Genomic DNA, 288,358 nt, shown 5'->3' with positions numbered 1-288,358 from the left:
GGTGGCCATTTCATAAATATCACATCATTATGTTGCATACCTAAAACTGACAGTATTATGGTGTGTCAATTTTACCTCAATTTTTTTTAAGTTCTTAAATGAGAGGATCTTGTTGAGGAAGATGAATGGGAATAAATTTTACACCATCTTTCAAAACATTTTTTCAGAATGTAGTTTCCAAATGTGGATTAAACAGGATTAGTCTGCATCATATGCAGCTCTTGTGGGAATGGGCTAAGAATTCTGAAGCTACATTGTATGTATTTTAGGATTATTAAGAAAATAAACAAATGCTTTCTTGATATGATAGCCAGGACCCTCAATGTTAGAAAACAGAGTTGCAAGTATGGAAGGAAAAAAAGGTTGGAATAAATATTGTCCAGTTGAACACAAATTAGAAGTAATAGCATGAAATTATATATGATATAATAATATATATATATATAATACATGAATATATTATATTCCTTCCAACCAAAGAAAAAAGGTGAAGGACAAAGCTTGAAGAGGATCCCGTTAGTTAAATCTGAGGAATTTGAGCAATGAAAATAATTATAGTGATGTGTTATAATCTGTAGAATAAAATAAGTGTGTATGAGTTTACATTGATGTAAAAAAATAAATTGAGGATGGAGAAAGTTCTTATAGAAAGCATGATGGAAATAGAAAGTTGTAACTTGGAAACCACCAGGGCAGTATTAATTGTTCAGATAAGAATCACCAATGGATGCTAAAACTAGTGGAGAAAAGTATGGAAAATGGAATATTTGCATAGTTTCAAAGTATTTCCCCACTAGATACTTATTGATACGGTAACTTTACATTGGAGATAAAGGGAAGACACAAAGTTAGCAAAGTACCACATTTAACATTACAAGTGATGGAACTGATGAAAACAATGCCTCCTGACATAATGTACCGAAAAGAACATGGCATTATTTCCATGGTATTCTTGGCAAATATGTCTAACGTGAAGATAATTACAAAGACACATCAGACAAACCCAAACCGTGAGACACTCTACCATAACTGCTCTGAATTCTTCCAAAGTGCAAGAAATGTAGAGGAATTATTCCAGATTAGAGGAGATGAAGGAGATGAGACAACTAACGTGATGCTGGAATGATTGATGGCGTTTTAATAAGGCTGGTAGATTATATAATTGCTGTTATAATTAACAATGTATCATTGTTAATTGCCTGATTTTTATAATTTTGCTGTGGTTGTATATGACAATGCCCTTGTTTTTGTTTTTTGTTTTTGTTTTTTAAATCACACTGAAGCATTTAGAGTGTTTGCAATTTACTCTGAAATGTTTCAGAAAAAAAAAATAGCTGTATCTACTGAGAGACAGAAAATGAATGATAAACAAGTATAATGCCCTTGGAAAATCTGGGTGAAGAAAATCTGTGCATTCTTTATTTTATTTTTATAAGTTGAAATATTTTTTTTTAAAACTTTAAATAACATCCTGGGAGAATGGGATTATTGTACCTTGGACCAAGTTCCCCTAGCAGTCAGGATTAGGACATGTTTGGGGAAAGTCCTGAACTGACTTCCAAATGCCACATGGAATGAGTTCCTGATGGAAAATAGAAGAGTAATTATCAATGAGTGGAGCAAATGATATTTCTCAGGCCAGATGGCAGATGTCTCCCAAAGAGAAGATTTCTTGATTTCAGTTATTTGATGATAATTCTCAAGATAAACTTGTGGACAAGATAAAGAAATATATTTGCAGAACACAAATGTATATCTATAGCTTATTAAAAATAGAATTGTAAAGCATGTTGTTCCTTAGAGTGTTTTTTATCTAAATGCAATCTAAATTTAGAGGAAGATTCTTGTCTGTGACAGAAAACTTAGATTTTAACACAGAGCTATGGAAACATTTTTTATAATTTTGATGTCAAGAATGAAGGTATGGCTCTCACAGAGACTTCTGACAAAGGTTTAGTTGAGATAGCTAGTATCTTTGAGGACAACACATTTTAAAGAATCAGAAGATTGAAATGTTGAACAAAAAATATAAAGACCTATGATAATAGAGAATAATATAATTATTGCTTTTAGATTCAATGTAAGAATTAAATAAATACAGATATGGGGATACTGACAAGACCCTGATACACGGATGACTCAGGAAGGGAGAAGAGGTTTTGAAGAGGTTAAATACCCACCTGGTTTATTTTAGAAGACCCAACTCCTGGGTTCCTGGAAGAGCTCCATGACAGACAAAGGCCAACCTGGCTTACAGATATGAGAAGAGTTTATTAATCTTTGTCTTTCTACTAAGCTTGTGAAAACAGCCTGTTTCAGAATGACTGTATCTGAGCTCAGATGGTGCAGACTTTAACCGCTCAGTTCTATTTTCTTTCACTCTTCATGGAACTGCTCACTTGAGAGCTTCTGCACTCTGGCAGTCAGGGCAGGAGTCTCTATATTTTTTAAAGCAACATGCAAAATAAGAAACAGACTATACAATTTTTCATCTTATTTCTTTGCCCAGGTTTCTCCAAAGCTTGTAAATATTTCCGAGGCAGAAGGGGTGGTTGTGAGGTAAATGGCAGAATAAGTACCAGGTATTAGTTTGGAGGAAGTCATGATGAATTGACTCAGCTCTCAGCAGAAACATTGGAAAGAACAAGGAATAGCAGCCCTCTCCCTCCTCACATGGGCTGGAGAGTTGTTTTGGCATGGAAACTTTCTGCAATGGATGTTGACTTCCTGATCTAAGAAAAGGAGCAAGCAATTCAAGATAGGGTAGTTTGCAAATTCCCTTACCTTTGCCATGTCTTTGAAGCCTCTGAGTAAATCTCACCATGCATTGATTAGATCATCATGTGTTGACTGTGCATCCTAATAACTATCATATAAAACACCCCAATTCCTCAAATCTCCATAGTTCTAATGCAAAAAAAATGGATTACATATTTCTCATTGAAGAGACAGATTAACATTTCCACGGGATAGTTCAAACCAAACATGATGCCCCACAAGTTTCTAAAAATAGAAGATGGAGTAAACAGAGGGCCATGTGACCTGAGAATAGGCAATGACTGAAAACCTTTTGATCTGAAACTGGATATTAAATACAGCTCAATCTAACTAGACTTCAGTATTTCTCTGCTTAAGCTTTCACATGTACACCTGATAATGTGTACATGTGCACACTTGCATGTGCACACTGCACCCCCACATCCCACGGAGTTAGCACTAGATAACACTGTGCAAAAAATGAAAAATAAAAATAAAAATAAATGTATGGTCTATCTGACTAAGACCAGTCATTTAACCTGTATCAGGCCTCTTTAAAGGCAAAATTTTATGCTTCAAGGTATAGCTCCTGGAAATAGTCCCAAGATGCCTACCATTATCAGCTTTTAGCAGGAAGTCACTGTCAACATAATTTAAACATTTGAGAAAAATGTTATTTATTACTTCCTTTTTACTTCTTCTGAAATGCCAATTCTAGCAGCCAGAGCTTATATTAAAATTTATGTATTATCATATCAGATGATGCTATTTACCAACCTAGTGTTTAGTTGATACTCATATTAGATGAAAGGAAGGGAAGAACTGTCTACCTCCTTTGCCTGAATAGGACTGACTTATTTCTATTTTGTAGAAATGGATACCTTTTAGAGTTTCTCCTGCTTTAATATCTGGACAAATATTCACCAATACCCAGACCTGCAGGCCTCCTGGTAAATGTTTGCTTAACCATCGTTGTGAACTTCCCCTCTGCTAAATCCTAGGCCTTATTGTTTTGTATTTCCTAAAAGATACAATCTTCTTCCTGTTCTTTTTTTTTTCAATTTTTCTATTTCCACCTTCAGTCAGGACCACAATTTCTAACAGCCTCTTTCTTCCTCTCTCACTGTTGAAAGTGGGAGAAAAAGGTGTCAAAAAGTGGGAGAACATGACTCATTAGAAGTAAACATTTAAGTGCCTGGCAAAGCAATTTTCTATTTTTTTCCCAAAAGTTATGTTTCATCTGAGTGTATTAGTCAGAGATACAGCAGTGCTATGTAGTTTCTCCTTTGAAGATCAATAGCGTACAGCACATTAGATGACCTTCTACATGACTCCATCCAAACATCAATAGAGATGGAACATGGGGCATTGTCTAGCTGTGACGGTTGGAAAATGGAATAGATTATAATTAATGCCATGGCAATCATTCTGTCTTCTGCTAAGAGCCTGCCAGCTTCCTAAGAGTTTTGCTAATTCTCTGAGTGTTCACATTCTCTCTTCATTTAAGTATAGAGGTGTTTGAAACTACAGATTGTTATCCAATAAGTGAGATGGAAAACTATCACCTGGCCACCTAAAAACATCAACATTTTGTAGAATGTACATATGAGATTTATATCTAAAAAGCGCTCATCTTTGGAAGCATAATTTGTGGAAATTCACGCATCTCAAGCTTTGAAACCCATTTGTGTACCTAGGAACTAATTAATGGAACTAAGATAACGAGTCCAAGAAAAATGATACTATTTTGATCTAATGCAGTACAGTAGTCCACTCTAATCCATTAGATAATTTTTTCACCCCATGAAACACATCCAGCCAATGACGTAGTAAAAATATGATGAGGAATAGTTATTTCTGAAATTATGTAACAATATATTCTTGTTTTGCTGGTAAATAAAAGATAACATAGCACAGCTGATGCTTGTTTAAACTTTGCATACAAATATTCATGATGCCAACTGGATTCAATTTATCCTGTCTTAATTTGAATTAACTTGACAGATCTTTTGACACATGCTGAACAGACTAATTGTTGCTTATTTGGGTGCACTGAATCAGTGAACATGGCAATCAGAATCCAAGCAGATGTTCATAGTTTTTGTGATTGCCCAGAGCCTAAGGGTGGAAGAAGAGGGAGAATCATTTTGCTGATTTACTTTTGTTAGTATCTGTCAAGGCATGGGCTGCATTACAAATACAATTGTTAAAATAAGCAGACTCTGCTAAAGACTTGTGAAGAATAGATGTGAATACTAATTATAATTTTACCTTCAGATGCGTTGGAACTCACAAAGTTCCTGTAATCAGAATTTGGTAATGGTAAAATTCCAACAGCACATTTATCTTCTTCTAGTCTTTCTCCCCCAATATCTTTATTTTAAATGTTATTAATTTCTTTTTTTTTTTTTAATTTTTTTTTTTTTTAACGTTTTATTTTTGAGACAGAGAGAGACAGAGCATGAACGGGGGAGGGGCAGAGAGAGAGGGAGACACAGAATCGGAAGCAGGCTCCAGGCTCTGAGCCATCAGGCCAGAGCCCGATGCGGGGCTCGAACTCACGGACCGTGAGATCGTGACCTGAGCTGAAGTCGGCCGCTTAACCGACTGAGCCACCCAGGCGCCCCTAAATGTTATTAATTTCTTATGACTAGTCAAGAATACAGAAAACTATAGAGGAATAACTCAAACAAAATTGTATTTATTGCCCACTTTGCCAAATCTTGTATTGTACACTCTACTACATTATTTTTTAAGACCTGGATGGAGAATTACAAGTTCCACTGAACCTTTCTGTGAGTAAATGAGACAAGCAAGTTGGGTCAACTTCATACAGCCTTTACCGTTTTGTTACATAGCTCTGTGCGTTATTATGCACAGTAAAATCTGAAGTAAAATTTGCTGCATAAATTTTAAAAAATAACAATGAATGAACAAAGTAAAATTTAACAGAGTAAAAGCCTAGAGTTAAATAGTTCAGAGAATGTAAAGTGACTTCTGAAAATTGCCAAGGATCCATTTTATCACATATTTCTTGTTCATTCGTATTTCCTATTCTATCATTTTTTCTACAGGTCTTGTCTATTTTTCAGTTGGGAATTCCATTGCTTTGTTCTGAATTGATTTGTAGACTCTGGACCCTAATCCTTTGCTGGCTTCCGTGCTACAAATACCCTCTTACAACTATGACTTATTCACCTAGTTAGCGGCAGTCCTTGCTGACTATTTTTAAATTTAACATTATAAATTTTGTTTTCTTCGTGAGCTGTGCTTTTTCATTTTTTTCCAGATGAGAGGCCTTACATCTCATTTTGTATATATATTTTTCTAAATGTTTCAAAGTTTGTTTTTACTTCTTATGGTCTTTCATACACTGAGAATTAATATTATATGTGATGTAAAGTGTCATTCTAATTTTTCTTTGCTGGGAAATAATAAGTGATTCCATCACCATTTGGTCACTATTTCCCTGAACATTGTTTTTTGCCTTTGTTTCTATATCCTCTTCTCCTAAATTTCCTATTAGAATATATGAGATTTTCTCATTCTTTTTCTCCGTTTCTATTAACATTTTCTTTTATCTCATCATTTTACTATATAATATTATCTCACCTAATTTGTGGCTCAGCAATTCTTTTTTCAGCTGTATCCATCTGATTATCACTACAGAAATATCTGAATTATATAATTATATTAAATTGAAGAATTAATTCTCATGACTTGTGTATGTGTTTCTAGAAGTCCTATTTCAAATAGACTTCTAGAAGTTCTTTTTCAAATCATTTTCATTATATCTTATTTTTCTCTTTTTTTCTTTTATTTTAGACTTTATTTTACTTTTTTATTCCCCAGGGAAGAGAAGGAGGCAAGACAAATTTATTTGGCATCACTATTAGGAAATCTCCATCTAATATTGATTTTTTTTCCATCATCACCACCTATAATTGAGTTCTCATTATTATCTAAACTCACACTACATTCTTCTTGTTCCTCTGCCTTTATTCACATTTATAACTTAATGTCATTTTAATAATGTCCAACATAAAATTTGCCTTAATCTCTCTGTAAATGTAGCCCTTTCTCTCCTCTACACTGATTTTACCCATGAATCTGTTCACCAAGTTGTCTTCAGCATTAAGTCCTCAACAGGGTAAGGGCCACTTGGTGGGTATTTGGGTGGCCAGCCAGGAAAAGAAATCAAGCCCCAAAGAATTGAGAGTAGGTCAGAAGGACGATTAACCTCTTGATCCCAAAGTGCCTGATGAGAACTGAATGCAGCTCTAGAAGAGGCGGGTCTAGGAGCATCCTCAGAGTCTGGCACACAGGTGTTTAGTGGCCATTTGCTGCACTATGTAGCCTTGTGTTTTTTGCAAAGCCATCTACACCATACACACCAATATTTCTTCGTTTATAAAATAAGGATAAAATCACCTATGTCGGTGATGATATGAAGGTTAAAGGAAATAACAAGAAAGGGTACTGGCATATAAGAACTCAAAAGTTATAACTATTTTCCTTTTAAAAATAGCCCTACCATCCTACTTCTGTGGCACTAATTCTGCTGTTTATTTTCATTTCTTTCTCTCACTCATCTTGGTTTCTTTCAGGACATTTTTCTAACTTTGGACTGACAAGTCATTTTCCAGCAGGTCTTGCTTGTGACAATCATGTATGCTGAAATGAGAATGTGTCCCATAAGTCAACTATTGTATTTCTTTCTGCTAGGTCAGGTGAATTATTGGTGTAGATCAACCTGATAGTAATAAATTTGTAGTGGGGAAACTCCATGGTTTAAAAGTCTCATGAGAGGTTTTTTTTGTTCCAACCAAAGCCCAAGCCAAGACAGGAAACTTTCCTGTGGTACTCTTTTGCCAATAGAATCTAAATCCCCAATGCAGGCAGACCTAAGGCCCTATCTCCTGATTCCAAGTGAACATTAAGAGAATGTTACCATTTTATGTTTTAAAGTTTATTAATTTTGAGAGCGAGAACATGTGCAAGAATGGGGGAGGGACAGAGACAGAGGGAGAGAGAGACAGAATTCCAAGCATGCTCTGTGCTCTGCACCAAACCGGACTCCAGGCTAGACCCTAAGACCATGAGATCATGACCTGAGCGGAGATCAAAGGTCAGAAGCTGAACCAACTGAGCCACCCAGAAGCCCCGGTACAGTGTTACCATTTTAAAAGAAACAGACACATTGGACTTGATGCTGACATAAAAGTACACAACATATTTTCTTTATCCATTCATCCGTTGGTGGGCACTTAGTTTGTTTCCCTATCTTGGCTATTGTGAATACTGCTGCAGTGAGCAATGAAAGTACAGGTATATCTTTGAGATCCCCAATTCCATTTTCATCAGATATCTGTGCGAGTGGGATTGCTGGATCATATGGTAGCTCCATTTTTAGTTTTTTGAGGAACCCCTGTATAAGGGTTTAAATTTCTCTTCATCTCACCAACACCTACTATCTTTATATTATCTTTTTTTATAACAATCATCCTAGCAGGTGTGAGGTGATACCTCATTGTGGTTTTGGTTTGCATTTCCCTGATAATCAGTGATTTTGAGCATCTTTTCATCTACCTATTGGCCATTGGTATGTTTTCTTTGGAGAAATATTTACTCAAGTCCTTTGCCTATTTTTAATCCAGTTATTGATTGATTGATTGCTACTGAACTGGGGAGATTCTTACATATTTAGAATATTAACCTCTTATCAGATATGTGGGTTGTCAACTGACCTTCAACAAGGATGACAATACTACACAATGGAGCATAGTCTATCTTATTTGTATTTTCTCTGCATCTATAAATAATGTTATTTACATCTCCTTATGAGATATATATATATACATATATATATATACATACATATACATATATATATATATATATATAGTACCTATACACACATAAAAATACATACAATTATATTGCACTTATTTCTTTAAATTTTGCTGACTGTAGTCAATAGCATAGGTTTAAGATAAATCTACAGGGTAGCTCAGTTGGTTGAGCGTCTGACTTCAGCTCAGGTCATGATCTCACGGTTCTTGAGTTCAAGCTGCGCATCAGGCTCACTGCTGTCAGTGCAGGGCCCACTTCAGATCCTCTGTCCCCTCTCTCTTTCTGCCCTTTCCCCACTCATGCTCCCTCACTCACTCTCTCTCTCTCTCTGTCTCAAAAATGAATAAACATTTATTTTAAAAAAAGGTAAATCCTTTTTTTAAATCCTTCACACAATGCTGTGTGAAGATGTTGTTTATTTGTTTTTATTGATTTACATTATTCTACAGCATATTTGTTTACTCTATAGTTAATGGTCTTTTGGCTTATTTCCCACTTTAAACTAATATGAACAATGTTAGTATAACTTTTTGGTAAATTTATCCTGGTTTTAATGGAGAGGAGATTCCTTAAAATTTATACATAGGACTAGAACTGCAGGCTATATTCACTTCCTGAACTTTATTAGATATTCCAAAATAATTTTCAAAACAGCTGCACCATTTTTCACTGTCACCAATAGAGCATGAGTATTCCTTCCACATCCTTGCCAATAAATTAATTGGTTATCTTTATTCATGTTTATTGAAAATTTATCTTTAATCTCTTTTTGGAGAACATATTTAAGCCACTGGCTTATTATTCAATTTATTTTTCAACTTTTTAAATGATGTTTGAGAATTGTTTTATATATTATGGATATGAGTTCATTTTGGTGTCCAGAAAGAAGAAATGAGTTTTAATCAGTAGAGAGCAGACAGGTTTCACTAATCTTTTGATTTAAAATATTTTTTTCAAAAAAAAATAAATGAATAAAAATAAAGTAAAATATTCTGTTCCCCACTTTGCACACACAAATACACAAATGGTTTATTTTCTTGTTTCTTTCCTCATTTTTGGTTGGAAAATAACATTGCTAAACAGACCTCAGGGGCACGTGGGTAGCTCAGTTAGTTAAGCATCTGACTCTTGATTTCAGCTCAGGTCATGATCTCCTGAATGTAGATCAAGCCCCACCTGCTTGATTCTCTCTTGCCCTCTCCCTCTGCCCTTCCCTCACTGGCACTCTTGAAATAAATTAATTAATTAATTAATTAATTAAAAAAACAAAAAACAAACAAACAAACAAACAAACAGATCTCAACCATACTGCTGAGTCCCACTGTTTAACTGAAAAGACTTAACGCCCTTGTCTTTCATCGTCTTTAAAATTCTATTTTCCACTACTGGGAGTGCAAAAGCAATTTGTGATGTCAAAAGTGCAAGGCCCCAAATTTCAGAACTCTAGCTGCTTCATTTTTTAAGACAGACAATTTTTGAGAGAGACAGACCATGAGCAGGTGAGGGGCAGATACAGGGAGACACAGAATCCAAAGCAGGCTCAAGGCTCTGAGTTGTCAGCACAGAGCCTGACGCGGGGCTCTAACCCATGAGCAGTGAGATCATGACCTGTGCTGAAGTCGGACGTTTTTAACGGACTGAGCCACCCAAGCACCCTGAGTTACTTGCTCTCTTAATACCTTGGTATAAATAGTAAAGAACAAACAGTTTATATTTTTATTCTGGGTCTTTCTGTTTCTCTTGGAGTATGGGCTCAGGAGGGACTTGGTCAGCTTTCTAAGTCATCTCAGGCAACATTTTATTAAGTACATTGACATCATACAACACAGATCTCAAGCTTTCCAATCTGTTGTCCTGTACAGCCATGGCCACCCATCCCCTACTCCAGAGGCATATATTATTAGAGATTCCCCAGCCCTGCATTTTTGTTAACAGTTTTGGTATTATTTAGGACAGGGATAGCTACTGAATGGACCTCAAACAGATTAGTCAAACACGAACATATTATTAGTTGCAGGCATGTTGGTAGGAGACCTTTCTCCACTTGGTGATTCAGAGATTCAATCTCCTCTTTATAGCAAAATAGTCTGGTAGGACCTTATCATTTTCTGGATCTGATCTGGAAAAGAACAAAGAGAATGTGGTGAAGGGACAATACTTCTCAAATTTTAGGTCCATAATTGACATGCATTAAGTTTGCTCATATTCTACTGGTGAGACTTTAGTCACCGAGAAATGTACAAATGCAGATGAGATAGAAATATAACCTGTGTCCCAGAAAGAAGAGGAAATAGAGTTTGTGTCAATGGATAGTAGTTTCTGCCGCAAGTATCTCAAAATAATTTATTGTTTATTGTTTGTTTATTGGTTCTTCCCTACTGGATTGCAGTTCCTCTTCATAAATGCACAGGTCCGTTTAGGGTTCTTTTTAAATGTACCATTTGTATATTTGTGTATACCCTGAGCCAAAACCATAGTATCCTATTTATTAGACTACTTCTTATAAGTCTGGATATCCACTAGGACAAATTTTCCTATCTTTTTCTACTGAATCAAATCCTGGCTATTCTTAAATATATTGCTATATAAAGTTAGATGAATATTGCTAATTTTCAACATGCAAAATAAGTTGGAATTTTAGGTGGACTGTCATCGAACTTATAGATTAGTTCATTGAGAATTGAAATTATTTTAAGTAATTGTAAATGTTTCATTTATTTCTGAGAGAGCACAAGTGGGGTTGGGGCAGAGAGAGAGGGACAGAGGGTCTAAAGGAGGCTCTGTGCTGGCAACAGCGATCCCAATGTGGGCTTGAACTCACGAACCATGAGATCTTGACCTGTGCAGGAGTAGGACCCTCAACCAACTGAGCCACCCAGGTGCCCCAAGAATTGAGATTTTTAACCATCAAGTAGTTCTTTAAAATATTGACTCATCGGCGTGCCTGGGTGGCTCAGTCAGTTAAATGGCCAACTTTGGTTCAGGTCATGATCTCGTGGTCTGTGGGTTCAAGCCCCAAGTCGGGCTCTGTGCTGACAGTTCAGAGCCTGGAGCCTGCTTTAGATTCTGTGTCTCCCTCTCTCTCTGCCCCTCCCCTGCTTGCTCTCTCTCTCTCTCAAATAATAAACGTAAAAAATTTAAAAATAAATAAATAAATAATAAAATATTGGCTCATCAATCAAAATGTTATAGTCCTTAGTGTGTTTTGGCTTAATTTAATGTATCCTAATAGAGTTTTATATTTTCCATAAATATCTTGCACTTCTGTTGCACTTATATTACTTTTAAACAGAACAATTTTTATTTGATTTTCTAATTGTTGCCACTATATAAAATACATTTTTGTGTATTATTTTATATGCAGTAACCTATTATAGTAAATTAACTCTGGATTCATTTGATTGCCTAAGTATAAAACCGTATCACTTGCGATAATGAAATTTTTGTTTGTGTTGTTTGTCCATTTATTTATTTAGTCAGTTCTATCTTTAATTTGTCCTTGCTGCTCTGTTGGGGAATTCTAGAACAAGAATAAATTGCATTGTATATATGCTTTGACAGGTTAAGCAACATCCAGTCCATTCTTAGTTTGCAATATGTAGTTATTAATAGATCTTGAATGTACATGAAATGAATTTTTCTTTTTCATATTGAGGAAATCATATCAGTTTCACCTCTAAAAAAAGGGCATTGATGTAGTAGTGGATTTTGAATATTAGTACAATCTTGAATTCATGAGATATTATATAATTTATTAGATGCATATTATTTAATATATATTTGGATTTCTAATATTTTGTTCAAATTTTGCATTTATATTCATAAGTAAAATTGACTTATAATTTTCTTTCTTATTTTTTTGGTTGTTTTGTGTGGTTTCAAAATTATGCTAACAATTTTTAGAATTATTACTTCTACATAAATTCAGAACTTTTGGCCAAATATTTTGAGTCAATTTGTTTTATTTAATTGTTATTAGAATATTCTCATTTTCTATTCTTTATTGAGTTATATAAATGTATGAATATAATTTTATATTTTGGAATATTTATTTTAAAATTTAAAATTGACAAAATATTCTGTAATATTCTATTATTGAATACTTGAAGCATTTGTATTTTTTGTCTTTCCACCTGCCCCCTCTTCTCTTCCCTGATATTGATTATCTGGAGGGTTTTCATTAGTTGATAAAAGCAATAATGTAGCAATTGGTCAATTTTATTCATCCTTTCAAAGAACCAACTATTGCTTTCACTGAGTGCGACAAAATCAAAAAGAGAAATATTGGTCTCTGCCCCTGATTCTTGAGCCCCTAAGACCTTTGTAATTTCCTGAGTAGCAGGGTCTGACACAGTTCTTAAATCCCTTGGAATTTCTTGGGTGATAAGAATGTCTTTTGTTCTAATGCTCTTGGTGGGCTCCTGGATGAGGGCTGATCACCAGAAAGACCAAGTCACGATGGAAAGCTTGAAAGTCTGAGACTTACGTCCCATTCTCTGGAGAGGGGAGAGAAGCTGGAAATCAAGTTAATTATCCATCATTCCTATGCGATGAAGCTTCCATAAAAATTCCAAAATATGAGGTTCTGACAGCTTCTGGGTTGGTCAATGCATCCACATTCTGGTAGGATAGAGCACCCCAACTCCATAGGGTCAGAAGCTTCCAAGCTAAAGACCTGCCTGAACCTCACCTGTGAGAACTTCTGTTATCTCTCCATCTGGCTGTTCATCAGTATCCTTTATTATATCCTTTACAATAAACTGGTTAAGTGTAAGTGTTTCCCTGAGTTCTGTGAGCTACTCTAGCATATTACTGAACTCAAGGAAGGGGTTATGAGAACTCCAGTTTATAGCTAGTTGGTCAGAAATACAGTTGACAACGGGGTACTTGCAACTGGTTTCTGAAATGGGGGCAATCATATGGGACTGAGCCATTAACTGGTACAAACTGATGCTAATTCCAGGTAGGATCAGAACTAAACTGTAGGACACCTATCTGGTGTCAGAGAATTCACTGGTGTGGGAAAAACCCACACATCTAGTCATAGAACTAAGTGTTTTGTGTGAGTGTGAATAGAAGAAAATTGTTTTCTCCTTATGCTGAAACTCTGTTTTTTAATTAGTTGAATTGTTTATTTACTTATTTGTTTTAACTTTTTTGCCGTTTTTTTTCTAATCGCTCAGATCATTAATATTCAGTTATTTTTTATAATTTCTCTAATTTTCTGTTTTTTACTACTTAAGATATGTTTGTCTCTAAACATAGCACTAGATGTATCTCACAACTTTTGCTATGTAATATTTTAATTATTACTCAATTCAAAATATTTTTTCTTCCTTATAATTTCTCCTTTGGCCCATGGGTATTTTAGAAGTGTGCTGTTTCCAAATATATGGTCATTTTCTAGATAGTCTTTAACTCCCAGGTAAACTTCATTTTAGTAAGAGAATGTACTCTGTGTGTATGTATCTCATGTGCACTTAAAAATTCCATGTATTCTGGGGTGCCTGGGTGGCTCAGGTCATGATCTCATGGTTTGTGAGTTCAAGCTCCACGTCAGGCTCTGTGCTGACGGCTGGGTACCTGGAGCCTGCTTCAGATACTGTCTCCCTCTGTCTCTCTGCCTCTTCCCCACTTATATTCTGTCTCTCTCCCTCTCTCTCTCAAAAATAAATAAACATAGAAATTTTTTTAAATAAACAAATTTAAGAAAAAATACTGTGTATTCTGAGGTTGTTGGCATGGTGCTTTATTAACGTGCATTAGGTCAAATCTTCAAACATGCTCAAATCTCTTTACTCTTATTTTTTGAGAGAGCTCTTCACCTTATAACTATGGATGTGTCCATTTTTTTTCTAATTCTCTCAAATTTTTTGCTTTACTCTTATTTTTTGAGAGAGCTCTTCACCTTATAACTATGGATGTGTCCATTTTTTTTCTAATTCTCTCAAATTTTTTGCTTTCTACATTTGGTGTTATGCAAAAACAAATTTGAAAGTGTTATTGCTCTGGCAAATTTAAGTTTCTATCATTTTGAGGTAACTCACTTTGTCTCTAGAGTACTTTTGGCTTAAATCTATTTTGTCTAGTATTAATAAAGTGATTTCAACTTTCTTTGGTTAGTACTTGAGTGCTTCATATTTTTTCAATTTTCTATTTTCAACCTTGTCATTTAAGAGGGTCTTTGTAGTATACATTTTCAGTTTTTTCATTTAGTTTGATTTTTTTTAAACTTTTAAATGGAACATTGTATCAATTCACACTTAGCATAATGAAAAATGTACTCATATTCTGTGTTTTTCTTTCACCTCTCTTCTGTATTTCTTTTTCTCCCTTGGGCTATTTTTTCTCCATTTTCCCTCTCTACTAACATGGAATTTACATAGATATTTTTAGGGTTACCATAGAAATTAACAATGGCATTCACCTTATTATGAATAAAGTCGTTCTATGATTTTATATCTTTTAATGTTTTTGCCAGATTTTTATACCAAGTTTATGCCAGTCTCATCAAACATGTTGGCGTGTGTTTTTCTTCCCCATTATTTTCTTAAAGCCTTTGTGTAAGAGGTTCTCAAATGTCTGCTAGTGTTCAGCATTAAAAAATATATCTGGTTCTTAACATTTTGTTTTTATTTTTAAAATAAATTTTCTTTCAATTTCTTTAAGGCAATTAGATATGAGAAAGTAACTCAAGTTTCTATTTATCTTAACTCTGTGTTTGTAAGTTGTGTTTTGCAAAGAATTGATTTCATAAATTGGTAAAATCATTAGTATAAAGTAGTTCTTGTATTCTCTTGCTTTCTTTTTTAATTTCTGTAAGGTATCATGATATTCCATTTAGGTTTCTAATGTAATTTCTTTCTCTGCTAATTTTGAGATTTGTATTAATATTTTCAAAGAAATAATTTTGTGACTTGCTTATTTCCACCGTGTTTTGTCTGTTTTCTAATTGATCTATACTATTATATTTATTTTTTTGATATTTTTAAAAGTTTATCTATTTTTGAGAGAGACAGACAGCACAAGCAGGGGAAGGGCAGAAAAAGACAGGGAGAGAGAGAATCCCAAGCGGGCTCTATGCTCCCAGTGCAGAGCCTGACATGGGGCCTAAGTTCATGAAACTGTGAGATAATGACCTGAGCCAAAACAGAAAGTTGGATGCTTAACCAACTGAGCTACCCAAGCACCCCTCTATTATCTTTATTTTGTCCTTCCTTGCATTTACTTTGGGCTAAATTACTTCCTTTCTCACTACTTTTAAGGTAGAGACTTAGATCACTAATTTTTATGCTTTTCTTTTCTATTATAGGTATTTAAAACTACAGATTTCTCTCCAAATTATGCATTCCCAGAATAAATTCCACCTGCTATTGATGTGTATCATCCATCTTATACATCACTGGATAAATATCTGCTAATCTTTTTCAGGATTAAAATGTCTGTTTTCATTTCCTTTTACAAAAGGAATACATATAGGTAAATTTAAATATATACTTGTTAAATAAGAGTGAGTTAAAAGGAAATGACAGGTGACAGGCCAGTAGTGTTGAAATTTTGAAGCATAGTGGAGAGTAATTGAAGTCTTCATCTTGTGCAAGAAAAGCTGACGATAAGAAGTAGGAATACATTTCATTTTGTATTTCTCTAGGAGTCACCCCTAGGTCTTAGATTTCCTTACTAAAGGGTATTTCCAGTGCTGCCACAGCGGGAACCTAGGATGTACTAGCACTCTAAAAGTTCTATATGTTATTGTTCATATATTTTAAAAACAGGCAAAAGAGGGGCAAAAGGAAGAAGTCCTCCCCTAAAATAGTCCTTATGTGGTGTTACTCTTCCCCTACATTAAAGGGAACATTAAAAGTTGCATAATAACACTAATTGTCCGTTTGTACTCTTACATCTTTAGCTTTTGATTTCAAAGAAATCTAACACCCCTCTGTGATTCCTTTTGTAGCTAATTTTAACAGAATAATTAATATGTAACTATATCAGAGCTCAGCGGCATCTACAGGTTACACTTTGTGTACACTGTAATTACAAATTATGCTAAACATGAAAAACTTATGTACTTAATTATACAAATGTCGGGGCGCCTGGGTGGCTCAGTCGGTTAAGCGTCTGACTTCGGCTCAGGTCATGATCTCACGCTCCATGAGTTTGAGCCCCGCGTCGGGCTCTGTGCTGACAGCTCAGAGCCTGGAGCCCGCTTCCGATTCTGTGTCTCCCTCTCTCTCTGACCCTCCCCTGTTCATGTTCTGTCTCTCTCTGTCTCAAAAATAAATAAACATTAAAAAAAATTAAAAAAAATTATACAAATGTCATTTAATCACTTTTTTTCTAAAACTAGACAAAATCTGTTTGTAGAAAAAAATCAGAAATAAAACTATCAATAGATAGACTTGCAACAAGAGGAATTTCCAATTGTGATTACTTAATAGTTTTTAAAAAGTAGTATAATGTAGTCTTTCATAGTAATTGTTTTCTGTATGCTCTCACATTCTGAATGTCAACAGAAGTCTTTAAGTATATTTACACTAATATCATTGCATTACTAATTGGTTACCTAGTTATCGTGTTGGTAAACTATGCTGCACTTTTTTAAGATAGGGAGCACATTTTTCTCATAATTGGATACCTCCAACCCCCCAGTACCTTGCTAAGTGCTGACAGAAATTAAGTACTGAGTAAGAGTATCCTATGAATGGGAAATTAACAAAACAAGAGAAGGTAGTTAATCATGTCTTGAAAGCCTAGAAACTTCCAGGCAGAGAAATAGACCAAGGCCATTTGAGATAGAGAAAATTGTTTGCAAAGGCAAGTAGATTATATTCATTTATTCAACAGATATTTATTGAGCCTATTATGCATGCCAGAGTGTTGGGATATAATCTAAGGGAAAACATATATGGTCCCAGCTTCCACAGAGCTTACAGTTTATGAAAAAATGGGTTCAGCTAATAAATCACTCAAAAATGTGTTTTTATAAGCTGAAATAAGTGTATAAAGCAATATAAGTGTATATAATAAACAGAATTAATGCCTTCTCCTGAGTTAGTTGAGCATGTTTTATAATCCTATTTTGTCTCTACTATGGAATTATTTATAACATAGAAAAAGAATTAGTAGTTGTTCCTAGGGTTTAAACCCTTGCACAGAGTCTTACACTATACGTTATGTTACATTAATGCTGTCTACTCAGGTATATTATATCACTTAATGTGTAGAGCAAGATGCTTACAGCTAAATATATCAACTGTTCCTTCCAATCCCATGTGCTATTTAGGTCATACATTTTACTTTTAACGTATGCTTTAAGCATACAATATATCACTGTTTTTTGCTTTAGACAAAGCTATCTATTACAGCTATTTAAAGTAAGGGAAAAAAAACTGAATTCTATACTTTTATTCATTTATTCCACGTCAAGCTTCATCCTTCTTTTTAGTTTATATACCTTTCTGTCTGGTTTCATATTCTTTCTACCGAAGAATTTTCCTTAATATCTCTTGTGGTGCAAGTCTACTAGAAATAAATTGTGAGTGTGTGAGTAAATGAAAGCAGATATTTTTTCCTTCACTTTGACAGATATTTTGGGAAGTATAGGATTTTATGTGGGCAGTATTTATTTATTTTTTAGCACTTTAAATATGGCAATTCATTGTATCTAGCTTGCATGGCTTGAAATGAGAAGTGTGCTGTAACTCTTTGGTCTTTTTGTTTAATGTGTCTTTTTTCTCCGGCTGCCTTCAAGTTTTCTTCATTTTCATTTATTTTCAGGAGTTTGAATATAACAGGCCTTGATATGTGTGGTGTGTGTGTGTGTGTGTGTGTGTGTGTGTGTGTGTATGACTAATTTTGGAAAATTTGCTGCCATTATTCAAATATTTCTCCTCTTCATTTTCTTTTCACCTCCTAGGATTCCAAGAATAATGCATTTATTAAACCAGTTAATATTGTCCAATAGCCCTTGGATCCTCTGTTCTAGTTTTATACCTTTTTTTTTTTTTTTTTACCTATCTTCAAAGCCATTGATTTTTTTTTGTCTTTTCCTCTTTTTTGTGGGGGCAGGGTATGTTGACCATAGGAATCATTTTTAATCTTTAATCATGTTTTTTTATTTGCTTCTAGCATTTTCATTTGTTTCTTTCATATAGATTCCATTTCTCTGCTAAAATTACCCATCGGATCCTGCACACTGTCCACTTCTTTTATTAGTCACTTTATCATATTACAGTTGAAACTTCAATAAGGGGGACTTACAGGTACCAACCCCCTGTGTGGCCAAAAGTCCACATATAACTTTTGACTCCTCCCAGTAGCCAACCGTGGAAGGTGGGGTTGTTTGTAAATTCTTTATTTAGGCTACTATTGACTACAATCGGTGCTACCATGGATGTTTTACAGCTGAGAGGAGTTATTCACTAGATATTCTGTTGTTATTAAACACTAAAAATTAAGAAGAGACTGGAGGGCATTTAGGATGGGATAAGGAGAGGACACAGAAACTCAAGGGAGAACATGAGGTCTTACTCAGCTTTGTCATCAGGAAATGAGGAACTACATCAGATCTAAGTTAAATGCCAGCCTCTCCAAAAAAGTTCTCAGAAAAACCTCAAAACAATTATTCACTGGACAAAAACATGTCAATGTTTCTAGCAAAGATCTTGACATGAAACACCCAACTTAGGGACAATTATACATAGCACCATGACAGAGCTGGGATCATGACAGCCTGGCATCAGTTCAAATGCTATGGTGGACACAGAAATCTCTAGGGACTAGCTCTCACTCACAGATGAATGTGATGTTTTACAGCATAAAGATGTAGATGTTTCTTAATAGATGTCATCCAGAGGAGCTTTCTTCATGCTGCCAGATTCAAGGAATTTCTTTTTTTTTTTTTTTTTTTTTCAACGTTTTTTATTTATTTTTGGGACAGAGAGAGACACAGCATGAGCGGGGGAGGGGCAGAGAGAGAGGGAGACACAGAATCGGAAACAGGCTCCAGGCTCCGAGCCATCAGCCCAGAGCCTGACGCGGGGCTCGAACTCACGGACTCATGGATCGCAAGATCGTGACCTGGCTGAAGTCGGACGCTTAACCGACTGCGCCACCCAGGCGCCCCAGGAATTTCTTAACTGTAGCAATATTACTTAGTTCCACTGCAGAACTCTGGGAGGTTCAGACAGGATATTGGGGAGTTCCTCTTCCAGAGCCAGAATGGTTTAGAGTAGAATCACACCCACAAGGCTTAGCTAATTACCAACAAGAAACCTTTTGGTCATTATCCTTTAAAACCTTTTCAAACAGGGGCGCCTGGGTGGCTCAGTCGGTTAAGCGGCGGACTTCGGCTCAGGTCATGATCTCGCGGTCCGTGAGTTCAAGCCCCGCATCGGGCTCTGTGCTGACAGCTCAGAGCCTGGAGCCTGTTTCAGATTCTGTGTCTCCCTCTCTCTCTGACCCTCCCCTGTTCATGCTCTGTCTCTCCCTGTCTCAAAAATAAATAAAACATTTAAAAAATTAAAAAAAAAACACCTTTTCAAACATGGGCAAGTATCTAATTATAGACTTCTGGGCCATGTTATCATGTCTTCTTGTTGATCATATGGTTTTAGGAAAGGATGCACAGCAATCAGTTCCATGAGATCTAGCATCCCCTCCATAGTCATGTCAATCAGGTTCTCTCCTTGAGGTCCTTGCCAAAGAGATGATGGTCTCCACAATGTAGTTGGAGAATGCTTCTGGTCTGCACCAACTTCATTCCATCAATTTCAACCATCGGCACTTGTTGGAACAGTAGGTGGTTACCATCCTGGAGTTTCTGCCACTGTTCTCGTTTCTAAGAATTCTTCATCAAACTCGACTCCAGCAGCTGCTAAAACCCATCTTGCTGATTCCATCAGCAAATGTTTGGGCTTGGGCAAGCTTGGGCTTCGCTGCCATGAGAGACTATTTGGAACACCCAGAGACACCCAAAGCTCTCCACAAGTGATCTGCAGGCCAATAGCCTATTGTTGACTGGGAGTCTTATCAGTAACATTAACCACTGATTAACACATATTTTCTATGTTATAAGCATTTTATACTGTACTTTTACAATACAGTAAGCTGGACAAAAGAAAATGTTTTAAGAAAATCATGAGGAGAAAATATATTTATAGTACTGTGCTGTGAATTTTTTTTAATCTATGTTCTGTGGATCCATATAGGTCAAACCAATGTCGTTCAAGGGCCAACTGTATAGCATTGATTTTAACATTCTGCTCATAGCTTTTTGATATATATGTCAGATATGAGCCTGGTTCTATTGATTATTTTTTGTCTTTTGGAAATGCATTGTTCATTATTTGCCTTTTCATAAACTTCATAATCTTTTGTAGAAAGAAACTGGACATTCTAAGACAGTAGAGACTGAAGTAAACAACTTTTTTTGGGGGGGGGTCTAGAAGTTAGCATGCCTTTCCTTCTGCTAGACCTTATTGTGTAGATTTGAAGCCATCTAAACAGAAGTGGCCTTGGCTTGGTTGTTTGTTGCTGTTGCTATCCTCAGTGCACCTTGGTCACCTAATTCCTCTGGAGATAATTTGTGTTCAGGTTGGGGATGGTTTTCTACATGGTTTTATCATTTCTGATTCATCCTCAGCTTTAGGTCTTCTCCTTTCAGTGTTCCTGAGAGTTCCTCTCCAGTCTTGCTCTATCCTGGTCCTCTTGCAGGAGAACTGTTCACCTGTTACTCATTAAGTTTTAGTCTAGTAGTAAAGTATATTCATCCCTATTCCAGTTGTAGTTCCGGATAAACAAGTATTCTGATCTGTCCCCCATTACTTTTTCACTAGTTTTCACTAATGCCCTAAAAACTGCAGTGTGTATTGTTCTTTTACCACAGTAAGGTCTGTAAGGGCAGATGGGGAAGAAGTATTTAAATGAGGCTTGCACTTCTCCTGCTGACATTACCGTTCCCCTCCCCCAACCCTGCACCATGAGAGACCCTTCCCCAGAACTTTCACCAATTTTTTGTGAATATCTTATGAGATGCATGTGGAGAAATCTACAAGTGTGAACTCCCCCCTGTACACACAGCACCTGAGGTCTCCAAACTTCACACTGATGTGCAGTCAGCAGTTAATTTGTTAACATGTCAAGCTGCCTTATTCGTATCATGCTTGGCTACATCATCCCAGGTGGAGAAGTGCTCAGGTCCTACCTATTCCCTCAGGCTTTAGTCTCTCCTTAGATTGGACATTAGTTGGTTGTGCCGAGACCTCAGTTCTTTGGTTCAAGAAAAGTGATGAATTTGCATTTTGCCTGGATTTTTGGTTTTGTCAGGGTGATAACAGAACTCTTTCCACAGCTCTTCAATCCAAGAAGAAACTGGAAAACCAAAGCCATGATTTTTATATTGATATTTGACAGATGAATAAGAGTTTACTAAGTGGAAAAGGGTATGCCAGAAGAAATTCCCAGGTAAAGGAAGCATCATGGTACTGTTAAGGGAGCATGATATTTGAAGCAAATGAAAAAAAAGCAATGAAAGCAAGGTGGTTGAGCATAGATAATGAAAATGAAGATGGGATTTGGGGAGACTGGAGAAGTGGGGCAGGTCATGTTGGTTAGTCCTCATCCTATGAACAACTGGAATTTTGTAATGTATTGTGAACAATTTTCAGAATTTTGTAACTATATCCTGGATACACCATGGAAAGCTAATTAAAAATCATGTGGGTAGACCAATGGGGAGATATACAGTGTCCAGGTAGAACAAGATAGATCCTTGGAATAGGGAAATAGGAGTGGGTGTGGAAGAAAGATCTCTACTGAAAATAGAGAAAGAAAAAGGAAATAAAGGTAGATTTTTTTTTTTAAGAATCTGACACATATAGAGAATGGTGAGGAGTTCAGGGTGGCTATTACAGAGGTTAATGACAGGACGTTTAAGAAATTAGGCTGGAGATGAATTAAAATGAGACTGTGAAAGACCATGTAGGCCATGCTAAGAAGCCTATATTGATTTCTTCCACATTCATTAACTATATCACAGTAAGCTCTAAGCTGAGGTGTGACAGGACCATATTAGATTTGAGGAGATACAACTTAAATCATGATCTGTGTAGACAGGATATTATTACATTCTGAACAGTAAATAGAACATTTTTAAGCCTGTGTTAGTGCTAACATATATTGACATGGTAATTGTCTTTACAAACAAATGAATAAACTATTAAGATGAAGAAAATTTAGTTTTCTTGCCACCATCCACTGTGCAAAATAATCTGTCAGTAAAATATATTAGTCATGAAATAGGAATAATAGTCAACATAAAACTCGATTTGAAGATGATGAACATTAACCAGCTAATAGATCAAAAAGAAGTTATACTTGATAATTTGCCTTTTCTTTTTATGGTTCACTAAAGCATAAATGAAAAATGCATTATGCTTTATATCATACCAAATGTATAAATCCTGGGTTAAAAGGTAGGCATTCATTACATGTCATTTTCCTAGTTTTTAAATGTTATTGTCTTAATAGATTCAACCATCCAGCCACTTATTTATTTAAGTTCTCAATGAGCACATATTGGGCACTGAAAATGTGCTTGGTACTGTGGATGCCTGGATTCTGAAAAATCAGATGACTTAAATTGTGTTCTCAAAGACTGTCCAGAAAAGAAACAGACATTGCAGTGCATCCGAGTTACAAGCTAAAGCATGCAAAGTAAGTACCAGTGTGACAGTACAAGGCAGATTGGGGCTTTATAATAAAGTAAATAAGGCAAGACTTTTTGATGTGAGTTGTCATGCATTTAATTCAAATCATTTCAGCAAAGCATTAATGAGTATGCTATTCTAGGCCCTATGTTCAGGGTTTGGGTTACAGTTATTGATAAGATATAGTCAGTGATTTCAAGAAACTTATTACCTAATGAGATGGACTAACATTGTAACAACCAACTATAATATCAAATTCTAGTAACAGTATAAACTAAATGGAATTAATCCAAAATGAGAGTTGGAATGAGGGTCCACTGAGGAAGTGATCAGAACTGAGAATTGAAGGGTAAATAACCTCATCAGGATTGAACTGTTAGATCAGTACTTCCTGGCAGAGGTGAGAGCATGACAAAGGGCAAACAAATTAGCCTTTACTTTGTGCCCCCAGGACACTCTCTGAGGCCCTGCACCTCAGTCATTCTAAGGCATTACCCCTTCCCTTTAGACATGTGAAATCTCTGACCCAAAGAAGTAGGTACCTTTTTCTTAGATATCTCAAGCTACTATGCTGTCTGAGGCTATCTTGTTTTAAACACCCATGCTCTCAACATGATGGGATAATGAGTGAAATGGTAGGGCATACAGAAGACTGTTAAGTAGCTCAGAATAGATAAAGCACATTTCTCTTCTCTTCATATATTACTGTTCCCATTTGGGGTTTTTGGCTTTGGCTACTCCTTCTTTCAGGCTTATCATTGGACTTCATCTCCACCAGCCTGCTGCTGTGAGGGATAGCAAACTTTACCTAATCTGCCTTACTCAGGGATATGAGTAGTTTGCTGTAACACCTAGGAGGATCCCAAGTGGTCACAACCATTGGTTCTGGTCCCATCTCAAAGTTGCCTCCTCCGACACTGCTGAAGCTTTGCTCTTTAGATTTGGAAGTTCCTCTTGCTGCAGACTCATGTTTTGGGCCCCAGTGGTTACTCTTGCTAGTTTTTGATCCTTCCCCTTACTAGCCGGCTACCCTGCTGCCCATCCTTTTCACTACTTTCTGTGATACTGAACTCAACCGACGGTTTTCCCAACTCAAGTGGAAGAAGTTTCCTCTTTAATGATGTCATCTCAGTAGGGACAAAGAACATTTTCCATTTCTTTTTTTAAGCCATGAATTAAAGTTAGTAAATCTGAGTTGTCATTTTGATTATTTGGCCCTATTTTATTCTGTTTTTATATGAATATTTATAGGCTACAATTTGGTCAGTAATTTTAACATCCCCAGTAAGCTATTACATATAGTCAAAACAAAGAGTATTGTTAACTTAGCATTTTGTCCCTCTATCTTTTGAGGCCTGAAATTATTCTTTCCTCTTTTTAAAACTTGTCCCATCTGACTTTCAGTTGACTCCAGAGTTTGCAGAAGATGCTCTAGTCACCCAAAAGTAAAAAAGAGAAATCCTTTCTTACCATCAAAATTGTTTTTCCCTACTAATCAGGGAATCCGGTGTCACAGAGCCCCTAAATACTTAATAAACCTCTCTCAAGTTTTGTTAAAATTCTCCTCTCTCTCCCTCTATCTAAACTGCACTCTTTTAATTCATTCTGTTTTCCACAGTATATTCTTTTTTCCTTAACTAGGACCATTTTTGTGTCACTAAGTTTTATCATTACATATTCTTGTGCGTGTATGTGTGTGTGTGTGTGTGGGGGGGGGTGCTTTTCACAAGCCAGTCCCCTCCAGTATGTCAAAAAGTACCACAAAGTATAAGAAATAATGTTCAGAACCATCAAACAGGTCATGTATCATTATTTTAAATATACTCAGAAAACATGAAGAACAAACTTCATGTGACTTACACTACATATGGCTGTGTAAGCACTTAACTTTTAGGTATTCTTCCCATAACTTTAGCAGTTCTTGGACATCACTTTCATATAAAATAAGCACAAAAAATCCATAAAATTATAGCAAAAACAGATTGGGTGCCATTTTCAGATATTTGAATGAAGTAAAATATAGCTGTCTGGTAACTTCCAATTTTGCATTGTGTAATTGAATGACCACCATATAGATAAAAGCCTACATTCACTCACAAAAGCTTAAATTTATCAGAAAACAACTTAGTTCACCAAAGTTCTTTTTCCCTATTCATTTTGAAGCATTTTTATATCCTATAATTTTCTCAGTTATGTAATATATCTCTGTCATGTTTTATTAAAACATTTAAATATTAAGTTTCTTACACAGAAAATACAGCCAATGTCTATTTTCTTTTATTTAACTTCTTTTATTTTCTATTTTTTTTTTAATTTACATCCAAATTAGTTAGCATATAGTGCAACAATGATTTCAGGGGTAGATTCCTTAGTGCCCCTTACCCATTTAGCCCATCCCCCCTCCCACAGCCCCTACAGTAACCCTCAGTTTGTTCTCAATATTTATGAGTTTCTTCTGTTTTGTCCCCCTCCCTGTTTTTATATTATTTTTGTTTCCCTTCCCTAATGTTCATCTGTTTTGTTCTTATAGTCCTCATATGAGTGAAGTCATATGATTTTTGTCTTTCTCTGACTGACTAAATTCATTTAGCATAATAATACCCTCCAGTTCCATCCACATAGTTGCAAATGGCAGGATTTCATTCTTTTTGATTGCCAAGTAATACTCCATTGTAGGTGTATGTATGTATGGGTATATATGTACACAACCTCTTGTTTATGCATTCATCCATCGATGGACATTTGGGCTCTTTCCATACTTTGGCTATTGTTGATAGTGCTGCTATAAACATGGCGGTGCATGTGTCCCTTTGAAACAGCACACCTGTATCCCTTGGATAAATACCTAGTAGTGCTATTGCTGTGTCGTAGGGTAGTTCTATTTTTAGTTTTTTGAGGAACTTCAATACTCTTTTCCAGAGTGGCTACACCAGCTTGCATTCCCACCAACAATGCAAAAGAGATCCTCTTTCTCTGCATCCTCGCCAACATCTATTGTTGCCTGGGTTGTTCATGTTAACCATTCTGACAGGTGTAAGGTGGTATCTCATTGTGGGTTTGATTTGTGTTTCCCTGATGATGAGTTATGTTGAGCATTTTTTCATGTCCAAGTTGGCCATCTGGATGTCTTCCGTGGAGAAGTGTCTATTCATGTCTTTTGCCCATTTCTTCACTGGATTATTTGTTTTTTGGGTGTTGAGTTTGATAAGTTCTTTGTAGATTTTGGATACTAACCCTTTATCTGATATGTTATTTGCAAATATCTTCTTCCATTCTGTCGGTTGCCTTTTAGTTTTGCTGATTGTTTCCTTCTCTGTGCAGAAGCTTTTTATTTTGATGAGGTCCCAATAGTTCATTTTTGCTTTTGTTTCCCTTGACGCCAGAGACGTGTTGAGTAAGAAGTTGCTGCAGCCAAGATCAAAGAGGTTTTTGCCTGCTTTCTCCTCAAGGATTTTGATGGCTTCTTGTCATACATTGAGGTCTTTCATCCATTTTGAGTTTATTTTTGTGTTATGGTGTAAGAAAGTTGTCCAGGTTCATTCTTCTGCATGTCGCCGTCCAGTTTTCCCAGCACCACTTGCTGAAGAGACTGTCTTTATTCCATTGGATGTTCTTTCCTGCTTTGTCCAAGATTAGTTGGCCATAAGTTTGTGGGTCCATTTCCAGGTTCTCTATTCTGTTCTATTGATCTGAGTGTCTGTTCTTGTGCCAGTACCATACTGTCTTGATGATTACAGCTTTCTAAAATAGCTTGAAGTCTGGGATTGTGATGCCTCCTGCTTTGGTTTTTTTTTTTTCAAGATCGCTTTGGCTATTCGGGGCCTTTTCTGGTTCCATACAAATTTTAGGATTATTTGTTCTAGCTCTGTGAAGAATGCTGGTGTTATTTTGATAGGAATTTCATTGAATATGTAGATTGCTTTGGGTAGTAACGGCATTTTAACAAAAATTGTTCTTCCTTTCCAGGAGCGTGAAATCTTTTTCCATTTTTTTGGTGTCTTCAATTTCTTTCATAAGCTTTCTATAGTTTTCAGTGTGTAGAGTTTTCACCTCTTTGGTTAGATTTATTCCTAGGTATTTTATGGTTTTTTGCACAACTGTAAATGAGATTGATTCCTTGATTTCTCTTTCTGTCACTTCATTGTTGGTGTATAGTAATGCAACCGATTTCTGTGCATTGATTTTATATCCTGAAACCTTGCTGAATTCATGAATCAATTCTAGCAATTTTTTGGTAGAATCTTTTAGGTTTTCAATATAGAGTATCATGTCATCTGCGAAGAGTGAAAGTTTGACCTCCTCCTGGCCGACTTGGATGCCTTTTATTTCTTTGTGTTGTCTGATTGAAGAGACTAAGACTTCTAATACTATGTTGAGTAACAATGGCAAGAGTGGACATCCCTGTCTTGTTCCTGACCTTAGGGGGAAAGCTGTCAGTTTTTCCCCATTGAGGATGATATTAGCATTAGCGGTGGGTCATTTGTATATGGCTTTTATGATCTCGAGGTATGCTCTTTCTATCTCTCCTTTCTTGAGAGTTTTTATCAAGAAAAGATGCTGTATTTTGTCAAATGCTTTATCTGCATCTATTGAGAGGATCCTATGGTTCTTGTCCTTTCTTTTACTGATGTGATGAATCACGTTAATTGTTTTGTGGATATTGAACCAGCCCTGCATCCCAGGTATAAATCCCACTTGGTCGTGGTAAATAATTTTTTAATGTATTGTTGGATCCAGTTGGCTAATATCTTGTTGAGGATTTTTGCATCCATGTTCATCAGGGAAATTGGTCTATATTTCTCCTTTTTAGTAGGGTCTCTGTCTAGTTTTGGAATCAAGGTAATGCTGGCTTCATAGAAAGAGTTTGGAAGTTTTCCTTCCATTTCTATTTTTTGGAACACCTTCAAAAGAATAGGTATTAACTCTTCCTTAAATGTTTTTTGGAATTCCCCTGGAAAGCCATCTCGCCATGGACTCTTGATTTTGGGAGTTTTTTTGATTACTAATTCGATTTCCTTACTGGTTATGGGTCTGTTCAAATTTTCTATTTCTTCCTGTTTCAGTTTTGGTAGTGTTTGGTAGTGTTTCTAGAAATTTGTCCATTTCTTCCAGACTGCCCATTTTATCAGCATATAATTGCTTATAATAGTCTCTTATTATTGTTTGCATTTCTACTGTGTTGGTTGTGATCTCTCCTCTTTCATTCTTGATTTTATTTATTTGGGTCCTTTCCTTTTTCTTTTTGATCAGACTGGCTAATAGTTTATCAATTTTGTTAATTTTTTCAAAGAGCCAGCTTCTGGTTTCATTGATCTGTTGTACTGTTTTTTTGGTTTCAATAGCATTAATTCCTGCTCTCATCTTTATCATTTCCTGTCTTCTGCTGGTTTTGGCTTTTATTTTGCTGTTCTTTTTCCAGCTCTTTAAGGCATAAGGTTAGGCTGTGTATCTGAGATCTTTCTTCCTTCTTTAGGAAGGCCTGTATTGCTATATACTTTCCTCTTATGAATGCCTTTGCTGCGTCCCAGAGGTTTTGGGTTGTGGTGTTATCATTTTCATTGACTTCCATATACTTTTAAATTTCCTCTTTAACTGCTTGGTTAGCCCATTCATTCTTTAGTAGAATGTTCTTCAGTCTCCAAGTATTTGTTACCCTTCCAAATTTTTTCTTGTGGTTGTTTTCGAGTTTCATAGTGTTGTGGTCTGAAAATAAGCACAGTATGATCTTGATTTTTTTGTACTTGTTGAGGGCTGATTTGTGTCCCAGTATATGGTCTATTTTGGAGAACATTCCATGTGCACTGGGGAAGAATGTATATTCTGTTGCTTTAATGAAATGTTCTGTATATATCTGTTCAGTCCATCTGGTCCAGTGTGTCATTCAAAGCCCTTGTTTCCTTGCTGATTTTTTGATTAGGTGATCCGTCCAGGTGGGGTGTTGATGTCTCCTACTATTATGGTATTACTATCGATGAGTTTCTTTATGTTTGTGATTAATTGATTTATATATTTGGGTGCTTGCACATTTGGCGCATAAATGTTTACAATTGTTAGGTCTCTTCGTGGATAGACCCCTTGATTATGATATAATGCCCATCTGGATCTCTTGATACAGTCTTTCTTTTAAAGTCTAGATTGTCTGATAGAAGTATGGTTACTCCAGGTTTCTTTTGTTGACCATTAGCATGATGGATGGTTCTCCATCCCCTTATTTTCAATCTGAAGATGTCTTTAGGTCTAAAGTGGGTCTCTTGTATGCAGAATATAGATGGATCTTGTTTTCTTTTCCATTCTGTTACCCTATGTCTTTTGATTGGAGCATTGAGTCCAGTGACGTTTAGAGTGAGTACTGAAAGATATGAATTTCTTGCCATTATGATGCTTGTAGATCTGGAGTTTCTGGTGGTGTTCTCTGGTCCTTTCTAATCTTTGATGCTTTTGGTTGATTATATATGTATATTTATATCAGGAGAGTCCCCCTTAAAATTTCTTGCAGGGCTGGTTTAATGTTCACAAACTCCTTTAATTTGTGTTTGTCTGGGAAACTTTTTATCTCTCCTATTTTGAATGACAGTCTTGCTGGATAAAGAATCTTGGCTGCATATTTTTCTGATTCAGCACATTGAATATATCCTGCCATTCCTTCTTGGCCTGCCAAATTTCTGGGGATAGGTCTCTTGCAAACCTGATCTGTCTTCCCTTGTAGGTTAGGACTTTTTGTCCCTTGTTACTTTCATGATTCTCTCCTTGCCTGAGTGTTTTGTGAATTGGACTATGATGTGCCTTGCTGATGGTCAGTTTTTGTTGAATCTAATGGGAGTCGTCTGTGCTTCCTGGATTTTGATGTCTATGTCTTTCCCCAGGTTAGGAAAGTTTTCCACTATGATTTGCTCACATAACCCTTCTACCCCTATTTCTCTCTCTTCCTCTCCTGGGACCCCTGTGATTCTGATGTTGTTCCTTTTTAATGAGTCACTGATTTCTCTCATTCTTAAATCGTGCTCTTTTGCCTTCATCTCCCTCTTGTTTTCTGCTTCATTATTCTCTATAAGTTTGTCCTCTATATCGCTGATTCTCTGTTCTGCCTCATCCATCCTTGCCACCGCTGCATCCATCCATGATTGCAGCTCAGTTATGGCATTTTTAATTTCATTCTGGCTATTTTTTTACTTCTTTTATCTCTGCAGAAAGAGATTCTAATTATTTTCAACTCCCGCTAGTATACTTATTATCGTGATTCTAAATTCTGGTTCAGACATCTTGTTACTATCTGTGTTGGTTAAATCCCTGGCTGCCGTTTCTTTGTGCTCTTTCTTTTGGTGTGAATTCCTTCGTTTTGTCATTTTGAAAGGAGAAAAGGAATTAACAAGGTATAAAAATAAAATTAAAAAAAATTAAAATTAAAAAAAATATTAAAATTAAAAAATTAAACACACACACACACACACACACACATCTAATAAATGATGCTAGATCCTAGGTGTGTTTTGGTCTGGGTGTTGAAAGTGGTTTGACAGATTAGGAGAAAAAAAGGGGGGGGAAGAAATCATTTGAGAATTTTAAAAAATGAATACACTGAAGTACACTAAAATGAGATGATGGGAGTAAAATAGAATTTGAAAAGACTTACACAAAATAATATAGTAGAAAAAAATTAAAGGAGAAATATTTTTAATAAAAATTAAAAATAAAAATGAATTTTTCTCTTCCTGTTTTCAAGAAAAAGAAAAGAAAAAAAAGAGAAAAAATAAATAGTTTGAAAATTTGAAAAAGTGAATACACTGTAGTACACTAAAATAAAATGATGGAAGTAAAATAGAATTTGAAAAAATGTACATAAAAGCAAAAATTATAGTAGAAGATATTAAAGAAAAAATTTTTAATAGAAATTGAAAGTAAAAATGAAGTTTTTCTCTTTCTGCATTCAAGAAAAAGAAAAGTAACTAAAAATTGAAAAAAGGAAAAGAAAAAAGATAAAAAGGAAACTTTTTGAAAATTTGAAAAGGTGAATGCACTGAAGTAGACTAAACTAAAATGATGGAAGTAAAATAATATTTGAAAAAAATTACACAAAAGTAAAAAATATAGTAAAACAATTAAAATATTTTTAATAAAAATTGAAAATAAAAATGAATTTTTTCTGTTTCTGTATTCAAGAAAAAGAAGTGTAAAAGGAAAAAAGAAAGAAAGAAAATTGAATATATGGACCTGCTAACAGAGTGAAATAGGACTGAAATTACTTTGTTTTCCCCTAGAAATCAGACTGTGCAGCGCTATAAAGCTTAGTCCATAAACTAAGAAGGGGGTGAGACTTGTGTTCTTGAAGAGCAAGGTTGGCCCATTTGGGCGGGGCTCAGTGTAATGGCTCCGTTCTCCACTAGATGGCGCTGCCAGCCTACTGGGGTGGATTGTTGCGGGACTAGTAGGTGCGTGTGCGCATGTGTGGCAGCGATGAAAATGGCGTCACCCAGGTACCCAGGTATCGAACGCTGTTCTCCCTAATCAGCAATCGTGCACTGTCCTCTGTCTTCAGCTTTCGTCCACTCCCTGCTTCTTCACTGTCTGTGACAAAGCCCCAGGCAGTACCTCTCTCCTGAGTTTTGTCTCAGATGCGGCTGTTTTCTCCGGCCCCTTACTTCTGAAGGACTGCGGCTTTGACCCGTTCCGCCCCTCTGTGGGAGGGTCTCACAGAGCAATGGCTGAATGCTGGCTGCACCCAGGAACGCTTGTGGGACCCTGGTGCTGCCGGTGCCCTGAGACTGTGGCCAGGTGCCAGCCCGCCCCAGAAAAAGTTCACGAGATAGTGTAGCAGCAGCATTTCAGGGACTATGGAAAATCACAACACACATCGGGCACCAGACTTCACCCTTAAGGACCTTGTTCCTGCACCAGCTAATGTGGCTGTTTTCTGGGGTCTGCTAGGACCAGGTGGCTTCAACAGTCTCTACCAAATGTCCTTCCGGCAGTGGAACTGCTTTTCCCCATGTGGCCTGAGAACCTCCGGACCCCACTCTGTTCCTGGGGATTCGCCCTTCCCACCAGGGCACCACCAGGTATGGAGCTGTGGAGTTGCACCATTTGAGCTCCCATTTACAGTTTTAATGAAATTTAAACCCTCTTCTTTCTCCTTTCTCCCTTTGTAGTTTAGTCCCTGCGGCTGTTTTCAATTTTCCACTTTCTGTACAGCTGCTCCTGAGGAGGGGTGCTTTTCCTGTATTCTGCACACCACCACCACCCCCCCCCCCCCGCCCCATTCTCCTTCCTCTCTCTGCCTGCAAAAGAGGCTCCCTGCCCTCTGCTGGCTTCTCTCTCTCCCCAAGTTCACCTCTCCATGCCATGTACCTGCTGAATTCTGTGGTTCAGGTTGTGCAGATTGTTGTGTTAATCCTCCAATCAGTTCTAGGTGTGTAGGATGGTTTAAATGTTGGTCTGACTATATTTCATGGATGCGAGACACACACAAAACTTCCATGCTGTTATGCCATCTTGGCTCCCTCAAATACAGCCAATTTCATTTGTAAATCTGAAAAATATCTTTTGCTAGAAAAAGTAGAAGGAATTCCATTAGGACCTATTAACAGCTCAGAAGTCTCAGAAGCTGGGGTGACATGATAAAAATTCTAATAAAAAACTGAGAACTTCAGTTTCAGGGAAGAACTACTCAATAATAATTTTTCAGATTGTATTGACATGTGAATATACTGTCCTCTTCCACTCTATACTTTAGAGTCTACCCAGTCTAGAAAAAACATGTCTCACTCATCAATTTTATGCCAGAGAAAGAAAACAATAATGAAAACAACTCATTTTATAATAATATTCAATTCAGTTTTATCAAAACTGATACCATTCAGAATTCTCAGCAATTATGACTCATTCTAGAAATATCGCTGCATAATGACCTATCACAAACATAACAGTGTAAAATAATACACATTTATTTTCTCACTATTTCAGTGGTTCAAAAGCCTAGGCACAACTTAACTGGATCCTCTGTTCAGGGTCTCACATCAAGGGGGCAAATAGACTTCATTCTCATCTGATTGGGGAAGGTTCCACTTCCAAATTCATCTAACTGTTAGAAGAATTCATTTCTTTTGGCTATATGACTGAGGGACCAGGCTTCTTACTGTCTGCGAATGGAAACCCATTCTCAGATCTAGAAGCAGTTGCAGCTCCCGACCACGTGGCCCTCTTCACAGGTATGAAGAGGTTCACAACGTGGTTGTTTCACAACATGGTTGTTTCCTTCCTCAAGCCCAGAGGGAGAATTTCCTGTTTACTAATCTACTAAAATGGATTTCACATTAACATAATGTAATCTCGGGAAACACATCTTAACACCTGTCGCAATACAAAGTAACCTAAGCAGGCAGTGTGAAATCCCATCACTTCTTCCATATTCTACTTTCTACAAGCAAAACAGAAGTCTGTCCCACTCAAGGGGATGAGATTATACAGGGTTTAACACCAGAAGGTGGAGCTCATGAAGCTACCTCAGAATTCCCGCTACCACACCTGTCTAATGTTCCATCAATTTCTTCTGGATAGGTCAAAGGCACACCCTGTTTTGGTTGAATTTTTAATATTTGCTTATAATTGTAGTAGTAGAAAGATCATATTCCAACTTACATAAACTCTGAAATTTCTTAATAAGAATTTACCCCATTTGATCACAGTGTATTTTCACAAACAATAAAACCAAAGGGTGAAGTCCTTTATCTGTAAGGAAATGTATTTAGCAAAGTTATTTTAGTTTTCACTTTCAAATTTTAACATAGAGTCAGTCCCTCCATTGGCTAATTTTGTATGTATGGAAACACAATGAAGACAAAACTTTTGCAATGGGATGCCCTCTTACACTGGAAATATTTGTCATTTATCTAATTCCCTTGATTTATTTGCCCTAGAGATCTAATTCTTTTCAGTGATTTCTTCTATCTTAGAAGGTAGAGCTACCCACAGAGGTGACATTTTGTCTTCCTAATTTCCCTCTTATCCCCTTAATCTCTCTAGCCACATTACTTTCTCAATTGAGGATTGGAAACAGGACTCAGATGAGGCACCAGAGATTTTAGTGTAAGGTTTGTACATTCTTTGCTAATGTATTTAACTATCATCATTTTCTAATGCCAAAGTTGTGAAATCGGTTGTAGTAATCAAGAATGGGGTCTGTCCCCAATCTCCATAACCCCCATAAGATTCAGTCATTTTATCTATTAATGACAGAGCAAAATGAGCACATGCACCCTTCTTCCTACCCATGTAAGATCCTCATGGGCTTGGCAAACATTTCACTTGAACTATGCTTGCTGCTTTTCTTTTATTTCCATCGCCTGAATGGCCTGGGCAAAAATTTCTCAGGGATGAATGGCTAAAGTGGTTCTCCATGGTCTAGTCTAATTATCCCAAAATTGTGACCATAATCCTGGTACAATGCTATCTAAAAATTTTCATCCCAGGCATCCAGCTTTAGGCCTGTAAACAAAATCTTACAGAAGGGCTCCTTTGTCCTGGTACCCCAATTTGTGACTTTATCATCATATGTTGGAAAGGCTATCTTTCCTCCACTGAATTACTTTTGCACTTTTGTCAAAAATTACTTGGACATATCTGAGTCTCTTTCTGGTTCTCTCTTTTTTTCTGCTGGTTTATTTATGTATTCTACCAATATCATAGAGTGTTAATTGTTGTAGCTATATAAGTCTTACAACCAGGTCGATCAATTCTCCCACTTTCTTCTTGTTTTTTCAAATTGTTTTAGCTACGTTAGTTGCCTTGATTTTCAATATACATTTAGAATAATCTTGTACATATCTGAAAAATGTCTAGCTTGAATTATAATAAGATTTAAATTAAGCCTGTGTAATCAATTGAAGGTTTTGCAACTTTGCTATGTTGATGCTTCAATCCATGAACACAGTATGTCCCTTCTTTTTTTAAATTTTTCTTTGATTTCTTTTATCAGTGTTATGTACCTTTCAGCTTACAAATCCTGCATATACTATGATAGATTTACACACCTATGCATTTCATTTTTTAAGAATGGTAAATGGTATTGTATTTTTAATTCCAGTATCTATGTGTTCATTGCTAGTATATAGGAATACAGTTGATTTATGCATGTTAATCTAATATACTTCAACTTTACTGAATTTATTTATTATAGGATTTTTATTTTTGTAGATTCTTTTGGAATTTCTATGTGGACAATCATTTTATCTGTTAAGGACAATTTTATTTCTTCCTTTTCAATATGTGCCTCCTTGTGTCTATCTTTGTTTCTCTTCTTATAAGGTACCAGTCTTATTGTATCAGGATCCACCTTAATCTAGGATGAACTTATCTTACCTTGGTTGCCGCTACAAAGACCGTATTTACAAATAAGGGAATATCCTGAAGTTCTAAGTGAACATGGATTTTATGCAACAGATGTAGACATAGTGCCTCCCCCCTCAAAAAAAGCTTGCTTTGTCTATCCAAAGTAATATGAAAAGGGAAGTCTAGCAAGGTAGAAAACATTGCTACAATGCAACCAAATCCTTGTGCCCTATATTCATTGACATAATGAAAGCCGGGAACAAGGGTAAACTTCTACGCTTATGAGTTTGTAACAGGCTCCCCATTATCCCTATGGAAATAGTGTCAGAGAAGACCAGCTGGGGAACTGGACATTTTAACCTTCACTGGCTGGAAATAAAACGTTTCCTGCACCCCCACCCCACCTGTGTTGTCAAGGGAAGCCCATGGGAAGCCTGAATTTCTACTTCCAACTGGCAGTAAAGAGGCTCCCATCTCCCTCCACTGGGGTGGTGTCCAAGGCCTAGAGGAGAGTGAACACTTTCACCATTGCCCAGCAGTAATGAGATCACCGCTTTGTGATATCAGTGGAGACTGAGCAGGAGGGGATCTTGATTTTCTGCCCCAATCCCTGTAACAAGGTCGCCCCCTTGGTGATCTGCTTTCTTCTTTTTAAATCTCCTTGTATTTGTTTTAGGTAAAATGTATAGGGTTTTTTCAGTTGTGCTTAGTGGAAGTAATAGGAGAAAGTAGCTCTTCTCTATCTTCCCAGTAACACACAAGTCACTCGAAATTTTGAACTCCAGAGCAGTTTTAGAAAACTCTGCCATTTAACCTCCTTCCTAAATTTCCTCAAGAAATTTTTAGGGGAGACATAGTAAAACAAAAACAAACAAAAAAAAAAAACAAGTAAAATAAAATAAAAAATATAGTGGACTGAATGCAGCACTCCATTCAGACGTTTAGCACAGTTGGTCTTGTAGAGCATGGTTCCAGCCCAGGTGCATAATACTCCCCACCAGTCAATGGAGATTAATTTCTCAGATTGTTGGAGAGGTCAGCTCATATAGCATTCAGTTGTCTGTGCTCCTTCCTTCTTAGAAGTCCAGCCCTCCAGCATGAGGTTAAGGGCAGGGAGAGTAGTCCAGGCTGTTACATCTAGATTGTTCCAAATACTTACATAGGAACCCCTGAGAGGGTTTGTTTTCTTCTAGTCCAGAGTTTTAGATTTCTGAAGTTTCTTTATAAAAAGCAGTGACTTTTTTGTTATTTATACTGAGTTTACCTGAGTCTGAAAGGGTAGCTGCCATTCAGCAGTATCACAAAGCCCTCTGACAGACAAACACTCAAGTTACCCTTTATGTGTGAAAGTCCTAATTTCTCTCTCATGATATTGTTCTTTGTCTCTGACAGAAACTCTTCCTAAAGTCTTCTTTGTGTATTTAAGGCAGAGGAAAATAAACCAGGGATATTCCGATCTTAAATTACAGATCACTTCATTTGCAAAATATGTTTTTGTGATGCTTAATTTTATATGTCAATTTGACTAGATCATAGGTGCCCAGATATCTGGTTAAGCATTATTTCTGGGTGTATGTGTAAAGATATTTCTATAAGAGATTAGTATTTGAATAGGCAGTAGACTGAGTAAAGCAGATTGCCTTCCCCAATATGGATTGACCTCTTTCAAACTGTTGAGAGTATGAATAGAACAAGAAGGCAGGGAAGAGAGAATTCTTTCTCTTTGACAGACTGCATGAGCTGAAACACTGATCTCTTGGCCTTGGAGTAGGACTTAATGCCATCTAAAGTCCTGTTTCTCAAACCTTTGGACTTGGACTAGAACTCATGCCATTAGTTCTTCTGGGTATCTTCCTATTGGTTCTATTTCCCTGGAGAACCCTGACGAATACAGTTTTCATTATAATGCCATTATGTGGGGTCAAGTGGGAGAGAGTAGCTTTCTAAGGGTAGCTTTCATTGAGATTATTATCAACTGAATGTCCACTTTCTAAATTCATATGTTGAAATCTCAACCCCCAATGTGCATTTGGAGATAGAACCTATGACAGGCAACTAAGGAGTGAAGTCATGAAAATGAGGTCTTCATGATGGGACTACTGTCCTTATAAGAAGAGACGTCAGGAAGCTTCACCATGTAAGGGCACAGTGAGAAGGCAGAAAACAAGAAAGAGGGCCCTCACCAGAAACCAACCATGGTGGCATCTTGATCTTAGACTTCCTGCCTCGAGAACTGTGAGGTGGTAAATTTCAGTTGTTTATGTCCCACAGTCTATGGTTTTTTGCTGTGGCAGCTACAGCTAACTAATACAGAGACTTTTGCTTGCCAGGCTCTTTCTAGTTCCCTGGATGCTTTCACTATTCTTGCTGAAAGAGTATAAACCATCCTACAATATAGCCTGTTTTATCTCCTTGCTTTATTGTCTTACCTCTCATGAATCTGATTCCCTTTCCTTGATATCTGAGTAATCTTTCCAATTTCTCCTGAATTAATTACTGTAAGTATTTTAGGCCTTTACTTTTTGTCTGGACAATGAATTACCTTTCTGGTCAATATTTCCTAATCTCCATCCTCCTTTGCCTCTTCTTATGCAAAGTATCAGTACTAGGTTTAGGACTTAAACGCATAGAAGGGCCAGCCCACATGAAGCAAATGAGATAAAAGCAAAACAATGTGGAGTGCTAGCAAATTAGAGAATGTGTGCCCCCGTTGAAAAGCTGCAGTTGGCACTTACATTTTGTCAGATCCTCTAAATTTTCAAAGGAATACAGAAACTAAAGTTTTTAAAGGTTAGCAACTAATTAAAAATATTTTAAAAAGGATGTATGTGGGTCAACATCATTCAGGCCAAACACCATAGGTCTCAGGGCCAGATTTCGGCTCTCTGGCCCCCAATTGAGGACTTCTACTATAATCTCTTTAACGATTTCTCCCAGGGGCCCAAGGGGTTAGTATGCAAATAGTTTCTCCTGGTGGCTCATATTAATATCCCTTAGATGGCTTTGGAGATCGGGCCAATTTAAGTCATGCTTTTGGTGGAATCATGGCTTATGTCCTTTTTCAGCTCTGTCTGGCAAATAGCCCCCCCCGGCTCAAAGAATCACTGCCCAGCTGACTGCCAGCAGTAGAGCAGCGCTCCTCCAAAGAACAGGACACCAGATAACTGCCCAAATCACTCTGTCCTGAGGATGAGTCTGTCTATATTGAATAGTTTATGATGCCCCAAGCTGGTATATAGCTCTGCAGCAGCAGCCAAGTGCGTCTGTCATGCAGAATCTGCAGACATCAATACTATTGTTATCTTAGGCACCGGGATTTTATTTTTCTCAATACTTTATTTACTTCATTGAACAATATTGAATTTTCTTCTGCCTGAGTTAGGCTCTGAGACTAAATCATCAGCAGGTGCTTTAAATCGTTCTCTTGATGATTGCTTGCTTCTATTTCTGGTATCGTTTTCTCTCTGAAGTACTGGGTTGGATTTTCAATTTTGGTGGTCAGACCTGTGTTTCTCTTCACTGCAGAGGTTTAAGCAAGTCTCTGAGGCATGTCTTACTGTTTTATTCCTTGTTTCTAGTGTCCAGGTTGGGCAGCAGCCTGTGGGAGCTGCAGCCTGTATCACAGAGTTTCAGAACAATGTGAAAGAACTTGATAGTGTGGTAAAAGAAGGAAGAAAAAAATCAGTTTAACCATACTCCAGAAGAAAAAGAGTCATGCTCAGTTTTCTTTGTCTTCCAAGATTTTCTTTGTCCAAATTCATGATATAATCATTGTATTTCCTTTAGTTAACATACTTTCTCTCTTTTACTGTTATTGAAATAGACAATTTTTTAGAACATTCTATTTATTTTTTAATTTTTTTTAATCTTTATTTTTGAGAAAGAGAGAGACAGAGTGTGAGTGGGGGAGGAACAGAGAGAGGGGGAGACACAGAATCCAAAACAGGCTCCAGGCTCCAGACTCCAAGCTGTCAGCACACAGCCCAACGCAGGGCTTGAACTCACAAACCACGAGATCATGACCTGAGCTGAAGTCAGACGCGCAACCAACTAAGCCACCCAGGCGCCGCTCTATTTATTTATTTTGAGAGAGAGAGAGAGAGCAAGCATACACACACGGACAGGGGAGGGGCAGAGACAGAGGGGGAGAGAGAGAATTCCAAGCAGGCTCCACTATGTCAGCACAGAGCCCAATACAGGGCTTGAACTCGTGAACCAGGAGATCATGACCTGAGCCAAAATCAAGAGTCAGATGCTCAACTGACTGAGCCACCCAGGTGCCCCTGAGATGGACAATTTTTATATACCCTTTGGGTCTCATTTACTCACAGATACTTACTTTCCTAGGTTTCTAATCAAAGTGAGAAGCCCTGCCGTAAATTACCTCATGTCCCTACATTTTGCCTGTCACAAAATTAATTACTTATTATTATTATCAATATTATCAATTTTTCATGTTGTTAAGATATGGCATAACTTTAAGGTCTCAAAGGCGAGGAGATTATATCAGTCAGTCTCATTCACTGTATCCCCAAGAGAAAAAATAAGTAATGTATGTTTCAGCTGAATCTATTACATGTTCATATAACCTTATTCATACTCAATTTTTAATTTCACACAGTTTATTAACATTCAGCTTCTGTTTGCCAACCATTATTTTGTAGTCGCACAGAGCAAAACAGCCCACTTGACTTTCCAAATGCAGTACCTGTTGGTCATCTTTACTCTATTTGCATGCTTTTCTTCTCATATCTAAAATATAAGGTCGAGAATTTAGTTAAACTATCAGTAGTTTAATATTGGTTGATACACTCTAAGGACAAAATCCCTTGTTTTCTTTTTTTTTTTTTTTAATGTTTACTTATTTTTCAGAGACACACACACACACACACACACACACAAAATGTGAGTGGGAGGAGGGGCAGAGAGAGAAGGAGACATAGAATCCAAAGCAGGATCCAGGCTCTGAGCTGTCAGCACAGAGCCAGCGGTGGGGCTTGAGCCCACGAACTGTGAGATCATGACCTGAGTTGAAGTCAGATGCTTACCCAACTGAGCTATCCAGGCACCCCCAAATCCCTTGTTCTCTATATTGTGAATGTGTGATCCAGAAATTTTAAGTTGCTAGGAATTCTGTCAAAATTTCTTTTGTCCAAGAACATAGAATTAATAGTTTATACTTATGAGTCTTTCATCTATTTGATAAATCAAACAAAACCAAATATTTATTTAATCCTTCATTTTAGTTTACTAAGGCTGTGCCACAAAGTGAGTGGGAAAAATAACAGAAATGTATTGTCTCACAGCTCTGGGGGATAAAAGTCCAAAATCCAGGTGGTGGTTCCTTCTGGAAGCTATGGGGGAAGGGTCTGTTCAGGCCTCCTGCCTTGGCTTATTAATAGATGGCTGTCTTCTCCTGTGTCTCTTCACATTGTCTTTCCTCTGTTTTTGTCTATCTCTGTGTTCAAGTTTCTCCTTTTTAGAAGGACATCAGTGATACTAGATTAAAGCTCCCCCTAACAGCTTTATTTCAACTTAACTACCTCTATAAAGACGTTATCTCCAAATAAGATCACATTCTTATGAACTGGGGGTTAGAAGTCCAACATATGAATTTTTGGAGGGTATGATTCAATCTGGAATATACCTATTATATGATTAGAACTAATTCTTAGACTCTGGGGAATATGCATTTTATACTTTTGTGGGGTAGACCAAGCCAACACTCATTAAGGAGAAGTATATGATACAAAGACTATGTAACCAGAGCTGAAATTGTGTGGAAAGTATGTCTATACTGTAGGAGTGCAAAAATAAAAATAAATAAAAGTAGCAATGTGCACTGGAGTGATCACAAAACATCTGAGACTCTGATAAAAATAAATGCTTAGTCAAAAGAAAAAGGTGGACTTTAATAAAATAGAACTTAGATTAAGTGTAAGAAACGGAAAATAGCATATAAAGTAGGAGGTAGGGGTGAGAGCATAGAGGTATGAGTGAGTAAAAATGCAAGACATAATTCATGTCACAGTGAGAGGATGAGCTGGCTCAACATGTTGAGGAAAAATAGAAAAGAAGGTTAAGGTGGAAAATGAAGGATGGGCTAAATGTATTTGTATTTGAAATCTTGGGAGCAGAGTTTACAATTGATCAGGTCATGAAATAGGTAGTGACTGAAAGGTTTTGAGCAGGAGATTGACAATGATGTGGTAGAATGCAGAAATCTTCATAATCTTTTACTCCTTCCCACACTCATGTACTTTGTAATGTGACTTTGCAGGTCTGTCCATTAGGAGGTGAAGACTATTTTCTCTTTGCAATGAATCTGCTGGTCTGTGACTTACTTTAACAGGGGGCCTAACACCACAGCAGTTTTGACCCTGGCCTCAAATTAATGGTTGTGTATACTTTCTGTCTCTTTACTTCTTCCTGTCCCTCTGTCTCTGTCTCTCTCTGTGATCACCAGTTAAAGAAGCCTGGTGTAGTCTGCTAGAGGATAGGACACCATGTGAGAGAAGCCCACCACAGACAAGGTCATTTGTGATCAAGAGCCCTCAAAAGACCATTCCCTTGTCTGCAGACATGTGAATGACCCCAAGCAAGCAAGACCAGCCTAGCCAGATCTAGGCTGGCAAATTGTCCCATCTAAGCCATAGACTCATAAGCAATAATAAATACTTAATAATTAGGGTGCCCGGGTGGCTCAATCAGTTGGATGTCTGACTTTGGCTCAGGTCATGATCTCACAGTTCATGGGTTTGAGCCCCATGTAGGGCTCTGTGCTGAAAGCTCAGAGCCTGGAGCCTGCTTTGGATTCTGTGTCTCCCTCTTTCTCTGCCCCGCCCCCACTCACGCTCTGTCTCTCTCTCAAAAATAATAAATAAACATTAAAAAAACTTAATAATTAAACCATTAAGTTATGCAATTGTTTGTTAGACAGTATTATTGTAGTAGAAAATTCAAACGGAGACATTTGAGTAATTAAAGAAAGATGAACCTGGCAGCAATTGTAGTATGGATTAGCTTATTTGTGTGAGTATATAGAAAGTAGAGGCAGGCAATTAGAATAAAGAGTAAAAGTTAGGAAACTGATCTAAGAAGGAGCTTAGACTAGGATACTAATATAGTAAGGGTGTCATTAAAAACATTTTGAGGAGAAAAATGGCAAACTTTGTGAATTAAAAAAATGAGAGGGAAGAATTAAGGAATTTTATTTGACTTTCTGCCAAATACTTAGATAAACTTTTGCCATTTACTTTAAAAATAGTTCTAAAGTGATTTTCTATGACTCAAAGGAGAACTTGCCTTAAGCTATTTCTTTCATCAGCTTGTCAAAATACATCGAGTCATTTTGGGGTTCTAAGAATGGGAAATTAAGACACATTCTATAAAATATATGGCCACTGTTTAACGTTTCACAAAAAGAAAGTCTGCTGGGAATGATTGGTTTAAAATATAAACACCAAAGATATCCTGCATCTTGGGAGAGCAGTTTGGCTTTTTGTTATGGTAAGAGCTAAGAGGCTGCATGAGAAAATTGAGGTCTTTCCCTTACTAAGATTTCCACATGCTCCAGTTCTAGAGCATGTCAAAGATAAAGCAAGATTAAACAGTTTGCTGCCCAGCTGCCAAAGTCATAATGGTTCTTTATGCTTGTCTTCTAATCTACATCTTTGTTTCAAAGGATGTGAGATCCTAAGAGGAAGAAATCTTTTAAAACAAGCATAGGAAGCAAACCCCTATATATAACAACAATGAAGACATGAATTACTTGTTTTTAATGGCTCATGGTAGTAGTAAGTGAAGATAAAATTTTGAATATTTGATACTTTTATGGTCATGAATATATATCAAGGATGGACGAATGACAATGTTCGTTTATTCAAAAACTTCTCATCAGATGATTATTTAACTTTATTTTTTATAGGTCTATATTAATGTAGGTAATGTAACCTTTCCTTCCCTGAATTTCCTTAGAAAATTATATTTTGCTCATAAAGAACTCCTCTCAGACAAAGCATTCATTAAGAGACAAGACATTAAGTTTAGGTAAAAATTAGTGAGTGGAGAGGAAAAGATAAAGTGGAAATGTCTCCCTTTGGTTCTTTAGTTCCTGGGATTCTTTGAAAATCTACATCTGTACATCAGCTTTCCTTTTTTCCACCTAAGCGTTGCTCAATGACAACAACGTGGAGACCTCAGGAATCCTAGTGCTTCAGATGATAATGCAAATGAGGCATACACATGTGCATCACTGTGAAGGATTCTTGCTGAGAAGCCTTAAAATCCTTAGTAACAGATGCCAGTGTACAGTATGAATCCAGCACTGAGTCTGCCTCCATGTGCCTAGTTGAATGAAGTCACTGGAATTAGCTTGAAGATCTTCCGTTTTTAACGTATGGTGTTTATTTCATAATTCATCTTTCCTTTTTGTTACGAATGACCATTTTATGTGGAAATTACTAATTGCCATGCCTTTTGTTGAAGACAGAACCAGAGTATCTGTGCAGATTTTCCCCAATATATGATGATTAAAAAGAAGAAACACAGAGCAGAAGCTACATTTATCTCCAACATAGGAAAGATCATCTATCTCATTTGATGCTTTCTAGACTTTTCAAGTTTTAATTTAGAAATAAATTAGGAACATCTCACGTCATTAAATCTTCTAACGCTGAATTAAATAACCTCATTCAATCTACAAATGTACTATTACCTTTTTAAAAAATCAATTCCCTAACTGTATTCATTTAGATTTTTTCCATCTTTCCAATGATATTGGATACAGTATTGCAGTGAACATGCCTTTAGGCAAAATCTTGATACATGTAACAGGATCATGACATTTAACTTATATGGTAATATCAAGTCACAGTATACCTAGACATGTGAGAACAAAGTGAACCACTGTGGCCAGAGCTCAGCCGTCTGGGTCTCCCTGTGCTCAGGTCTTGCAGAATGTGGCTCTTTAATGTAAACTTATCCAAAGATGAGTGTAAAAAAAATAGGGAAGCATCCCAGATGGTCTTGCTCAACAATTTAAGGTGTTTGACCTTTATAGTCTTGACCAGTATTTTCAAGAGTAAATAATTTATCAGCTTATTGGATACAACTGATATTTTCTGAGATGAAATATAATACCATAAAATGGAATATTACAAATCAGGGTGGATCAATATGAGTATGCAAGATGTTATTTCAGTTTTATGTGAGGTGCTTGTGGATAAAAGAAAGAGAGAGAAGAGAGAGGTTGTAAATGTATTTTTCATGTGTAGTAAAACAAAAGAGAAAGACAATGCTGTATTTAATGGAAAACCACTGAGGAATTTTGTAAATGAGGGTAATCTGTCTGCATTTGTACTTCACATAAAGAAGTTTTTTTTTTTTCTCAGTACAGAAGTTAGATTTTGGGGATAATGATGGCTGGAAATAGGAAATTATATAGCAAGCTACTAAATTTTGTGGTGAAAAAAATCACTACCCAAACTTAGGCAGTAGTAACGAAGATGAAAGGGATCCACAGGTGTGAATGGTATTTAGGAAGGAGAATTAACAGAAATAGATCACTGACCAGCAGAACAGCAAGCAATTCATGATGACTCTGAATGTTTTGGCCCAGGTGACTATGTGAACAGAAATGTCATTAACTGAGATTAGGAGCACAGGAAAGGGAGCCAGTTTTGACAAAAAGCTGTCATTTCTGTGAAAATACACATTGGATTTGATGAATAGTCCATTCTTTATGGTATGAAAAGTTTCAATATGACGCAGAGGATGAGTTCAGCTGTGCTGGACTGAAGAGTAAATGGTGGATAAGAAAGTGGAAGCAGTGTTTATAATCCACCTATAAAAAGTTCCACCTCCAAATGCAGGCAACAGAGAGCATATAGATATGATTTCTTCCTTCGTGTATTTACATATTTAAATATATATTGAGTGCCTACAATGCCCTAATCTTTTTACAGCTAGATGATATTTTTTCATATAAATTATATATAATTATTTCCCAGACTTCCCATGTATTTGGTTATTCCTTATGCCCCAATTTTTACTTATGAAAATTTCAACATCAGAAGACACAGCTATATAATAAGTTTTAGCAGTTGATATCTCTATAAATGTATGTGTTCTGTAGTTGATAATGTACATGAACTGTTATTTATATAGGAGATGGGTACTTGCTTGTAGTGTTGTAAGCACATATTGTTGAAGCAATCACAAGTTATTTTCATATGTACTCTGCAATAGTATATGAGATACGAGAGGAGATACAAAGCCAATTGATAGGGTTGGGCCAGATATCATTTATTTCACTGGGATCCATCAGCTCTTCAGATTTTATAAATATAACTTTTCTTTTCTCTGATTTTATAATATATGTTCTTAAAGGCTAGCCAAATATAGTTTAGATGTATCCGGTGAATGGCTCTAGAATATCTTTAAATGGTAAACTATAGTAATTTCTTCTTTAAAATTGTTTTATACTTGTCCCTTCCTTTTAAGTCATGCAGGTATTTTTACTGTAATCTAAATCTGTATTGCCCACTTAAATTTCGGGAACTGCCTTATGGCACTTGTTCCTATTGTCTGACTCAACTTCTAGATCCATCCAGCATAGAATGATCCGAAATATGACTTTTATTATGACTTTATCTTACTCAACAACCAGCATTCATTCTTTATTATCTACTGCATAATATCTAGACTCTTTTGTATGAATTTCAAGTCTTTATAACCCTACCCTAAATATAGGACTTGGCATTGTACCATTCCACTGGGATTTTATCAGACTCCTTGTCTCTTCATGTTTCACACTCACATGTGCCTCTGGAATTCTCTCCATGAAGTGGTCTTCCTTCTCTCACTCACCCACACCCATCTGGACTCCAAAACATTTTGTAGACCTACCGTCTTTCTCATGAAGCACACTTACAAATTAACATTTATTATTCCTTCAGTTCTCCACACATCTGTAGAGTCAGAACCTTGATAATAAACTGTTATTTTAGATGTGGTATTTTATTTCTTTTATTAAACTGTAAATGAGGATACAGTGTAGACCCATTATGACATAATTCTTTTGTAAAGTTGATGGTAGAAACCTAGCCTCATCATGGTGCTAAATCATATACTTGCTCATTGATCAATTAATAATTAGATGATTATCAAGATTTCTGGTATCAGTATTCCATGGTTCAAAACCACTTGACTGTATCTTTAGAAAATACCTACTTAAAAAATTTACCCCCTTACCTGTACTTAGCTATCTCCCTCCTACCTTGTCATGTTCCTCCTTCCCTCTCCCACTCTCTTCCTGCAGTGGGGGTTGAAAGGCCAGGAGTGATGGATGGCAGGGTCTGGGAAGTTGGGAAGTCCCCTGCACAGAGGGAAAAAAAATCTGATGAGACTTTCAACTATTTCACCAAAAATATAAAATAAAATATTAACTTACCTAGTCATATTGATTTTCTACTTTTAGTTAAATACTTAATACCTTTAGGGTTTTTGTTGTTGTTATCAGTGGTTTTCTTTTTCCACTCATTTTTCTCAGTAGTGATGGAAAAATCTCTATAGCTATGTGGAAATAACTAGGTAATAATTTATCTAACATGTACTTCTTTCTATATAGCTAATAAATTTTATTCACATAAAAATACAATTCAAGATTTTTTTTTATTAGCATGAAATTGTCAAATTGGTTTCCATACAACACCCAGTACTCATCCCAACAGTTGCCCTCCTCAGTGCCCATCACCCATCCTCCCCTCCCTCCCACCCCCCATCAACCCTCAGTTTATTCTCAGTTTTTAAGAGTCTCTTATGCTTTAGCTCCCTCCCTCTCCAGCTTTTTTTTTTCCTTCCCCTCCCCCATGTTCTTCTGCTAAGTTTCTCAGGATCCACATAAGAGTAAAAACATATGGTATCTGTCTTCCTCTGTATGACTTATTTCACTTGGCATAACACTCTCCAGTTCCATCCACATTGCTACAAAAGACCATATTTCATTCTTTCTCATTGCCAAGTAGTATTCCATTGTGTAGATAAACCACAATTTCTTCATCCAAGATTTTTAAAATACATTTTACCTTACAGAATATTAGCTATGATAACTGTTACTCAGTAATTTCATTTTCCTGAAATAGATAAGATGCCAAAACTCATATTTTCAAAGAATTGGTTACACAGACCTTTCTACTATGTTGATGTGGGGACCTGCAAATCTGTCTCTTTCTTAGGGGACTTGTTCATTTTATTTAATTCAGTCTGGCCTTTCCAGTGTTGAACATAGAAGTGTATGCCACTTCAGGGGAAAATTTCTTTGTGTGTTTCCCTCAGTGAGCCAAAAAATAACATTTTATTTATACCAGAGACCCTAAGTGATGGCAAATTAAGGTAGTAGACTCTTTAGCTTACTTTGTGCCCTTGGTTGTCACTAGAATAAGATCTACTACTAGGATATATGGTTTTTATCTTCCAAATGTGTCCATTATGGAAAAAAGCCTACTTCTTTATTTCTTTGTAGACATATATAGGTAATTTAAAAATGGGAATGTATTCAGTATATTTGTGCAACTTCCTGTAAATAGTATTATAGGTAGAAATGCCATCATCGGATAATTATAAAATAAGTCCTGGTTTTGTAACACAAAACATTTCTGAAGTTATCTCAACTTATATTTTTAGAAAGAAAGAGTTAACAGTGGTTCTGTAGCTCTTTTCTACCTCTGTTTTGATACTGAACAATCTCCTTATAAATATAGACCATGGATTTACTAGAGAGAAAATAAATGAGAAATCTGGAAGACTTGCTATGTGCCAATTACTGAACCCGGAATCTTCTAGCAGGATATACTTCTGCAAGGTTTTCAATTGTAAATAATCCTGCCATCTGTGGATCTCTGGGCGGCAGGTATATGAAGAATTATTAGTTATATGACCATTATACCAATACGAGATTAGAAATGGGTAAAATTTGAGAGACTCTAAAGCCTACTAAACTCATCCTTCTGGAGAGCAAAACATATAGTGGTAAAAGAGGATTTGAGAAGCTGTGTCTGATGAATGTGCAGTTCCTGGGTCTTTACAAGGCTTATGCTGCTGCTCCTGTTTTGTTTCCTTTGTGACTCATTTGTAAAAAGCTTGGATTTCATGGCATCCTACTTGGCAATCTGGGCCTCTGCGATCATGCAATTTGTATAATGTTTTTTTTTTACATTTTTTAAATTAAATCTTTATGAAAGTTCTGCAGTGTAAGTGCATATGCTAATGGTTATGTTTTAGAAAGGAACTTACGCTAGGGTGGTGATAGTAACTGTAGGAAATCTAGAGCAGTAGCAACAATCCATTTAGCTGATGGTGTGCTAGGCCCTTAATTAATTCACTTATTTCACAGTTGCTCAGCATACAGAGGACTGTGCTTCTGGATCTTTCTCTTTCATGGACCCCATCTAAGCCCTTGAGAGATCGGCTAGAAATATGTTCTCATGGTCTTATAATTGGTATGATTTGCCCAAGTAGTATTCTTTAACTATGATCTCTTAGGAGTATTGTCTTTCCACTCCAATTTCTCTTTGGCATTTTTTTCTTGTGTTGGGTGGTAAGGAAGAAGCCAGGAAGGAGGAAATTCAATTAGAGATTCATTTATTTAGAGCTTATTGAATAGGTTTACATGGTTGGGGTATAATTATACAGCTTTCGGTTAATATTCATGTATAGTTAATGCCAGTAATCCTGGTATAGGAATGGCTTTCTGGAATAATCCTATCACCTACTGTGTTGTAACAAAAAGTGTGAGGACAGAGTTTGTATCATGGCGTGCATGTATCTTATGGTGCCCAGAGCCTGAAATCTATTGGTAGTGGAGAGAAAACAAGGTATAAAATGTGCAGAATCAGAAGCTAGCTTGTGGAAAATTCTCACAGATTTGTAGTGCACATATGAAATAAATGTATAGAGATTTTCTTAAATTAAAAAAAAAAACCTAGGGGCACCCTAGGTGGCTACCTAGGTAGATAGTCAGGTGAGTATCTAACTTTGGCTCGGGTCATGAGCTTGCAGTTTGTGAGTTTGAGCCCTGCATTGGGGTTTGTGCTGACAGCTGAGATCCTGTCGCCTGCTTCCGATTCTGTGTCTCTCACTCACTCTCTCTGCTCCTCCCCCACTCTCTGTCTCAAAAATAAAGATTAAAAAAATTTTTTAATAAAAAAAATAACCTAAAAATTTTTAAATACTTACCAGTAACAAGATGTGAAATGGAAAGAAATAGCTCTAAGCTATTGATAATAAAAGTCATTTTTTAAGTTAGAGAAACATTCTTTCTATCGGAAATTAAATTAGAAAATTCTCATATGAAGAGGCATTCAGAGATTGAAGCCAAAACATAAAGACATAGAATAAAAGTATTACAAAAGTAATTAATGAAAACATTGATTTTTTTTTCCATGTGGATTTTGTGATACTTTTGGTATGGGTCCATTTTTTAAGTTAATAAATTGTTGCAATACTTTTTTCATTCAAAATAGTAACTTCCGTAATGTTTTTTTGTATTTGTTATTTTGTATTTATTTTTAAAGAGTAATGCCAAATTTCATGTGCATCCACTCATGCCAGGTTCCATCCAAGATGAATATTATTCTCCATAGTTTATCCATACTTGGGCCAAGAGTAGAATGTCATATTATATGCTTTTTCCCTTCCACTGAATTTCTTTTTGTTCAGATTAAATCAACTATAAAGGAGAGAAAAAACTCCAACGCTATGTGGAAGGCCATACCCAGATGTCAAGGCATAGAAAAGGATAGGGGATTCAGTTATTTATTCATTAATTCTACTGAGTGCCAAATTTGAGCCTGTTTCATTTAAATGGACAAATAGTGCAGCTTCCGCAATGCATGTCAATATGCAAAATATTCTCTCCTATTGCCATATATTCATTAAATTGCCTGATGTATAGAGTTTCTCTTGATAAACATCATTACATATTACATATTATACACTTTGTGTATAATTTAGAGGCTGTATTTCAAACAAAAGATCTGGAAATATTTGTAGTGCTGACATTATGAACATATGTTTGAGACTTTGCAAAATGTTTAATTATGAAAAATATCTTTCTGAAATTTTAAGTATAACCTACCTTAATTTTGTAAACAGAGTATTACTATGGGGTGTTTTTATTTTTGACATGTGGAGAATTTTAAACATTTGATCTCTGAAGGTTAATATTTGTTTCCAGAAGTGTAAAACTATTCTAATCTGTACGGTCAAGAAACAGAATCAAAACCTTTTCTGCAAGAGAGAGTAATTTGGAACCTATTTAAGAAAGAGAGTGACTAATCCAGGTAGACAAGACTTGAGTTTATTTATACGATTCATATCTCCCTTCTTTAAAGGACATTTACAAACTTGATTTCAAAAATAAAAGAATTTCTGAATGACAACTGTTTATGTTTTAATTTCAATATTACAGGTATGCTCTTTTGTGATAAATTATCAGTTGAAAATGTTCCAGTGAAATCTGGTATCAATTAATTTAACACTTCATATAAGAAATAAAACATTTATTTTCAAGTCTTACATATATTACTTAAAATAGATACAAAGTTCAATTTGTAATTTTTAAATTTTATTGCTATATCAAGCTACCTGGAAGAAAATACCTTAGTGGGGGAAAAAAAAGGTTTTGATTGTTTTAATAAGTATGACTTTTAAAACAAGCACTGTTAGTAACAATCCACCCATATGTTATTTAGGAATTAGGCAGGTCAAATAATGTATATTATTTTGAAAGAAAAGGAATAGTAATTGTTGGATAGGTGCAGGAAAATAATATCTGAAGACTATAATATGCAGCTTGGAATCAAATTCAAGAAGTTGGCTGATTAGAAATTATAACAATGAACAAATTCATAAATAATTGCTTAGTTCCCATCTTTTAATATTAATCTGCATGATTGAAGCACACTGAAACAATGAGATAAGGTCGTAAAAAAATTGTACATCTGATTGATGGAAGCATTGCTTTGTTAAAATAGCTTCTTATACATATTTTCCTGTCCAAAAATATAAACTTGCTTATTTTCCATATATACAAGTATCCTGTGAAATTCTGGACTCTGAAAAGAAGAAGGTTGAGGTGTAGCACTGAATAAAGCATTAAAATGCAATGGTATTTTTGGCTGAAATTCAGCAAAGTTACTGTCAGTAGAGAAGAGTTGATCCAAGTGTGCTTCCAAGAATCTTCTAGGTTTTTGCCCCTATGAGAAATTTGTTGGCGACATCAAATAATTGAACTCTTCAACATCAATATATACAAAGGCATTTTATTTTTAATCAACGAAAGGGACTTAGAGTCATCAGAAATTTCAACTTTATTTTTTCATAATACATATATTTATTGCCATGATAGTTCTGCAATTGTCATAAAATTAGAGTCAGATGGAATTCAGAGACACGTGCAAGTTTTGGAAATGGACACATAGATAACAGTATAGAACTGTACATAAAATAATTACAATTTATTAAACATACTTTTAGCACATCCTTGATGGATGGGAATGAGCACCATATCTTTTATGAATATATATTGTTCTGTTTTTTTTTTCCTACAGCACCAAAGAAATCCAAATAGGAAAGGGAGAGATGAAAATTGGGAATCAAGAATAAGGCCTGTTTCCATCTCAGCCACACTATCTTATATTTTATGATTTTCGAAGCTTTTGTCATGTGATTCTGCCCCCACAAGGGCATCGGGATTTCTAATCGGTATGTATATACTCAGCAAGTTGTTTTCTATACCATCCTTATTCAAAACTTGCATGTGGCATAAAATGGCTTGGTGGCACCAAGATATTTTTTCTGTTGATTTCAGATGTTCTTTGTCCTAATCTTAGCCAAGAAAACAAACAGGACCAACTTCAAATCCAAATTTCTGATTCTGATCACCAAAGTCATTGATCATTACATCAACGATAGGTACTTGATCAATTTTCGGTGTATTGATTTCAATCACAGTTTTTTCATAGCCTTTTCTGGACTGTAAAATTAAGCAGAAAGAAAAATTTATACAATCATTTCATGCTTTTAACATATATGCTTTTTTTTCCTTAGCCTCTGAATGGAGGCAGGAGGGTAAGAAAGAAGAGAGTAAGAAGCGGATTTGCCATTATCTATGTTGTAATTAACTCTTGTTATCATTGATGTCATTTGTAGTTTTAAATTTTGAACGTTGACAGCTGCATTTAATATTTAGCTGTTACCACTCAACTATAATATTTGGATACACTGCATAGATGAAGAGAATCTTACTGAATTGATAAATACAGTTTAATATGAAAACTGATGTTAGTATTGGGTTAGACTCCTACATAAGAATATATTCTTACCATTATAATCATACAATATATGCATATATATACATGTGTGTGTGTCCATAAATATATGTCAAGGTTTCTTAAGAAAAATTTAAATACATTATAGAAATTATAGTACATAAGGTCAAAAGTCAAAGCATTACTGCTGCTATATATTAATTTTATGAATGATTATCAGTACACTACTATTGGGAAATCCAAACACTTGCTACTTTTAATATACTTTCTTTTCTTTTATCTGTGGATATCATACTCACTTTGTTGAAGGCATGGACCTATTTATTTATAATTGTGACCTCTCTTTAGTCATCAGCTAAACCAAGTTTTTTTAGTGTGCTTTCTGTATCATTTTCTTAAATGGAACTCCCATTGTGTGAAAAGGATGGTTCCAGAGGATAGAAATCACAAAAATGATAGTAACTGCCTAACCTGGCATAACACAGTCCCAACAGACAAGCCCTTATGGACAAAATACAGGGGTAAGTATTAGCTATGGTGTAAATGGTATAATGCTGATTCCTTTGTCATTTTAGAATCATGGATGAAGGAAGCAAATGAAATAAAGTTTTTTGTTGTTTTTATTTCAAGAATGACTAGATATAATAGTATTCAAATATCAGGAATAATTCCATACAAATAGCATATGATCTAAGATTACCTTCTGTTATGGCTTTTAAATATGTGCCTATATGTAATTTTCAGAGTTTGTGTGTATGTATGTGAATATTAGTGGCTTCTAATATATTTCAATATGCCAGTGTTAAGCATCAGATCTTAAAAACAACAGACATCCATTTCATGAGAGACTCCTGACTTAGGGCCAAGCTGAGATGGTTGCACACAGCCTCTCACCCTGTGAAAGAAGGCAAGTGATTATACTCACCGCACAGCCATCATATAGTGCTTTGATGAAAGGGTTGTTGTCATAGGACATCTCCTCATCATTGGATCCCAAGAACCGCAGTGCTTTGTCATAACTTCCTGATGACACATCATACCAGGCTGCTGACTGATGACAGGTGTAGGTGAAATTTTGCCGAGCAGAGGCAGTCAGCAGTTTCAGGAATGTCATTTGCACCATATTAATGGAATTTCCTTCAACATCTAAATAGGAAAGCTGGGAATAAAAGAATAAAAAGACAGACATAGGTTCTTTTACTTTTTTATGTTATAAAAGAATAAAATCACTGTCGACAGTGAACTGTGATCCCAGAAGCATGTGGATGAATCAACTGTCCCATTTTCACTTAGGGAATGAAAGTGGGCAAGGAGGGTCATAAGACCCAGGGACAGGATTCTATGAAATCACTATTGTACTCCCACCTGAGTTACTATGAGCACTACTTATCTTTGAAAAATATTCACTTTATTTCAATGCTTCATTTTCCTAACATTAAAAATTTCCAAAAGAAAAGTTTTTGTTTCCAAAAGATCTTTCATTATGTTTGTGTATCTTTTTATTTATTTGTTTTATTTTTTTAAAGTTTATTTATTTGAGAAAGATGGAGAGCGCACATGCATGAGCGGGAGAGGGCCAGAGAGAGAGGGAGAGAGAGAATCCTAAGCGGACTCTGCACTGTCAGTACAGAACCTGAAGCAGGGCTCCAAGCATGAACCTGTGAGATCATGACCTGAGGTGAGATCAAGAGTCAGAGGCTTAACTGACACCCAGTCGCCTCTGTGTATATTTTGAAATTATAGAATTGCAAAATAGTGAAACAATTAGAACTGAGGAATCTCAGTGCAATGGAAAGTTACCTATTTTTGTGTTTTTATTTCACCTACTCCTTTAAAAATTTCATAGTATAGCCACTAGGCCCAAAGTTTTAAACATGTTTCTGCATTTTTTGACGCCATAGTTTTCTAAGATGTTTGTCTTCTATTTCCAGCACAGATCTACCTGTTTGTTCGTTCTTAGACAATGTACTTATTCATCACTGTGTCACCAGCACCAAGCATAATGCCCAAGACAACGCAAAAGAATATATGGTGAGTCAGTAAATACTTATTTTACATTTAGGGCAGGAAAGTAGTTTTAACTAAAAATTATTAAAATCCTTTATTAAATTCATAAATGGTTTTATTGGGTAAAATTGAAAGACTGGCGTCAGCTGCACATAGATATTTTTAAAAAATTGAGTAGGAAATTTACCTAGACTATGGATTAATGTAAAGGTAATTATCTATGGCTTGCTTCTTTTGTTGAATTTACTTAATCCTTACTGATTAACAGCTCAGATAATGAGAAGCCTTGTTCAGTTGAAGGAAAAAAAAAAAAACTTGGGAAATGAACAGTAAGGTAAACAAACCAAAACAACAAAAAATAACACCACACACACAGTTCTGTGTTATGTATTTTTAAATTCTACACAGGTAAGAATGTCACATGGATATTTAATATGTAACTTGAAGACTGAACTGAAGAATTATGTCAAGTGGAAAACTTCACTAAAGTTGTCAATTGACATGTAGGTTTTGCATAAGATGAATAACCATAAAATAGTCATCAATAATAGCTTCTTAAAGAACATTAAACAGTTGAATAATTATCGGGATAAGTGAAAAACTGTCACTTAAATACATTTATTACTATTTTGAATACACATGTATTTGTAAACAGCTTTTATAATATAAATTTAGTTTTGGCATCTAATCTTAAAATACCTGTAAAAATTATTAATAGTGAACTGGTAATGGTATGAAAATATCTAAGTAAACTTGTGCAATAATCCAAATAAAAGGTCAGGTCAGTCAGTGAATTTTATTTCTAAATGTAACGATCAGAAGAAAAAAAAAAAAACATTTCGCCTTCCAAAAGTTTTTACTGAAATAGAGAAAAATAAATTAGGTTTCAAACAGAAAAAAAGATATAGAGTCTGAGACACTAAACACATATTACATTCTCTATACCTGATATTTCTAACATAATTCATTTTTATGATGTCTATCAGGTACTTAATGAAATGCATACTTTATCTGATCATATTTATTGAATTTAGCATATTTCCATGTATTTTGATAGAAAACATTTAGAAAAATTCTCTAAAATACAACTGTGGTCTAAGAGATATAGAAGGAGCAAACCAGAGAACACATGGAATCCTAAATAGTATAACTCAGACTTTCACAGTCAGGGTCTAAGATATATAATTTGAGCTTCATTTATGAAGTTTAAGATAAACCATTTCATGTTGAGGTAATAACATACCAGTTTTCCTCTCTTAAATTCACTAAACCAGCTTCCTGGTTTCTCCTTTGGCCACGATGATATTCTTACCTGTTGCAAAGGAACAGGAAAATTAGAAAGTAGGTAAAAATTATGAGCAGTATTGTTTATGTATGCATCAGTAATTTTCTGTAAGACTAAGATGCCAAAGAAGTTTTAAAATGGTCTATCCTGAATTACAGAAAATGAGATAAACAGCATGATTTGAGATATATCCTGTGACTTCCCACTTAGTGAAGATTGAGTCATTTTCTTCCTGTTTAATTGCTCAAAAAGAAGAAGGGGGGGTGGAGAACAACCTGCTGATGGCATACTAAGGGCTGTAGGGAACAAAGGTGGAACTCAGAAGCAATCCCCTGTAAAGGAACCCCTCACAATACCAGTCGGAATCAGTCATCAAGACAGATCCCATCAGTATTTCATAGCCAAGGGAAGCATCCTGAAAGTATTCAGCCAGTAACTAAGGGTGGCATGGAAGAGTCATTGCAGGAAGCAAGGGTAATCATCTCCTGCTGGGAAGAATGTTTAGAACCCTTTATAGATCTGCATTTATTGTTTTGCTTTGCAAGATCAGCAAAATGTAACAGTATATAAGGCTTCACTACAGGGAATTTGAGTTATCAGTGTAAAGAGAGGCATTTCCACGTTCCCTTATTTCTTTGGCAGCTACAGGAACTTTTATTATGCTTTGTTGCCAAGTTTGGATGGGAAACAGAAGTTGCTTTGTCTCCTGCTCCTACTACCCAACCTTTACTGGAGAACTTAACTTCCCTCCTAAAGAGATTAGCCACACTTAAAGCTACTTGTCTTGCCCTAAGGAGGTTCTGTGCCTCTGTATGCCCACACCATTTACTAAGAATGTGATTTATTAAAAGAATACAATAAAGGCAACATTTACCACCAGAAACTGTTTGAAGAATACAATTATGCTAGTGAAAAGCCTTTCCCTATATTAGTAATTTGCCTTTAGCTCAAATATATTGATACTGCTAGGTGAAAATCAAGAAATCTGTTTGAAGAGACAAAACATTTAAAAAGTATGCAAATGTAGACAATATTCTTATGTAAACGATTATAAATTGTGTATTCTGAACATCATATACAGCTGTGAGTTCTGTCGTGTCATTGGAATGAAGAGTACTATACATGCACTAAAATTTAAGCATCAGCTGTGCTGTGTCATGGAAAACCATAGAATTTTAGAGCACAAGCAGGTGCATAAAGAATACATCTGGGTAAAAAAAATAAAGGAGAGAAGTATTTGTTAACTCTGTGCATCACTTTGGTGTCTTATTCATGTTTATGCAAATGAAATGCTCTAATTACCCTGTAAGAAAAGCAGATAAATGAAAATATGACAGTATAATTTTCCTGTTTAGTTCAATATTGCAAAAACATGGCAGGAACTGTCAACAATCACCACCAAAACAGACTGGTACTTACTCCCTCAGATTTTTTGTCTGGATAAATGCAAGTCTCGCCACCAGACGTGAAATTACAGTAAACTTTGAAGGAATCTCCTGAGCAACCTTGGTTGGGATCAATCCAGTATTCACCTAGAAGTAGGGAAAAATATGTCATGTTAAAATACATTTAAATAAAAAATTGATTGCATGGTATACACATTTTATTAGAAGAATAAAAAAATTAATATTGATGGATATTTTCCCACAAGAATCCCTTTTATGTTTTTGGTCAAATTGGGATAGGAGTTCAGATAGTTAAAGAGTGACCCTTTGTCTTGTCTGCATCAAAGCTTTGCCCATGTACTTCGCCTGGAACACTCTGTTATTTCTAGCCTGCCTGTTACTTTTAGGTTTCAGCTTAAATGTCACCTCCTCAAATATTAACATTTAATTATCCACTATAATAAATTACATGCATTTGGAATCAGAGAAACTTAACCCTAAATCCTATATGTATTATTTACTACTTAAGTAATCTGAGTATAATAATCATTATATTTTTCCTTGGTTTATTCATTTGTAACAATGGAGATGGTGGAATCTACTTAGCCTTAAGAATCATTTCTTGCATTACTTTAAAAAATTCTTTTGGGGGTGTCTAGGTGGTTCAGTCAGTTGAGCATCTGACTTTGGCTTAGGTCATGATCTCATGGTTCTTGGATTTGAGCCCCTCATTGGGCTCTGTGCTGACAGCTCAGAGCCTGCTTCAGATTCTGTCTTCCTCTTTATGCATCTCCCCTGCTTGCACTCTGTCTCTCTGTTTCTCTCTATCTCAAAAATAATAAACACAGAATCCAAAGCAGGTTCCAGGATCTGAGCTGTCAGCACAGAGCCTGACATAGGGCTCAAACTCATGAACTGCGAGATCATGACCTGAGCTGAAGTCAGACGCTTAACTGACTGAGTCACCCACGTGCCCCTATAATTTTGAATTCTGTGGTAAGCATTTTTTCTCTTGATTTATTCGGTTAATATTGTCATTAAATTTCCTTCAGATAACATAATAATAGCTTAATTACTAAGATACGTCTGTTCAGTAAATTCAGTATACTCTGGAAACCATGTCCAGTGTACCTCTAATTTATTCCTCTCCTATTTTTACTGTCAAATCCCTAAATCAAGTCACCATTAATTTCTTTCCTAGATTAAACCAACAGCTCTTTAACTAGCTTCCTTTGATTTCACCTTGCTTCCTTCCAAATTACTTCAAGTCATTTTTCACTTTCCTCACTATTTTTTAGCCATAGAGACCTTTCAGTTCCTTGAAGGCACCAAGATCTTGTCCTCTTTAAACCTATCAAATGACCCATATCCTCTGCCTGAAATAACCTTTTGATTCTTTGCATGACTGGCTACCTCTTTAAGGTTTCAGCTGAAATGTCACCTCTTCAAATATTAACATCCTTTACACAAAATGGATCATCCTTACCTTACCTAAATACTCATTTTTTCCCACAGTATCTGTCATAATATGCTATTGTTAATACTTACACTTTTCCTGTCTCCTTCATTTGATAATAGTAGCTCAAGGGCATTATTTCTTCTGTGTGTCTACAAATCTCTGCCTGAAGAACAGTGCCTGGCACTGCTAAGTCAGTTAATTAATATTTAATGGCAATTAATTAACCCATTAAGGAATTAATAACGCTGGTCATTATATGGAAACCACGGGGAGCTGTGGCCCACAATGAGCTTTCCATTCCCAAATTCACAAAAATTTTTCTTGACTGCTCAGGTTCTAATTAATCATATTTGTTTTATTTGTGTTGTAATCTTTTACATTTGAACTTCAATTATGTATGATTGTCTCAGCAAGAGCAGAAGTCTGAGTCATTCTCTTTAAAATTACTGAATTACTATTGAACTAAACATATCTTTTCCAAATAAACATATTATAAATTTGAAAACCTTGGACATTAGTTTGAATGGAGTCCTTAATAGCTACCTGTGTTTTAGTTTTAACAGGCTATGCTTGATTAAGATAGGAAGATTTGATGACATTTTCCTTTATGGTGGTGGCTGTTTCTAAATCACATTAAACTTTTCTCTCTGTACTGACTTATTTATATCTCAGTTATAACATTCTTATATGATTGATAGTGCAAAATAATATTGCCCCAAGAGTAAAAAGAGTGACAAAATATTTCCATATAAAGTGGGAGATTTAAGATCACATAAATATCTGCCCCTTGTTAGTTTAGTAATTGTGTGAGTTTATTAACTAACTCATGATACTTGAAACTGTTTGCTTCTCAGGAAGGGTATGATAAGGTTTATGTTAAACAATAGGTATAATAAATTATCCTGATTATTATTGCAAATGAATTGCTCACAGTTCTGATTATTTGTGGATCAATGACATAAATTTTTGCCCCAAGCTACTATGCTAAGTCTTAAATATTCTGTTCACCAAATTATTATTAAACTGATAGGTAAAATATGATTCAGTTATGCTATTAATCATGTTAACTTCATATCAAGGTAAAATAAGTTCGGTTATAGGATATAAATATATACTAATGTGTACACATGTGTGCACACATAAAACCCATTCTATGATAGTTATTACGGGGAAAAATGCATTTGTGTTCTATAATTGTCCCAAAATGATCTTGTCATAATTTAATGAAACCTTATGTAAGCAGGTAAGGATTTTCTGAAGCAGTTCTTGAATTACACAGTATAAAGGACTTTCTCTGTTTACAAGACTGGAATTAATAATCATTTACTTTAGTTTATTTAGAGTCTATATCAAACATTTAACTAGAAGTAATGGGCTGACCATGCACCTTCATAACTTAGAGGCTCAGTCCCTTTGCTGTGACATGTATTATTAACATACCATCTGGGAAGTCAGGATGGCTGAGTTGCAGGTCTTTGCACGTTCGAGCTGGGTTAGTCTGCGTACCCATGGGAAACTTCATATGTTCGATGTCTTGTTTCAGGGAGTTGAGGGAACCAAATATTTCCTCCATTCCATCTGAGTAGTCAAGAATATTTTCACCTGCATCTGCTTGCATGTTTTCGGCATGTCTTCTTGTTTTTTTGGGTGACAAGATTGGTAAAGGCTGAATGACTTCTCCAGGTGGACCCTGTGAAAGAGATAATGTGCATGTAACTGCTTCCTAAGGTGAAATATTCTGCATAATTATTACTGATGAGGTCATTATTATGAGGAATTATAGTTGATGTAGCTTTTCAATGTTTTCCCTACTTTCAATATTTTCTCTAATTGTTACTACATATACATACACATGTTATAAATATTTATATAGAAACTGTGTTAAGTTCTTTTAAAAAGAATCTAGTGGAGATACTGAGGTAGACACACAAATCAGATGATTTCTGGAACTTCTTTTCTTTTCTTTTCCTTTTCCTTTTCCTTCCCTTCCCTTTCCCTTTCCTTTCTTCCTAGAGAGACAGAGACAGCACAAACGGGAGAAGCAGAAGGAGAGGGAGAGACAGGATCTCAAGCAGTCTCTGCACTGTGCAGATCCTGACACAGAGCTCGAAGTCATGAACTGTTAAATCATGACCTAAGTCAGATGCTTAAGTGACTGAGCTGCCTAAGCACCCCTGGACCTTTCTCTATATAAGTAGTGTAACCCAGTTTTGTGTGGATATATTGTATGTAACTTTCTTATTTATTAATTAGTCCTTATTTACATGTCCTGTCTCCACAACTAGATTTTAGTCTCTGAAGATTAAAATACCATTTTAAGGTTCTTAACCTAACTAATGAGTTGTCTATTGTGCTTGATAATAATTTATATTATGAAACATTAAACTTCTAAAAATACACATTAATTTGCTTCAAATATAACTTAAAACTGTATAAATTAAAAAAAAAAATAAATGCAGACATATTTGAATTTGCATATGTGTAAAAGTAGAACTATACCAAATAGTTAAATCCATGTTGTTATGATTGTGTCCCACAAAATTCATAGGTAGAAGCTATCAGCCTCAGTACTTAGAATAAGATCTTATTTTGAAATGGGGTCACTGTAGATATAATTAGTTAAGTAAATGTAAGGGCATTGGGGGGGTATCCACCAATGGGAAACCATCCAATATGACTGGTGTCCCTGTAAAAGGAGGAAATTTGGGTGCAGAGACACACATAGATAGAATTTGAAGGGAAAAAATAGGAGAAGACAGCTATCTATGAGCCAAGGACAGGGCCATGGAATAGACCTTCCTCCACAGCCCTTAGAAGGACCTAATTCTGCCCACACTCTGATCTAAGATTTGTGGCCTCTAGAATTTGTTAGAGAATACATTTCTATTATTTAAGCCCCCATTTGTGGTGCCTCTCATGGTAGCCCTAGCAAACTAATACACATATAGCTTGGAAACAAACTCAAGAGAGGAGACTAATGTTTTTTCACATGGATCTATCACTTAGTAGTTATATGGAGCCTGGAAAATGTCAGCATTAATAAATGTTAGAAATTATTATTGCTTTTATGATCATTATATACAGTAGGGAAAAAAATGCAAAATATCTGAACTTTTGTCTTTATTCCTAGTGTGGTCAGATACACACACACACACACACACACACACACACACACACATATGTGTATGTATATGTATGTATGTATTTTTATGGCCTATAGTCAGTTGCTTTCATAAAAACATGACATTAAAAAGTATATAATTTTTGTGCAAAATAAATACAAACAAGATTATCATAATATACAGTTAACGCATCAATTAAAAGACACGCCTTGGCATGTGGATCTGATTATGTAATTAATGGAGTTGCTGTTTCCTAGAAAAATCACCACTTTGACAGAATGTCTTTTTTTGTCCTTCTTAAAAATTTGGAGAAATCACCGGCAGTCTTAGGGTGTGAACAGACCTAAACATCACTTTTGTTCCCATGCACTTACCGGGGGCCCAGGAGGCCCTGGAAGACCACTGTCGCCCTTCTGGCCAGCAGGTCCCTGTTAGGAACAAAAGGAACAAGATAAACAGAGAACAAGGCATTTGACTAGGCTTCACTGAACAATCAAAGTCCAAAGGGAGAAGTACTTACGGTAGAGCCTTTGGTACCCTTTGGACCTTGAGGACCCTAGACAAAATGCAAAGGCAAAAGTACAGATAAAAATCTGGAGAAATCATGACTCTTTTGGTGTAAGTTTCCTTTACAAAATTCTTTTGTCTCGCACTTACGGGTAAGCCTGGAGGACCAGGGGGACCTATGGGACCAGCAGGACCTGGAATCCCCTGTAAAGAGAATCATCCAAATTAGAGTTTTCCTCAGCTATGCTACTCTCTATATTGCAGGACAACATACACTGAAAACTTAGATTATGCAAAAGTATAAGAATAACCTGAAATTTTCCATTGTGAACCTAAGAAATAACTTTTGTAAGATAATCTGTATTTTTTTCCCGTTTGCTTCAATGTCTCTATATTTATACTTATGTAGCCTTCAGAATAATGATTTGTATGTTTTGGGGATTCAATAAATTGCTGTGTAATTAACTATTGAACTGTAATCTTTATGATTTCCAACTTGACATATTTTTAAATTATTACTTTAAGGTTAAATAAATTTCTTTTTGAAAACACCATTGACTTAAAGAGGTTAAAGATGCTCTAAATCACCCTGCTGGTCACGTTTAATGGAATGTGCACAGGTGTGTGTGCGTGTGTGTGTTTGGAAAGGAGCAGGAAAATAATTTATATCTTTACTCACTCCATCCCCCTTTGCTCCTGGAGATCCTTGAGTTCCAGGGAGTCCTCTGTCACCCTTTTCACCTTGTTCTCCTGGAGGACCAATCAGGCCAATTAAACCAGGATGTCCCTTTAGAAGGCAGAGAAAAGAAATTTGACCATATGTAAATTACAACCATATATTAAATTATAGTCATAAAGTAATTGCACACTAATTTTATGGAACATAAAAGCAAAAAAAAAAAAAAGATAAAAACTGTAACCCTTTCTGAATGATATATAGGATTAAGAACCTCTTTCCTCTTACCTAACAGGATCGTTTACGCTTACATTAAGTGAATCTTTTGTTTATAGAGGGAAGTATTAGGGAACAAAATGCTTTCTAAAAGAATCATCTTCAGTGTTTCATTTACTGAAAAGTAATTCCCTAAAAGACCAATAATGACCATATGTATATTTGACCATATTGATCAAATAAACTGAAAATTCATTATTTTAATAAGCATGATATTTTATATGATATGATTTCTATCCTTCAGAGACTCTGTGGTCTTTAAGAGACATTTGGAGATTTAAAAATGACCCAAAAAAACATTAACGCCATTGTAAAAAGGCTTATTTTCCATAATTATTTGGTGCAACTCCGTGTACTTTCTGGAAGATCAAATTACTATTTCAAAAGTATTCTAGTTTAAATTTGTTATTTTCATGTTTAAAAACATAAAATGGGCATTTTGTTATTCCATCTGTTTATTTTCTGAAGAGTTATTTTAGTATAACCATATGCTTTCTCCATATGGTTCCTACAAGGGGACATTGAGAAAATATAACAATGGATTTGAATACATTTTTCACTATGACTTTGTATCTTTTCTCTTCTCTAAATTCATCTGGGAAGCAGAGGATTGGAAGCTTTTGCCTTGGTTAAAAGGACAAAGATATTCTTTGAAATTTCCTTTTGAATGATTCTAATCTGCAAAATTATTGTCTCTGCTATTAGCATATCAAAATTATAGTAACACATGCTTTTATTCTCACCTTCTCACCCTTGGAACCGGGGTCACCTTTGAGACCAGGTAAGCCAGGAGGTCCCTAAATAATGAGAAATAATAAACATACATAAAGTAGGCATGAATTAGAGAATCATATTACTATCCATAGGGCAAGTTTGGTTTTGGTAATATGACAGAGTTCAAAAATAATTAGTAATGCTTAAGGTTTATTTATCAGAATTCTAAATAATTTTGTTTAAAATTCCATGGCTTGATATTTAACTTAACATTGGTTACATAAATATGCAGTTAGAAATAAGACTTGGTTTACATGGACTTACAACAGAAAAAGAATAAATTTTTAAACACACTAATTTTAGAAGAAGGGATTTCCAGAGTACACATCGATTCAATAAAATATTTTGGTGCTAAGCTCAAATAAATTACAATATTTTCTAGAAACTTAAAAAAAAAAACCTCAATAAATTTTTGACAGTCAAATGACATTTGATAACCACTTTTCCTAAGCAAACTCCTAAGATAGTATTTTTAACTATAATTCCTGAAAAATCTTTTCAAAAATATTTTTAATGTTGATTTATTTTGTGAGAGAGAGAGAGAGAGAGAGAGAGCACGCGCGGGCGTGCAAATAGGGGAGGGGCAGAGAGGGAGGGAGACACAGAATCCAAAGCAGGCACAGCCCAAGGCGGGGCTTGACTCATGAACCAGAAGATCATGACCTGAGCTGAAGCCAGATGCTTAACCGACTGAGCCACCCAGGCACCCCAATTAAATCTACAAATCATTTAAATAAAAGATTCTGGGATGCCTAAGTGGCTCAGTTGGTTAAGTATTCGACTTCTGCTCAGGTCATGATCTCATGGTTCATGGGTTTGAGCCCTGCAGCAGGCTCTGTGCTGAGAGCTCAGCACAGATTCTGAGCTTCAGAATTCTGCTTCAGATCCTGCTTCAGATTCTTTGTCTCCCTCTTTCTCTGCTCCTCCCCTGCTCCTGCTCTGTCTCTCTGTCTCTGAAAAATAAACATTTTTTAAAAAGTGATTTGTAAATTTAATAATAAGGTAAATAATTTTTCTCATATAATTATCTCTATCCTAATAATTTAATTTTTATGGTCCAAGGATAAGGTACTTATCTATTTTGCTAAATTGTATTTTTATGAAAATTATGACATGACTTCAACAACTAACCCTGACCCTACCCATGGAAATATTCATATTGATTACTTAACAAACTTAAAAAAAATTTTTAATGTTTGTTTATTTTTGAGAGATAGAGAAACAGAGTGCGAGCAGGGAAGGGGCAGAGAGAGAGGGGGGGAAACAGAATCCAAAGCAGGGTCCAGGCTCTGAGCTCTCAGCATAGAGCCCCATGTGGGGCTCGAACTCAGGAACCACGAGATCATGACCTGAGCTGAAGTTGGACACTTAAGAGCCACCCAGGCGCCCCACAAACTTTTTAATACAAAAGTCAGGGTACTCCATATTGAGGACAACACAAAATATCCTTGTCCTGAAATTAATGACAAATGAAATGATGCAGGCAAGAGATTCTGTCAGAAGAAGTGTAACTGACACTAAAAGATGGTTAGTATGTGATTGATGAAATCAGAGCCAAGATAATGTTACAAAGTGTAGGTCACAACTGCCTGCAACAGAAAGGCATTGGTGGGGGAGAGGGGGGAGGCAAAATATTCATACAGTTTCTCTATAAATAGAATTATTCATATTGGACTGAATTTTAGAATTATAATTTCAATAATGATTTAACATAGTACTTAGAAAGCAAACTGTTTTAACTTGTAACAAGGTATACCAGGAGTGTTCACAATTGTATCTTCTTCAAGCCTACCATGAGTGATTTTTTTCCTTTCTCTACAGACACTGCTTTGGTGTGAAAGAAAATGTAAGTGCCAGTCTATAATTTTTGTGAATTTAAAGTATTAAGAGCGATGGGTCTGATCCAAGTAGTATGATGTAATATAAAAAGTATGGGCTCAGAATAGGATAGACTTGGGATAGAAGCCAGCCTCTCTTATTAGCAATTTAAATTAGCTAACGAAAGAGAGCTTCAGTTTTCTCATCTATAGATTGAGGATTATAATTCCTGTCTCATGAGATCAAGTAGATGAGCCTTTTCCATTCCTTAGTTTCTCACATCTATATCTTAAACTGAAATCCTGATCATCAGGAGAAAGTAAGAATAGCTTTGGTATCAATTAGTACTATGTAACAATAGTATTTGGGGCTACTTAAATATATTTAATTTGTTTTAATTCATGAATGAATCTGAAATTCTGTAAGTATTGATATAAAAGTGGGAAATTTCTCTACATCATTCCATTAACAATAGATAAAAATCATTTTCATAGAAGATATGTGCTATTTTAAATGTGAATGTGTCTAATAATATTCTTCAAAGAGAAAATTATTAATCCTCAGGCATAAATTTAAATTAGTTCAGTTTAGAATCTATTTTGTATAAAAATAACCATGCCACTTTGTTAAATCTCTGACAGACAAATGTAGATCACAAAGAAATTATATTCAAGTATATTCTAAGGCTGGGTTTGAAAACCTAACTTTCACCTCAGTCACTAACACCCTATCATAGTGGATATCAAAGTGTGACCTCAGACCAGCATCATTAGCATCATCTGTGAACTTATGAGTAAAGCCAATTCTTAGGCCTCATCCAGACCAGCTAAATCTGAAATGCTGGAGTGAAGAGACCAGCAGTCTGTTTCATAGGTTTGATACTCATTAAGGTTTGAGAGACTTGGCTCCGTGGCATTAGGTCCCAAATTGAGTTAAATCAATATGCAAATCAGAACAGCATAAAACAATCTCATTTATGTTAAAATAAAAGCAATACCTATTTAGTTCTACTAGTTTAATATTTTTTAAAGTAAGGTAATATATTTCATATCTACTATTTTCTGATCTTATCAGAAATGCATGATGAATCATCAGTAGGGAAAATAATGTTGCCCGATAGCACATTTTAAAAGGAATATAAATGAGTAATGGAAACTCTCAGAATTTCTTGAGACCATGTTATCATCAGGATAAATGCCGAAGACTCTATATGTTAGAAAAAAGTGGCATAAAAAGTATGAAAAAAAATAGTTCTGATAAAAATGTAACTGCATGAAAGAACCATATACTTGTACCAGTAGCAGAAACCCTTTAAGAATACTGGTTAAAACTGACGTATGTCAATTAAAGTAAAAACATTCTCTAGATTGAAAATATAAAACTGCAGTGGCCAGATTTTTTTCTTTCTTCACTTCTCATTTTACATTCAAACTGTTTTAGGCATGTGATACACTTTACAGAAATTTTGCTTTAAGTGGGAGAACTGACAGATGTTGCATGCTGAATATCAATATTCTTATTTTTCTTCTTTCCAAGATTCTGTTTAAGTTAGTTAACATATAGTGTAGTATTGGTCTCAGGAGTAAAATTTAGTGATTCATCACTTAAATACAACACCCAGTACTAATCATAACAAGTGACTTCCTTAAAATGCTTCCCACCCATTTAGCCCATCCCACCACCCTCCTCCCCTCTAGCAACCCTCAGTTTGATCTCTATAGTTAAGAGTCTCTTACAGTTTGCCTTCCTCTCTGTTTTTATCTTATTTTTCCTTCCCTTCCCCTAGGTTCATCTGTTTTGCTTCTTAAGTTTCACATATGAATGAAATCATGACATTCGTCTTTCTCTGACTGATATCACTTAGCACAATACACTCTAGTTCCATCCACATCATTACAAATGGCAAGATTTCATTCTTTTTGATGGCTGAGTAATATTCCACTGTATGTATGTGTGTGTGTGTGTGCATACACACACACACACATACATACATACATACATACTAGTTCTTTGTCCATTTATCAGTCAATGGACATTCAGGCTCTTTCCATAATTTGGCTTTTGTTAATAGTGCTGCTCTAAACATTGGGGTACATGTGCCCCTTCAAATCACCATTTTTGTATCCTTTGGATAAATACCTAGTAATGCAATTTCTGGATCATAGGGTGGTTCTATCTTCAACTTTCTGAGGGCCTCCACACTTTTCCAGAGTGGCTATACCAGTTTGAATTCCCACCAGCAGTGCAAGAAGTTTCCCCTTTCTCTACAATGGACATCAATATTCTAATCACTGCTTCATTCAGAGTCTCAAGTCTAACCACCCTTTAGTTGAGTAATCTTGGATTTATTACTTATTATCTCTGAGCTTCATTTATGAAAGTACTCTAATAGTCATAACTGTGTCATAATATAATAAAAAGCAGACCTGCAAAATTACTGTGTAAATAGTGAAATATAAATATTAATTACTGATATTTGTTTTTTTTATATTACAAACAGTTATCAATCAGCCCTCTCACCACATTCTAGTAGTATAAGCTAAAATGACAAAAAAGAAAAAGAAAGAAGAGGAGGAGGAGGAAGAGGAGGAGTATTGGAATTCTAATTATTCAGACTTAATGAGAAATATGCTAGACATTGTGTTTACAACGCATCTTTCTTTCTTTTCAAATTTTAGAGACAGAGTGCAAGCATGGAAGTGAGGTGGAAGGAGTGAGGGAGAGGGAGAGGGAGAGGGAGAGGGAGGGAGGGAGAGAGAGAGAGAGAGAGAGAGAGAGAGAGAGAGAGAGAGAGAATCCTAAGCAGGCTCCATGCTTGGTGCAGAGCCTGGCATGGGGCTTGATATCATGACACTGGGATCATGACCTGAGCCGAAATCAAGAGTCAGATGCCCAAATGACTGAGCCACCCTGGGGCCCCTATAATGCATTTTAAATCATTTCTATAAATGTACATAAAGGAGAGGAAATGAGTATTAATTCCTAGAAGCTAATAATTTCGTATGAACTTGCAAACTTTATCTGAGGACACATTTACCAAGAAAAATCAGTTTCTTAACATTTTCATCAGTTGGAAATAGAAACTGGTAACGTTATGCTATTGATAGCAGTTATAAATAACCCTCCAAACTTGGGACATATCAAAAATATCAATTCTTCACATAAAAAGATTATTCCAAGTACATATTTCTATTTCTTATTTAGGCTATTGTAAATTGAGAAACCCTAGGGAAATACATAATTCATAAGTTATAAAGTGAAAAGGAAAACAGGGATGATACATCCTTAAGTGTCTAGAATACACAATCAAACATTTTCCCCTGCAGTATTATATGCTTTACAGGATATTTGCTTTGATATGCATCTTAAAACTCTAGTGCATTGATGTTGAAAGAAACTGCAGATCTTGCACTTTATTTAGAATGCCATATTGTGAAAGAATGTTTAATTTGGTAAAAAGCAAATGCTTTGCTGTTTAAACCTGTTTAATCATTATGGAATACTACACATCTCAACCCTATTTACAGATAGTTTAGATGTAGCATTAAAAAACAAACAAACTGCAATTCAGTAAGCCATCTACCATTTTTTCAGGCATTTATGGTTTCAAATAATGCTGTCGGATATTTTATATTTATCAGTATGTGAAAAGAAGGAACGTATGATTATACTGTGGTAATTTTTCATCTCTTTTTTAGCTATTTTGGAACAAATAGGTTCATCTAATAAAAGAACATGAAATAAAATAAAGTGAAAGTTCAAAACTAAAACATATTCTAATCCTACCTTCAAAACATAAAAATTAGTTTAAAATTATGATATCCTGTTAATTTTGACTGTACACACAGAGAAGAGAACGTAGCCACAATTTCTGTTCTCTTTAAAACACTGTTTTATTCCATTTAGTTTTTGTTGACTATATACTCAAAAAATCATTGATTCAACTTAAAAAAACCCTCAAATAAAATTCTTATATAATCTCATCATTGTCCTTAGCTTTCTGTTAGCGCTCATATGTACTATTTAGTCTATCCTCTCAGTTCCATATGGTGATTCTAATTATATATGCACATAAAATTCATGCATATATAGAAGTTTAATTTTTACCCTGAGAAATGTCTAACTTTGAAAGTGAAAAATAGGGGCGCCTGGGTGGCGCAGTCGGTTAAGCGTCCGACTTCAGCCAGGTCACGATCTCACGGTCCGTGAGTTCGAGCCCCGCGTCAGGCTCTGGGCTGATGGCTCGGAGCCTGGAGCCTGTTTCCGATTCTGTGTCTCCCTCTCTCTCTGCCCCTCCCCCGTTCATGCTCTGTCTCTCTCTGTCCCAAAAATAAATAAAAAACGTTGAAAAAAAAAATTAAAAAAAAAAAAAAAAGAAAGTGAAAAATATATACTGTACCTTATCTAAACTCTAGTATATCTAATTACACAGAGGGGGCAAACACCAAACATATATTATCATCTTAAAACTTTTAGAAGATGTTTCATTCCTGCCCCAAAGAATTTCCACTCCAAAGGTTGATATAAAATTGTATATAAAAGACCTATAAAATATCTTGGCAAGTAACATTAAGTGTATAAGTAAGTGTATAAATACTCTGATAAAACAAAAAGCCAGAGAAAACAAAACAGCACCCACACTGCTCCGTCAGATAGAGTGCAACTGTCTAACTGGGTAGCTGCCTGTCCTGAATGATAAAAGCAGAGCAAGTTGTACTTACTGAATAGAATAGCGAAGTAGCATTTAAAAATTGGGGAAAGGGGACTGTCGTGGTTTTGTTTGACTAGTGGACCCTACAGCAGGAAGTTTCAGGCAGCTTCTAGAAGAGGAAAAGAGACCCAAAGGGTAGCTGCAGAAATGCAATGATAACAGACTTCTGAAATTTGTGTGGACGTGGATGTGGGTGTGAATATATTTATAATTATAATGAGGAGAAAACACATTATGGAGGAAATATTCACATGAATTTCACATGGATTAATTTCAGAGACTAATGCAAATTTGTATGGGTTTTAAGACGTCTCTTGTTTTTACCTCCCACATTTTTAAGCCTCCCAGACACATTTAAACCCCTCTTGTCCTTATTTAATAATCTTACCATATTTCCTATGAGGGAAAGGTCCCCAGAGGAGATGGCATTTTAACAGTCCTACTCTGAATATATTTAGCAGCATTCTCTGCTTGATTCTATTATAGTACTTACCACTTTATACTCTAACTGCTGTAAGTCAGCATAATTTATTTGTTGGTCTTTTCGTTTGCTTCAACAGTGTCTTTCAAAAAAAATTATTGATGGTATAGATGCATGAATGAGGTCAAATTTAGTTTTTTTTTTAAGTAATCTCTACCCCCAGGGTGTGGCTCGAACTCAGGACCCCAAGATCAACAGTTGCATGCTCTAGTGACAGAGCCAATCAGGTGCCAAAAATTTAGTCACTTTTCACTAAGAATATGAAATCGTTTCTTTTTCAAAACACTATTTCATTCAATTAATAATTCTTTGGTGCTCCTAATGCCAATTATGGCCTAAGTGTTTTACATATAACTCATTTAATTAACATAAGACCCCCATGGGGTAAAAATATATTAATAATCCCATTTAATTCAATTAAACTTCATAACATCCCATGAGGTAGATGCTATTGATATTCTAATTTTTCAGATGAGGAACCTAACACTTAAAAAAATAAATAACCTTCCTGGGGCACCTGGGTGGCTCAGTAGGTTAAGCATCTGACTTCAGCTCAAGTCATGATCTCACTGCTCATGAGTTCAAGCCCTGTGTTGGGCTCTGTGCTGACAGCTCAGAGCCTAGAGCCTGCTTCAGATTCTGTGTCTCCTTCTCTCTCTGCCCATCTCCCGCTCACACTCAGTCTCTTTCTCTCAAAAATAAATAAACTTTACAAAATTTTTTTGAAAAAAAAAAATAACCTTCCTAAAGCAAGTCAGTGGTAGTATTTGTTTGCGAAAGCAGGGAGCTTGGGTTCAGGGTCAAGGACCTTAACCAATAACCATGATAAAAATTGCCTACTAAAGTTTTTCATAGCTGAGTTGAAAAGCTCATTAAATTGCCATAAAATGCATCTTGAAGATGGTTTCTCTGACAGTCCTCACTTCACAAGGACTGACTAGCATTTTCATTAAAATTAGATGTCATTGTCAAAGTGGTTGATGCTATGAGAAAGCTGCAATATATTCACATAAGTACTCTCTGAGAAAACAAGCATCCAGAGAAAAGCAAGTCACCTAAACTGCCAAATTCCGATGCCTTTCATTTCACTCTGCTTAAAAGGGTTTGAGTTGTTCAGCCCCTTGCTCTGTAAACTCACATCTATCGGAGAGTCAGAAATATAAACTTTTATAAGCTGGAATCAGGTGGAATGTCTGATGGTTTTAATTTTAATATTATCTGAAGGAAATCTCCAGCATGATGTTTTTTATTTCATCTGGAGAAAGGTCAGAATACTTACTGGAAAATCTGAAATAACAAGAAAAAAATCTCTGGCAAATTTTAAGTCTACATTAAGGCGCATTTTTTTTTTCCAGGCACTGACTCTGCAGTTAGGAATTTACCATATCTAAGGAGAATTCCCTAAATAGTGGTGTAGACGGGGAACTCACCCAGCTTCAGCCAGGCTCCTGTTATGCTGAGGGGGTCACCTGCAGATGTGATAATCTCCGGCTTGAGGTCACTCAAAATTTGATAATGTTTATCCCTTTACTAAAATAAATGATCTTTAACTTTCAATGACAGTTAAAAAAATAACCTCTGTAACACTTATGAAGTATTTGGTATATATTGTGGCATTTTTACTAAAAGGAATGACCCACATTCCTCCTCATAATTAAGATTATGAATATCAGTTTTGATGGCTCTCTGAGCATGTATCTGTCAGGTAATTAATATATTCATGATAAGAGGTATTTTTGTAAAATTTAAATTGGCATAAGGAGGTGTTTGACTATTTGAACCAACATGCATCACACTTGCATAATGCTGTATGTGTTATTTGCTGTTTTGATTAATCCCTTCACGCATAACTATTTTTGGACAATGAATTTCAAACACCTCTACCATAAAACAGAATCTGTCACCCAGAAGACAATGATTTAAGGCGAGACTTGGATTCTCACTTCTGTCCAAATTTTGTAGGGAGGATAGCCTTGGCACCTATAATAAACCCCCATCTATGAACAGTATGCCGGTCAACAAAGTGCTCTGTTGGATTTATAAAGCCATGTTTGAACACAGGGTTGATGATTGTAACCCAGCTTCAGTTGTAATAATTATACCTTTCTCCACTAATGGAGGTTAATGTTTTATCTTTCAGCCTGTGTGACTCACCAAGAGAACAATTTATTTGGTGAAGGGATCACTATGTTCCTGTGCCAATGTCATTCTTTTAAATGAAGTGCCAGGAAACTAAGTGTAATTGCATGCATTTGGGGGAACTGTCCACATTTGGAAAAGAACTGGCTGGGCCATTAGTGGCATTTTATTCAGAGTGGAAATATTTTTTTTTCTCCAAAGGACAAAAAGGAAAGATCTGATCAAGGGGAAAAGTTTCCAAATAACCCATCCCTTAGGATTACTTTCCTCTTTTTAGGTCTAAGTAATATGCTTTCTGAAATATTGTACAAAATATAAACTATTTTGTAAGACACAATTTTGGAAATTCTAGCCTGTAAACAATTTTGCTTCTGGAGCTTTCCCTTTCGAAGTAACAGAAAAGACCATACTCACCATAGGACCAGGAGGCCCATCTTGACCTGCAGCTCCAGGGAGACCTTGCTCTCCCTATGGAAAATAAACACAACTGATTTTTTGATTAACAAAAGCATACATATTTCTTCATTTCGATTTTGGAAACACAAAAAGAAAGCAAGAAAACATCATCTATGAATTCCATCCCATGGAGAACATCTACAAATGTTATAAGCAATTTTGAGTGTTTTTACTTTGTGTGTCCATGTCTAGATGGATACATGTATAAAAACTTCACATTGTTGAGTTCTTAGGGTTGGGTTTTCTCTTCTGCCTTTCTATGTTGGAATTCACCATGAACTTACTAAATAAATGATATCTTTAAATATTTTAAGAATATCTGACTTTAATGATTACATGACATTTACTGAATTCCTATGAGACATCCACACGATTACTTATGAAATAATGCTGTCATAAATATTTTCATTCACAATTTTTTGGAAATGAAACATTATTTTCAAAATGGCGTCTTTTAGCACAGGTGCTTACCACAGGGCCAGGGATGCCCCGAAGACCCTCTGGACCAGGCTTTCCAGCAGGTCCCTGAGGACCAACTGGGCCAGTTTTTCCAGGTGGGCCTTCAGCACCTGCTTCTCCCTGTTAGAAATAAAATGTGTGAACACATTAATAATGAGAAAAGACATCCTGTATGCTATTAAAAGTACTGAAATGGGTATTGTTCAATGTATAAGCCTTTCAAACATAATACTTGTATATCTTACCTTGGCGCCTTTTTCTCCTTGTCTTCCCTCTGCACCTGCTGCTCCAGGAGGGCCCTATAAACATAAAAGTACACGGAAAATATATATCGCATATAAGAGTAATGTAACTGAGGACTTATTCACAAATACTCCAGTTTAATTTGTAACAGATTCTAATAGGGACTGCGTATAGCTATTTAGTTTAAAATGCAATGAGAAAAATCAAAACCCTTTTATATAAAAACTTTCAGTTAGAATATTAAACATAAATGAAGCACACATTGACAGATAATCACACATCAATGTGAGGAAACAGTAAAGATAATTTCTTTAAGAAAAGCTGATGACTTAGTTACCCTTAGTGTGTTAAATACTCAGGTATCATTTATTACGTTGTATAATTAGGAATGCATGTATCAGATTTCACTTTCATCCTTAAAGGTATTTTAAGATTGACTCCTTTTTTTTATTTTTAGGCTCCTTTCTTTATCATAGAACATCCATATGTTATGTATACATTCTTATAGGATCATGTCCGAATGAGAGCAGCACATTTAAAATCTTGACTGTCAGCAGAAATTTTATTTTCATTTTCTGGAACTATGCAATTCACATAAATAAGTGGCATAAAAATAGTTATCACTTTTTAAAACTTAATATTAGAACAAGAGCAGAAAAAAAAATCTTCACTCTCCATATGTCATCCAAAAGCTTATGAGGATATTCTGGTGTTTGCCTGACTTTTGTATAGCTGCATAGATTGCTATGGAGAGATGCTAGTTACTTATCTGTTTAAAGCTATTCATAATACTCCTCCTTGACTATATAGGTATCTTTGTAAGATATCTGTCTACCCAATTCTCTTTAGTTCTTTTTTCATTAGCTTTGTGACTTTTAACAATTTATTAGCATTCCTGAACTTCATCCATAAAATATTACCAATAAAAATTCTCTTGCAATAGAATTGTTGTTAAATTTAAATGAGATAACACACATAAAAGTATTTTTCAAGCTTTCGTGGGTAGTGGTATCAAACACAGATATGGAATCTGGGGCTTAAGGGCATAAAGCCTGGACTCAGAGTTCCTGACTTCAAATCCTCGTCCTGGGCACCAATTAGCCTTGTGATCTTTAGAAAGTTATTCGCCAGGTCAGTGCCTCAGTTTATTTCTCTGCAAAATGTGGATAAGAATAGGAGGTATTTCCTAGAGTCATCATAACAACTTAATGAACTGATAAAGGTAAATGGCATATAACAGTGTTTGGGACGAGAAAACACTGAACAAACATTGGCTTTGGTTCTATCATTTGTAACATTAGCAAATATTATAATTATTATTATACATTAATGTATTTTACCTATACTTTTCACCATGTTGGCAACCTAAGAGTCAGGTCTAACAAAATAAGCTCTCAAAATACACTTGTTGACACCATGTCAACAAATTATTTTTTCCATGCATGCTGTTTCTAATACCTGAAAAATATAAATTCTATGTTTGCAACAACTTAATTGGAAATTTTTGAGTTGGCTAAAAAATAATATAAGATGATCCTGTAGTATATAATCAGATTTTGATACCTGATATTCATATTTCCTTCTTACATTTATATAGTCATCTGTGAAATATAAGACATTTCTAAACCTTGTAACAAAATGATGAGAAAAAAATCATCTATAATCATTTATATTACATGATATAACATTCAAAGAAAGTATCAAAGAAATCATCATTTTTTCAATTATAACATAATTGACACATCTAAATTTTGTTTCTATTATATTGGATCCTCATGTCATTTTTTAGTATCATTTCAAATCAACAGAAGCTGGGCACTTGGTTTGATAGCTTAATAGAAGCACAATACAAATGCTTTTGGCCTATAGAATGACCCCCCAATATACATTTTCAATTCATTCAAAGACATAGAAGATTTACAATTTTATTATAAAACATTAATTTACACTCATTAACTGAATTTTTATTACTTACCAAGCATTAAGATTCAATTTAATGTTGAAATTTTCTGCTCAAGTTCAAATATAACCACAGAAGGTTTAAAAAAGAAACTTCATGATCTCTAAGAAACTGCATTTCCTTTTTCCCCAGACTCTGTCTCTCGTATTCCATCAGTTACTTCAATTTTGTAATGAATTGTACTCAAAATCATCAACTGAGATTGAGGTTGGAGGTTGGGGAGAGTAGGGGAGATGGTGTTAATTGGTGAAAATAAGGTGATGCAGGAAGAAGACTCCTCTCAGGTGCCATATTAATATGCTAATGGTGAGCACAAGCTAGTCTTTCATTCGGTCTTTTAAATTCACATTTAAAAGGAGTAGCAAGCACTTCATCAAACTCGGAGCATTCTGTGAACTCATTTATCTCTGAGAGAATCAACGAATATAGCATAATTTTCTCAATATCATCATGGTAACTCTATTGTGCCTCAACCAAAAGGTAGGAAATGTATACATTTTGAAGCAGTCTCTTGAGGCAGCAGCATTATGCTAACATTAATATATGCTTAAAACTTAAGTGCTTCTTTTTAATTTCATGCTATTTATGCAAGAGGATTTCTGTATAGAAGCATAAACTTCAAATAATTTAATGTTAAAATGTCATAAGTTATTTCAGTGTGATGTGTAAGATATTAACGTATGCAAACCAAAACAACCTTATGGTTGTTTTGACACATAATGACACATAATGACTGTGATTTTGGAAAGAGAAATTATGAGATTCAACTGAACAATGGACTTTTCCTTATTCTGTCCTTTTCCTTATTCCTTATTCTATGAAACTTCATAGAAGTTTCCCTTAAACTCATGACATAAGGGTATGGAATTTTTCAAAGGACTGCACTGACACACATGAACATAAAGAACAGAAGATTTATAAATATCTAGCTTTGGAGAAAAGCTAGTCATCAGCTGTCTAAAAATGTAACAAAAATACTGCTTTTACCACAAAGGAGAAAAGACAATCTGAGTTTGAAGAGCCTAGAGAATTTAAACACGAGTAAACTACAACACAGCCACAAAATTTTGATTCAAATAGAGTTTCTCCATCCCAAAAGGACTTCTTCCTTCTCTGAATGAACGTCTGGTATCTGTCACGGTGGAAATCCATATTAAATGGATTTTCTCTGTTCTTTATCTCATTTTTCCCATTTTCATTTATTTCTTATATAATTTTTCCAGATGGCACAGAGTGTTTTTTTCTGTTTTGTTTTGTTTTTTTAAAGAAAAACTGGGATGAAAACACACTTTTTCTAGGGGAATATGAAGTTTCCTTTGAAAAAAAATTAATAATGCATATGGACAAATTCTTGTCTTACTTACTTCTCATATATCTGCATAAACAGATGGGCAAGGACTTAATCTAGTGAACTACTTCCTGTACTTTCATGAGTGTTCTGATTAGAAAATGCCTCCTAAAACATAATACAGTAAAACAGGCCCCAGTTAATTCTCCACCAGTAGCCATGGTTACACAGGATTTTCTTCACCATGAGAAATATACTTCCTATAAAATACACAATATAACCTCTCTCCACTATTCACATTTTACAATATTATTCTATAATTTATCTCTTATTCCATTCATGTAAAAAATATTTAAATTGTCCTTGTGTTCCAGAAATGTACATGGAGAATACAAAAAGATAAAACAAAACACCAAAAAAAAAAAAGACAAAAAACAAAAAAAACAAAAAACCATGAAATCCTAAGGAGTTCATGAAGTTTCATTATGAAGTTTCATTTCAGAAGATAGACGCCAAAATTAACAAAGATAGTACATTATAAAATGTGCAGAGATGAGGTAGGTATATAAAAATAGGCACAATGTTGTAGTTTGACAGTAGGGAAGGCTTTCCTAAGAATCTAATCTCTGATCTGAATCTTAGTGTGGGTTAAATGTGGAAGGGATGTTTCCTTTTAACACTTTATCTTTTGACCATTCACATTCATGCATAAACGCATAAGGATGGAAAGAATATATAATGAGAATATATGCACATATATAACAACATGTATGTATGTAATAAGAATATATATATATATATATATTATATGGTGTATATATACAGGTTAAAGTTTTGTCTGCATTTCTGTTAATACTGGAGTCTTTAGAATTCCATTTAATGGTGCATTTTGAGCATTTTCAAGTTATCATGTTTAAATTATTTTAGTGACCTCTAGGAGGTTTTTCAATAAAAGAGCGTGGACCTAGCTCTTGGTTTCAAACAGCTATAATGATAACTTGAGTATCAAAATTCCATGTTTTATCAACACAAACCATACAATCTTCTAGTGCCTTAAGGAAATGTACATTTATTCTCTAGTATTACAAATACATGACAGAATGTACATGTACTACAAATGACAACTTAATTTTCCTACTTGTTCAATAACTGTTAGAATGTTGTTTCTCAGTATCACTGCCACTCGTAACATTCTGGTCAATATTCTATTAGGAACGTTTAGTATCATTTACTCATCCATCTAGAAAGTTTTAATGGCATTCAGACTGCAGGCAAAAATAGGAAGGAGATCTCAAAAATCATGTTACACTTTGTAATTACTTTCTAAGAATAACAGCCCAGTGGTTGCTGTGTGAGACATTTTTTTTTTCTACCAAGACCATGCTTCAGGGCTGTCAACAAAACAAAACAAAAGCAATAAGAATATTATTTAGAATATTGTTAGAATATAAGAAGAACAGGGAAGGTGGAAGGTTAAAAAGCACTTGGTCAATGAAGAAACAAGTGTATTCAGGAAGATGTTTAGTATAAAATAAATTTATTTCTGGCAAAGGAAAATGTTTATAAATATTGACTCAAATTTATATTGCTGAAGGAGAAAATTAAATTCTGTTCCTACTCTGTGAGAATGTGGAGTGTGAAAATCCCACTAAAGCAAAACTACCATTAGAAAACCACAGTAGTTCCAATGGCTCTGTGCCTTTGGATTACTGAAAGGGGAATGAACCTAAGAAATACATTTTGATGTTTACCACATATTTTGTTTGCAGGTAGGTCAGAAAAATAGACTAAAGGAGGGAAAGGAGAACACTGGATAATGACGTAAGTATTGTAAGAGGCAGGTCAACAGAAATGGTTTCATTATGAAAACAGTACAGTAGTAAGAAAAAGTTAATCTCCTATCATCCACTGGAGCCAATATTTATTTTTCAACATATGAAATTTATTGTCAAGTTGGTTTCCATACAACACCCAGTGCTCATCCCAAAAGGTGCCCTCCTCAATACCCATCACCCACCCACCCCTCCCTCCTACCCCCCATCAATCCTCAGTTTGTTCTCAGTTTTTAAGAGTCTCTTATGCTTTTGGAGCCAATATTTTGAGCAAGATCTATTTATTTACATTTTGCTGTAGTGTTTTGTTAAAATCCTGCCATGGTTCCAAATCAGAGAAGTTTGACGGTGTCAAGCAAGCTAACATTACATGCTGATTCCTGGGCTCTTTCTATTGATAGTTGCATTCAGATTTTTGCCATGTTTTTAGCTAGCAATGGACTTTGGCGTCTCATCTCCCTGTAGTTGCAGTTCAGGGTTCCATCAGTCTTTTACAACAGACTGCATTTGTACAGAGGGGAGACCTAAGCACAGGGAAGTGGGAAACTACTGTCTATTGTGACTGATTAAATCTGTCACTAAAGTGTGTTCCATTTAAATAAGTATTTTGACAAATGTAAGAAATTACCCTATTCTCTAAGACTTATATTTTTTCAGCATCATTATAATATGCTGTCTACAGCTTAAGAATATTATGTTTATACACATAGTAGATGAGTGGATGTTTCAAATAAAGAATTTTATTTTTTAAAAATGTTTATTTATCTATTGAGAGAGAGAGAAAGAGTACATGCATGTGCATGTGTGAGCGAGTGGGCAAGGGTAGAAAGAGAGAGGGAGAGAGACAACACCAAGCAGGCTCTGCGCTGTCAGACGCCAGGCTCAATCTCATGAAATGTGAGATCATGACCTGATCCGAAATCAAGAGTAGGATACTTAACCAACTGAGCCACCCAGGTGCCCCTCAAATAACAAATTTTAAAAACTTACTCTTTTTCCAGGAGGACCTGGTGGGCCAGCCTCACCAGATGGGCCAGGTGGACCCTATAAAATGTGAAAAATAGCTTTTAATTGGGCATTGTTTTATGGTCCACAGCATTGTTTTCTAAATCTGGACCGAATCCAAACTTCTTTCTTCATCTCCCCACATCTATCTTTCCCGGATAATCTCAGCTGTATTTCAGATTCCTAAACTTCCTCTAGATATCTATAATTAGAGCTAGTAAATTCAGATGGAAAACTTTTTCATAGCTGGAAGAAAGTAACTCAAATTCCTTCTTCTTAAAACTGTGCTCTTTTTAAAAACTGCTAACTTATATCTGACAAGCAGCCAGTAGCCATACTAATTAATTGAATCATATGATTAATAACTCTTCTCATATCACATGCATTTGTGAAACCATAAAACTGTTACTTCTTAATTTCTTCTTGTACAAAACCAGCATTCTTATGCCAAGGAGTACTCAGCATGTTGGGCTATGATCTGCAAGTCTTATCTACACAGAATAAGCCTACAAATATCCAGTGGGAATGGCTCTGGAGACAAAGCTATGTTAGGGGTGTGATTTGTCTTTGGCTCCTATTTAATTTAGTGCCTTCCTTTACCTCTTCCCTAAATACCCATATGTGGCCAAAGCCCCTGTTGAGTCATTCTCAAAGTAAACAAAATAATAGTGATAGTCCAATACAATGCGGAGTTCATTTAGGTTAGAAATTGAAGTGCAATCATGCTAATGATAGGCTGATAACATGGCTGTCTTCATTTAAGCCTTATTTGTGTTTTTAAAATAACTCTTTATTTAACACAAATGGATAGATACTGAATTTGACATAATACAACAAAATCATTAGTATGACACCACTACATTTTTTATTATGAAGGTTGCTTATATTTCTTAAATCACATCGAGTAAGAAACTCCACATAAGTTTGAACTGAAATTCAATGATAACTGACACTTCTTTCAGAAAAATGTGTACCCACATAGCTATGCTTTTGAAAGTTTGATTACTTCTTTAAAATGTCTTGGGACTGTGTAAAGAGTAAATAAAAACAGTGTGCTTAATTACCGGTTGACCAGGATCTCCGTCTTCACCCTTGTCACCACCAACACCATCTTGACCCTATAATGGGCAATAGAAAGTGAACACAGATATTTCTCACTATGAATTTGATTTTATTAAAAACAAAAGGGTATGATATCCTGAGTCCCTGAGATAAATGATTACTAAAGGGACAAATAGAAGTATTACTAAATTCTTTCGATTGTATTTTAAGGATTGTGGTATCTCTCACTCTTTCCACAAAGATTTGTGAAACTGCTACCACATCAAGTTTAAAATACAGTGTGTTGTTAATACAAGAAAAGAAGAGGATGTAATTAGTGTAGAAGGCCAGTGGATCTGTTCACCATGAACAAATACGGCAGTTTGAGACAGTATTTGCACCAGAGGAGAGACAGAAATAAAAGCAAAGATGCTGCAACTTTGAAATAAGAGTAATGTTGCTACTCAGATAATCAGTTCATACAATGCAGCAAAGTCTGGAAAACTAACCCAAATGAAGAAAATAATCATGCAACAGAGGTCTAAATGTCTTCAACTATATGGATTTTATAGCTGCAGTTTACATTTTCTTTTCCTTTCTATTTTTGGGGGGTCCAACTAAGTAATCAAGAATTTAATTATTAATAACCAAGACACGGGTAACCTCCCCGTCAAAATAATTCCTTTATTTTCCCATGATACTTACTGCAGGGCCAGGTTCTCCAGGAGGACCAGGATCTCCGGGAAAACCAACAGGACCCTAGAGGGATGTTTTTAAGAGAAAGAAGATAAATAAAAATATTTTTCATAAAGTCACAATATTCTGATGTTTAAGAGCTAAGTCATGGTAAAACCGTATGAGAGGATTTCCCTTCTTCCACTAGAAAATGTTCAAAAAATGAAATTAATCGAGAATGCTTATGCATGTATGAAATAAGGAAAAGTCAGCTTCACCAGCTATGGGCCAGAGTTTCATGATTTCTAATCTTTCTATGAAAAACTCCTAAGTGGCTTTGACATAGGCTCTATCTGAAAGGGACCAAGCTCACTTACCGGGTTACCCTTAGGGCCATCGTCACCTGGTGGTCCCTTAGCACCAGGAGGTCCAGCAGCACCAGGTGCACCAGCTTCTCCTTTCTCTCCTCTTTCTCCTTTGGGGCCCTACAACAACGTAAGAAAAAGAATGATTACCTTATAAGCTTTAAATCAGGATTTCTTAGTCTCAGCCCATTGGGTCAGATAATTCTGCTGCTGGGGGGCTGTCCTGTGCACTGCAAAATGTTTAACAGCATCCCAGGTCTCTACTAATTTGATGCCGGCGTGTGACATCAAGTGTGACATTCCTCCTAGTGTGAACCAAAAGGTCTCCAGACATTGCCAAAATGTTTCCTAGGGGTCAAATTCACTCCAGGTTTAAACCAATCTAAATGAGAATTAATACAATCCTACTACAATTCATAAATGTGGGTTTGATGTAGCAGGGTTTGTGTCCTTCGTGGACAGCCCCCTCCCGCAAATTGTATAAACAGCTTATAGTTTTAATGTTCTAACTTATGCAAATGTCATTTTCTTTCAATTTCTATGTAAATCAAAATATGCGCCGGGTATGCAAGATTATTAAACAAAAAGGCTCTGCATTTGTGATTGTTTGTAATGGGTTGGAAAAGAAAAGTAAATAACTGAGTTACAGGTAGGAGTTAAGTCACATGTTTAAAATACTCTAAAAGAGGGATGCCTGGGTGACTCAGTCAGTTAAGTGTCTGACTTCGGCTCAGGTCATGATCTTTCGGTTCGTGGGTTCAAGATCTGCATTGGGCTCTCAGAGAGCCTGCTTCAGAAATTCTGTCCCCCTCTCTCTGCCCCTCCCCACTCTCTCTCTCCCTCAAAAATAAATAAGCATTTAAAAAATAAAATAAAATAAAATAAAATACTCGAAAAGGAATTCCCAAACTGTTACCATCCCATGTTGACAATAGGCCAGCACTTACGCCTGTGCCTGCTTCCCCAGGGGGACCTGGGTTCCCTGCTTCTCCAGGCTCACCCTATAAAGAAGAGAGGAAACGAACTTCAAAACACAGAAATGATATTTTTATGCTTGTAAAACTGCTTTCAATGATGGCCACGACATTTTAGACTAGACCTTAATTCAGTATATTGTTTAAAAGTCAGTAAAAGACTTTAAGAAGGAACTTTTCTTATTACTGACCTCAGTATTTTTATTTCTCAAGTAAGGAGACAGAAGTGGGTGTCTCAGCAAGTAGTTAATAGAGCATTAACCCAAGTTACCACCAAACCACACAAAACAGACATCTGCATGTTTCCTAACCAATTTTATATTGTGCTTTTGTGCTGCATCAATATTCATATTATAATTTAGTTTATTGATTAAATAACTTTCATTTTTACTATGTTAATTTGCTTTATCTTTACAATAACAAAAAAGCAAATCAGTTGGTAGTATACTGATTCTATATTCTATAAAATATATTTAATAGAGATCTGAGATCATAGAAAAGTACTGTACTTATAAGATACACAAAGATACTTAGATACTAATTAAAACTCCTCTTGAGGATATAAATATTATAAATTTGTTCACTTTTATGATCTCCTTGTATAAATATAGATGGCTAGAGGTGCCTGGGTGGCTCAGTCCGTTGAGCATCTTCCTCTTGATTTTGGCCCAGGTTATGATCTCACAGTCATGGGACTGAGTACCACATCAGGCTCTGTGCTGACGACACAGAGCTTGCTTGGGATTCTCTCTCTCTCTCTCTCTCTGCTCCTCCCCTGCTTGCTCTCTTTTTCTCAAAAATAAGTAAACAAACATTTAAAAAAGTATGGATGGCTATTTCCTAGCTTAGCAGACTAATAAATAAACCTCCTAGACTAGCATGTTTTAGTTATAGAAGTCTATTACTAATTTTCTACACCTAGAAAATTATTGTATCCAATTACTCTTCTAAGTGAAATAATGTTTCTATGTTATTTTTACATGATGTTTTATAATAATGCTGTATTCCTACACAAAATCAGTGGAACTAGAAATTTTGAAGTGGAAATAGTTTTAAATTTAAAAAAATGTGAGGTCTGAATTTCCTTTAACTTTCAACTCTGCTCTTTCCAGTAATACTGGTATAAACCCATTGCTCCTAATTTTGGTTTGAAATGCATTATATTAAATATAAACATAACTCCAGGGGAAAGACTGTTTGGTGTACATAATTCCTTATTCTTTGAGAATATGCACATATTTTAATTTCTTGAATTATTTGCATCATGATGGAAATATCAAGTATTTTCTAGGAATTTATTAGTAATACTAGTGTGTGTAAGTTATTTTATCTCTCAAGAGGAGTAGCAAATACCTATTATTTTAGATAAACCTTACAAGAAAAATATTATGTTTACATTATTTAAAAAGCAACGAATATAAGCAAAATATAAAAAGTGTGACTAAAAATATGTAGTTATTTCCCCTGTAGTTCCAACTTTGGTGATATCACCATGCATAAGAAGATGTTTGTATTTGGTCAATAGATGACCTATATTTTCCCCCAGCTTTACTTAGATATAAATAACAAATAAGAATTGTATATATTCATAGTGTACAATTTGGTGTTTTGATATACGTGTACATTGTGAAATAATCTATCTCGGGTGGATGGAATGATATATAAGTAATAGTTTTATGACCCATGATTCATAGCTCTGAAATAAAACTTAAGCAGTTTGTCATTCAAATCAACTGTAAAATTCCATATTAAATGCTTTAAATTTTAAATATACACAATATACTGCATGATCTCACTTATACCTGGAATTTAAAATAGCCAAACTCATACAAGCAGAGAGTAGAATGCTCATCACCAGAGGCTGTGGTGTGGGGGGGGGGGGATGGGGAAACGTTGGTCATAGGTTACAGACTTTCAGATACACAAGATGAATGGGTTCTGGAGATCTAATACACAGAATTGTGAATATAATTAACAACACTGTATTGTATGCTTGACATTTGTTAAGAGAATACACTTAAGTGTTCTCATGCCACATTCAAAAAAGGTAATTATGTGAGGTAATGAATATATTAATTAGCTTGGCGTGTGGGGATTATTTCACAATGTACACATATATCAAAACACCAAATTTTACACTATGAATATGTACAATTCTTATTTGTTATTTATACCTCAGTAAAGCTGGGGGAAAATGCAAGTCATCTATTGACAGGGTACAAAACATCTTCTTATGCATGGTGATATCACAAAAGTTGGAACAAGAGGGGAAATAACTACATTTTTTATGTCACACTCCGTATATTTTGTTGTTCCGCTTTAATCTTTGTCCAGTGTAAAGTTAAACAAAAGTAGATTCTGTAAGGATTGTTTCCATTTTACTGAGGGAAATGATAGGTGGTAAAGAGATGGATTTAAAATAATGATCAAAATTTAAAGACAAGTTTTTACTACAAAGTCTCTTCACTTTGAGAATAATGCATTAATATTCATTTGCCCAAAATACATTTGAAAACCACCTTTGTGTATATTAGAGCCAGTATGCATAATATAAATAGCCATTACTTAAGATAAAATTAATATTATCTAAAATGTACCATATTAAATCTTTTGAAAGGCGATGGGACAAAATTACAGGTAGCAAAATAAAATATTGCAACAAACCATATTATATAAATTGAATCTGCATTTCTGGCATCAACAAAGCTACACCATATTTATTCTGAAGAATAATAACTGATATACAATGATATATATCCTGTGAAGAACAATGCATATGAAGGAGGTTCTAGATTATAAATTTATTATTACTTATGTAACATTTTACCCCTTTGTAACACTTATTCAGGTTAAAATTCCCTTCAGAAGGAACAACAAATTGTAATCTAGTCACAAAGTACACATTAAATATTAAGGTAATATCTTTGTTAGGTAGTATTTCCTTGTTTTGAGGAGATCATTGAAGTGCAAATCCATCTATAGCAAATATTACATTACATGGAAAACACATTAAACATATTTAAGCAAATTGGAGCATGACTCAGGATATTAGTTTTCTTTTCTCTCTTTTTTTATTGAATTAGTGATTGGGAATAAATTTTCCAAAATAGAAATGGGGAGGCATACAGCCAGAATCAAAGCTGATATCGGAAATCTGTAATCTATAGTAAACTATATTACCCTAGATTCTGAAGAAAAATTATAATTAGAATTTTATTTCTATCATGCCACAGAAAAACAATTTTAATAGAAAAAAAATTAAAACTCTTTTTTAGTGTAACAACGTTAGATCAGGTACATTTTAATTATAAGAGGTTAAAGCACTATCTTGGTTCACTGTATCATTCTCTTAAGACTCCAAGATAGACAAGTGTTACCAGATAGTTTTTAAACAAACAGCTTGGCCAAACTCCAAACTTTTGGCATCCATGTTTGTCACCAAAAGTAACATGAGATAAAATCATAGAAGTCACTGAAGTATTTAAACCTGTTCCTACTGTACCCACAAGTTTGAGGAAACCAGTAAGATAAACTGAAAAGGCTATTAAATTTAGAATTAATTTATTTAGAATTATTTCAGAATTTTCTATGTGGACAAAACTAAAACGAGAAAGTACTTGCTACAACTATCTAGTCAACATTAAAGCCAAGGGAAGAGGGGCACCTGAGTGGCTCAGTCAGTTGAGAGCCAGACTTCAGCTCACGTCATGATCTCCCAGTTCGTGGGTTTGAACCCCGCATGGGGCTCTGTGCTGACAGCTCAGAGCCTGGACTCTGCTTCAGATTCTGTGTCTCCCTCTCTCTCTGACCCTCCCCTGCTCATGCTCTGTCTGTCTCTCTCTCTCTCTCAAAAAATAAGTAAACATTAAAGCCAAGGGAAGAAAGGGGAAAGGTGTGAGTCTGTCTTCATCTGTCTCAGACAGTTTTACCCTCAGAGGCCTCTTGCCTTTGCTGCTAATTCTTCCCATGACAACTGCACTCAATGAAAAATGTGCTTTAAATTTTACCTCAACTCACACTTTTTCAGCACAAAACATTAAATTTAAAAACATAAATGGTCAGTAAAAAAACTACACTGTTTATGCAGTAAGAATTAGATAATTTTAAAATGCTTCTAATTTCGTAATGAAGAAAGTATTTGAATAGTTGATAATACAGGATTAATTATAATCAAAATGGTAGAATGTGAGTGTTCAGTAAATATAAACATCAAAATACCACATTCTGATCTTATTGCATTTTTTCTGAGGGGTAAATCTTTTAATTAACATAAAGTAATTTAAGTCAAAAAATCTTTAAGACCAAACAACAGAATCATTTTTAGGATATGTCTATACTTCTGATATCACTTAATAACTATAAAATTCAGGAAATACATTTTTTCACCATATAATATTTTATGGTATGAAATGCAATTTTCATCCCTCAAAACTGGCAAATAATTTATATTTTTAAATAAAGCAAATACCAATGTCAATTTTCTTAAAAATTGTATTAAGAAATGAGCATGGGTGCATAAATAAGAAATCAGAGAATCATTTGACATTTTTATAAAAAGAAAGTTGTTTTAAGTGAAATGATTTTCAGGAGAAAACGAAGTTATTCTGAGCCCAGATGTTATGGCACATGTCAAGTATTTTGAAAAGTGCCAAAGGCAGGTCATATTATTAGTAATGAAAATATAACTCCAAACATGACAAAATGAATGATTAATTCTTTTGTGATTCAAAGGATTCTTTTTTCCTGTTTAAGTCAGTCACATCAACCAATCTCTTCTTTTTGAAGAATGAGTGCTACTTAGAGACATTTAGTCTAGTCAGACATACATGGGAGTAAATCCTGACTTAGTTTCTAAGGACAAAACCTTGATGCAATTATTGAAATTCTCTAAACTTCAACTGTCTCAGCTGAAAAATGTGGATAATAATAATACCATCATCAGAGGTGATTGTGTAGATTAAAGGAAATAATCTATGTATATTGCTCAACACAATATCTGGAAATAAAAATCATGATATCTCAAAATCATATTTAACTAATATTTATATGAATAATTTAACTAATATGAATAATTTAACTACTAGAGTGGATGGGCTGTGATTCATATAACTATGTATAAAATACTTAAAAAGAGTACTATTAGATGCACTTAAAATATTAGCCAATTTCATCAAAGTTCTTAATTCTTGCTGTTTCAAAGTGTCTATCACTACATTTCTTACCTTTTCTCCAACACCACCAACGGAACCAATGGATCCTGGGGGTCCTTGTGGTCCCTGCAGTGGAGGAAAAGGAATACAGTTATCCTTATTCTTGTAATAAAATAACATATTCATAGATACATATCTAGTAGTTCTCAAAGAGGGAGAAGGATATGCAAGATTATTCTAAGACATTTAAATGATGGGACAAAATGATGCTCTTTATTGAGTTGCCAAATTTACTAGATAGCAAATAACTGAATTATATTATATGGGTTTTTAATTTCACCAGAATTTTGAATATGTGACAGAAGACTTTCCAACTCTAGTCATACTGGCTGATACTCAGATCATAATTTCAATCTTTTTCCCATTGAATAGGTCAGATTTAGAGGATAGCTTGTAGATTTGGGGAGTGCATCTAAGTATGACTCTGGTTAAAAATTATGTAATCCAGGGGTGCTTGTGTGGCTCATTCAGTTAAGCATCTGACTCTTGATTTCAGCTCAGATCATGATCTCATGGTTTGTGAGATTGAGCCCCACATCAGGCTCTTTGTGAAAGCATAGAGCCTGCTTGGGATCCTCTTCTCCCTCTCTCTGCCCCTCCTCTGCTCGTGCTCTCTCTCTCTCTCGCTCTCTCAAAATAAATAAACTTAAAAAAAAAAGAATTATGCAATCCATGCAAAAACCAATCTGAACCATCTCTTAGCCTTTATATCATCTCTTAGTCTTTATATTACTTAAAGGGAATAAAACCCAAAAGCTCTTTTAGTACATCTGCTCTTTGTCTATTTTATCCAGTTCTGGCCTGCCCGAATTGCAACCAGGCATGACAGAAGAGCAACTAAAAACAAGAATAAATGATTTTTTCATTGTGAAAAGGTGAAATCAGAAGAGAGTTTTCAAAATCTAGAAATTTTTTAATGGTAACAATAAGATAAGTATAGCATTGCATTTCAAATCCTGTAATATTGGAAGAGTGGTTCAATTATGAAGCAAGCAAGAGAGCGGGGGGAGACTGTCTTTATACAATTGAGAGAAAACATTTTACATGGTAAGAGGTGCACATATTATGCACATAATTCTCTAACATATTTTATAATGAATGTGAACTTGGAACTTCTTTTATACTTGTTTTAACTAATTCCCTACAAAGCCTGTTTATTTTTCTGTAAAATGAAATGTAGTGAGTAGATTATTTTTGAGCTCTTGTTCACTTAAATATTTATCAATAGTGCAATCATCTCCATTATGTCTTAGATACCATCCGCCATTAAATAATACTGACAATTATGTAAGTTCAAAATAATGAACATATATTTCACAGTTCTTACATCAGCTCCATTGGGACCTTGAGGGCCTCTTGGGCCTGGAGGACCAGGTGGACCCTGTAAGAGATGAATATTAAGGTTTATTAGTGCCAAACCCAAATGCATTTCTGATATTTTCATTTTGTGACCAAGAAGTTTCACGCTCCAAAATCATAATCAGTGGACCATAGCAGGGTTATAAGTCATTCTTGATGGATACGATATCATGTTAGCAGATGATTCTCTACACATAGCTATGGGGAAATTCAGACTGCAGGCAAGCGATATGGTTAAAAATTTGAAAATTAGGCTATTGCTACTATCTGGTACAATGAATTCATAATGGAACAGAAATATGTTATACTAGAATATGCTAGAATGCTAGATTTAAAAAGGAGCATAAATTTGGAATAGAAATGGTACTTGAGTAGATTTAAAATTTATTAATTCTACAAAAGTATTTTTTATTTGTATATTTTGTTTTTTTTATGTCAGCTCTCATGTTCTATATGTTAGAAGTGAAATAAGATTAACTACTTAGTAGTCTTCCTAAGATAAATGTACTTTCCCCTGGCTGTGCATTAAAATTACCTCAGGACTACTTTTTACAAAATACTGATGACCAGAACCCCTTACCCTCAAGGTTGTGATTAAATTAGTCTGTAGTGAATACCAGGGCATTAGTGTTATTTCTAAAGGTCACAGTTTATTTTAATGTCATTGTTGGAAACTTTCTTACTATTAGCTTTTACTAATATGTCAGAGAGAAATGTATTAATGATTCAGGGAACCACAGCAGTCATACCTAGAAAGGAGTTTTCTATGTATCTGATGCTGCTTAAAGAGTATTAGTCAGTTATGTGAGTCAGCAATGTTTATTATGTTCACTGTTTTTAAGTTCATTGTGATGAAAAGAATTATTTCTTTTTTGAAGAAAATAACATCTAAAATGAAAGTATAAAAATATCAAAATACGTATTCTGATGGAACTAAGAACTGGGGGCAATGTTTATTGAAAGGAAGGAACAATTAAAAATACATTCATTACATTTCATTATAGATTTCAATGACCTTGGGTTAATTGTTTCCTTATCCAAGGTAATGCTTAATAAACAAATATATGTATTTCAAAATTTCAGTTAACTCTTAGATTTATACTTAGAGCAGAAAGCCAGAATCGATAAATGCAAATTATTTTGTCATAGCATTCTAATTCAAATAGGATTCCTTATTAAATTAAGAATTTAATTAAAAGTACAAATATTTAATACTATGTTAACATTTGCTACTTATCCAAATGAAGGGTGACTATTATCTATTCTTTACCTGGTCCACTTCAAAGTCTGGAGCTAAAGACTAATAAATAACTGAAGTTTGGCAGTTTATATACACCTCAATAATCCATACACTTAGAAAAAATATATATGCAACAATATATCAACCACTGAATGCTGTATGTTTATAAAACATTAGTCCAAAGTGAGAAAGAGAAAAGAAAGCGATATGTGATGAAAGAAACTTCAATGGTCACAGATACAGATTGGGCAGGGAAAGGAGAAGGCATCAATCTGAAAAGTCATGGCTTTTAGGACTATTTTGTTCAGATTACTAACCCTTAAAGATATTAGTAATGTGAAAATTCACAATATCCATAATATCCTATAAGATATAAACTTACCATGGGACCAACATCCCCATTTTCACCTTTTTCACCAGGTGGGCCTGGCAGACCCTAAGAAAATATAATAAAAAAAACAATAAACGTCACTCATGTATTTAAAAAGAAACTTTTGGCCAATTTCTAATATAAAACCAAAATTAGATATAAAGTCAAATTAGAACATGAAATTAAGATTTAGAAGTTATCATGTGTCAAAATACTTGAAACGCAAGTATTAACTACATATAATAAAATCTTATATGTACATTTACACATAGAATTCATGCTTTCTATAATATACTATTTGATTTTAGTTACAAGAATGAATATATCATTTAACCTGGGAATTTATGGATGCTTAATCATTTGCTCCATCTTTTATGAACATATACACATGTATACAAGGCTGCCATGGCAAAGATTTTCTGAAAAAATCTTGTCCCAAATTATTTTAGAACATCCTATCCAGGTGAGGTTTTATAGTTGGGTACCGATTTGACAAAACTCTTTTGAAAATAAAACTTCCAATACATTTCCAGGATTATAAATCTCTTCTGAATTTTTAACCTTGTTACTTTCACTTCTAGTCCTAAAAAACTACCAGGTCATAAAACCTGCTGTATTGCATTTCCTTTATTCTCTCAAATTCATTTCCTTGATATCCAATAGCAGTGTCACTACCTTAGGAAGGGTTCTGTGTTACTGAGTAAACTCACAGGGCAGGTTACACTCAAATTTCACCTATGTCTTTATGGAAAAATTATTTTATTTCCTCTTGGTCTTCCTAACTAGTTCTTCCATGCAGAACTGTTCATATTTCCTGTTTCATATCTCAACCATATATTGCACATATTTGAATTGTATACTTAAAAACACAATGATGTCACTTGTTTATATACTTACAATTATAAGCTACTTTGCAGTAATTATCAATATTTTATCTCTAGCAATTAGCAGAGGACCAGGCAAAAGTAGGAGTTCATGAAAATGTTGAATTAATGATGAATGAATGAATTCTAAGAAAATAAATCAACAGGAAAAGCTACATGTAATAAAGTGTTGATTGTAACAGTAGTTAAGACTATTAAGATTCTCTATTATTCTAAATGTTTAATCATAGAAAACATAGCTAAATAAGTTTTGTTATATAAGATATTGGGATATTATAGGGCTATTAATATGTTGCTAATACTCTAAATATGAATGATATATAATAAGTAATAAAACACAAATATAAATAAATATGCATAGTGTAAATTTATCTGTGAAATATGTGTTTAAAATAGGCATGATAATTATTAGACAGAAATAGTAAAAGTGGCAACAGTTTTTAATATGGTAGGATTATGGATTGTTCTAATTTTTTAATGTTTTTAGTATTATTGCCATTATTTATTTACAACTTACACACTCTATATATGCTTTATTTTTAATACTTGTAAAATAGTATTTCAGACATAATCTATGTAAGAAATAAAAATGCACAATACAAAGTTCTAAATCTCTGCTGGTATTTTAGTCACTTATTAACTTGGCACTACACTGCAGTGGCTGCAAATTATTTGACCGTGACCCACAGTAATAAATACATTTCACTTATTACCCCCTAAATGTGCATGTGCAAAATAGCTGAAAGATGAGTTTCAAAAAGTAATACCCTTAATGCATAGATGATGGTGATCTTTGATATTTTTAATCTGTTTTACCTTATCCTGTTATATTTCATTTTTTTAATGCTGGTAATAACACACTATATGGTTTTTGTGACCTACTAATTCCACATGACTCTCAGTTTGGAGAGCGAGTGCTTTATTGAGTATATTTGTAAACCTTTTTTAATGTGGCATGTATTTATCTTTATGACAAAATCTTAGTTACGGATTTATAATGAACAATGTATACCAGGATTTAATCTCCTTTTTCTCAAAAGTCACTTGGATGTCTAGGAAAATAGCCAGTTATTCCCAAATGGTTAACATCATTTGAAAGTAGCTTCTAGAATCACTGGAGAAGTTCCTAGGAGGACATAGCTAGGCGGTATTTTAGAGTTTAGCCTGCCTAAAAACTACCTGGGAGAGATTGCTAAAATTTTAGATTCCAAGATGCACAACCTCGGAGATTATATTTCATTGATAGAGCACAGAAAACTAAATTCTTAAGTAGGCAGGTAGATTTTAACATTTAATATTTCAAGTTGATTTCGCTAAGTAGCATGGATTGCAACTTAAATTATAAACATCATATAAATTAATACTCACATTCTTATCTTTTGTCTATGTTTCCACCACCTCCTTTTAGTATAGAGTGAATCTGATTTGGAATCCCCAAATTGAAGAGTATAAAAATAGTAGAGTTCATAGTTTTCTTTTATTTCTGTAACAGACCCAGCTCTGTATTGCCAGCATATTTTTAGGCATATGAGTATTCCTAATATTAGCTCGATAGGGACCTCCCAATAGAAAAACATTGAAATATTTCTTTCTTTCTGATGAAGTCTGGTTATAGTTTAAGTTGATTAAGACAGAATGTTCTTATCATTAAAATTAATAGAGACATAATGAGTCAAATTCTTTTGTTGCAGGAAACTAAATGTGCTAAATGGTGCTACAGTGTTAATCAGTGTTCACATGTCCTAACTTTCTCCTAAGGAATAATTTATGCATGGAGATATTCTGTTTTAAGGTCTGTCAATTTAAAATCATTTGCCACTTAAGTGGTAAGATAAAAAAAAAAAAAAGAATTTAGGTCAAGAACTGTCCTTCTTTACATCTCCTTCATATGCAGACAAATTGTAAACATCAAACTGAAAAATGGAGTCACTTAATCAGAATATTAGATGACTATTATTTATGTATTATAATTGCTAATATCTATTCTGCCATGAAGACTCAATTAAAGGGTGCAGATGCAATTGTGAACATGTTAATTACATTAGCATCTTTTCAGATTCCTGATTTAAAGAGGTAGCTGTGGGAGAATATAATCAATTTTGTAGTGAACTAATTTCTTGAGTCACCCTCATCAAAGAGCACATTTCTTACATTTGTGGAGATGAAGGTAATTTTTCATTTAATATTTTATAAATATAAGCTACAAGGCATCTTCTTTAATCAGGAGAACTAAACTCCTAAATTACAGCCTTATAGAATCAGAGTAATCAGTTAAATGAAAAAGCAGAAAATGAATGGTAACATATTTACTGGCAGTCTAATTTTGAATGCCTTGTTGTTATTTTCAAATATGTGTGTTTCTCACACATGTTGATTTTTAGTATTCATAATTGCTCATTTATTTTTTCCTAATAAATATAAAGGGGTAAACACAAATATGAAATGAAGTTTTTGCATTTCCCAAATCTAAAAAGAATTATTTTGGATTAAAATAAAAGCAGAAAATCACAATATCATGTTCTCTGAGTGCTATAACAATAACTATGATAATATACTAATTATATTATTTACAATATAATTTGTATAATTATGTATATAATAGGCTACTTAATATTAAAAACAAGCAGTCTGTGACTTTACTTATGAAAATAAAGGCAAAAAAATAAATTTATATAAACTCAACTTCTATTTACTTTTCTACAACTTAACAAATTGTTAAGGACAGTGATCTAGATGGTTTAATTTAATCATTTCTAAAATTGTTAATGTGGCATAACTCACATCCATGTGTTACCCAAATTATCATTTAAAGCACAATTTTATAATCTCTCAGATGATCACTAGGTAGGTGTAGAATAAGTATGTGAAAGAAGAAAGCCAGATGTTTCCAAAGTTTGTAGGAAGCCGTGAGCATCACATGGAAGAGTAGAAAAACAGCTCAGCATAGAAGATGTCTACAATGCAAAGTATTGCCTAACAGTCCAGTTGTAAGGCATATTTGAATGGAAATTTCTTAGCCTACAATGATTTACAATTTCATATTTCTTGTCCTGAATGTGCTTCACGAAATACAAATTATAATTTAAAATAAGTTATTTTAAATGATCAATCTATTGCAAATTGTTTATTTTACCTATTATTGTTTAACATTTGTTCTTGGCAGTGTCTGTTGGTAGTAGCGATGGGCAGATGGTCTTCTCAAAATGCTTTTAATTTTTGCTGGTCATCTGAAGTACTAATTTTCCTGCTATGAGACTTGCAAAAGAATCCTTCTAACCTCTCGCTTTTAACTCTCAGCCTTAAATAAGGTTGTAGTTCATTTTTTAAGCAAAATGGGAATGAAGAATGGAGGTGTAATACCTAGGGTAGGGCTAACATTTAAATAAAACAGTAATTATGGTTAAACATTGTATCCAGGCTTCTAGATAGAAAAAAGGAAAGCTACTTTGTTTTACATCCACCTGAAAACCTGGTATGAGAAGAAGGTGGACAGGATAGCGTACAAAATGCCCAGAGCATCTTACCTGAAGACCTATGGGACCAGGAGGTCCTGGGAAACCTCTTGCACCCTCATCACCCTTTTGTCCAAACATCCCCTGCTGACCTCGGGGACCTGGCTCACCATCACCCCCCTAGAGAAGAGCAATGACAATGATCACAAACCGGAAAAATCACAATTCTGATACAAGTCATCACAAAAATATAGCCATTTCTAATTTAATCAAAGCTGGTCTATTTACAAAGAACCAAGTAAAAAAGATTAAATGTCCATTATCTGCTGCAAATGCACCACTGTTTGTTTGGTTCACATTCTTTGTTTCTGGAGCATGACTGAGTTTGATTTTCTCATCTATACCAAGTAAAAGCTGTCTATCAAGGGGAAAATAATGTTCAGAATTTACTACAAATTAAGTACTTTTTAACTCATTATTCTTTTGAAATGAAGTCATAACATTTCTTGTTTATAAAGATCAGCCTGGTTAGCTATATTAGAAAATTTATATTTGGCTCAACATTAGACAGACATAGTTATAACCACACAAAATCAACTGGTTATGTGACAGTTCATAAATTTAATCAGGGAACCATGAGGATATAAATTCGCTGAACAAAGAGAAATACTTACAGCAATTCCAGGGGCACCAACAGGACCTTGAAGACCTGGAGGTCCAGGAGGACCCTGTGGTGAGATAAAAATCAGTAATTTTGAAACTGAAGCCAGAAGAGCCTCAGCTATAATAGTGCAGAACATTTGATTGATCAAAGTCTATTATGCATCTTTCTACTTCTATGGAAAAGTCTCTTGCATTTGGAGCCGTCAACCATTATTTATTTTACTTCTTGAGACTCAGACTTGCCTATTTGTAATCAGCTTTAAATTGGTAGTTATCAAAAGCACTCTCATCTGTAATGCAGTGGATATTTAAAAATGGATTTTTATGCTAACACAAATCACATTGAAGTTTCACATTTGAAAAATTTCAAAATGCCAGATTTCTTTAATGAGATATGTATGATTCAGAAAGAGCACTTAAAAGATCTATCTATACAATATTTTCTAGTGAATACTGGGGTAAGGATTCCATACAGACAGAATATAGTGATACACAAAAATTTAGAATTTCCTTCATATGAAAACACATGCATATGTGTATGCATATGTATATGTATATGCATGTATGTATGTATGTATGTATGTATATATTAAGTATACCAAGCCTCCTTACATTGATACACAAAAATTTAAAATTTCCTTCACATGAAAACACATGCATATGTGTATGCATATGTATATGCATGTATGTATGTATGTATGTATATATTAAGTATACCAGGCCTCCTTATTTGAGGAATAGATTTCAATAGGTTTATGAGTCTTACATGCATAAATATTGCTTCTTAACTGTCTTTTTTTACATACATAACTACATACATTTTACATACATAACTACATACATTACTACACTACAAAAGATCTTGGCACTAAAGAAAAACAGTCATTGGACTATATTGTTCATCACAATAACTGCTATGTGTTGGGAATAGTACTTAAATGTTCCAAAAGCATGGTTCATAAACCATTGGGGTACCTGAGGCATTTTTAGGTTTCTATCAGGTCAAAATCCTTTTTATAACCACACTAAGACACCATTTCTCATTAAATCACAGGGATATTTGATGCAAGAGCAATGAAGGTAAACTTGCTAATGACTTAGTCTTATTGTGAGACTTTTAGGGTTAGAAGTACTGTGTATCTTAACACATAACTTCAAAAAGAGGTTTAATTAGAACTGACTCAATCTCAACTGAATAGTTGTCAAAGAGATAATGTAGTATGGATGTTACAAGTAGGTAGTAAATACTACAGAAAAATATCCCTGGTCAATAGCCAAAAAACAAAACAAAACAAAACAAAACAAAAGTTAAATGAATAATTCCACTCAATAAGAATTAGGAAACTCACGTTTTCTCCTTTGTCACCCTTGCTGCCTTTCTGTCCTGGTTCACCAATTTCACCCTGTATTGGAAAGAGTTGAGTTAAAGTTTATCCCTAATATGTCATGCCTGCCGTTGCAATTGTCATCACTATCACCCATTATTAAATTTTACTTTAAAGTAATTCTATACTAGTGTTTCATGTCACTGTTTAACTTGTGAAATCTGGGGGCGCCTGCATGGCACAGTTGATTAAGCATCTGACTCATGATCTGGGCTCTCATCACGATCTCACAGTTCATGAGTTCGAGCTCCACATCAGGCTCTGAGCTGATGGCGTGGAACCTGCTTGGGATTTTGTCCTTCTCTTTTCCTCTGCCCAACTTGTGCTCTCTCTCTTTCTCAAAATAAATAAATAAACTTTAAAAAATGTAAAATATGGGTTTTCTCTGCTACTCTGTTTCTAGTATTGATATAGATTGATATTGATATTGATATAGTAAAGATATAGATAACCCAAAGTCGACTGAACTTTGAAGCATATTGGCAACTGGATTTTTAATTCACAAAATCAATTTTATCTGAAAAATCACCACCACAAGCTGATAATGGAAGTATATTAACAAAAATATAATTACATATTAATCAAAATTCTTAGTTAATTAATTACTTCTTTATCCTGGTTTTCCAAATGCTAAAAATGTTGCACATTATCAGATTACTGGCTCATAAATTGTGTAATGGCATTTCACAACATTAGAAAACACCTTAGATACATACACGTAACAATACAGCTATGCATTTAGAATCAAAAGCTTAAGGGGCGCCTGGGTGGCTCAGTCGGTTAAGCGTCCGACTTCGGCTCAGGTCATGATCTCACAGTTCGTGGGTTTGAGCCTCGCATTGGGCCCTGTGCTGACAGCTCAGAGCCTGGATCCCGGTTCGGATTCTGTGTCTCCCTCTCTCTCTCTGCCCCTCCCTTGCTCACACTCTCTTGCTCTGTCTCTCAAAAATGAATAAATGTTAAAAAAAAATAAAAAATAAATAAAAAGCTTAAAATCTTCATTTCTATGTTTGGTAAAAGAGATGTCCAGTATTATCAAATAGGAATGTAAACTATTGTTTTTTGTTTTTTTTAATTTTCTTAAATTTAACCTATTTTAAGAATTTAACCTATTTTAAGTCTTCTTTTGCAATATCCAAGACACAAGGGCAAAGCCTATACAAGCAATGACTTCAATTAGTTTTACATTTAGTTCAGAAACACATATTTTTGAAAATAAATAAGCAATTTTGCCATGTGCTATTTTTTCTCTCTACCATTTTTCTTGTGTTCTCTTTTTTTGTTTACATCCAACACACTATTTCCTGGATAGATAATAGTATTCAAACTGTAAATTAAAACCTTTGAGCACATGGAACATGCATGAAACTTTGAAAAAACTGTCTTGAGATTTGGCATCTAATCTTCAGAAATATTAAATCTAGAATTCTTGAGAAAAAACTTGCATTTTCATAGGATGTACTCATATGGACGCAGAATACCAACCTTGTCTCCATCTTCTCCAGGCGAGCCTGCAGGCCCAGCAGGCCCTGGGAGACCCACAGGGCCTTGGACTCCATCTCTCCCTGCAGGGCCTTGGGGACCTTTTTCTCCCTGTATTGAAAATCCAGCAGACCATTACTCTGCTGTAAGAAACCTTTAAGTTAGCTGTTTATTAGGATTTTTAAGTATAGCTGCAGCAGGTCATACTCTGAGTTCCAAACTTGACAGATAAATTATTTAATGTTAGCAAGTAGAAAATATTTTCAATTAACAAATGATGACACAAAAGATACCTACATACTTTCCTGACTAAGAACACCATCCTCGCTAACTGATGAGGGAGCATGAGGCAGGCTGAGGGGTAAAGCACAAGTTGGTGCTTCCCCCCCGCCCCCCCGCCCCCGCACCCCAGGTGGGATCTGTGTGATATTCCTCAGACACTCCTGGCTAGCCAAGAACAAAGGAAAGGGGTTTAAGTGCTTGCCATGGTGATGTGGGAAACTAAGGCAAATGAAAAATTAAATTCCCTTACTGCCCACAGCCCATTGACAAGCCCTTGAAATAGGCAAAGTGACCTCTCTCTAGGAGCTCAACTCAAGGATCACACTCTGCTAGGGACAAAAGAGAACCTTAGCTTAACATTGTCCCAACCTCCAGGATCCTATAGTCAACTTCCTTTATCTCAACTGCACCAAGATATATACGCTGGCAATCATACCCCAAGCTTATGGTCCCATGATATACATCTAAAGGGTCTTGTGACTGAGGTTTTATTAAATAACAATAAATTGTATTTTCCTAGCAACAGTTTGCCCCTCAAGGTCCTGAATACCTTGCTTTCAAAATTCCTTAGAGACTTACTCTATCCCTGACCCCCTCTCAACCTGAGGTATATAATGAGTTACCCGTCACCACACCATGCAGCTCTTCCTGCCCACGGGTCCTGTCCCCATGCTTTCATAAAATCACCTTTTTGCACCAAAGACATTTTCAAGAGTTCTTTCTAGGTCATTGGCTCTGGAGCACCCCACCATCACCCCAAAACTTCATCACTAACAATTTATAAATCTCAGGCTATGGCCCACAAAAGTAATTGAGAGTCAACTTAGAATTTTTCCTTCAAACTCACATTTCCTAATCAAGCATTGTATATTGGTAAATCAGATGCTTGATGTTTATGAAAATTCACTGAGCTCTTACTTTTTTTTGGTGGTGCTACTGAAATAGCTGGGCTCTGAAACAGGCCTAAGAAATCATAAAATGCATTTTCCCATATAACCAACTTTTTGCTTTATGCATCAGCTTTTTCTCCTTTTAACAAATGCATCATGGATTTTCCTAGATTTTTATATTTTAATTCACTCCTGCCTTTACAGATTCAAAATGATAAGGCTGTTAGCTTTGTTTATTTTTTGACAACGGCAATATTTTCCTATTTTTAAAATACCTCTATTGTGCAATTTAAGAAAAAAATAGTGTCTTGATAATGAAGATGACATCTATTTTCCATTAAAATTTCTTTCAGAGTATAAAGTAAACTATCTCCTAAAGGTCAAGATTTCATCAATTTCGCAGAAGGTATATATGGCTGATTGTTCCCAGTGGTTCTCTCTGCTCTCTTGTTATATAGGCTGGGAATCCACAATTCTTAAGCTCCTGCCTTTGTGTTACCCTGTTCCCTACCCTCCTTCCCTTACCACCTCCTGTCCCTTTACAATGACTAAGTTTTATCTGTTTTATCTCTTGAATGTATTTACTTTACTTTATCTCCACCACAAACACCTTATCCCAAGATACTATCAGCCTTCCTTTGAACAACTGAAATAACCTTTTTCTTTTCTCACATCTATTCTCACCTCCAGACTATTCCCCATGCTGTAACCAGAGAGACAATGAGATCATCTTACCAACATTCTTCAATCAGTTTACTTGTTTACCATTCCTAAGATATAGACTAAACTGTTAGTGCAGTCTATCATTATCTATCTCCTCCTACCTGCCCAGCAGCATCTGGCCTTCCCCCTTGCACTGGCTTTCTAGAATTCCAACTCCCTCTATACCTTTTTTCAGTTAAATCTGATTCCGTGCTACTCCTGTCACTTTGCCTGAATCTACCTAGTTGGACCCTTCCCCTAGATAATTCCTCCTCATCTTTTACATTCTACCATCAGTGTCCTGTCCAAGGAAATGCCCTGATTCCAGCTCCATTCTGTTACAAGCTGACTTTTCCTTCATATCACTAGCCACAGCTTGTAATTATACATGTACTTAGTGGTCCTTTGCTTATTATCTAATTGCCCCATCAGGCAATAAATTGTGTGAGGGCAGAACTATGTCTGTTTTTGCATTCCATTGCATCCCTCTGGCCTGTGGCCCAGAGTAGCCACTTAAGGAATATTTGTTGAGTTGATTACTTACTGACAACAAAAATAACAAACTATCTATAAAACAAAGTTAACTTGTAAACCGATTTATTAATTTCTTAGATTCCATATGACCTGGTTTCTCAAAACTTTCCCCAATTATCATGCAAGACATACCCCTGGTGTCACCTTGGAGACCTTTTATTTCCTTTAAATCAAATATTGCAATATCTCAAACCTATTTATACTCCAAAAATGTGCTGTGTTATTCACAGGGAACTTCACTATTTTAACCACATCGCTGATTCAGATACTTCTCCTTAAATGTGGATTTCTTTTAGAGCTTGAACTCCAAAAATCAATTCTTTTATACGAGAGTATCCATAAATAAGACACATTAATTCTTACCTGCCTTCATTATAGTACACATGATTGCTAGCCAAGAATCACCTGCCATTTATTTCTTCTGATACTGGTCTGTGTGGAGTCAGGAGAATATCTTTCAATTGCTCTACACCACACTAAATTTAGATTCTTCATTTACAACTCTGCAAGATGACAAACTCTTCCTCCATTATGTATGCATCTCTTGGCCCACAGTCTACGGGACTACCAGAAACATCATCCATCTCTCCTTAAGCAGTCTTTATTTCATCATTTCTACCCCTTTGCTAATATTAACAGCTGAATCTTACCTTAACATTTTGATAGAAGCAGATACTCATCCCCATGTCCTTTCACTTGGCATGATCTTGTATTTAGCCTGTACCTGTACCCTATTCACAGAATCCATCCCTCCTTACTCAAAAGTCAATTTATTTTCTGGTTATAATCCACCCTTTTTTGTGACAACTCTGGTCCACGAACATGATGATGATGGCTCACTGAAGATTTATTATCACAATTCTACAAAGTAATTTAGAACTAACATTTCATCTAATCCTTACGAAATACTGTACTTATCTTCTTTTCCTGGGTTTTGGGAGGTTAAATAGCTTAACCAAAATCACGAGCTAAACAAATTACAGACCTGAATTCCCAGCTCAATTCTGACTGGCTCAGAGTTGGCAGCTCTAGTCTACTCTGACACCCTTAACTTCCTCACTCTTCACTGATTCTTTTCTTATTATTGGTTGTGGATAAATACATGTGCAGCATAATAACAAGAGGCAATGCATTCAATTCTGCTTGTATTTCTACCTACTGTCCCACTATTTTTTAGCCATATGACTTACTTGGGTTGCTCTACATGTACCTATCCCACTTCTTTATCAACTTCCTTCATTTGAACCCCACTGTAATTATCTATAAGAATTATCATGAATGCCCAACAGACCAAGTCCTGTTCTCTCATTTTCCTTCTACTCAGCTTTCAGTATTCGTGGTCTTTTCTAATATTCAACAAAGGATACTTTTTAATCTCTCGGCCCTCATGATGATGTGCCCTGGATATATTTTCTAGCACTCAAGGACCTTTTTTTTAAAGCCATTTTATCCACATTTATGAATGAGTTTGTTTTAATCTTGGAGGATGAGAATTTTTTAGGAAAATTTATATGATTAAATCAAAAGCAGAAACAAAAACAGAGAAATCTTGACAAAGAAACGTAAGCCTAATGAACAGACTATAGCCTATAATCACTTAAAAATAAAAATTTTAAATCCAATAAATATAAGATAAAATAATTGGTTAAATGTTTTCCATCTCATTCACTGTAGATCAAAATTCAAATTACATGAGAAGAGCAGCCACTTTCTATGGGTTTCGTTTACAGACTTTGGAAATATTGGATATGAACTTGTAATACAAGAGGAGTGAAAAGTGCATACTTCTAATATAAAGCAGCAAAGTATAGTTTTAATCAAAACTCCAATTTTATTTTTTAAAAGGAGCAAAATCAGAAGCCTTTTACATTCATAATATCCAACTCCCTCACAGGTCTTAGAGTTTCATAAAGTGTGGGAAAATGTCATCTCATTTAATTGAATTTGAAATTTTCTCTATTATAAATATAAAAAGAGGTGTGTTTATATGCCAGGCACATATGCAGAGAGAAGGCAGTGGAGTATGAAGAACTAATATCCTTGAATAAAAAGTAATAACTTGTGCAGAATGGCAGTATAATATATTTTCTCCTTGAAATTACTTACAGGAGCACCTTTCTCTCCAGCTGGACCAGGAGGACCCTGGGGTCCTGGACGCCCTGGCAATCCAATTGGGCCAGCTGTACCCGCTGATCCGCGTTCTCCTGGTGAGCCCTAGTACACGGGGAAAAAAGGTATTTTATTATTAGTGATGGGAAACTGGCTTAAGAATCACTTATTTAATAGTAGAGTCTCATAGTATAGTAAATAATGTAAAGTCACTTTTAGACAATTCAAAGATCTCAAATAGGAATAGTTGTACTATTTGAATGATTAATTTCTAGCCCCAATATTAAGTGCAGATATTGAAATTAGGAAACATTGATATAAAAATTTTAATTTTTAAAGCTTTAATGTTTACAAGTATCTTTTTTTTCATTTAAGTGTTCAAAATGGTTCACAATGCTTTATGAAACACGAATCCAATAAATAACTTATATGATTTACTCCTGTATTATTACGGATTGGCAGAATACATTTTCTAGACTAGTATTTCTCAAAGCAATTTCTGGGCTTCACCTCAAACTTGCTGAATCATAATTTCAAAGTCCTAAAAAAGAGTTCAGAAATTGTCACTGCATTAGGCTACAAATATAATTTTTTACATAATAAAGTTTGATAATCACTATCCCAGAGATTGGACTTTTTCCCAGAAAATAGGTCCTTAATTTATCTTAGAGTCTGACAGGGATCGTTGGGTTTTATTATGAACACTGACAGTATAATTCATATAATTAGGTATGTCCAATTGAGTTTCAAAGAAGATGCCATATATTTTCAACTAATTTGCTTAAAAAATACCTAATATGTAAACTTAAAAAAATAACATGTAAGACATTTAAGAAATCATTATTTAAAGAAAGAATAAAGGAAATGCAAACATATTTACTAAGTCATGTAAAGCTCAAGTTAACCTATTTACTATTTCCAACTTTATTTAATGAAAAATTACAAGAATGTTGTCTTTGGATTAGATCCCTGGATGGATGGCTAAGTTATAATTTGCCATTTTCTTTTGTGATGGAACTAAATGTGAAATATTAGAAAATATGATTACTAGCAGTTTTCCTTAAAATTAAGATATTTAGATAATAACATCATTTCAAAAATCATAGAAGAAATGACTTATAAAAGCTGGAGAATACAATAGCTTAACATTTATTTTCTAACATTTTACTTCCCATATAAATGGAAATCTTTTTATTATACAAATATGAATTATTGACTTTGTTCTAATTTATATTTTATTAGGTAGAGAATCAATTCCGTAGGAACACAAGAACAGTGATAATAATGACAACAGTTTGTATCGACATAGTGCTTTACAATTTACAAAGCCATTCCACATTCATTTTGTCATTTTTATTCTCACAAAAAAACCCACTGAGTTGACAGAAGCCTTAGCATGTCAGTTTTAAAGGTGAGACCCTGTGGCTCAGGGGTCATTTATCCTTCTCATAATCATGTAGCTAGTCAAGGGGAGCCTGGAGGGCTCAGCTGGTTAAGCATCCAACTGTGGATTTCTGCTCAGGCCGTGATCTCACGGTTTGTGGGTTTGAGCCCACATTGGGCTGTGGGCTGACAGCATGGACCCTGCTTGGGATTCTCTGTCTCCTTCTCTCTGCCCCTCCCCCACTAGTGCTGTCTCTGTCTCAAGATAAATAAGCTTAAAAAAAAAAGAAAAATCATGTAGCTGGTCAAAATAAATCCTGACCTTGCACTCCTTGTGCTTTGTCCACAAAGCCACCACTGTTTCTCTCTACTGGTGATATCAGTGACTCCCAAGGGTTATTTAATTGGAATTTCTTTACATTTAGTGCCTATTCAATTGTATCTATATAGTCAGTGATTACTAAAGATTACAAAAATATTTACTACTTAACTTCCTGATATGATTTTTTCTAGCTAAATTCACAAGGTACAGAGAATAGTTTTTATGTAGCCAGGTATCTGAATGCTAAAGCAATTAAAAGGAATTAAGAGACTATAGATTTGAGATTATTGGCAATAATCTTAAAAGTACCACTAGAAAAAGTGATTTTGTCTTTAATTTTTTGTTTGTTATAGGACTATTTCAACCAGTGTTGTAGATTTTTTAATTACAGGGTATCTTAAATTTAGGAGACAAATAATTTGGAGAAACTACAAAAATATGGTGAAAGAAATCATGAAATTTAAGCTTGATATAAACAAAAAGTGACATTTTTGAGCTATAATAAGTATATATTTAAAAACAAACCCAGAAATTGTTCCTCATATTGCATAATTAATCAAGAGTTGTTTGAAAATTAAATTTTCACTAATTACATATTTCAAATACTAAAGAAGAAACAATTACAAAGTAAAATTGCAGTTTTTTAGACAATAAACATCTAGCCTCTGTAAAAATGTTTTTGAAATTCAATAATATTAAAGAATATATATACATATATATGTGTATATATATATATGTATGTGTGTGTATGTGTGTATATATATATATACATATATATATATATATATATTTTTTTTTTTTTTTTTTTTAGAGAGAGAGAGAGAGAAAGCGTGAGTGGGGCAGAGGGCAGAGGGAAAGAGAGAAAGAATCTTAAACAGGCTCCATGCTGCATGAGGCTCAATCCCAGGACCCTGGAATCATGACCTGAGCAGATATCAAGAGTTGGACACTCAATCGACTAAGACACCCAGGTGCCCCTGTTAAAATATTTTATGAAAAAAAAAAAGTCAACCACAAGTGGCATAAGTATTAACCAGGTGGCATACTTTGGATGAATAATTTCAGAGGCCAGTGCAGAAGAAAAAAATAAGAGTAGAGTCCTCTAAGTATTTTTGCATTCAAGAGGTACTGCTCTAAAAGTGAAAGGAATATAAAGATTTGTCTCTACTTATTAGAGAGAGGGAGGTCAGAAGCAAAGTCTGGAGGATAAGGTTGAGGGCAAGGCGGAGGGAGGGAGGGAGAGACAGGTAGGGAAAGGAGGGAGGAGCAGAGAGAGAGAAACAGAGACAGAGAGGAGGAGGAGAGAAGAGAGAGAGACAGAGAGAGAAGTAGGTGGAGGAAAGGAAGAGTGAGGAGAAGAACAAGAGGAATAAGAACAAGGACCATGAAACTGAGAGAAATAGAAAGGTGTTCTTTGAATTACAAAGAGAGAAAGATAAAGCGCTTTTTTTTTTTGTAATAGAAAAATATCACCAGAAGACAGTATATAATGTGACTCCCGAAAGATAAGTCTCTACTTATCTGAAACACTGGTGCATACCACATGACCACATTACATTTCTGCTTTAACATTTTACTTGTAAAATCTCAGAAAAGGATTACTACTCATTAGTGTTATCAAAATCTAAACTAAGCATCCAATTTAAGTGCTGAGATATTTTATTTGTAATTGACTGTACAAAAAGAGATGCAATTTTGATTTGTCAGGCCATGAAATCTTTCTCTTTAATTCTGTTTGACATTAAACCCCCAAATGTTGGAAGACTACCCAAAGAAGATATCATATTAGACTGTATTGAGGTCGTCAAGTATGAGACTAGAATGATAAGAAATTCACTAGGAAGCAGAAACTTATATTTAAAAAATGTATTATTTTCCAGTTATCGAGCCTATTAAGCAATTATTGTGTTATTTACTCTGTATATGCAATATAATTTAATTCCAATATAGTTTGCTTATTTTTCAGATAAATACCGTAAGGGCCTGATGTGCCATAATCCACACAAAGATCTTCCTAAGTACTGAGTACTTCATAAATAGTGTTAGAAAAAAAAAAGAATCCTTGATTGATTGTACCACTATAATTCAAACATACTGTGCTAAATCTTAATAAATAGGAGAAAGCCATTTAAGACCACTTCTACCAGAATGAGCTCATATTCATTGAACATCCTCTAAAATGAGAAAACTTCAAAGAATATGACAATGCTTAGGTCATTCATCTTAATAGTCATTCTCTGTCATTCATATAGTTCATTTAAACTTTGTTAATCATTAGAATCTTTGCTTCTTGTCACTGTTACAAGCTTTTTTTTGTTTTTGTTTTTGTTTTTGTTTTTTATTTAACTTTCAAAACCAAAGAATTGTTTTTAGTTTGGAGAATTATTCAACACATGTGTGGGACTTTTTCATTAGGTTCCACCTTTGATTTTTAAAAGCTAACTATTCCTTCTTATGTACAGAACCCTATAAACAATTTGGATTAATGTATCTTTTTGAGAATGTATTTATCCTTGATCTCCCCCCGCCCAAATACTCATACACACATACTCAGAATTTTTTTACTTTAGATTTTAGTATTGTAATGTGTAAATTATTTTCTCCTAATATATCATAGATTTCACTGTCCCTCTAATACAATACGCCTGCTGTTACCTCTGAATGGTTGGTCACACTTACCTTCTACCTTGGAAAGTCTTTGGTCTTTTCCTGTACTGTTTAAAAATTCTAGCCATTCTTTAGGCACAGGATGACAACTGTCTTTTCTAAAGGTTGTACTATTCTGAGAATTTAAAGCATGAAACATCCTTCTAAATGTTTCTTGCACAACTTACCGTAGTATGCTAGGCTTTCTACCATTATTTTCTGAAGGAATAAACGCACCATTTGGCATACTGAATTTTGTTCTGTAAATATCCCTATGATTTCTTCATCAATACTTCCAAAGCAGAAAATATTTACTGTATGCATCAAATAATTATAAGTAACAGCAATAAATGTAAGAACATGATAATAGAATTAGAGATATGCACTGGTCTTTCCATAAAATATATGAACATAATAGATATGTTGAAAATTTTGGGTCTAGGGGCACCTGGGTGGCTCAGTCACTTAAGCGTCTGACTTCAGCTCATGTCATGATCTCACAGTTAATGAGTTCCATCCCTGCACTGGGCTCTCTCCTGTCATCACAGATCCTGCTTTGGATCTTCTGTTTCCCTCTCTCTCTGCCCCTCTCCTACTTGCGCTGTATCTCTGTCTCTCTCAAAATAAATAAATTAACTTAAAAAAAATTAGGATCTAAATGTTTTTATGTGTAGTCAATAGAAACTTCCCAAATTTGCAGGAAGGAGAGAATCAATTGAATATATATTTTATCTAGAAAATGTGGTATTACAATTAAGAGAAATATGTATTTCCTTAACTGGATACATTATGCCAAGAAGCTATATGAAAATAATGATTAGCCTTACTTAAGAAAAGAATACTTACTAATTTTCTACCAAAGTCTGTTGAATATTTAACATTAATCAAATAAAATGTTCATGTACATCAAGTCAAGAAAGAATGCTGATTTGGATCAATGACAATGTGTACCGTTTGTAGATATTATATGCTATTTTTTATGGTGAAGCTTAACTATTTTAATTACTCCCTTGGAGCATTCATAAGATTAAATTTCAGATTGCCATCTTGCTTGTAGAACCTGCATTAAAATTAACAATAAAAACACATTACTTTCCTGCAGTTAAAATATTGCTTCATGATCTTGTCACAGATCATTAACTTTGAAACAGTAGATGAAAACAATAAGAAGAGACTATCTGGATGTATATTTGTGCCCTAAAGTACAACTGTGATTTCTTTTTCCATTAGTTATTTCAAACATTCTATAAGTCTAGATATTTCTAATAACAGCATGCTCTGCAATGATTTTGTTTTATACATCTGTAAATGAATAGTGAAAATCTCTGATGATACCTACCTATTAAGCAAATGGTCTTACAAACTTGCAAATCTTTTCAAAATATTCCCAGGCCAACTTTTAAAAGAATAAGCCTTATGAATCGCTTAGTCCCAACTGAATCATTGGAGAAATCTCATCAAAAAAAAAAAAAAATGTAAAACCAATATTAAAAAGAGAACCTATTTACACATTCCACAAACACATAGTTAGAATCTACTTTCTTCTGACACTGACTGGGAATACAAAATGTATTAGGGTAGGTATCAGCCCTTGAGAAACGTTGCAAATGCATTTTTTTCCATAAAGGGTAGACATTTATAGTGATAGAAATTATTACATAGCTCTTTAACCAGCTTAGGTAAGGAACAGAGGGCTTTATAATTGTCAGATAAATAAAATTTTCCATTTAAAACAAATGCATTTGGGTTTCAACATAGATTAAATTGATAAGTGATCAGCTCCACAAAGGTAGGATTTTTGCTTATTTTTTTCACTGACCTCCAGAACTTTGAACAGTTACTAGAACATAGCAGACCCTAAGTAAATAAATGTGTCAGTTGTATATGTGATCTTTTTCCTTTCCAGCAATGGAGCCACTAACATTCCCATCTTGAGCAAACTGACCAAGCACTCAATGGCTCACATTTCTCACCAATAAACTGGGGACAGAAATAGTTTGCCTTGAGGTTTTTGTGATGCTTCATGTGGTGATAGCTCTAAGTTTCTTTGAGCAATGTCTGTCCTAAGGTATAAATGCAACAGATCTTAAGAGAACTGTCCATGAACATCTATATATTTCAAAAATAGATATGCAATCTCAAAAGAGCGTTGTGGTAAAATTCAATAGGGAAAAAAAAAAAAAAAAACTAAGGTCCAGAATTTTATATGATATATTTAAGGTTATACTATTAGAAGAATGGTAGAGATTTTTCCACAGAATAATATCTTTAATCCTAATTTAAACTGTTTGTATACTTATGTTTTACATCAATGGTGAATATTTAACACATCAAAATTGCTTAAATGGAAATAGCTCACAAAAAAAGGGCTAAATGGAAATAACTCACCAAAAAAGGGCTAAAAACTATAGAAATATCATTTTCCCACTCATTATTTCCATAGCAATGGGAACATGGCAAATTAAAAGTTTTCCAAAGCATTCAGTAGTTGTCTTTTTGTTTTATTGTTTTCTTTGCTATGCAAAAGCAAAGGCAATAGAATATGTTGACTTGCATGAATTATAATAACCATAATATCATAAAATATTGTGATTTTAATAGTAAATATTAATCACTACAGGTCACATGTTTTCAGTTGAAAGGTGAACATTTAGCTGCTTTTAAAAGGGAGAATTTTACATTTCTCGATTTAGTTACCTTTCTTTAACTTTATGTTAGCCAATCCTCTTCTGCAGCCCTTTCCCCTAAACTTTACAATGAAAATAAAACAAGAAGCAATAGTATCAGTTTATGTTCTTGGAGCAAAGAGAACAGTGGTTATTCCTCTAACTGTTCAGACGCAGGAGAACATCCAGATAAGCATTTCCTGTTATTTTCACTGGGTGTTTCATATTCTGAAGAACGTTTGTAAAGTAAACAAATGTGGTAAACAGAGAAATGATCTCATCAGGATCCAGTTAAAAGGCAGCCCACTAGAGAGGAGTTTTATAAGAAGAGAAAACTAAGATCCAGGTTATACGGTACATCTAAGGTAACACTGTTAAAATAAGGGTAGAGATTTTTTTCCACCCTTTTTTATTTAAAGCATGAACACAAGTTTTTACAAACTAGAATAATTCAAGTAGAAGGAGGAAAAAAATCTGCCCTTTCTTTTAAGGCAAACTTGACCTTCACGGCAAAAGGAGTTTGAGGAACCCCCAAACTCCCCAGATTACACATGTTGTAGATCATAAAGCCAAAAATTCAGATAAAATATCAAGCATTACCAGAATATAAAGCATAAATACTAAATGATTAAGTCAAAATCTTGCAATATCTCAGTCTTTGGCCTCTAATCCCTACCATCTCTATCCTTTGGTCATCCCTGATTGGATGTCATAATAACCTGTTATTATAAACTATAATAAACCTATATAATAAACCTATTATAATAAACCTGGATTCCAATAGAGAAAATGCGCTGTATCTCAAAAAGTATGGTATATGATGAATTAATCAGTAGGTATAATCCTTTTAAGAATATATCTATTCCTTTGATTGAGGACTAGGTAAAAGCCAGTGAAAAGAAAATTCTCTGGAATTGGGTGTAGAAAAAAAAATTAGACAAAAATAAGAATTATGATAGGAAACACATGTAAACTCCTAAGAAAGAGATGACAAGAAAAAATAATAGCACACAAAGAGGAAAAGGAGAGTCAGAATTATCAGCAGATAGTCATGAAATAGAAATCATAGGAAAGTATGGATGGCACAATTTTGAAATCTTGGACATTCACCTTTATAAGCTATACGTCTGGCCCCTTCTCATATATACTATCTCCACATTAACTGCAACCATTCTCAGGGGGCAAAATGTGGTTGTAAGAATGTAAGCCTTTTATTAAATGCACTATTCTGTTTTAATCTTCTTATTTCTAGAGAAATAACTATTGGTAAGGAGGTGGTTCCATATCAGAAAAAAACATATATACAAGAGAGTTTGTTTAGGGAATACACTTTCCTTGATTTTCTTTTGTGAAAATATAAGTGGTAGGTACAATCTGAGAATTTACTTGCATAAGTATGTTTATATATTGTGTATTTACACAAATATAAAATGTTTATTCAAGTTTATGTTCAACATGTGAGAAAAATTCTTCACTGCCTTCCTCTCTTGTCACTCAGTCCTTGGTTGCTTTCTGCTTTGTGTGTGTTCATCAAGACATCCACTTAGTAAGTAAACCCCCTGAGATCAGAAAACATGCTTGTGCTTTGACTGACATCTATTACCAACTCTTGTGTACAACATCATGCATACAGTGAGCGGTTGGTTTTTGCCAAACTTTAAAAGCCCAAAGTCACAGCACCTGTTGGGATCATTTTGTTTATCTTAAGTGGGAACATTAAAAACTGTTTCTTAATATATTATCACTTCTGGTAGCACAACCTTTAGAAAATTTGCTTTCCATATATAAAACTGATTTTTATTTATAGCTACAATTAGAACATGGAAAAATCATTGTTCTCATCTTGTCTTCTTTATTGTATATTTTAAGAAATTACTTATTATTTATTATGTTGTTTTATCTACTTCATATCTGTCTTCTTCAGTATACCATAAGCTATTTGCAGGAAATATCTATTTAATGAATCTATATAATTTTAGCTTAATAGACTGGCTAATGTATTCAGATATTTAATTATAGTTTTTCCATAAGAAAAGATGTATAGCAGTTTAGAAAGAAGACATAAAATTTAAGAAAATATAAATAAAAAGACAAAGAAAAAGAAATAGGCAAAAAAATAGATAAGACAGTAACCTTTTATGGCAAAAGATAGTACCAACAATATTAGTAATCTAAAAATGCATACTATAGACAAATGTCCTTCCCAACTTCAGGCCATAATCTACTGATGGGTTATGAAATCAATTCAATGGGTCCTGTCCAACACTTAAAAAATTAATTATAATAAAATAGTATAGATAATATTAAAGCATATCACATGTACTTTTTTGATAGAACTGAATTTGGAAAGTTCCTAAATTTTGACCCTATGATTTCTGTAAGTCAAAGCCAAAAGAGAAATCAGTTTCACAATTCATAAGTTAAAAGGGGATGGGGAAGCTAGCTAACTGCTAAAGAAATTACAAAGATTTCTAAAGCTAGGAGTAGCAAGAGATTTCTTCTAAGGATATTCATAACGAGGGCCCTACATCAAGCAATCTCTCATATCCTCAAACAGATCCCTTTGGTTGATAAAACTCTACACATCGTAGTTCCTCCAAGCATAAGCCAATGACATCACAGCTAGACCTTTCAGAGTTCAGTAAACCCGCTTCCGTAGGATATCATAGCAATGTGACAAAGATAACCCAGACTGTATTTCTGACTGAATGGATTATGAATAAAGAGACTGAATGTCAAAAATATTTATAAATAAACATATGGACACAAGGTTGGATGGCTGGCTATTAAATATTATATTTTGCTTTGTATGGATCAGAATACATAAAAAATATAGTGTATAAGGTACAAAATTGTGACATGTACGAAGCTTAAAAATCTCACTATGAGCAAGAACTGTTAATTAATAAAACCCATACTTAAGGCTTTTAGTTTTAGTTCATCAATATCCTGTGCAATGAGGGAATTTATTTCTCTAGTAATCCAGAAATACACAGCACACCTAGGCTCCTTAAAAATTGCATTATAGGATTGGGGCGCCTGGGTGGCTCAGTCGGTTAAGCGTCCGACTTCAGCTCAGGTCACGATCTTGCGGTCCGTGAGTTCGAGCCCCGCGTCAGGCTCTGGGCTGATGGCTCAGAGCCTGGAGCCTGCGTCCGATTCTGTGTCTCCCTCTCTCTCTGCCCCTCCCCCATTCATGCTCTGTCTCTCTCTGTCTCAAAAATAAATAAACGTTAAAAAAAAATTTAAAAAAAAAAAATTGCATTATAGGATTAATAAGCTAAAGATACAATGGAATACGGAAAACATCTATAGTCATTAAGTATTCAAACTGTACGTCTGGTTAAGCAGTTTGATCTCACATTCATTCAAATTAGTTATAAAGACCACGTAAAGGAATACTAAAGCCAGTTAGCTCTGATGTTAACTCCTGTAACTTTCTTCCTTTGAACAAAATTATTCACAGCAGTGGAGAAGGGTCAGGAAGACTTGGGAAAATGCAACTGACAGAGAGAAGTGGAGAGAGGTGGAAAGGTACAGAGAGGTAGAGAGAGAGATAGAGAAAGAGAACACTTAATTAAGCAAATGCTTGCAGAGTGAGAGGCATACTTATCTGGAAATGAGTCTGTGTAATGTCTCCAAAGGGTTTTTGGCTTTTTATATCCAAAGGACCATGAACATGGATAGGTTGTTTACCTTCTCTAAACCTCTGACTTTTTGCCTTTAAAAATGTAATGATAATATCTACTGAGGTAGCAAGAATCAAATCAAATAAAATTTATAAAGTTCCTAGCATTAAGGTTTGAAAGAATAAACACTTTTGTTTTAATATTTATTTATTTATTTTTTCAACGTTTTTTAATTTATTTTTGGGACAGAGAGAGACAGAGCATGAACGGGGGAGGGGCAGAGAGAGGGAGACACAGAATCGGAAACAGGCTCCAGGCTCCGAGCCATCAGCCCAGATGCCTGACGCGGGGCTCGAACTCACAGACCGCGAGATCGTGACCTGGCTGAAGTCGGACGCTTAACCGACTGCGCCACCCAGGCGCCCCTTAATATTTATTTTTGAAAGAGAGACAGACTGAGTGCAAGCGGGAGAGGGATAGAGAGACAGGGAGACACAGAATCTGAAACAGGCTCCAGGCTCTGTGCTGACAGCTCAGACTCACAAACCATGAGATCATGACCTGAGCTGAAGTCAGACACTCAACCGACTGAGCCACCTAGGCGTCCCAAGAATAAACACTTTTAACATTGCTTCACTGCCCTTTTTTATTTCCTTTACCCTTCACATTCTTTATCCACCTTCTTTCCCACAGAGAATTCATCATGTTAATATTTTTTTTTCTTTAATATGAATAACTGCAAAATCCCATCCTTCTCCATTCTTATGAATTTCAGTCCTGCATTTACCATGACATGGTCAAAATCTCAAAGGCAAAGTTAGTATGAGATTGATAAAAACTCAGAACTATCTATTATAGAGTCAAGAAATTCTACAGGTTATTTTTACCCCTTCATCCCTTATGACTTAGAATTTGGCTGTCTCTCACCAAATGACCAGATATTTTCCTCTGATATGTTGATGTCACCCGTTGATCAACATTGCAAAATAGAACTTGTGATCTTTCTTGATAAATCAGTCACAACTCCTGATTCCTTGTGTTCACTATCAATTGCAACCTAACACCATAAAAAGTCTTGAACCACAAAAATAAGAATTAACATGAATAAATTTTCTGGCTAAAATATGATTTACATCTAGAAAATCAACAGTTTTCTTTCTTTTTTAAAAAATGTTTATTTATTTATTTTTGAGAATGGGGAGGGACAGAGAGAGAGGGAGAGAGAGAGAATCCTAAGCAGGCTCTGTGCTGTCAGCGCAGAGCACGATGAGGGACTCAATCCTATGAAATGTGAGATCATGACCTGAGCCCAAATTAACAGTCAGATGCTCAACCGACTGAGCCACCTAGGCACCCAACCTTTTTTCTTTTAGTCTTTTCATTTGGAATAAAAACTTTTCCAATCAAATTTCACATGCAAAAAATTGTTTTAGATAGAGTAACCAAGGCTTGGTTAAAACTTATTACGAACTAGAAGTCATCATCATGAACTTCTTTAGTACATTTTATAGCAATTATAGAAAAAGCATAAGGAACTAATAAATATGAATGATGTCTTTAGTGGTTCCTCTTGATGAAAAATTTTCATTGGATGACGGATACAGAATTAGATATGTGAATTTATTATGGGAAAAGGTGTTAATTCAAAATAACTGAACACACAGTGAGCATCTGTGGAACATTTCTATTAGCAAAATATAAAGCCTTTTAAAATCTCTTGTGACTGCTGAGAGGTTTTGGGTTTCCATGTGAAAGTCTTTGTTGTTGTTGTCTTTGTTGTTGTTGATCCTGACCAGGTAAAATTGCTCTGGGAATGGAAGGCAACACTAAGCTGTCATTCCCACAAGGACACAGCTTGAGGTATCACTCAGCTTTCATCTTTCCTCACTGCCCACATCCAATCTTAGTAATAAATCCTCCTCTCCTGCCATCCCAGTGTTTGTGACATCCGCACTGTCCTTCGACTTCCCACTGGCCTTGTCACTGGCTCACTCGTATTATGACATTGATCACAGCTTTCATGCTCGAGTCTCTCCCATTTATGTTCTATATTATACACAATGATATTTTCCCTAAAATTTATTTTTTTTACTCCAAAAGACTGTATTTTTTTACTCCACTTGCTCCAAAAACTTCAAAACTTCAAATTACTTCAACTTACAACTTTAGAAATTCAATAATCATATGCCATATTATATATCTGCTCTAGCTTTAAATTATGTAAATACATAGCAGAGTGCCTGGATCCTAGCAAGAATTTATCAAATTTTAGTCCTTCCTCTCAAAGCACTCCCTTTAATAAGATCGGATATCCCCTAATGCCTTATCTTTTTTTTTTCTCACTCTTAAATGATCTTTCAATCTTCTGCACTCTGTGAAGCCAAGTTCAAGGGGCACCTCCTGCATGACCTTTTTTGCTGCTTTCTCTTCTCTGCCTCCCAACCTTGCAGAATTAATGTTTATTGTTTGTATGCCATTAGGCATCTAATCATTGACTATCTTGCAGTGCTGTTTAGAGGTTGGTGTGTTTCTTTTCGAAAGGGTTTACCTTAAGGTCACTTAAAGGGATATGTTCTATCAAACTTAATTGTATATAAGGAAGTAGGTAGTATTGCCAAATAAATGGTGTTAAAGCTGACTAAATAAATATTAGATTTTTATATCATATTTAATATATAATTATATATGCAAATACTTGTTGATTAATAGTCTATTAAAGTATATCTCTTGTGTATACTATGCAAATACAAATACAAATACATGGATATTAACTTTTCTAAACACCTAGATAGCATTATTTGATTGGGCCCTAAAACTAAACAATTTAATTCTTGTAATGGTGATTCAGGTTTCACAGATACAATAACTTGATCTTAAAAATATATATATATTCTAAAATAAAATCAGTTTAGAATATGAAATTCTGATTAAATGGATTGCATTGTGCTGAACATTTTGAAGATTCTATGCTCAAATAAAAACTTCTGTTGTGTTCAACTTTTGTTCCTGCTAGTGCTACCAGCACTTACTTATCAGGATATTTTAAGTGTTCTACATATTTTTGCGCATATAGAAGGTCAAATATAGTTATTGAAATACTTATTTTTCTTTTGAAAAAATCTTTACAATATGTCCATACCTACCTTAATCACTGTAATATGACATTTATGTGATCTTCAGCTTAAATATGTTAATCAATCACCCAAAGGAAAAATGCCATGTTCTCAGTATTAGTTATGCTATATACACTTCACTCCAATATAAGGCTTTCTGACAACTCAAATAGGTAGATATGGAATGATTACTGTCTGTCAGACACCATGCTGTGAACGTACTAAAATACAGAAACTCACATTCTAATGAGAGAGACAACCGGTTATATTCCAAAGTAATTTCTGAAACACAAACCATAACAAAGAGCACTAAGGGTGAAAAAATTTCACCAAAAAATGAAATGGAAGTAAAGTGTCAAGAGATGACCACATAGAGATTTAACATTTAAGCTTGATCTTTATAGATAAGTAGAATTTTTGTCAAGTAGAAAAGGAAAAATGGGGTCTTCTGTAAGAAGGGGAAAAGTAAATAGTATACTCTCTGCAAAGTATAAAAGATCATGGTAGTTTGAGAAGCAAGAAGTTCAGTGCATTAAATTGGGTAGAATTAGATGTAGTCAATAAGGCAAATAAAATAAGCTACAGTGACTGGCACCAAGCCATGAGGATGACTTGGTCATGCTAAGGAGTCTGTTTCTGAAGGTGGCACGGGACCACAAGAGGCATTAAAGCAGAGGAATGGCACAGTGTACCGGTAATTCTAGAACCAATGGGCAAAACTGCAGAGGCTAAAGGGATGGAGTCGAAGGCATGAATGAAGACACTATTAAGCAAGGAGAGACAGGAAAGAGTCTGGACAAAGGTGGTAGCAGTGGAAATAAAGAAAAGGGACGCCTTAAAAAAACATTGGAGGGGGCACTAATATGACTTTAACATTTTGTACTAGGAAGTTGAGAGAGGATTTAAAGCCACTTCCAGCTTTTCAGACTGGTGAAATAAAATAGAGAATGAGATGAGGCCACTAAAATTGGCAATTTGGCTATTACTGGTAACCCTTTCTGAGAAAAGGTAAGAACAAAGGTGAATTCATGGGAGAAAATGAAGACTGTATTCAATTGCTTTCAGAGGGATTGATCTATATCTCAAAAAAGAAAAGGTGAAGTAACAATCTGATATTTTCTCATTTTCCGGTTATTTCATAAGGTTACATTAACCTGCTTTTTAAAAGCATTGACAAAATTCAAGTCTCATCAAGTACTCACAATAAGACAAATTATGATTCATTTCCTTGGGCATTTATGAAGCAAGTTAGCTCCTTTTACCTCCTGACAGTAGCAGTGGAGTAAATATTTCCAATCGTCTAAACTCTTCTGTGTCTGCACTCATTAGCGCATGCAATTAGTAGAAACCAGGCATTGACTGATTTGATTGACGTGTGTTTATTTTCTCTCCCACACACTGTGGGATCACAGCATGAGAGTAATGAAAGAAGAGCCATAATTTGCAACCAAGGGTAGCATGGCTATTTATTATAATCATACTTACAACTGGCCCTGGTGGGCCCTGGGGACCTTCCCCTCCTTTCAGTCCAGGTGCACCCTGGGAAATGAGAATAAAAACAAAGAAAATGAATCGATGTGAATTGAATATAAATAGGGGAGGTAGGATTTCTAAAATGAAGACGTTAAGAAGTGTTTTTAGACACAAATGTATATTGCTATATATATTATGATAATCAATGCTTATGCTTACATATTTCCCCTTCATTACTCATGAATCTTTACTTAGTCAAGTCCTGAGAAAAATGTTTCAATAAGCAATCTCATTCAGATGCTTTATCTATATGCTGATTATACCTGAGCTCCAGGAAGACCTCTTTCACCTGGGAAACCACGCAGTCCTGCTGGTCCGTCTTTCCCTGAGATACCTTGAGGACCGGGGTCACCCTAAAGAATATAGTACACATTAGTCACGGAGAATAATTTCTACAGGTTTCTATAAGCAAAACTGTTATTATGTCTAACCTGGAAGTAAGGCCTAAATGTTATTCAATAATGAGAATATTGTGTGGAATGCCACATACATTATAATGAACTGATCATATTTAAGAATGTACAGGGGCGCCTGGGTGGCTCAGTCGGTTGGGCGTCTGACTTTGGCTCAGGTCACGATCTCATGGTTCATGGGTTTGAGACCCGCATCAGGCTGTGGGCTGACAGGTCAGAGCCTAAAGCCTGCTTCGGATTCTGTGTCTCCCTCTCTCTCTGCCCCTCCCCTGCTCATGCTCTCTCTCTGCCTCAAAAATAAATATAAACATTAAAAAAAAAAGAATGTACATACATGGATGGCTTTATGGTAAGTGATGCTAAGTGGTCTTATGTTATTGTTCAGTCACACCTTGAAGTACAATAACTAAATATTTTACTGATATATCTTTCTGATCCATTGAAACACTGTGCTAGCAGTTAGAGACCCTATGGACAAGTGATGAAAAGCTACAGTGGAAAGTAAATGGATGTTTTTAGCCAAGAAAATTCTGTAAGCATGTCATACCTTTGCACCTTCTTTTCCTGCAGCACCAGGAAGACCTTGTTCACCAGGAGGGCCGGGAGGGCCAGGATGTCCTCGTTCACCTATTGGGCCAGTCTCACCCGTTGGTCCCTAAATTGGAAAGCAAAACCTCATTAGATTGTGCTTTTGTTTTTCATAAAGATAACATAAACCCCAAATAAGTACTACTCCCTTTTACAATAGTTTATTATTCTCATTTATTTTCATAATGTCCTACAAAACATATAAGAGCAGCACGGATCCAGGAGGAGTCTGAAAAGAGTAAGTGTTGTCCTTGGTAAGGATCTGAGTGTACAAGGGACATACATAGGTAAACTCAAAAAGCTATTTTCTTTGTTTAATATCAGAATTGCTTCAGAATGATGCCAGTCAAAACCACAGTTTTTAACTACGGTTTCATCCCATTCCCTCTTTTTTATATAAGATATCAATGAGTTTAGGAGTAGAAGAGGCATTGGTACCACAGGGGTAGCTACTCAATGAATCACTGCTCGATAAGAAGCCTGGGTCCCCTGGAAACCAAACAACCAAAGTAGTTCTCCTTGGAATTTCCATGACTGGAGACCTCCCTAGAGTTAATCTATATTCATTTGACAAAATCTAGGGAATGTAGCAGGGAGATCCTGAAGGCTGTGAGTTTGGGCTGGCAGTTCCTCCCGGCCAAAAGCTATAACAAATAGCCCGCTGCCTTAAATTGCTGCAGAATGCCAAAGTGAAAAATATCAGGTCATTTATGTGTCCCCTGAGTGGTGCTGTTTGGTGGTGCTAAAGTTTAATGAGCTTTCAAGTGTAAATAGAGAATGGTGACCAGTTGCTCTCTATCTCCACTTAGAATAAAGCAAAATGAAGGATTTAAGTTAAAGGCATATAAAGAGAAAGTTTCCAGATGCCAAGGTTGTTAAACAGCGGCATGTGTTGTTGAAGTTGTTTACGCATTATCATTCCCTGTTATTTTTCTAAAAATGCAACAGATTCTTTGCCTCTGGTCTTGGATACAGAGCATATCTGCCTCAACTTTGAGTGTAAATTTCTAGGTTTAAATTATTTTATTATGTATTACTTAAAGTCCTCAATTTATCGGTAATGTGCAAATACTCCCCCGGAAAGGAACTGTTCTTGAATATCTGATCACTGGAATTTCAATAGTAAGCAATGTAAAATTGATCCTAATTTAATGGCTATCACTATTGAGAAAAATGAGCAACATGACTACAAAAAATGGAGTGAATATTAAATATTGCAATCAATATAGTTCCTAGTAAATCACTTCCTTTGTCCTAATATAAAAATTAGGCTATTGAAATAGGACATTGGATTTTCTCTCTTAAAAGAACCAATGAAGAAAACTAACTCAATGAAAATGCATCCTCAACAAAACACCTGATACTTTTATGCCTTAAAGTAGGGAGGAACAACAACAACAAAGACCTCAGAAGCCAGATGTCTACATTAGGCAGAGATGAATTTCCAAAAGGTATAAGGTCCTGAAATATTCAGGGAAGCCCCTTGATGTCTACATTCTAGTTGGATTTTAACTTCATTTATTTAATTAAAAGGAATAATTCTTTCAGTTATAGTTTTTCACAGAAAATTGCCATGAAGCCGCTTGCAGTGGAAAAAATAAGATATTTTGAAGGTAATTATTGAGGGAGTATTTTTTTTTTAACTAAACCTGGTAAGCAGTTAAGAGCTTGCCAGCACACACACAAAAAAGTATGCAAAAAAAAAAAAAATGCATACTACATTTTCTTTATAAAAGAACAAACAGCATTTCCCTTTTTTTGGGTTTCATCTTTGGAATTAAATGATTAGCCAATCCAAGAATTCTTCATTTTTGCTTCTGTCACACATATTCCTAGAAAGATGATGCAGTTTTTTGTTTCTTTAGTTCCATATGTATTTGGATGTGCATGCTTGTGTGTGAGGGTGTGTGTGTGGATGCATAAAGTGCTAAGAACGAATTATAGGCTGAGAAAAAGCCATTTAATGCAATTAAATAATTAAAACACTTATTCAACTGCTCTTGCTCTTTTGCTATAGCAGGGGTAAAATTCCAGCTGAATAAACTAAATATGTTCTGTCCATTCAATACCACTTTGTCAGAATAAATATTTTCTATTCCCACAAATTATTCCATGATTCAGTATACTGCATAAATCATTGGGACTCTTTCTGCCACCTATGTCGAAAAAGCTATTCATCTTTGTCATTGTTTAGACATATTCAAAGATTACAAACTAATATTTTATCATTGATGGAAATCATTACAAAGACAAAAATATTAAGAAACATGTAATAATGACAAATATTACAGTTTTAGGGGAAAAAAGTTGTGCTCAAAGATTTATATTATATTTGTAATATATTATACATCTAAATCTAATTTATACTCAGAAATCTGAAGTCATTTTGTAATTTGAAATTCTAGGAAAATATTATGGTTGGCCTTTCTAATAAAGCATTTTGGTAGTGTTAGTAGGTAAGTACCATGGTCAGGCTTTTACGTTAACTTCATTGTGAATTTTCTGACTGAATTCTCATTATTTGCTTCATTCTCTTTTCTCTATGCATCTAACTGAAATAATCACTTCAGCTAAGCAAAGTTTGCTAAAGTTTACTTGAAATAGGCCAGTGGCATGCATTTAAATCTGGTATATAAAACATAAAGTACAACATTTTGAATCATAATAAAATGGGCAGATTTTACACAGCATAGAAAAGATGAAAATATAAATAGGAAAATAAATCTTCTTAGAGAAATAAAGTAAAGGGACATACCTGTGGTCCAACGACACCCCCTGGTCCCGGAGGGCCAGTCTTGCCTTGAAATCCCTGAGGAAAGAAAGCTAGATGTTACGAAAGCATAGATTCAAATTTTTAAGGTAACTCACATTAAAACAAAGTCACTTTTTGGTTAAAAATACTCATTATTAAATGTTTAAATATAAATTATATTCTAGTTTTCTTTGAAATTCAAAATTACCGTCCTCACTATTTCACATTATAGTCCAATGATTACTTTCAATAAACTTAAAAAATTAAATAAGACATTGGGATGAAGATGAAGGAAAAACGTGTTCTTAGCCCTAATCTACCTAGTCAGAGTGAGAATTTTAACATAGCAATGCTTATGGATGAAATAAATGATGATTTAGACATTCTTTAATGTTTGTTTGTTTGTTTGTTTGTTTGTTTAGTTAGAGGAAGCAAATGGGAGAGGGGCAAAGAGAGTGGAAGAGAGAGAATCCCAAGCAGGCTCCAAACTGTCAGCTCAAAGCCTGACTCAGGGTTAGATCCCACAAACCGTGAGATCATGACCTGAGCAGAAATCCGGAGTTGGATGCCTAACTCACTGAGCCACCCAGGTGTCCCCTGGCATTCTTGAAACAGGCCACTGGCTCTGTGTACAGAGATAAATCTAAGGTCTGTCATATTAATGCATTTCTCTTTCCAGCATTCCAACGTAAAATAAAACAAGAATAGAATCAAAACAAAATAAAAACAAAAATAAAACAAAACAGGATGTAGAGTACATTTAAAAGGCGAAAGATTTATGCGATCTGAAGAGAAACCAGAGCATATGTAGAGTACATTTATAAAAAAAAAAAAACATTTTGCATGATTAGTAATCATTTTAGCATTTTATCAGTCTTCTTTCTTAAAATATCCCAAAATGTAGTTACAACTGTACCTTGTAAATAACGCAGTCATTAAGAGAAAATCTGGTAGATGTAAGCAGCATGTAGCCAATAAACAAAGCCTTTGAGCATACATTTTGGTGTCTATATTTCTCTAGACTCATGGGTTATTCATCCCGTATGACTGTTTTATGATTAGCAAATTTTTCTCTCATGTAAGTTAACTTACACTTAACAGTTGGAGAAGAAGCTTCAAAATACAGGGAGAAAAACTTCAGATGAAATGAATTAAAGCAAATAGTGTTTGTAAAAGTATTTATGGTAAAATGAGACTAAAAATAATAAGACCGGAAAGCAAAGGGCAGAAACTGGTAGCCCTGTGCTTATATAACAGGAAACTGATTAAATTATAATAACAAAATTTTGTAAGTAGGGAAAAGGAAAAGAAGCTGTATTTGGAATTACTTTACTTGACGTAACAGGGAAAAAAAATAGATCCCTTCTATTTTTTAAAGCCATTAATTCTTTTTTTAAATTTTTAAAACTTTAAAATTTTATTTATTTATTTATTTATTTATTTATTTATTTATTTATTTATTATTTGTTTTTGAGAGAGAGAGAGAGAGAGAGAGAGAGCGAACAGGAGAGGGCAGAGAGAGAGGGAAAGAATCTTAAGCAGGTTCCACTTCCACCGTGGGGCCCTATGTGGGGCTCAATCTGATGACCATGAGATCATGACCTGAGCCGAAATCAAGAGTTGGACATTTAATGGACTGAGTCTCCCAGGCACCCCTACATCCATTAATTCCTAAGACCAACAGGGTTTGTCTTGAGATACCACTTTTAATAGCAAGACAAATTAATATAAGGAGAATATATTGTAGATTTTATTTAGTATTTTAACTTTTTTTCAAGTTATTGGTTTGGAAATTTACACACACACACACGTATATACACATATCAGCATACCTATATACATGTGTGTATGATGTGTATGTATATATACATATTTCTTTCCCATTGACAGATAACAGCTTGCTGTTCCTCTTACCAATTTGTTCACAGGGTTTATTCCCACACTCTATCTACTCCTAGATTATCTCAATAACCCTCTGGACCACTATTGTTACTTATATGTTGATGAACTCCTCTGCAACAAACTCTTCCTCAATCTCTAATCTGTGTCAAACCCTATAACTCTCTCATAAGTGCTTACTGGGCATTTCTAATTGGACCTCACACTCTCTCCTCAACTTTATATTCTCAACATGGAGCTCACTAAATGAATACTCTCCTTTGATTTTCCTCCTGTGTTCTCTTATTACTAGCAGAGATCTAGATATCCCAGGCTTCCCTTCAGTCCTCAGACTCCGTCATTCATCCTACTGTGTCATCTTAGAACCTCTCTCAAATGCGGCTTCTTCTCTCTTGTGGAGGAGACCTGTTTTTATTCAAACTGTAGTCACCATTGTCCTTGACCACTCAGCTTTTCAGGTCAGGTTCACACACTCGTCCACTTTGGCTAGAGTCACCATCTCACTAAAGCAAATCTAATCAACTCATTATTAAGTACATATCGTGCAACATCCATTACCAACTTCTAAACAATCTGGATCTAGGCTGTCACTCTAGCTACCTCTCTGCTTTGAAAATATGTCTTAAAGTTTAGCCGTGCTGATTTTCTAACCTTTCCCTAAATAGCCCTATACCACATATTTGCATAGTCTGTTCCCTCTGTCTAGATTATAGATTACCCTTCTCCCAATTTCTGATCAGTAAATTTGACATGAAGATGTAAATGCAATTGTGAACTTCAAAAAAAAAATTACCCTTGCAAGTTTTTTTTAGTAACTGTGAGAACAAGAACAGTACATGAAAAAACAATTGCAATAAATAATTAATGGTGAAAATCAATTGATTAAAAATCAATGTTTAATTGGGGAAATTCTGCAAACAATGTGGAAAGGAAGAGAGATGTTAGCACATCTGAGTGGGTGACGGATTTGGGAGGAGATGGGGGACAGCATAGTGTCTATGTCTGCTCATTTAAAACATTCAGAGTATTTGCAAATATCTAATAAATGTGACACAAATAAACCATGTACAAGAAAATTTTATAGTTCACAATGGAGTGTGCTTGTTCAACATTATCATCTAATAAGACTACACTTGCCATTTAATTTTAGAATTACAAGTTAAATTATGTTTTTCAAAGTTCCTGAAAACTGAGGTCAATTTGCCACATTGCATCTGCGGTAAGACCCAAGAAAAATGTTCATTTCCATTCTGATAATCTGTAAGAGACTAAGTTAATCTTAGGATCACTGTGGGATTTGGCAGTGTGTTTTGGAGACAAATTTGGGTTGTTTCAGTATAATAGAAATTATTTCTTATTATTGCCAGTGGCCTTAAAAGCTTTGAATTATAAAACGTCAGATGAAACTTCAAGTTTTTCTTACTCGAGACAAATCTCAATATAACAAAAGAATTTCTTCTTCAAAATAAGTGACACATATACAGCAAAATATGGTTTCTCTAGATTCTGACTCTTTCTTGTACAATGCAATCCTTTGAATCCCCATCAGCACATAACAAGGTGAGAAAAAAAGGTTCCTGACCATAGTTTGATTCACTATTGCTCTTAAAAGTGGATTTGAAATCAGGAATACAATTTTCCAGAAGTAATTCTAACCTTTGTCTATAAGAAACTACTAGATGAGAACATTCATCTTAGAATCACTACTTAATATGCTATTTGTCCTCTTTGCTTAAATTTAAATGTTATATATAATATAGTTCCTTTGGATAGAAACAGAGGTCTTGATTAAATTGAAGACAAAAGGAATTTTACAATAGCCGCTCTCTAGGTATCCCTTCCCCAAAAGACATTTTGAAAACATTCTAGAGTCACTCCCATGACATAGCTACACAATGACTTAAAAATGACTGACTGCAAGATTGGAGAATACATTTGCAAATCTGAGTATGGATTCTTCATTAAAAGGTTTATTTTATGCTCCTCATGCAGATGTAATTCCCCAGAGGAAACCCAAACAATTTTACTCTTTGGTCTCACTAAATCATATTTCATCCTGCTTTTGAAATCTAAGACTTTGAAGTTTACAATCTGACTAAAATTAAGAAGTTGCTACACTAAGAATCGTTGGTTGGTGAGCAAAACTGGAATGAGTTGCTGCTGATAGATTGTTTATCCTATGCAGAAAATCATCCTGTTTTCAGATTTGTTGCTGTGTGCGCACTCGATACAACTCCAAATATGTCTTCATGCTGGCTGCATGCCCTAAAATGACTTTGAATCACATCGTCAAAGCTGGTCTGTGCTGTGATTTCCTTAAGAAATCTGGATAAAATTAATCAATGGTGCAATCCAAGCATTGATTCCAAGGAAATGTGCTAAGCTATGATAACTTCTGATTAGACTAACATCCCAGTGCAAAAGCCAGACACATGATTTTGTAACAGTGGCAGAATAAATAAACAAACCCACCAGCAGCCTCAAACTGTGCTTAAAGTGTCAGTTTCCCCTGTCCAAATCATTGTTATTCACAGAAGTTGTTCAGACATTTATTTAATGTTATATTCCTCATAATTTTAAAATAAAATTCAGATACATTTTTTTTTCATTTACATTTTCCTACTTGAGGTGAGAGGATGCATTTGAGATAGTTTCAACCTAATTATAGCCTTATGGTTTCAACAGAAAATATTTCATCCCTTTGTTCTACACAGAAGAATGCATTATTTGCATGGTTAAGTATAATGTATTTCTGTTAGGGAGTGGAAGGGTGATAGGGTTGGATGGAATATATCTATAAACAAATACTTCTGTGAAAAGGTCAAGGTCAACAACTTTGCAGAGGTGTCCAAATGATAATGGGGTCTTCTCCCTAAACTCATCCCCAAAGTGCTATTATTGACAGTAAGGACAATCAAATCAAGTAACACCTCCATCCTTAAGTATATTCATTTGTAGCTGGATACAAATTTGGGTCTTTCTCTATATATATAAAATAAAATTTCAATGAAAATAATTTCTCCATTGCCCCTAACCTAGTAAAGGAGCTATTAATAATAAAGTAGCTTTCTGTGAGATGATGAGGAGCCAGGGATGGAAAATTTCAGTCAAAAGAATGGGGTCACTTACAGTCTCTCCACGTTGTCCAGGGTGTCCTGGCAGGCCATCCTTCCCAGGTGGTCCCTGAAATCAAAAATATTAAACACCATATGTCACAAATATTTATTGAACTGTTTTATAGTTTAAATGTATATGTGGGACAATCTTGTCATCATATTTTCATTATATATATTTCAATGTTCTGTTGATTTTACATACAGTAGTATGTGTGTATATCTCTTTGGGGGTAGTTCTATCTGTAACTGTGACCAAGAGAAAACTGTAATTCCAATATGAACATTTTACATTTAAATGATTTCATTAGCATCTGTTTTTTTAAAAAAACATTCATATAGATTTTTAAAATTTTTACAAAAAGGTTAATTCTTCAGTACTTGATAAATGAACATTTTCCCCTCTTTTTGGTGCTCTGTTTGTAATTCGATTTCCTGTGCATCAAGATTTGTACAATAGAAAGATAGTGTCCTCTAGTGGTGGTCTGAGCTTCTACCTGATAAGAATGAAACTTCCAAACAAATTACACTCTGTCTCTCAATTTCTTCAAGTAAAGGAAACAGGGTAAGGTTTGCTCAATTTTACGTGTCATTGGGGCCAAATTTTCCCAGTTGGTTTTCTTAAATATCATCCTGAACACATCATTTTTATTAAGCACTGGACAGCACATCTACCATGTTATCACTTTCTCTAAGGGATGCTGTCTGTGTCATGACCAAAGAAATAAATGGAGCAATTAACTAAGTACTTAAAGCAAACAACTCTGTGTGGTTCCTGTGTTTTAGATACTTAGAAGAAATAGATTGCTTCTTTAGTCTGCATTATGGATCGTTCACCCTACTCAGAAACCATTAAGTATTGGGGTCAGATTTCAAAACAGATTTAATAGGTATAGGCGGAAATATTCTCACCCTCTGGAGGAATGAAAGAAATGATCATTTTAATAACTTTTTAAATTTTTTTGACATTTATTTATTTTTAAGAGACACAGAGAGAGCATGAGCAGGAGAGGGGCAGAGAGAGAGAGGGAGCACAGAATCCAAAGCAGGCTCCAGGCTCTGAGCTGTCAGCACAGACCCTAACATGGGGCTTGAACCCACAGACCGCAAGATCATGACCTGAGCTGGTCGGGCACTTAACCGACTGAGCCACCCGGGCGCCCCCATTTTAATAACTTTTTAAATGGTAACAGACATACCTCTCACTGTATGTTAATTATTTAAATAAATCTATCTTAAAAATAGATTATTTACAAAACTCTATTTTCAAATTATCAATGCTTTTTAATGCTGAGTTAGAAAAAAGGTTTGTTTCAAACCATAAGAGACTCTTAAATACTGAGAACAAACTGAGGGTTGATGGGGGGGTGCGTAGGGAAGAGGGGAAAGTGGGTGATGGGCATTGAGGAGGGCACCTGTTGCGATGAACACTGGGTGTTTATGGAAACCAATTTGACAATAAATTATATTTAATATTAAAAAAATGAGATTCTTTTCACTAATAGCTTTGTTCCCCAGGAGTAAGACTTTTTTCTACATTGGCTGTAACACCTCAGGAGGAAGGCTTCCTGACAGTACCAGCTCTGTCCCTGATCTCATCTTTATTGACACACTGGTTGCCATGTGAATTAGCAGCTCTAGTTAATGACTGTTATTATGACATTTCACAAGATTATTGTTCGCTCAGTGATTTGCTCATGTCTCCCAGGATCACCTGAGTGATTCCAGTGCCATCCTCCGAAAAGACCAAAACTGGAATGCTTTTAACCAAGGCCCGAAAACATTTTCGGCCATCATTTAAACATTTCTTCTTTCAAAGCCATATATTACAGATCTATGTCTTAGGCACTATGTGTACAGTAATCTAAGATTTAGCTTTGCCCTCTGATTAACGGTGAAACGCAGAAATAAGTAGTTAATTGCTAGTAGGCTTCATGCAGGTTCAGTATTTCAAAACAGTAAATAAGGACACATTTTGTACTTTATTATTATTTTGATACATATAGGAATAAATGTGCTGCCAATTGGGGGAACTAGTAAAAGTTTTAAATAAAGACACAGAGAGTGACCACTAAAGGATAATAAATATGTAGCAGGCTTTTCCCCCGCCCATACTAAAATGCCTCTCAAATTATGTGTTTTGCCATCAGCACAAGCCATTTATATGTTTTCTTACAAATCTGTAAGTATAAATGTTCACTATCTTATATTTGCTAGTTTGAGACATATAGATTATACTTTTATTGCAAAATATTATAACCTTTTAAAACTGTTAAATTTGATCTTAGATCAAAATGACATCGCCTAGGGGTGACTGCAACACGATTTTTAATGGCTTTCCTACATATCCTGAGGGAACAGTGTTAACAGACTACATAAAACATTCATATCATCATTTTTCTTTAAGTATATATTCCAAATATTAAGTGATTAATTCTAAATAATCATAATGGCTCAATAGTCTATCCAATAAAAGAAAGTGGATTAACTACTCATGACATTAATTTTAAAATCATAATTTTATTGGTCGAAAAACACTGCCCCTTTGATGTTGTTGAAGGGCAGTGGCAACAAATTTATCTCAATGAGGGTGTGCATATACAGCAAGGTAATCTGTGAAAAGACACTTACTAAATAAATGTTAAGGCTATTTTTTTTACCTCCCATTGGCAAGGAGTTTTGATTTTTTGTCTTCTATAAATAGACTGTATCTTATAATAGTTATAAGTCTTAATCACCTCAAGTTAAAATTTTTCTTAAATGGAGTAACTATATGCTGACATTGGCATGAGGTTAACAGACTCTAAACATGAACATTTTAAGCACTCAATAAATAACATTTGTGAATGTATATCTATATAAATTTATATATAAAAACATATGCACATTTTCTGATTACAATGAAGATGAACCAATTAATACACAGGAAAAGAAGCTTGGCTTTATCCCTCCACTCAATTTCTTCCTTCCATATCCAAGAGATGAAGGCATTTCTGTCCTAAAAATGTTATAAAACTGCATACCAGAGAAATAATAGGTACTTTTATTTCATGCTCTAATGTTTCACTTGACAGAGAAACAGTGTATAAAAATCATTTTGTTTAGCAGTGAAAGCAATGTTCCTGAATAGTGTCATGTCTCTCCAACTAGATGGCATGCTTCTCAAGTGTAGGCATTTATTACACTTTTAATGGTTCTTAGAGACAAAATGCATGCTTGATTAATGGCTCAAAACTTGTTGAAAGATACATGAGAGAATGAACTGAAAAAGTCTGAGGAAAAATGGGTCAAATGGCTTTCTTTGACAAAAAAAATTACATTATATGAAGGAAACAATTCTTAGCAATCTGTGCAATCTGTGCAAATATAAACGGTATGATAATGTGGAAGTTATACATATCACTGGATTTTATGTTGCTAAACAATGATCTATGCATGCACATGGCTTCAAAATACTTATGAAAAACGTCTTATGTATGAAATCATTTCTTGGAACTGTATTTTCACTTCTCTACATGTGAAACGTTGCATGACAATATTACATTTGGAACGCAACTGAGATAGTGGGTAAACAACATTATATACAAGTAGTATCAATCTTACCCTGTATTTAATACTAGCTCTTTACATTAATCCTTTCATAATACTATAATACAGATAACAATCCTTTCTTGATGTGTTCACAGTAATAAACCAAAACCGTTAGAATAATATTTCAAACAGTATCTAAAATTATTGCAAAAAATAAGAGATTGCTTCAACTTTTAATATTTACTTTAAGCCAGTATTTCGTCAGAGAACAAACTGAGGGTTGCTGGAGGGGTGTTGGATGGGGGGATAGACTGAATGGGTGATGGGCATTATGGAGGGCACTTGTTGGGATGAGCACTGGATGTTATATGTAAGTGATGAATCACTAAATTCTAACCCTGAAACCATCATTCACTATATGTTAACTAACTTGGATTTAAATAAAATAAAAAAAAGTTGCTTTTAATGATAAATAATTCATTTTTAAACCTGTGAGCTAAAGTCAAATGTGAAAGTTATCAGTGGAAATAGAGGGTTATTTAAACTCAATAAGAAGTTGGAGACCATATGCATTTAGTTATAAATTATTTTCAACATGCTTGAAAGTATAATGTAACCAGATGCAACATTTATTTGAAATTTTAACATCTTAATTCAGAATTTTCCAAATTGTTCCTTTATACAAGACTACTATTGGACTATATTTGGTTAACTATAATTATTAGAAAACAGAGAACTGGAATATACAATTTTTTTGAAATACTGGCATATACAAATAGTCTCACGTTTCTTCATACAGGATGCATGCTGTGGTTTTGTCAAAAAGACTCAGTTCAAAATCAATTTAGAATATTCAGTCAAAAAATATATATCAGTGAGCCTCTAAATGAAAGTATCCAGGATGCGAGTAAAACTATTAGTAATGATTTAGTTATTTGTATCATTATAATGAAAAAACATTTGGTTCTCAAATTATTAACTGAAAATTTAGCTATACTTTGTTTCCTGCTGAGTAAATCATATTCAAACTATGTTGGTTATATTTTCAGCCAAAATATTTTTGAGCTTTGTTACTTAAAATATGGCCTAGGAGCACAGTATTGGCATCACCTGGACCTTTGTTAGTAACTTCAAGACTCATGACTCACTCCAGGCCTACTGAATCAAATCTACATTTTTTTAAATGTTTATTTATTTTTGAGAGAGAGAGAGAAAGAGCATGAGCAGGGAAGGAGCAGAGACAGAGAGAGGGAGACATAGAATCTGAAGCAGGCTCCAGGCTCTGAGCTATCAGCGCAGAGTCCAATGCAAAGCTCGAATCCATGAGCTGTGACATCATGACCTGAGCTGAAGTCAGATAATTAACCGACTGAGCCACCCAGATGCCCCCAAATCTACATTTTTACCAAGATACCAAAATAATTTGTATGCACATTAAAGTTTAGACAGCATTGTCAAATGTAGACTAGAAGAGTGGCTCACAAACTTTAGCATGCATCAGAACTATCTGGAAAATTTGTTAAACAGACTGGGCCCCTCTCTTAGAGTTCTGAGTTAGCTGAGTGATGTAGGGAGAAGACTGTATGTCTAACAAACCCCAGGTAGTACTGATGTTCTGGTCCAAGGACCACACTTTGAGAACAACTTCCTTAGACATGTGGGTGCTATGGCCTGTAAGTTCGTATTGAAATTCATATTGAAATGCCTAATTCATGATGTTGAAATCCTAACCCTCAGAGGCAATGTTAGTAAGTTGGGCCATGGGTAGGTGTTTAAGTCATGAAGGTAGAACCCTCATAAATGAGATCAGTGACTTAAGAAAGAGACTCCAAGAGCTTCCTAGCCCCTTCTGCCCTGTTACCTGAAAGAGGGCCCCCACCTGACCATGCTGGCTCCCTGAGCTAGAACTTCTGGCATCTAGAACTGTGCAAAATAAACTTCTGTTGTTTATAAGCTATCTAGTCTCTGTGGGTAAACAACATTGTGTGCTTTGTTTGTTTGCTTGTTTGCTTGTTTTTTGTTATAGCAGCCAGAATGGACTAAACCAGTGATTAAGTTGATTCTAGTTCTCATAAATAAACTGAGTAGGTTACTAAGAAAAGAAAAATAAAACAACTGAGCAATGAGCATGTCTGATATTCCCATATACATTTAAGTGTGGAAATAAAGGATTTCCATTAACTTTGTGAAGATACTTGAATGAGCAAATTTTATAAAAGGGATATAATTCAGAAAGGATTGTCATTATTTTTTTTAAAAGCACGGATTATAGACAAAAATAATAAATACAAATAAACAAATTACAATGAAATGTAAGTAATGTCAGAATGCCAGAGTTGTTTAGGAAGTGATATTTTGAAGGATACATTGGATGATGGAAGACAAAAGAGAAGTTCTGATGTAACAAATATTTAAGATTCAGTAACAATTTTTAATGCCATTAGTAATATGCACTGCAGTGGAGGAGTATTTGAGAGAATAACATCCAGGTTGTTCCTGTCTTTGATGTACTTTGCAAGAATCTTTATGAAGATCTATTTGGGTTATATCAGAAACATTCAATAAACGTCATAACTTGAAAAATGTACATTCTTTGACGTCACCAATTGCAATTTATTTTTATTAGAATTTTCGTCAATATTTGCATCTAAAAATTACTTAAAATATAAACTGTGACTCTTGAAAATTTGAAAACATTGTCAAATGAAGAAATAAAGAAAAACCTGGTACTTACAGGAGGACCTTTAGGTCCAGGGAATCCAACTGGACCCTGAGGTCCTTGAGGGCCCTGAAAATAAAAAGCAGTGGAGAAATTTAAGAATATGCCTTAAAAGATACATCTTTATACTTTACAGTTTATTTCTACAGATGAAACACAATATAGCATACAGCTTCTTCATCATCATGACAGAACTACAGTAATGCAACAAGATAATGTAAGCTAATCTAAAAGTTAAATGCATGATTTTTCACCTTATTCAGTACTCAAAACCGCACACCAATGGCCTTAAATCATGAGCACTATGAATATTTAGAATTCATAATAAAGTGAGCAGAACATAGATGTATCAAGAAGCTCCATACTTTTAACATTAGTTGGAAACATCCTTGGGACAGAATAATTCAATTCCCTAGCCACCCCCAAAAAATTATTTTTAAAATTGACTCTATAAATGTTCTGATTCCAGTCATATAAAAGTAAAGGAAAAAATAAGTGACTAATTCAGAAAGACCTTTAACTAATTTCTATATTTAAAATGTATTTTGGAAGATGCCAATATCTCATTTTACTCATATATAAAATTCTTTTGTAGATCAGAGAAAAAACGCTTTATTGTATTATTTTTCTCATTAACATTCAATCTAAAAATACATTTATAATATAGTTTTAACCTAACCTTTAATCAACCTTATTATTCAATACTTATATTTATATAAATTTAAAATGCAGTAAATAGACCCTATTATAGTGACAGCAAAATAATTGGTGAAGATAATCCTTTATGTTCCCAGAACATAATAATTACATTTCCAAAAGAAATATATATATATATATATATATATATATATATATATATATAATGGAACATAATATAAATAGGATTTCTTAAATAACTCAACTAGAATAGGATTTATTTATATTTAAATAAAAAATGAAGTTTGCTAAAATTGGTCTTTAATTTTGTTATCATTTTTAAGCCAATGCTAGTTCAGAAGTCAGCACAAATTATTGCTATTACCAGCATCTTATCTTAAAATCAAAAAGAAACTTCAAAGTTCAATATGTCATTAAAAAAATAGATATCACAGTGTAATTACCAAAAACACTGGGCAACCTTTGGGACTTACAAATTTTAGTACTCTCATTGAAGTATGAAACTATCATTCTTAAATATATATCATAATAACTTAATATTATCAACAAAGTTTTATTTTAAATATAAAATATTAGGGGGTTCTGGGGTAGCTCAGTCGGCTAAGCATCCGACTTCGGGTCAGGTCATGATCTCACAGTTTGTGAGCACCACATTGGGCTCTGTGCTGACAGGTCAGAGCCTGAAGCCTGCTTCAGATTCTATGTCTGTCTGTCTGTCTGTCTGTCTCTCTCTCTCTCTCATTGCTCCTTCCCTGCTTATGCTCTGTCTCTCTCTGTCTCTCAAAATTAAACATTTAAAACAATTTTAAATATAAAAATTTTTAAATATTATTTTTTTTAGGCTATGTAGCAAGCTCTATTTTTCTAATTCCTTAATATGTAGTTTCTTTGCCTTCTAAATTTCTGCTCCTTTTCAACCAAAATTTGATTTTGGATTTAAATTTCTTTAAGGAAAAAAAAAATTCAAAAATCACTTCTCTACAGAATACATAGAAGAAAAAGTGGACCTGTATAAAATTCCACAAGAAAGTGTTGACATAGTCCTTCCATATTAATGAAAATAGTTTCCAGGTGATGTGGAAAATACATACTCAGTGTAAAGACAGTGTTGGAACCCAGTAAGTGTTGCCAGATAAAAACCAAGTGCCTAGTGAAATTTGAATTTGAGATAAATAATGAATAATAATATTTCCCAATATTGCAAAGGACATACTTATACCACAAACTATTCTGTTGTTCATGTAAAAATTCAAATTTAATTGGGTGTCTTAAGTCTTTTTATTTTATTTCATTTTTTATTGTTGTTTTTTGGCTTTTGCTAAATCTGGTAATCTTAGAACAACTAAAAGCTGTCTTAACTAAGTCTTTAATAATAGGCATCCATGATCCGCAAATCACGAGTATGAGGAATTATTATATTTAAGCTGCAGAGTATCCTAATTAGTAAATATATAATAGTATATATTTAAAATATCCTACAACATGTACATAATATGTACATATAATACTATATATATATATATATATTTATAAGCAAATATATTGTTAAAGAAGTCCATTGAAATGGGCAAAAATAGGTATTTCCATTTCTAGTTCAATAGTACTATAAAACTCTCCCCCTAAATTTCCCAAGTCATTTATTTTAAAGAAAATATTTGGTAATATCATTTCTATCATTCTTCAACTATGCCTAAGACATAACCAAATAGTTTATGATACATAAAATTCTTTGGAGAAAATGAGGATATGTTAGGGAGAAAAGGTTTCATCAACTATGCAGAATATAGGAAGTATGTCCTGTATATTTAAAATGTATGAATGCTATTTAAAAATGGTTTCCAGCTTACTTAATTTTTTTTTATAATAACCTCTACTTTAAGCTTCAAAATACACTTTCCTTACTCTCAAAGTATTTTTACAATTACGAGTAATCATGCTGTTGGGTCACACTGTTATGTTCCAAAATTGTGAATATATATGGTTGATCATGACATTTTGGAATGCAGAAACAAAATATGAAAGAAAAATAGTTTATGCTTTAAAAACAAAACTCCTAGTTTTGCTATAATTTGTCAAGTGGTTCTATTCCATTTAATGATTTAGCTATTTTAATTAAATTGCATCTTCTTATTAAAATTATTTTGACCATCAAATTTTTAAAATGTGTATGTTATTTATGATTTTAAAATGTACAGGATGGACTTAATTTGGGAATAGTTCATCAATAGTGAGAGATATTTAGCAAGAAAGTTTGCTTTAATTAAATATGAACCAAAGCTTTGAAACAACTATAATTAAATGTTTATTCTTAAGTCTTATCTACTGACATTTCTGTCACAAACAGAAACTTCATTCCAAAAAATTACTTATTCTCAGTTTTAAGTGACATATCATGGGGTATTTCAGTTTTCTCTTTGTGAAACATCTATTATAAATTTCAAATAATAATATACAAAAATATATTACTATAACTGCATAATACTAAACATTGTTATAGAATATTCAGAAAGGAGTCTAATTTCTTTAACAGTAATACAAATTGAATATTTAAAATTCAAGAAGATCACTTTCAAAAACTCTGGCTACAAAAATGCTTTATTTTGCCAAAAGGAAACAAATAAAGGGCATGCTTACTCATGTATATTTAGCTTTATTTTATATCAATTGAAAATCAATTTACTAAATAGTTTTTCTATTTACTGGAATAGATGTTTTATTTTGATTTGAATGTATATCGATTCTGACTTAATGGCTACTGGGAGCTTGCCTTTTACCAGCATAATGTTGCTTCCAGCTCTATGGACAAAATGAATATCAACAGGGAACACAGGAGGACTGAAGGAGAAGGCATAGGTGTCATATGGATATTCAAAAAAAATTTATTTGGCTTGAGTTTGAGAGACATCATAGGGCAATTATGCACATTATTTCTCTCATTTCTATAACAAAATTGGTAGCACATAAGTGATTAAGATTTTTTAAGAAGTAAATTAAAAAATAAGAACTTTTAAATTCTGAATAGATTTTGCAAATTTCTGTGTACATGTATTTGCAGACACATGTACTTTTTCCCAGAAATTTAAATACTTGCAAAATATTAATATTTATTTTATGTTACTGTATCCTGTATCATACGTACTCTTTCACCAGGAGGGCCAGGAGGGCCATCACCACCTGAAGTACCCTATCAAAAATAAAAAAAGAAAAGAGAAAAAAAGAAAAATCAGTTTTGATTCCTTCTGATAGCATTTGTCCTCTGGAAGAGGAACTTACAGCAAACGCAAATAGAATACTTCTTTTTTTTTTAATATAATTTATTGTCAAGTTAGCTAACACACTGTAGAGTATACAGTGTGCTTTTGACTTCGGGAGTAGATTCCCATGATTCATCGCTTACAACACCCAGTGCTCATCCCAAGTGCCTCCTCAATGCCCATCACCCATTTTCCCCTCTTCCCTGCCCCTCACATCATTCCTCAGTTTGTTCTCTGTATTTAAGAGTCTCTTATGGTTTGCCTCCCTCTCTCTTTGTAACTATTTTTTTCTCTTCCCTTCCCCCATGGTCTTCTGCTAAGTTTCTCAAATTCCACACATGAGTGAGAACATATGATAACTGTCTTTCTCTGACTGACTTACTTCACTTAGCATAATACCCTCCAGTTCTATCCATGATAGAACAAGTACTTCTAATACCTTTGGACCAGGTTTCCCCGTGGGACCTCTCGCACCTCTTGAACCTCGAGGACCCTGCATACGAGAGCAAAAGATGAAACCGATCGAGTGTCAGGCACACCCCAAAGCACAGAATCTGTTTTTATTTTTGAAGAAACTTATCTTGAAACATTAAATCCAAAATGAAAATTATTATTTTAAATAAAGCCACCCACCGTTGGGCCACGTTGACCCCGAGGTCCTGGTTTGCCAGCTACACCCTGCCAAAGACAGTTCAAACAGTTTCAGTAGGCAGCACATCACAGCGAATCATGAGTCTGGTGCTGAAAGACAGGTACTCATGCAAGAACATTTGTATGAGATAGTCCAGGACAATAGACTTCTATACCATACCCGTGCACCTTTCTCTCCATTGGCACCTGGAAACCCAGGAAATCCAGTGGAACCCTACAAAAATAAAAATAATAAACAATGAGTATGGTAACTAACGTTTTTATTTATTTATTTTTATTTTTTTTTAATGTTTTATTTATTTTTGAGACAGGGAGAGACAGAGCATGAACGGGGGAGGGTCAGAGAGAGGGAGACACAGAATCCGAAGCAGGCTCCAGGCTCTGAGCCATCAGCCCGGAGCCCGACGCGGGGCTCGAACTCACGGACCGCGAGATCGTGACCTGAGCTGAAGTCGGCCGCTTAACCGACTGAGCCACCCAGGTGCCCCATGGTAACTAACGTTTTTAGACACAAGCTGCAGGCCTTTAGGAAAATGAACTTACAGTAACATCTGAAATCCTGGAAGCAGTGAAAGCATGAATTGATAAAATACATTTTAGTTTTTCACTTTAAAATAATGAACCAAATATCATTTCTCATATTAGAAAATAGCAATTAGAGAACACTATATAAAATAATTTTGACTTAAAATTCTACACACTTGCTTCAACTTGGAAGAAAAATCTTATTTTTCATGAGCATGAATAAATATTAAAATAAGAATTTTATAAAAATTTTCCTAAATTAACATTGTTGTATTTATATATTTGAAACTTTTAATTTAATATTTTTACACCTTTAGAATTGAATCAAATCATAAAGGCTAAAGATCTTCTTCCACCTTTCTGCTTGATGTTTGAATGTGGTTAAACCTAGCTGAGAGTTTAAGTCAGGCAGTCCAGCATTAAAGTCCTGTTTTTGGAATTCCAAAGGCATAAATTCATAACTTATGTTTATCATACATTCACCTAAGTTGGGTACATTACTTATCCTCTCCAAGCATAGTTTTTCTGCAAAATGAGGACACTCACCCACATCTTATAGGTACTTTGACTTTGTGGGCGATTAGAATAAAGGAAGGCAAGGTATACAAATGATAATGATAGATAACAATAAGTATTGGTTGTTTAAAGGTGTAATAGGCACAGTGAAAGCATCATACTTCATCCACAGACACTCACATTTTACAGATGGAATATAATATAGTCCCCCATTTCATCTTGTGCATATTCCACATTTTTATCTGTTTACAGATTCCTTTGAACATGACTGTGACTGGTTTGCTTTATCGTATCATGAAACAGAACAGATTAAAGTTCAGATCTTTTCTCCTCAATGTGCTAACTATGAGACTTTGGAAAGTGTGTGCTTCCAAATACTCACTTTTCCTATTCAGACCACTTTATGAATTAAATGCAATAATGTATAAAATATCCAGCAGAGTAGTAGACATTCAGATTTTACATACTTTCCCATGTGTTAAGGGAGATATAACAAAACCTTCCTTTGACTTGAATATATTTCTTGCTTTTCTTTCTATTCATTTGGATTAAATTATCCCTAAAATAATATTTATCTAAGTGATGTGTCCCCTCCATTTCATGATAATTCAGAGTAATTCCTAATAATGTGGATTGTCAAATCCCACTGCAGATTTCTCTCTCTAGCAGAAGGACCCAGGAATCTCCATCTTTAACAATTCCTCCAGGTGATGTATATAATAGATACCAATGTATATTTCCTCCAGGAGAAAGTTGTATGTGAAGCCTTATGGGAGCTGATGGCCAAAACAATCATCCATTGTATGCACTGCGGAGCTTCTTTTTATGACTCATTTCCCAATATATTCTAATTCATGTCTATAGAGGTTACTATGTGATTCACCTGAGGACAATTGTTAGGACATGTAATATTCACATAATGGGGAAATAATGTCTGCAAATTATGTTTTTTGAAGGGCTTTCAAAGCCTTTTTCTCTATGGAGAATGAGAAGTTAGATCTGGTACAGGATTACTATGGGACTACTCTAGAAATTTGACAAGTGAGTAAAATCCAATATGGAAATAACCTACTCTACCAGATTTTATCTGTGAACAAATATTCATTTCTGTCTTGGATAGAATAGATAACTAATCACATTTGTAGAGACTCCATTCAAACAAATTGCTCTATGCATCAATTTTATTGTTATAAAATTTATTTTCTTATGTAAGTTTCTGCTCTAGGCAATTTATGAGAAAAAAACAAAAATGCCCAATCCATCAACTAAATAGTTTGTAATATAAAGGCATATTCTTCTTCTTTTCTCACATAAGGAGTTATCACCAAAATATAAAATTTCCATGATAGGTTTTGACTTTATTTTATTTTTAATGTTTATTCATTTTTGAGAGAGAGAGAGAGAAAGAGAGAGAGTGAGAGCGAGCAGGGGAGGGGCAGAGAGAGAGAGAGAGAGAGAGAGAGGGAGACACAGAATCTGAAGCAGGCTCCAGGCTCTGAGCTGTCAGCACAGAGCCCAGTGAGGGGCTTGAACTCATGAACTGTGAGATCATGACCTGAGCTGAAGTAGGACGCTTAACCAACTGGGCCATGCAGGCACCTCAGGCATTATAGGTTTTTAAATGGAAAAAACAAACAGCAAATGAAAGGCTGAAAAGTCAAAGATTAATGGTAAAATTGGCTCACCAATTGTGAAACTTTCAAAATTATTTGAATGCTGTTTTAAATATAAAGAATCCTACATTAAAACAGATTTACTTTTTGAAGTAGTGATCTATCTTTTTATAGTACCAATGATGGTGCAACTTTCAAATACCCATTGTGATTTACATTGCTAGTAAGATATTAAATAAATTATATGTCTAACTATAGTCCTTAAACTGCTTAAGAGATTAGCAGTTGAATTTCACTTTTAGTACAATATAGATTTAAATCTATTCAAAATTAATTAGCTTCCACATAGGAAAAAAATGTGAAGATATCTTTGATCTTTGATGAGACCATTATTTTTTGTTTTAGAACTAAGAAACATTAATCATTTTTGATCATAAAAACAGTTATTGTGAAGAACAGTAATATTAAAAAATAAAAACCAAGGTTTCAGACATTTTGGTTAAGGAGTAAAGAAAAATGTTTGATTTCTCTAGGAAGAAACATTTCTCTCCAGTCACTCTGGTGCATTTTGTTAATAAAAATAACTCAAAGATTATTGAACAGAGTATTGTCATAGGAAAAACAGAAGGAAATAAGAATGTCAAATAAAAGAATATTGTGCTAAGCCTTCAAGTAATATGATAGTTTTCTGTTTTTAAATCAAAACACCACAATTGCAATTCAACTTCCTAATTATATCAAGAACTCATCAAGCAATCTAATGATAGCATAAGGTTGTGGGTTTTGCAGTGAATGTTGTTTTTGTTTTGTTTTTTTTTTCCACTCATAATACTTGTGAAAATGCTTGACATTTGAAAGGAAGGTAGCTAAGAGACAGGGCAGTGTATTAGAGACAATATCTAAAAGGTGAAACTTACTAATAAGCATTCTAAATGTAGCTAGAAACCTTTAAATGATGCATGTGTTATTTTTAAGTCACAGACGAAAAGCTCAAAGCATTATGTTTACCTCTTACTATACAAGGGATTCCACATTTTCTAGAAACTCAATGACAATTTATAAGACAAAACCACATAGCAAGCCTAATACAGTGTCATCACAGGACAATGAGTGAACACAAGTACATGCAGTTCACATTTGTCAAGAGGAAGGACATTCTGGTTTCCCAATGATTATCTGGGGAACTTATTAATAAATATGTTTGGAGATTATTATATAAACAGGATTTATCTTTATATACGATTCCTGTCAAGCCTGAATGGGTCAAACAGAGACAGATTGAAAGTAGATGGATAGATAGTCTGTCTCATGGGCATGTAAGTATTTTAATAGTAGAAACCAAAATGTATGTATTAATTTATTTAACCACTTTAATTAACTAGTCAATGCAAGAAGTGCCCCCTTGACAAAGTTTTAAGATTAGCTTGAGGAAAATTAGCACACCAGGGTAAACATCTATTTTTAAAACCATCTATTTTTATGCTTAAAATATGTATATTTCAAATAGTTAAAAATAAAATTTTAGTTCTGTAGTGGATCAGATGGTGGCCCCAAATCCATATATCTGATATTCAAATCTCTGGAACATGTGAATGTTGCCTTATTTGGAAAAAGAGGTCTTTGTAAGTGTAGGTTAAGTTAAGGATCTTGAAATGAGATCATGTGGTCCCTAAATGCAAAGACAAGTGTCTTTATAAGAGACAGAAGAGAAGACAGAGAGAAAAAAAAGGCCACGTGGAGATGGCAGAGACAAACCACGGACTGCCCTGGTTTACTAGAAGCTGGAAGAGACAAGGAGAGACTCTCGCCTAGAGCTTTTGGAGGGACTGGGGCCCTGCTGACACCTTGATTTTATTAGGCTTCTGGTCTCCAGAACCATAAGAGAGTAAATCTTTGTTGTTTTAAGTCACCAAGTTTGTAGAAATTTGTTACAGTAGCCCTAGGAAACAAATACTGGGGAAAGGAGGGAAGAGAAAGATGATGAAAGATGTATTGTAATTTTTTTTTAAAGGCAGCAAGTGGAAATTCAAACCCTTAGGGTACTAGAAATGAAATCAAACACTGTTATCCATCAGTTATCATCCCCTTTATAACTTCTAGATATAGTAGTATGTCACTCTGGAATAGTCCTGATTCCAATTACAAGGAAGTAGCTGACAATGTCTTCCTTTTATGACACTGTCTGCTAAAATACTCCAGTCCATAATCACCTAGGCTCCCGGAGCTCCTTGTGTACCAGGCACCCACAAACCTGATGTCTTTCCCTTGTGAAATTATATTTTAAGGATTTATCATCTCTGTGTTACAAACCATTATGTATGATTAATTTCTACAAAATGTTGATAAACTATAAACATCAAGCTAATTGTTTTACCTTTGGACCTTGTCTTCCTGGATATCCTGGTAATCCTGGAACACCAAGTTTCCCCTAAAGTTAAAAAAAAATAATAATAAAGATTCTAAGTTGAATTAAGTTTAAATGATGATTTTAGCCATTTTTCTAGAAGTTAGAACCACATATTTGTACAGTCAAAGGGAAGATTTACAAGTTTTCACAATACTTTACTTACATTATATTTCTTCATTTGCATAGGGAAAAATTGTTTTGACATATTTCTAATGCTATAACGTTCTCTAACTTAACACCTGTCTAAGTGACAGTGCCTTCTTTGGGGGCAGGACCCTGAGCGAAAAAGAATTCTAGGACTCTCTCTGAACTCTTAAGCATGACTAAAGAAAATGCCTAAGGTTTTCAACATTAAAATTATTTAAAGTTAGTTGATGTAGTTAGAACTGCATTTAGATTTTATCATTTCAGCTGGAGTTAATCCTTTTTATAAAATGATTTCATTTCTCATGTAAATACAAAGTAAGCAATCCTGAGTTATTTAAGTATTTCTCACTGAGCAGTTTAAAGAACTACACAAGAAATTCTGACCTAATTTTGGGGCCAAGCTGCTTCTTCTTTTCAAACATCTGGAAAATCTGAGTTAATCGACACATCAAATGTTGAGAACTATATAGCTAAGTAATGATGATTTTTGTGGAGTGTTAATTCCTGCAGGTGGGACCTTAAATGTGCAACAATTTTGTTCCAGTGCAATGAGATTACTTCTCAAAAACTGCTAAAACAGTAAATTGCAGCAAAGTCCAAAGATGTGTAACAAATACCAAGAGGTTTAAAATGCTATACTAGCAAAATTTCACCCTGAACAAAGCATTAACTTAAAAATACAGGTAATGAGAAAATTAAACTAAATTTCTGAGTAAAGTGTTTATGGAATTTTACTGTGACTATTTTCCTTAAGATTTTATAAAAGCACACTCCATATATATATAATATTATTTATCAAAGTCTTAAAACATTGGGAAGCACATAGCATCATTGTTTCCCATGTACATTTAAACAAAATAAGAATAGAAACAAAAACAAATCCATATTACTACATGTAACAGTAAGAGAGGAACAGCAACTTTATGAACCACAATAAATATTTTACTGGATGAATCAAGGTAAGAAAATAGGAATATAGTTTATGACCTTGTTATTACAGATTGAACTAAAGAGTTGTCTGATTCAAGATCAACACTGCATAGGTAAGCAGTCTTCAGATGGAAAATATGCAAACAAGCCCTAAGAAGTATGCTTATAATGATGTCCCTTTGGATGCATTAAGTTATCATGTCTGTTTTATGCCACTGATTTCAAGGTTAATGAAATTCTCTAATTATGATCATGAAGTCTTTGTGTTCCATGTTAATTACTGTATTATAATATAGACTCTTACTCACTTTAGAGTCATTTCAAAATAAATCCAGGCAGAAGTTTTGTTTGCCTTTTCAATATGGTGATGGGCAACTTCCATAAAGGGAAAATGCTAATGAAATGTTAAAGAAGAATTGTGGGGTAAAGTCCTGATGCCTCTGAAGAGACTCTGGCGTCATTTACAAGAATAAATCGGAGGAAGGATGGGAGGAAGTTCCCATAATAGTCTGAAACTATTGGCTAGTGAGTACTCTAAGTGGAAGGGTGATAGGGCCTTGGAAGCCTTTGTTTCCTCTCATCCTTTCCTTCCCTGCCTAAACACGATGACATTATTCATCAGTTCACAAATGACAACTGGGAGGGTGAAACTTTAGAAGAACTACTACATCAGATGATTCATAGTGACATGAGGAAACATCTTCTTACCTATGCAGTCACAGTGCCTGTGTAATCCTTATATATTGTTCTTCTGAGCCAGGATGGCAAGGAGGGAAATTAAGAGTTTTCTTAAACAGCATGGAATTCTCATATTTTATAGAATAGTGGCATGCTCAATATAGAAAATTTGGAAAGCAGGTATACATATTAAAAGGAAGGAAATCATCTGAGTTATACCACCAAGAAATAATTCGTATTTATATTTTTCTTTAGTGTACAAATAGGATAACACTTGTCATGGGAATTTCTAGTTCTTTCTTAATTTAACTTCATAGTTACATTATGAGGTGTTCACCATATCACTAAATACTTTATGATGCCATAGTTTTAATGTTGTCTAATATTACATGAAAATGTAAATGTAATGGTTGAAAATATTTTCTGACATAGTATATATAGTACAGTGGCTCTTAAATCAATGAATATTACAATTATGGGGACGTTTTAAAACATAGTGATGCCTGGGTTAACACTAGACTAAAATTAATCTCTTCAAGTTGGGCTTTGACATCATCATTTTGTAAAACACTTGCCTATGAAAATGCACGTTCATGTGAAAAAATATAAAGTGTACATTTTGGCATGAGGAGCAAAGATAATTCTACCTCTTCTAAAACAATAAGTATACCATCTTTCATTGATTCTTTGATCCATTGTTAATCACATGCAAATTCTATTTTAAACTTTTTTTAAGTTTTATTTTATTTGAGAGAGAGAACGATAGCAACAGAGAGAGAGAGAGAGCATAAGTGGGGGAAGGGGGGAAAGAGAGAGAGAGAGAGAGAGGCAGAGAGAGGGAGAGAGAGAGAGAGACAGAGAGAGAGAATCCCAAGCAACGTGGGGCTCAGACTCAGGAACTGCGAGATTATGACCTGAGCCGAAATCAAGAGTCAGACTCTTACCCGACTGAGCCACCCAGGCGCCCCAATCACAATCAAATTCTTAATCTCTAATGAACGTGCAAGAGCTTGAAGAACTACTAATTCTGCAAGGCCAAGGAGAGCAGAGGGGATAGGTGACAAGGGAGAGTGAAAAAGGATCAATGTAGCCCTCTCATGGTTGTACTCCTAATAGTATACGGATATGCTTGAAACGCAAGAGAATCCTCTAGTTTTCTGACATAGATGATTAAAAATATTTTTAAATGACAATGAAACATCATCTGTGAATTTAAAGTTGTTCACTGACCTTCTCTCCTGCTTGCCCAGAAGGACCAGGGTCTCCAGTTGGACCTGCTCGACCCTTGGGTCCTTCAGGGCCATCTTCTCCTCTTGGACCTACTTGACCAACTTCTCCCTGAAACACAGAGTAGCAAAATTCTTATAATTTAAAATACATTGGAGATTGAATAACAGACATTATAGTCTATCAGAAAGTCATATTCTTCAACTCTTCATTTATTTCCTTATGTTTTATTTATGACAAAGAGGCCTGAAAACGTTTGACTTCATCAACCTTTCCATTGGTAAATAGACAACTGAATATAGTCTGACATTTGAGAGCTTGTTTGGAGGTTCTAGCAGGGGAGCGCAGCTACTCGTATACCCTTGATCGAAGAAGGGTCCTCCTGTATTGGGGAAAGTTGTCCTCTTCGACTGAGCGTGCTTCCGGAGGGACACACGTGGAGTGGTGAGGAAGGAAGGGGACCCCCGCCTAGCCAGCCAGATCAGCTGAATCAACCCTGGCGATCAATGGGGTAACAGATGTCGCAGCCAGATCGCCCTCCCATCCTAGTCTGACATTTGAAAACCTACAACAGCCTGATGCTACCATGTTTAATATTAAAGTAATTTTAACACATCTGTGTTGCACAGAGGAAGAAAAAAAATAAGATTCAAAGTTAGATGGTATAGGGTGGCAGAATAATCAACCCCAAAATATGCCACTCTGGTGTGAAGATTAGTTTGAACTGAAAGCAACTGAGAAGAAGCAGATGTAAGAGAAGCTGCTAACAGCAGGATATAAATTTTCAAAAGTGCCCTCCCTCCCCTTTCTACAAGAAAAGACAAATGTTAATCATTGGAGACAACTAGACCCTTATCAGTCTGGAGCCAAAAGCAGACACCAGAGGAATCTATTCAACAAACTTCATTAACTAGCCTTTGTCTACCTTTAGTTTCCAATATATCTACCTTCCCACAATTTGCAGCCCTAGAAACTAAAAGTCCTTTTCCTTGTCATCTCTCTAAAAATTTATTCTTCCTTTGCTGAAATGCCATATAAGCCCAAATTCTAACCACCCCTTTGAGTTAATTATCATGGAGTGCTCCCATGTGTAAACTTGAGGCACAGGCTAGAAAACTTCTGTTTGTTTTCCTTTTGTTAATTTGTCTTTTGTCAATCTAATTTTACAGGGCCCCAGCCTGAGAAACTAGCAGGTTAGTAGGAAAAAGTAATTTTCCTCTCTGACAATATCAATTTTGGAAAACAGTTTTGGAACACAAGAAAAATGCCTCCATTTTAGACTTGTTTTTTACATTTATAGTTTTAGGGACTGAAATGTGTAAATCATTGCCCCCATTCTGGAAACAAGCATTACATACATTTTAGGATAACAAAAAAATTCTGCAGTATGCTTCTTTGCTTAGATATATTAGGTATTATGGTGTTAGATAAAATAAATCTTCCCAATAAAGCATGTAGTTTAATTTACTTTGGGAAACTCGTATTTTTGTTTGTTTTCTAGACATTCATTACCAGAAAAAAAGTGTACTACTTTTATGCTCAAAAATTCAAGATCACTAATAATGAAAGTTCAAGAAAGTTGCAAATACATGGTTTCCAAGCAATAGCTCACCACAAAATTTAGAAGAAACCTATAAAACCTTTTAAGACAGAGAGGCAGAGAGAGAAGCCCAAGCAGGCCCTGCACTGTCAACACAGACCCCAATTCAGGGCTCAAACCCACAAAATGAGAGATCCTGGCCTGAGCCAAAATCAAGAGTCAGACAATTTAAACTGCTGAGCCACCCAGACGCCCTTCAAACCACTTCTTTTAAACAATTTGATCATCAACTTAGAAAATACCTATAAATAATACTACTCAACTTTATGCACACACACACACACACACACACACGATGTAGAACATGGGAATTTAGTGTAATATCTGAAAGACTACATTGTCTCCACAAAAATTAACATGTCTAATCTTCATATAAAAATCAAAGTGAGCAAAGTCTCAGTACGAACATTTTTATTTATTCTGTGCTTTCTATATTTAAATATAAGGATATACACACGCATGCCTACATATACACACACATGTAAGTGTTTATTTTAGTATGAATTTTCCTCTTACTTACTCTGTCACCTTTAAGACCCATGTCACCTTTGAATCCTGGAAAACCATCTTCACCCTAAAAAATAAAGTAATAAAACTGGTGTTTAATGATTTGCTTGAATGAATCTAAAACATGGCTATATAAAATATGAACACTGATAATTTAGGGAAAATTGTTCTGGGAAATGTGAATCCTAGCTGTGAAATCTCCTTCTCCCTATTCTAATCTTTATTGCCTGTATCCTGTCGTCTTTCTATTATTATTGGCTCCAAGTTACTCCAGGAAATTTTCCTCCAATATGTCAATTAGATCTCTGTCTTATGGGGGATATAACCATTCCCTTATAATAACATATATCTTATGCCATCTGAACACATAAAAAGTAAATATTTAAATAATTATCATTTTAACTTTGGAATACAAGGACTTTTGATTACCAATTAAAATGTTTTTACCCTTAATTTTATACTAATTCACACTAAAGAATATTATAGTATGCATTTTGTATCATGTGCTTTAGATAAATGCCTTGTAGCTCAACTTGTATTCTATATTACAATCTCTTTTCAGATGTAAAATAAGCAAGCCAACATTATTCTTTACATGTCAATAGAGAATGTTCATTATCACATCAGTTCAGTAATACTGAAAACTGGGCTTCCTTTAGTAAAGAAAGCAGAAATATTTCATACTATTCTGAGTGAAATTTAGATTTTTAACAGTCAGCTTCATAGGGCTGCCTGGGTGGCTCAGTCAGTTAAGCATCCCACTCTTGTTTTTGGCTCAGGTCTTGATCTCATGGTGAGATCCAGCCCCACATCAGGCTCTACACTGGGTGTGGAGCCTGCTTAAGATTTTCTCTCTCTCTTTCTGCCCATCCCTCCCTCAAAAAAAAAATTAAAAATAAAGAATAAATAAAAGTAAGCTTCATGAACAAACTTAATGTCTCTTAATTTCAAGAAAAAAATTAAATTCCTAAAGAATAACCATTCAATTTTCAATAGCATTAATTGAGCATTACTCTGTTCTGAGTCCATGTATGGAGTATTTTGAGATTTTTAACAATAAAAACTAAGATAGAACATTTGCATTAACTTTGATACACATGGAGATGGATGTTCAGATGATAAAAACATGAAGATGATGATGGTTCTGGTGTTGGTGGTAGTGAGGCAAGAAGCTATTTGAAGAAGGTTTGACAGGGCAGTTGGTATCTTAATTAGGAGTTAGAGAATGGATATTACTTAAAAAGTTTGAGGAAAGGATATTTCAGGCCGAGTATGAGAACAGAGCTAGGAAGATTGGCACATATACTTCCACATTCTGCTGCCAAGTGACCTCTATAAAAAACAAAACTGATCACACAATTTTTTACTTTAAAACAACTCAATGGTTCCAAATTGTTAATAATGAATATAAGCTGCCATCTCTCCCCTCTCCTTCTGACAAGCATGATCTAGCCCTTGCTTGTTCATTTTGGCAGTCATATCTTTGATCTTGAATCTCCCCTCTACCCCCTACCCAAATGCACTGAGATTGAGTTCTAGAAAAAATTAATTACCTATATTTCCATTTGTAATTTTTGCATTGGTTGCCATTGTCATACACACACCTGCAAACCCTTTACCTTCTCTGTCTACCTCTGTCTACCTTTACTCTTCTTCCAAGACTCAGTTCATAATTCTGCTGTGAAGTTTCCTATGACCTCAGTCTTTCTCCCACCTTGAAATTAACCTCTCTGTCTTGTGTGCTCCCACTGAACATTTATTATTATCAGAACATGCCACCCTGCACTTAGTAAATCATAGTTTTTTTTCTTTTATTAATTGGTAGAAAATAAGACTTATGCCTAATTAGCCTCTGTGCTTCCAGTGCCTCATACATTTTTGCTCCTCAATAACCATGCCATTTAATAAACATTTACTAAATGGACCCTTACTAAGTGAACATGCCTCAGTGTGTGTTTAGCAAGGTATGTTAAGATCCAGAACATATTAGGTAATTATGGATATGAGACCTAAACCTGGAAACGGGGTCCAATCTGGTATCTTGCTTAAACCTAAAAATTATGACAGGTCTAGAAGTTACCTTTAAGACAAAAGCATGACGTTTTCAGTATTCTGGCTATAAAGTAGCCGTGTAAGTAGGATTCTTTCTGTACTGGATGCAACTGGGCAATAATAGAGGCTTAAAAGCTGAAAATGACCATTTAACTTCCTATTGACTATTGTCTTCATTACCTTCTCTCTAGAGAGAAAGGTAATTACACAGTTGCCAAATTTAGTTTAAAGAACACTGAAATCTAAGTCAAAAAATCAATAACAGATTTTACAATTTTTCCAGGCACAAATTTTTGTTTTAGGAGAGAAGATCATTGACTATAAGCTATTTCTGGCACATCTTTGTTTTCAATATGTTCACAATTAGAAAATAAATTAGAAAAGCAAATAAGAAATAAATTAGAAGATTTAAATTATTAGGTGTATCCTTACAATAAGTGGCATTTTTTAAAACAAGTGACTCTATCAAGTTACTAAGCTTTTCAGTCCTAAAACTATCAGGTCTGAATTAATCTTCAGAAAGAAAAAAGGAAACAGTTTTAGGAGAGGGGTAAACAAGGAATTCACCTATGCCATTTGTCATTGGGTTATGTTGCGTAAGGTCTAAGGAACACATCTGTCTGTACAATGAAGAATTCTAATTCTAGTTAGGGTACTAACTTGCTTTTTCACCTTTAGTTAACAATTAACATTGTTATGTGTAAAAAGAAAAAAAGTTTCAACATCCTTCCTTATCTCTTTCAAGAAAAATGGCCAATTATAAACATTCTCAGAAAAACAAAATAAATAATAGATATTAAAATTCACTAATATTTAATGACTCTTCACAGTTTGAAAATAGGGAGAATTTGTATTAGAACAAAGTTTCCATTAACTTTTATATGAATTTCTCTAATCTACATAATACATTATTAGATTTGATAAAATAACAGGTATAAATATAATAAAAGATACAAAAAAAAGTATTGCTGAAAATTACCTTAGCGATTTTTTAGGACAATGTTTTTATTTTACACACTTAAAATAAGACTCAGTAAATTAAACAATCTGCCTCAGTTTACCAGTCTACTTAGTATGAGAACTAGAATTGGAACTCAAAATTTTTATAGCCCGCGGCGGGCTCTGTGCTGACAGCTCAGAGCCTGGAGCCTGCTTCAGATTCTGTGTCTCCCCCTCTCTCTGCCTCTCCCCAACTGGCTTTCTTTCTCTCAAAAATAAACATTAAAAAACATTAAACAACAAACATTTGATTTTTTTTTATTTTTAATTCTTTTTCTCTACATCTACTTGTTGCTTCTGAGATCACACACCATTCAAAACAACCAATAATCTCCAATTGTTTTTCTACATATAAGCAGTATACATTATTTTCCTGTGTGAATTTCTCTTCACAGGTATCTCATCATCTATATTCTTACTTACTTCTGTCATTTTGCCACTATCTCTTTTCCAGCAAGTTTACAACTTTCCCACCCCAATTAACCTTTCCTTTAAACACTGTCTTTCCTAAACTCTTTGGAAGGCACTTATTGCAGACAAAAATTTGAATTAACTCTTAAATGTCTTAAGAAATATTGCAAACAGAGAAAATGCTTATATGTGTGTATATATGTATTTTTTTTTTGCATAGGCCATCTGCAAATAATTACAAGTTCAACCCTATCTGACCAATCATTGGGCTCAACTACCAACTCAATAGGACATTATCCCTGAAGTTCATCTGTGATGATCAGAATGAACTGGGATTCTTATCAAAGTAACTGAGTTCATTTCAAATTCATAATAATTTTTATACAGTAGAACTGAATATAGTTGCATTACTTAACAATGCCTCAGTATGTTACTTTTTATTTTTTAGAAAAAATTATAATGGATATAATAGTCCCATCCCTTCAGTCCTTGTTTTCCATTCCTCATTGGTATCAAATCCACACAAGGTGCTTCTTTTTTTTTTTTGGTGCTTTTAATAACATTATGACTATAGGAACTAAATTATCATTAAAATCAAAATTTATATTCCATAGTTTCTCAACAAAGCTATAAACATTTTATTCTAAACACTATTTTTTAAATATAATATTGTATTAAGAATAATACTGCCTGTGAGTAATGCCATTTTACTTTTTTTTTAATGTTTGTTTATTTTGAGAGAGAGAGAGAGACAGGGGAGGAGCAGAGAGAGAGGGAGACACAGAATACATCCAAAGCAGGCACCAGGCTCCGGAGCTATCAGCACAGAGCCTGTTATGGGGCTCGAACCCACAAACCGCAGATCATGACCTGAGCTGAAATCAAGAGTTGGGCACCTGAGCCACCAAGGTGCCCCTGCCATTTTATTTTAACATAATCAGTGAAGGATCTTGGGGTTCTACACTTACATTAAACATTTATGTAAACAAACAAACAAAAAAAACACCTCACTTTCAGTTTCTTTTCCCAAGGACAATTAAACTACAAATGCTCTATGAAAAATTCCACATTCTTTCATTCACTTCTGCCTAGTTTTAATCTTTATTTCTTCTCATTAATATTTTTGTTTTGCATACAGTATAATATCTAAGATTTCTTCTTCCCCCAATTGATTTAGAGTACTTCTAACTTTCATAATTTCCAATGCATTTCAGCTTAACTTTGGGGATTTCAGTAAAGAAAGAAGGGAATAAACATTCCTCTGTTAGGCATATAACTGGATATGTACAAGCCCTGTGGCTAATTTATTCATAGGCAACTCTATGATTTATAAAAGGTAAACACATGTAAGAAAAAAAGGGATATAGGATTAATTCTGTTTATGACATATCTTTGCTTCTGTTCTATAATGTAGTCCTCACCCCAGGGTATAATCTTTTTTCAAAAAAGTTTCCATGATACACAGTACAAATGTCTGCTATCAAGTAATCACTTAATATATGGGGAAATTAAATAGCTGTTGAATGAATTTAAATTTTTGATCTAATAGATATGTAGCAATTAAAATCACCTAAATAAATTATATCTTACCTTTTCACCTTTAGAGCCCTTGAGGCCTCTGACACCATCTGCTCCCTATAGAATAAATTAGAAGGATTAAGTGATTGTAATATTTTTCACTGAAAATAAATGGTGTGAAAAAAAATAACGTTTACCTTTACTCCTCGGGGGCCAGGGTAACCAATAGGACCCTGTGGACCAGGAGGACCCTGAAAAAGACCCATTGCTATTTAAACATGCATTATGTTGAAAGTGCTACTCATCCACACACGGTAATTTTACCAAATAATCTACAAGAATATGATATTTTTCTACTACTGGTAAAGATTATTTGAGGTTTATCATTTGTTTCTGAAGTCAGATAGGATGAACAAACCATGTGATTAGCCCTACCTACTCCAAATTTATTGTATTATATGTTTATGAAAAAATAAGATAAACATTATCAAGAAGATGATCAAAATTTACATATTTTCCACAGCTGGCTTCATTTAATTAGTTTACCTAAAGGAAACAATTTTTTAAATAGAATATATAATTTCTATAGTAATGCTGTGTTTTAATGCTATTTTAATAAAAACCTAAAACTACCAACTCTAAACAAACTGATCCTACCCCCTTCCCTTGTAATTCAAAGTAGTACTAACAATAAATAAGCTCTTATTTTAACATTTTATTTAGATATTTTGATAATTATTGCTCTTACAATTAAATATTCTCTTGTTTAAAAGTTACCAGAGAGTAATAAAGTAAAATTAGAGTGACATAAATAGTTTAATGATATTTAGTAATTCTTACCCAGTTTCATATTGTCATTTATGGCCATTCATTCCACATATACTACCTTTGCAAAATCTAGATTTATCTCTGATCATGAGAGTATTTATTTAAAAAAGAATATACTCTAATTTATAAAATTACTATTACAAAATTAAAAGTTATCTAAGGCACATCTGTTTTTTTAAACCTTGAATAAAAATAACTACCAGAACATTACTGTATTTAAATGATAGCAAAAGAAATCTTTAGAGAGTAAAGACATATTTAAAGGTAGAAACAAACTATTTTCATGTACTTACTTTCTAATATTCCTATCCCTAAATGATAAGAATATATATATGTAATGTTTACATATATATTATATGTTTATATATTTATACATATATATATATATATATATCATAAAGATGACTGAAGTAAAGCATTTTCCCTTAGACATAAGGTGACAGGACATCTACATAGATACTCTGTAACATACCAGAGCACCTTTTTCTCCAGACTGGCCTTCTTTTCCAGGATGACCCTATATTTAGCAAAAACATATACTGGTAAGATGCAATTTTAATGGTAGTTTATAATACTATGAAATTGTTGCTTTTTTTTCAAACCTATGGTTTCAAAAGATATTGAACATTTTGCATCTGTGCATATGGCCCTAAACAACATTATAAACTGTAGCATTTGGAAGGAAACATAAGCTTAAATTTTATGGATGTAAGTTTCACCAACTACATAATGTATTTGAGAGTTTGGAAAAAGTACATAAAACAAAACAGATCATCATTAACAATTCAACTCTGGTATCAACAGTTCTTATATAGAGGCATTTTAATCTGACTTCTATTTCTCAGATTGATCAAATAATGAAATACGCACCTTCAAAAGGCAGCTAAGGCATATGAACGGGACATTTGATAATATAGCAAGATCATAAATACTAATAGTGTTAATAATAAAATTCTCGAGATTCAATAAGCAAAAATGTATTACTCCATCACAATTATACCCAATACAAATTTCGCATCTTAGCTCAAAAATCTAAGTAGTTTGAAGAGAAAAAAAAAGCATAAATAACCAATTTTTATGTATAACAACTGTAGAGATAATATATTTACATTATTTATTATTACATTTGGGGTACAATAAACACTGCTATATTTCTAGAAGGAAGGAATCCCTGGAGGCTGAGGATTTTCATGGAAAGTGTTTAAGGAAATTTACAAATGGTGAGAAATTACCCCTTGGACCCTCAAGAAAGAGGTACTTTGAAAAAGAAGAGAGAATGGAAAAGTGTAATGAAAAAAAAAAGTGCTACGAAAGGTATAGAGATAAAGATGATTTGAGAAACGCTGAGAGAATAGTGAGTGGATCTGTTTGCCTGGAACTAATGGCTCATGAGGAAGTAGGAAAATCTGAGCATCTGAGATTCTGGCACCAGAGCACCAGAATGAGTTTATCCAAGAATCACTGCATGATCATTAAAGATTTTGCAATATGGAAGTAACATGATGCAATGGTATTTGAGAGGGATCAATGTTTAATTACTGGCTCAATTTGTTTTTATTACTAACTTCAGAAAAAAAAAATGACTTCTAAAACACATGTGAAACCTATTTTTGAAGATAAATATGTAGAAATTTTAATGACAAGTAACTATTACTTACAGGAGGCCCATCAGCACCAGGAAGTCCTGCAAGTCCTGGTTTTCCTTGTGGTCCCTAATTAAACAGAGAAAAAGCATCTTATTTCTCTTTTAAATGAGAATAATGAAAAATATAACTTTTATGCAGGAATATACTATTAATAAAATTCTTAACTCAAGTCACTGGTTTTTATCTATAAGCAACAAACATTTAAATAACTATTAAACATATGTGGAAAATGATATATAGAGATAAATGAAAACCAAATTTGACCTACATCAAAAACATGCTAGTTTTGGCCTGCTTAGTAGTCCCAAATGTATCTTTTTTTATTAACAAATTAGGTTTTGCATACCACAATAAACTAGAGCTTAGAGAATAAAAAGAAAAGCAATATAGATCAGAAATATATTGATTTATATCATTGAAAAATAAACAATGCACATGTCTATCAAAGATACTGGTATGTATTGATTGAAATAATTACATAGTAATACTTATAAAATATAACTAATTATTAAAATATGTGAGAAATATATTATATTGTGACAGTTATTCATAGGACATAAAAACAAATCTAATATTTTGATGTCAAAGTTCATAAGCTAATATGCAGCTAACAAATAACAACAAAGTAACTATCTATTCAACACATCACTCTTAATTTCCATTTGACCACAGAGGGTTTCAAATCTCTTTTAACATGCCACTACTACAGTTGGAACATAGTAAGAATCACTATTGCAAAAAGTAAACTCTTTCTTGATAGGAACATGGGCATTCTGCTGAGAATAATTAACATATCAAGTCTCCAGAGTTCAAACAAGTATTGCTTACTGGTCAAGTTATTAGCCAGAATTTAGAAACAATTGAAAGGGAAAACATATATAAGCAAGCCTAGATAGTGGACACAATTTAGCATTTTTTTCATTCTCAAAGGGTATTTAGGAAAAGCATTACATTTATGTAGATTTACAGTATAATGTTATAAGAGATATAACTTAAATTACAATAGAATAACAAAAAAATGAAGATATCCTTTAAATTGAACAATTTTTATTTTATAACTGAGGTTAACTGCCTCTCATTTAAAAGATTTAAATGTTTCAATCCCGTTTACCACTCTGAAAAGTCATTTTAAGTCAAGTAATCTAACATTATGTAATAATCATTGTAAAACAACGTATTTTTAATGGCAGTATTTTGTCTGTGACATACATTATCTTTTTCTCTCAAGACAATTGTCTTATTTCTTGAAAACAAGATGTTGACTACAAATGCAGAACTATTCCATTAGTTATTCTTATCAACAGACACGATATCTCCACAACCATCACCTACACACAAGACTACATGGATTTTTTGTTGCTGCTATATTTAATGGACTAGAAATATTAAAACTCTTGAACTATAAAATGATTTTTTAAACTGAGTTAACCATTCTGACTGATGTGAGGTCATATCTTATTGTAGTTTTAATTTGTATTCCCCTGACAATGAGTGATGTTGAGCATCTTTTCATGTGTCTGTCAGCCATCTGGAAATCTGAAAAATGTCTATTCATGTCTTCTGCCCATTTCTTAACTAGATTACTTGTTTTTTAGGTGTTGAGTTTGATAAGTTATTTATATATTTTGGACACTAACCCTTTAGAAGATATATCATTTGCAAATATCTTCTCTCATTCTGTAGGCTGCCTTTTAGTTTTGTTGATTGTTTCCTTCATTGTGCAGAAGCTTTACATTTTGATGAAGTCCCAATAGTTTATTTTTGTTTTTGCTTTCCTTGACTCAGGAAACATATCTAGTAAGAACCTAATGTTTATAGCAGCATTATCAAGAATAGCCAAGTTAGGAAACAGCCAAAGTGTCTATCAACTGATGAATGGATAAAGAAGATGCAACACACACACACACACACACACACACACACACACACACACTGGAATGGTACACAGCCATAAAAAAGAATGAAATCATGCCATTTGCAACAATGTGGATGGAACCAGATAGTATTATGCTAAGTGAAATAAGTCAGTCAGAAAAAGACAAATACTATATGATTTCACTAACACATGGAATTTAAAAAACAAAACAGATGAACATAGGGGAGAGAAAGAGAAGCAAACCAATAAACAGACTCTTAACTATAGAGAACAAACTGATAATTATTGGAGGGGAGGTGGGCAGGGGGATGGGTTAAACAGGTTATGGGTATTAAGGAGGACACTTGCTATGATGAGCATCGGATGTTGTATGTAAGTGATGAATCACTAAAGTCTACACCTGAGACTAATATTGTACTATATGTTAACTAGCTGGAATTTAAATAAAAACTTAGATAAAAATATTTTTAAATTTTTTTATTAGTTTTCTTTATTTTTGAGAGGTAGAGACAGAGCATGTGTTGGGGAGGAGCAGAGAGAGAGGGAGACACAGAATCCGAAGCAGGCTCCAGGCTCTGAGCTGTCAGCACAGAGCCTGACTCGGGGCTCAAACCCATGAACTGTGAGATCATGACCTAAGCTGAAGTCAGATGCTTAACCGACTGAGCCACCCAGGTGCCCCAACTTGGAGAAAAATATTAAGTTAAAATAAATCCATCTCTTTTATTTTTATTTACTTTTTAAATGTTTATTTATTTTGAGAGAGAGAGAGAGAGAGAGAGAAGGAGAGAGAGAGAGAGAGAGAGAGAGAGAGAGAGAGAGAGAGATGGAATGAGGAGTTATGTTAAGCAAAAGATTAGTGTTTTTTTAATATACCGTCCATTTTAAGTCTCAATTCCATGAAATATCATCATGGGTATGGGTAAATTAACTAATGTTAATATATGAGAGAATTTCAATATAAATGAACCCAGATCCATATCCATGTCTTCAAAGTCCTTGACTTTAATCTTTATTTTGTGTCTTGTTATTTCATTCTTAACTCATAACATTATATAATACTATTAGTTTTCTGTAAAGAAATTAACATGTGAGTGATGTAAATTCTGACGTCATAAATTAAATCACAAGAAATATTCAGCATATATAAGTTATCAAAATGTCAGGATAAAGGATACTGTTGTTTTATCCAATTTAGTTAACTAAAAAATTTTATCAAATATTTTATCACAAATATAATAAAAGTACAGGCTATAATAACTTAGGGAAAAATATAAAAGTTACTGGGAATTTAAAATATATGACAATAGTTAAGTTATATCTGTTAGATTCTACCATGATCCAACTGAAAATATTATTCACCAAGTTTTGGGAGAAAGGGCTCTTGACCCAGAATGAACACAATACAGTGTATCATTAAAAAAAAAAAAAAAGTAATATAGATGCAAAATAAAATGTAACATAGATGCAATATAAACAGAACATGCTTCTCTTGTGTTCTTGAGTTCCTTTCTTGTTTTGATAAAAAGAGACTATCTTTGAACCCTCAAATTAGATACATTCAGACCACAGAAGGAAGCAGCTAATGCTTAAGACAGCTTTCTTCTTACCACAAGTACAATGAACCAAATCTTGTATTTTCCCTTTGGCTTGACAAAGGGAATTCAGATATTCTAGTCTACCTTAACAGCAAATTCCTCTTAGTAATCCAATGCATGGTAGAAAACTTGATAGGCATATGCCTCAAGTACAATTTATTATGAATATATTCTGGTCATGATGAGCTAATCTAAAGTATGGTAAAATAGGCCCAAATTAAAATTTCTGATCTAAAGTAAAGATTTGAGTACACCCGGGAGGCTCAGTCGGTTAGGCATCTGACTCAATTTCAACTCAGGTCATGATCTCACAGTTTGTGGGATCAAGCTCCATGTAGGGCTCTGAGCTAACAGCATGGAGCCTGCTTGGGATAATCACTCTTCCTCTCTCTCTCTGCTCCTCCCCCACTTGCATGCACACACACACTCTCTCTCTCTGTCTCAAAAAAAACAAAAACAAAAACAAAATACAAGACAAAACAAAAAAAAAACTTTAAAAAGAAATGTCTTAAAGTACATATGTGAAATCAGCTTTGGTACTTTACATTTTAAATACATAGGGCAGTCTCCAAAAGAGCTCTAATACTGTACCATATAGAAAATATGCACAGAAAAAAAGCACTTGAAAGACAACTTAAATTTGATGTTAATTCTCACAACATAATAATAGGATAAATAACTCAATTAGAATATTACCAAAGTATGTGAAAAGATATTTTACCAAAGAAAATAGAGAAATGGCCAGTAAGCACATGAATAGATGCTCAATATCACTAGTGGTTAGGGGAATGGAAATTAATAGCACAATGAGATACCATTTCGCTCCAAGAAGAATGACCATAATCAAAAAGAAAAACAAACATTCATGAAGATCTAAGGAAACTAGAATCTTCATACAATGCTGATGGGAAGGAAATAATGGTGCAACGGTTTGGAAGCTTCTTCAAATGTTAAGCATTACGTGCAGCATATAACCCATGGTAACCTATGTATCTACCCAAAAGAGATCAAAATTTGTCCACACAAAGACCTATATGCAAATATTCATAGCAGCACTATTGATAGCAGCTAAGAAGCTTAAACAACTTGTAAGTCCATTACTGCTGAACAAGTAAACAAAATGGAGTATATTCCATTAATGGAAACCATTTGGCAATAAAAAGGAGCAAAAAAAAAAATGATGTATGCTGCAACATAATAAGCCTCAAAAACTTTAAGTCAAATGAAAGAAATCAGACTCAAAGGTCACATATTATATTCATTTATATGATTAAATTCATATTTTATATTCACTCATGTATTTCATTCACATTAAATGCCCAGTAAAGACAAATCTATAAAGACAGAAAACAGATTAGTGGTTGTCTAAGTCTAGTGGTTGTCTAAGTGGGTAGAACACAAGTGCATATTGACATAAAGTTTCTTTCTGGGGTGGTATAAATGGTCTAAAATTGTGATTGTGGCACAACTCTATATATTTACTGAAAATCATTGGCCAGTACACTCACAATGAGTGAAATTTTATGGTATGAAATTACACCCCAGTAAAACTGTTTATTTTTTTTAAATTATATGTTCACATAAATCAACACAAGTAAGGGGAAAAAGACATTAAAAAGAACCTGTTAACATTGTACTGTAACTATAGGAGACAGGAATATTACTTAAGGAATCTGGCAGAAGAAATCAGAGAAAAACATCTTTTTAATCAAAGATTTATTATTTTTTTGATCCAGACATTGAGTTATTAACAAGAACATTCTTTGCCATTTATACATAAAAAATGGTGGGAATCATAACTTCACAATTTTCCCTTAATCAGATCTTCCTAAAAAACCCTTTGTCACAGCAAATCTAATGACATTTTTTAAATAATGAGAAAGAAAAGGAGAACCGAAAGGAAGAGAAAGCATTCATTCATTCCAGTACATTTCTAAAATTAATATAGCTGAGAATGTCACATTTGGAAGCTATCCAAATGGAAATATGTGATATTTTATCATTTATAGTTCAGAGATGCATGAATGGCTTCCCCTCACACTGTACCCTCAAGGTTTTACTCCAGATTATTTCCTTATGTGCTGAGCCATCTCAACATCTTATCAAAACCAGATGGCAAGGCATTGCATCTGGCTAAGGTTGACAACCCGAAATTGGTCGCCAGATTACTAGAACAAACAGAGTAACTTACTTTTTCACCAGGAGGACCAATTGGACCTTGTGGACCAGGAAGACCCTATTTTAAAAGAATTTATTTCACATGTCAGGAATCACATCATAAGAACGAATTTTTTAAAAAAGTAAAATAACCTTCTATTTCACATGCAATGAGTTATGAGAATCTGTATACATTCCCCACATTTCCCAGAAAGTTTTGGAACACTATGAGGCATTTTACACAAGCTACTCTTTTGGCAGCGTGATTGTAATGTGATCCGATTCAGACCCTTCTGCAGGTGTGGCTTTCGCCCTGGCATTCCATGAACACTGAATGACTCATTTTATTCTTGGAAAAAAGGGGCCTCTGCACATTTGCTTAATTTAAAAAAAGGTGGGGGGGGGGGGAAGAATTGCCTTCCTACTTTCACACTGTAAACATTTTCAGCCCTACACAGAATTTTTGAGGCTGTCAGTTTTCTCACGAAAAGATACGATCTTACCCCATTATCTCAAAGGAGCTGCAGTGGCTTAGACTTACCTGAGGTCCTGGATTCCCTTGCTGACCTGGAGGTCCAGGCTCCCCTTGGGGACCCTGCCACAGGAAAATATAAAGAGTCTTTAATAGGGCTATTTCGCATAGTTTTTTTTTTTTTCTTCTCAATTGAAAATCAGTCCCTAAATCAGTTTTCCCTATGGAGAATCTGAAAAATCTTGGAAAATATTAATGCTAGCAGAACTTAATGGACTTAGCAAAATGTAAGAAATTTTTTAGACTTAGCAACAAAAGTGATTTGTTAGAACCTAGATGGCAGAAATGAGTTATTTTACAGATGTTATCTACATACCATGTTTCCTTTTGGTCCTGGGGGGCCGTCTACACCTGCAATACCCTTCAATGAAGGAAAAAAAAAAAAATATATATATATATGTATATAATATACATATGGATGTTTATAAGTTTAAATGCCTCAATAGAAAATCAAAAGACTAACCTAATAGCATGGCACCCACTAGTCTAGGGTGACTAAAACTCATTTTAGGATTTAGAGGAGATGAGATAAAAGGTAAGGTCTATATTCTCCTTTCTGTGTCCACATTGGAGACAACCTAGCAGCATTTTGTACTGTGTGTTGGAAATTTAACATGAAACAGTGAAGTGGATAAACAAAAAGGAGGAGAAAAGAAAGAAAGGGGTAGAGTGGAGAATGATCAGTGTAACCAATAGGCAGCATCATTAGGTCTCAGAATACAATAAGGCAGTAAACACTTAGCTGTCTACTGAAAGCTGTCATGGCCTTGGGCTTTAAAGAGTGACAACAAGCTTTTCCTAGAAAATTCTGAATATTTCCAGCAATACATACAGGCTGCCCTGTAGGTCCTGGAGTCCCCCTTGGTCCCAGCAAACCTCGAGGACCCTAGAAGGAAAAAAAAAAAAAAAAGCATGTCCTCATAAGGAATGCGCTCAAAGTACACTTCCTCCTCTAAAGACATTTTAATGCGATGTTTGGAGCAAAAATATCTATACATCTTTTATTAACACATGGCAAGTAGTGTTTAAAATACCATTTTTATATAACACAAATATCTCATGTTCATGTTGATCCAAAAGCCAGAATGGGTAACAGGGAGTTTTAGCACATACACTGTGTATCTCTGATTCTATAAATTTACATATAAATTACTTGGGAAATTTTTAAATAGGAAATAATTTCATATTTTATGCCACTTTTGTGTCATTTTCTGATTGGAATGGCAATACTGAATCTTACTAAGTATTATATTTCAATCAAATAAATTATACAAATAGAAAAATCCTGATTTTCACTCATTTCATATTTAGGTATATTTCTTCTTGAGAGAATATTCACAAAGGGAAAGAAACAGACAGCTGGATAACTATATATACAGATTATAGAAGCCACTCTCCTGAGAGAAGATTGTTTTTAATTATTATTATTTAAAATTAATCAATATCTCCTTTTCTTTTTTCCCCTCCTCTATCTTCTTTTCCTTCTTTAGAAAAATCAGTACAGTAATTTATTACCTCTCATATTCCCTTGAGCTATTATGCCTTTGCATTGACAGGCCCTATAATGTGGCAAGCTTGGACTGAAATTAAGAGGCCTGGGTTCTAGTCTGGTGTTTTGATTAGTTTTGGGTAAACCTTCCCAATTCAGTTTCCTCATTTATATAATTTGGTGGAAAAAAATAATATAATTTAGCACATGTCATCCTTATATATGATATATACTAAGCTTGTAAATTTTTTGTTTCTTCTGGTTATGAGATCCATTTATCCTAAACATATAGATTCTGGAGCTACTGATGATATAAAAAATAAAATAAAACAAAGAAACAGCAACAAAAACTAGGTAAGTTCTTTGGCTGAAAAGATGTTACCTCTGATTTTCTCTATAACTTGGACCTCTATGTGCCTTTCTTTTAAAATGGTTTCCCATAACAACTGCCTGGTTAGCTTAGGTAAGACTTCTATAGTCACCTGAGTTTATTAGTGACTATACATGTATGACACCGGTCACTATTTTTCCAAACTAGGGTATTATTTTAAAAGAAAGAAAGTTGCTTACAGCTTCACCTGGAAGACCCCTAGGTCCAATTTCTCCATCTTCTCCCTGTCATTGACAAAATGAATGGGAGGTAATGCAATTAGACAATATATCAATTCAACAAGACTTTGTTCTCTTATGTTTTCATTTTAAATATTTCTTAAAAGAAATGAAGTTTCATATACCCTCATTCCATCTTCTCCAGGGGGACCAGGAGGACCTTGCGGACCCCGTTCACCCTATTAAACAAATACAAATATGATTAGAAAATGAAATAAAGCAGAATATTCAGAAGTCTACCCTATAGCTATCCTGCTGAATATAACAGACCATTTGGTGGAAAAACTTATGCTTTCTTTGTCCTTCTCAGGACACTGCAAAGATAAATCATATTTTTACATTAACTGACTTTATATATTACTATGCTAGAAAAAAAGTTCCTTCAATTCTAAAAGCAAAAAGGTTTAAATAAAATACCTAACATAATTATTACAAACTAAATCATTTAGAAAGTTATTTTGATGACGATTGTTTTAAACAGAGATACACTTGGTTGACTTTATTTTTTTCTGCTTCTAAAATAATTCATAACAATCAGTACAACTCAAGACTAAAGAAATTTTGGATTTTTTAAAAAAGAATATTGTATATTTCTTTTTTTTTTATTTTTTTTTTAACATTTATTTATTTTTGAGACAGAGACAGACAGAGCATGAACGGGGGAGGGTCAGAGAGAGAGGGAGACACAGAATCTGAAACAGGCTCCAGGCTCTGAGCAGTCAGCACAGAGCCCGACGCGGGGCTCGAACTCACGGACCGTGAGATCGTGACCTAAGCCGAAGTCGGACGCTTAACCGACTGAGCCACCCAGGCGCCCCTGTATATTTCTCTTGACATATAGTAGGTATACACTAAATATCTTACTAGGCTTCCATAATGTTCTCTTTTCTGTTTCTTTCTTTTCTTTTTATGTTCCTTAATTTACATAAAGTTTGTCTTATTTTCATTCTTAACTTCTGAAGAAGAAAAATGTGAAGGTCCAAAGCTGTTCTTTGAGAGACTGCCTCGTAGTTTAATTTCCCACTAAAAATATCCCCTAGATTCCTGTTCAGCATGGTGGTTTATTTAGGTTTTGCAAATTATAAGCTCTTGTGTTGGATTGCAAGCTCATATTATCACAAGAAATAGCTTGTGGTGTCTCTGTCAATGGGTACCATTTAACTTAGGATAATAAAATACAGTGTCCAGTATATTAATGACAGACTGCCTAAAGAGGACTCTATTGAGTATATGTCCACACATAAAATATAAGAGAGAAATTAAGGTGATTATCAAAAAATAAGAGGCAAAATTAAATCTCCACTCTTGTCTTTCTATAAATATATCTTCCACATACATGTACATAAAGATTATGCCAGAACTTATATTTGCATGATTAATGTCTAAAAATAATTAAAGAACTCATATTGGTATTACATGTGTAATTCTACATTGTAATTCTACTTCTCTTTCTTCCAGTATATAGTAGATGCAGTAATTTACTAAATTATTGTCTTTACAAATATTTAAATTATTATTTTTTATTTCTTAAAGTCCAATGATTCTAAAATAGTCCATAACATTCCTATATTGTCCCTGTATGCAAAGTAACAGAATAGTATATCTTACCCTGTGACCTTTGTCACCTGGCAGACCCGGAAGTCCATCAAATCCTCGATCACCCTGTAAAATAAACATCATCATCATCATCATCATCATCATCATCATCATATTCCAAATCTAATTCTATACTGTAATTTAATTGTGAAATATTCATTGATATCAAGAAACTCTGTTTTAAAATATAAAATTTTCAGAGGTGAACTGACATACAAGATCTGAATATACAAATGTGTGAGCTCCTGACCTTCGCCCCAGGTTCTCCGGGCATGCCTCTTCCTCCATCAGCACCCGGACGACCCTGATAATGCCAAGAACATGACTAAGCAAAAAGGATTCCTACTGGCACAAAGAAACAACAACAACAACAACAACAACAACAACAACAAACAAGATAACTGATGATTTCAGATGCCTTCAAAATACACAATAAAAACCAGTCATACCCTTTTTCCAGGTTTTCCCGTTGGACCAGGTGGACCTTGAACACCACGAGGGCCCTATATCAAAACATCATAATTTATTCATTTTATGGAATTTTTGATCAATAAACTGAATCACATTGAGAGAGATGGTTTTAGAAATGTATGTTCTCTTAGCTTTACCTTAATCACTTTAAAATAAAGAAAATTATTTCTTATGTAAAAGCTCAGATAAAGCAGAAGACAAAAGAATAATTTTTCTAAAAGGCTTCTTGCCACAAAAAAGAGTCATATTATTTTGTTAAATTTCTAGAGACAGCTGATTACATTTAAATAAAAGTAATAAAAAGTGATATTTTAACTTTTTAAAGTGATATATTTAAAAAATTCCTCAACTACTCATTTTATTCTCAAAAACTTGAGTTTTTTTACATTTCCCTTGAAAACACTCTTAACTACCCATCTATTTTCTCTTTTCTTTCCAATCACTTTTCTTCATCTTTCCCTTTATTTTTTGGAGATTCTCTCCTACGTATTTATTCTTTTATTTGACTTATCACATGGATTATAATTGCCATTTTTCATAATTGAATCTCCCATTAAATTGTTAACTGCTGTGGTGGTTTTAGATTACATCTGTCTTTTCTCCATTATACTCCTACAACTTAGCATAGTGACTGATACATTTTTCTCTCAATCACCTACAAAATGCTGCAGGATGATTTGGTGATCCCTAATGCAAATTATTGTCTGGAACCATGTCATTTCAGATCAAAGGTTAAATATTCTCAGTATGTTTCTTTCTTGGAGCAGTAGAATACAATGTTATGTCAACAAACAATGTCTTTTGTGGGGATTGATCTACATGTTTTTCAAAATAAAATTACACATTGGGGCGCCTGGGTGGCTCAGTCGGTTGAGCATCCGACTTCGGCTCAGGTCATGATCTCGCCATCTGTGAGTTCGAGCCCCGCGTCAGGCTCTGTGCTGACAGCTCTGCGTCAGGCTCTGTGCTGACAGCTCAGAGCCTGGAGCCTGTTTCAGATTCTGTGTCTCCCTCTCTCTCTGCCCCTCCCCTGTTCATGCTCTGTCTCTCTCTGTCTCAAAAATAAATAAACGTTAAAAAAAATTTTTTTTTAAAAATAAAATTACACATTTAATAATAGATCAAATGTAGTTCTAGAGTAAACATTATATAGGCCTTTATATCCTTTTTAAAGTTAATTTAAACACTATGCATATGATGAGTGTGGTAGCAAATGTAACACACATTTGAAATTACAAATATTTTTTATCATCCTTGTAAAATGTTGGTTATAGAAATATGAAATTAAGGTTATCTAATAATTGGAGTTTAAAAGAATATACCTTTCTAAGAAAATTATTGTTGTGAAATGACTCTACCCTATATCTCAGCTGGAAAGCAAAGGGCAATACTAACAGGACAAATCTTAGTTTTTAATGAAAATGATCCTTCTTCACTTGATATTGTATCTCTCTGGACTTGAGTCAAGGAAAGCCACAAAAGCCACAAAAACTAATGCAAAATGTTTTCAGATTCAACTATTTTATAAAGGGGTAAATTTGATGAAAAATTTACAAATTTTGCAAAAGATTAAGCTCCCTAGACTTTCATATAGTGACACTTCAGTATTTTTATGCAATTCTCAGTTAAGTTCCAATGCTTTCCATACCCCTCTGGCAATATTAACCAAGCATGAAATAGAAGGCTGCCATGTTCTGAATGACCCAAATATCCTTCTCAATTTTCTTTGATTTTTTTCTAATTCCAAAACAAATTGTGGTGTAACCATATAAACGAATAACACTCAGCAACAAAAAAGAATGAACTATTGATGCACTTATCAACTGTGATGAATCTCAAAGGCACCATGGTAAATGAAAGAAGCCAGTCTTCAAAGGTTACATAATGCATGATTTCATTTGTACAGTATTCTTGAAAAGATAAAAGTGTAGTAATAAAGAAAAGATCAGTGACTGTGAGGTATTAAGGGTGGAGGAGGGAGATGTGATCATTAAGTGTTGGCTCCAAGAAATTATTTAGGTTATTGAGCCGTTCTCTCTCCTGATGATTATGGTAGTGGTTACAATGAATATACACTGGTGTTGAAATTCATTTTCACCTTGTAATATTTTAAAAATAAAATTAATTTTATTAAAAAAGATTTTTTTACATTTATTTATTTTTGAGAGACAGAGACAGAGTGCAAGCTGGGGAGGGGCAAAGAGAAGGAGACACAGAATCCAAAGCAGACTGCAGGCTCTGAGCTGTCAGCACAGAGCCCGACATGGGGCTTGGAACAGTGAGATCATGACCTGAGCTGAAGTCAGACATTCAACCGTCTGAGCCACCCAGGTGTCCCCCAAAATAAAAGTAATTTTAAGGAAAAGAAAAATAATTAGTGGACGGCCACTTGAGAGTTCCTTCAGCGCAATCTGAATTTCTATTTATTGAGTATATCAAGAAATATTTTCATTTAGGGCACCTAGGTGACTCAATCAGTTAAGTGTCCTACTTCAGCTCAGGTCATGATCTCATGGTTCATGAGTTCAAGCTCAGCATTGGGCTCTGTGCTAACAGCTCAGAGCCTGAAGCCTGCTTCAGATTCTGTTTCCTTCTCCCTCTGCCCCTCCCCTGCTCATGCTGTGTCTCTCTCTGTCTCTCCAAAATAAATAAACAAATGTAAAAAAAAAAAAAAAAGTAGAAGTATTTTCATTTAAAAATAAATGTATTTGGGGGGCACCTGGGTGGCTCAGTCAGTTAAGCATCTGACTTTGACTCAGGTCATGATCTCACAGCTCCTGATTTCAAGCCTCCTGCTGGGCTCTGTGCTGACAGCTCAGAGCCTGGAGTCTGCTTTGGATTCTGTGTCTCCCACTCTCTCTGCCCCTCCCCCGCTCACATTCTCTCTCTCCTCCAAAAACAAATAAACATTTAAAAAATAAAGATAAAAATAAATGTATTTTTAAAACGTCACATTTTGTTTTTCTGTTTTCTAGAATGAGTATACTTCCTAATGTGCTTATATTGAATATTTCTACTTATTATCATTAAAGGAAAGATAATACTTTTAGCTTGGTATCATGTAATATAACCTAAGATCTGTTTTTGAAATTTCAGCTCAGATGTTTTCAATTCTCATAATTTCCTCAGTTCTACAAAAGGTTTGAAGTTAGCTTCTTTTAAGTATGTTAAATATTGTTTCTGAAAGTATATGCTAGGTTCACTTTCCACAGAAAATATCGTGGGTTTGAGACAGGGCCTCTAAGTAGTACAACTGCAGTAATTCTCTGCTCTGTACAATCTCAAGCCAGTTTAAGATTCTGAAGGCCTATTACTATCAAGCCTTTCCCATCCCAGCTTATTATCTTCTTTTAATATTGTTTAAATTAATCAAGTTATTGGCAGTCAACTGGCCACTAGGGATTTTTCAATTAAAGGAGGTGATGTGAACTTAAAAGTAATGTAAGTAATTTCTTTACTCATAAAACAGATGGCAGATACTTCAATTATCCTACTGGATAAAATGAAGTCAAAAATAAGATAAGTGAAATACATTAGTTTTTTTACCTGAGGACCTGGGTCACCACTCTCACCTTTGGCACCAGATGAACCAGGCCCCCCCTGCAGAGAAAAAGTAAGGATATAATAATTTAATTGAGCAATAATTCCCTAACCAATTTCATCCTACCATTTTCACATGAAATGGTTAAACACTGTTCCACATATATTTCATCAAATTAGTATAATTTTATTAATTAATACAATAAAATTTTAAGTCTTTTCATTGAAATACATCTTTTCTCAGATTTTGAATGTATTCAGTGTGAAAGCTGCATTTTAAGTCTCCATTTTACACATAATTACACAGAAGCCAATTTCATGAGAAATCACATTGAAATTTTCTTTAATGTGTGTACCATCAAGTACTTATGATAATACACAAGGCATTATTTATTATTAAGCTGTGATGCAGTACAGAGGCAACACATTTTTACTGAATCAGGTATGTGCTGAATCCATTTATACAGCCAGGACTTGGTGAAATGTTATTGCTTTTATACTCAGAAATTTCTCAGACACTGAATTCTATAGCAATAAAATGTCAAGAACAGATGCTACCACCATCATTATAATTGTCCTGAAATAACGTCAAAGCATTTTTTCCCAAAATGGTTTGTTTATTTCCCAGAAGAATAAGTCCTTATGACAAAAACTTCTTGCAAATGTATACATAACTCAAAAAGTGCAACAAAAACCTAGCACATTAACTGGAAAAAATATAAAATCAATTTATAAAAGTGTTGTGGGTTTTAAAAATAAATACCAGACTGTCTATTCCCCTAAAAAGCTTTAGGACATTAAAATTAAACGTGGTGATAATAGTTACTTTGTACTGAAGAAGTATATTTTAGGTGTTTAAGAAGTTTCTGATTTATTTAAATCAATACATATTCAAATAATAGTGCATTGAATCATCATACAAAAAGATCAAAATTGTGCTAAGTCTGAAAATGTTAGCTATCTAGAGCCTCCTGGTGGCTCCAAAGTAAAATAACTATTAATCTGACTCCTAAAAAATACAAAAAAGTCAAATAACAGGAATATTCTAATCTTAAAAAAAATTATAGAATAATAGCCTTCAAGTTCCTAATTAAGAATTCTTGCAACTAAGTTTTTTCAAGAGAAAACCTGGGATTCTATATTAAATCAGATTATGAATCAATGAGTTGAACACAATTATAGGATAGTCAATTTGTTTTTAATTAATTTATTGCATTATATTCTCTCTATATAAGGACTACCTACTCAACAAATTATAATTACTTTGTCTAAACACTCTAAAAATTATCATGCAATAATTGACAGTAACAGAATTCGAAAATAACCACAATATTTTCTATGTTTCTTGCATATTTATAAGCCTCCATTTGTCTAGAAAAGCAATTGAAAAAAACAATTGAATTAAGAATTTTTCATTGGAAGAATGCATGTGTTTGTATCTTAATATAGTGATGTAGACTCTGTTTCTTTTTTAAAATTTTTTTTAAATGTTTTATTTTATTTTTGAGAGACAGAGAGAGACAGGATGAGTGGGGGAGGAGCAGAGAGAGAGAGAGAGAGACAGAATCTGAAGCAGGCTCCAGGGTCTGAGCTGTCAGCACAGATCTGGCCCAGCGTGGGACTTGAACTCCCAAGTGGTGAGATCATGACCTGAGCCGAAGTCGGATGACTAGCTGACTGAGCCACCCAAGCGCCCTGACTCTGTTTCTTTCATATAAAATACTTTAAGACTCTAGAATTTGACAGTCTCTAGTGATTTGATGCTTTGGAGCAAAGGATAATAGAGGAGAAAACTGAAAAGAAACAATATGATGTTTTTCTCTCAATACCTACCTTTAATATTTAAGGAAGCTAACACTTTCCACAACAAAGGCTTAGGTAGTAAAATTAATTAGTCTTGTATCCGATGTTTGACACTAAGAATGTGTACATGGTTGCCAATGTTTCCTTTCTGCCAACAAACTGGGAATGGCTGACCCTCAAACGGGTGGTGAAAACAGGAACTGTTCATGAAAATGCTTTCACTGCTTCTGCTCATCACTGCCCTGACCCTCTACAGATCTGCTGAGCTTATGCTTGTCAGGATGATACATAGGAAAATTCCTTTGGAAAATGCAGTTTTAGAGATCCTTGACTGATATTTTTAAATTATGTAACATATGGCAGTATTTCCCAAACATGCTTGACTGTAAGAATCTGCCTGGTGCACTCATTAAAAATATAGTTTGTCACTTTGAACCCTGAACCTTTACCATCAGAATCTCAAGTTAAGGGCCCAGGAGCTTTTTTTAAAATAAAATATATAGATAATTCTTCTGCCGCAGATTTATAAAACATTTGCATACTGCTGACTTTCCTCAGTCGTAAATTTGAGTTATCACTAACAATGAAGTATTAACTTCATTTCTTCCTTTGTTAAGTAACATAGAATCTTCCATGTTTATTACTTTGCCAGAACATATGTTCTACATGAGCCCATATGATTGAGTGTATGCCCCTTCAAAATATATAAGATGTACAAATTTTAAGACGGAATTAAGATTACCATAGTTTATGTAAACTACATTAACAAACCTTTGAATAAAATACATGAAGAAAACTATTTATCACTCTAATAAGATCAGTAAAACAAACTAAATAATTAGAAGACTATTCACTTGATGTAAACTTGAATAAAATTATTTTGCTGTGTCTACTAAGTAAATCACATGTTAAGATTTTAATGTTCATAGTAATAATTTCTATAAATACCATTATTTCAATAAAACATACTGAAAGCATATAAAATCATATGAAAGAACAGGAGGAATAGCTCTTTATATAGAAAAATAAATATTTAAGAGAGAAATTATTTATTTAATTAATTGTAAGATCAATCAGAAGCAAGGTTTGACTCATGCAGTCTTCTTTTCCCTTAAGGAAAAACATGACTTGAAAAGAACCTTTGTGTTTTTTGTGAATTGCTACACTGCTCAACATTTGGTAAAAGTTTCAAAATATTTGAAGATTTTTTATATTAAAAACCACTTGGAAAATATTAGCTTGTTAGCAAGCTTGTATGGAAAAATAAAACACTGTCATTTTCCAAGAGTCTCCAGAAGACAAATTAATTTCTCTAATATCTGAAGTACTTTGTGGAATAGGGAAGGCAAACTGAAGTTTAAGCCAAGTATCCTGCTTGCTTCCCAAATTATGGAATAATTTAACTGACTTCAAATACTTTTTTCTTTTTTAATGAAAATTCTATTTAACATAAAATCAAGTCTCAATAATTTAATGTAAAACTGAATTTTAATAACTTGGAATGTTATGCAAATAAATTATAATTATACTTCAAAAATTAATAGACACGTGACTCAATTGTTTTTTTCACTGTATTTATTTGATTTGAAAATTCTTCATTGAAACTTTTTTTTATCAAAACTTACTGAGGACTAAATTGAAATAGACTTTAAAAAGAGGAACAAAATCAAGCATAGGTAGATATGCATATCCTATTTTTATCAGCTAGAAATATGAACAATGCTTGGCCAAAGTTGCACAAGGAAATACTACTATGTAAATTTAAACACACATTATCTTATTGAGTAACCTACCACAGGACCCGGTCTTCCAGTTAGACCCATTGGGCCAGGTGGACCTCTCAGAGCAATCTAGAAAATAAAGTATATCAAACTCAGGGATGCCCTTTTTGGACAAGAATAGTAAACCACAATATTCATTTGCACAAGCTACCTGTAAGTAACAGGTAATAAACAAAGGTATATTAGCTACATGCTAGAAAGAGTGCCTGATAACTGAAGAATTACAAGCTTCTAGAATGACAAATGATCTAGCAGATTTGCTCTCAACTGTTATAGCTTGTATACAATCTTGTACCATATACTATTATGATTTATTCAATAATAAAAGTTAAAATAGATTTCAGTACAAGAAATCTAATATTCTGTAATTTTTCTACTCTGAAGCATACTTCACAATAACATATAGACTTCTCTTAAACATGTTGGCACAATTATCATCGAAAATCCTTTTAGAGATGAACAATTTGAGGTGCTTGAAATAAAAAGTTTCTAGCAATATTTAGGAAAAACTATTGACAATTAAAGCCAGATAGCAAGCAAAATTGATCAGAAAATATGCTCATACACTTCTTTTTAACAAATCTCAAATTTAACCCCCATCCCACCCATCCTTCCTATGTCGTTTAATTGATAATATAGAAGAAAAACACATTCATTTTGTATAATCATAGGCATGATAGATTGATCACATGCACTATTGATACTGAATATTAGAAATGTGAAATTAGCATATTTGAAAAGCTGGAACAAGTGGAGTACAAAGGATAAATATTTAATAGATGTTAAATTAGTATGGTGAGCTATTTTTGAATATTAGTGATTCCAAAAGATGAATATTTAGATTATCAAAACAGATATCAAAAATAATACTGTAATAGAAACAATATGTAAAATCATATTAGAAAAGTGCACAAGATAAAAACATTAGGATCTCCAAGGTTCCACTACTGACTCACCATGAGATTTTTGACAATATACTTCTTAATCCTTGAGATTAAATATCTGAAAAATGGGAATTATAATGCTTGCTACCTATTTACAAGTAGGATAAAAGGACTAATAAAAGGAGGAATTTAATGGCCTCATAAAACATTTAAGCTCAAATAATTACCTTAAGTTTGTTGAAAGTAATATAAATTATAAGATGAATTGTAGGAATCATTAGCAAATTATTTTAAATATTTTTAGGGATGTGTTATGCCAAGGTCAAAAAACACTTAAAGTTTTCTGTCTTTATACAGGATATAATCAAATAATGGAATCTTTGCAGATTAATAGATTTAGTAAATATATAAATAAATATGAGAGTGAATTGCAACCTTCACTTATGTTTTCAGATATTTTATACACATACACAATAAAACTATATGTGTATAAAATACACAAATGATAAATTTTATATATTCATAAACTTATACAAAGTTATCACAGAAATGATTTATAGCACTTAGAAAGTGGGTAATTGTATCCATACCAAATGTGAGCCATTTATTTCCTTTTTCCTTAAAAAAACCAAAACCCCTACTACAAATAAAAGTATTATATGACTTTCAACTCTTTCCTCGTCCACTATTTAAATTTCCTTATGTATAAGACATGTATAAGATAAGATTTCCTCATGTATAAAATCTGTATAAGATAGAGACAGTGGAAGCTTTCAGCTAATGAAGGATCTATAAACTAAATGGATTTTGCAAAAACACTATAGATTATAACAATTAGAACTTAAATACATATTTGAAGGATTCTTCCCTATATGATAATGCTTAAAAAACTTAATTTGCTGGCTTGTTCAGGATATCCTGAATAATTTAGGAGATTAGGAGGAAAAAATTATTTCAAACCTTCTTCTCTTACTTTTTTTTAATCATCAAATTCTGTCTTAGCAGAGAAAAACTGTATGTGAAAAAGTGCTAGGTATAAATCCATCAGTACTCTGAAAAAATTTTAGAAAAATGTGTGTTATTGTTTGTGTGTTATTGCCAGAATTATATATGGCAATGCTGCCAGGGTCAATCATTTAATTTTAGTATTCAATTAAAGAAAATATTCCCACTGGAAAAATAGATATAATCTTAGCAATTTTTATAGCTAAAATTCAATGCACTTTTCAGAAGTGTTTTGTTTATAATAGTAGCATCCTCCAGGTGCAGACACACACACACACACACACACACACACACACACAAGCATGCACACATGTGCATACACACACAATCTGACATATATCAGTTTATAGGAATACATGTTTATTCCTTCTTACCCGAGCCTGCTGAAGAATCGCCTGTGCCTGAGCTTCCTGAGCAGAGATGGTTGGTCCTTTGGAACCATCGCCACCATAACGAAACTAAGAAAATAAAGAAGCTCAAAATTAGCCATTTTCAAATAGGTGCCTTAATTACTATATAAAAAACTGCTTACTGAAAATGGTGTGGTTTTATAAAAGTACAAGATAACTTTATTATGAATCAAGATACCTAGATTTTTTGGGGGGTTCTCCTGCCCATATCACAAGTTCCCTAGACCATGTTTTACCATTTATAGAAAAGAGACTTCCAATTTTCATTCATTCACTCATTCATTCATTCATTCATTTTAATGTTTATTTATTTTTGAGAAAGAGAGAGACACAGAGTGTGTGCAGGGGAGGGGCAGAGAAAGAGGGAGACACAGAATCTGAAGCAGGCTCCAGGCTCTGAGTTGTCAGCACAGAGCCTGATGCGGGGGGTCGAACACACCAACCCTGAGATCATGACCTGAGCCAAAGTCGATGCTTAACTGACTGAACCACCCAGGTGCCCCAAGACTTCCAATTTTATATTCCATAATCTTTGAAAAATCTGGAATAAGTCACCATATATTTTACCTGCACAAATGCTACCCATTTCTATTCACTCATATGTAAAAAGTCCAAGTGTGTTCAGTTCATTGGTGTTTATAGATCAATTGTTATTTTGTTGAGCAAAACTTCTAGAATCTGTATGAACACGGAGGAAATCTTCCTTGAGATATACTCATTTGTTTACTGTTTCTCAAATAATTATAATAAGAAACTCACCCTCCCTGTATCCTTCCATAAAATTCTAAAATTCTAAAGCTTTCTTAAATTTAATTCCAAATGCAGCATGAGTCAATTTCTTACTCTACATGATTATTACTTGAAATTTTATTACATTTAAACAAATAAATCACACTTTTTCCCCCAGAGAACAAGGTCAATTTTAAAAAACAATCTTATGGTCAAACAATTTTTGAGCAATGAATAATGACCCTACAGATATATCTTCTTTTAAAAGTATCAACTATTAAAAAATAAATAAATAAATAAAATAAATAAATAAATAAAAGTATCAACTATTGTATCTATGGTGATAAATAGCATATTAATATTATGTTAAGTATCACATGAAATGTATGGTAATCATACGACTCAGGATAAAGCACATGACTGGAAATACGAAGAGCAACCTGTAAGCTTTGTTGTCAAAGTCTAATCAAACAGTGAAGGGAGCCTGGGTGGCTCAGTCGGTTAAGCATCTGACAGCCTCAGGTCATGATCTCACAGTTCATGAGTTCGAGTCCCACATTGACTTAGCTGGAGCCCCACTTCTGGTGAGCTTAAGCCCCGTACTTCTCTTTCTCTTCCTCTCTCTCTCTCACTCTTTCTCTGCCCCTCATGGGATTTTCTTTCTCCCTCTCTCTCTGCTCCTCACTCACTTGAGCCCTCTCTGTCTCAAAAAAAAAAAAAAAAAAAAAAAAAAAAAAGCCTAATGAAATAATGAAACCTTTGCTCTAACACAGAGATTGATGTTTACTAGAATTTTGTTTTAATAAAATTTTCTAGAATTTCTAAAGGCTGCATGATTTCAAATATCTCTACCACATACAATGGTTTTTAGTTAATTGCTCTGTAATACAGTTCAACAATGTTTTTCAGCAATAAGATGATGAAATGTTAAATCATCTTTACAGCATTAAAAAAAGAAAACATACCGGTAACATTAACATGGTCCCAGGAGGACCAGGTAGACCATCAGCCCCTGGTAAGCCAGGACGTCCTGGGGGGCCCTAGGAAAGTAAATCAGCAAAATTAATAAATAAATTAAAACAAATTTATTAGAAACAGAATAACCTTTAATAACATTAGTCTACATTAACTAATTTGCATTTGTCCCTCCTTTGTTGGTTAATCTCCTTTTAGTAAGTATACCTAGAAAGGGTTGTTTTTCATTTCCCTACTTTCACAGGATTTTAATCATGCACGAAGTTATTGGCTATTCAAGGATGGAGAAAAAAAAGGGAAGGGGTTTTACAAGAAGAGTTTGTACAGACTTAACACAAATGGCCTATTCCACCATGTTATCCAGGACATGCTCTTCAAATTAGAATTCAGGCTTATTAACTCAGTTTATCAGAACCCAGCTAAATAGTCATCACAGTTTGTGGAAAACGGGTTTCAATTCAGATTAAATAACTGAATCTAATGTAACAGGTTTATCTCAGCATTGCAATTTATTGAAAATAAAAGTTTTCTTATTAATTATAACATAGATAAGTGCACATTCTTTATCCTCACTTCTAAAATTATAGTTAGAAAATTTAACCAAAATGTTGCACATTGAGTTCACAGGCTTCCTCCTCTCTCATGAGAAAGATAACATGCTTAACTTGTGGAATATATTTTAATGATTTTGATTTATGTTATATTCTTTTGTTATAAAGAGTCCCTTCACTTACCCTCTCTCCAGGGTCACCAGGGGGTCCAGTGGGGCCTTGTAGACCTGGGGGACCCATAAGACCCTATAGAGAAACAAACCATGATCTGAGTCAGATTCCTGATCTCATTATCATTCAGGCAAATTCATCCTACCAAAATCCAAGAAAAGCTCATTTTATATTTCATAAATATACACTGGTCTTCCAATCAATTTCCCTATTTATCTTCCTATAAAAAGACAATACATAGGAACCACTCTGTAGCTAGCTTAACTCTTCCTCTATGAAGCTGCTCTCAGGGTACAGGTAAATATTCCAAGGAAATACAGGAAAGGAGAACACACCAATACAAAGTCACTGAAGTCGAAGTTGGTTCCCAGTTCTTAATGAACAAATGGTACATTCAGACAATTAGACCTCAAAAATGTGATAACAAAGTTGAAATGTAGAAATCATTTAGCCTGGAGGCATTTTTACATTTTCTGGATAAAAAGTATTTAAAGGTATCAGTATAACATATTCATTTCAGATGACAAAAATTTAATTCCACAAAAGATAGAGATTTCTGTCAGATCAGTACAACTATCTGAGAATAAAGACACACTGAGCAACATGAGCCTTCCTAGGAAGTGACAATGGAAGCTGATAATCACTCCATTTGGAAGTACAGATAAGGCTGCTACTGTCTACTTAGAATTCTCAACTCCATCTATTGAGATATATCTTTACCTCTTTAATGGAAACAAGAATTTTTTTTCACTATCATAACTTTCAGATAGAAAGTTGAAAATGAGGTTAGAGGATGCAGAGATATTGAAGCCCCCTCCAAAAGAAATTAAACAAAATTTAATTCCACTGCTCTCAAAAGAATAACATTTGGATAGCCAAATCAGAAAGCAATTTAAGGCCATCAGGCCCTCTGAAAAAAATGTTTGCCTCTATAATTCAATACTCAAATTAGTATAAAATATATAAATTCAATAATGTAATAGAAATGTTATATCTGATTATTTAAAAAATCAAGATGAAAATAATCTCAACACATTTACATACCGCAGGTCCTGCAGGCCCTGGTGGTCCTTCAATAAGCATACCCTATAATAAAACAAGATAGAGATTCATTTCTAGGGAAATGTAACCTGTAACCTCTCGTCTAAGCAGCTCTAACAAAGTACATCATTGCATTTTAAAAAGTAAATTCTCTATTTCTACCATATAAAATCAATTATAAACAGTTTTCTATGGGGAAGGGAGGGAATTTAAAATGATAGGAAACATAGCCCTTGTCCTCAGAGAATCTGTGAACTAATTAGAAAAGGAATAAATATTCAGAAAAGTAATACTAAAAGGAAAATATGCTAAGTTCTCCCTAGAAGGACAAAACAAAGACGTTTGACCAACTTCTCCCTGGCACCCAGAATAATGCCTGACACAAAGCCAGGATTTAATAACTATTTACAGTTTGAATCAAAGAATGGAAGTTAGGTGGCATCTAAGCACTTTCATTCAGGGAAAAGGGAAAAAAGTCCAAGCAAAAGAATCGGGCATAAACATGAGATAAGCTCCTAAATAAATAAGAGAATAGAGTACTATCTCAGGATAAAAAAACTCATTCCACAATGTTTATGATTCTACTTCCAGAAATTATTTTATCACTTAAAAACATGATTGTAATTTTTTGTAATAAGGGCAAATTCATTCTGAAAAATATCTGAAAATTCTTTGATGAATATATGGCATGATTTATCAGATTTTGGAGTAATACAGTAGATAGCCACTAATCTCCTTAGAGCCATATCTTTTTAACCTATAACTTTCCTTCTACCCAGTTTTTCAATGTGTATGTCCTTGCAATTTCTGAAATGGATTTTCATGATCTTGAGGCAAACAGTTAAGCATATTTTCTTTACTTCTAATGTAACAGTTTTCCTGAGTTGCTGATTAGGGACAACAATAGTAAAATTGCTTTCCAGTAGGATTGCTTTTTACCAATATCTTGAGTAGTGAGAACATTAATATGAATTTTAAAATCACTTTTGGAGTGAATTACACCTTTTCTTCAATGGAAGAACGGGAAGTGGATTTTAAAAAGAATATTTTCATATTGTTACATGATGTTATCTGGATATGAAACAAGTATCTACGTCAAATAATATATTTCTGATAATGCGAAGTTAAAGAAATTGAAGGAAGTTAGAAAAGCTAATGTCTAGTTATATCTCAACCACCAACATTTGAACCTCAGCAAAGTTATTTAAACTCTCTAGGTCTCAGGTTCCTTCGTTGAGTAAAATGAGAGAATTAGACTAGACAATTTCAGTTACTTTCAAATTCCAAAATTCATATTCTATATTTTTTGGCTGATTGAAGTGTTACTTGCCAGAAATGACCTCACTAATACTTCTTTGTGGCAAATTTTAAATATTTGGACATCAGAGTTTTTATAATATATATGCTATATATTATAAACATATATAATATATGTAATAATTTACTAATTTATATAAACATATAATAACTTAAGGCCTTTACAATGTATTCACAACAGTACTTACAGGTTCAACTACTGCTGGTTCTCCTTTCTGTCCTTTTTCTCCATATGCACCGTGGCCATTTATCTGTTGAGTGAAAAATTCAAGCAGCCTGTCTTTAAGTAAATAAGACCACTTAAGGTTTTTTGGGTTTTTTTTTTAAGAAAATTTAATCATCTAAGTGCATTTAAAAACAACCTATTAAAACATGTTTTAAAAATAGAAACCTATTAAAAGTTTAGATACTGAAAATATAAAAAGGAAAGCATGATAAACATTAATACAAATCTTGAATGAGATTAAACAATTGTTTCTTAAAGACATATTATAGAAAGTTAAAGACATCTGTAGACCTCAATTATCATTCCAAGGCACTAAGCAGCAAGTATCATCAAATTGAATTTAACAAAATAAAGGTCGGGGGTAAGGGGTGGAAGAAATGGGTGAAGGGGGTCAAAGGTAAAAACAAAAAATAATAATAAATATGGTACCTCTACTGAACATCACCAGAAAATATTTTTAAAAATTAAAAAATAAAAGAGTCTAAAATTCAGAAATTAGACTTACTATCCCAAATAATAATGACTATTTTAATCTTATCAATGATAATACAATTCGGATACAATTCTATTCATGATTATACTTTCAAATGAAGACTCTGGTAGTGGAGGCAGAGATACAACTGCTGTAGATTCCCATGTGGAAGAATCTATCAAGGTGTCCTAGTAGTGATAAATATCCAAAATCTACATAAAAACACAACTTGTATCTTAAACCTGAAAAGACATCAAGATAAATGTGAAAATACTCCAAAAATAAGACATACAATGACACAGAGCGTAATACTGACTTACGCTTGTTTCTGTGATATCTGTTTCTGCTGGAACACCTGGACCAAATTCTTCATTAGTGGGGCTTGTTGGTTTATCTTCATATTCTTTATATTCATAAAAATCATATTCGCCTAAATCTCCATCTACCAGGAGGTCAGAGTCCCTGCCGTCTATTCCTTTGTTTTCATATAGTGTATCCTCGGAATTTTTCCTCTGGGAATCATAATCCTCTCCAGTTAGATATTCTTCAGTAAATACTTCTTCAACTGGATTTGGCTATTAATTTAAGTTGCAAAGAGTTGAAGAACATGAAGTTTACTGTTAGTAAAGCAAGGTAAGCATTTGCAATTACAGTTTGATGGAATGTGACGAGAAGCAATTTAAAAGCTACTCAAGCAAGCCTGAAGGCTGAAAAAGATAGCCTTTCAGTATCATTGAAAGCAATATTTTTGTACGTTGGTATGTACAAGGAAATATTGCTTTCAAAGTACTTTTCCCAATAAACTGCAAATATTCACATGGACTCAACATGTGTATTTGCTTGCTCCATTAAAAAAAAATTGTTAGTCAATTTTATATTTACTTCATGGTTTAAGATTTGAATAATGAAATATGCACAGTTAAAACTTTGCTTAATTTTCAAATCTCACAGATCATCATTAGGAAATATAACTACTACCAGAAAAACCATGTAAATTTGACTCTCAATCACAAAAATAAAATATTAATGTCAATATTGAGCCTTGTCATAGCAATTTTTAGAGTATATAGTATATAAGGAAGTATTATATCACCAAAAAGTTCTTTAAAGCAAATAAAATATAACTTATAGTCCTTGAAATTCAAGAAATGAAATAGAATATATCACTGCACAATCTCATAAAGGGTAGAGAATAAATATGCACTTACAAGGGAATTTTATATCAATAAAACTCCCTCAGAGACAGAAAAATAGACCTAGTATAATTATCTTTTTCACATAAGTAATTCTTTATTAATAGCATAAATCTGAATCATATTTATTATGCAATTTTTAGCCATATAATGATCTTGATGAGGTTCAAATGAAATAATTTATCTTGCTACTTTTTGGATTTTTTAAGTTACTTGATTTCCAAGACATAGTGAATCTAGATGACAAAATAGCATTGAATAAATAAGTAGTAGTACACAAAATCATGTGAATAAAAATGCAGCTAAATGGTTAATTTAGCAATTGTTAACCAAAATAAAATATTTAGTAACCATAATATTTTTGTACTCTTAGCCAAAGAGGATACACTATCTATAGAGAATGCGTGTTATCCAAAAACTGAATATTGCTATGTTCATAGCTCTGAACTAAAAAGCTAGTTAAATTTGGTTAGATAAATAGGCATCTTGAATCAAGATATCCATTTCTGAAAAACGATAAATTTGGACCAGATGAAACTTAAAATCTGTTCTCCCCCTAAAATGTTATTTTTCTGAAGTATGTGTTTGTATGTCATGCACTACTGGGTTTATTTGCTTCACTGACACAAATGTTATATAAATCTTCTCACAGCTAAATTATTCGGGTATTCTTCATACCCAGTATGACAGGTGTTCACAAATTTAAACTGAATTGTACACTCATTTTTTCATGATACGAATATATCATAATATGAAATATTATGAATGTACGCACAATATGAATACATTATGAATAATATTTTTAATAATGTGAGTAATAATATATTATGGATAATATGAATATTATGAATGTATGGATAATATGAAATAATATATGCATAATATGAAGATTGTTACCTTTACACCTGTATGTGCTTAAACATTTTCATAGAAAAGAATGAAAAGGTTAAGACACATTATTTTAATAGTGTGTTTAATAATAACTAACATCATTCTCCTAACAAGTATGAAAATGTACATAGCTATTAAAATCCACTAAGATTAAATTTTCTCAAGAAGTTTGCTGTCGGGGTACCTGGGTGGCTTAGTCAGGTAAGCATCCAACTCTGGATTTCAGCTCGGGTCATGATCTCACGGTTTGTGAGATCGAGCTCCGCATCTTGCTCTGTGCCGACAGTGTAGAGCCTACTTGGGATTCTCTCTCTCCCTCTCTCTCTCTCTGTCCATTCATTCCCTGTTTGTGCTCTCTCTCTCTCTCTCTCTCAAAATAAATAAATACACTTAAAAAAATAAATACTGTTAAAAAAAGAAGTTCTCTGTCATAAAAATGCATGATTATTGGTCAGATGAAATAAATTCTAATTGTATCATTTCATGATACAATTTTCTCTTTAGAGGAGTCTCCTCCTCACAGAAAAATCATGTTGTGAATACCCTTCATCACAACATGTTGAGAAGCTTGCTCAATCCCAGGAGCAATGAAGAGAATGATAGCAGCCAATCCAGTTTTATCAGTTTGTGTCTGCATGAAGCAAAGAGTCATGTAAACCTGAATGGACTAATTTAGTAACAGTGAGCCAATGCTATTGTTTCTCTTACCTCAATAAAGGAATAAAAAGATGGAACTTCTCGCAAGTTATATTCTTCCAGAGTGAAGTATATTTAGAAATATTACACGCTTTAAAAATCTGGGCTATGATTTAATAGTGTCAATGAGCTTACCTCATTTGTTCCAGATACATGCCTAGGAGCTTCTGTCTGGTAACTTTCCTCTGTTCCATAGTTGTATTCTTGAAAATCATCAACAATATTTGCCTAGTGGTAAATTCAAAAGAAAAACAATTCTAAGAATGTAAAGTAATACCCAATTTAGGAAAAACATGATTTAACTGGGTTATCGTATTAGCCAAATGAGGATTTATCTAGTTGGGTTAGGACAATGACTCATCATCAGAGATCTTCCAGCTTATCTAGGAGAGATCTTGATTGCTTTTTCTTTGCTACCTTTACCCCTAGTTTGGCTTTTGCTGTTGCTTGATAACTTTTCTTCTTCTTGGATGCAAATTTTTCAGATTTAGGGGGTGTAAACTTTTTGGACTTTTCCTTTGAGTTAGTGGCCACTGTCCTCGTCTTCTTTTTGAAATTGGATTTCTTTTTCTGTAAAACGTGGTGAAAGATGGAATGGAAAACATAAATACAGTGAAAAGGGAAATGCAGGGCATGGATGAAAGGAAGGACAAGCAAAGCAAAATGAGCATCATTCCTTTGGGGCAGCTACTGTCAAATAAGAATCACAGTTATTGGGTCACAGAAATCAGGTGGATGAAAGGCTTACAATGAGTTTGAGGAACAGCGGACATAAGAAACCACGGAATGACAAACACTAGGACACCATATACACAGGTGCTACTTTGTTTTTACCTCAGTTTGTGCTATTGTCTCCTCAGCTACAGTGGGTGTCTCTGTTACAAATTCAGCCTCTTTATACTCTGGTTCCCCATACTCATAGTCATATTCCAGAATATCCTCAGGTGCATACTACCTCGCAAAGGAAAAAATATCAGGCGATTTTGTTAGTTGCAGGTAATACTAATAACAAAGTGGTAATCATCTTAACTTTTACGTAGGGTAAAGGTTAAGAGGCAAGTATTTAAATGTTATTTTATATTACAAGAAGTATTATACTGTCAGTGTACAGAGTATAATAACATAAGAGCAACAAAGCCGATTTTCTAAGCGGAACAGTGGTTAGGATTGTGAGGAAACTAAAAATTGTGAATATTAATCCAAACTTAATTAATATTCAAAATTTGTAGCCAATGACTTATTTTGAACACAGCAGTTATATACTTGGTCACAGTTGTTAAATGTTCTTGTTAATTTTTATTTGTAAAAATTGTTACACAAGGCTCCTCTAAAAGACTTTTAGTGTATTTCCAATGGGTACTTTTTTTCATTAAACTACATGCTTAAAATATTAAATATGGAGAATAGTCTTTCCAAATATGAGAGGATATTTAAATTGGAAATCAGAGAGTGGAGAGGAAGAAAAGGAAATGCAAGGAACATAAGGTAAGTCTAAACCGAACACTAGAATAATGAAAAATAAAATCTAAAATTTGTTCAGAAATCTCTAATTTGCCATAGACTTAAGATCAAAATGAGCACAGAATACTAGCAACACATTAAAAGGTTCAAAGTAAGATCTGTTTCTAACATATTATTCACTTTTTAGAAATCCTGCTTTTTTTCCCCTCTATCAAAAAAGCATAGCACTCAGACATTATAAACTACTTAAACTAAACTCAAATTGGAAAATGATATTTTATACTAGATTCCTCTGTACTAAAGCAATTTAGTTGGAGAGAGGTATGTTTCTTAATAGAGGGATGTACAAGACAGTCATATATACTGAATAAGGAAAATAATGTGTTCACCTTCACAGCCAAATGTCTCTATCAAAACTTTAATTTATAAACAAGAATATTGTTATTGTGAAACATATTAATCATTGGTTTTAAGCAAAATAACTGTAAATACACTAAGTAATACATACAAAAACATTAAGCAGTAAACTCAACAAGCTGTGTTCCTAATATATACAAGCTAAAGGCAACCTATTTGGGTTTCCCTTAATATTATATTTGATAAAATTTCAATTATATCCCAACTGGAATCTTGGCATTTCAAAATTGCCAGAAAATCCTTTTTAATCTGCCAGAAAAGTAACTGTTAACCATATGTCTTTTAGAAAGTTGTGATCACTGTGCCTTCTAATTAGCTCTATTAACTATAGCAATGCAAATGAGTGCAAATTTCACAGACATATAATGAGACATGTCCAAAACTGATCTCCTGGCATCATTATACATCTGGCCCTAGATGAGCCTCACTAGAGTAAACTTTTCAAATGGTTCAGCTGAAGGTCATATTGAAATTTGAACAGACATGTCTTTAGTGTTCTCTATGACTGTAAACACTCTAATTTGATTAGATGAACTGAAACGGATTCATAATTTTATCTATTCAGTGATAGCTTCATTATCAATGAACATCCATTTGAAGAACTTCAACAAGAGCTTTATTCTAACTGAATTTGTACAGAATTTGGTAAATAGAAAAATGCACATATAGGGGCGCCTGGGTGGCGCAGTCGGTTAAGCGTCCGACTTCAGCCAGGTCACGATCTCGCGGTCCGTGAGTTCGAGCCCCGCGTCAGGCTCTGGGCTGATGGCTCGGAGCCTGGAGCCTGTTTCCGATTCTGTGTCTCCCTCTCTCTCTGCCCCTCCCCCGTTCATGCTCTGTCTCTCTCTCTGTTCCAAAAATAAATAAAAAACGTTGGAAAAAAAAAAATTTAAAAAAAAAAGAAAAATGCACATATATAACACTGAGCATTTGTTTCTTAATTGCCTCTGCAATCAAGATAAAGGCCAATTACTTCTAGGAAAGTTAATGTAAACATTATTAACATCATTAAGTAAATAAAATAATTAAATACTGGATTTAGATACATATTAAAAAGACATAAATGGTGACTGAATATTGTATAGTGAATAACTTTTCTGTGGTTATGATCACTCATATTGAAATAAGAAATAAGAAATTTATACAACTACTAGCTGCCAGCTGGAAGTAAAACACTAAAAACAAAAGATTTGATAGTCTATTTTATGCTGTAGAGTTTTAAAATTAAGCAGACTTTTCAAAATTGTGTGCATCTATAATTAATTTTAAAAACATAAGACAATAAACAAAGACATAAAGGGCTGGTTTTTAATGTACACGGTTTAATGGATCTCAAATGAAGCATGGTATTCAAAAATATACTAATGTACATTAACTTCATGTCGTTTTTCTTTTTCTTGTAGGAGGAAACATCTTCTAACCCCCATAAGCCTCTCCTCTTTTTAAACTCTTTCCAAATGAAGATTAACCAGACTAGTTGTGACTCTGGAAGAATGGAGGAAATAATATTCTTACCTCCTTAGGCACTAAAGCATATCTTTTTCTTAGAGTCTTTCAGGAGTCAGTGTAAAGAATCACTCCTGTTCTTATTTCTTTTTCTAAACAGCATCCCTTTAGTCATGGTATTGAGTATATTTAGCACTTTGCTAGTATACATGAAGCTTTATAACCTATGTTTGGAGATGGCCGTCTTTCCTTACCATGGAATTTTGAAAATCTTGAAAACAGAGAGAACTAGTTGTAATAAATTAGATGAATACATGCAAAAAGACATGCATTGATGGAATGATTTCAATTTCAGCTTGGATATGTTAGTAGCCTAGCATAAATTGTAGTGAGAAGGAAGTCTTCTAGAAATGTCATAATCTGTTCTTATTTAACTTGTTAGAAAAATAGTGGCATCACTAAATATCTATGAGAACTAGAATATATGATAAATATTAAGTGCAAAAAATATTAGGGTAATATATTTGGGGAAGTACACTGGTTTTTAAATTTGTCTATAAAATACTCTCTTTCCTTTGCTTTATTTTCCTTGTTCATCCTTTTAAAAAAAGAATGTCAATTGCCTACTATGTATAAGTTACTGTAGTTTGCATAATAAATTAAGAAATAACCATATATAGATTTCACATTTAATTTCTTGTAAAGATAATAGGATACTCTTACTTGAGAAAATCCCCAAACATCATAATTTTAATATCAGTTACTCTTCTATGTAAATGGTATTGTGTAAGTTCAAATAGAATTAAAGTTTGATGATATTTTGGCTCTATTTAAATCTATCTCTGTTATGCATTTCACTCTATGATGATGATGTGCCAAACACATACACAATTGAATCCTAAGAACGATTTAGAAGATGTTATTTAGAGGGTATGAGGTAAACACAATTACAAGTTGGAAAAGCACATGAGTTAATTTATAAAAGAAACTGACATACCTATTAATCCAAATAGATTAATGAATATGCATTGTTACAAATTTGTTAATGGAAAATTAAGCAATATAAAGTGCAACATGAATGGTTGATGCTCTGTATTGCACTTTATTTTCTTTATTCACTGGTAAATAGCATTGCTTACTATGCTGTACTGGAATAACATCTGGAGATCAATTATTAAAATGCATATTTGAAACATAATGACATATTAATGGCTATAGTTCAAAATTATTATTATAAGAACTGGTTACTAATTTCGTTAACCAGTTTATTTAATAAGTGTATAACATAGGATGGTTATCTTACTATTGAAGTATCAATGTAATTTAGAATTGGAAAAAAATGTGACAGCTGATTCTTCAAAAAAATTTTTCACTGTAACACATTCAATATAGAAAGCAGTAAGAAATGCTATCTATTTTTGCATCACCCAACCAGATTTTCATGCAGTTTTTTGTTATAGCAATACATTGTTTTTCCCCACACGCTCTTCTAGTAAAAACAAGTTGAACTTCTTAATGAATGTTAAATATACGTTATCAATAACTCAAAGTAGAAAAGAGCAAATTCACTTTTAAATGAACTTAAGAAAAAAATGGATAAGAATTATTTTGCTTTAAAATAACTGTTTAACTGTCATGATAGCATTAACATATAGTAATAAAACACCTCGAGGTGATATATTAAGAAAGCATACCTTCATTCCTCCAAAAATCAGAGCCATATCTGTTGCTAAAAGGAACAAACTTATCTTTCTTAAAATAGGAGCAAAATAAATCTCATCAATATCGAACAGGTACAACATGTATAAATTTTTTAAATTTCAATACTGATTTATCACATAGTCTCTAAGATATAAAAGCACTAAACCTGATGGTATTTAACCTATCCTTTTGGAATTCACAAAAAAAAAAAAATTATTTAAATAAATCATGAAGGAATAAGAAGAATGAACCACTGGTGAACCTTCATGAAACAAGCAAACAACTACCCAAGTAATTTCTCTTTTCTCTCTCATATTTGCTTTTCTATCAGCTTCTTAAGCCTTTATCCTGTTTTAAGAAAAACATCCATATTAAGTCATGGAAAAGATCATTGCAACAGAATTTACTGTCATACTTTAAAAAGAAAAGTGATGTCAAAAAAGATATTTCAAGCATTTAAGTGGTAAAATCCCAATTGAATTTACATGCAAACATACCAATAAATTAAAACATAAGATCCTAACCTCTTTTAAGAGTAAAACTCAAAAGGTGGCACCAATTAGTATATTTAGAAAGAAGAATGCCATTTGAGCTATTTTCAAACATAAAGACAGCCTTGATGTTTTCAAACTTCCAACCCCCCCTTCTAAAATGTAACACTCCCCACCTTGAGAAAAAAGAATCTAAGTTGTTTTGCTGCCAGTTAAAGAGTAACTTCCTTCCAGCTTGCTTGTTTTTTTAATTTCCAGAAGACCCACACCAAAGGATTTTACCAAAAAATCTGGATAAGGATGTGTTGTACTATATTTTTGTTTTTTGGGGTTATTTGATTTTGATAAAATTGCTATGGCTATTTTTTTTTTTTTTTTTTTTTGGCCTGGAAGAGAATAGGGTCAAATTTCATTACAGTAAATTTTCTTGCAAAAATAGCCTGGAAAAAAAGGTTTCACACCTGAATTTCAAATACAGTGACATAATATGAATGCAAGTATATGAATATTTTTAGCTACAATTAGATCCTACTGCTTTTCATTTCATTGTTCTTTATGTCAAATTCTGTAGAAGAAAAAGAAAATGTACATATCAATGTAGCCTAGCCCTATAAGAAATAGGAAAAAAAAATCTCTTTAAGTATTCAACAGAGCCTGAAACTTTAAGATAGCTCTAATGTCACCTTCTCATCTGTGCGAATTGCCAAAGGCAAGTACACCAGAAGAATTGTCACCCTTATCTTGAGGCTGTGTATTAATTATTTAAATGCCAAGGGCAGAAATATAGCTCTTAGAGAACTACCTTTTTCTCACCTCTCCCAAAATGAAATATGCTCATATATATATAGCATATAAGTAAGGAATCTCTATTTTTAAGAAGTTTAAGAAACAGAGTACTTAAGAGGAAAAAAATACCAAAAATCTTCCTTAAGTCACTTCTTCCTAGAACTATTAAAACACTATTAAATAGAAAGTATAGGTTTAATTAAAACTGAATAATAACGATAAGCCTCAAAACTGCAAGACTATGTCTGTACCACTGAAAGGAGAAAATGAGCCCTGATCTCATGGTCCTCACCTCATCAACCTGAGGTTCCTGAGCCTGAGCGGCCTGGGGTACTGAAGAGTCACAGTCTGGACTGTAATGCTCACAGTAGTCATATGCTGCTTTAGGGTCACCTATGATCAACAGCTGCTGGATGTCCCCCTGTCAAGAAACAAACATGAATGTAATCAGTATATATAGATACACATATATTTAGAGCAAGATTTATTCAAGACAACATGTAGTTTATTTTTATTGTTTTATTGTTTTGTGTGTGTTTATTTTTATTTATTTATTTATTTTTTTAAATTTTTTAATGTTTATTTATTTTTGAGACAGAGAGAGACAGAGCATGAGCAGGGAAGGGGCAGAGAGAGAGGGAGGCCCAGAATCTGAATCAAGCTCCAGGCCCTGAGCTGTCAGCACAGAGTCCGATGCAGGACTCAAACTCGTGAACCACAAGATCATGACCTGAGCTGAAGTCGGCTGCTTAACTGACTGAGCCACCCAGGTGCCCCATGTGTTTATTTTTAATTACCTGAAGAACTAACACTTACATTTCAATGTTAGAAATAGCCTTATAGAACAAATGAACAAAGGAAAAATAGAGAGCAAGCAAGAGAGAGAGAGACAGACTCTTAACTCTAGAGAACAAACTGATGGTTACCAAAAGGGAGATGGGTAGGGACATGGGTGAAATAAGTGATGGGGATTAAAGAAGGACACTTGTGATGAGCACCAGGTGTTGTATGTATGTTGAATCACTATATTGTATGCCTGAAACTTATATTACACTGCATGTTAACTATACTGGGATTAAAATAAAAAATTTAATAAAAACTAGTCTCACAGATTTGAGAGAAAAATTCACACCTGTTTTACAAATTAGCTGTTAATATTAAGGTTTTATTCTACTATTTTGTGGTTCATAGAATCTATACTATATGCATCCATTCGGTAAAACAATTTTACTACATTCACAGTATATTCTTTATAAAATAAGACAAATAAAATGTAAATATTAAGCTGATAAAAAAGTAAATAAAATTTATCAACTGTAAATATATAAAGAGGATGATTATATTTTCTTTTTTAAAACTTTTTAATGTTTATTTATTTAAAAAAATTTTAATGTTTATTTATTTCTGACAGAGAGAGACAGAGCATGAGTGGGGGAGGGGAAGAGAGAGAGGGGGACACAGAATCTGAAGCAGGCTCCAGGCTCTGAGCTATCAGCACAGAGCCCGACGCGGGGCTCGAACTCGCAGACTGTGAGATCATGACCTGAGCTGAAGCCGGACGCTCAACCAACTAAGCCACCCAGGTGCCCCAATATTTATTTAATTTTTGAGAGAGACAGAGTGTGATCAGGGGAGGGGCAGAGAGAGAGAGGGAGACACAAAATCTGAGACAGGCTCCAGGCTCTTGAGCTGTCATGACAACACAGAGCCTGATGCTGGGCTCGAACTCATGGACCAAGATATCATGCCTTAGCTGAAGTTGGATGCTTAACCAACTGAGCCACCCAAGTGCCTTGAGGGTAATATATTTTCAATGTTAACTAAAGAGTTCAATCAAAGTAAACTGAATTACAGATGGCCAACAGGCACATGAAAAGATGATCAAAGTCACTCCTTATCAGGGAAATACAAATCAAAACCACACTCAGAAACCACCTCACGCCAGTCAGAATAGCTAAAATGAACAAATCAGGAGACTATAGATGCTGGAGAGGATGTGGAGAAACAGGAACCCTCTTGCACTGTTGATGGGAATGCAAATTGGTGCAGCCACTCTGGAAAACAGTGTGGAGGTTCCTCAAAAAATTAAAAATAGATCTACCCTATGACCCAGCAATAGCACTGCTAGGAATTTACCCAAGGGATACAGGAGTGCTGATGCATAGGAACATTTGTACCCCGATGTTTACAGCAGCACTTTCAACAATAGCCAAATTATGGAAAGAGCCTAAATGTCCATCAACTGATGAATGGATAAAGAAATTGTGGTTTATATACACAATGGAATACTACGTGGCAATGAGAAAGAATGAAATATGGCCTTTTGTAGCAATGTGGATGGAACTGGAGAGTGTTATGCTAAGTGAAATAAGTCATACAGAGAAAGACAGATAACCATATGTTTGCACTCTTATGTGGATCCTGAGAAACTTAACAGAAGACCATGGGGGAGGGGAAGGAAAAAAAAAAAGAGGTTAGAGAGGGAGAGAGCCAAACCATAAGAGACTCTTAAAAACAGAATAAACTGAGGGTTGATGGGGGGGGTGGGAGGGAGGGGAGGGTGGGTGATGGGCATTGAGGAGGGCACCTGTTGGGATGAGCACTGGGTGTTGTATGGAAACCAATATGACAATAAATTTCATATTAAAAAAATAAATAAAATAAAAATGAAAAAAGTGAACTGAATTATTATTGTTAGGCAAACTTCTATGATAATTTTATTTATTTATTTATTTATTTATTTATTTATTTATTTAGAGACAGAGAGAGAATGAGCAGAGGGAGGGGCAGAATGAGGAAGAGAGAGAGAATCCCAAGTAGGCTCCTCGTGGTCAGCACAGAGCCCAATGTAGGACTCAAACCCATGAAACTGTGAGATCATGACCTGAGTTGAAATCAAGAATTGGATGCTTAACCAACTGAGCCACCCAAGGGGCCGATATATGAAAATTTTTAAATGAAAACATAGATCCTACTATTGTGTTCTGGCAAAGGAGTCCATATTAAATGGAACTTCTACCTACAAAGGTGAATAAGAAATGCAGAAACCAGAAAAATTCATATTATAAATAAAAAAGCATAAATTTGGTATATTTTTATAAGAAAAAATTGGAGTATCCAAGCACACATTAAAATTCACTTACTTTGAATTCTGTATAATTTTAATAACAAACATTACGAGTAATTAGTAATAGGGTTATCTAAAGAGTTTAATTTCAGGAGGTTCCCCAAACTGGCTCTGGAAATTATGTAAACAAGAGAGAAATTGTAATATCCTGCTCCTGAAACAATCTGAATGTTTCCACAAGTCTAATTCAACATGAAACTGTTTTCTATAAATCTATGGGTAATGGCCATATTAATTCAGAACTATACTCAGGCCCAGAAGAATGTCTGTGTTAATACCTATTTGACTTGGTGATTCAAGGCCTTGTAAGTTTGAGTACATGAGAATGATTCACAGGAGAACTCCTGATTCCATTTTGAATAATTTCAAATTATTCCAGCTTTCCTTCATTTTGTTAACAGGAGCTATTTAGAGCTATTTATTGTCTGAAAATACCAACATTAAATTTAAAGAGTCTCTAACAATGAATACTAAGAAAGAATTCATAGCAATTTTATACAACAGCTGTTTAATTTTTTTCATTAAATCATTCATTCAAACAGATTTTTAAAAGTGCATATAGCATGTTCATATGTCAGGTAATACCCAAATAAGAAAACATCTACTTTATTTCCCAGTAAAACATAAAACAAAGCAGAATCAGCAAATATCCAGCTGAAAATTATACAGTTTATAGTAGTCATACTATTATTAGTGTTTCCAGCCTCAAAATTATTTACTTCCATATGTCATGAGGCAATATAATTAATTAATCAAATTAGACTGTTTCTGAGATTTTTTAGATTCTTTTTTGTAAATAGATTAGAAAGGCTCTAATATTTCCTTAATGTCTTCTGATTTTAAACATGCTCACAGCAAATTAATATAAGTTCTTAAATTTATTGATAGCCATTCTCAAACATTACCTGATCAATATACTACTGAGTAGCCACTACTGAATTATATACAAATAATTCTATAATTATATAAATGGATAATAATAAATAACAAACAGAATTCTGAATGCACAATTTGTCATTCCACTGTCAAAAAAAAATAATAATGAGGCATCATTGAGTACATCGTGAGTATTGGCATCTAATTAGAAATCCTAACTCTTGAATTTTCTCCAAACTTTGCCATTAACTATGTGGAATTATGCAAGTCACTTAACCTCATTCATCATTTGTAAAATGAATACATGTAGAGATCATATCTAAGGTCCTTCCCAGAACTCCAGAATTCCATACTTAATTATAGGAAATATAATGAACTAAGTGAAGCTGTTGCTGAAAGAGGAAAAAAAAATTCCCTATCTTATAAGCATATGGTATTTTTTAAATAGTAAATTTTTGAGAAGAATATTGGTTTTCTAAGTTCTTACTTGACTTCATTAAATGGAATCCTGCCAATATTTCCACTATAAACTCTTATTTCAGGTGTTTAATATTTAGCCATAAAATATAGTACTGGAAAGAAACTGAAAAAATCACTTAAAAACTACAGTATAATTTTCCCCAGAAGGCATTTTACAGTGTTTTATGTTAATCATAGGACATGTTGTGAGACAGTCTGTAGATAAACAAAAGCACACTGACAGGTTGAATAAACTGTAAATATTTATATTCAATACTCATAAAAATTTCCGCAGCTGGGAAAGGGTGAAGTTACCAAGTAATATTGGCATCTGCAGCATACAAAGTATGAAAAAGACAGCCTCCTCTTCTAACGATCTACAAAGCCAAAATTAGAGTTGATGCAATTACCTTACTATCTACAGCTGTGTCAACTAAGTCTCTAGAGTAGTATTTGCATACAGACAGGATGAGACTAAGGTAGAAAGCAAAGCAAATGTAAGAAAACCAAATGGCACCTATCTATAAAAATGAGGTTCCTCTAAATGTCACATGCCTTGCAAAAGGATCCTGCCACATTTTTATCAAAACCAATGAATAAGTAATAGCATATCTTCTTTTCAAAACTAAAATATAATGCACATATTCTAGTAATTTCTATTTGGTTTGTTTTCATTTTGTTTCTGATGTATGTGTGGGCATTGCGTGTGTATGTGTAGCTCTATAAAGCCTAGCAATTTCTATTTTCTATGCAATGAATATAATTACATTGTGTCTATGAAGTACACAAGTTAATACACATTTAGCTTTTTTTCCCATTTACAAGAGATCAGATTTATTGAAAACAATGTGGTATATGAAATTGGTCTAATGTTTTTAAGGTCAAATGTCAATGTGTCAATGTTAAGTGTCTGATTTTTGAAATTCAGCTCTTCATCCTATGTGAAACCAACCTGTGCTTGGTTGAAGTCAGTTCCCAGCGTAAGTATCCACTGAATTGTACGGCACAGAAGCTGATTCCTGAGTGTGAGCAATGGAAAACCAGCTCTTATCAGCTGTCATGTTCAATTCAGTGTGACCTGTGAATGGATTATGTGCCTGGGACATAATAAAATCACAAGAATGGCAGAGGAAATTCAGATATAACCAAAACAGCAAATGCAGAGGCTGGATCAATCTTCAACTATAATGGCTCAAATAGAGTTCACTTAAAAAAATTATTCGCGGAGAGTGCAAGCAGGGGAAGGGCAGAGAGAGGGGGACAGAGGATCTGAAGCAGGCTCTGTGCTGACAGGCACACAGTAGTGACCCGGACGTGGGGCCAAAATTCACGAACTGCAAGATCTGACCTGAGCCAAAGCTGGACGCTTAACCCACTGAGCCACCCAGGTGTTCCAAGAGTTCATTTTTTATACAGTTTATATATAAATAGTCTCTTGAATGTCAGTCTAGAAACTAGTATGTATACAAAGGCATGAAGCTTTTAATTCCACTCGTAATCTTGGAAGACTCAGACTTTTAATATTAAAACTTGGATATTACTTGTATTCTAAGAGAATAATTTACTTTTGTAATACCATGAAAAATAGACTCCAAGTTATCTATTGATGATGTATGTCACTGAATTTCTTAAGTTTCTAGAATTAAAGTTTTCATCTCCCCTAATGCTAAAATAAATCACACAGCTGCAATTGTGTTCTATAAAATCATCTAGCCTCCAAATTTCCCATAGCACATTCCTGTCTCTTTTATCCTCACAAGGATAAAACATGCAGGTATTTCAATGGGAATGAATGTTTTATGAAATGCTTCTTGGAAAAATCTTGATGATAAGTTATAAGAAAATAGGAGTTACTTTGATAAAAAATATGCAGAGGGAAATAGCACTAAAGAGAAAAAGCATCTTAACCAAAACTTTGAAGGTATAAAACTGCATGATGAAGTCTGAGAAGTACCCTCAGTGCCACACAGTTGGAAGGATAGCCCTAGCTGATGATAATGAGTAGTGAGCATTGAGAGTGGAAAGGGAAAAAGAGGGGGAGCAATTTAAGAAAAGCCTTGTGTGTGAACTGAATTCTGGAAGTTATGGAGTATCATTGTTTTGAACAATGGAGGACATTGATCAATGCTGCATTTTAATAAAATTGTTGACAACATAGGAAAGGATGAATTGGAAGCAGCCATTTTGGAAGCATGGGAATCTGTTAGGAGTCCACGTAGTTAAGTTTTGAGAAACTAAACTAAGCAGAAGCAGGAACAGACAATGGAGACAGAGTTGACATATTAGAAAAAAAGATTAGGAGACTGGGTGCTGATGATGGGGTGGGTTGAGAATGGCAGGAAAGATGGAGAAACGTGCATTAAAGAGGAATGGAAGGCAATTCTTTAATTTCTGGAGGAAACAATAGCAGGATGGCAAAAGCATTTACTCAGTTAAAAAAAAACATAACAAAAGGAAATATTTTTGGATGAAACTCTTATGTCTACAAAATTGAATGATAATCATTGTTTCTGGAATAAGTTCAGTTTTTCGTCTAAGAAAATGGCCTTCATTTACTTTTGAATTGTATCCTTCTACCTACAGATTGTATGGTCATATCACTGAAGCCAAACTAAGCTATAGGAATCAATAAGAATCAGGGAGATTTTCTGTAGCAATTGGTATCCATTTTTTCATTGCTAATGAAGGATAAAATGAACTTGCCTAGACTTAGTGATATGGGCTCATTTGTGTCCCCCAACCCCCAACCAACCCAGATTTTTATATATTTTTTTAAGTCTTAAATAACTTCACAATGTGACCATATTTGGATATAGAACCTATAAAGAGATCATTAAGGTAAAATGAAGTCATTATGGTGGTTCCTAATGTAATGTGACTGGTCTCTTTATAAGGGGATTTAGGACACAGACACAATCAAAACAGACTACATGAAGACACAGGGAGAAGAAGGCCACCTAGAAGCCAAGGGAGAGAGGCCCCAGAAGAAATCAACCCTACTGACATTTTGATTTCAGACTTGTAGCATCCAGAACCATGAAAACAATAAATTTCTGTTGTTTTAGACAGTCTCTGGTATTTTGTTATGGCAGCCCTAGAAAACTAATACAGACTGAGCTAATATTAGTTTGTTTTTTAAATGTGTACCTTGTAAGTGTTGTCTTTATAATAGAATAAAGAATGCTTTTAGCAAAGTAGTTTTGTTTATTTATAACTAGGGTAATATCTGGCTATATCCAGGAACTGGTATTAAGTAGATGCTGCAGTAATATTGGCTGATTTAATTTGGCAAACAGCTAGAACTCGGTGTACTCATAGATTATCACAAACTTAATAGTATCACCACACGTAAATATCCCTCAGTCTACTGGAGATAATATAAAGTGAGAAGTGATTTAAAAAAAAAAAGTATACTCCTAAGCATAAATAAAGAATTTGAAGGGAACAAGTTTTTACATAAACTTACCAGAGGTTTAAAAAAAATCATCAAACTAAATTATGTTAGAGTTCATACTAAGTTTAAATAACCATTTATAAGACTATTTCAAAATTCATTTTGAATTATGCAAGTAAAAATTATGCAAGTAAAAAACTTAAAAATCAATCCACAAATTTAATGCAATTCCTATCAGAATACCAATGGCATTTTTTAAAGGACTACAACAAATAAATTTAAAATTTATATGAAACCACAAAAGAGCCCAAATGGAACAGATCAATGGAAGAGAGAGCCCCAAAATAAATCCACGCTTATATGGTTAATTAATCTACCACGGAGAAGGCAAGATTACACAATGGGGAAAAAAACAGTCTCTTCCATAAATGGTGCTGGGAAAACTCGACAGCTACATACAAAAGATTGAAACTGGGCTATCTACTTACATAATAACTAAAATGAACTCAAAAATGGATTGAAGACTCCAGTGTAAGATCTAAAACCAAAAAACTGGAAGAAAACATAAGCAGTAAACTCTCTGACACTGGTCCTAGTGATATTTTGGGAGGTCTGTATCATCAGGCAAAGAGAACAAAAGGAAAAAACAAACAAATGGGACAACATCAAACTAAAAATCTTTTCCACAGTGAAGGAAAACATCAACAAAATAAAAATGCAACCTACTGAATAGTTGAAAATGATGTAGCTGATAGGGATTAACATCCAAAATACATAAAGAACTCCTACAATTCAATATCAAAAAACACACTATCTAATTAAAAATGGGAAGAGCACCTGTATTGCCATTTTTGAAAAAAAAAAACGAAAAACATATGGCCAACAGATACATGAAAAGATGTTCATCATCACTAATCATCAAGGACCTGCAAATCAAAACCACAGTGAGATATTACCTCTTAACAGTCAGAATGGCTAAAAAGGCATTAAACACACACACACACACACACACACACACACACACACACACACACACACACACAAAAAGAAAACCAAGCAAGATATAACAAACATTAGTGAAGCTACGGTGAAAAGAGAACCCTCACGCACTATTGGTGGGAATGAAAACTGGTGTAGCAACCATGGAAAACACTACGAGTTTCCTTAAAACATTAAAACTAGAACTATCATACGATCTTGTAATATAATTTTTGAGTATTCATACAATGAAAACAGAAACACTAATACATATAAAGAAGATAATGGTGTGAGGGTGTGTGTGTGTGTGTGTGTGTGTGTGTGTGTGTGCGCGCGCATGTAATGGAATATTACTGAGCCACAACAAAAAAGAATGAAATCTTGCCATTTGCAACAACATGGATAGACCTACAGGGTAATGGACTATGTGAAACAAGTCACGCAGAGAAACACAATACCATATGATTTACTTACATGTGGAATACAAAAAGCAAAACAAATGAACACAATACAAAAGCAGATTCACAGATAGAACAAATTGATGGTTGCCCAGGGGTGGAGGGTGAAAGGTGATTGACGATATAGGAGAAGGGGATTAAGAGGCACAATCTTCCAGTTATAAAATAAATTAGACATGGAGATGTAATGTACAGCACAGAGAATATAGTAAATAATATTGCAAAAGACTATGTATGGTGGCAGATGGTAACTAGGTTTATTGTAGCAGTCATTTCACAATATATATAAATATGGAATCAATATGTTATATACCTAAAACTAGTATAATATTAAATGTCAATTATGTTTTAATAAAAAAACAATTCCTGTTTGTTCTCTATATTTAAGAGTCTCTTATATTTTGTTTCCCTCCCTGTTTTTATATTATTTTTGCTTCCCTTCCCTTATGTTCATCTGTTTTGTATCTTAAATTCCACATATGAGTGATTTAAATATACAGAACAAACTGAGGGTTGCTGGAGAGTTTGTGGGCGGGGGAATGGGCTAAATGGGTGAGGGGCATTAAGAAAGACACTTGGGATAAATCACTGGATTCTACTCCTGAAATCATTATTGCACTATACTAACTTGGATGTAAATTTAAAAATAAATAAATGTATTTAAAAAAAACAATTCCTGGTTGTATCATTAACTCCTTATTAATGAAATTATATTTGAGTTCAACTTCATGTCAGCAATGGGAAAAAAGAACAGAAAAATGTATTCTCATCAGAATTATATATATATATACACTAATATGTACCTCAGAATTACATATCTTTTGCATTTTTGCATTTTGTTTTTCTGTCTAAACTAATGCAATCAGAAGTAAAATAACACAATTAGTGCTTTCTTGATTTTAGAAAACACATATAAAGATTTTAAATAACAAGTCTGAAAATACTGAGATGATTCTTAAATCACAAAAGGATTCTTCATTTCAAATTTCATTAAATAATGAACATTTAAAATATATGTCACAATTACTTTCCCAAGACAAATTTACCTCATACTTTTTACAAAGATCTGTTTTCTTAAAGAATATTGAAAATAATATTCAAAAGTCTAAAAAGAGGATTTTAAAACAAAATGGAAGTCATACTGAGACTTATTTAAAAAGTTAAGAAAAAAATCATAGGTCAAATATGGCCTTTGTATGTAGGTATGATTTTTCACTGACTGTCTCACAAAGTTAACAGCAGAATTTGACATTTACTTTCATAGCCTTTGACTCGACAGTAAATTTTGGGCTTATTTTTAAAGTAATTATCACCTTTTGAATATGAAAAAAAAGATCATCTTCATCATTCCACAAAGAGTTTAACAGTTAAACATGCTCGTCTACTCCTCTAAGCAAATATGCCAGTTATTTGGAAATCATTTTTTTACATATCAATTCGACATCACCTTTTTTATTGCCTATTTTTAAGACTAAAGAAAATATCTCTCACTAGATGAAAAGAAATCATTGGTTGTAGCATCTCTATACATTCATTATTCTAGTTCTATATACAGTGACACTGTGCCAGAAATAACAGAGCTTTAAAAATACTTCCTTATGTTTACACTGGTTCACTCCTCTGCTGTGTAGCAATGAATGATACATTTCCTTGCATGAACTGAAGTTTTACTAAAGCAAAATTGGCCATTTTATAAGACATATAAGCCTAAGAGAATTTTAAAATTATGCATTTAAGTATATAAAACAATAAATACACCCTTTACTCTTTTTTTAGTTTTGAAAAAAAAAAAAGATTTTTTCGATGTCAGTGTGAAAACCTCTTAGCTTATGACAGAATATAGCCAATCTGTACACATGTCTATTGAACAGTGAAAAAATAGGGCGTCTGCTTTCAAAGTTGAAAGACAGAATTCCCTGTTGAAATGGGAGTATTTGGAAAGAACTGTATTTTTCTTGAATGCAAAAGCAAACCTGCTATACAACATTCTTAATTTCAGGAGGTACTGTATGCCTTACAATTTTAGGACAAGCTACATATTTTCCCAAGACAAATTATTTTTCTTTTTTATATATTAGCATATATGATAATCTGTGTTAATAGGCACAGATACATTATCAGCCAGATAATAATCGCTTTTCTTCTACAACTTTTAATCGTAACTGACAGGGGAATTTAACAGCCAGATAACTTTCAGAACTTTTCTCCTTGGTGGTTTACCAATCATCCATCTATGTGTTCAGTCAATAAATATTTATTAAGGCAAAGTAACATGCTGACTCTCTGGTAGAAGGAAGAGGAATAAAGTGGGAAATCAGAGTCAGATCCCATTCTCGGATAGCTTATAGCCTGGTAAAGGAGATTAATAATGAACAAAATGTAATATATAAGAAACTTATTTCTTTAGTACCTACTATACTCCAATTATGAGGAAGAAAGAAATTGGCAGCTAGCGGGTAGGGAGAGTGGGAACAACTTCCATCTGGGAAAATTAGAGCAATGATCCAGAAAGGCTTGGCATAAATGACACAATTAATGATAAAGTATCCAGTGTCTCTTTTAAATACAGAAATGCTTGGTATTCTTTGTTGGCACCCCCCAATCCTAATCACACTTCTCTCTCCTACTCTGTGTCCAAAAAACCTGACCCTTGTAGCCGACACCATTAGACTCTCACGCTGGATCCAGTTCAGACAATGAAAGTTACTATCAAGAATTTGCAAGGTGAGAAGAGAAGGAGTTGGAGTCATTTTCCTCTCACTCTCTGGGTTTATCACAGTGGTCTGGCCGCCTAACCGCTACTGCCATTGCCAGAAAGCACTTCTGCATGGCTCCAGCTTTCAGTGAGCTCTGGGCCACTATTTCTGCTCCTTGCCTCTTTAGCCCTAAGGAAGTAATGCTCATCCCCAGGTTCCCTGGACTCCTTGTTCACACCTCTGTAATCACCTGAATAGAAATTCTGTTTTCTTCTGGAACATGGTGTGGGCTCACAAGGAGTGTGAGAAGTCAAATAAAGACCTTAAGGTCTTTAAGACCAAAGAAACGCCTTAAAATGGTAGCTGGCATCTTCCTTTTATGTATGTACTCAGTTAAAGGATTCAAACAATCTAGACAAAAGGCACAGTTTATAGTCTAGGCTCCTCCACTTAATCAGCCAATCTATACTGTTTAAATAAAGCCACTGGAATATAAACTTCATGAAAGCAAGAACGTGTCCATTTTGTTCTCTAAGGCTTCTACCATGCTTGGTTGGAATAGGCCTGCACATAGTGGGTACACATTAAATGTTTGTTCAATAAGTGGATCTCTGGGATATTAATTTATTCATCATTAGAAGACTTGATTTCAATACCTGTAAGTCAAGAATACTATTATCTTTCCTCTATTCCCTAGAGATTCTTTAAAAATTAATATGTACTTAAATAGTTTTTAAAATGTAACATCTTCACAAACAAGGTCTAATTATTATATTATTTGAGGGCAATTAAAGGAGAACACAGCTTTGAATGGCAAACTTCTAGACAACTTTATAGACACTATAAAATCTAAGAAATGTTGCTGGACAATCCATTTGTAATTGTTCCAATAATAAATTCCAAAGAAGTTGAGTTTCAGGAGCCTTAAAGTCATTATTCTGTAAGTATAGCCCATCAGGAAAAAAAAAAAAAAAAAACATATAGAAGAAAAAGAAGAATGCATTTAGCTAAGCAGAATGTGTCACTGTAAAAGCAATAGCTTTTACAATAGCATGTTTCCAGCATATGTCACTGTAAAAGCAATAGCTTAACAAAATTATACAACGTTTTCATAAGATACACCCTGGACACTAAAACTTCTGTTCACGTTTGATATTAGTGCTTTATTGTAAAGTATGATCCTTCTTTGTAGAGGCTTTTGATTGTATATCCAGGAACAAAACTGACATTAAATCTTAAACATAACATAAAATTCTCAAGAACTGACATTCATTATCAGAAGTTTAATTGAAACCTATGCTTCTTGTCTACTCAGACTTCTGAATCTGCCAAAACATTAACTCCATCGTAGTTTTTTTTGAACATTCCATACGGTTAACGATTCTTTCCAAACTATTTTGTGTGGAAAAGGAAAGCTGCCAAAATGTTTAGAATTTTAGTGTAATTGAAAAATGCATCAGAGATTGCATCTTAGCTATAATTCAAAGGAAAGAATGAGGGAAACCACATAATCACAGACAGAACTGCTACTCGCACGAGACTTTACATTTCTTGGTATCCCAAAATCAGCTTCAGAAATCAGTTTTAAGAAAATGAGCAGTATTCTTATGTTACTCGAATGTACTACTTTTTGATGTACTAGCTATTCACCTAGTAACACAGAAAATGACTAAAATTGTAGAAAACATTAACATAAAAGGTGCATATTTATCTTATACTTTCTAACAAGGTTTCTTACTGAAAGATAACTACCAATGTGGCTCTATTCAGTTCAAAATAAAATTATAAAATGGTTACATATATGGTAACAGACCTTGCATCCTATTTTTTTGTTTGCTGTAGATGATCTATAGCTCTTGAGTTAATGCATGCTAGAAAGTAGATTTATTTCATTCATTAAAAAATAGTAAGTTTTGGGGAGCCTGGGTGGTTTAGTCGGTTAAGCATCCGACTTCGGCTCAGGTCATGATCTCACAGTTCATATGTTAGAGCCCCACATTGGAGTCTGTGCTGACAGCTCAGAGCCTGGAGACTGCTTCAGATTCCGTGTCTCCCTATCTCTCTCTGCCACTCCCCTGCTCATGCTCTGTCTCTCTCTAAAATAAATAATCATTAAAATTAAAAAATATATATATATATATGTATTAAGTTTCAAGCACTATTCTAGGTCCTGTGGATATAGCACAGACCCTCTACACCCTTTGGAGCTTACATTCCAGAGGAGAAAAATAGAAAATAAACAATATATAGTACATCAGAAAGTGATAAGTGCCATAAAGAATATAAAGCAGGATAAGGGAGATGTGTAATCATAAAAGGTTTCACTGATAAAGAGACACTAAGACAGAGACACCTGATTAACTGAAGATATAATGCAGATATCTGGAGAATAGATTAATGGATGCCCAGGCCTCAAGGCTGCAGAAGACTTGGTGTGTTCAAGGAAAGGATGCCTTGTCAAGCACAGAAAGCAAGGAGGAGAGGAGCCTTTGATAAGGTCAGAGAAAAGGGGCAGGGGGTGGTGTTGGTTCACATATGAGCCTAAAGAATACTGAAAGAACTTTAACTTGCCCTATAAATGATATGAGAAGCTACTGGATGGTTACTTTTTAAAAGGTGACATTCCTCATTCACTTATTCCTTATTTCAACCAGGTGCTATGTGACAGGAATAGGTTTGCTCTTCTTTGCTTGAGGTTTAGAGAACAGACTAATGGATGGGCAGGACAGAAGCAGGGAGATCAATTAAAGGCTCTTACAAATATCCAAGGAACAGATAACACTAATAGCTAGAATAATAGATAATACTTTGTTGGTACTTCTGTATACTTGCCACTCCTCTAAGGACTAAGTCATACTGTAAATAGAAATTAACTAGGTCATGCCTTAAAAAAATCTCATTTCTAAAAAGAACTTACTTAAAACATATTTTAATAATCTATCACATTCTTATATTCCTTTGAGCGAATAATAATTTCACATTAACTGTGTGTTTACTCTAAAGTTCCAAAGATATAGGAAGTTGGTGAGATAAGATTATTTTGTCCAGGATAATCCTATGGCCTTTTTAGCCAATATAAAGCTTTGTTTAAAGCACATAATTCATAAACCATAAAAAAGAAAATTAAAGATTTTTAAACTTAGCTAAAATTCCAAACAGCTCATGTTTGCAAGAAGGAAACATCAACTATTTGCTATGGAAATCTTATAGTAATGAGTTCCTCTGTCCCTTTACTCCACATAACCAATAAATCCCCAAGTCCTGTCAATTGCACCCCACAATGTAAAGAGACATCTCATGACTTACGGTTTATAGCCCAACCCCTCAGCATGGTATAAAAGGCAGTCCACAAACAGGCACTAACATATTCAACCAGGTCATATATCAAATGCCCCCAAACCTAATGACATTTCTTATATCTGTTGTGCTCATTCCGACCTTTCATCTTTTGTACCTGTGCCCTCATCTTTAAATATCTTTTTATTTTTCATCATTTTGGATATAGTTGTGATTCCCTCACTTGAACATTATCTTTATTATGGACACAATCATATCTTGTTACAACTATTTATTTACGTCTATCAATTATTTAAGCACAATATTCGGCATATGATGTTTATTCTGCTTCAACAGGAGAGAGTCAACTACTTAATAAACACCTGCCAAGTCACGCTATCTGATAGCTATCCCTGCCCTTTTTCCTCCCAGACACTTCTAATAAAGTCTTAACCACTACCAGGCACAGCACTCATTCATGTATCTACTAATCTTCAGGGGTTATAAACTCTGTGTCAAGCTTTGTGTTTGGTGCTGCTGATGGAATATCTAAATTAATAGACTATAAATCCTGCTTTCAAGGAATTTATAGTCTAATGAGAAAGCTAACCATTAGTAGGTAATTATAAAACAATGTAGCAGAGATACGGCAACAAGAATGCAATTCAAAATGGCTTATTCTTTGAGAAGTTAACAAAATGCTGCAGATGAACAATAAATCTTAAAAGGAAAAAAATTACAAAGAAGACGAGTATCACCTTTCACCAGGGTAATCAGAGACAAAATTTATAAAAGGGACAAAATACAATGTGACATTTTATTGTGCCCTTGTGGCGGTGGATAATCCAGTGATGCACTAAACATAAAGAACCTAACCACAATGGCAAAGTTCCTTTGACAGGACAGGCAATATCCTGTGTGACTGGTACTACAGATCTTCTATAGAGCTCTGAAATCTCAATCCAACTCAAATGAATGCTCCATTGAGTTTCTCAAAACAGTTTCAACCATGAATCTTGTTAACTATAAAATTATACTAAACTATCAATAAAGTCCCCAAATGTAGCCTGTTTTCTGCATACCACACTACAATGGTGCAGATCTGACCACAGTCTGAATGGCAACAGTATACCACATGGCTGTTATATAATGAAGTACAGTGATGTCTGGAGAGAACTTCAGAAATGTCCTACCAGCATCACTGAAGCTCGCTCATAAATAATGTGGCACATTTTTGTGTGTTGGCCCCCACCACACTTGTCATACCAACTCAAAGTGCAGCAATGAAGAATGTAATTACATGTCAAACAGCCAAAAACAGATGTTCCTTTCAGACTTGGCTAAGGATTGCCCTCAAAAAAAGAACCCAATGTTATACTTTGGTCTACTGGTATATGTGGTCAGTAGTCAGACTTAAATAGCTCCCCAAAACAGAAAAATCAAAAGGTGAATATCTTATTTTTCATCACAACTTTGTAAATAATTATTAATTATTAACAAAAATTATTAACAAAAATTATTAACAAAAATTATTAACAAAAATTAGCAAAATCTGACTTCTAAATTTGTTAAAGTAATGAAAATGTGCTAGGATAAGATACTGTTGTGCATATATATTAGACTATTTCTTCATGAGAGCCATAAGATCCCCTTTTAGAAATAAAACATTTTTTCTGTATTTTAAAAAACATAGAAAAATCTATTTAGCTTTTCTATATATTAGAGAAATTCAACATGCCCATGAATGAGTGAGTCTTTAAAGCAGTGTTATTGCTGAATCCTAATTTTACATGGGTGTTTAGTATGCCTTGGGATTTTTTGCTCTAATCTGTATTGAACCTGTGTTTGTTACAATCAAGTTTTACTTGGATTGTGCTTGAATACCACCCTATCAAATTTGTACCTCGTCTTTGGTATCCACATTTGTTACTTCTCTTAATATTGTACATATTTCATGAAATTTAGAAAATAATTTTGATGTCTTACTACATTACACAAAACATTAATCACAAAACTGATTCCAGACGATGTTTTCCAAAATTAAAAAAAAAGAGCCACAGTCACATTCCCAAATGTACATGTTAACTAAAGATTCACAGAACAAGAACTAAACAACCGTGGTAAAGTCAAAGCTTGGTTGTTTTTCTGTTTTGCTAACACTATGCTATTTTGACAGAGTAAGTAATACAATCCCATTCCAGAATACATTTCATTTTTTCTTTCAGTTATGGAAGTCTTTAAAATAGTACACTATACACTGAAGTCCTTTACAAAGCCAATGTAGCTGCTATGTTAGCACAATCTGCTATTTTCACCTAATTTCAGAAATAATCAAGAGAAGAAAGTTTATTTTTCAAACACTTTTAACACTCAGTCATAAGGAGGCCTCCTCTCTTGAGTTTTACCACCAGGAGCTCTACCAGGTCCTCATAGTGAATATTGGAGAAAAATTCCCTACTTCCAGAAGAAAAAAAGCTTTCATAAGGGAAAAATGAACCAGTTTTAAATAGACCATGGCATTCTGTTCTTCTTAACCAGGGTTGCCTTCAGGAGAAGCTATTTTCCCAGATTCTAACCTGCTGGTGTTTTATTAGAGCCAAATCGAATTGGAGAAAGGGATGTACCCAACTCCAGCCCCCTTCCATGTGGCAGAAGAGAAATACACATCTCCAGCTACATGTTGCCATCCTGTCCCACCTAGTGTGGGGGGAAAGAACTGAAATGCAGTGGTAAACTTCACAATCTGGGATACAGATTCACTAGAAGACTGAGACCTAACCACAGGACTACAGAACGTTTACCCTCTCTCTACACCTTGCCAATGCATCACCGAAGTCTTCTTTACCAAATTTCTTTTACCCAGCACATAATGTCCATTTTTTTGACATTAAAGTTAAAAATCATGCTAAAAGGTTAAAATGGCAAGTTGAAGAAATAGAACAAACATCAGAACCACACACGATCAAATATGGCAAGATTTTGGAATTATCCAACTAGCAATTTTTAAAAAACTACTACTAATATTTTAAAGATGTTAATGAAAAAAACAGATGATATGCAAGAACAGATGGATAACGTATGTAGAAAAATGGAATTTATAAGTATGGATTACAAAGAAATGCTAGAGATTGAAAATAAAGAAGATTCTTTGATGGGCTTATTAGTACACTGCACATGGCCGAGGAAAGAATCTCTGAGCTTGAGGACACAAAAATGAAAACTTCCAAAAATGAAAAGCAAAGAGAAAAGAAATTGAAGGGGAAAAGAGCATGATATCCAAGAATTGTGGGACCACTACAAAAGATATAACGCACATGTAATGAGAATACCAGAATAAATTAGAGAGAGAGTAAGAGAGAAGAATTAAAAGTAATAATGACAGAGAGTTTGCTCAAATTAATGTCAGACACCAAACCAAAGATCCAGGGAGCTCAGAGAACCTAAGCAGCATAAATGCCAAAGAAAAACTACACCTAAGTATATCATATTCAACTTCAGAAAATCAGTGATAAGGAAAAATCTTGAAAGAATCAGAGGAAGACACCTGAACTATAAAGGAGCAAAGATCACAATTACGTCTGACTTCTCTTCAGAAACCACACAGCAAGAAGAGAATGGAGTAAAATATTTCGGGTGTTAATAAAAAACCCATCAACCTAGAAATCTATATCCTACAAAATTATTCTTCAAAGTGAAAGAGAAATAAAGACTTTCTCAGACAAGCAAACACTGAGGGAATCTGTAGGCAATTTTAAAAATTAGTTCTTTTTTGGGGGCGCCTGGGTGGCTCAGTGGGTTGAGCATCCGACTTTGACGCAGGTCATGATCTCACGATTCGTGGGTTTGAGCCCTGCATCAGGTTCTGTGCTGACAGCTCAGAGCCGAGAGCCTGTTTCGGATTCTGTGTCTCCCTCTCTCTCTGCCCCTCCCCGACTTGGGCTCTGTCTCTCACTGTCTCAAAAATAAATAAACATTAAAAAATAATAAATAAATAGTTCTTTTTAAATTTAAAATTTAAAAAAATTTAAGCAATTTTAAAAGTAAGTTCTTTTGAGAGAAGAAAAAACATATAGGTCAGAGTTTTGAATGTAGATAATGGAAAGAAGAGTACTGAAGAATAAATAAGTAAAAGTTAAATAATAAGTTTTATTTTTCTTATTCTTAATTTATCTGATAACAGTTAGTTTAAAATAATAACAGCAAAAATGTATTCAAATATATATGTATAATTATACACGATTATGAAAAAATGCAACAAGTGAAAACAATGATACAAGGTATAGGAGAAAAGAATTAGGACTATTCTGTTATTATAAGTTATTTGCACTACTTGTGAAATAGTATAGTTTTATTTAAAAGTGGACTTGGATTAACTGAAAATGTATATTGCAAATATAAGGACAACAGTTAAAATAAGTTTAAAAAGAAGTATAGTTAATATGCAAAGAAGGAGTGAAATGTAATCATATAAAATATCCAATTTAAACAAAAAAAAGGCAGACAAATTGTAGAAGACAAAAGCTAAACAAAAAATAAGGTCAACAAACAGAAAACAGTAACAAATATGGTGGATATAAATTCAAGTATATCAATAATCATTTTAAATATCAAAAGTCCAAATATACCTATTAAAAAACAGAGATTGTCAGAGGGGATCAAAAACAAGGCCCAACTATATGTTGTCTACAAGAAACCTACTTTAAATATAAAGACACATATAGATCAAAAGTAAAGGGATGGATAAAGATAATACCATGCCATCACTAGTCAAAAGGAAACAAGAATATGTCTATTAATTTCAGACAGTAGACTTCAGAGTAAAGAAAGTTATCAGGGATAAAAGGAGACATTACAGAATGATAAAGGAGTCAACTGGCAAAAAGAAATGAGAATCCTCAATGTGTATGTACTTAATAACAGAACATCAAAATATGTGAGGCAATACCTGACACAATTGCAAGAAATAGGTTAATCCACTATTATAGTTAGAAATTTTAACACATTTCTACCATAAATGGACATATCCAGCTACAGAAAATTAGCAAAGACATAGCTGAACTGAACAGCACTATCAATCAACAGGATACACAGTTGACCTTTGAACAACATGGGGGTGAGAGATGTTGACCCCACACACAGTCAAAACTCCATGTATAACCCTTGACACCCCCAAAACATGGCTATTAATAGCTCACTGTTGCCAGAAGCCTTAATGATAACATGAAAAGTCAATTAACACATATTTTGTAAGTTACATGCATTATATACTGTATTCTTAACAAAAAGTAAGCTAAAGAAAAAATGTCATGAAGAAGATCATAAGAGAAAATCCATTTACAGTACTATACTTTATATATTTAAAAAAATCTGCATATAATTGGACCCATGTAGTTCAAACCTATGTTGTTTGAGGATCAACTGTAATTGACATCTATACACTACTTCATCCAAAAACAATAGATTACACACTCTTCTTAAGCTCACATGGAACATTCATCAATGTAGGCTATATTTTGGATCACAAAACAATAACAAATTTAAAACAAAGAATCATACAGTATCTGCTCTTGGAACACAATGAAATTAAACTAAGAAATCAATAACAGAAAGTTATCTGGAAAGTTCCAAAAGTCTGGAAGAATAAGCAACATATTTCTCAACAACACGAGAGTCAAAGCTGATTATCTCAAAGGAAATTTAAAAATATCTTTGAACTAAATGAAAATAAAAGCACGACTTATCAAAGTGTGTGGGATGCAGTGAAAGCAGTTCTCAGAGAAATTTATAGCATTGAATACATATAGTAAAATAAAAGAAAAATCTAAAATCAATCATCTAAACTTCCACCTTAGGACACTAGAAAAAGAAGAGCAAATTATATCCAAAGTAGGCAGAAGAAAAGAAATAATAAAATTAGAGCAGAATTCAGTAAAAAGGAAAATAGCAGTGTGTGTGTGTGTGTGTGTGTGTGTGTGTGTGTGTACATCACATAAGAGCAATGTGTCTCTAGGCAGGCTAAGAAAATAAGAGAAAAGATGCAATTATTAATATTATAAATGAAAGAGGGTACATCGCTATAGATCCCATGGATATAAAAGGATAATACAGGAATATCATGAACAACTTTATGCTCACAAATGTGAACTAGATGGAATGAACCAATTGCTTGAAAGACACAATCTGCAAAACTCATATCTGCAAAAACTCATACAACAATAGATCATCTGAATAGGCCTATATCTATTAAATAAATTTATTCAATAATTAATAGCCTTCCAAAACAGAAAGCATCCGACCAAGAATGGTTCACTGGTGAATTCTACAAAGCATTTATGCAAGCAATTATACCAATCTTCTACATTCTCTTTCAGAAAACAGAAACAGAGGGAATACTTCTATCTCAGTGTATGAGGACACTATTTCCTAAACCAAAGTCAGACAAAGACATTACAAGAAAACTACAGACCAAAGTCTCTCACAAACACAGATGCAAAAATCCTCAGCAAGATATCAGCAAATCGACAATTTATAAACCAACAATATATGAAGAGAACTATACACCATGATCAAATGAAATTTATCCCAGGTACGTAAGGCTGGTTCTCCATTTGAAAATAAGTTACTGTAATCACATTAATAGGCCAAAAAAGAAAAACCACATGATCATAGCAATAGATGAGGAAAAGGCATTTGGCAAAATCAAACATCTATTCATGACAAAAAACTCCCAGAAAACTGGAAATAGAGGGAAACTAATTCAATTTGATTTTTTAAAATCTATGAAAAACCTAAAACTAGCATCATACTTACTGGTAAGACTTGAAGCTTTCCCACTAAAATCAGTAACAAGGCAAGGATGTCCCCTCTCACCACTGCTTTTCAATACTGTACTGGAAGTCCTAGCTAATACAATAAAACAAGAAAGGAAAATAAAAGATACAAATATGGAAGAAAGAAATAAAACTATCTTTGTTCACAGATGACATGATTGTCTACATAGAAAATCCAAAATAAACACACAAACTCCTGGAACTATTCAGTAATTAGAGCAAGATTACAGGATATAAGGTTAATATACAGAAGTCAATTGCTTTCCTATATACAACCAATTAACTAGTGATTTTGAAATTAAAAATGTAATACCATTGTATTAACACTTAAAAAATGAAATACTTAGGTTAAACCTAACAAAATATGTCTAAAATCTACATGAGAAAAATGGCAAAACTCTGATAAAAGATATCAAAGAAAAACTAAATACCTGAGAGATATTCTATATTCATGGATAAGAAAATCAGAATTGTCAAGATGTTAGTTCTCCCAAATTGGTATACAGATTCAACACTCTCAGTCAAAATCCCAGGACTATGTCGTGTATATTGTCAAACTGATTCTAAAGTTTATAACAAGAGACAAAAGACCCAAAATAGAGAATTCAATATTGAATGAGTATTGAACAAAGTTGGAGAACTAATATTACTTAACCTCAAGACTTATTATGAAGTAACAATAATTAAGATGACAGTGTGGTATTGTTGAAAATAACCAAATATGTCAAGGGAACAGAAAGAGACCCTCATAAGTAGAGTTAACTGATCTCTGACAAAGAAGTCAGGCAATACAATGAGGCAAAGCTAGTCTATTCAACAAATGGTTCTAGGAAAACCAGACAACCCACGTGTAAAAAGTGAATCTAAACACAAACCCCATACCCTTCACAAAAATTGACTCAGAATGGATCAATGATATAAATGTAAAATGCAAAACCGAAACTCCTAGAAGATAATACAGAAGAAAATTCTTTGCGAATTTGGGTACAATGAACCCTTTTTAGATATAACATCAAAGGCATGATTCATGAAAAATAATTGATAAACTGGACTTCATTAAAATTAAAAACTTCACCTCTGTGAAAGACAACATCAAGAGAATGAGAAGTCAGAATGACAGAAAGTATTTGCAAAAGACACATCTGATAAAGTACCATTATACAAAATGCACACACACACACACACACACGCAAATGTAAAACTTAACAATAAGAAAAAGAGCAACCTGATTTTAAAAAATGGGAAGAGGGAGGAACCAAGATGGCAGAACAGCATGGAAGTTTTTTGTGTGTTTCGCATCCATGAAATACAGCCAGACCAACACTAAACCATCCTATACACCTAGAACACTGATTGGAGGATTAACACAACAATCTGCACAACCTGAACCACAGAATTCAGCAGTTACGTGGCACGGAGAGGTGAACTTGGGGAGAGAGAAGCTGGCGGCAGGCATGGAGCCGCTTTTGTAGGCGGAGAGAGGACGGACACTGGGGGGCGGGGAGAATACGGGAAAAGCACCCCTCCCCAAAAGCAGCTGGAGAGAAAGTGGAAAATTGGAAACAGCCGCAGGGACTAAACTACAAAGGGAGAAAGGAGAAAGAAGAGGATTTAAATTCCATTAAGATTGTAAACAAGGGGAATGCAAACTCTGCAACTCCACAGCTCGATACCTGGTGGTGCTCTGGTGAGAAGGGCCAATCCCCAGGAACACAGTGGGGTCTGGGAAGTTCTCGGGCCACACGGGGAAAAAGCAGTTCCACTACTGGAAGGATATTTGGTAGAGACTGTCGAAGCCACCTGGTCCCAGCAGATCCCAGAAACCAGCCACATTCTCTGGTGTTGGAACAAGGTCCTTAAGGGTGAAGCCTGGTGCCAGATGTGTGTTGTGATTTTCCATAGTCCCTGAAACACTGCTGCTACACTATCTCGCAAACTTTTTCTGGGGCGGGCTGGCACCTGGCCACTGACTCGGGGCACCGGCAGCACCAGGGACCAACAAGGGTTCCTGGGTGCAGCCAACATTCAGCCATTGCTTGGTGAGACCCTCCCACAGAGGGGCGGAACGGGTCAAAGACGCAGTCCTTCAGAAGTAAGGGGCCGGGGAAAACAGCCGCATCTGAGACAAAACTAGGAAGAGAGGTACTGCCTGGGGCTTTGTCACAGACAGTGAAGAAGCAGGGAGTGGACGAAAGCTGAAGACACGGGTGCACGATTGCTGATCGGGGAGAACATAATTTGATACTAGTGACTGGGTACCTGGGTGATGCCATTTTCATCACTGCCACGCATGTGCATACGCACCTACTAGCATCGCAACAATCCACCCCAGTAGGCTGGCAGCGCCATCTAGTGGAGAATGGAGCCATTACACTGAGCCCTGCCCAACTGGGCCAACCTTGCTCTTCAAGAACACAAGTCTCACCGCCTACTTAGTTTATAGACTATAATGTGCTTTATAGTCTGATTTCTAGGGGAAAACGAAGTAATTTCAGTCCTATTTCAATCGGTAGGCAGGTGCATCTATTCAATTTTCTTTCTTTCTTTTACACTACTTTTTCTTGAATACAGAAACAAAAAATTCATTTTTATTTTCAATTTTTATTACATATATTTTTATTTGATTTTTTTACTATATTGTTACTTTTGTGTAAATTTTTTCAAATTCTACCTTACTTCCATCATTTTATTTAGTTAGTCTACTTCAGTGTATTTACCTTTTCAAATTTTCAAATGATTAACTTTTTTGTTCTTTTTTCTCTTTCTCGTTTCTTTTTTTTTTAATGCAGAAAGAGAAAAAACTTCATTTTTACTTTCAATTTCTATTAAAAATAATTTTATTTAATATTTTACTATATGTTTTGCTTTGATGTAAATTTTTTCAAATTCTATTTTACTCCCATTATTTTATTTTGTTCTACTACAGTGTATTCACTCTTTCAATTTTCAACAGATTTCTTTTTTTTCTTTTTAGTTTTTCTTTTTCTTCAATAAAGAGAAAAAAATCATTTTTATTTTTAATTTTTACTAAAAATATTTTTCTTTAATTTTTTCTACTATATTCTTTGTTTTGTGTAAATTCTTTCACATTCTATTTTACTCCCATCATTTCATTTTAACATACTTGAGTGTATTCATTTTTTCAAATTCTCAAACGATTTCCTTTTTTTCCCCCTTTTTTTCCTCTGTCAAACCATTTTTAAAACCCAGACCAAAACACACCTAGGTCAAGCATCATTTATTAGGGGTGTGTGTGTGTGTGTGTGTGTTTAATTTTTCAATTTCAATGTTTTTTTAAATTTAATTTTTTAAATTTTTCTACCTCATTTATTCCTTTTTTCCCTTCAAAATGACAAAACGAAGGAATTCACCCCAAAAGAAAGAGCACAAAGAAACGGCAGCCAGGGATTTAACCACCACAGATACAAGCAAGATGTCTGAACCAGAATTTAGAATCACGATAGTAAGAATACTAGCTGGAGTCAAAAATAGATTAGAATCCTTTTCTGCAGAGACACAAGAAGTAAAAAATAGCCAGAATGAAGTTAAAAAGGCTGTAACTGAGCTGCAATCATGGATGGATGCAGCGGCAGCAAGAATGGATGAGGCAGAACAGAGAATCAGTGATATAGAGGACAAACTTATAGAGAATAATGAAGCAGAAAACAAGAGGGAGATGAAGGCAAAAGAGCACAAATTAAGAATGAGAGAAATCAGTGACTCATTAAAAAGGAACAACATCAGAATCATAGGGGTCCCAGAGGAGGAAGAGAGAGAAATAAGGGTAGAAGGGTTATGTGAGCAAATCATAGCAGAAAACATTCCTAACCTGGGGAAAGACACAGACGTCAAAGTCCAGGAAGCACAGAGGACCCCCATTAGATTCAACAAAAACCGACCATCAACAAGGTATATCATAGTCCAATTCACAAAATACTCAGGCAAGGAGAGAATCATGAAAGCAACAAGGGGAAAAAAGGCCCTAACCTATAAGAGAAGACAGATCAGGTTTGCAGCAGACTTATCCACAGAAATTTGGCAGGCCAGAGGAGTGGAAGGATGTATTCGATGTGCTGAATCAGAAAAATATGCAGCCAAGAATTGTTTATCCAACAAGGATGTCATGCAAAATAAAGGAGAGATAAAAAGTTTCCCAGACAAGCAAAAATTAAAGGATTTTGTGACCACTAACCAGACCCGCAAAAAATTTTAAGGGGGATATACATATACATATATATATATACATATATACAAACACACATATATATATATACAAATATATATATATACACACACATATATACATGTATATATATGTATGTATATATGTGTGTATATATATGTGTGTGTGTATATATATGTATATATATGTGTATATATATACAAATACCAAAAGCAACAAAGACTAGAACGGACCAGAGAACACCACGAGAAACTCCAACTCTACAAGCATCATAATGGCAATAAATTCATATCTTTCACTACTCTAAACATCAATGGACTCAATACTCCAATCAAAAGACATAGGGTAACAGAATGGATAAGAAAATAAAATCCATCTATATGCTGTTTACAAGAGACCCACTTTAGACCTAAAGACACCTGCAGGTTGAAAATAAGGGGATGGAGAACCATCCATCATGCTAATGGTCAAGAAAAGAAAGCCAGAGTACCCATACTTATATCAGACAATCTAGACTTTAAAATAAAGACTGTATCGAGAGATGCAGAAGGGCATTATACCATAATCAAGGGGTCTATCCACCAAGAAGACCTAACAATTGTAAACATTTACGCACCAAATGTGGCAAAACCCAAATATATAAATCAGTTAATCACAAACAAAAAGAAATCCATCAATAGTAATACCATGATAGTAGGAGACTTCAACACCCCACTCACAGAAATGGACAGACCACCTAAATAAAAAATCATCAAAGAAACAATGGCTTTGAATGACACACTGGACCAGATGGACTTAACAGATATATTCAGAACATTTCATCCTAAAGCAGCAGAATATACATTCTTCTCCAGTGCACATGGAACATTCTCCAGAATAGACCATATACTGGGACACAAATTAGCCCACAGTAAGTACAAAAAGATCGAGATCATACCATGCATATTTTCAGACCACAACACTATGAAACTTAAAATCAACCACAGAAAAAATTTGGAAAGGTAACAAATACTTGGAGATTGAAGAACATCCTACTAAAGAATGAATGGACTAACTAAGCAGTTAAAGAGGAATTTAAAAGGTACATGGAAGTCAATGAAAATGGTAACACCACAACCCAAAACCTCTGGGATGCAGGAAAGGCAGTCCTAATAGGAAAGCATATAGCAATCCAGGCCTTCCTAAAAAAGGGAGAAAGATCTCAGATACACAACCTAACCTTACACCTTAAAGAGCTGGAAAAAGAACAGCAAATAAAATCCAAACCCAGCAGAAGACAGGACATAATAAAGATTAGAGCAGAAATTAATGCTATCAAAACCAAAAAAACAAAAAAAACAAAACAAAAAAAACCAGTAGAATAGAGCAATGAAGCCAGAAGCTTGTTCTTTGAAAGAAGTAACGAAATTGATAAACCATTAGCCAGTCTGATCAAAAAGAAAAAGGAAAGCACCCAAATAAATAAAATCAAGAATGAAAGAAGAGAGATCACAACCAACACAGCAGAAATACAAACAATAATAAAGACTATTATGAGCAATTATATGCCAATAAAATGGGCAATCTGGATAAATGGACAAATTCCTAGAAACATACACACTACCAAAACTAAAACAGGAAGAAATACAAAATTTGAACAGACCAATAACCGTAAGGAAATCGAATTAGTAATCAAAAAACTCCCAAAAAACAAGAGTCCAGGGCGAGATGGCTTTCCAGGGGAATTCCAAAAAACATTTAAGGAAGAGTTAACACCTATTCTCTTGAAGGTGTTCCAAAAAATAGAAATGGAAGGAAAACTTCCAAACTCTTTCTATGAAGCCAGCATTACCTTGATTCCAAAACCAGACAGAGACCCTACTAAAAAGGAGAACTATAGACCAATTTCCCTGATGAACATGGAAGCAAAAATCCTCAACAAGATATTAGCTAACTGGATCCAACAATATATTAAAAAATCTTATTCACCACGACCAAGTGGGATTTATACCTGGGATGCAGGGCTGGTTCAATATCCACAAAACATAGCGTGATTCATCACATCAATAAAAGAAAGGACAAGAACCATAGGATCCTCTCAATAGATGCAGAGAAAGCATTTGACAAAATACAGCATCCTTTCTTGATAAAAACCCTCAAGAAAGGAGGGATAGAAGGAACATACCTTGAGATCATGAAAGTCATATATGAACGACCCAACACTAATATCATCCTTAATGGGGAAAAACTGACAGCTTTCCCCCTAAGGTCAGGAACAAGTCAGGGATGTCCACTCTGGCCGCTGTTATTCAACATAGTATTGGAAGTCTTAGCCTCTGCAATCAGACAACACAAAGAAATAAAAGGCATCCAAATCGGCCAGGAGGAGGTCAAACTTTCACTCTTCGCAAATGACATGATACTCTATATGGAAAACCCAAAAGATTCCACAAAAAACTGCTAGAATTGATTCATGAATTCAGCAATGTTGCAGGATATAAAATCAATGCACAGAAATCGGTTGCATTCCTATACACCAACAATGAAGTGAGAGAAAGAGAAATCAAGGAATTGATCACATTTACAGTTGCACAAAATAACCATAAAATACCTAGGAATAAATCTAACCAAAAGGTGGAAAATCTATATGTTGGAAACTATAGACAGCTTATGAAAGAAGTTGAAGAAGACACAAAAAAAATTCCATGCTCCTGGATAGGAAGAACAAATATTGTTAAAATATTGATACTACCCAAAGCAATCTACATATTCAATGCAATCTCTATCAAAATAACACCAGCATTCTTCACTGAGCTAGAACAAATAATCCTAAAATTTGTGTGGAACCAGAAAATATCCGAATAGCCAAAGCAATCTTGAAAAAGAAAACCAAAGCAGGAGGCATCACAATTCCAGACTTCAAGCTTTACTACAATGCTGTAATCATCAAGACAGTATGGTACTGGCACAAGAACAGACACTCAGATCAATGGAACAGAATAGAGAACCCAGAAATGGACCCACAAACGTATGGCCAACTAATCTTGGACAAAGCAGGAAAGAATATCCAATGGAATAAAGACAGTCTCTTCAGCAAGTGGTGCTGGGAAAACTGGACAGCGACATGCAGAAGAATGAACCTGGACCACTTTCTTACATTGTACACAAAAATAAACTAAAAATGGATGAAAGACCTCAATGTAAGACAGGAAGCCATCAAAATCCTCAAGGAGAAAGCAGGCAAAAACTTCTTTGACCTTGCCCGTAGCAACTTCTTACTCAACACGTCTCCGTAGGCAAGGGAAACAAAAGGAAAAATGAACTACTGGGACCTCAACAAAATAAAAAGCTTCTGCGCAGCAAAGGAAACAATCAGCAAAACTAAAAGGCCACCAACAAAATGGGAGAAGATATTTATAAATGACATATCAGATAAAGGGTTAGTATCCAAAATCTATAAAGAACCTATCAAACTAAACATCCAAAAAACAAATAATCCAGGGAAGAAATGGGCAAAAGACATGAATAGACACTTCTCCAAAGAAGATTGCCATCTGACACATGAAATAATGCTCAACATCACTCATCATCAGGCAAATACAAATCAAAACCACAATGAGAACCACCTTACACCTGTCAGAATGACTAACATGAACAACTCAGGCAACAACAGATGTTGGCAAGGATGCAGAGAAAGAGGATCTCTTTTGCATTGTTGGTGGGAATGCAAGCTGGTGCAGCCAATCTGGAAAACAGCACGGAGGTTCCTCAAAAAACTAAAAATAGAACTACCCTACAACCCAGCAATGGTACTACTAGGCATTTATCCAAGGGATACAGATGTGCTGTTTCGAAGGGACATATGCACCCTCATGTTTATAGCAGCATATCAACAATAGCCAAAGTATGGAAAGAGTCCAAATGTCCATCGATGGATGAATGGATAAAGAAGGTGTGGTATATATACACAATGGAGTATTACTTGGCAATCAAAAAGATTGCCATTTGCAACTACGTGGATGGAACTGGAGGGTATTATGCTAAGTGAAATTAGTCAGTCACAGAAAGACAAAAATCATATGACTTCACTCATATGAGGACTATAAGAGACAAAACAGATGAACATAAGGGAAGGGAAACAAAAATGATATAAAAACAGGGAGAGGGACAAAACAGAAGAAACTCATAAATATGGAGAACAAACTGAGGGTTACTGGAGGTGCTGTGGGGGGGGGATGGGCTAAATGTGTAAGGAGCACTAAGGAATCTACTCCTGAAATCATTGTTGCACTATATGCTAACTAATTTGGATGTAAATTTAAAAAAAAAAAAAATAAAACATTAAAAAAAAAGGTTACACTCTATCCATGATATTTTATTAAGTGATAAAAGCAAGTTGCAGAACAATGCATATAGAATAATCTCATTTTGTGTAAAGAAATAAATTTCCTTTATATTTGTAAAAAACAAAACTAAACTAAAATAAATAAATAAATAAATAATGGGAAGAAGACCTTAACAGACAACTTACCAAACACACACAGATTACATGTAAGCATATGAAAAGATGTTCAACATGTAAGCATATGAAAAGATGTTCAACATGTCATCAGGGAAATGTACACTAAAACAGTGACATACTACCACATGCATTTTTTAAAAAAATTTTTAAATATTTATTCAATTTTGAGAGACAGAGTATGAGCAGGGAAAGGGCAGAGAGACAGAGAGACACAGAAACTAAAGCAGGCTCCAGGCTCTGAGCTATTAACACAGAGCCCATTGCAGGGCTCAAACTCATGAACCACGATATTATGACCTGAGCTGAGGTCCGATGCTTAACCAACTAAGCCACTCAGGAGCCTCCTCATGCCTATTTTAATGGCCAATATCCAAATGTTGAACAACAGGAATTTTCATTCACTGCTGCTGGGAATGCAAAATGGCATAGCTCTTCTGGAAGACAGTGTGGCAGTTGTTTACAAAAGTAAACATATTCTTACTGTATCAGCAATCATACTTTTTGGCATTTACCCAATGGAGTTGAAAACCATGTCTGCACAAAAACCTGCATATACATGTTTATAGAAGCTTTATTCATAATTATCAAAAACTTGAAAGCAACCAAGATATGCTTCAGTAGATGAATGGATAAATAAATTGTGTAACATTCAGACAACAGAATACTACTGAGCACTAAAAAGAAATGAGCTATCATGCCATGAAGTATATAGAGGAAACATAAATGCATACTATTAAGTGAAAGAAGTCAACCTGAAAAGACTACAACTGTATGATTCCATCTTTATGACATTTTGGAAAAGGCAAAACTATGGAAACTTTAAAAAGATTCGTGGTTGTCAGGATTTAGAAGAGAAGGAGGGATGAATAGGGAGAGCACAGAAGATTTGGGGGGCATGAAAATATTTCATAAGATACTGCATTGGTGAATACATGTCATGATACATTAGCCAAGATCTATAGAATGTACAACACCAAGGGTGATCCCTAATATAAACTATTGACTTTGGTTGATAATGACATGTCGGTGCAGGTTCACACATTGCAACAAATGTATTGGTTTGGTGGGGATGTTAATAGTAGAAGAGGCTGGGTATGCATGTGTGTGCACACTCATGCACATGCACAAGGATATACGGAAACCCTCTAAATTCTGGTCAGTTTTGCTCTGAACCTATAACAACTCTAAAAAACAAAGTGTATTAATGAATAATTTCCATTATTCCAACTCAGATAATATATGCCAACTCATATAACCCAGATATGAAAACTCTTTATAGACTTTAAAATATCTATTAAAAGTATAAAACAGTCAATCCAAAAGTTTCAGGACACACTTTCTTTTTAAGGGCATGTGCTCCATTCACCAAGATAGACTACATGCTGGGTCATAAAATAATTGTCAACAAATCTACATGGAATGAGATCATATCATGTTTATTTTCAGAGGAAAACAGACATCTACACTGAAAACTAGGAAACATTGTGAGAGGAATTAAAGAAGAACAAGATAAATGGAAAATTATACCATATTCAGGAAATGGAAAACTTAATGTTTGTTAGTTTGATTCTCTTCATTTTGATCTATAGCTTAAATGAAATTCCAATTAAAACCAAATTTTATTTAACTAAAAACCCAATTTTATTTTAGAATTCAACAAGCTTATTCCAAAATTTATATAGAATGTAAATAACCTAAAACTACTAAAGCAACACGCATAAAGGATAAAAAGTAAGAGCAGTTACCTCACCTAATATCAAAACTTTATATCAAACTATAGTAATCAAGATAGTTTGGTGTTAGTGAAAAGATAGACAAATCAATGGAATAGGGTAATAAATAGTTCAGTAATAAATCTACTCATATGTATTACTACATATGATTTCTGACATAGAAGCCAAGGCAATCCAACGAATGAAAGGAAAGTATTTTTTATAAAGGATGAACTAGATATCCTTGTCTACAATCAACATTGGCCTTTACCTCACATCATACACAAATATTAACTCAGAATGAGGCATGACTTTCGTGTAAAACCTAACACTACAGTATGTTTGATAGCAGGAGAAAATTCTTATTATCTTGCTGTAGATAAAGATCTCTTAGAATAGGGCACCCTGGGTGGCTCAGTCGGTTAAGCAGCAGACTTCAGCTCAGGTCATGATCTTGTGGTCTGTGAGTTCGAGCCCCCGCATTGGGCTCTGTACTGACAATTCAGAGCCTGGAGCCTGCTTCAGATTCTGGGTCTCCCTCTTTCTCTGCCCCTCCCCTGCTCGTTCTCTCTCTCTCTCTCTCTCTCTCTCTCTCTCTCACAAATAATAAACATTAAAAAAAAATTTAAAGATCTCTTAGAACACGAAACATGTAAAACATAACCACAAAATTGACAAATTAAACTTTATAAAAATGAAAAGCATTCACTCTTTAAATTAAAACACACTATTAATGAAATAAAAAGGTAAGACATATGCTAGAAAAGTATTTGTAAATCTCTATCAAACAAACTATTAAGGGTTTATAAAAAAATAAATAACAGTCCATAATCAAAATATAGCAGCACTTTTTAATGGGCAAAAGACACTTCACAAAGATGCAGAAATTGCCAATGAAAACCTAAAAAGTGCTTGACATTATCAGTTATTTAATTAATATTATTAAATATAAATTAATACCACAATGAATACTACTACACAACCACTGGGAATGGCTAAAATCTAAAAGAATAGCCATATCAAAGGTTGGCAAGGATACAGAACAACTGGAACTTTCATTCACTGTGGGAGGGAATGTAAAATGATTAATGACACTTTGAAATGCAGTTCAACACTTTCTTTGGTTTTTGAAAAGTAAATATGCACCTACCAAATAACCCAGAATTCCATTTCTAGGTATTCAAGTTAGGCAAACAGGGGCGCCTGGGTGGCTCAGTCGGTTGAGCGACCAACTTCAGCTCAGGTCCTGATCTTGTGGTCTGTGAGTTCGAGGCTCCAGTCAGGCTCTGTGCTGACAGCTCAGAGCCTGGAGCCTGCTTCGGATTCTGTGTCTCCCTTTCTCTCTGCCCCTCCCCCACTCATGCTCTGTCTCTCTCTCTCTGTCTCAGAAATAAATAAACATTAAAAAAAATTTTTTTTAAAGACAAACAAAAAAAAAATGCCCACACAAAATTTGTACATGAATGTTCATGGCAGCTTTATATGTAGAAGCCAAAATCGGGAAATGATCCAAATGCCCACCAACAGGATGAATGCATGAACAAACTGTGGTTTATTCATACACTGTAATACTGCTCAGCAATTTTTAAAAAGGCAAAAAAAAATGAAATATATGATACATGGATAAGCCTCCAAGACATTATGCTGAGTGATAAAAGCCAAGCTAAAGACAGTATACTCATTATCATTCTGTTGATGAAAATGTTAGAAAAATAAATAAGCTATAGTGATAAAAAAGCAAATTAGTGATTGCCTGGGGTTAGGGGAGGAGAAGAGATGGATTATAAAAGTGCAGGAGGAAACTTTTGGGTGTGATGGTTATGTTTATTTTCTTGATTATGATGGTTTCATAGGAGGTGTAAATGTAGACCATGATCAAATGTACACTTTTAATATTTGTGGTTTATTATACTTCAGTTATATCTCAATAAATAGAGTTTAAAAATCTCAGATGCAATGAGCTAAATGTATATATACTGGGAAAGGTAGACAAATAGGAAAGCTACCTCATCCTGTTATGCCACTCTATAGGAAAACCATGTCTACCAACGTAATTTTTTTAATGAAACTTAATTTAATTTTGGGTTTTTTTTAATGTTTGTTTATTTATTTTTGAGAGAGTCAGAGAGAGAGAGGGATTCAGAGAATCCCAAGCAGGCCCCACGCTGTCAGCACAAAGCCTGATGCTGGGCTTGAACTCAGAAATCAAGAGTAGTACACTTAACTGACTGAGCCACCCAGACACCCCCCGACATAAGTTTTTAAAAAGCATATATATTGGAAAATATATGTAGTAAAAAGATACACAGGCATCATAAAGCAGTAATCAAATTCTTACTGGAATATTTGAGATGGCTATTATTACTTTAAGGTAGGTTTTCTGGCCTCATAAAACCACTGAAATTGTGTAGCTTATATAAATTATTATTCATTGATTTCTCCCAAGAAAACTGAATGCTAAAATTTTTTCTGAGAAGTTTGAAAAAATGAAAAATTTCATCAAGTTTTTCCACTTAAATTGTCATTATATTCTTCTCATTGCTTCAAAAGAAAGAAATAATCTGCCCAAAGATAGAAGACTATTAAAAATAAAAAAGACTTGTAATAACCTGCTTTGATCATTAAAAAAGAAAAAAGATTGAAATAGCAATGCTTTGAAAACTTGAGTTATAATGGCTATAATTTGATATTTAGTGAAGAAAATTCCTGTTTAAAAGACTACAAAAGTAGGGGCGCCTGGGTGGCTCAGTCAGTTAAGCGTCCAACTTTGGCTCAGGTCACGATCTCACAGTTCATCACTTCGAGCCACGTGTTGGGCTCTATGCTGACAGCTCAGCGCCTGGAGCCTGCTTTGGATTGTGCGTCTCCCTCTGCCTCTGGCCCTTCCGGCCCCCCTTGCACTCTGTCTCTCTCTCTCAAAAATAAACATTTAAAAAAATTAAAAATAAAAAAAGACTACAAAAGTAATTTTATTGATAGTGAATACAGGCAATGTAGTTATTTTTCTAATTCAGCTTTCCACACATCTTTGAAGTGTATTATCAAGCTAGGAAAAAACAAAACAAACAAAACAAAACAAAACAAAACCCCAAAAGGCTGTGGATTAGGGTTGGCTGGATATTTTATGTCTGTTTGAAAGTATTCATCTACCCAGACCACGTTTTGCTTACTAAGGTCTATACCTAGATGCTACCTGTTTCAGGAGGGAAAATTTATCTAATCCCCGCAGGACAGCTTATAAACAAGCAGTAACCCAGGACCTATTCAAGTACTTCATTTACAAGACAAAAAGACCACTTAAAACCTTTGACTGATATATGGGTCCCTGTTGCTCACCCCCATCAAAAATGTATAAGAATATTTGACATGTTGGGGTGCTGAATGGCTCAGTCAGTTCAGCGTTGAACTCTTGATTTTGGCTCAGGTCATCATCTCACAGTTCATGGGTTTGAGCCCCACATCGAACTCATGATGGTGCAGAGCCTGCTTGAGATTCTCTCTCTCCCCCTCTCTCTCTCTACCCCTTCCCCACTCAAGCTTGCTTTCTCTCAAAAGAAATAAATAAACTTAAAAGAATGTTTGACATGTCATAGTTGTAAGATGATTTTAAATATAAGTAATTAATACATTATTATTAAGAAAACTACATAGTAATACATAATTAAGTTACCCATACGTACATAATATACAACCATATACATGTATAATTAATACTAGTATTTTAAGTACTTTACATACATGAGCTCATTTTTTAAAATATATACTTATAGACAGATTACATTACTATTCCCATTTGAAGAATAAGAAATTAAAATTTACATAATTACATAGAGAAATATAATTAAGCTATTGTGAGATTCAAAATCAGATTTTTCTGATTCCATAGTCAATTTTTATATTCACTCCACTATGCTGAAATTATATAATCTGAATGATGACTCTATATATTCATTTTGGCATTTCCATATAAACTAATTCGTCATACTTTAAAAAAATCGGGTTTGCTTTTATCTGTTTAATGTTGAATTCTTAAGTATCTTCAGACTGCAGTTCAAGTAAGGCCATGTTTAGCATTTTTTCCATACCAGTACAATTCCATAAATGTAGGGTAATGTAGGGATGACAGAGATGAAATTATATAATAAACAAATTTGCATCTAAATTGGAATGATACTGTTTCCAAAGAAATGACATTTCCAGTTTTCAGAATAATAACTCACGAATGTTTTTATATCATCTCACCAATACAACTGTTTATCAAACACTAGAATATGCATGCGTGGTCCCATTCCCATCTCTTATTGTTTTAGTTTAACTTCTACACATTCAGTGGTAGAGATTCAAAAGTCTAGACAGATACCATAATGTAAAACAAAATGAAAATAAAGGTATTTGAGTAAATTTTTAGAGAATGATATATTAACATCATATTCAGATAAGACGAACTAATTTCATAAAAGGAGTCAGAAAGTTTTATTCTGATTTAAAAATCTGTGTTTGAATTACTTCTTTTCTTCATATTCTTTTTTCAAGTTGGGAAGACTAAATTGCTTTTGAAATTTATATACCCACACAATAACACAATTTCGGAATCAAAAGTTGAATTTTATGTATAATGACTTTGGATATAGTGATAATGATAAACCTTATAGTGAAGTATCTGCATTTATTTACTTTTTAAAAACTAATTGTACTTCATATGAAATAAAAGTCATTTTTATATTTTTATACTAGATATTTTATTTATTTTAATTTATTTTACTTTCTATAATTTATTTTTTTTATATTTTATATCCAAGTTAGTTAGCATATAGTGCAACAATGATTTCAGGAGTAGATTCCTTAATGCTCCTTACCCATTTAGCCCAACCCCCCTCCCACAACCCCTCTAGTAACCCTCTGTTCTCCATATTTAAGAGTCTCTTATGATTTGTCTTCCTCCCTGTTTTTATATTATTTTTGCTTCCCTTCCCTTATGTTCATCTGTTTTGTATCTTAAATTCCACATATGAGTGAAGTCATATGATATTTGTCTTTCTCTGACTAATTTCGCTTAGCATAATACCCTCTAGTTCCACCCACAGAGTTGCAAATGGCAAGATTTCATTCTTTTTGGTTGCAAGTAATACTCCATTGTATGTATATATACCACATCTTCTTATATTTGATATTTTAAATAAATATTCTTTTTAAAGCTCCACAGTGTTTCATGAAACTCCAAGATGCAAAGCTGCATAATAAACTTATTTTCACTACTCACTATCACACGCCTAAAGAATTCACTAATGAGTGTTTTAAAAATTATTCTTCTTAGTAGTTTAGCAGTTTCTCCAAATAAACAGCTGGAGTTACTCCAGGATTTATATTGTAGATTATGGATTAGAAAATTAAGAATTAATTAAATAATATATAATAATCTTTGCTTCTAGTACATCTGTCTTTGGTAATTTACTAGAGGCCCTCTTGACCAGAGGTAGTTTGGTTACAAGTAGTGAAAACACGGAAATCATTTTCATGTATTTTAGGAGTTGATACTGTAATCAGCTTATGAAACACAGAGGCTATTATTACATATTTTAAAAGATGCAACATCAGGTTCAATTATTTATTTTGAAAAAAAGAACATATTATGATAGCCTAAAACCCTAATTTAAAAACTAAACTGGGGGCGCCTGGGTGGCGCAGTCGGTTAAGTGTCCGACTTCAGCCAGGTCACGATCTCGCGGTCCGTGAGTTCGAGCCCCGCGTCAGGCTCTGGGCTGATGGCTCGGAGCCTGGAGCCTGTTTCCGATTCTGTGTCTCCCTCTCTCTCTGCCCCTCCCCCATTCATGCTCTGTCTCTCTCTGTCCCAAAAATAAAATAAAAAAAAGTTGGAAAAAAAAATTAAAAAAAAAAACTAAACTGGACCCCAGTGAGTATGAATGTAGTGTATGGCAAAGAAAGGGGTGTATAGTCTGTATGTGGGGATTCAGGAGTAAGAGGGGAAGAGCTGTATGAAAAAGAGACATAATCAACATGTACATATAACAAATATCTTTCAGGGCAGTAAATTTTGAGAATATTAATAATTGATATATATTAACATACGTGTTTTATTTATATTCTTATTTATATAACACATTTATATTTTTTGTCTTCTGTATTTCTTTTTTTTTTAATTTTTTAAAATTTATTTACTTTTTTATTTGAGAGAGAGAGAGAGAGAGCAGGGGAGAGGCAGAGAAGAGGGAGAGAAAGAGAATCCCAAGTAGGCTCTGCACTGTCAGCACAGAGCCCAGTGTGGAGCTCGAATTCACAAAATGTGAGATCATGACCCGAGCCGAAATCAAGAGTCAAACGCTTAACCAACTGAGCTACCCAGGCACCCCTCTTTTGTATTTCTGTGTATATTCTTATCACTTATGATGAACAAAATTTACTCTTAATTTCCATTGCTTTAAGTTTCATAGACTCTGTAACTATGTATAACAATAGACTAAACTAATATATGAAATGAAACCATCCACTGATATACTTTGTCCGTATTACTCACTTATGTTCCTGGAAAATAAGGTTGTGTGTATTACAAAAATAAATTTAGCCCGTGAAACTGATGTTCATAGGTAGTTTAATTTCAAAATAGAACTTTGCGAGACTAGAAATTAAGTTAATTTGTTTATAATATTTATCTAATAAATAAATATTCATTATCATTTGTATGCAATCAATAGATGATATTGGAAGATCTGAGACTATATTATTATATATTCCCTGAATGAGTTTATCATTTAATTTAGTATGATATAATGTGTTAAAACATTTTGTTTGGAGTCAAAGACTTAGGTACCTACAAGTAGAGAAAAATCAGAAACAAACAGAATCTCATTTAACCTGAAAGTGTCATAAATGTTAATTATATTTAAAATTATGCCATAGGTTATGTATAGAAGTACAGGAATGCAACATTCTACTGACACTCGGAGTGTATGTTGTTCTATGAAAATACACATTATCTGTGTGTATATCCAAATACAGAAAATCTTCTGTGTAAACCTTGTCTATTAATCTATCACAGAACTTTACTTTATTACACTTTGAAAAATAAATTACTCAGAAACTGGATAAAAACAATGATCAGAGTACTGAATGATGTCTCAGGAGTGCATCCTTTTGTGGGATCAGGACTCAGTGTGTTTGTAATGTTAATAATTGACTCAATGAAAATTAAAGCATGCATTACCAGATCCAATGATTGAAGAATTAAAAGAAAGAATGTAATTACCATAATTGGTGAAATATAATTGGAAGAAAACTTTTTACTATGACCTTGACATTATTTAAAAAGTGGTTTTAAAGACCTAAGTTCAGCTTTTGCAATATGATCTCTATTTTATACCTTAGAAACATTAGAAGAACAGAGAAAAGCAAAATATCTGACTTGTACATTTCCTTAAATTAATCTCCCAGAGAAGGAAGCAAAGAAAATGTTCTTTTCTCCAAGGAAAATAATACAAAGTACCAAAAGTAAGGCCATTTGCCCTTCCCAAGAGAAAAGCATGCCTGTGTTCAAATCAACCAATCTCTGTAATGTTTCCCAGTCGTTACAGCCATCATTGTGTACTCATTCTCTTACGGAACAATAGAAAACATCACCACTATACCCACAGGGGAAGAAAGTAGGTCATCCTTTCGTTTTCATCTTTGCTTTATAGCATATATTGATTGTTACAGTTATTAGCTCAATTCATCTGATTTAATAATATTCAGCTTCAAATAACGTTTGATTTATTTTTACCTCAAAAACTTCTTCATCCAAAATCCTGGTTCCAAAAACCGTGATTCCATTGGTGTCAACGATTGCTCTCTCACTTCTATCAAGTGGTTTTGTGGTTTTCTTCTTACAATCAACAATCATTGTCACAGTCTTCTTCTCCACGCTAATTGCAACCCGATGCCACCTAAAAAAGCCAATTCCTTTGTAAGCTTCAAAGATGTTGTTGCCACACCATTACTCATTTTAAAATACAATGTATTTCAAATTGTGAAAGTGAGCTGAAAATGTACAAAAAGTAGGCTCATTTATTAATCAATCAGTTAATAGGTGACGACTTACTGTTTACCCAGAATAGTGCTAGATACTAAAAAGGGTACAAGTGGTATAAAATGTACACCAGGGGTGGCTGTCTATGCTGATAAGGAAGTGCCCATCCTTTGCTACACTTTGTGTTGTTGCAACAAAAGCTTAATCTCACCATGTCCTGATGAGTATATGTGATAGATCAGGGGTGGGACATGAGGTAAGTAATAGTTTCTATGTACGTAAATGTTTTCTTCCAAAAGGAATTCCACTTAATTTTTTTGTTCTGTTTTTGCTCTAGAGATCCCCTGAGATGAACTGTAAAAGGGTATGTCTGCTTATTGAATGACTGCTCCATCTGGAACAACTGAACGTTCTAATTGTAAAACACAATGTGCTTCTCTGTCTTTATTCACATTTATTTCAAGTGCTTTCGTTTTCTTTTTCCACTTTAATTTCAAGACAGTTATAGATCACTACTGTGGGCAGGATCCAAAACTGAGACACAATATCTCTCCTTCTTTCCAGGGTTGGCAGGAAGTGGGAACACTGAAAGAAAGCATAGTCAATGCATGTGTGGAATGAGAGTCTCAATTCACTCTGAAGCTACTGCTCCAGCTAATTCAGGGCAGTGATGACAGGCTTAGGGGGTAGACATGGCCAGCTCTGTGGAAACATATATACCCTAATCTTACTATAAAATGGTGGGTTTTATTAACACTATCTGGTGCTAACATAAACCACTGAGTGAACGTCATTTGGATTTTGCAAACCACTCTGGTTTATATATTTTTTTCCAAATGAAAAACGCTAGATTAATATTGCAGAAGTGTCTAGGACTACATCCATAAAATAAAGTACCTAAAAAGTTGCAGGAGCCTTCCTAAAATGTCTGTTTCATGTGACTTGGCATGGCTACTGATGAGGACCAAGTATATTTCCATATACACTTAATCTTTGGTCTTTCCATAGCACATTCAACTAGCATAGGCATCTGCTTAGTTTGAATCAAGCAAAGGTTTATTTTGGAGCCACTTAATACTGTGAGAGTAAAATTTACACATATTTCTGCCAAGAAGCCTGTGTCTTAACTTAAACCATCTCCACTATTGTAAGTATGTGCTTTTCATTAACAGAAAATAAAAATGAATTCAATTGTTAAAAGTTGATTAGGACTCTAAACTTGACCTCATTGTTGATTAATTTCAGCTCTGATAATAGTGATATGTCATAATCATGGTATCATATATAATTATCAAAATATGAAACCATTCTTAATTATTCTCTTTTTTGTACACAGTACATTCACATCATCAGAAAATCTTTTATTCAGTGTATATACAGAATCCGGTGTGTCTCAACTACCCAATCTAGAAGCTCTCTGATCTAGACTCCTTAATGGTCTCTGCTTCCACTGTCATGCAACTGTGTAGTGACCATTTTAAAACACAAGTCAGATAAAGTCTCCTTGCTAAAAACAAGGTATTATTCCCAGTAAAGCTGAAGTCCTTACTCTGCCTCACAGGAGTGTCCTCTGGCCCGCCGACCTCACGCCCAACTTTTGCTTTCTCACTCCCTACACTCCAGCCACATTGCTGGTCCTTTGCACATGTTCTTCACTCAGCCAGAAGTGCTCTTCCTCCCTATCCCCACATGGCTCACTCCTTCACTTTCAACATGCCTTTGCTTAGTGCAACAATATCAAAGAGATGCTTTTTTGAAAACACCATCCCCTTAAATTCCTTACCCTGATTTATTGTCATAGCATCACTTTTCATATTCATTATTAAGGATAGTATTTAAATTCCTCATAAAAGCCTAGTTTTTCCTGCTACAAAGATGAAGTTTTCTCCATGGTCCTGACAAAGATACATTGAGCGTGGATTTTTTTTTCATCTGCATGGCCATTTCCTTCCTACATTTATGACTAAATGTCATATTTCAGATCAGGCTAATTTTAGAAGCCTAGATTCAGCAATAAAATGCCAAGTAAATTTAGCAAACATTTATTTGTATTTAGCTGTTCCCTAAGTGAAAGGCAATGTTCACAATGCAGAATTCAGAATTCAGGATGATTTTCAGAAGAGTATGATGGTTACTATCAAGTCTAACTACCTCCGCCACTTTGAAAATATATGATCTCAGGCAAGTTACTTACACTTTCTGTGCCTTGGTCCCCTATTCTGTAAAATGGGTTTATTAACATTATTTTCTTCAAAGAGTTGTGAAAATTAAATGAGTTGACTACGTATAAAGTGCTTCAAACAGTACATAGCCCATATCAAGCATTATGAAAACTTCTTATGATTGTCAATATTAACATGCTTGAAAAAAGGCAGGTCAAGTCAGGTCATTCCTCTGCTCAAAAAGTCTACAGTGACTTCCCATGTCACTCAAGATAGAACCCAAAGTGTTAGACCCATCGACAAAGTGTTATACCATTTGGCCTCCCATGGCTCATCCTCATCATCCCACTCTGCTCCTGCCACGTGGATATCCTTGACATTGCTTAGACAAATCAGCCACACCTGGAATCAGAGGCTGTGTATTTGCTTCCCCTCCTCCTGGAATAGTATATACTATTAGTATAATTAGTTAGTATACTATTAGTTAGTATATAATAGTATATACTATTAGCAAGGCATGCACCCCAGATTCTTCACCAGTCACCTTCTTAGTGAGATTTTCCCTGATCTCAATCCTTAAAATTGCACCCTCCACCACCATCTCTTATCTTCCTCGTTGTCTACCCAGACTGTAAAAGAAACTATGTGCAATTAGGTATTTTATTGTTTTGTTCATTGCCGTATCTCTAATCTCTAGAAAAAACTGCTTCATACTTTATGAATATTTGTTGAATGGTTAAATGAAATAATTGCTTTCAACATGGTGAAAACATTGAATTATTGTGTTACTTACTTCCCGTCAGCGATGTTAACGGTTCTGAAGAGGGGATAGTCTTCAGGGGCAGGTTTTCCAGTGTGGTCTTCAAACAGGAAAACAGGTGATCTCCCAACCTCAACACCGACTTGCTGAATACCATGCTCATTATATATAGATAAAAGGAAAGACTGAATTCCTTTTTTGGGTTTTATTGTAAATAATATTGAAAAATCTTCTGGAAAAGTTCCTCCTGAGAAGAGAAGGCCAAAGGCTCAGAAATGTCAAATTCCCAAATTATTCCTGGATCACCCTAATTTTTTAACTTCTTAGGTGGCCTTAATGAGTCATGTTGATTAGAAGGGGCACATGCACCCCAATGTTTATAGCAGTGCCATCAACAATAGCCAAATTATTAAAAGAGCCCAAATGTCCATAGACTGGTCAATGAATAAGAAGTGGTGCGCGCTCTCTCTCTCTCTCTCTCTCTCTCTCTCTCTCTCTATATATATATATATATATGTATATATATATATATATACATATATATATATATATACATACACAACAGGATATTACTTAGAGATACAGAAGAATGAATCTTGTCATTTGCAACAACACGGATCAAGCTAGAATGTGTTATGCTAAGTGAAATAAGTCAAACACAGAAAGAAAAATATCCTATAATTTCACTCATATGTGGAATTTGAGAAACATAACAGATGAACATAGGGGAAGGGAAGGAGAAACAAGATAAAAACAGTGCGGCAAACCATAAGAGACTCAAACACAAAGAACAAACTGAGGGCTGCTAGAGGGAGGTGGGGAGGATGGGTTAAATGGGTGATGGGCATTGAGGAGGGCACTTGTTGGGAAGAGCACTGGGTGTTACATGGAAGTGATGAATCCTGGGATCTACTATGGAGACCAAGACTGTATACTGTGTGCTAAGTAACTTGAATATAAATAAATTTTAAAAAACAAGTCATGTAAATTCAAATAGTAATAACAACACAGATTAAAAAACAAATGGGAAAGGGACGATAATAAGCTTTCTCTGAAATAATTGTCCAAGCTATATTCAAATTTTAAACCTGCTCATTTAAAGCACAATGACTATGTAGAATTCAACTCAAAGTTAGGAAACAATATCAATCATTTTTCCAGGACAATATTAAATGCACAATAAGAACTTTTAAAATAAAAAAATACCACTTTGATCTAAGATTTGTATTTTCAGCCTTCTCTAATCTGTGGCCATATACCCTCTCTTTAAAGAGGCATCGCAAGGACACAATATATGAAGGTATTTTTTTGTCATCCATTAAAAGCTAAAGAGTTTCTCATCAGTTTTTCCTATCACACAAAAGGCAATTTCACCAATAAAAAGCTTATAGCATTATAAATCTGAACTATCAGATACTTGGTTAATTTGATTCTAAATTCAAGAGGGCAAACTGTCTTTTTTTTTTTCTTTTCCCTCTTACCACTATACTCTAAATATCCAGCATGGGGCCAGATCTACCTAAGTGCTTAGTAAGTATTTATTAAGTAAACACATCAGTTAAATGACTATCACAAATATTTCTCAGATAGTTAAGCAATGGCTGCTTGTATATGTTTTATAAAAACATTGCATGTTAAATTTTGCATTTTACTCTTCAAAAATACTTTTACATATATATCTTATTTGAGCCTCTATCTACCCTGGAATAGAAGTAAAACAGGCATTATAATTCAAAGGATGAGATTATTTCAGTTAAAAAGTATTCTGTGTGCAAAACTTGTGTATATGTGCGTGTGTAATCAGTGATATCTAGGACAACACCAGGAGCTTCCATATTCAATCCATTCATTCTAAATTCTATTCTACACGGTAGTATAAAATAATAAAAATACTCTGAATATGACTGCCACGGATTCAAATTCAAAAGATTATAGGACACCAGCAATTCTAAAACTTTATTGGAATAGGAGAAATGTTTGTGTATAAAGGTATCTTACATCAATTCACCAAAACACTATTTATAATCCTCAAATATTAAAATAGCCTGTAATGGTTGGGACAGGCTAAATAACATATAAAACATCTGCATATGCAGTGTTTGTAGACACTTAAAGTAGTAGGAGACATTTTACGAAATTGGAATTATTTAAAATGTGGAAATTAAATAAGAGTATGTCACAGAGAAAGCAGTCAATTAATGTTAGGTATTTGGTTCTATAATATCTACTTATATCTGTATGTATTTCTATATCTTTATCCATACATATCTATATCTACATAGATAAATAGGTATCTCCAAACTAAAAAGTATTTATTTAAAATTATTAATTTTATTTTTAAAAATAATTTACCAAACAACTTTGCCATATCACAAGTAGGTCATAAAAGCTTTGCTATCACATCAAAAATTATTTAAATATAGATATAGTTTTGTTTCATTAGGTGTCATAAAGACATCCAATTTTATTTGTATATAAATCAACAGAAGAAAGATAATCATATAAATAAAATAGAAAAGTAATAAAAAATTAATTAATAAAACATGTTTTACCTGCTTATACTATAAATAAAAATCTAGGTAGGTAATCAGCCTGCTATTGAAGAAGCTCTATGGCCAACTTTTTCTTCAAATAAGTAGCTCAGAATGTTGAGAATCACAGGAATTCTTTCCCTAAATGTACCTCAATTTTTCAAATATCTCCTACATTGAAAAAAAAAGATGCTAAAATATTATGAGCTAGGGGAAAACAATTATTTGTTTTCCATTTTTGCAAAACCATCATGAATTAATGTCTACATAGAGACATTTAGGGAAAAAAGAATTCCAGGAAAGAATATATTCATAGAAGATTAAATAAGTTATAACAAATTATAATTAATGATCCAATTTGTACAGAACGACTTTTGAAATTGTCATGTGCTAACCACTAATGAGTAAAATCTTTCAATTATATAAGTATTTCCCAATTAAAAAAATTTAATGTTTATTTTATTTTAGAGACAGAGAGAGACAGAGCATGAGTGGGGGAGGGGTAGAGAGAGACACACACAGAATAGGAAGCAGGCTCCAGGCTCTGAGCTGTCAGCACAGAGCCCAACGTGGGCTCTTGACAACCACAAGATCATGACCTAAGTGGAAGTCGGACGCTCAACTGACTGAGCCACCCAGGCACCCCAAAGTATTTCCCAATTTCAAATTAGGCAATAAGATTATAATTATAATCTTTATGCTATGACATTTGAAAAAGAGAATTTAGCTACCTAAAAAATCATGACTTGATGTCAAAATGTTCAGTCTAACCTAGGCACCCCACCTTAGTTTCTTCCCTATAAAACACTAAGCAAAACTGTCCATAACTGACTAAATGTATCAGAGAGAATTCATTATGATATTACTTCAACAACAGGAATGCAACCACTTACTATGTGAAATTTTATCTCAAATAACAGTGATCAGTATACATGATAAAATAAAATGTGAAAATTTTCAACTTAAATAATTTATGTTTTGAAATGTATAAGTGTAAAGTAAAAGCATCCACTCTGTTGAATGACTGCTGTTAAAGAAAAAATACTATTACTACTTTTGATATGCATGTAAACATAAAATCATACATATATAATAATCATAATTCACACTGAATATATCAAATTCAATACTGATTCTTAAAATGGGCTTTTAATATCAATAGATAGTGCATGCATAAATAAATTTTATATAGAAAAGTCACAAAATTTCATTATTTGATTTTAATTTTCTCAAATTGTGGTTAATATATTTCCATGTGTCATATGTCTCCCTTTAACTAAAATACCTTTTTGATGCAGCTTGGTGGTCAGCAGGATTTTGAAAATGAGGAGGGAAGGCCATTTTTGCATAGTGAGAAAGCTCACTTAATCTAAAAGAGACAGAGACTGTCTCTCAGCTTCACATCATTCACTGGTTCTGTGATTATATTGAAATACTTTACATTTCTAACACCTAATCCATTACTTGGGCTTAAATAGTCTTCTCTCCAGATAGATATGAAGATAAAGATCAATATACACAAAGTTTCTTGTATAGCATCTGTCCCACAGCAGGTGTTCTAGAGAAGGCAGATAGAACTTGTAAATTATAGCTTCTATTCAGGTCACATGTACAGTGTTCTCAGACAGTTAAATTAAAGGTCTCAAATAAGGACTTTAGAGGGCATGTACCTTAATTAAACAGAATTTTGCAGTGACCATCTGATAACCCTTCAACCCCACCCCAATATTGAACTTTCCAATACTACTACTTACTTTTTTCATTAGAAAAGAAGTCGCTATTATGTCTTCCCATAATGGAAGAAAGAGTATTTCAAATAATTTTTCAAAGATCTTTTTTACTCATTTGATAAAGAATAATATTCATTGTTTGGATGTTTTTAACTATGAAAATGTCACTCATCATTTTTATTAATTGCCGTTTCGCATTGTTTGACAGGAAGCTTTACCCAAATGGAAGATTAAGTTTAAATTCACTTGCGTGGGACGGGCGGATGAGGTCTCTATCAGAGGAGTCTCTTCTTATATGAAATAACTGCTTTGAGAATTATGTGCCTAAGCCACAATATTGTGAGAAGGGGGGAAAAAAAAACCTTCAGTATAAATGAATATTGTTAACTCTCATGAAAGGAGAGCCCAGAGGCATACGTTATATTCTTTTCCACGGATAACAGAAATGATTGGATTAATCAAACTAACTACCAATTTGGAAGGCACAAAAACTGACCCTGAAGTGATGAACCAAAATATAAAAAATTAAAAATTAACTTTTTGAGTATTTCTAAAGCTTTTCCATTAATGTATTTTTCCCTGTTTTTTTCTCTTGACAATTCCCATCCCTATCCTATTTCTGCATTGGAGTGCAGATAAATAGAAAAGCAACATTATTTTTACATTTGCAGCTTTTAAATTTGATTTTTAACACACTTTTATGGATTTAATAACTATTTTAGTTTTTAATTCCAAAGTCAGAAAATTGTGCATTGACATTCTTTGTATTTGCGGATTGTTGCTTTTGTCCATCACAAAGGATTGCAAAACAAGAAATATTTGGGAAAGATCAATGAATTAATCAAAATAAATGTGTTTGCAAAAATACTTTAAAATGTCCATCCATGAAAAATATATTGTTTTGTAGTTAGTCCCTTGATTTCTAATTTTTCTATTATTAGAAAATAGTTTTTTTGTGAAAATAGATAATTCAAATCCCTTCAGGTAGGGACAGTGGAGAGGATTATATGAAGAATTTAAATGATAAATTATTTTGGGGTGCCTGGGTGGCTCAGTCAGTTGAGCATCTGAATTCAGCTCAGGTCATGATCTCGCAGTTCGTGGGTTTGAGCCCCATGTCGGGCTCTGTGCTGACAGCTTGGAGCCTGAAGCCTGCTTCAGGTTCTGTGTCTCCCTCTCTCCGCCCCTCCCATGTTCATGTGCGCTTTCTTTGCTCTCTGTCTCTCAAACATAAATAAACATTAAAAAAAATAAACAATAACTTATTTCTGAGAGGATTCCAAAGCACTAAAAAGAAACACTTGATAGTATAGTGAATATTGGCTTTGGCAACAGACAAGACCTGGATTAAATCAAGACCCCTCGTAATATGGACAAGTCCAAGAACCTGAGTGAAATTCTATTTCCTCTTCCATCAAATAAGGATGGGAACACTCAATTCAGTACAGTTGTAAGAAAAAAATAACTGATGTGTGCAACAGCAGACTTGTAACAAGTTACTGTTTTGACTATGTGACACTCAGAAATTGTCAGTTCATCACTCAACTCCCTTTCCCTACATTATCATGATTGCAGATAATTAGTGTTATCAGGTTAATCAATATTTTCATGGAAAGAAATAATATTCACCAGGTATTTTTCAATACCATTACAAAAACTTTCCAGGTAAAGGTTTACAAACTCTCTAAACCCAGATCTCCTTATAACTGTGACATGGGGCTTTTACTCTATTTAAGAGAAGAACAGATCCCAAAATAATACTGAATAATCTGTTTTATAATATATTCTAAAGAAGTATTTCTTTCAACAGAAACTTAAGTTAATTTCATAAAGACACTCACTAAGTATGTCTAAATCCACATGCCCATTCAAGCCACATGGGTAGTCATTATGGGTAAAACTGCCAGGTTATCCAGTGAATAAATTCTATAGGATTATATGCAAAAATGAGCTAGATATAATGTTGTTTTCAATTTTTATCATCTGGAAATAAAATGATAAATTATTAAATTTTCAAATAAACATATCTTCTGTGATTGTGTTGAATTAAAACTGGCAATTATTAAATCATCAGTTATTTCCATTAAGTCACCTTAGTGACCACAACCTATTCAGTGTCCTATATAGGAAAGAATTATATCTGCCCCAATAATTGTGCATTATACAGCATGATAAAAAGACACAAAATAATTAGCAAAGTAGTGACAGTTCTAGTAATAAAGTGAACATACCTGAAAATAATTGTTTTGTTGGAGCACTGAGCTGTGCTTGCTTTGAAACTCTGTAAGCAGTATCCGAACCTTTTGAATTCTTTCTGTTTGTGCAAAAGCCCGTTGTTTTTGATATTCCCTCTGGAGAATTGTGAAAATCTAGAGCTTTTAGTACATCGACTGGAGCAGCTGAAAAATAAATTAAAGGCAAAAAAAATTGAACAAATATCTAGCATAAAAATGAGTATTTTTAAAAGAGAAAACTGTTTATTATTCTACTCTCAAATCTGTCACTTAACACATCTCCCTGTTATCTGGGTAGGAGACTGAGAAGTGGGGCAGCAGGTAAAATATAAACTAAAAAATTCTCAGTACAAAATATCTCAAATCAAGAATATATTTGTGGAAAAGCAAACAGAAGATATTCATATTTTGGGGGGGATAAGCAGATTTAGAATTGAATATATAAAATATTTGTTACCTGGTATATATTATGTACTTAATATATAATAGAATATATGTAAATTTACAATCTGATGCATCTCCATTACAATTTATAAAGTCTTTAATCATTCTAAGTAATTTCACTATCTGGAGTTAAAGCGAAGGCCAGCATCTGGACATATTCCATTAATTTCTAATAGATTTACTATTCAACTATTTATAAGCTACATAAAGGTGATTTTCAAGGTTCAAATTTACAATGAACATTATACATAATGATTGCAAAATGTGCAGTTACTAAGCCATATTGTACACACAAAGTTAAAAGTTGTTAAAAAGAATAGGTAACAAAACATGCCTATATTCTATTGACTTTTTGTCTTTATTCAAAAATAAAAATATTCAGAGAAGGCTATGTGTTGGCCAATGTATTACTGAGCATGTCTGAGACATAAGTCCTTACTGCAAGTATATAGGTTCTAGTTCAGAAGTAAAAGAGATCACTTCTACCAATAGAAGTGAACCAATATTATTGATTTGAAAAGTTTTGATGTCAGTTAAAAAAACAAAACAAAACAAAACAGAATTGCTATCAAATTTCAAAATATGCTGGGATTTATAAATATACTGTTTCTGGAAGGACTTAATGAGAATGGGAATGGGACTGATTTTAGAATCAGAAAATATCATCACAATTCATCACGATCCAGAAAGAGTGACCTGTAATGGGGTGTTGTTCTTTGAAAATTATGATTTCAGAATGCCTGGGTGGCTGAGTCAGTTAAGCAACCAACTCTTGATTTTGGATCAGGTCATGATCTCACAGTTTGTGGTTTCGAGTCCCATGTCAGGCTCTGCAATGACAGCACAGAGCCAGCTTAGGATTCTCTCTCTCTCTCTCTCTCTCTCTCTCTCTCTCTCTGCCCCTCCCCCATTTGTGCATGGGCATACTCTCTCTCTCTCTCTCAAAATAAATAAACTTTAGGAAACTCTAAAAAATAAAATTATTATTTTTAACTATTTTTTTTTATAATAACCACCAGTTCATTACAGAATACATGAATGAATGAATGAGTGCTTGTGAGCACTGTATACTTGGTCATTTCCTTAGTTAATTAAATTTTAGGGGCATTTACTTCCATATGTACAAATATACATGGATGAAGGTTTATATAATTTTCCTTTTAGAGTATAACAAGTGTAATTTCCTTTAACAATACTCTGTATACCTATTTTATCAAGCCTCTGAATGAAAGTCAACATAATATCCAGTATAGTACACATTCTTCCAAATTATTAAAAACGAAGAGAAAAACATTCTCTTTATGGAAATCAGACAATTCAAAGGGATCATCAACTCTACCAAATATGACACTCTCTAGTTTAGCCTTGGAATACTTAAAAGAATAACAGCATTCAAGAACATTTTTGTTGTAGTCCTGCTTGTGATGGTCAATTATTTTAGGCCCATGGGGATACTGGACGTTCTTAACTTTCTTTTCTCTTATCATAAAGTAAAAAAGAAAGTTATAATATTTTTAAATTTTTAATAATTTCTATTTTTTGAGGGAGGGAGCATGCAAGTGGGAGATGGGGCAGAGGGACAGGAAGAGAGAATCTTAAACAGGCCCCATGCTCAGCACAGACCCTGATGCAGGGCTTGATCCCACAACCTTGGGATCATGATCTGAGCTGAAACCAAGAGTTGAGACTCTTTAACAATTGAGCCACCCAGGCTCCCAAGAAAGTAGTAATTTTTAATAGCTTTCATGTCTAGAAAGCCTAATATGTGCCAGTCACTAAGCTAAGCTCTTTACAGACTTTTCAGAGCATATGTTCTTATCCCTACTGTGCAGATGAAGGAATTGAGAGCCAGAAAGCAAACTAAGGATACTCCTGAGATCTGGGCAAACATCAAATCTAGGCTCTTTCCACTTCACCACCTTCATTGCTCTACCCCATAAACAAAAACTCTGTAAAAGAAAGTTAAAACATAAATATAAATACTACAATTATCTTGAGACAGTTAATTGATTCCTGATGTTTATATTTGCTTTAAATTAAACACAATTTATGTTTCAGGGTCTAAATTCCTCTTAAAGAGACTATTTATAAAATTCATAGCATCTTATCTGCTTATTGTGTCTTATCTTCTTGCTCTGAGGCCATTAGCAAAAGTACATCTGAATAGGGTAAAGACTCAAGGACAGACATGAACACAGCTATGAAGGCTGTAATTCTATGAAGAAAATGATGCAGTCCCATGGTCATGGTCCCAACTGCTCATAGGCAAATAATAACTAAAATAAACTGCACATGCCTCCTCTCCAAAATATCTTTCCACAGGATGATCTTTTCCAAGAGTACAGATTTTGTCACACGTGCTTCTTCCTACTTTGAAATAGTATGATAAAAACACATTCCCTCTACAGGATTCAAAATAAGAGCTCTATTTTTAAAGCCTCACAAAATTCTTTATAGAGATGCATTATATGAAATAATTCATTCTTCAAAAATCAATTAAAAATAGGGACAAGTAAAAACCTAGATTTCAACTAGGTTTTTTTTATTTTTCTAAAAAGGCATATCAAGGGGCACCTGGGTGGCTCAATTGGTCAAGCGTCCCACTTTGGCTCAGGTCATGATCTCAAGGTTAGTAGGCTCAGTACAGAGCCCACTTAGGATCTTCTGTCTCACTCTCTGCTCCTTTCCCCCATAACTAAACATTTTAAACAATAAAATAAAGATAAAAAAGGCATATCAAGTTACAAAAAATGTAAAACCTGGTTAATCAAGTTTTAAAGTTTTTCCCTTCAAACAAACTAAATAATAAATTAAGCCACTTTGAAATCTGCCTGCTATTTGATTTCATAATCATAGCATTTAACAAATTCTCATAATAAGAATTCCATGGTTTTATACATACACACATACACATATACATATACACACACAGCGAAATGCTTCTTCATATTTTATTAACTGAATTGCAATTGTTTAAAGATTAAAAGCAGTAATTTGTTATAGCTTAACTTGATATATGTAAAAAAGCAAAATTTCCATTTTCAAAGCAATTCTTAAATGCCCTTTATATTGGAATTGTTTTCTTGTTGCCAATAGCCGATGCCATAGATCATGATTAGAATTTCAGATGTGCCCAATCAGCACAATATTTTGTTAAACAATGTTTTTCCTGCCTTTTATTGTATAGTGTTGCAGTCTATTGAATGGGAGCATAAGATATCAGAGCCTAGTGCATTACTACAATAGCCATTTAACTGGTTTCCATGTCTTTTCTAATCATTCTACATACCACAACTTGAGCAAGTTTCCAAAACACCAGGCTTTATGTCACTCTGCTGCTTAAATTCCTTCAGTGAACCCAGTAACTTCTGTATGGTATGCACAGAACTTGCATATAAAATCCTGAAGATCTGAACACATCCAGTTGTCCTGCCTGTACCACCCCTAGTGTGGTATGCACCTCCATCATTTGTTTTTTTGTTTTTTTTCATTGTCATTTCCCCTAACTCCTTCCTCATTCAGCACTGTAGTTATACTGAACTCAGACTGGCCAGAACCCTTCATCTTCTTTCTCCTACCTCTGGGCCCTTGAACCCCATTTCCCCCGTCTGAAACACTTAGCTTCACTTCACCTGAGGAATACATAGGATATAAGTGATGTGTAATCTGCTCCAGAAAGCATTTCCTGTCTCCCAAAACTCATTTAGATATATGCTTACCTCTATTACAGCACTTTTCACCCTTGGTTTTAATTTTTGCCTATACTTAATTTTTTTTTTTTTTACTAAAACTAGAAAAGAACAGATATGTATACACACACATACACACACGTACATGAGCTCTATAAAATACTGGCTGAGTGTGAAACATGATAATGTGAAAATACATAGAAGCAACTTTCTCTGAAGTCTACAGGGCTCTCTTGTCTTGAAACAAAAAATTTGAGGGCCTACTATGTCTTTTTTATTATGTTCTGCTGATCTCTTAAACATCCCGACTCATTCATTGATTAGTCTGTCCCAAGTCTTTAATCCTTTCCCTCTGTTGCCTTCAGTGTCCACATGGATTACTGATGTAAAGGCTCACAATGCTTTGATTGTTTCATCTCTAATTAATTCCTCCTCTAAACTTCACACACTCCCATGACCAGTAAGGAGTAGATGACAGCAATACATAGTGTTGAAGAACTGGGATTGCTCTGAATCCCACCCCTGGCACTTAGCATATGTGTGATTTGGACTCAGTATTTAACTGCTTTGTCCTCAGTTTCTATATCCGTAAAATGAAAATAATAAAAATATTTACCTAAGTTTGTGAGCTGGCATTTGTGACAATGCCTTAGCACAGTGGCAGGAAAAATTATGCCTGTGGGATAAGACCTTTCTGACTATTTTTGTAAAGGTACATGACATAAGAATGTTTTTTTTTACATGGCTAAAAAAATTAAAAGAAGCATAATTTTGTGGCACAGGGGAATTATACGAAATTTAAATTTCAGCATCTACAAATAAGAATTTTATAATACTATAGCTACACCCAATCACTTATATGTTGCCCATAGCTGCTTTTGCCCTACAAGAGTTGTATAGCTGTGATAGAGACTGTATAGCTAACAGTAGCTGAAATATCTGCCATGTGGTCCTTTTAAGCTGAGTCCTAAAGGATGGGTAAAAGTTTATAAGCCAAAAGGAGGGTGACAGAAATATCAGATATGCAACACAGATACAAGACAGCATAGAGTACAAGGAAATGAAAGTAATCATAGTTGCCTGACAAGACATCAGCACTGAATAAATTTAAATGTCCAAATTCTCCCTGGGTGTATCATGGCTGCTGAGGACCTCTTGAGAAAAATCAGATATCCACCATGGATATTAAGAGCTACAATCTCCAAAGGAAACATCCACACTAACTCCTGTCTACTTCTCCTACCCCAAATGTTATGGTCCAGCTGAAATAAACTTCTCTTAGTTTCTAGAATATATTGTGCTCCCTTTCTGGGGATTTATTTTTTCAATCCTTCCTAAATTGGCTAAAGATAATTGTTTTTCAACCCTACTGTGACTAGAATTTCCTAGAGAACTTTTAAAACATAAGAATGCCTAGGTACTACATAAGAACTTATAACTAGAATGACTAGGTGAAGCAGGAGGCAGGGAGGGCAGGCATTAATGTTTTAAAAGTTTCCCAGATTAATCTAATGGGTAGCCAGGATTAAAGCCAGGTGGACTGAGACCTAATCAACCTTTTGATCTCCACCTAATCACTACTTCCTTCAGGAAATCATTACTTATCTCTCCCAGGCTAGGTTATATGACCCACTCACATGATCTCAAGTACCCTATACTCCCCTTGGATAACTCCACACTCTATTTTGTTTGCTTGCTTAATTATCTCATTTTCACTCAGGCACAGGGTATGTCTAAACTCCCTGTTACAAACTCATACCACCTAATTTCCCTCTCTCTCTCTGCTAAACTTATAATTTATTGTTTGATGTCTGCCTCCCCTAATAGATTATAAACCCTCTGACAGCAAACATCAGCACTATAGATGTTCACTATAGTATTCATAAATAACATAGCAGCTGACACATAGTAAGTAATCAATAAAAGTACATTTAATGAATGAATGAATAAATGAATGACTGAGCAGCTACATCCTGCCTTAGAGCTAAAGTTTCTTTCTCACCAGTCTGAGAAGGAACATGAAGAGGGTTGGAAATGGCCTTTACAAACAGCACCTTGAAGTGCTTTCCAAATCAGATTGTTTCCATTTGATTCAAGTGTGGCAAGAACACAGTTCTCAAGTGGCCTTTGTAAAGTAGGTGCTTTCCCGCTTCGAGGGAGTCACTTACCTTACCTTGTACCTCACATCACAGGCCACATATGAGACATATTATAGGATAAATAAAAATAAAACAAAACACAGAAAGAGTTATAAACCATCTCCCATCCAGTCATGGAATGCTTTGCTGCTTTAGATAAATATCAAAACACCAGGAGTGCTACTGTGTTTATGTGGTGGTGGAATGCAGGGTCAACAAAAGAAAAAGTCAGAGTCAAGTGACTATTATTATAATTTAACTATTACCAATACACTTCTCTACATCAAAATCACAAGAGCTCTTAATAAAGAGTCTAAAAGGTAGGATATGACAGGTGAATAGGCAACAGTTAATAACTTAGCTTCTAAGGCAGGAACTGCCCAACTTCTAATCCAAGTTTTTCCAACATCTAGTTCAATGTCTGGTCCAAGCATTTATTATCCCTGTGACTTTGGGTAACATACTTATGCCTCTAAGACTTAATTTCTCCAATTTAGCCTCATTTTGAGAATTAAATAGGATAAAGTATTTTAATCTCTGATGATAAGGTCTAACACATAGTAAGTCCTAAATAAAAATAGTATCTGAGTAAGAGCCAAGATGGCAGAACAGCATGGAAGATTTTTGTGTCTCGCATCCATGAAATACAGCCAGACCAACACTAAACCATCCTATACACCTAGAACACTGATTGGAGGATTAACACAACAATCTGCACAACCTGAACCACAGAATTCAGCAGGTACGTGGCATGGAGAGGTGACTTGGGGCAAGAGAAGCCGGCAGAGGGCAGGGACCCACTTTTGTAGGTGGAGAGAGGACGGAGACTGGCGGGGGGAGGAATAGAATACGAGAAAAGCACCCCTTCCCAAAAGCAGCTGGAGAGAAAGTAGAAAATTGGAAACAGCCGCAGGGACTAAACTACAAAGGGAGAAAGGAGAAAGGAGAGGGTTTAAATTCCACTAAGATAGTAAACAAGGGGAGTGGAAACTCTGCAACTCCACAGCTCGATACCTGGTGGTGCTCTGGTGGGAAGGGCGAATCCCCAGGAACAGAGTGGGGTCCAGGAGGTTCTTGGGCCACATGGGGAAAAGAGGTTCCACTGTTGGAAGGACTTTTGGTAGAGACTGTTGAAGCCACCTGGTCCCAGCAGACCCCAGAAAATGGCCACATTCGCTGGTGCTGGAAACAAGGTCATTAAGGGGGAAGCCTGGTGCCAGATGTGTGTTGTGATTTTCCATAATCCCTGAAAAGCTGCTGCTACACTATCTCACGAACTTTTTCTGGGGAGGGCTGGCACCTGGCCACAGTCTTGGGGCACTGGCAGCAGCAGGGTCCCACAAGCATTCCTGGGTGCAGCCGACATTCGGCCATTGCTCGGTGAGACCCTCCCACAGAGGGGCGGAACGAGTCAAAGCCACAGTCCTTCAGAATTAAGGGGCCAGGGAAAACAGCCGCATCTGAGACAAAACTAGAGAGAGAGGTACTGCCTGGGGCTTTGTCACAGACAGTGAAGAAGAGGGGAGTGGATGAAAGCTGAAGACAGAGGACCGGTGCATGATTGCTGATCCGGGAGAACAGACTGGGTAGCTGGCTGGCACCATTTTCACCACTTCCGCGCATGTGCATATGCACCTACGAGCCCCACAACAATCCACCGCAGTAGGCTAGCAGCGCCATCTAGTGGAGAATGGAGCCGTTACACTGAGCCCCACTCAACTGGGCCAACCTTGCTCTTCAAGAACACAAGTCTCACCACCTACTTAGTTTATGGACTATAAAGAGCTACACAGTCAGCCTTCTAGGGGAAAATGAAGTAATTTCAGTCCTATTTCAATCTGTTAGCAGGTACATCTATTCAATTTTTCTTTTTTTTTTCACTTTTACACTACTTTTCTTTTTCTTCAATACAGAAAGAGAAAAAATTCATTTTTATATTCAATTTCTATTAAAAACTTTTTCTTTATTTTTTCTTAATTTTTTGTGCTTTTATGTAATTTTTTCAAATTCTATTTTACTTCTATCATTTTATCGTAGTCTACTACAGTGTATTCACTCTTTCAAATTTTCAAACGATTTCCATTTTTTCTCTTTTTTCTCTTTTTCTTTTCTATTCTTTTTCTTGAATATAGAACAAGAAAATATTCATTTTTATTTTTAATTTATATTAAAAATATTTTCCTTTAATTTTTTCTACTATATTCTTTACTTTTGTATAAATTTTTTCAAATTCTATTTTACTTCAATCATCTCATTTTAATCCCCTTCAGTGTATTCATTTTTTGAATTCTCAACCGATTTCCTTTTTTTTTCTTTCCCCCCTTTTTTTTTCTCTAATATGTCAAACCACTGTCAACACCCAGACAAAAACACACCTAGGATCTAGCATCATTTATTACATTTGTGTGTGTGTGTGTGTTGAATTTTTTAATTTTATTATTTTTTTAATTTTAATTTTTTAATTTTAATTTTTTCTACTTCATTAATTCCTTTTCTCCTTTCAAAATGATGAAACGAAGGAATTCACCCCAAAAGAAAGAGCACGAAGAAATAACAGCCAGGGATTTAACCACCACAGATACAAGCAAGATGTCTGAACCAGAATTTAGAATCACGATAGTAAGAATACTAGCTGGAGTCAAAAATAGATTAGAATCCCTTTCTGCAGAGATACAAGAAGTAAAAAATAGCCAGAATGAAATAAAAAATGCTATAACTGAACTGCAATCACGGATGGATGCAGCGGCAGCAAGGATGGATGAGGCAGAACAGAGAATCAGTGATATAGAGGACAAACTTATAGAGAATAATGAAGCAGAAAACAAGAGGGAGATCAAGGCAAAAGAGCACGAATTAAGAATTAGAGAAATCAGTGACTCATTAAAAAGGAACAACATCAAAATCATAGGGATCCTAGAAGAGAAAGAGAGAAAAACAGGGGTAGAAGGGTTATGTGAGCAAATCATGACAGAAAAGTTTCCAAACCTGGGGAAAGACACAGACATCAAAATCCAGGAAGCACAGAGGACCCCCATTAGATTCAACAAAAACTGACCATCAACAAGGCATATCATAGTCCAATTCATAAAATACTCAGGCAAGGAGAGAATCATGAAAGCAACAAGGGAAAAAAGTCCCTAACATACAAGGTAAGACAGATCAGGTTTGCAGCAGACTTATCCACAGAAACTTGGCAGGCCAGAGGAGTGGCAGGATATATTCCATGTGCTGAATCATAAAAATATGCAACCAAGAATTCTTTATCCAGCAAGGCTGTCATTCAAAATAGAAGGAGAGATAAAAAGTTTCCCAGACAAACAAAAATTAAAGGAGTTTGTGACCACTAAACCAGCCCTACAAGAAATGTTAAGGGGGACTCTCTGAATATTCACATATATAGATGGAGAACCATCTATCATGCTAATGGTCAACAAAAGAAAGCTGGAGTAGCCATACTTATATCAGACAATCTAGACTTTAAAATAAAGACTGTATCAAGAGATGCAGAAGGGCACTATATCATAATCAAGGGGTCTATCCACCAAGAAGACCTAACAATTGTAAATATTTATGGGCCAAATGTGGAGGCACCCAAATATATAAAACAATTAATCACAAACATAAAGAAACTCATTGACAGTAATACCATAATAGCAGGAGACTTCAACACCCCACTCACAGCAAGGGACAGATCACCTAATCAAAAAATCAACAAGCAAACAATGGCTTTGAATGACACACTGGACCAGATGGACTTAACAGATATATTCAGAACATTTCATCCTAAAGCAGCAGAATATACATTCTTCTCCAGTGCACATGGAATGTTCTCCAAAATAGACCATATACTGGGACACAAATCAGCCCTCAACAAGTACAAGAAGATCGAGATAATACCATGCATATTTTCAGACCACAATGCTATGAAACTCAAAATCAACCACAAGAAAAAATTTGGAAAGGTAACAAATACTTGGAGACTGAAGAACATCCTACTAAAGAATGAATGGGTTAACCAATCAGTTAAAGAGGAATTTAAAAGTTATATGGAAGTCAATGAAAATGATAACACCACAACCCAAAACCTCTGGGATGCAGCAAATGCGGTCATAAGAGGAAAATATATAGCAATCCAGGCCTTCCTAAAGAAGGAAGAAAGATCTTGGATACACAACCTAACCTTATGCCTTAAGGAGCTGGAGAAAGAACAGCAAATAAAATCTAAAACCAGCAGAAGACAGGAAATAATAAAGATTAGAGCAGAAATTAATGCTATCAAAACCAAACCAAACCAAACCAAACAAAACAAAACAAAACAAAAAAACAGTAGAACAGTAGAACAGGTTAATGAAACCAGAAGCTGGTTCTTTGAAAGAAGTAACAAAATTGATAAACCACTAGTCAGTTTGATCAAAAAGAAAAAGGAAAGGATCCAAATAAATAAAATCAAGAATGAGAGAGGAGAGATAACAATGAACACGGCAGAAATACAAACAATAATAAGAGACTATTATGAGCAATTATATATATGCCAATAAAATGGGCCATGTGGAAGAAATGGACAAATTCCTAGAAACATATACACTACCAAAACTGAAACAAGAAGAAATGGAAAATTTGAACAGACCCATAACCAGTAAGGAAATTGAATTAGTAATCAAAAATCTGCCAAAACACAAGAGTCCAAGGCCAGATGGCTTTCCAGGGGAATTCTACCAAACAATTAAGGATGAGTTAACACCTATTCTCTTGAAGCTGTTCCAAAAAATAGAAATGGAAGGAAAACTTCCAAACTCTTTCTGTGATGCCAGCATTACCTTGAATCCAAAACCAGACAGAGACCCCACTGAAAAGGAGAACTATAGACCAATTACCCTGATGAACATGGATGCAAAAGTCCTCAACAAGGTATTAGCCAACCAACTCCAACAATACATTTAAAAAATCATTCACCACAACCAAGTGGGATTTATACCTGGGATGCAGGGCTGGTTCAATATCTGCAAAACAATTAACATGATTCATCACATCAATAAAAGAAAGGAAAAGAACCATATGATCCTCTCAATAGATGCAGAGAAAGCATTTGACAAAATACAACATCCTTTCTTGATAAAAACCCTCAAGAAAGTAGGGATAGAAGGAGCATACCTCAAGATCATGAGCCATATATGAAGGACCCAACACGAATATCATCCTCAAAGGGGAAAAACTGACAGCTTTCCCCCTAAGGTCAGGAACAAGGCAGGGATGCCCACTCTCCCACTGTTATTCAACTCAGTATTGGAAGTCTTAGCCTCTGCAATCAGACAACACAAAGAAATAAAAGGCATCCAAATCAGCCAGGAGGAGGTCAAACTTTCACTCTTCGCAAATGACATGATACTCTATATGGAAAACCCAAAAGATTCCACAAAAAACTGCTAGAATTGAAATCATGAATTCAGCAATGTTGCAGGATATAAAATCAATGCACAGAAATCGGTTGCATTCCTATACACCAACAATGAAGTGACAGAAAGGGAAAGCAAGTAATTGATCCCATTCACAGTTGCACAAAATAACCATAAAATACCTAGGAATAAACCTAACCAAAGAGGTGGAAAATCTATATGCTGAAAACTATAGACAGCTTATGAAAGAAATTGAAGACACCAAAAAATGGAAAAAGATTCCATGCTCCTGGATAGGGAGAACAAATATTGTTAAAATGTTGATACTACCCAAAGCAATCTACATATTCAATGCAATCTCTATCAAAATAACACCATCATTCTTCACTGGGCTAGAACAAATAATCCTAAAAATGTGTGGAACCAGAAAAGATCCCGAATAGCCAAAGCAATCTTGAAAAAGAAAACCAAAGCAGGAGGCATCACAATCCCAGACTTCAAGCTGTACTAGAAAGCTGTAATCAAAACAGTATGGTACTGGCACATGAACATTCAGATCAATGGAACAGAGTAGAGAACCCAGAAATTGACCCACAAAAGTATGGGCAGCTAATTTCTGACAAAGCAGGAAAGAATATCCAATGGAATAAAGACAGTCTCTTCAGCAAGTGGTGCTGGGAAAACTGGACAGAGACATGCGGAAGAATGAACCTGGACAACTTTCTTGAACCTTGCACAAAAACTAAAAATGGATGAAAGACCTAAATGTAAGACAGGAAGCCATCAAAATCCTTGAGGAGAAAGCAGGCAAAAACCTGTTTGATCTTGGCCACAGAAACTTCTTACTCAACATATCTCCGGGGGCAAGGGAAACAAAAGCAAAAATGAACTATTGGGACCTCATCAAAATAAAAAGCTTCTGCACAGCGAAGGAAACAATCAGCAAAACTAAAAGGCAACCCACAGAATGGGAGAAGATATTTGCAAATGACATATCAGATAAAGGGTTAGTATCCAAAATCTATAAAAAACCTATCAAACTCAACATCCAAAAAACAAAAAATCCAGTGAAGAAATGGGCAAAAGACATGAATAGACACTTCTCCAAAGAAGACATCCAGATGGCCAACTGACACATGAAATAATGCTCAACATCACTCATCATCAGGCAAATGCAAATCAAAACCACAATGAGATACCACCTTATACCTGTCAGAATGACTAACATTAACAACTAAGGCAACAACAGATGTTGGAAAGGATGCAGAGAAAGAGGATCTCTTTTGCATTGCTGGTGGGAATGCAAGCTGGTGCAGCCACTCTGGAAAAGAGTATGAAGCTTCCTCAAAAAACTAAAAATAGAACTACCCTACGACCCAACAATTGCACTAGTAGGTATTTATCCAAGGGATACAGGTATGCTGTTTCGAAGGGACACATGCACCCCCCTGTTTATAGCAGCACTATCAACAGTAGCCAAAGTATGGAAAGAGCCCAAATGTCCATCGAATGGATGAATGGATAAAGAAGATGTGGTATATATATATACAATGGAGTATTACTCAGCAATCAGAAAGAATGAAATCTTGCCATTTGCAACTCCAAGGATGGAACTGGAGGGTATTATGTTAAGTGAAATTAGTCAGAGAAAGATAAAAATCATATTACTTCAATCATGTGAGGAGTTTAAGAGACAAAACAGATGAACATAAGGAAAGGGAAACAAAAATAATATAAAAACAGGGAGGGGGAAAAAACAGAAGAAACTCATAAATATGGAGAACAAACTGAGGGTTGCTGGAGGAGCTGTGGGAGGGTGGATGGGCTAAACGGGTAAGGGGCACTAAGGAATCTACTCCTGAAATCATTGTTGCACCATATAGTAACTAATTTGGATGTAAATTTAAAAATAAATAAATAAATAAATAAATAAATAAATAAATAAACAAACTAGTAAAAAAATTTTAAAAAGTATTTAAAAATATAAAATAAATAAATAATAAAAATAAAAAATAATATCTAAAAGCACTATGTCCTTAAATTTTCAACTTTTTTCAACATCTTTTATAGTTCATGTGAGCACCACCCATGTTTCCCCAGAGTTAGAATTCTCTTGATTCCTGCTATCCATTTCTCCTGACCACTTTGGGAAATCTACTTACAAAAGAATAGAAGACTGAACAGGTTTCCAACTCTAAAGGTCCATCAGATATCATCCAGGAAGTTCCCTGACAGCTTATGCAATCAAATGAGTTTGAATCTGTATTTTCATGTTCACATTTCCATTATTATTCTATAGCATAAACAGACATTAATACACTATCATTGGCATTTTCCCCTTTCAATAATTTCTTTTTGTATTGCAGAACTGTAAGTTAAATACAGCAACTGTGATGTGAGTTATTTAGTAAAAGTTTTGTTAACTAAAATTTAAATTAAAAAAATAAATAAAATAATTACACAGGTTTAAAAAAGTTTCAAAAACTAATATTTTAATGTCTGTCTTCTGATACTATTTCTACATTTATATCAACACATATACGCTACATACCAACATTGTATTGCAAACAAACATGAAGTATTAGAAAATAAAACATATTGACCTAAATTTTCCCATATTAAAAAACATAGGTTTGGAAGTTCATCTTTAAGTGACTATGTGGCACAAATAATGTCAACAGAAATTACATAAATTTCCTATGTCCCAACATAGGTCTTTGTACCTGAAATGATCAGATTTTTTTTTCTGTATTCTATAATATAATATTTGTACTATAAAATGGGATAAGTAACTGTTTGAATACATTAATAAATTGTAAGCTTCTAAGATTTTGGTTGTAGAGCTTACACTTAAATATGCCTGGGTATGGGAAGTGTTTAGAGTTCCTTTTATCCCCAAGAGATTCTATAATAAACTTAAATGTTTTGTCATTTTAAACCTATATTTAGAGAGAGTATATATCCCTACAGAAAAAAAAATGAATAAAATTAATATAAGTATCTCAAGGCTCAAGTTTTTGTTGGGCTTCTTGGAAAAACTGTATCATTGCTATTCAAACAAGGAATAACATTAAATTGATAATGACATGAACAAAGACACATATAAAAGAGTAGCCTGTAGTTTTAGGAATTTTGAAGTTAATTTCATCAAAACCAGGCACCTAAAAAGACTAATGGTAATACCATTTCAGAAAACAGAAACCCAAAAATCAAATGTAAATGTACTTCCTTACAATCTCACGAAAATACCAGCTTAAAAAATCAGTTACACAGTGAAATTCGAAATTGGATAGGCCAGGGTAAAAGAAATACATAGTGAAATATTCTGAAGAAGAAGTAATGGAAAAAGTGTGACTCCCATCACAATCCATTGTACCCACATCCCACTATGGACTGTTCATTCTAATTCTGGCCTACTCGGTGGTTGAAAGAAATGCATAAATCGCAGGATCCTAGCCTCGATTTAGCACTGATTCGAAATAACAAATAAATTTGCTTTGAATAACAGAATGTATGTGCATTTCCTTAACAACATTTAATATATTTATATGTAGTGTCTTTTAGGTCTTCACCTGCAAATATCACCCATCTACTTTCTAAGTAACCACAAGTCCCACATTATTGCTCTGTTAAACCAGGGAAACAAAATACAAACTTCCATTACCATTTGATGCAATTATAGTCTCTTAAAACAACTGGATCAATGTGCATGGTGTCCATCAAATAAGTAAAATGATTTACCAAGCGGATTTTTTTAATTTTAATTTTTTCTTTTATTTGAGAGAGATAGTGTGTGCATGAGCAGGGGAGAGGAGTGGAGAGGAAGAGAGAGAGAGAGAGAGAGAGAGAGAGAGAGAGACAAAGAGAGAGGGAGAGAGAGAGAGAATCCTAAGCAGCCACCACGCTCAGCACAGAACCCAACAACATGCTTGATCCCATGATCCTGGGATCATGACCTAAGCAGAAATCAAGAGTCAGCCACTCAACTGACTGAGCCACCCAGGAGCCCCTACCAAGTGGAATTGAAGTGTCACATTGACTATGTCTAAAAATATGTAAAATAAAATAAAAAACTATGGAAATTATTTGGATAAGAATGGCTTAGATGCTACCCAAACACTTTAAGACAACATTTGTACTCCTTATACTCCAAAAATAACTAATTCTACATTTTGTATAGGGTCTTAAAATAAAATCTCTACCTTTAATTTAAATAAGTCATTACTTTTTATAAATGACAAATAGACTCATATGAGAAAAATAAATCGGTAAATGAAGGTTGAGGAGGCATGGATGTTAATATCAAGTAAGAAAGGTAGAAAGGCCTCAATTAGATGATGTCTGAGCAAAGTCTAGCAAGGCCAAAGAGGCTCCTCTGTCCTGATATTTTGACAGAAGAGCATTCTAAGCAAAAGGAATAACAAGTACAAAGAACCTGATGTAGGAGTTGCCCCAAATGGGAGGAGTTGGAGGAAATGCAAGGAGACAATTATGTCTTCAGCAAAGAAAATAAAAGCAGTCAGAGAAGTAAGGGTGAAGCAGGTTGGAGGCAGGTTGTATCGGTCCTGGGGATGTTCACGGAGTTTAGATTTTATTCCAAGTTAAGATGGAAACCGACTGGAAGTTAAGGGGAAGAGAGGAATAACCTGAATGAGTTCATTTTCCAGACCACTGTGGCTGTTGTGTTGAGAACCGACCACAGAGGGCACTACAGTGGAACAAACTGTGTAGAGAGCAGACAGGAAGCAACTTGCCACTCTCGAGGTGTAAAATTTTGTCAATTTTGCTGTTTTGGACTGAGAGATGAAGTACTGGGTCAGATGCTGGATATACTCTGAAAAGATAGCAGACAGGGTTGCTGATGGGTTGGATACTGGAGTAGGAGAGAACAAGAGTCAAAGCTACTCAAGCATTTTAGTTTGAACATCATGACTGATTGTTTTGCCATTAGCTAACGTGGGAAAGATGGTGAGAGGAATGGGTTTCAGGAGTTCTGCAATTCAGTTTGGGGCATGCTAATTTTGAGATGACTTAATACATTCCACTGGAAATGGCTAAATAGGCAGTTGGGTATATGAGTCTAGAATTTAGGGAAAATATCTGGGGTAGAAATAAAACTTTGGGGGTGACAGCCTATTAACTTTATTTAAACTGTAATTAATTAATGACACTTATTTTATTTTTTTTTAATTTTTTTAACGTTTATTTATTTTTGAGACAGAGAGAGGACAGAGTATGAACGGGGGAGGGTCAGAGAGAGGGAGACACAGAATCGGAAGCAGGCTCCAGGCTCTGAGCTGAAATGACACTTATTTTAAAACTCTATTTGATATAACTTTCTGTGAAAGAAATCATTATGACTTAAAAAATGCTTATAATAGGGGCACTTGGGTGGCTCAGTTGGTTAAGCATCGAACTTCAGCTCAGGTCATGATCTTGCAGTCCATGAGTTCGAGCCCCATGTCGGGCCCTGTGCTAACAGTTCAGAGCCTGGAGCCTGCTTCAGATTCTGTGTCCCCCTCTCTCTCTGCTCCTCCCCTACTCATGGTCTAACTCTCTCTGTCTCTCAAAAGTAAATAAACATTAAAAATTGTTTTGAATGCTTATATTAAATATCTTATCCTCTCAATCTAAATAGAGATCTTGGTCCAATATATGAATCCTCAAAGACAACAACACCAACAACAACAAAAAACTACTTATAATTTATGTCCTAAAACATGCTATAATTTGGATAATAACAAGAATGATCACATTTAAGGTTTAAAAATGTCAGGCTCATCTTTGTCTTTTAACAAATTTTCTAAATATGTACACACATTTTGTTTAATGTATCCCCTTATAAAATAGGAAGATAATTCATTCATATATCTTTCAAGTTCATAATGGCCATAACTCTGTATCAAGTGTGACTGTACTAATTATCTTGGAGAACTTCAGGTGACTTTACAGTGAGCTGGCTATTCCAGAAATAGCATCAAGGCCCCAGTTCTCAGGTTGTCAGAAGACCCACTGGTTGCAGCCAAGTGGAACCAGCTAATATTGATAAATATCAAAGTATATACTGGCTTTGCCAACTTAGCCACCTCCTTGTATTTTTTTAATTAGTCACATGATTCTGTGCTATGCAGAAAAATCTATCCATACGGTCTTCTGTTATGTGGCCCTAGTCCATTGTCCTAACCACAGCACTCTCCTGATAACACACACGCCCCATGAGAATAGACACTGGCATGCTATCCTTGTAGTCAGGGCACTTAACACTGATTGCACATAGGAGTCATTTAATTTTCACGGTTATTGAACACCTTAACCCTGAACTTTCTTGTATCATAAAAAGCTTCTATGAAAATTGAAAGCAGAAATAATATACAACTCTGAGGATGGCAAAGGAAAGAAGAAATGCCAGCTGAGAGGGTGATACTTAAAAAGTTTGGCATTTCTGATTTACAGTGGCCAAACTGATTAAAATGTTTATTATAAAACTAAAATAAAAGTTTCAATACAAGCATTTGACTTTAATGTTGAGAAAAGCAATATTTGCTAGTATTTAGTTTATTACATGCTATGGAGAGGAGGATTAGAAAAAAGCATTATCTATATTACAATTAGCTGATCTATCAAATCAGTTTTTGCAGAGTCATTATTGTTGGGTAATTGAATATTTATCAAATGATCTGTACATAGCAGATAGATAACCTTTTACTTGACTTCCAGTACCCTGTTATACAAGCCAGACACATTCCCATTTTTGTGTGTATTTAATTTCTTGTTACAGAAGATCCATAAGCCCTTGGATGTGCATCAAAATTATCTGTGGAGCTTTATAAAACACCTATGTTTGGAATCCATACAAAATAAATCAAAATCCACAGGGATGGGACTACAAGTGATTGTGATTATCAAGCCCTGTCTTCTTGACTTTAGTAAAATCCCTTGCTTGTGAGGTCATTAATTCATATGATAAACATTTATTGGCCATCTATTATGCTCCAGGTTTAATGCTAGAAGCCAGAGTTTCTTACATAGATGAAAAAGATTCATTCCCTGTTTTCATTTTATCATCAAAAATATTCCGTGATTAGCATTCAACTTTGGAGTAAGTGTAATGGTGTAGCATGCTTTAGGATGCTTTGCAAGGCCAACTACCTCAGTCTGCATGGTGGAGGAGAGTTATTTCTTTAAGAGATAATTTCTAAATCCTAAGCAAAAAGCAATGGTAAGCAGTCTGGGAGAGTATGTAAGGTGGAAATCATAGCTTGCTTGGAGGCAAAACAGAGACTGACATTTTCAGGAAACCACAACAATATCAGCACTAATCTGTTCAATATACTTTTGTAGACACTGGCAATAATTAATATATATAACCTTATGTATATCTATCTCAGGTTGTTAGTTAGGCTATTAAAGAGCAATTCATTAGAGCCTGACCAACACTTTTCACTTCATTCAACAAAGATTTATCAGATGCTAACTGTGACAGGCTCTGTTCTGTGTGCTTGGGACACACTAAATAAAATAGACAAAGACACCTATCCTAATGATTTTAGGACTATGGAATGGATAAGAACAGAATACAAAAAATATATAATATTCTTCCAAATTATCCAAAATCTATTGTATCCAAATAGATGTAACCACTATTAATCTTACTAGGCACTTGAAACTTTATATACTCCTTGCTTAAAGATGATACACATAATATAATAATTATAATACATGCATAATATGCAAATTACTTTCTAACCTGAAGAATGAGTGAACTAAAATAATCATGAAGCAATAAATAAATAGGCTATTCTTTACAATAGTTACTAAGCAAAATCAGAAATTCCTAATAGCATACAAAACCGAGATAAAAGTTTCAAAATAAACATATGACAAGAATTTTCCCAATTATTACCTTAACAGATTGATACCACTCTTGGATTAAACTGTTTTGTTCACCAGCAAACAGTGAAATGATGATTTACATTGATGTCAAAGCAACAGTACCACTTCATATGGTGTTTCTATCAGAAAGGAAACTACAATTTTAGAGGTATTCTAGTGAATCAGTAACTTCAAATATGTAGAAGCAACCTTGGAAAGAATGTGGAAAAGTGTTCTTCAAATAAGGAAAGCTAGAGAGACATCCCAAGTCTTTGACTTACAGAGAAGTAAAGAAAGAGAAGATCTAATTACTGCTGACACGACATGAGGAAGTCACTTCACACCACTGTAATTTAACTAGATTTAACCTTGTTCCAGTCCACTGGGCAATGTAAGAAAGATAATTAATAATCTAAATAGTGACAATATTACATACTGTGCATTCTGGCATCTTGGCAGACACTGGGGACAGAAATAAAACTAAATCATAGTCATTACCCCTCAGCAACTCCTTACAGAAGGCTAACATATAAATGAGTAATTTTTAAAATAATGACCTTCTTTTGCAAATTATGTATCTTTTAGTTACATTCTTCCAGTCGATTACACTCCAAACAGCTTTTAGATAATCAGATCTGACACTTGTATAGTGAAGGTAATAAGCATACTACCATATACGTGTGTCCACGTATACTACCATATATGTGGAATAAGACCTGTTGTTCCTTGTGAGGAAGCAATTTGTAAGTGTCCTTATTACTTAATGAAACCAAGCCAACCACAATCTGAACCTTGAATGCTAACAGACACAGCTGTCAACTTCTCCTTAAATAAGTCAAAGGAAGCAAAGTAACATTTGCTGGTTTCCAGCAACAGCCCTTTTTGTTCTCCACCATCATTAGGGCTTAGGTTTATTCTTGAAAGAGTGGTATGGCCTCCACCACTGAACTTTAATGCAGGCTGAAGAGCTACCTGAATTATAACATCACTTTATGCCAAATCCTCTTTATATTCCTCCTTGGTGGCAAATTATGCACACAATTGCCATGACGCTTACTGTCGTGCAGCTGCATGATTTTGTGCATTAATATTAGGCCCCTGGGCACTATAACCATAAGTCAGGGATGCTGTGTGCAAACATTAGAACACACCATGAAGTAAGCATGGACAAATGATCAAAAAAAAAGCACGGGCTCTGGAGCAAGACTGTCTAGGTTCACATCCTGGGTCTATCACATAGGAGCTGTGTGACATCCGGCACGATAATTAACTTCTCTGTTTTTCAGTTCCTTCATGGATAAAATGGATATTTTAATATTAGCTTACTTCCAGGGCAATTATCAAAAAGAAATGAGATTCTATATGAAATGTACTGACAACAGGACCTGGTATGTAATAAGCATGCATTTAGTGTTACGTGGAGATATCAAATCTGATCTAAATCTTGAAGTAGAAGACATTTGCTAGGTGGAGGAGAAAAGAACAGATATTCCAGGGAAGGAGAATAGCACATTCTAAGCCAGAGGAGAATAAAGGCAAGAGATTTAAGATGGCTGAAGTGCAGGGTAAATGGGGGCAGGTTTGTGGCAGGTGGGAAATGGCTATTCATGAGCCTGGACGTACAGAGGGGTCCCATCGTGAAGGGCGCTCTATATCATGCCAAACCATTTGGACAACACATTTATCTTCAAAACCAGTGAAATATTTTGAAGACTCATCAGCATTCAAAAAGAAGAGTGACAGCTCATAGGTTGTGCACCACTGTCAGACTCAATGAGAGAGGTCAGAGAAAATACCACTTGAATACACACGGCTCTTCTTTCTCTTCAGAGCTAAGAGCATGAAGTGCAAAAGTGCTTTAGAGTTTCTTATTAGCTTTGTCAGGAATTGCAACCACTGCTCTTTCTGGCAGTCATCCTTTGGGAAGTTGTTTGTGAACAGCTGAGTGAGGAAGGAAAGCCAACCACCTCACACAGTGGAAGGTTCACGCCTGTAAGCCCGGATGCCAGTTTACCAGTCAGACAGAGGAAGGAAGCTTCCACTGACACTCTATGCGCTCAAGTTCTATGAATAGGGACCTTCATTTGCCTGTACAGTACAGGGCCATTCAAGAGCAATTAAATTTGTTTAAAATAAGAAAGAAATGCTTTTTAAGGAAAAAAAGAAGGTTTGAAGGGATTGTAAAAGTTGATTGTGCTAAAGCACTTTTACACAGGTTTGTTTTAGTTCTCAATTGTCAAGTCGTATTTAAGCTGGTCTCTTACTCTGAAATATGATAACCTTTCTTTTCTCTGAGTTCTTTCTCCTAAATTAATAGCACTGTCTCTAATTCCATGCGCAGCAAGCAAAGAGTTTATTTTACCAGATAACAGTAGGTCTGGTGATCAGCCAATGTCTAAAGAACCACTAGCCAAGTCAGTAGTAGGCCAAAGACTGCAACCGATAGATACTACTCGCTAAATCACTTTAAAATCAACTTTCATCTTTACCGGCTAGTATTATTCAGGTTGAGTTTGGAGACAACGGAAAATAGGGGGGAAAAGCCTATAAAAATAAAATCACATTAGGGTTTTGCAAGAAAAAGAAATACATATGTCAGACGCATTATAATAAAGAAGGCTAAAACTAAACTTTATGAAAAAAACTAAAACTTTATGTTCTGAATTAAACTGCAAGAGATGTTGGAAGAAGAAAGTCCAAATTTTGGAAAGTCATTATAGTATACCAAAAGCTACACTGAAATCTACATTTAAAGTGAGAGAATTTAGGGAACACTGCAACTTTTTTATACCATCTGTGTATACCTCTCTTTCTTCTTTGCTAAGGGACAAAACTTCAATGGTCTAAAACAAAGTTTGGTTTCCTCTCACCACTCCCAACTCAGGTCACATTTCCCCAGTATCAAATGAGGGAAGTGGAGGAGAAAAAGCAGAAATGAGGATCAGCTCTCAGCCCCCACTCTGCAGTTGCCTTGAATTCCTAATGATTACACCAACTGCCTCTAATTATTTCTCCAAAGGTAGGAGGAAAAGAAAAGTATGTTTAGGATACAATAGAATTCTGGCTTTTGAATACCTAAGTATAATCATTAAAAATGATATAAAGTGATGGGGAGAGCTCAGTACTTATAAGAACCCTGTATTCATAAAAATTGTTAGAGTTGATCATGAATATAAATATTTAGCTTCCACAGTATCTTCTTCAGGACGCTAAGGACATGTACTGCTTTTTCCCTAAAGATAGGAAAACTCTTTATTTGATGGAAAAGCTAGCCCTACCATTATTGTTGCCAGCACAACAAATATTGTGGCAACCTTTTAAGAGTGTCTGCTTCTCTGTAGATTAACTGTCCATTTATTCATGAGATATAAGTTGTTTACGTAGTCTCAGATGGTTTAACAATCCAAAAGGAAAATTAATTAGAATTTGCACTAGTAAGTGCTCTCCTATTTTTCCCCAATGTTTGCCACTTGTTCAGAAAAAGATTATTATACAAGCAAGTCATAGCAAGTAATAATCAATTCATTATCTGATTTAGTAATAAAACCCTATATATATATATTTATATATAATATATACATAATATATATATAATATATATACATAATATGTAATACAGCCAATCTATAAGAAACTTGAAAGACACAGAAATTTGACAGTATTTGCAATAAATATAGAGATATATTATTAAATATATTATTTGAAATGCCTGGTCCTCCATTAACAACTTTAGAGTGGATAAAAAACTCACATTCCTAATCCAGCAACGAACGTACACGAAAGATATTTTACAAACTATTATGCTTTCTACTCTGATACCAATAATCTTACAGAATCACATAATCAGGTATATTAACAATACAAATTATCAAAAATTACCTTCCTCCAAACTTAAGAAACTGAGAAATTTTTAAATGCATTCTATAACTCAATTTCCTATCTGATTTTCTTCAATTTCTTTAATTGAATCCACCTTCTCACTAAATCTAAACTCCAATATGTTCGTTTAAGCAATATTTGGTCGTTCCATAAAGTCTCAGATCACTGTTATTTTGAGATATTTTTGTCACTATTGCTGACCTTCACTCTACTTAGAAAAACACTGAATATTATAAAATGGTTTTTTTTATTTTTTATGAGAAAGAGCATTCAGCTAATAACTTTTCTATGATTTAGTTTCCTCATTAGTAAAGCAAGAAGGGAGTAAAGAGAAACAATCTCTACAGCAATGTCTATCTCTAGCATTCTCTTTTAAAAAATCTTATCTAAACACCTTTTCTTCCCTTGAAAAATTCATCTTTTTATGACACACTCTCAACCAAGCTTGATTTGAGTTCATTCATTATCAGTAAATACACAATGCTTCAATAAATTAAGCAGAGTGAAGAGAGTTTTTTCAGAAAAAAAGCAAATTTCTAGAAAAGAAAGGTGACTACTTAGTTTAGGGAGTTTTTTGTTTGTTATTGGGGGTTTCTTTTGGTCAGATATCCTACCCAAAAATCTGAAAAGAGATTCATGTTTGCCTTGCTATATTTTAGGGATAACTTAACTTGAATAATATGCTCCTTCTATGTTACTCACCCTGAAGTGAACATAGAACCCAAAAAATTAATTAAATAAATTGTAAGCAATCATACTACCTAGGTGTATATATTTCTCATTTGCACTTCACAATTGTCTTAACAAATATGAAAATACCTCTTACAGAGTAATTTTTATAAAGTAGAGACTCAGGTGTTTATTATGAAGTAAATTGTCACTTAAGAGATTAACAAACTTAATTTCAAAACTAATAGACAATTTTGTGATGGTGTCCATGTTTAATTGAATATATATGTGCCCCTTAATCTGTGTAAAACAAGCAGGAAGATGCTTCTCATAAGACACCTAATTTTCTTTATTGTTTCTCTATTATAGACTTTGTCAATTTTTATTTAAAAAACAAGAGGAAAGACAATATAAATAATCCTAGCAGGCACTGCATGTGTTGTCAGAAGTATATCTGATCTTTTAACTGATTTCTGATTAAGTAGCCACAGTGGCAAACTTGATCTCTTTACAAAGTTGGATTAGCACATACCCTGGAAGCCAGCACCATTTCACCTGCTGATCCTGGGCACTCAAAACACTCCAGGAAAGCTCACTACCAATTGTTAAATAGCTTTGAAAGTCCTTTATAAAATTAATCAACTTTTTGCAAGGCACAGTATTGGCTTAACCACCAAAGTTTGAATACCATTTTAATTAGTGAAAATGATTCAATTACATACTATTTTTCTCAGTATTCAATTATAGCTTAACCCTTTTTTAAACCCTTAAAACCATCACTCTTAACACAATCACAGCATAGTCACTATAAATTCCAGGTAAATCTCAGGTCCTATCTATGATAAACAATGGCCTAATTGATAAAGAAATCCATAAATTTCTGAGATAAAACATTTATGTCAACCACAGGAAAATATATGAGACATAAAATTGAAGTTGATGCAAGTGAATATATTATAAAAATAACACTCTTATATTAAATCATAATAAATGCTAAAAATCTTTAATAAGCATGTGAAAGATGACCAAGTTAGAAAGTTTGGATTTGCAAAGTAAAATAATATGATTCTGTATGAGATTATAAATTTTCTTTTAATCCATTCACTCCAAAAACTATTCTTTGTAAGGTAGATGCTTTAGGATCCTAACTATACTTTCTTTAGAGTCTAATTTATTGGCAACCCAGAAATTTTTAAGGCTTTAATGTTTTAAATCCAAGAAATGCAAATTTTAGATGAAAATAGGCTGTTTTAAATTACCTTTTGATTTAGCAACCAAATCGCACCATTTCATCTTAGTGACATCAATAAGTTATAGCATATAATACCTTTATTTAGAAACTGGAATGAAATAATATTCATTGTTACTTCAACTGCAAATCTGATGGCTAGTATAAGAACTGGACACTGGGTTTATATTTCCCTTGTGTGATGATTCAGACCAATGTTTTCTTTTTAAACATTAGGATACTATTACTTCCTTTATGAAGTTTATTAAGTGGCAAAATGCCTTCAAGAGTACATTTGTAAATATGTAGCTTCCCACTAGGTAGTAAGCACCTAGCAACTTGATGACACAAATACCAAATCTTACAGTATGACTATACACTCTTGTAACTTTTGAGACATTTCATCAGAAATGACAAATAAAAACAACACATGATCCTTAAACTTTGCTATTTCTCACATTACTTGGTCTTATAATAATAGTAAAGGTTCTTTTTCCACCATTTACTTGACATGGAACTGAAATGTTTATTTAAAAGTGTTTCACATCTGAAGCTAGATTGAAAAGAGCCAATTTATGCAACCCAAGTGTAGAAATTTGATCTTTCTAATATCCTTAGAGCTTTAAGGAAGGCCAAATGTGGAAAATAAGACAGAAATATCTTCAGTGAAATAATCCTTGAATGCCTACAATGGTGTCTCCTGAGTTTATATTTCATCTGTCTTCATTGAAGAAACTCTTGGTTTCTATATTTTTAAATTCAGAGCTGCCATTATGGTACATTTGTCCATATGTGTGTGTAACCAGTTTAAAAAGAAGGAGTATATCTGTTCTTTCTTAATCGAGTGTCCTTTTCCAGAATCACTGTAGTCAAAAGGATTTTAAGAGGCCTATGTGCTGAGGCAGATGCTAAATTCCAAATAAATTCCAAATAAATTCCAAATAAAACCAGCAGAGGGCAGAACAGCGAACAGAAATGACCAACCCAGCTGGTGACCAGGTACCAAAGGTAAAAAGCAAACTTTTGATGGATTCCACTCTCAAAGACTCTATTTATCCTTAAAAATGTTTAAATGAATGCATCAGAATAATTAGCATAACTCGTATCAAAATTTAAGCACAGTCCTAAGGAGGCTCTGGCTGTATTTACCAGTTAAAGTCAAGCAGAAGAATAATCAACCACAGCCTGCCACTCAGGAAGGTGAACACCACTAAGCTTGGGGAAGGAACACAGACCTAGTGTGCCAGAGTTCGGCCTCCGGGAGCGCTAATTCCCATTAAGGAGAGCTCAGATCTTGGCATCTACCAGGGCCAGACTCAGGTTTCTGCTAAAGCCTGCGCGTTTGGGGTTGACAACTTCTTTCTCCCTCGGCCAATCCTCGCCACCCTTCTTCCTACCCCCCACTTCTCTGTGCACTCCTGACAAAGCTTGCTTTTCTACTCTAAGCTGTTGGGGCTCTGTTAACTCCAAAGGCGTTTGCCCGCCAGTCGTGTCTACAGCACCTAACGGACCGCTCCAGCCAGATGCCTTTGCGGGAAAGGGCGGGGGAAGGGGAGGGAGGAGGCGGAGGGGAGGAGTGAAGTCGCTCTCCCTCCTTGGGTACTGACAGGGCTGCAGTCTTCCGAGCAGGTCTGGTCATTGAATATTTGGTGGTGCCACGTAGGAACTTTTCCTTACCTCTCCCCTCCCACCCCATCTCAGGCCCCCTCCTCTTCCCTCCCAATCCCTGTTCCTCCTCTCCCACCCCATTTGCTTGGCGAGTTTCATCATTCTCCAAGAGAACTGCGAGTCCAACCTGCAAGAAGAAGTGGGGGGGGGGGGGGCGCGAGGTGGGGGTCAAAGTGGAGAGGAGTGGACTGAGATTCAGGGATAAGTGTTCCCCCCATCTTCAACCCGTTCTTTACAACCTGCCAATTTTTTTCCCACTTAAAATCTCTCCAAAACGCCACACACACCCACACCCACACCCACACCCACCCACCCACCAACACACACACACGGTGTTCTCAGTCTTCTAGATTCATCACCTCTGCTTTCTCTTACATCCCTAAAAGTAAAAGAGCCTGTTTCTCACTTTGTTCCACACAAAGAACTTTATCAAGGTTCATTTTATACCCTTTCTCTATATTCCAGCTCACCCTTAAAGAGATACTTCCATTAGTTAGAATCTGAAGAAACCAGAAGATGTGTTCCAAGGGCAATCTAGGGACTAGTCCTCAAACAAAAGCTCTGCACAACTGCCCTTGTGTTCAAGGTAATATTTTTCCTCTTTTCAAAGACGCTGGAAAGTGGTGAAGGGCATTTCAGCAGGCTCTGTGCTGACAGATCTTTTTTCCTGCTACCTCTTCTCCCATTACTGTCCCGCCTACATCCATCTCTCTCTCCAGCCTTCACTTCAACCTGGTGGCAGCTACAATCTGGATTTTATTTAGGAGAATTGTTTTTTTGGGGGGGTAGGGCTTGGGAGGGTGGGGGGAGGAATGGCGGGGGAGGAAGGGTGAAGAGGGGGAGGGGCACAGAATGACAAAGACCTACGGCAATCTCCCACCTCCCCAAAACCACTTTTTTCTTACCTCCTCTGACCTCACTAGCCTGGAAGAGGAAAGTCAGTGCGAGGGTTGTTATGGTGAAATTCCAGAGCCACCGTTTCGTTTTCCACCTAGAGGACCACCGCTCCATCTCCGAGCCCCGCACTCAACCGTGAACTCAGCCCTCGAAATTGCGATTGCAGACCAACTTCGTCCCTTCCCAGGTATCGTCGGGGATGTTTGCTACACAGCCATTGAGGAGGGAGAGGGGGGAAAAGTCAAAGGGCTTTTTCTTTAAAATTCGATGGTTGGCCTCCTTCCTGTGTCTCGCCCCCTCCTCTCCCTCTCGGTTGGCCCCGCCGGCCGGGACCCTCCGATCCGTCCTCCGCGGGGCCCTGCCTTCAGACTGAAGGCAGATAAGGGGCTTCAACCGAAAATCTGAGAGGACTGCGTGCCCCTAAAGGCTTCATGCCGTCAGTGGGCCGGACGAGAGGCTCCGGGCAGCCCCCTCCTCCGCCCACTCCCCTCCCGCGCCCCCCTTACCCCGAGCGAAACTGACAAGCCGGTTGAGGGTCAGACCCAATCACACGCCTCTCGGGCGGCCCCGAGCCCGCCCCCCTCTCCTCCAGCCCAAGAATCAGGACTCCTGGCAAGCCCAGCCCACCAACCACCCCCCATCTCCTGTCGCCTCTCCTCCCTCCTCTCCTACCCAAATCCCAGAGAAGAAATGGGAGGGAGTTACGCGGGACGCGTGCTTGGCTCCAGCACTTTGGGAATGAAAGGAATTGCAGGAGAGCCCCGGAGCCCACAGAGTTTTCAAGGAGCTTCTGTATTCAATAAAAACAGCTACTTGTCTACTTGCACCCGTCTGTTAGCCTCTCGTTCGTCGGCGGGGGAGGGGAGGAGCCCAGCGTCTGATTTGCCACACCGCTGGAGTTCTGGGCTGGCAGCCGTAACCTTATCCTTGTGCAAAAATCTGCTTCTTATAGCAGACGTGGAACCGGAGGATACATTGCTTTGCCCGCTCCGAAAAGTATTTTTATTTTTATTTTATTTTATTTTTTGTGTCTTTAAACTGAGAGTTAGAAGGGATGAAGGTGAGATGGAGGGACCCAGAAGGTCAAAACACTTGATCTTATAGGGAAGCTGTCCTTGGAGATCTGAAACTGACAAGTTTCTCTCTTAAATGTTTAAATTCTGCACTAGCTTCATTCAGTCTCGTCTCTTAAAGAGCTGAACTGTACCCTGAAACAGGAGGAGAAAGATGTATGGGAGCTGACATTGAGGGGGTGAGTAATTTCATTTTCCAGCTGATTCTGACATGATCCCGGATGAGGGGGCAAGGCGGAGGAGAAAAGACCAGGAAAGCATCTAACAAGAGATCTCCAAGCATTTAGGCCCACAGCGCCTGTAAAGGGCCTCAGAAGCTGACAACATGGTCACTCCACAGTGAAAATAGTAAGAGGCAGGTTTCTAAATTCCTTCCACTCACTCTTCCTCAAAGTAACCCACTTAAATCTGGAATATAGATTCCTTGGTCATTTTTTCCAAGTTTAAATTATTCCCTCCTGTTGGCTCCTTTTTGTTCCTTAATATTTCCTGAGATGTGCCTTTCAAAAATTGTCTGGAACAGAGCCCAACAAGGTAGCCAGCATACATTAGGCGCTCAGTAGAGATGGGCTGAGTGAATGGATACATTTTCCTGTTTGTTGACCAAGACTGGGAGCTTTGACCAAGACCTATGCTGAGTATTTAAGACATTTCAGTGCTTAAATTCTCAGTTAAGTTTATGAGGTGCATATGTCCACCGATCTCTAGGAGACTAGTTTTCTGTTAGTTATCAAAATATAGCTCTTGATCCATCATATTAATCAGACAATCCATTTATGTGGTTTAAAAGTTGGAAGGAAGGTCTTCAGAGACTAGTGGAGGCCCAAGATGGAATTAACAACATACATGAGGCATACAAAATGAGGCAACTAAAAAGTACCTTCAACATGACTGTCACCTTCTGTGACAAAGATTCATTCCCACATCAAGAAGTTAACCTCTTAGGTAACAGGTAAAAATAAAAACCTCACTTTATATTAGTAATGCTGTTGGCAGAATGTTTGGGATGACTTATATGAGCTGCAGAGAAATATCACCAACTAGCTTTTCAGAATCCAACCTCAAGTTATTAATACAATTTCATAAAATGATTGAATATCATATTGTGTTTAAATGTGGAAAGTACAATTACTAATTAAGAACCTTATGATGGAAATATAGGTCAATTTACCACCTTAATTATCCTTCATTTTCTGAAAATGAAAAATGTGTTTGCATTTTCAGTTTCCAAACTTTCTGAAACATGATTTTTCTGTTCAATACTTTGTATATTTATGAACTTATTTTATAGGCTTTCTCCTAGATGTGAAAGAGAAAAATTAATACAAAGTTTAGAAACACATATTTGTGAGGCTGCCAGAATCCTAAATAAACTCAATATCCAGAGATAGATAGTTACAGTGCTTGCAGCAACATGTATGAATGGTATTCCAAATTGTTTCTTAATAGCTCCCCTGATTTACTGAGAATTCCATGGGCTGATACTGTTCTAGAAGGTGAGAAATGATGCAGTCAGTCTAGTAAGCCCCACCTTCTGGTCACATCTCAGGCCTTCTCACTGGGGTGAAAGGGTCCTTTCAGGCAAAGTGTCTTGGGTAAATAGAGTTATTACTACTTTATGCTTTCTGTACTCTGTGGTCTAAATTCCTCTGGCCAAGGCCCAGCTAGGCATAACCTGGGTCTGAATTAATGCCTCTGGAAGGAAATACAGTATATTCATGGTAACGAGTAGGTAATTATGTCTAACTCCTCTAGTCTGTAGACAGCTGCCAGACCTAGAGCCTCCCAAGAGCCAGCTCATAGATTTACAGGAGATAAATTCAACAAAAGGAAGAACAACACTAAGCAACAAAGGGAACAGAAGGAAGCCGGGAGACACATATCTTACCACCTTCAACTTCTCAACAGATAACTTCCTGGGGCATCATTTCCTAGGTCACCTTTCAGCTGGTCCTTGCTGTTTATACGTAGATTCAGAATGTAACAGAATACGACAGTTTTCCTGACCTAGGTCTTTAATTTGGAGCACAATTAGCTATATGACATTTCTTATCTTGCCACATTAGAAAACAATGTTTGGAGATGTTTGTTCAGCTTTGTAGAATTTGTTCTGATTGTAAGCCTTCAACAACAAGATGGAAACAGTTTAGAGAAAAAAAATAGTCACTTCTTGGGGCAGTTGGTTGGCTCAGTCCATTAAGCATCTGACTCTCAGTTTCAGCTCAGGTCATCATGATCTCACAAAGTTGAAATCCTTGAGATCAAGCCCCGTGTCAGGCTCTGCTTACAGCATGGAGTCTGCTCAGGATTCTCTCTCCCCCTCTCTCTCTGTCCCTCCCCCACTTGCATATGCACACACTCTCTCACTCTCTCTCAAAATAAATAAATAAACTTTAAAAAAATTAGTCACTTCTTTTGTAGCAGTATTTTAGGTTGACTTGCCATGGTGGCTTCTCAGAGAAACTAGGATAATAATTTGAAAACTGAGAAGTCAGATTAGGGGAATTTAAAATTTCTAAACAATCTTCAGTGTTCATAGAGCTTTAGTAAACAATGTGACAAGTTCATAGATCTCCCTTAATATCTTCACAAATATCTAGGAATCCAGAAATACAGATTGAGAGCCAATGTTTTAATTATGGAGACCTCAGTAACCAAATTGGACTGAAGAAACCTTGTCCAGACCTGGATGCCGGTAATACAAATAGTCATAAAGTATTGGAGGTAGAGAGGACTCTATATAATAAGACCTAAATCATTACAGGTACAATTAGGGGAAAGAAGAAATAGATGAAATAGCAAGATTTCAGAAAATGTGCATCATCTTTTAAATCATTTGGCATTCATTCCTCTTTTCTCATACTTATGTTTTATTCTATTTTTGTTACATACAACACAGATATGGATGTATGTAATAAATATTATATATAAAATATGCATATATATGTGCCTAGTATATGTATATACATTTTCTCCAAACATTTTACTATAACTAAAACTATTGCATCGAATTTTACTTATTGAATGAGAAATTATTACGGGGGTGGGAAACTCTTGCACACATCAGAAATACTTAAAATGTTTAAAAGAAAATTGCTGTTGAATATAATCCCTCTCTTACTGTGCCTAATGGTTTGTCTTTCTTGCCCTTTTTTGAACTTAGGTCAATTATTTTAAGAAAGAAATGACTAAGCAGTTTGACATTTATTTTACAGTTTTTCTAATACATGAGTGGTTAAAAATTAGGCTCTGTTTAAAAATGGTGTTAGTCCCTCTTACCTCACAGATGAGCCATTGTACTGCAGAAAGTGGGGGTGGGGAGAGGACAGGAAAGTTTATTTCCATAGTCCATCCTAGCTCACAAGTACCCCATAGTGATGACTGGGTGTTTTTTGGCACCTTTCCTGTGAAACAACTTACAGAACTTCAGAGAAATCCAAATTTAGCCCAATTTCCATGATAAAACAGAATCTTCAGATGAAAAGTTTGGTCTGTTGGAGTGGTGAAGGAGCCAGCTCAGAAATGACAGACCCATCCTGTTTAAAATAACCTAAAGAAACAAAATGTAATGAGCCCACAACAAGCAAAGAATATGGACTCATACATTCATGTGGTTCTCTCTTAAAAATATCTTTTAGTTAGCTATACTCGTTATCATAGTTCTTTTTCATAATTGTCCAAAGTATAGAAAAGGAATGAGAAATGAATGATTCAGGATAAAAACTTGGATATTTTTTGGACCTTTGTCAAGATATTTTTACTCTCTGTATCTTTTTTCTTCTTTATAGAATAGATTTGGCATTTGCTAAGCTCCTGTGTGTCAGCAAAAATATAACATGACTTTTTACAAAGTGGTACAGGACAGCATCAACATCTCTATCAGTAGAAGGAGAAGATGGGCTTTAAACATTTTCATGAACCATGCATCATGGCCAAAGTAAGTATCACAACAATAATATATGCCGATGACGTTTCAATGTATATGGCATCCCAACTATCATTTGAATAGTAATCATCTTGATTCACACTAGCTGTTCCTAATAAAATAAGGTTGCTGAAGGTAAGAGTTTTAACTTCTTTAAAGGGATTATTTCCTGGGGCACCTAGGTGGCTCAGTAGGTTGAGCCTTCATCTCTAGATTTCGGCTCAGGTCATGATCTGTTCCTGAGATCGAGCTACACCTTGGGCTTCTCACTGACAGCATGGAGCCTGCTTGGGATTCTCTCTCTCTCCCTGTCCCTCAAAATAAATAAACATTTTTCTTAAAAAAGAGTTTATTTCCTCTTAAGAATTTACTCATACAAATAGTTTTTTTTAACAGTTATCATTTCATAGTATAAATAACAAAAGGAACAAAAATGACCAAATATATCATTGAGCTTTCTAAAATAAGTAGACTACTTTCTTCCACCTCTACCCTGTCTTCACAGAGTGATCTACCCACTGGCATTTGTCAGTATTTTTGACTTAAAATGATTATTGTTTCCAGACAGCCATATGTAATCTGTTTTGTGCCTCCACCATTTGTACCAATTCATTTCATTTTGGAACCAAATGCATGTGCTTTGGAAAATGAAGACTCAATAAAACAGATTTCTGAATTATATACAATATTTCTCTTATTTTTATATGACAGTCTTATACATTCTCTTGATGCAACAGCAAATGCCAAATACAAGATTTAAGGCTGGTGAATATGGTTAAATATCAAAATAGATCTGATTTTTAAAACATCTGTGATGAATAACTCCAACTTAATTTGTTTTGCAGATTCTTAGTGTTTAATAACCCTCCCAATATTACATTTTCTGCCAGTACTGGTATGGTCAAATTATTGCACATTCAGATGCTGGACAAACAATAGATCCTATTTCAAAAGTGTTCACAGTGTAATCTGTAAAGACGGGAAAATCACATATTGATTTAAATGGTTGCAAAAAAAGCAGTATTTTATATGAAGTTATGCTTTTAAGAGCAAAACATCTTTGTCACTATAATAACTTTTTTATTTAAAGTTCTTACTTCATTGTTGTTGGTCTTCATAAAATCTTCATGAGGTAGGAATGTGGCAATTTTAATAACTTCATTTTAAGGATGAGGCTAGGCATACTCAAAGTTCAAGCTAGGAACACAGAAACAGAATGTGTGAAAAACATTTTATTTCAAACTTCTGCTCTCATTATTACTTCTTTCTTTATAAATAATGCATTTCTATAATACACATATTTTTGTATTTTGTAGCAGGCACATTATTTTTCTTATAGATTAACCATTAAAATGAATAAAATTCCCAGTACTACAAATCTTAAAACAATGAAAGTTAATGTTACTGACCTTATTTATAGCCTTAAAAAATCTATAAATCTAATTAAAGACATATCTTTGACTACATTTCTAAGAAATAAAAAAACTGTTCTTAAAGATAAATGAAGATAAGTTCTGTTTATCCCAATGCCAACTTTCAAGTTTCACTTTCTTTTGGGATTTTAAAATCATTCTATAACTGTATATGCTTCTGTAGACAGGAAACATTACTGACGTTAACCTTAAGTCATTTTATACTTTCCAAGAAGAGAAAAGATAAAAGCATTCAATATGTTAAAAAGAAGAAATATCATAATTACATCAATATTCTGTAAATGCATGGAACATCTTGAAAGTTTTAAGTATTAGTTAAGAACTTCTAACCCAAAATTTTAAAAATTTCAGGTAGAAGATATTTCAAGCCTTAGATAAATATTTCCTTCTAGACTACACATTAACTTCTAGACTACACACATTCATTCTACGTTGTATCTTGAACATCTTGGTTTCCTCTTCTCATTGAACTCTGTATGCTTTTGTTGATGCTTACCTTAATCGTGTGCTTTAATTCTGTTTAAAACACAAAAGATCCTGTTTAAGTGATTTTGTCCATTATTTTAAAGCATTGGAACTTTAGATATGAGTCACTATTATTCCTGAGACCCAAGCTGGGTTGGACCCCCAGGAACATACTGGCAATACCATGGAGCTCTAACCAAACTGGAAGGAAGGGCAAACACCAGTGCCATTGATGAAACAAGATTTTTGAGGTGTGGACAATTAAAACAAAGTATGACATATTCCTTGAGGGACAGTTTACTGGAATATTTTACTAAATTAATGTTAAAACTTCACAAGATCCATTCTGCTGATATAGGTCCCATCAAGCTTAGATCTCTTCATTTCTACCATTTCATGATAATAAGGATCCTGTAGGGTTTGTGTCTAAGCTCCCATGAACTTTGATGTCAACAACCAACCAGCACTGCTTCCTGTAGTCACCATTGTATTCTCTTGTTGTTTCTACCCAATAATTCTGAAGCAGGACATTTAATTAAATTTTGAAAAATGGGTAAGAATGAAAGAAGGAAAATGTCAACAAATTCATATAAGCAATTTTAAATCATTGCTGACAAATAAATTTTTTAACTCATATGTAAACATACTTATATTGTAATGCAAATACAGACCAGCAAAAATAGTGCCATAAGTTATTCTCAAAAATATGTCATATATATGGATAATGATTTCACAAGTATTTGAATGGAATATTGGCCTAAATCCTAGAACTTTACATTAGGGTAAAGAAAGAAAAATCTGTTAATGAGTCAATTAATTAGGAAATCAGGCATCTTACTTTGGGAACAAACTGTCACTTAAGAGAAAGTGATTTTTTTTTTCAAAATCTACATTCTTTAGTACTGTTTTAAATGGATCTCTATTTGAGATTATCATTTACATAAAAATTATGTAGTGATCAGAAATGTTTTAAATACACACACACACACACACACACACACACACGCACACCTTGGTAGTTCAAATGAATCACTTAATGAAATGTAAACATTATCCAGAGATTTTGTGATTGATATTATAGTGTTCTGAACAAATATGCACTGGCTTATTTAGTCTCTGACTATAGACAAAGAAAGATACTACTTACTGTTTATTGAAAACCTGGCTCAGTCTTCACCACTCTTGTCTTTAGCAATATTCCTGGGGACTATTCACAAAGAATGCCTATCCGGCCTATTATTCTCATAGCCTGTGGACATCTTTGAGTCCATTTATATTCCAAATCTATTACTAAGATATTTTCCTGAATCTTGTAGTTCCAGAGAAATTTATTCCTCAGAATTTCAGGGCCTAGGACAGGGATAAAAGGTTGAGTATTTTTGCAAGAAAAGCAATCAGCATTTGAGAAAATTAAGTATCTTGACGGAGGATTCCAGGGTACTAGAAGAAAAGAGATGAGGAGAAAACATAATGGAAACAGGAAAAAATAGACATTTAGCAATCATTATAAGTGAGAAGTGTTGAAAAAAGGGAGAGTTGTCTCAGAAAATGTTTTAAGAAGGGGCTCCTGGGTGACTCAGCTGGTTAAGCATCCGACTTCGGCTCAGGTCATGATCTCATGGGGCTCGTGGGTTCAAGCCCCATGTGGGGCTCTGTGCTTACAGCTCAGAGCCTGGAACCTGCTTCATATGTATTCTATTTCCCTCTCTGTTCCTCCCCTGCTCATGCTCTCTCTCTCTCTCTCTCTCTCTCTCAAATTAAAAAAAAAAAAAATGGAAAAAAAAAGAAAATGCCTTAAGAAGTGTTACTCCATGATGCATTTTCTTACACACTCCTTTCTCCTTATTTTTTTTTTTAAGAAATTGGGTGACTTATAAACAAAATTTATTTCTCATTGTTCTGGTGCCTGGGAAGTGTAAGATCAAGGTGCCATCAGATTTAGTGTCCAATGAGGACCTACTTCCTGTTCATACATGACTGTCTTTTTGACTATAACTTTACATGACAGAGAGGCAAGGTAGCTCTCTGAAACCTCTAAGAGCACTAATCTCATTGATGAATGCTCCACCCTTGTGACCTAATTACCTCATTCACAAAGGCCCTACCTCCAAATACCTCCCATCACTTCAGGGATGAGATTTTAATCTATGAATTTAGAGAGGGGACACAACATTCAGTCTACAGCAAATGTCATTCATTGCATGTATCAGATAGGCAAGTGAACTAGTCATATTTTGGTTCTTAGGTAAAATATTCTGTAGGATATATATCAAGCAAACCAATTGAAATCTGTATTTACTGCTCTGAATGGTGACCCACACTAATGACAAGCTTAAGTTATTTCAATTGTATATTTTTTTACTTTTATTTTTTTTAAGTTTATGTATTTATTTTTGAGAGCAACAGAGACAGCATGAGTGGGGGAGGGGCAGAGAGAGAGTTAGAGAGGGAGAACCCCAAGCAGGCTCTGCACTATCAGCACAGAGACCAAGGTAGGGGATCTCAAAACTGTGAGATCACAAAACTGTGAGATCATGAACTGAGCCAAAAGCAAGAGTCTGGCACTTAACTGACTGAATCACCCAGGTGCCCCAAATTATTTCAATTATAAAGCTGTGATATATTAACCCCTTCATAAGGGGAAGAAAAATTTACTTTGTGGCCTAACCTAACCAGAGGAAATTCCTATTTTCACACAACCAAATGAACTTTAATAATTAGGACACAATTATAGTCAGGTTGGATATGGAGGGATGGGCACAACTTCAATATCTAGTAGACATTAGACATGGCAGGTACCAGGGAATATTATGAGGACAAACCTGAAATAAAACGTTTTAAGGATTATATCACAAGAGGTGGGATCGGGTGACAAGTTTAAAATACAAGCTTAGGGATGCCTGGGTGGCTCAGCTGGTTGATGTGGGACTTAGGCTCAGGTCATGATCTCACTGTTCATGAGTTCAAACCTTGCATGGGGCTCACTGCTATCAGCATAGAGCCCACTTCAGATTCTCTGTCCTCCTCTCTCTCTCCGCCCCTTCCTGGCTTGTGTGTGCCTGTGTGCACACGCTCTCTCTCTCTCTCTCAAAAACAAATAAACATTAAAAAATAATAATAAAATAATAGACAATACAAGCTGAGTTCAAATAGTGTAGAGAATTGAACGCAAGTCTCTATTTCACTTTGCTTCTTAGGAGTGCAGACTATTCCCAACACTCAGCTGTCAGATAGGCAAACCCATATATGACCATTTAAGCAACTATCACAAAACCACAGAATTTGCCAGGGATTAAGCCAGAAATAGAACTCAAAAAATTGAGCTACAAAGTCCCACTCTTTAACCACTAGTACCACTCCCTTCCTACAGTACATTTAGTGTGAAATAGTTTTTTGGTTTCTTTTCATGCTGTAGTCAACTGAAGTAGGGTGGAAAAAATTAAAAACAGTCCATGCACTAAAAATGCATTTTTCCTTCCATTTAAGGACCTTGAATTTTTTTAAGTAATTTAAGAAATTTTATGAAAATTAGAAACCCAAAATGTCGCTTTTTACTATTTTAGTAGTTTTCTTCTATTTTTTTTCATACTGGAGCCCTTAAACAAATAAGTGTAGACACTTTTCATCTGTGCATGAAATTAGACTATTTTTCATCTCTGAGAAATAGCATCTTTCAGCCTGCTTTCTTCAGCTCCTTTGGCCAGACAAACTTTGACAAGGAAAGATGATCAAAAAGATGAAAATAACTTTCACGTTTTAAGCCATATCGGGCTATTAATTTGTATCATATATTTTTTTAATTTTTTCCAGAGCAAAAGTAAATTAGCATTTTTACAAGCAGAGAATTCAGAGGTAAAAGCAGTTTGGTGTCTAGAGATTCAGTAATTCGTGAAAGAGCCTCTTTTTCCCCTTTCATTTCCTGTTTTTGAACTCCCTCCACTAGCACCATTCAAGCAAAGAGTAGCACTGTGCTTCAGCACAAATGACTAAAAGTGACATTCGTTATTTTATTTATTTACTTTTTGTTTGTTTGGGCAGCCTGCCTGCAGACAGTGGGACTTGGCGAGCTACATTGCCTTGCAGATGTGCTAACTCTAATTTTTTTCTGACAGAGATGATAGCTTTAATGACGCTGATTTAAATCAGACAAGAGATTTGACTCCTGGAATACTAATTGAAAATATTTGTCTGCCTCAAGGCCTACGCGTTCAAAATAAGGTTCTTTATGATCATATGTTTATCACATTTTTAATACTTGGGTGAAAAGCAAGTGATTAAATATGTATTTTTAAATTTCAACAAAAAACCCCACACCAACAAAACTTATTTTGGTGTTCAAAAAGACAATGATAGTTTGAAATGTTCTTCATTGCATATGGCTGCTTTTATTCTTAAAATGTGTATCATGTTCCTGTAAGTATGCTTATGCTAATACTAAATTAAGGGTCAAGAGTTTTGTTAAGAGAAAATTGTAATGAATTCATTTCTTGAAAAATAATGAAGTCATTTCAAATGAAATATTTTCATCCAAAAAAGATTCAGTATAAATGAGACAGATTTTGATTAAAAAAAGAGTATGAAATTTAAGTTTAACAATCGTGAAGAGTAATATTCAGTAAATCCTGACCCTGGAAAGGGTCGTTCTAGGGAATGGTCCTTGATTTCCCAAGGTTCACTCATAGAGTAATTTACTCGGGTGTTTCAAACCCTACATTCTTTTCCTCACCTCAGACCAGCTGAGCTTTCAAACCTTTGAATTCCTCTTTCATAATTTCAGCTCTTCATGGTGCTTTGAAATGCATATTTCCAGAAATAGAGTATTAGTCACAAAGAAAGGAGTCAGTTTGGTTTCATGATCAGACTTTCCCCCCCATATTTAGGGTGTCCCATAATAACTGATCTTTGAAGCAATGGAACTGGATTTCTAGACTCACTTCTTTCAGGGTGGAATTTTCCATATGGCTTTACCTGCTTAGATTCTATAGCTTTTGGTAACAACTTTTACATTGTTAATTTTGTCTTATTCATAAGGCTACACTTAATTTTCAGATCAAATACTTTTTCCATTGCAATTTATAATTTTATAATATTTTCTTCTGTGACTTGTTTTGACAAGGATTTTCTGAAAATAGTAAAACTAACTTGCCAAGCAGGATATCAAGAAATTGTGAACTCATTAATGGAAAACACTTTGTTTTCCTGCAATTTTTATCTCCAGGAGGTAATTCAATGCATACACTAAGTCTGCAATGAAAATTTGCTGAATGCATGAATGAATAGTGAATATAAAATTTTTCTATAGTTTTTAAAAAATACACGTTTCTGAGAATGTAGCATTTGGCCATCACTATGCTGGTTGCTATTGGAAACAAAAGAATTTAAATTTTCACAGAACATTAAATTTCAATAAAAAAATCAACATATCACAAAATTCATTTTGGTGTTGAAGAAGGCAGTAATGTTTATAAATGCCCTTCATTACATGTTGTTTCAAAGACTATCAGACGTAAAACGAATATGAAGATTTTAAAATTCAATCAACTTATTTTTTAAATGAGGAACTGAGAATAGATTAGTTAATGGTGTTGCCTGAATTCATTTATATAGCAGCATGTGTTGGTGAACTTGCTTTAGTATCCAAATCTCTTTGAAACCATATTAGTGTATCTTTTTCTGTGGGAAATATCCTGCCCTTTCATATTATCCAGCAAAGTAAATATAAAATTATCTCAGACACACACACACACACAAACACACACACATTTATAAGAAAATAAATATATTTATTTTATTTAAATTGTATTTTCCTATTGACTGTATGAGAACAAAAACTTTAAGGGAATATAATTACTTTTAGCTAAATAATATTTTCTCCATGTATATAAATCACTGTTTCTCAATCATTTCAATCCAAGATATGTCTATGAACTTGCCAAGGCAAATACTAGAGAGAGGGCACCTTTATTTTTTAATATCATTACAAGGTAACTATGATATTGGTAACCCCAGCTATAAATGTTTTGTACATGCATGAGCACACTATATCTCTCCACCACAGTTTACAACTTGTTTTTTCCATTAAATATTAGCAAAAGGATGGGAGGAATCCATAATGCTATTATATGCAGGCTAAGTCCAGATTTTTCTTAAATGTAATTAGGAAGCACTAACATCAGTTATTAACCTGGAGATGTATTCTAACCAAAAGGAAAAAGATAACCTCAACTTACACCATGAGAATACTGTAAACATTTTAAAATATACTCATGTGAAAGAGTAGTAGTACTTTTCTGAAAAAAAAAAAAAAAAAAGATTAAGATTCCCCAAATTTTCTAGGATTAGCCAAGTAACTATATGTTTCTTAGCCTGAAACCACAGGGAAAGACTTGACTTTGAATGAATTTTTTGAATATCCTGTAAACATAATTTCATTCTGCTTCTGCTCTGAAAGATTAGATGGGATTTAATACTTCCAAGTATTAATTTAAAAAAAATAAGTTTTCAGCTGAAATTTTTTATTTATTTAACATATAATTGTCTATGTGTCTCAACTTTACTGATAGTATTTTAAACGGTGTTTGGCACTATTGGTTTTTCCAGAAGTGTCAGAATCCTTTCTTGTGTACTCCCATTGTTAGCTCCTCATTTAACTTGCAACGAGTATGCTCTCCCTCAAGTAGTTAATAAAAGTTGTCATGAATCGTTTTGAACTTTGTTAGTTTAGATGATAGACCTTTGGAGATACATTATGATCTCATTTTATTATACTTGAAGCTTAGCATAATCAAGATGACTTTAGGTAATCCAAAGTCCTCAAGTGTTTCAGTAATGACATTATATTTAAATATTCAAAAACAAGGATTGCCATCTTGCATGCACATACAGTGGAGAGGTGGGGTACTCTCCAGTATCTTTGTATGGACAGGGGTGGAGGGTGGGTGGGACATTTCATTTATCTAGTCTGGCCAGTCAACTGCTTTTCCAAAGCTTCTTGTATTCTTATCAGTCCTCTAGGTCCTGTGACTTTTTCTTCCTATCCAGCTATTTTTCCACACTAGATACTCCTATTACCTACTATAATCAATTTTCTATGGAATACTGAGTTTTCAAATCAAAGTTGAATGTTAAATATTGTAGTCTTTTTAAAGTTCCTGAACCACTCCCTCCCTGCTATTATGTCACTGAGGCTTCCATACTTCCTTCTTTCAGATGTCAACTCTAGCCCCAATTCTGAACCCAACAGCTAACCAAGGAAGACCCACTATCTAATTCTGTGGATGTATTAAAGAGATTAAATTAACTCTCTGACTTTCTTTTACCTGAATTAGGTCCAGAGGGCTTTGACTTCCAAAACTAAATGTGATCTTTATTGTTTCTTCCTTACAAAAGGAGACAACTTTATTTAAAAAATAAATAAATAAAACTGTAAACTTATCACCCAAAACTTTCCTTAGTAGATTACAAATATGATTAATTGAATGGTTTAGTTAAATTTTTAATGGCAAATTAAAAGAAAATAAACACTAAGAGTAACTGAAATCCTAATTTAGGTACATCAAAAGAGCCATTGAGAACCTATCAATTTGCATTCTTTCTATACTATGGCCATATCATTTCAGAAATATATTTGTTAAACCAATGTTTATGATCCTCAGCAAAGATTTCATATATTTTAATGTATTCTATTGTTTCACAGATTCCCTCTAAATTTAAATCTCGTTTTGTCGTATAGTTTGTGAAAATGGAGAATAATAATTGCTCACCAACATCAATAAAATGCTCCAAAAACCACTTAATCCTTTAGAAGGTTGAATTTTACTGAGTATATTAGATTGGTAGGTTTCTGTTAACATTCTTTTTCCCTATTTAGTATGGACTAAATACTTATCACTTAACTATTCTCCTCTGTTTACAGAACATTCACCTGGGTTATGAATCCTTATGAATTATATTTAGGGTGGTCTGTTGATATATATACCATTGCTTATATATTCACCTATAGGTGAAAAATTAGAAATTATATAGTATAGGCTATCAACATTGTTAAGAGTTAAACACTAACAGATATTGTACTATGTTTTTGTTATTGTTGTTGCTGTTTTAAAGTTAGAATGGAAATTCCTGAAGACTAGAACATTCTATTTATTGTGTTCACTGATGTATCTCAAGCTCCTGGAAGATTGCTTGCTACATAGTAGGCACTTAATTTCTATTTGAAGAAGAAATGAATGAATGAATAAAACTTTGGGGAAAAAGTGAGTGGCTAAGGAGTAAAAATAAATAACTAATAAAACACTACATAAAGCCTCAAATACAGCTACTTTTAAATAGTTATCTGAAAATCACATTAGCAGAGGGTCTGCTTTACAACTGTGAAGAATTATTACCATATCTACAGAGTTAATGACCACTTCTATGGTACATGGCACTTAATAATTTTATATTGTTTGGATTATGTGCAGTTCCTGTATGAAAGATGCCTAACCTTGCTGGTTATTTTATCTTTCAAATAAGAATAAGTTGTGGATTTCATCAATAGCTCTTTATGCTCTACATATGGAAAGATTTTAGTTACATATACTCTCTACTTATGGAAAGATTTTAGTCACATATGCATTAAATTTGATTAGAAATCCTCAACTTTATTTTTTAAAATCATTTATTTATAATTTCTCAGCCATTTAAGGCATGATTTAAATTATTTAGTTTTAAGTAAAATTTAACACATTTTGTGATGTTTGACAGGTACCACTTCAAGCCTTTTAAAGAAGTATTTTGATTCACACTTTAAAAAAAAGAAATGTTTTAATTTATATCTTACCTATTTCTAAAAAGGACTGGGAAACCCAATGAATTTCTAAATATTTTCATATTTCCCTTATATTTTCTGTAAACTTAGCATGGGTAGGATTATATTTGCCAATATAGACATTGACATTGAAATCAGTACAATTTTTTAAATGTTTAAACATTTCTAACCAAGGTAATCATATACCAAACCCTCTATCAGGATCCAACCAACAAGACAGAACCATTTTAAACATTTAAAACTGAGATAATTGAATTCAGGAAATGATTACAAGAAGGATGGAAGATCTATGAAGCTAAATAGTTGTCCCTGAGATTGGCAGCCAATCAGGGGACAGTCCCTAAGGTGGAAGAACATAAAGGAAAAGTGGTATGAACTCATCACCCAGTTAAAGGAGCTAGAACCACAGAGGAGAAATTGCTAATGTCAGGGTATAAGCAGAGAGGGAAGGAAAAATTCCTGGCTTCTCCCTGTATTGTATCCTCCAAGTTTGGCTAATACCTTCCATTGGCCGTACACACCAGAAGCCAGCTGATACAGCAACCTGGGGAATGCCTTCTGCAGGGGTTGTTTGTCCTTGGAAACAAAGAAGAGTCAACAGAATGGATCTGAGGGCAAGCAAGCCAGAACCAGCCTTAGACAGAACGGATTATAGCTTTGAAAAGGATGAAACGATGTTACATTGTCGGCAAACCTAAGATATTAGCTGAGAAATCATTAGGACTCATAAAGTACTTTTTTTTTTTAACTGAAAAAGGTTAATAACTTTGTTAACCAATACTAATTAAAAAATAGGAAGTGACAAGAAATCCCATTCACATGGCAACAATTCCTACCGCTGCTCCAGCATTAATTCCAATGAAGAGGATGCATTCCTGTCCCGCTCCCGCTTCTACTTGTTCTCTTAACCGGCCATCATGAGGACTACCACTGGCACCACTTCTACTATTAGGCCATGGCAATAATAAATACTAAGGGGTGGACATACTGATAAGTGGGAAAAGGCTCCATGAAGAAAACAAAACACCAGAAAGGAAAACTAAAACTTGCACTAAAGACATATTACATTCAGATATTTAAAAAATCTGAATTTTGCAGAAGAAAACTATTCATACTGAATTCAAGATTTACCACAATTGCAATGAAACTTGAGCAAAATGATCCTGAAGTTTATTTGGAAAAATGAAAGAGTAAAAATATCAGATATATTTATTTTAATTAAAGAAGTCTGATGGAGACTTATTCCATCTGTTATTATAATGGAGTATTCATTCATTCATTTGTAAACATTTAATGAACCTCTTACAATAATGTTATAGGCATTTGTGACACAGCGGCAAACAGGGAATCTGTTTGACAAGGAGAAAATACACAAGTAAACACATAAGTGAAAAATATAATTATAGATCGTGGTAATTTCTATGAAATTGTGGGACTCAATAATAGATGGAATGACTGGAAAATGTCCCTTTTTTTAAGTTTTTATTTATTTGTTTTGAGAGAGTGAGGGATGGGAGGATGGACAGAGGGAAGGAAAGAGAGAGAGAATCCCAAGCAGGCTCTGCACTGCCAGCTCAGAGCTGGACAAGGGGCTCAAACCCACAGAACCATGAGATTATAACCTGAGCCAAAATCAAGACTTGGATGCTTAACCAACTGAGCCACCTAAACAGCCCAGGAAATGTCCTTTTGAAGAAGTGACAATTTGATCAGAAACTTCAAATGAGATTCACCCAGCTCTTTGCACAGATGAGGGAACAACCTCAGGCAAGTCCTTTAATCTCTCTTTCTTGTTCTTCATCTGGAAAATGGGGATACTATAGTATCTACCTTATTTAAGTGTTAAGAAAATGAGTTATGATAGTCTCAAGTACATACAACAATGTCAGAAACATAATAAGCATTCAATGAATGTTAATAAGCTGTTGATAATGCCTGAAACTCCACTAAAAATGGATAGACATGAACACAAAATGTAGCCAAAAAGAAATAAAAATGTCTAATAATCACACTTTATATACAATTTATTCTTATTAACAAGCCAAAACTCAATGGGAGTCATATGATTTTATTCATTGACACATTTAAAACCATTCTATTTAAAATAACATTAAAGAGTGGACTTACAGAATATTAACTCTTAACTTAAAATATTGTTAGAATGATTGAAGGTGTTTATCTTGGAGTAATTTTTTTTAATTGAATTTAATGCTTAAAAGGACATAGTGGTGGGGTGCCTGGGTAGCTCAGTCAGTTAAGCGTCCAACTTCAGCTCAGGTCATGATCTCACAGTTCGTGGGTTCAAGCCCCACATCAGGCTCTGTGCTGACAGCTCAGAGCCTGGAGCCTGCTTCAGATTCTGTGTCTCCCTCTCTCTCTGTTCCTCCCCCACTCATGTTTTGTCTCTCTCCCTCTCAAAAATAAATAAACATAAAAAAATTAAAAGGACATAGTGGAAACTAAAGAAATTCGGTTATTGGAACTTGTAGGCAGGAAATAAGAAGTCGGGTTTCATTATGAACCTTTACACCAAGTTTCTCTGCCTACCACCTTGAAGCTCATTGAAGCTTTCATTTTCTTATATGTAGAAAAAAGTAACATGGGAAAAGATTTCAAAGCTTGTAGCATTTATCAGTATGAAATATTTTTGCATAGGGCCTCCTGGGTGGTTCAGTCATTTAAACATCTGACTTCAAGAGTTTGAGCCCTGTGCTGCCAGCACAGAACCTGTTTGGAGTTTTCTCTCTCTCCCTCTCTCTGTCCCTGCCCCACATGTGCTCACTGTCTCTCTCTTTCTCTCAAAATAATAATAATAATAACAACAATAATAATAATAATAATAATAGATCCTCTCTCTGCCCCTCTTCATTGCTCATTTTCTCTCTCTCTCTCAAATAAAAATTAAAAAACTAGTTTTACATATCCCAAATCTGAATTTGCATCTGAGTTATCAATAATGATTTGAAGGTTTTCTAAAACAAGAACTGTGATATATACATTTGGGGAAACTATAATAGGCTAATGTCTTGATGGGAGTTGGATAAATAAATGTCAACAACATGTTATAAGGAATGCAGAGTCAACATCATAGGAGACATGATTTTGACATTTTAGTTTTTGAAATTTCTGAAAGAATGATAATAATAGGGATATAATAATAATCCCAGTGATAAATCTCCTTTTCAGGTGTACCTGAAAAATCAAAAACATCAAAAGGAAGATGTAACTTATATATAATTTGGAATTTCCAAGACCCTAGGATACAGAATTCAGCCTTAAGGCATACCCTATGAAAGTCACATGTTCTTTTAAAGATTTCTACCAATTCCTGAGGGTTGCCACTCTTGTGATCTAACACCAGGAAAATATTTCCTTCTTCTCATGGGCAACCTACATCCAATGATGCAGCAGAAGTGTAAATGCCACACTCTCAATCCCAAGCAATTCTCAAGCTCCCTCCGAGCTCCAGGGCTTCCTGAATTGCAGTTGAACAACTCTGTCAGCCCATTCTTATTTCCTTCACTCTTCCACGGGTGTTTATCTTGAAGGCAGTCTCCAATAAATATTCTACAAGCAAATCTCTGTTTAA

General features: G+C 34.5%; 1 protein-coding gene and 2 pseudogenes across 10 annotated transcripts; all 3 read right to left on the bottom strand.

Annotated features, from left to right (window-relative positions):
* Positions 1 to 20,133: 20,133 nt before the first annotated feature.
* Positions 20,134 to 20,513, bottom strand: LOC109271846 (glutathione S-transferase A4-like; annotated as a pseudogene).
* A 30,471-nt stretch (positions 20,514 to 50,984) lies between these two features.
* On the bottom strand, positions 50,985 to 269,668 carry COL11A1 (collagen type XI alpha 1 chain). Of its 10 annotated transcripts, XM_053891773.1 has the most exons (69): positions 269,571 to 269,668; positions 269,073 to 269,270; positions 241,185 to 241,352; positions 234,726 to 234,939; positions 231,525 to 231,687; positions 191,553 to 191,681; positions 185,793 to 185,909; positions 185,376 to 185,528; positions 185,094 to 185,186; positions 182,499 to 182,753; positions 181,669 to 181,731; positions 180,167 to 180,208; positions 179,135 to 179,197; positions 178,391 to 178,465; positions 176,661 to 176,744; positions 174,410 to 174,466; positions 170,820 to 170,873; positions 167,252 to 167,305; positions 167,053 to 167,106; positions 166,815 to 166,868; positions 165,332 to 165,385; positions 165,168 to 165,212; positions 163,941 to 163,994; positions 163,425 to 163,469; positions 163,118 to 163,171; positions 162,611 to 162,655; positions 156,958 to 157,011; positions 155,772 to 155,816; positions 154,669 to 154,722; positions 154,544 to 154,588; positions 149,505 to 149,558; positions 147,388 to 147,495; positions 144,370 to 144,423; positions 139,502 to 139,555; positions 139,324 to 139,368; positions 139,130 to 139,183; positions 138,576 to 138,620; positions 134,795 to 134,848; positions 128,546 to 128,599; positions 123,521 to 123,574; positions 120,725 to 120,832; positions 120,028 to 120,117; positions 119,717 to 119,770; positions 104,470 to 104,577; positions 99,959 to 100,066; positions 98,438 to 98,491; positions 97,100 to 97,153; positions 96,498 to 96,605; positions 92,102 to 92,155; positions 90,448 to 90,501; positions 89,133 to 89,186; positions 83,884 to 83,937; positions 82,949 to 83,056; positions 82,602 to 82,655; positions 81,920 to 81,973; positions 80,841 to 80,894; positions 74,773 to 74,826; positions 74,540 to 74,647; positions 74,027 to 74,080; positions 64,433 to 64,486; positions 63,417 to 63,524; positions 62,888 to 62,941; positions 62,751 to 62,786; positions 62,605 to 62,658; positions 60,549 to 60,798; positions 57,684 to 57,796; positions 56,223 to 56,291; positions 53,898 to 54,131; positions 50,985 to 52,677 (listed from the first exon to the last, which is right to left on the bottom strand). In XM_053891773.1, exons 2-69 carry the CDS (start codon positions 269,176 to 269,178, stop codon positions 52,531 to 52,533), a joined length of 5,574 nt encoding a protein of 1,857 aa, XP_053747748.1. In that variant the 5' UTR covers positions 269,179 to 269,270; positions 269,571 to 269,668; the 3' UTR covers positions 50,985 to 52,530. The 10 variants fall into 10 exon arrangements, with proteins under 10 accessions (XP_053747748.1, XP_053747745.1, XP_053747749.1 ...); XM_053891770.1 differs by lacking the exon at positions 269,571 to 269,668 and having other exon boundaries at positions 269,073 to 269,537; XM_053891774.1 differs by lacking the exon at positions 269,571 to 269,668 and having other exon boundaries at positions 185,382 to 185,528; positions 269,073 to 269,537.
* On the bottom strand, positions 261,286 to 262,097 carry LOC128772973 (superoxide dismutase [Mn], mitochondrial-like; annotated as a pseudogene).
* Positions 269,669 to 288,358: the final 18,690 nt, after the last annotated feature.

The sequence above is a fragment of the Panthera pardus genome, unplaced genomic scaffold, assembly GCF_024362965.1.
Source record: "Panthera pardus isolate Hobbes unplaced genomic scaffold, ASM2436296v1 HiC_scaffold_11, whole genome shotgun sequence".
Lineage (NCBI taxonomy): Eukaryota > Metazoa > Chordata > Mammalia > Carnivora > Felidae > Panthera > Panthera pardus.
Note: the sequence above shows the minus strand (reverse complement) of the source record. Positions and strands in the feature narration are given on the sequence as shown.

Bases quoted from the DNA above. Each gene is read 5' to 3' on its own strand.
- COL11A1 (XM_053891773.1), bottom strand. From the start codon at position 269,178: ATGGAGCGGTGGTCCTCTAGGTGGAAAACGAAACGGTGGCTCTGGAAT. The intron at 178,466-179,134 runs GTAAGTGAAGGG...TTACTTTCCTAG, and splicing joins CTGGTGACCCTGGAGAGAGG to GGCCCCCCAGGACGTCCTGG. The intron at 96,606-97,099 runs GTAAGTATTTCT...GCTCTTCTCTAG, and splicing joins TTGGTGCCCCTGGAATTGCT to GGGGGTGATGGTGAGCCAGG.